Source organism: Odontesthes bonariensis, chromosome 7 (genome assembly GCF_027942865.1).
Source record: "Odontesthes bonariensis isolate fOdoBon6 chromosome 7, fOdoBon6.hap1, whole genome shotgun sequence".
NCBI lineage: Eukaryota > Metazoa > Chordata > Actinopteri > Atheriniformes > Atherinopsidae > Odontesthes > Odontesthes bonariensis.
The window spans coordinates 40,406,884-40,695,241 of record NC_134512.1 but is presented as its reverse complement, the minus strand read 5'-3'; the positions used below and the strand labels follow the sequence as shown (position 1 = coordinate 40,695,241).

At 46.5% G+C, this 288,358-nt stretch overlaps 7 protein-coding genes across 20 annotated transcripts; 2 read left to right on the top strand and 5 right to left on the bottom strand.

The window, feature by feature from the left end:
* Window positions 1-2,959: 2,959 nt before the first annotated feature.
* Window positions 2,960-101,164, bottom strand: LOC142384530 (receptor-type tyrosine-protein phosphatase beta-like). 4 transcript variants are annotated; one of them, XM_075470826.1, is made up of 33 exons: window positions 101,068-101,164; window positions 96,265-98,819; window positions 90,537-90,864; window positions 77,902-78,213; window positions 72,523-72,786; window positions 71,170-71,433; window positions 70,479-70,757; window positions 70,133-70,399; window positions 69,785-70,051; window positions 62,951-63,214; window positions 58,178-58,441; window positions 57,181-57,444; window positions 55,532-55,795; window positions 52,091-52,360; window positions 50,604-50,867; window positions 39,909-40,175; window positions 39,529-39,834; window positions 36,262-36,540; window positions 36,037-36,186; window positions 29,637-29,913; window positions 26,045-26,166; window positions 25,534-25,639; window positions 25,012-25,080; window positions 24,485-24,502; window positions 24,323-24,404; window positions 16,828-16,918; window positions 16,676-16,752; window positions 10,752-10,886; window positions 9,958-10,080; window positions 9,703-9,866; window positions 7,887-8,022; window positions 4,420-4,539; window positions 2,960-4,336 (listed from the first exon to the last, which is right to left on the bottom strand). In XM_075470826.1, exons 1-32 carry the CDS (start codon window positions 101,132-101,134, stop codon window positions 4,438-4,440), a joined length of 8,697 nt encoding a protein of 2,898 aa, XP_075326941.1. In that variant the 5' UTR covers window positions 101,135-101,164; the 3' UTR covers window positions 2,960-4,336; window positions 4,420-4,437. The 4 variants fall into 4 exon arrangements, with proteins under 4 accessions (XP_075326941.1, XP_075326942.1, XP_075326943.1 ...); XM_075470827.1 differs by having other exon boundaries at window positions 24,485-24,499; XM_075470828.1 differs by lacking the exon at window positions 24,485-24,502.
* Window positions 101,165-126,383: 25,219 nt separating this feature from the next.
* tph2 (tryptophan hydroxylase 2 (tryptophan 5-monooxygenase)) lies at window positions 126,384-157,696 on the bottom strand. The gene is made up of 11 exons (XM_075471155.1): window positions 157,484-157,696; window positions 153,412-153,543; window positions 153,095-153,278; window positions 150,465-150,565; window positions 150,220-150,287; window positions 149,950-150,146; window positions 149,749-149,884; window positions 148,409-148,535; window positions 148,028-148,123; window positions 145,673-145,806; window positions 126,384-127,478 (listed from the first exon to the last, which is right to left on the bottom strand). The coding sequence occupies exons 1-11, from the start codon at window positions 157,661-157,663 to the stop codon at window positions 127,304-127,306; spliced, it is 1,530 nt and encodes a 509-aa protein (XP_075327270.1). The 5' UTR covers window positions 157,664-157,696; the 3' UTR covers window positions 126,384-127,303.
* An 8,523-nt stretch (window positions 157,697-166,219) lies between these two features.
* Window positions 166,220-192,940, bottom strand: tbc1d15 (TBC1 domain family, member 15). Of its 2 annotated transcripts, none has more exons than XM_075470824.1 (17): window positions 192,848-192,940; window positions 187,845-187,964; window positions 185,966-186,040; window positions 185,576-185,723; window positions 182,964-183,168; window positions 180,342-180,444; window positions 179,500-179,697; window positions 176,991-177,119; window positions 176,570-176,673; window positions 176,387-176,481; window positions 175,001-175,117; window positions 172,686-172,786; window positions 170,571-170,670; window positions 170,405-170,502; window positions 167,185-167,301; window positions 167,006-167,092; window positions 166,220-166,922 (listed from the first exon to the last, which is right to left on the bottom strand). In XM_075470824.1, the coding sequence occupies exons 1-17, from the start codon at window positions 192,869-192,871 to the stop codon at window positions 166,755-166,757; spliced, it is 1,989 nt and encodes a 662-aa protein (XP_075326939.1). In that variant the 5' UTR covers window positions 192,872-192,940; the 3' UTR covers window positions 166,220-166,754. The 2 variants fall into 2 exon arrangements, with proteins under 2 accessions (XP_075326939.1, XP_075326940.1); XM_075470825.1 differs by having other exon boundaries at window positions 179,500-179,694.
* Window positions 192,941-209,001: 16,061 nt separating this feature from the next.
* On the bottom strand, window positions 209,002-256,303 carry zfc3h1 (zinc finger C3H1-type containing). Of its 5 annotated transcripts, none has more exons than XM_075470830.1 (36): window positions 255,642-256,303; window positions 254,148-254,576; window positions 250,840-250,994; window positions 250,135-250,579; window positions 249,133-249,315; window positions 248,843-249,051; window positions 247,820-247,943; window positions 247,650-247,744; window positions 247,369-247,548; window positions 246,391-246,549; window positions 243,538-243,675; window positions 243,330-243,448; window positions 242,557-242,700; window positions 241,611-241,785; window positions 241,411-241,539; window positions 239,674-240,294; window positions 237,609-237,715; window positions 237,244-237,375; window positions 236,768-236,889; window positions 236,126-236,227; window positions 235,929-236,048; window positions 225,073-225,250; window positions 224,807-224,993; window positions 224,507-224,695; window positions 223,951-224,188; window positions 223,764-223,869; window positions 223,423-223,621; window positions 223,180-223,274; window positions 222,349-222,456; window positions 222,149-222,253; window positions 221,910-222,063; window positions 221,693-221,823; window positions 214,873-214,974; window positions 214,645-214,684; window positions 213,556-213,618; window positions 209,002-209,658 (listed from the first exon to the last, which is right to left on the bottom strand). In XM_075470830.1, the coding sequence occupies exons 1-36, from the start codon at window positions 256,150-256,152 to the stop codon at window positions 209,530-209,532; spliced, it is 6,423 nt and encodes a 2,140-aa protein (XP_075326945.1). In that variant the 5' UTR covers window positions 256,153-256,303; the 3' UTR covers window positions 209,002-209,529. The 5 variants fall into 5 exon arrangements, with proteins under 5 accessions (XP_075326945.1, XP_075326949.1, XP_075326947.1 ...); XM_075470834.1 differs by having other exon boundaries at window positions 221,723-221,823; XM_075470832.1 differs by having other exon boundaries at window positions 242,557-242,697.
* A 5,207-nt stretch (window positions 256,304-261,510) lies between these two features.
* On the top strand, window positions 261,511-269,797 carry snx20 (sorting nexin 20). The gene is made up of 3 exons (XM_075470823.1): window positions 261,511-262,005; window positions 266,535-266,680; window positions 267,705-269,797. Exons 1-3 carry the CDS (start codon window positions 261,960-261,962, stop codon window positions 268,374-268,376), a joined length of 864 nt encoding a protein of 287 aa, XP_075326938.1. The 5' UTR covers window positions 261,511-261,959; the 3' UTR covers window positions 268,377-269,797.
* A 462-nt stretch (window positions 269,798-270,259) lies between these two features.
* mphosph6 (M-phase phosphoprotein 6) lies at window positions 270,260-276,822 on the top strand. The gene is made up of 5 exons (XM_075471154.1): window positions 270,260-270,451; window positions 271,108-271,220; window positions 273,115-273,205; window positions 273,411-273,511; window positions 276,213-276,822. Exons 1-5 carry the CDS (start codon window positions 270,404-270,406, stop codon window positions 276,346-276,348), a joined length of 489 nt encoding a protein of 162 aa, XP_075327269.1. The 5' UTR covers window positions 270,260-270,403; the 3' UTR covers window positions 276,349-276,822.
* A 3,227-nt stretch (window positions 276,823-280,049) lies between these two features.
* Window positions 280,050-287,260, bottom strand: hsd17b2 (hydroxysteroid (17-beta) dehydrogenase 2). Of its 6 annotated transcripts, none has more exons than XR_012770066.1 (6): window positions 286,959-287,260; window positions 285,115-285,327; window positions 284,017-284,202; window positions 282,823-282,960; window positions 280,955-281,653; window positions 280,050-280,906 (listed from the first exon to the last, which is right to left on the bottom strand). XR_012770066.1 is itself a non-coding variant. In XM_075470819.1 (5 exons), the coding sequence occupies exons 1-5, from the start codon at window positions 287,212-287,214 to the stop codon at window positions 281,316-281,318; spliced, it is 1,131 nt and encodes a 376-aa protein (XP_075326934.1). In that variant the 5' UTR covers window positions 287,215-287,260; the 3' UTR covers window positions 280,050-281,315. The 6 variants fall into 6 exon arrangements, 3 of the variants coding, with proteins under 3 accessions (XP_075326934.1, XP_075326935.1, XP_075326936.1); XR_012770067.1 differs by having other exon boundaries at window positions 280,050-280,894; XR_012770068.1 differs by having other exon boundaries at window positions 281,003-281,653.
* Between the last annotated feature and the right edge of the window lie 1,098 nt (window positions 287,261-288,358).

The window sequence follows — 288,358 nt, the reverse complement described above, 5'->3', positions numbered from 1 at the left end:
GTATGCAGTATGCAGTATGCAGTATGTAGTATGCAGTATGCAGTATGCAGTATGCAGTATGTAGTATGCAGTATGTAGTATGCACTATGCAGTATGCAGTATGCAGTATGCAGTATGCAGTATGTAGTATGTAGTATGCAGTATGTAGTATGCAGTATGCAGTATGCAGTATGTAAAATGTTGTATGCTGTATGTAGTATGCAGTATGCTGTATGTAGTATGTAGTATGTAGTATGCAGTATGCAGTATGCAGTATGCAGTATGTAGTATGCAGTATGCAATATGTAGTATGCAGTATGTAAAATGTTGTATGCTGTATGTAGTATGCAGTATGCTGTATGTAGTATGCAGTATGTAGTATGCAGTATGCAGTATGCTGTATGCAGTATGCAGTATGTAAAATGTTGTATGCTGTATGCAGTATGCAGTATGCAGTATGTAGTATGTAGTATGTAGTATGCAGTATGCAGTATGCAGTATGTAGTATGCAGTATGCAGTATGCAGTATGCAATATGTAGTATGCAGTATGTAAAATGTTGTATGCTGTATGTAGTATGCAGTATGCTGTATGTAGTATGCAGTATGTAGTATGCAGTATGCTGTATGTAGTATGCAGTATGTAGTATGCAGTATGCAGTATGTAGTATGTAGTATGCTGTATGCAGTATGCAGTATGCAGTATGTAGTATGCTGTATGTAGTATGCAGTATGCAGTATGTAGTATGCTGTATGTAGTATGCAGTATGCAGTATGCAGTATGTAGTATGTAGTATGTAAAATGTTGTATGCTGTATGCAGTATGCAGTATGTAGTATGTAGTATGCTGTATGCAGTATGCAGTATGCAGTATGCAGTATGTAGTATGTAGTATGCTGTATGCAGTATGCAGTATGTAGTATGCTGTATGTAGTATGCAGTATGCAGTATGCAGTATGTAGTATGTAGTATGTAAAATGTTGTATGCTGTATGCAGTATGCAGTATGTAGTATGCAGTATGTAGTATGCAGTATGCAGTATGCAGTATGTAGTATGTAGTATGCTGTATGCAGTATGCAGTATGTAGTATGCTGTATGTAGTATGCAGTATGCAGTATGTAGTATGCTGTATGTAGTATGCAGTATGCAGTATGCAGTATGTAGTATGTAGTATGTAAAATGTTGTATGCTGTATGCAGTATGCAGTATGTAGTATGTAGTATGCTGTATGCAGTATGCAGTATGCAGTATGTAGTATGTAGTATGTAAAATGTTGTATGCTGTATGCAGTATGCAGTATGTAGTATGTAGTATGCTGTATGCAGTATGCAGTATGCAGTATGCAGTATGCAGTATGTAGTATGCTGTATGTAGTATGCAGTATGCAGTATGTAGTATGCTGTATGTAGTATGCAGTATGCAGTATGCAGTATGTAGTATGTAGTATGTAAAATGTTGTATGCTGTATGCAGTATGCAGTATGTAGTATGTAGTATGCTGTATGCAGTATGCAGTATGCAGTATGCAGTATGTAGTATGTAGTATGCTGTATGCAGTATGCAGTATGCAGTATGTAGTATGCTGTATGTAGTATGCAGTATGCAGTATGTAGTATGTAGTATGTAAAATGTTGTATGCTGTATGCAGTATGCAGTATGTAGTATGTAGTATGCTGTATGCAGTATGCAGTATGCAGTATGCAGTATGTAGTATGTAGTGTGCAGTATGCAGTATGCAATATGTAGTATGTAGTATGCAGTATGCAGTATGCAGTATGCCGTATGTAGTATGCAGTATGCAGTATGCAGTGTGCAGTATGCATTATGTAGTATGTAGTATGCAGTATGCAGTATGCAGTATGCAGTATGTAGTATGCAGTATGCAGTATGTAGTATGTAGTATGCAGTATGCAGTATGTAGTATGCAGTGTGCAGTATGCAATATGTAGTATGTAGTATGCAGTATGCAGTATGCAGTATGCAGTATGCAGTATGTAGTATGCAGTATGCAGTATGCAGTATGTAGTATGTAGTATGCAGTATGCAGTATGTAGTATGCAGTGTGCAGTATGCAATATGCAGTATGTAGTATGCAGTGTGCAGTATGCAGTATGCAGTATGTAGTATGCAGTGTGCAGTATGCAGTATGCAGTATGTAGTATGCAGTGTGCAGTATGCAGTATGCAGTATGTAGTATGCAGTGTGCAGTATGCAGTATGCAGTATGTAGTATGCAGTATGCAGTATTTAGTATGCAATATGTAGTATGCAGTGTGCAGTATGCAGTATTTAGTATGCAGTATGTAGTATGCAGTATGCAGTATGTAGTATGCAGTATGCAGTATGCAGTATGTAGTATGCAGTATGCAGTATGCAGTATGTAGTATGCAGTATGCAGTATGTAGTATGCAGTATGCAGTATGCAGTATGTAGTATGTAGTATGCAGTATGTAGTATGCAGTATGCAGTATGTAATATGCAGTATGCAGTATGCAGTATGCAGTATGTAGTATGTAGTATGCAGTATGTAGTATGCAGTATGCAGTATGTAGTATGCAGTATGCAGTATGCAGTATGTAGTATGTAGTATGCAGTATGCAGTATGCAGTATGCAGTATGTAGTATGCAGTATGTAGTATGCAGTATGCAGTATGTAGTATGCAGTATGCAGTATGCAGTATGCAGTATGTAGTATGTAGTATGCAGTATGTAGTATGCAGTATGCAGTATGTAGTAGTCGGTTTCGAACATTGCCACAGTGAGAATGTAACACAGCGATCCCATAAACCAACACCAGGATACCTGGGTTTCTCTGCATGTGTCTGCAGTCTTACTGCTGTTAGCTGCAGACACATAGAACAGAGCCACTGTGTCCTGTGGTGTGTTACAGTGTTTCCTGCTGAAACATTCCTGCTCAGCCAGTCTGGGCCTCGCTGCAGCAGGCTCAAATTGATTCTGGATGAATAATCACACAAAATCAGGCATCTGTGTAGTGTGTTTAATGGGCTGCTTACAGACAGGCACACGTACCGGTACAGCTACCGGTATACATACGGGTATACGTACGGGTATACGTACAGGTATACATACGGGTATACGTACGGGTATACGTACGGGTATACGTACGGGTATACGTACAGGTATACGTACGGGTATACGTACGGGTATACGTACGGGTATACGTGCAGGTATACGTACGGGTATACGTACGGGTGCTGCCGTGATACAAAGACATCAGGCTCAGAGCCATGAATGATGAAAAACTGAGCCTGTTGCAATATAAATACTGACTATCTCTCAGAGCTGATCAAACTGTTCAAAGACTTGTTAACAAAACTGTCTTTTGGTGTTTACTAGGGTTGCAAAGGGGCGGAAAATTTCCGGTAAATTTCCATGGGAAGTTAAGCTTGGGAATTTTGGATATATTCCATATTAGAAACTTTCCATGGGAATTATGGGAATTATGGGAACTAATTATGGGAATTTACTTGTCTGATGCACTACTGCACCTCATGTAAATAATAATACAGTCACTTTACACTTTTACACTTTACAAGCATTTTTTTGCACCACACTTGCAGTTACTTGTAGCATTTTTAGTATTGTCTTTGTTTTTGCTGTTTGTTTGCACTGAAAACTTCTCGAGAAACGTTATTTCATTGCACTGTGTACTGTTTATATGGCTGGAATGACAATTTTCCCTCTTGAATCTAGTGGGAATTTAGGAGAACTAACTGGGAATATATTATATCCAAGCATAAATATAAACAGAAGTCATAAGAAAACATCCATACAAATGTTTTCAACAGATTTATTTGTAAGTAGAGCAGAACACGTTCTAATTACTCGTTTCATGGATGAACTAAAACAGAAGTGTTGGGTTCAATATTACCCGTCCCCTAACCCCACTCATTCAAATGTGATGGAGGAACGGCATCTGTTTGTTTTAGTCAAGATTATGCTAAAATACACTTTCCTCAACTATATTTAAGTTCCCTAGAAGAGCCAACCTTCAATTGAGAAAATTCCCATAAATTCCCATAAATTCCCGTAAATTCCCATAAATTCCCGTAAATTCCCATAAATTCCCGTAAATTCCCATGGAAAGTTTCCGTGAATTTTGCAACCCTAGTGTTTACACCAGCAGCTTCATCGTTACTGAACTGATTAACAGACACAGAATACAAAAATGTATAACAAGACTACACACGCTTCAGTTCACATTTTACATAAATAATCATAAAGTTTCTCTGGTTGAAATATCTGAAGGTTAACATATGAACATTAATATAAAAATATATTGCCATGTTTCTCGGTGGAGCTCAACGGTCTCTCAGCAGGCAGCAGAATCACAGCGTTTCTGTGGGAAAGCATCGAGATGTTTGCTTATCGGGTCTGATGATGGGAAGAGACGAGCGGCAGTGTTGTTGGTGCCCGACTCACCTCTATCGCAGCCGGAGTTCACATTCTCAGGACGGGGTGGAGGAGATTCTCCTGCTCGTTGCGCAGCTTCCGGGCTCTCAAGACATCCCGAACGCACAGATGAAGGTACAAATACTGACCCTGGTGGGAGAGGAGGGGCACATTAGAAACCACAGAGGACCAGAGGAAAGAAAAACCCCAACAGGGCTGAGGATAGACAAACCCCCAAAGGACCTAAGGATGGACCAACAGGGCTGAGGATGGACAAACCCCCAAAGGACCTAAGGAGAGACCAACAGGACTGAGGATGGACAAACCCCCAAAGGACCTAAGGAGAGACCAACAGGGCTGAGGATGGACAAACCCCCAAAGGACCTAAGGAGAGACCAACAGGACTGAGGATGGACAAACCCCCAAAGGACCTAAGGAGAGACCAACAGGACTGAGGATGGACAAACCCCCAAAGGACCTAAGGAGAGACCAACAGGGCTGAGGATGGACAAACCCCCAAAGGACCTAAGGAGAGACCAACAGGACTGAGGATGGACAAACCCCCAAAGGACCTAAGGATAGACCAATAGGACTGAGGATGGACAAACCCCCAAAGGACCAAAGGATGGACCAACAGGACTGAGGATGGACAAACCCCCAAAGGACCTAAGGAGAGACCAACAGGACTGAGGATGGACAAACCCCCAAAGGACCTAAGGATGGACCAACAGGACTGAGGATGGACAAACCCCCAAAGGACCTAAGGATGGACAACAGGACTGAGGATGGACAAACCCCCAAAGGACCTAAGGAGAGACCAACAGGGCTGAGGATGGACAAACCCCCAAAGGACCTAAGGATAGACCAACAGGACTGAGGATGGACAAAACCCCAAAGGACCTAAGGAGAGACCAACAGGGCTGAGGATGGACAAAACCCCAAAGGACCTAAGGAGAGACCAACAGGACTGAGGATGGACAAACCCCCAAAGGACATAAGGATGGACCAACAGGACTGAGGATGGACAAAACCCCAAAGGACCTAAGGAGAGACCAACAGGACTGAGGATGGACAAACCCCCAAAGGACCTAAGGAGAGACCAACAGGACTGAGGATGGACAAACCCCCAAAGGACCTAAGGATGGACCAACAGGACTGAGGATGGACAAACCCCCAAAGGACCTAAGGATGGACCAACAGGACTGAGGATGGACAAACCCCCAAAGGACCTAAGGAGAGACCAACAGGACTGAGGATGGACAAACCCCCAAAGGACCTAAGGATGGACCAACAGGACTGAGGATGGACAAACCCCCAAAGGACCTAAGGAGAGACCAACAGGGCTGAGGATGGACAAACCCCCAAAGGACCTAAGGATAGTCCAACAGGACTGAGGATGGACAAACCCCCAAAGGACCTAAGGAGAGACCAACAGGACTGAGGATGGACAAACCCCCAAAGGACCTAAGGAGAGACCAACAGGACTGAGGATTGACAAACCCCCAAAGGACCTAAGGATAGACCAACAGGGCTGAGGATGGACAAACCCCCAAAGGACCTAAGGAGAGACCAACAGGGCTGAGGATGGACAAACCCCCAACAAGACTAAGGAGAGACCAACAGGGCTGAGGACGGACAAACCCCCAACAAGACTAAGGAGAGACCAACAGGACTGAGGATGGACAAACCCCCAACAAGACTAAGGAGAGACCAACAGGGCTGAGGATGGACAAACCCCCAAAGGACCTAAGGATGGACCAACAGGACTGAGGATGGACAAACCCCCAAAGGACCTAAGGAGAGACCAACAGGGCTGAGGATGGACAAACCCCCAAAGGACCTAAGGAGAGACCAACAGGGCTGAGGATGGACAAACCCCCAACAAGACTAAGGAGAGACCAACAGGGCTGAGGACGGACAAACCCCCAACAAGACTAAGGAGAGACCAACAGGACTGAGGATGGACAAACCCCCAACAAGACTAAGGAGAGACCAACAGGGCTGAGGATGGACAAACCCCCAAAGGACCTAAGGATGGACCAACAGGACTGAGGATGGACAAACTCCCAAAGGACCTAAGGATGGACCAACAGGACTGAGGATGGACAAACCCCCAAAGGACCTAAGGATAGACCAACAGGACTGAGGATGGACAAACCCCCAAAGGACCTAAGGATAGACCAACAGGGCTGAGGATGGACAAACCCCCAAAGGACCTAAGGAGAGACCAACAGGGCTGAGGATGGACAAACCCCCAAAGGACCTAAGGATGGACCAACAGGACTGAGGATGGACAAACCCCCAAAGGACCTAAGGAGAGACCAACAGGACTGAGGATGGACAAACCCCCAAAGGACCAAAGGATAGACCAACAGGGCTGAGGATGGACAAACCCCCAAAGGACCTAAGGAGAGACCAACAGGACTGAGGATGGACAAACCCCCAAAGGACCTAAGGAGAGACCAACAGGACTGAGGATGGACAAACCCCCAAAGGACCTAAGGAGAGACCAACAGGACTGAGGATGGACAAACCCCCAAAGGACCTAAGGATGGACCAACAGGGCTGAGGACGGACAAACCCCCAAAGGACCTAAGGATGGACCAACATGACTGAGGATGGACAAACCCCCAAAGGACCTAAGGAGAGACCAACAGGACTGAGGATGGACAAACCCCCAAAGGACCTAAGGATGGACCAACAGGACTGAGGATGGACAAACCCCCAAAGGACCTAAGGATAGACCAACAGGACTGAGGACGGACAAACCCCCAAAGGACCTAAGGATGGACCAACAGGACTGAGGATGGACAAACCCCCAAAGGACCTAAGGAGAGACCAACAGGACTGAGGATGGACAAACCCCCAAAGGACCTAAGGATGGACCAACAGGGCTGAGGACGGACAAACCCCCAAAGGACCTAAGGATGGACCAACAGGACTGAGGATGGACAAACCCCCAAAGGACCTAAGGAGAGACCAACAGGACTGAGGATGGACAAACCCCCAAAGGACCTAAGGATGGACCAACAGGGCTGAGGACGGACAAACCCCCAAAGGACCTAAGGATGGACCAACAGGACTGAGGATGGACAAACCCCCAAAGGACCTAAGGATGGACCAACAGGACTGAGGATGGACAAACCCCCAAAGGACCTAAGGAGAGACCAACAGGGCTGAGGATGGACAAACCCCCAACAAGACTAAGGAGAGACCAACAGGACTGAGGATAGACAAACCCCCAAAACATTTCAAAGATACAATCCAATTCAAGCCAATTAGAATCAAATTCATTGTAATACAATCTTAATCCAATCAAATCCAATTCAATTCATTGACCTTCAGTGCATTCTGGGTGAAATGAGGTTTCAAAACCGTAAACATGGCTGACTGACTTCTTATTTGTATAAATATTCTCTGAAAATGTTCTAAAACCAGGACCCGGAGATGCTGCCGGTGAATGTCACACACTCTTTCCCATGATGCCGCTGTCCTACCTCGGTCTGTACCATGTGCGATCGATGGAGTCGCAGGTCGAAGACGCCACCGTAGATGTCCACCGTGTCCCTGCTGTCCAGCTGCTGCAGCACTCGATCCAGGACGATGAAGGTCCCTGTGCGACCTACACCGGCACTGACACACACACCAGACTCCGGTCAGAAAACACCTGATTCTAAAAGTCCAGCTGCCCAGAGGCTGATGCAGCCTGAGAGTTATTTCCCCCATACCTATCTATCTATCTATCTATCTATCTATCTATCTATCTATCTATCTATCTATCTATCTATCTATCTATCTATCTATCATCCATCTACCTATCTATCTATCTATCTATCTATCTATCTATCTATCTATCTATCTATCTATCTATCTATCTATCTATCTATCTATCTATCTATCTATCTATCCATCCATCTACCTATCTATCTATCTATCTATCTATCTATCTATCTATCTATCTATCTATCTATCTATCTATCTATCTATCATCCATCTACCTATCTATCTATCTATCTATCTATCTATCTATCCATCCATCTACCTATCTACCTATCTATCTATCTATCTATCTATCTATCTATCTATCTATCTATCTATCTATCTATCTATCTATCTATCTATCCATCCATCTACCTATCTACCTATCTATCTATCTATCTATCTATCTATCTATCTATCTATCTATCTATCTATCTATCTATCTATCTATCTATCTATCTATCTATCTATCCATCCATCTACCTATCTATCTATCTATCTATCTATCTATCTATCTATCTATCTATCTATCTATCTATCTATCTATCTATCTATCTATCCATCTATCTATCCATCTATCTATCTATCTATCTATCTATCTATCCATCTATCTATCTATCTATCTATCTATCTATCTATCTATCTATCTATCTATCTATCTATCTATCTATCCATCCATCTACCTATCTACCTATCTATCTATCTATCTATCTATCTATCTATCCATCTATCTATCCATCTATCTATCTATCTATCTATCTATCTATCTATCTATCTATCTATCTATCTATCTATCCATCCATCTACCTATCTACCTATCTATCTATCTATCTATCTATCTATCTATCTATCTATCCATCCATCTACCTATCTATCTATCTATCTATCTATCTATCTATCTATCTATCTATCTATCTATCTATCTATCTATCTATCTATCTATCTATCTATCTATCTATCCATCCATCTACCTATCTACCTATCTATCTATCTATCTATCTATCTATCTATCTATCTATCTATCTATCTATCCATCCATCTACCTATCTATCTATCTATCTATCTATCTATCTATCTATCTATCTATCTATCTATCTATCTATCCATCCATCTACCTATCTATCTATCTATCTATCTATCTATCTATCTATCTATCTATCTATCTATCTATCTATCTATCTATCTATCCATCCATCTACCTATCTATCTATCCATCTACCTATCTACCTATCTATCTATCTATCTATCTATCTATCTATCTATCTATCTATCTATCCATCTACCTATCTATCTATCTATCTATCTATCTATCTCAAACTGGTTGAATGATAAAATGTGACATGTTTGCTGCTGGTGAAGTAGACCTAATGTTTAATGTATCAGCCTCTTACAGACGTTACAACACGATGTTAAAACTTCCGTTCTTCACATCCGACTGTAGAGTTCTGTACATGTCTTTGAACTTGAAAGATTAGCCGTGTGATCGACATTCAAAGGGTCGTACCACTGCAGTGTAAGAGTGAAGCTGCCCTTTAACCAGCGAGCTGTCTGTACCTGCAGTGTACCGCGGTGGGACCAGAGCCAGGAGTCCTGTTGACGTAGTCCCGGACGGTTCGGACAAACTGGATGAGGGACTGCGTGGTCTCTGGGACTCCGTGATCGGGCCAGACCGTGTAGTGAAACTGACGAACCAGACGGCTGAAACCCAGCTGCTCCTCCTGAACAAACAGCAACAGGAAAACTGATCTGAGAACAGCTAACACCGACTGAATCCATCTGAAACACTTTTGTTTCATCACTCAAACGTACACTGCAGATTCTGAACTCTCTGATGGTCCACTCAGGCAGAACCGACTCCGACAGCATCTGGACAATCAGGTCTCCGTAGTACAGAGGATCCTGATCGAATGGCCAGTAATGATCGCACTTCACCTGTATGTAGGAGAAGAAAGAACACGTTACTTCATGACCAACTAAATCAGGTCCCTGGGCGTCTGAATCACCCCATTGAGCTTCATTTGGGTTTGTCAGAAGCGTTCTCAGCTGGTTTCAAATCACATCAAATCAAATCAAATTTATTTATATAGCACATTTCATGTACAAACAATTCAAAGTGCTTCACATAAAATAAAAGCATTGCAGCAGGGAGTGCAAGAAGCATTAAAAATACATAAAAGAATATAAAGAGAAACAAATAAAATCATTTAAATGAATTTAAAAACCAGCAACAGTCCAGATAAGTTCAAAGATAGCGTGCAGATTTCATGCATAGACACATGAGAACAGAAATGTTTTTAACCTGGATTTAAAAATGTCTCCATTTGGTGAAAGTTTAATCTCCACTGGCAGTTTGTTCCACTTGTTAGCAGCATAACAGCTAAATGCTGCTTCTCCATGTTTAGTCTGGACTCTGGACTGGACCAGCTGACCTGAGTCCTTGGATCTCAGAGCTCTGCTGGCTTTATATTCTCTGAACAGATCACAGATGTAAACCATCAGCAGGCTTTTAAAATCTATTCTGTGACTGACTGGAAGCCAGAGTAAAGATTTTAAAGCTGCTGTGATGTGTTTCACAGTAAAGAGGTTTCCTGTCTTGTACCCACCCGGCCTTTTTCCACACACTGTGTGACCATCACCACATTGTGGACGTTCTGCTCCCACACCATCTTCCAGAAATCATCCTTTGTTCCTGGCAGGGGACCCTGCGTCGCGATGTACTCCCGACGGAAGTTATTACCCTGAAAGCACAGCGAGAACACACAGGGCAGATTGTTAGGAAGCAGGGATTTGGGTTCTCTTTTCTCCACCAGAGGGAGCCATGGAGCCTCATCCGGAGGGAAGACCGGCCGGTGATTGCTCACACCTGAGTTGCATCGAGACTCATCAAGCTACAGCAGAAATACTCACCGTGCGGCTCCTCAAGCTTTAACTGGCGGCTCGCACTCGCATAGTAGCTTATAACAATATGGGAACAATAACAATACATTTTTTCAAATAACATACAGCGAATACTGCACAGTATTAAGTATTTGTATTAAGTTTGCGTTTTTGTAGTATTAAGTATTTTTATTAAGTATTATTTAAGGCTTAATGATGTTTCCTAAAGGGGGCTCTGTTAAACCTGGCAACGCAGACAACGCTTAAACCACCTCACACTTGACCGCAGTGCACGCTAGCTCCTTTAGCCAGTGCACGCTAGCTCCTTTAGCCAGTGCAGGCTAGCTCCTTTAGCCAGAGCACGCTAGCTCCTTTAGCCAGTGCACGCTAGCTCCTTTAGCCAGTGCACGCTAGCTCCTTTAGCCAGAGCACGCTAGCTCCTTTAGCCAGAGCACGCTAGCTCCTTTAGCCAGAGCACGCTAGCTCCTTTAGCCAGTGCACGCTAGCTCCTTTAGCCAGTGCAGGCTAGCTCCTTTAGCCAGAGCACGCTAGCTCCTTTAGCCAGTGCACGCTAGCTCCTTTAGCCAGTGCACGCTAGCTCCTTTAGCCAGAGCACGCTAGCTCCTTTAGCCAGAGCACGCTAGCTCCTTTAGCCAGTGCACGCTAGCTGCTTTAGCCAGCGCGAGATGCAGGCACAATGGATCGGTTTTTAATTAAAAAAGGGCAAAAACCAGCACAGAAACCAGCACAGAAACCAGCACAGAAACCAGCACAGTAACCAGCACAGAAACCAGCACAGGAACCAGCACAGAAACCAGCACAGAAACCAGCACAGAAACCAGCACAGAAACCAGCACAGTAACCAGCACAGTAACCAGCACAGTAACCAGCACAGTAACCAGCACAGGAACCAGCACAGAAACCATGCTCATCCTGAATGTCTCACTATGATTACAACAACAAACTAGAAATACAACATGAAGAAAGTCGAGGACATGCAGGCCAGCTTCAGCTCATCCCAGTATTAAGGTAAATGTGGTCTGAATTAAAAATGTATTGGCTGTGTTGTTTCTTTTTTTGTGGGATGTTTTATATGTAGAAATGCATATTTGTAAAAGGGGGCTTTAGTATGTTGTGGTAAAAGTGGCTCTAACCTTGATTTTGCTGCCAATGTGGCTCTTGGGAAAAAAATAGTGAGAATCACTGATTTAGACTCATCAAGCTACAGGATAAGAGGAGAGGATTGCCAGTGAGTGTTAACCTACTTGGTACTCAAGCCGCTCGCCCTAGAGTTCTTTATACTCCCAGAGTCTCTGTTCTGTTTTTGAACTAACCTTATGTAACCTGCCACCAGGAAACTCCAGAAAGCAGTTCATCCTGACTCCTCGCCGTCTCCTGAGATCTCTGCACCCGCTGTCTGATTCATGGTTCTCAATCCACGACTGGCTACCGCACCTCCTCTCATCAAGCCACCCCCTGCCAACCCTGTCCGCCCTCCAACCTTCACCTTCGGCCGGCTCTTTCTGGACTCCTGGAAGGTCGAACTGCTCCTCCATACTCGTCTGGATATTCGCTTGGACCCAAGCCCCTCAAACTCTACTCCCCTCTCCCTGACGGACCAACTCCCTTCACCATTCACTTCTGTTTCAGTGATCCTGTTTCTCTTCACCATTCTCCATATTCTAGGTCACACTCAAAGTGTGATAACTTCAGAACCTCATTCTGATCCAGAGTTCTGTCTAAGTCTGGATCAAATGGTCGAATGTCATGTTTGGTGTTGAAAGCCGAGCTCCACAGATGATCCACATACTCTCCAGAGTTGTTTCATAAGTTATTTAAAAAAAATGTACAGCCTTTCCGCCCCATCACTCTCCCTATGACACACTATAAAGAGGAAGATTCATTCTGTGGCAATGGCAGTCCAAAACCTAATCCACAACCAGTCCAAGATTAGGTCTACAACTCACCCGAAACCTAATCCACAACCAGTCCAAGATTAGGTCTACAACTCACCCAAAACCTAATCCACAACCAGTCCAAGATTAGGTCTACAACTCACCCAAAACCTAATCCACAACCAGTCCAAGATTAGGTCTACAACTCACCCAAAACCTAATCCACAACCAGTCCAAGATTAGGTCTACAACTCACCCGAAACCTAATCCACAACCAGTCCAAGATTAGGTCTCGACCCAGTCAGGGTTGGTTAGGCAACAGCTTTATTCCTTGCCCAACATACAGAGGCAGTAAGGCCAAATTTGAGTCTCACCTTACGGCTCTTTACCTCATGTCACCCCCCCCCCCTCCCCATTTTTTTTTACCATTTTCTTTACTTTTAAATAAAGATGACTCATGCCAAAACAACTTCCATGATGAGTTGAAATCCAAGTCCATAATCTGTCCAATCAACTCCAAAACCAGTCTGAAACCAGGTCCAATTCAAATTACAGTCACAATCCAGACTTCAAACTCAAGTACAAAACCAGTCCACAGGCAATTCAAAACAAGTTCACATTCAAGTTCAAAACCAGAGCAAACCTCTGTCAGACCAGTCCAAAACAAACAACAACCTGGTAAAATAAAACTCTGAACCAGTGAAATCCAGTCCAAAAATCCAATCTACCTGCCAGGTAGGTGAACATACAGTGTACTGAGGAGAACGCACATAAGAAACAGGTTTCTAGGACTGCCTTCTTTCACCTCCGTAATATAAATCAGGAAAATCCTGTCTCAGAGTGATGCAGAAAAACTGCTCCATCAGAGCCTTCAGTTATCAGGCCCCTCTCTGTGGAACCAGCTGCCAGTTTGGGAGGCAGAGCCTTCAGTTATCAGGCCCCTCTCTGAGGAACCAGCTGCCAGTTTGGGAGGCAGAGCCTTCAGTTATCAGGCCCCTCTCTGTGGAACCAGCTGCCAGTTTGGGAGGCAGAGCCTTCAGTTATCAGGCCCCTCTCTGTGGAACCAGCTGCCAGTTTGGGAGGCAGAGCCTTCAGTTATCAGGCCCCTCTCTGAGGAACCAGCTGCCAGTTTGGGAGGCAGAGCCTTCAGTTATCAGGCCCCTCTCTGTGGAACCTGCTGCCAGTTTGGGAGGCAGAGCCTTCAGTTATCAGGCCCCTCTCTGTGGAACCAGCTGCCAGTTTGGGAGGCAGAGCCTTCAGTTATCAGGCCCCTCTCTGTGGAACCAGCTGCCAGTTTGGGAGGCAGAGCCTTCAGTTATCAGGCCCCTCTCTGAGGAACCAGCTGCCAGTTTGGGAGGCAGAGCCTTCAGTTATCAGGCCCCTCTCTGTGGAACCTGCTGCCAGTTTGGGAGGCAGAGCCTTCAGTTATCAGGCCCCTCTCTGAGGAACCAGCTGCCAGTTTGGGAGGCAGAGCCTTCAGTTATCAGGCCCCTCTCTGTGGAACCAGCTGCCAGTTTGGGAGGCAGAGCCTTCAGTTATCAGGCCCCTCTCTGTGGAACCAGCTGCCAGTTTGGGAGGCAGAGCCTTCAGTTATCAGGCCCCTCTCTGTGGAACCAGCTGCCAGTTTGGGAGGCAGAGCCTTCAGTTATCAGGTCCCTCTCTGTGGAACCAGCTGCCAGTTAGGGAGGCAGAGCCTTCAGTTATCAGGCCCCTCTCTGAGGAACCAGCTGCCAGTTTGGGAGGCAGAGCCTTCAGTTATCAGGCCCCTCTCTGAGGAACCAGCTGCCAGTTTGGGAGGCAGAGCCTTCAGTTATCAGGCCCCTCTCTGTGGAACCAGCTGCCAGTTTGGGAGGCAGAGCCTTCAGTTATCAGGCCCCTCTCTGTGGAACCTGCTGCCAGTTTGGGAGGCAGAGCCTTCAGTTATCAGGTTCCTCTCTGAGGAACCAGCTGCCAGTTTGGGAGGCAGAGCCTTCAGTTATCAGGCCCCTCTCTGTGGAACCAGCTGCCAGTTTGGGAGGCAGAGCCTTCAGTTATCAGGCCCCTCTCTGTGGAACCAGCTGCCAGTTTGGGAGGCAGAGCCTTCAGTTATCAGGCCCCTCTCTGTGGAATAAGCTGCCAGTTTGGGAGGCAGAGCCTTCAGTTATCAGGCCCCTCTCTGTGGAACCAGCTGCCAGTTTGGGAGGCAGAGCCTTCAGTTATCAGGTCCCTCTCTGTGGAACCAGCTGCCAGTTAGGGAGGCAGAGCCTTCAGTTATCAGGCCCCTCTCTGAGGAACCAGCTGCCAGTTTGGGAGGCAGAGCCTTCAGTTATCAGGCCCCTCTCTGAGGAACCAGCTGCCAGTTTGGGAGGCAGAGCCTTCAGTTATCAGGCCCCTCTCTGAGGAACCAGCTGCCAGTTTGGGAGGCAGAGCCTTCAGTTATCAGGCCCCTGTCTGTGGAACCAGCTGCCAGTTTGGGAGGCAGAGCCTTCAGTTATCAGGTTCCTCTCTGTGGAACCAGCTGCCAGTTTGGGAGGCAGAGCCTTCAGTTATCAGGCCCCTCTCTGTGGAACCAGCTGCCAGTTTGGGAGGCAGAGCCTTCAGTTATCAGGCCCCTCTCTGTGGAACCAGCTGCCAGTTTGGGAGGCAGAGCCTTCAGTTATCAGGCCCCTCTCTGTGGGACCAGCTGCCAGTTTGGGAGGCAGAGCCTTCAGTTATCAGGCCCCTCTCTGTGGAACCAGCCTCCAGTTTGGGAGGCAGAGCCTTCAGTTATCAGGCCCCTCTCTGTGGAACCAGCTGCCAGTTTGGGAGGCAGAGCCTTCAGTTATCAGGCCCCTCTCTGAGGAACCAGCTGCCAGTTTGGGAGGCAGAGCCTTCAGTTATCAGGCCCCTGTCTGTGGAACCAGCTGCCAGTTTGGGAGGCAGAGCCTTCAGTTATCAGGTTCCTCTCTGTGGAACCAGCTGCCAGTTTGGGAGGCAGAGCCTTCAGTTATCAGGCCCCTCTCTGTGGAACCAGCTGCCAGTTTGGGAGGCAGAGCCTTCAGTTATCAGGCCCCTCTCTGTGGAACCAGCTGCCAGTTTGGGAGGCAGAGCCTTCAGTTATCAGGCCCCTGTCTGTGGAACCAGCTGCCAGTTTGGGAGGCAGAGCCTTCAGTTATCAGGTTCCTCTCTGTGGAACCAGCTGCCAGTTTGGGAGGCAGAGCCTTCAGTTATCAGGCCCCTCTCTGTGGAACCAGCTGCCAGTTTGGGAGGCAGAGCCTTCAGTTATCAGGCCCCTCTCTGTGGGACCAGCTGCCAGTTTGGGAGGCAGAGCCTTCAGTTATCAGGCCCCTCTCTGTGGAACCAGCCTCCAGTTTGGGAGGCAGAGCCTTCAGTTATCAGGCCCCTCTCTGTGGGACCAGCTGCCAGTTTGGGAGGCAGAGCCTTCAGTTATCAGGCCCCTCTCTGTGGAACCAGCCTCCAGTTTGGGAGGCAGAGCCTTCAGTTATCAGGCTCCTCTCTGTAGAACCAGCTGCCAGTTTGGGGCTGGAGCCTATCCCAATGAATTGGACTAATTTAATGAAATTTAATTAATTGGATTACAATAAATTGGATTCTAATTGGCTTGTATTGGACTGTCTCTTTGAAATACCTTGAGATTGTTGTAATTTGTAGCTTTATAAATAAAATTGAAATGAATTAGAGGGTTTAACCTATCACTGCAGTTTGTAAAAAGTCAACTGATCGATAAGATCTACTCAGTTTCAGTTGGTGCCAGTTAAAGTGGAGCGGCCTCTTACAGGGATGTAGCTGGCGTTGATGTAGTCTGAGCACGGATCATCATCCACGTAGGACAGCTTCACCCTGGTGGAGTCATCTGAGCACAGACAGAAACAGAGTGAGACCCCGAGACCCAGCAGGGGGCAGCTGAGGCCGTGGTGAGGTCACTCACAGGGCAGGATGTTGTTGTATCGGTTCTTCCCGCGGTTCTCTGGGAGCAGAGCCGAGTCAAGGGGCTGATTCCGACCAACATCCTTCAGGTCCTGATGGGCAGAGAACGATCAGAAAGAGAAGTGGTTCAGCTTTGAGTTTGAGTCATTAACCGGCTGACCAAAGAGACCGAGATCTGGGCTCTGAACTCTGAAACGGGTTCAACACCTGCAGAGTATCTTCTGATTATCCGGCTCACCGAACCCTGGAAATGGGATCTCATGAACATCTGGCTTTTGAGCAAAGTGGAAGGTGAACCACCACTCTATGGCTGTGTTCGAAACCGCCTCCTACTACTCCTACTACTCCTACTACTCATACTAACTTTAACATTTTTAAGTTCCTGGATGCATACTAGATTCTCCTAAATGTTGGGTATGCATCATGAGGTTACTACTCATACTCAAACTACCCAAGATGCAACGTAACGTGACGTCGCCGATCGTCATTTCCTGTCAAAACGGCAGTTTCAAGCTAGCTGCAACGAGGGTAGGTTCACTTCCTGTTTTCAAAACAAAAGCACCAATTGTATGGTAATGGCTTTCCCTATGATAAAAGGCAACGGGTATTTTATTTTGTGAAAATAACCGGAAGTGCGTTGCTCACTGCGGCTAGCTTTAGTAGCGCCGAATTCGTGGGAACAAAATTGTAAACAGCCGGTATTTTGTCAGGTTTTCAACACGTTGGGGATCTAAACGACTACTTTCTCACCTGAAAATGTTTCAAATGTTGCTAAAGTTTACAGAGTTTAGAGCTTAAGGGAAATCAGCTTTGGGCCGGCTGATTTCGGCTCGGGCAGGAGCGAAATGCATTGTGGGTAAACGCTCTGCATACTGTCTGATCGATGAGTATATAGTATGCACTATGCCGTATGTAGTATGTAGTATGCAGTATGCAGTGTGTAGTATGTAGTATGCAGTATGTAGTATGCAGTATGCAGTGTGTAGTATGTAGTATGCAGTATGTAGTATGCAGTATGTAGAATGCGGTATGCAGTATGCAGTATGCAGTATGCAGTATGTAGTATGCAGTATGCAGTATGCAGTATGCAGTATGTAGTATGCTGTATGCAGTATGCAGTATGCAGTATGCAGTATTTAGTATGCAGTATTTAGTATGCAGTATGCAGTATGTAGTATGCTGTATGCAGTATGCAGTATGCAGTATGCAGTACGAAGTATGTAGTATGCAGTATGTAGTATGCAGTATGCAGTATGCAGTATGCCGTATGCAGTATGCAGTATGTAGTATGCAGTATGCAGTATGTAGTATATAGTATGTAGTATTTAGTATGCAGTATGCAGTATGCAGTATGCAGTATGTAGTATGCAGTATGCAGTATGTAGTATGCAGTATGCAGTATGTAGTATGCAGTATGCAGTATGTAGTATGTAGTATGCCGTATGTAGTATGCAGTATGCAGTATGTAGTGTGTAGTATGTAGTATGCAGTATGCAGTATGCAGTGTGTAGTATGCCGTATGCAGTATGCAGTATGTAGTATGTAGTATGCAGTATGCAGTATGCAGTATGTACTATGCAGTATATAGTATGTAGTATGCAGTATATAGTATGTAGTATGCAGTATGCAGTATGCAGTATGTAGTATGCAGTATGCAGTATGTAGTTTGTAGTACGCAGTATTCAGTATGTAGTATGTAGTTTGTAGTACGCAGTATGTAGTATGTAGTATGTAGTATGCAGTACGCAGTATGTAGAATGCAGTATGTAGTATGCAGTATGTAGTATGCAGTATGCAGTATGCAGTATGTAAAATGCAGTATGTAGTATGCAGTATGTAGTATGCAGTATGCAGTATGTAGTATGCAGTATGCAGTATGTAGGATGTAGTATGCCGTATGTAGTATGCAGTATGCAGTATGTAGTATGCAGTATGTAGTATGCAGTATGCAGTATGCAGTATGTAGTATGTAGTATGCAGTGTGCAGTATGCAGTATGTACTATGCAGTATATAGTATGTAGTATGCAGTATATAGTATGTAGTTTGCAGTATGCAGTATGCAGTATGTAGTATGCAGTATGCAGTATGTAGTTTGTAGTACGCAGTATTCAGTATGTAGTATGTAGTTTGTAGTACGCAGTATGTAGTATGTAGTATGTAGTATGCAGTACGCAGTATGTAGAATGCAGTATGTAGTATGCAGTATGTAGTATGCAGTATGCAGTATGTAAAATGCAGTATGTAGTATGCAGTATACAGTATGCAGTATGTAGTATGTAGTATGCAGTATGCAGTATGTAAAATGCAGTATGTAGTATGCAGTATACAGTATGCAGTATGCAGTATGTAGTATGCAGTATGCAGTATGCAGTATGTAGAATGCAGTATGTAGAATGCAGTATGTAGTATGCAGTATACAGTATGCATTATGTAGTATGCAGTATACAGTATGTAGTATGCAGTATGCAGTATGCAGTATGTAGAATGCAGTATACAGTATGCATTATGTAGTATGCAGTATGTAGAATGCAGTATGTAGAATGCAGTATGTAGTATGCAGTATACAGTATGCATTATGTAGTATGCAGTATACAGTATGTAGTGTGCAGTATGCAGTATGTAGAATGCAGTATACAGTATGTAGTATGCAGTATACAGTATGTAGTATGCAGTATACAGTATGCATTATGTAGTATGCAGTATACAGTATGTAGTATGTAGTATGCAGTATGTAGAATGCAGTATGTAGTTTGCAGTATACAGTATGTAGTATGCAGTATGCAGTATGTAGTATGCAGTATGCAGTATGCAGTATGCAGTATGTAGTATGCAGTATGCAGTATGTAGTATGCAGTATGTAGTATGTAGTATGCAGTATATAGTATGCAGTGTGCAGTATGCAGTATGTAGTATGTAGTATGCTGTATGTAGTATTTAGTATGTAGTATGCAGTATGCAGTATGCAGTATGTAGTATGTAGTATGCAGTATGTAGTATGCAGTATACAGTATGCAGTATGCAGTATGTAGTATGCAGTATACAGTATGCAGTATGTAGTATGTAGTATGCAGTATGTAGAAAACAGTATGTAGTATGCAGTATACAGTATGCAGTATGCAGTATGCAGTATGTAGAATGCAGTATGTAGAATGCAGTATGTAGTATGCAGTATACAGTATGCAGTATGTAGTATGTAGTATGCAGTATGTAGAATGCAGTATGTAGTATGCAGTATACAGTATGCAGTATGTAGTATGCAGTATGCAGTATATAGTATGTAGTATGCAGTATGCAGTATGCAGTATGCAGTATGCAGTATGTAGTATGCAGTATGCAGTATGTAGTATGCAGTATGTAGTATGCAGTATGCAGTATGTAGAATGCAGTATGTAGTATGCAGTATACAGTATGCAGTATGTAGTATGTAGTATGCAGTATGTAGTATGTAGTATGCAGTATGCAGTATGTAGTATGCAGTATACAGTATGCAGTATGTAGTATGTAGTATGCAGTATGTAGTATGCAGTATGCAGTATATAGTATGTAGTATGCAGTATGCAGTATGCAGTATGTAGTATCCAGTATTCAGTATGTAGTATGTAGTATTCAGTATGTAGTATGTAGTATGCAGTATGTAGTATGCAGTATGCAGTATGTAGTATGCAGTATGTAGTATGCAGTATGCAGTATGCAGTATGTAGTATGTAGTATGCAGTATGCAGTATGCAGTATGTACTATGCAGTATATAGTATGTAGTATGCAGTATATAGTATGTAGTATGCAGTATGCAGTATGCAGTATGTAGTATGCAGTATGCAGTATGTAGTTTGTAGTACGCAGTATTCAGTATGTAGTATGTAGTTTGTAGTACGCAGTATGTAGTATGTAGTATGTAGTATGCAGTACGCAGTATGTAGAATGCAGTATGTAGTATGCAGTATGTAGTATGCAGTATGCAGTATGTAAAATGCAGTATGTAGTATGCAGTATACAGTATGCAGTATGTAGTATGTAGTATGCAGTATGCAGTATGTAAAATGCAGTATGTAGTATGCAGTATACAGTATGCAGTATGCAGTATGTAGTATGCAGTATGCAGTATGCAGTATGTAGAATGCAGTATGTAGAATGCAGTATGTAGTATGCAGTATACAGTATGTAGTATGCAGTATGCAGTATGTAGAATGCAGTATACAGTATGCATTATGTAGTATGCAGTATGTAGAATGCAGTATGTAGAATGCAGTATGTAGTATGCAGTATACAGTATGCATTATGTAGTATGCAGTATACAGTATGTAGTATGCAGTATGCAGTATGTAGAATGCAGTATACAGTATGTAGTATGCAGTATACAGTATGTAGTATGCAGTATACAGTATGCATTATGTAGTATGCAGTATACAGTATGTAGTATGTAGTATGCAGTATGTAGAATGCAGTATTTAGTTTGCAGTATACAGTATGTAGTATGCAGTATGCAGTATGTAGTATGCAGTATGCAGTATGCAGTATGTAGTATGCAGTATGCAGTATGTAGTATGCAGTATGTAGTATGTAGTATGCAGTATATAGTATGCAGTGTGCAGTATGCAGTATGTAGTATGTAGTATGCTGTATGTAGTATTTAGTATGTAGTATGCAGTATGCAGTATGCAGTATGTAGTATGTAGTATGCAGTATGTAGTATGCAGTATACAGTATGCAGTATGCAGTATGTAGTATGCAGTATACAGTATGCAGTATGTAGTATGTAGTATGCAGTATGTAGAAAACAGTATGTAGTATGCAGTATACAGTATGCAGTATGCAGTATGCAGTATGTAGAATGCAGTATGTAGAATGCAGTATGTAGTATGCAGTATACAGTATGCAGTATGTAGTATGTAGTATGCAGTATACAGTATGTAGTATGCAGTATGCAGTATGTAGAATGCAGTATACAGTATGCATTATGTAGTATGTAGTATACAGTATGTAGTATGCAGTATGCAGTATGTAGAATGCAGTATACAGTATGCAGTATACAGTATGCATTATGTAGTATGCAGTATACAGTATGTAGTATGCAGTATGCAGTATGTAGAATGCAGTATACAGTATGTAGTATGCAGTATACAGTATGTAGTATGCAGTATACAGTATGCATTATGTAGTATGCAGTATACAGTATGTAGTATGTAGTATGCAGTATGTAGAATGCAGTATGTAGTTTGCAGTATACAGTATGTAGTATGCAGTATGCAGTATGCAGTATGCAGTATGCAGTATGCAGTATGTAGTATGCAGTATGCAGTATGTAGTATGTAGTATGCAGTATACAGTATGTAGTATGTAGTATGCAGTATGTAGAATGCAGTATGTAGTTTGCAGTATACAGTATGTAGTATGCAGTATGCAGTATGTAGTATGCAGTATGCAGTATGCAGTATACAGTATGCAGTATGCAGTATGCAGTATGTAGAATGCAGTATGTAGAATGCAGTATGTAGTATGCAGTATACAGTATGCAGTATGTAGTATGTAGTATGCAGTATACAGTATGTAGTATGCAGTATGCAGTATGTAGAATGCAGTATACAGTATGCATTATGTAGTATGTAGTATACAGTATGTAGTATGCAGTATGCAGTATGTAGAATGCAGTATGTAGTATGCAGTATACAGTATGCATTATGTAGTATGCAGTATACAGTATGTAGTATGCAGTATGCAGTATGTAGAATGCAGTATACAGTATGTAGTATGCAGTATACAGTATGTAGTATGCAGTATACAGTATGCATTATGTAGTATGCAGTATACAGTATGTAGTATGTAGTATGCAGTATGTAGAATGCAGTATGTAGTTTGCAGTATACAGTATGTAGTATGCAGTATGCAGTATGTAGTATGCAGTATGCAGTATGCAGTATGCAGTATGTAGTATGCAGTATGCAGTATGTAGTATGCAGTATGTAGTATGTAGTATGCAGTATATAGTATGCAGTGTGCAGTATGCAGTATGTAGTATGTAGTATGCTGTATGTAGTATTTAGTATGTAGTATGCAGTATGCAGTATGCAGTATGTAGTATGTAGTATGCAGTATGTAGTATGCAGTATACAGTATGCAGTATGCAGTATGTAGTATGCAGTATACAGTATGCAGTATGTAGTATGTAGTATGCAGTATGTAGAAAACAGTATGTAGTATGCAGTATACAGTATGCAGTATGCAGTATGCAGTATGCAGTATGTAGAATGCAGTATGTAGAATGCAGTATGTAGTATGCAGTATACAGTATGCAGTATGTAGTATGTAGTATGCAGTATGTAGAATGCAGTATGTAGTATGCAGTATACAGTATGCAGTATGTAGTATGCAGTATGCAGTATATAGGATGTAGTATGCAGTATGCAGTATGCAGTATGCAGTATGCAGTATGTAGTATGCAGTATGCAGTATGTAGTATGCAGTATGTAGTATGCAGTATGCAGTATGTAGAATGCAGTATGTAGTATGCAGTATACAGTATGCAGTATGTAGTATGTAGTATGCAGTATGTAGTATGTAGTATGCAGTATGCAGTATGTAGTATGCAGTATGTAGTATGTAGTATGCAGTATGTAGAATGCAGTATGTAGTATGCAGTATACAGTATGCAGTATGTAGTATGTAGTATGCAGTATGTAGTATGCAGTATGCAGTATATAGTATGTAGTATGCAGTATGCAGTATGCAGTATGTAGTATCCAGTATTCAGTATGTAGTATGTAGTATTCAGTATGTAGTATGTAGTATGCAGTATGTAGTATGCAGTATGCAGTATGTAGTATGCAGTATGCAGTATGCAGTATGTAGTATCCAGTATTCAGTATGTAGTATGCAGTATGCAGTATATAGTATGTAGTATGCAGTATGCAGTATGCAGTATGCAGTATGTAGTATGCAGTATGCAGTATGTAGTATGCAGTATGTAGTATGCAGTATGCAGTATGTAGTATGTAGTATGTAGTATGCAGTATGTAGTATGCAGTATATAGTATGCAGTATATAGTATGCAGTATGTAGTATACAGTATGCAGTATGTAGTATGCAGTATGTAGTATGCAGTATGCAGTATGTAGTATGTAGTATGTAGTATGCAGTATGTAGTATGCAGTATGTAGTATGCAGTATATAGTATGCAGTATATAGTATGTAGTATGCAGTATGCAGTATGCAGTATGCAGTATGCAGTATGTAGTATGCAGTATGTAGTATACTGTATGTAGTATGTAGTAGGCGGTTTCGAACACAGCCAACCACTTTCACCATAGACGTCGCCAGATTGGGTCGTCTAACATAGCGCCGCCTTCTGATCGGGAGGTGAACTGTCTTGGGTTTCCGACAGCCCGACGGAGAACTTCCAAAGGTTTAAAGCCTCTGCGTGACCACGGAGAAGCAGACCGAGACCTTAACCCTGCTGCAGAGTTCAGGCCCCAGATCAGTAAACAGAAGCTGATCACTGACCTCGTACTCCTCTGACAGCAGATAGCTGGAGTCAGCCAGCAGTTTGCTGTAGTGAGACTCAAAGTTCAGGATCTTTATGGGACTGAAGGAGACAAACAAGAACTTTAACACCAGAGAGAAACTGGAAGGTTTGAGACAAACTGAAAAGTCCGAATATCCCACCTGGAAATCCTTCTGCTGCTGAGGAACGAGAAGAAGAAACATTAGAGTCACAAACATGCGGAGCTCAGATCCTTGAATATCAGCAGATCCTGCCTCAAAAAACTTAAACTTTTAAAACTGATTATTCATATTCATAACTGGAGTTAGAAAATGCATCAGATGCTTAAAGTGAGACATTTTACTGTTTTATTACAAATATCAGCAACACATCTCAGAAATGTTGGGACAGGGGCAACAAAAGGCTGGGGCAACAAAAGGCTGGGGCAACAAAAGGCTGGGGCAACAAAAGGCTGGGGCAACAAAAGGCTGGAAAAAATATGTGGTACTAAAGAGAACCAGCTGGAGGAACATGTTGGAGCTGATGAGGTTAATTACCACTAGGTCAGTAACGTGATCGGGTATAAAAAGAGCACCTTAGAGAGGCAGAGTCTCTCATGATGGCACCAACAGGCTGCATTTTCATTCCCTGTAGGTTTGGTCAGGACTGTATTGATTACCAATAGGAGTGATTATTGATTGTTTCGTACCCTCTGACACCCAGCTGGACTCCTGTGGGCGCTCTCACGCTCATCCTGACCGCCGGCCTCTCCTCCACCCTGAAGAAGAAACAGCAGCTGGAGTCAGATATAATGAGCCTGCAGCTTTACCTGCAACAGGTGAGCCTGCCACAGGTGAGCCTGCCAGCTTTACCTGCCAGCTTTACCTGCCACAGGTGAGCCTGCCACAGATGAGCCTGCAGCTTTACCTGCAACAGGTGAGCCTGCCAGCTTTACCTAACAGCTTTACCTGCCACAGGTGAGCTTGCAGCTTTACCTGCCACAGGTGAGCTTGCAGCTTTACCTAACAGCTTTACCTGCCACAGGTGAGCTTGCAGCTTTACCTGCCACGGGTGAGCCTGCCAGCTTTACATGCCACAGGTGAGCCTGCCAGCTTTACCTGCCACGGGTGAGCCTGCCAGCTTTACATGCCACAGGTGAGCCTGCCAGCTTTACCTGCCACAGGTGAGCCTGCCAGCTTTACATGCCACGGGTGAGCCTGCAGATACTCACACTGTCCGGGCCCGGTGTCTGCAGATGAGCAGCGCAGTGATGGCCACCATCATGAGGACGAGGAACAGTCCAGCGCTGATGCCCTCGATGACGCCGCTCAGTGGTTCTGCAGGTGGAAATCAGACTTTAACCCGATTATCTTCAGCTCTGCCCCCAGGTCTGCCCTCCACACCTGCCCCAGTTCTCCCCCCAGGTCTGCCCTCTACACCTGCCCCAGGTCTCCCCCCAGGTCTGCCCTCTACACCTGCCCCAGGTCTCCCCCCAGGTCTGCCCTCTACACCTGCCCCAGGTCTCCCCCCAGGTCTGCCCTCTACACCTGCCCCAGGTCTCCCCCCAGGTCTCCCCCCAGGTCTGCCCTCTACACCTGCCCCAGGTCTTCCCCCAGGTCTCCCCCCAGGTCTGCCCTCTACACCTGCCCCAGGTCTTCCCCCAGGTCTCCCCCCAGGTCTGCCCTCTACACCTGCCCCAGGTCTTCCCCCAGGTCTGCCCTCTACCCCTGATTGGTCCTCACCGGTCTCCGTGACGACAGGCAGCGACAGGAAGGTGTCGGTGAACAGAGGAGACGACAGACTGAGGTCCTTTGAGTCGTCATCAAAGAGCTCAAAGAGCTGAGTGAAAGCTCTGACGCTGATCCTGAACACAAAGAGAGAAAAAACATCTGTCAGATAATAAATCAGCAGATAATCTGACTTCTGTTGCAGATAATCTGACTTCTGTTGCAGATAATCGGACTTCTGTTGCAGATAATCTGACTTCTGTTGCAGATAATCTGACTTCTGTTGCAGATAATCTGACTTCTGTTGCAGATAATCTGACTTCTGTTGCAGATAATCTGACTTCTGTTGCAGCTAATCGGACTTCTGTTGCAGATAATCGGACTTCTGTTGCAGATAATAGGACTTCTGTTGCAGATAATCTGACTTCTGTTGCAGATAATCTGACTTCTGTTGCAGATAATCGGACTTCTCCTGCAGATAATCTGACTTCTGTTGCAGATAATCTGACTTCTGTTGCAGATAATCGGACTTCTGTTGCAGATAATCTGACTTCTGTTGCAGATAATCTGACTTCTGTTGCAGATAATCTGACTTCTGTTGCAGATAATCTGACTTCTGTTGCAGATAATCTGACTTCTGTTGCAGCTAATCGGACTTCTGTTGCAGATAATCGGACTTCTGTTGCAGATAATAGGACTTCTGTTGCAGATAATCTGACTTCTGTTGCAGCTAATCGGACTTCTGTTGCAGATAATCGGACTTCTGTTGCAGATAATCGGACTTCTGCAGCAGATAATCTGACTTCTTCTGCAGATAATCGGACTTCTCCTGCAGATAATCTGACTTCTGTTGCAGATAATCGGACTTCTGCTGCAGATAATCTGACTTCTGCAGCAGATAATCTGACTTCTGCAACAGATAATCTGACTTCTACAGCAGATAATCTGACTTCCACAGCAGATAATCTGACTTCTGCAGCAGATAATCTGATTTCTGCTGCAGCAGATAATCTGACTTCTGCGGCAGATAATCTGACTTCTACAGCAGATAATCTGATTTTTACAGCAGATAATCTGACTTCTGCAGCAGATAATCTGACTTCTACAACAGATAATCTGACTTCTGCAGCAGATAATCTGATTTTTACAGCAGATAATCTGATTTCTACAGCAGATAATCTGATTTTTACAGCAGATAATCTGACTTCTGCAGCAGATAATCTCACTTCTACAGCAGATAATCTCACTTCTACAGCAGATAATCTGACTTCCACAGCAGATAATCTGACTTCTGCAGCAGATAATCTGATTTCTGCTGCAGCAGATAATCTGACTTCTGCGGCAGATAATCTGACTTCTACAGCAGATAATCTGATTTTTACAGCAGATAATCTGACTTCTGCAGCAGATAATCTGACTTCTGCAACAGATAATCTGACTTCAGCAGCAGATAATCTGATTTTTGCAACAGATAATCTGATTTCTGCAGCACATAATCTGACTTCTGCAGCAGATAATCTGACTTCTACAATAGATAATCTGATTTCTGCAGCAGCAGATAATCTGACTTCTGCATCAGATAATCTGATTTCTGCAGCAGCAGATAATCTGACTTCTGCATCAGATAATCTGACTTCTGCAGCAGCAGATAATCTGACTTCTGCGACAGATAATCTGACTTCTACAGCAGATAATCTGATTTTTACAGCAGATAATCTGACTTTTGCAGCAGATAATCTGATTTCTGCAGCAGCAGATAATCTGACTTCTGCAGCAGAGGATAATCTGACTTCCACAGCAGATAATCTGACTTCCACAGCAGATAATCTGACTTCCACAGCAGATAATCTGAATTCCACAGCAGATAATCTGACTTCCACAGCAGATAATCTGACTTCCGCAGCAGATAATCTGACTTCTGCAGCAGATAATCTGACTTCTGCAGCAGACAATCTGACTTCTGCAGCAGATAATCTGACTTCCGCAGCAGATAATCTGACTTCCGCAGCAGATAATCTGACTTCTACAGCAGATAATCTGACTTCCACAGCAGATAATCTGACTTCTGCAGCAGATAATCTGACTTCTGCAACAGATAATCTGACTTCTGCAGCAGCAGATAATCTGATTTCTGCAGCAGAGGATAATCTGACTTCCACAGCAGATAATCTGAATTCCACAGCAGATAATCTGACTTCCACAGCAGATAATCTGACTTCTGCAGCAGATAATCTGACTTCTGCAACAGATAATCTGACTTCTGCAGCAGATAATCTGACTTCTGCAGCAGCAGATAATCTGACTTCTGCTGCAGCAGATAATCTGACTTCTGCTGCTGCAGATAATCTGACTTCTGCAGCAGATAATCTGACTTCTGCTGCAGCAGATAATCTGACTTCTGCTGCTGCAGATAATCTGACTTCTGCAGCAGATAATCTGACTTCTGCAGCAGATAATCTGACTTCTGCAGCAGATAATCTGACTTCGGCGGCAGATAATCTGACTTCAGCAGCAGATAATCTGATTTTTGCAACAGATAATCTGATTTCTGCAGCACATAATCTGACTTCTGCAGCAGATAATCTGACTTCTACAATAGATAATCTGATTTCTGCAGCAGCAGATAATCTGACTTCTGCATCAGATAATCTGACTTCTGCAGCAGCAGATAATCTGACTTCTGCGGCAGATAATCTGACTTCTACAGCAGATAATCTAATTTTTACAGCAGATAATCTGACTTCTGCAGCAGATAATCTGACTTCTGCGGCAGATAATCTGATTTTTACAGCAGATAATCTGACTTCTGCAGCAGATAATCTGATTTCTGCAGCAGCAGATAATCTGATTTCTGCATCAGATAATCTGATTTCTGCAGCAGCAGATAATCTGACTTCTGCGGCAGATAATCTGACTTCTACAGCAGATAATCTGATTTTTACAGCAGATAATCTGACTTCTGCAGCAGATAATCTGACTTCTGCAACAGATAATCTGACTTCTGCATCAGATAATCTGACTTCTGCAACAGATAATCTGACTTCTGCATCAGATAATCTGACTTCTACAGCAGATAATCTGACTTCTGCAACAGATAATCTGACTTCTACAGCAGATAATCTGACTTCTGCAACAGATAATCTGACTTCTGCATCAGATAATCTGACTTCTGCAACAGATAATCTGACTTCTGCATCAGATAATCTGACTTCTGCGGCAGATAATCTGACTTCTACAGCAGATAATCTGACTTCTGCGGCAGATAATCTGATTTTTACAGCAGATAATCTGACTTCTGCAGCAGATAATCTGACTTCTGCTGCAGCAGATAATCTGACTTCTGCATCAGATAATCTGACTTCTGCAGCAGCAGATAATCTGACTTCTGCATCAGATAATCTGACTTCTGCAGCAGCAGATAATCTGACTTCTGCGGCAGATAATCTGACTTCTGCAGCAGCAGATAATCTGATTTCTGAAGCAGATAATCTGACTTCTACAGCAGATAATCTGACTTCTACAGCAGATAATCTGACTTCTGCTTCGCCCTGACAGCCTTCAGGAAGGTTTCGGGCTTGGCTGAACCTAAGCGGGATGTTCTCAGTACCTGTAGGCGGTCTTTGGCTTCAGAGGTCCATCACAGAAGTGGCTCAGGTCTCTGTTGGACTCCGGGTTCAGGTCTGGATCTCTGCGGTGACAGGAACCCCCCAGCACATCCATGCCCGTCCCCAGGCTGATGTTAAAGACATGGGCGCCGCTGTCGGGGCCTTCAGAGCAGCGGCTGGGGAAGTAGCTGGTCTGGAAGGACCTGATGGAGCTGTTGGATCTGTAGTCCAGGTAGGAGGGCAGCGGGTGCAGCTGGTCTGGTTGGAGGTCACCGACACCTGCAGGGACAGGACAGAGGCTTTCTGGATCCAGTCTCATGGAGGAACACATTCAGAGGAAGATGGCTCCTCCCCATTCTGTATGCCAGCAGTTTCACTACAACATGATCCAACTTTTTTTTATTCTTCAGACTAAAGGACTCAAACTGTTCGGTCTTAATCTATTAATTACCCTGAAGTTATGTGGCTGAAATTTTTTTGTGTAGAACAAGAAGGACACCTGCTGGTGTACCACAGTATTGCACCATAAATGCCTTTATTTCGCCTCGTAATTCATAACGGCTGTGTTCGAAACCGCCTACTACATACTGCATACTGCATACTGCATACTACATACTGCATACTGCATACTGCATACTGCATACTGCATACAGCATACTGCATACAGCATACTACATACTACATACTGCATACTGCATACTGCATACTGCATACAGCATACTGCATACTGCATACTGCATACTGCATACAGCATACTGCATACTGCATACAGCATACTACATACTGCATACAGCATACTGCATACAGCATACTACATACTACATACTGCATACTGCATACTGCATACTGCATACAGCATACTGCATACTGCATACTGCATACTACATACTGCATACTGCATACTGCATACTGCATACTGCATACAGCATACTGCATACTGCATACAGCATACTACATACTGCATACAGCATACTGCACACAGCATACTGCATACTGCATACTGCATACTGCATACTGCATACAGCATACTGCATACTGCATACAGCATACTGCATACAGCATACTACATACTGCATACTGCATACTGCATACTGCATACAGCATACTGCATACTGCATACAGCATACTGCATACTGCATACAGCATACTACATACTGCATACTGCATACTGCATGCTGCATACTGCATACTACATACAGCATACTGCATACTGCATACTGCATACTACATACTACATACTACATACTACATGCTGCATACTGCATACTGCATACTACATACAGCATACTGCATACTGCATACTGCATACTACATACTACATACTACATACTACATGCTGCATACTGCATACTACATACAGCATACTGCATACTGCATACTGCATACTACATACTACATACTACATACTACATGCTGCATACTGCATACTGCATGCTGCATACTGCATACTACATACAGCATACTGCATACTGCATACTACATACTACATACTACATACTACATGCTGCATACTGCATACTGCATGCTGCATACTGCATACTACATACAGCATACTGCATACTGCATACTGCATACTACATACTACATACTACATACTACATGCTGCATACTGCATACTGCATACTACATACAGCATACTGCATACTACATGCTGCATACTGCATACTGCATACAGCATACTGCATACTGCATACAGCATACTGCATACTGCATACAGCATACTACATACTGCATACTGCATACTACATACAGCATACTGCATACTGCATACAGCATACTACATACTGCATACTGCATACTGCATACTACATACTACATACTACATGCTGCATACTGCATACTGCATACTACATACAGCATACTGCATAATACATGCTGCATACTGCATACTGCATACTGCATACTACATACAGCATACTGCATACTACATGCTGCATACTGCATACTGCATACTACATACTACATACTGCATACTGCATACTGCATACTATATACTACATACTACATGCTGCATACTGCATACTGCATACTGCATACTGCATACTACATACAGCATACTACATACTGCATACTGCATACTGCATACTACATACTACATGCTGCATACTGCATACTGCATACTACATACTACATGCTGCATATTGCATACTGCATACTGCATACTGCATACTACATACAGCATACTACATACTGCATACTGCATACTGCATACTACATACTATATACTACATACTACATACTGCATACTGCATACTGCATACTACATACTACATACTGCATACTGCATACTGCATACTACATACTATATACTACATACTACATACTGCATACTGCATACTACATACTGCATACTGCATACTACATACTACATACTACATACTGCATACTACATACTATATACTACATACTGCATACTACATACTACATACTGCATACTGCATACTACATACTGCATACTGCATACTGCATACTTCATACTATATACTACATACTACATACTGCATACTGCATACTACATACTGCATACTGCATACTACATACTATATACTACATACTGCATACTACATACTGCATACTGCATACTGCATACTACATACTGCATACTACATACTGCATACTGCATACTACATACTGCATACTGCATACTGCATACTACATACTATATACTACATACTACATACTGCATACTGCATACTGCATACTACAAACTATATACTACATACTGCATACTGCATACTACATACTACATACTACATACTGCATACTACATACTACATACTGCATACTGCATACTACATACTACATACTACATACTACATACTGCATACTGCATACTACATACTATATACTACATATTACATGCTGCATACTGCATACTGCATACTACATACTGCATACTGCATACTACATACTACATACAGCATACTACATACTACATACTGCATACTGCATACTGCATACTACATACTACATACTGCATACTGCATACTACATACTACATACTGCATACTGCATACTACATACTACATACAGCATACTGCATACTGCATACTACATACTACATACTACATACTATATACTACATACTACATACTGCATACTGCATACTACATACTGCATACTGCATACTACATACTGCATACTACATACTACATACTGCATACTACATCCTACATACTACATACTGCATACTACATACTGCATATTACATACTGCATACTGCATACTGCATACTACATACTACATACTGCATACTACATACTGCATTCTACATACTGCATACTACATACTGCATATTACATACTACATACTGCATACTGCATACTACATACTGCATACTACATACTGCATACTGCATACTGCATACTGCATCCTACATACTACATACTGCATACTACATACTACATACTACATACTGCATACTACATCCTACATACTGCATACTGCATACTACATACTGCATACTACATCCTACATACTGCATACTGCATACTACATACTGCATATTACATACTACATACTGCATACTACATACTGCATACTGCATACTGCATCCTACATACTACATACTGCATACTGCATACTACATACTGCATACTGCATACTACATACTACATACTGCATATTACATACTACATACTGCATACTACATACTGCATACTACATACTGCATACTACATCCTACATACTGCATACTGCATACTACATACTGCATACTACATCCTACATATTGCATACTGCATACTACATACTGCATATTACATACTACATACTGCATACTGCATACTACATACTGCATACTACATACTACATACTACATACTGCATACTACATACTGCATACTACATACTACATACTGCATACTACATACTGCATACTACATACTACATACTACATACTACACACTACATACTACATACTACATACTGCATATTATATACTACATACTGTATACTGCAAACTACATACCAGATACAGCATACTGATCGATCAGACAGTATGCAGAGCGTTTACCCACAATGCATTTGGCTCCTGCCCGAGCCGAAATCAGCCGGCCTGAAGCTGATTTCCCTTAAGCTCTAAACTCTGTAAACTTTAGCAACATTTGAAACATTTTCAGGAGAGAAAGTAGTCGTTTAGATCCCCAACGTGTTGAAAACCTGACAAAATACCGGCTGTTTACAATTTTGTTCCCACGAATTCGGCGCTACTAAAGCTAGCCGCAGTGAGCTAACGCACTTCCTGTTATTTTCACAAAATAAAATACCCGTTGCCTTTCATCATAGGGAAAGCCATTACCATACAATTGGTGCTTTTGTTTTGAAAACAGGAAGTGAACCTACCCTCGTTGTAGCTAGCTTGAAACTGCCGTTTTGACAGGAAATGACGATCGGCGACGTCACGTTACGTTGCATCTTGGGTAGTTTGAGTATGAGTAGTAACCTCATGATGCATACCCAACATTTAGGAGAATCTAGTATGCATCCGGGAACTTAAAAAAAGTTAAAGTTAGTGGGAGTAGTAGGAGAAGTATGCGGTTTGGAACACAGCCAACGTGTTCAGTTCAGCACGAGTAGTTCCCACGGTCGGATCCCTGGATTAGAGACGTCCGTAAATTTATGCTATTCTAAATATCCATTAAATATATTCGTTTATGTTGCATGTCGAGCTAATTAGTTGTTAGTTGTTTAAACGGTGCTATTGAATTTAGAGGTGTCACACCCATGGACTAACGTTTTTAGTTTCATGTTTTAGGTTATGTTTGTGTCACTCCATGTTTAGTTTTTGCCATTTTAGTTTCCCTGCACTCTGTTTATCAGTTTCACTCACTTCACCTGTGTTTTTTCCCTCAGCTGCACTCACTCCCAATCACTCTCACTCCCTATTTAGTTTCCTGCCTCCCCTTTCAGTTTTGCCGGATCTTTGTTGTTGAAAGTCAAGTTGGTAAACCCATGCCATGCTACCATGTTCCACGTCGTTCTATCAAGCTAAGTATTTATCCATGCCGTGTTAAGTCCTTTGTTTTGTTTTGTTTTTCCAAGTATTTATCAAGTCAAGTATTTTGAATCCGGCTCTGCCGCGCTTTTTGTTTTTACTTTGTTTTTGTGAATAAACCCGTTACCTTTTTTGAAAGTCCGCATCCGTGTCCACCCTTCCACACCCTCAACCTGACAAGAGGTTGTGTGGATGTGACTGGCCTTCTAATTTTATGCAGCTCGTAGCAATCATTTTATACTTGTAGCTCGTTGTGTTTTTTGTATGTGTAGCAATTTGACACCTGGGCTGTGTTTGAAACCGCCTACTACATACTACATACTACATACTCATCGATCAGACAGTATGCAGAGCGTTTACACACAGTGCACTTCACTCCTGGCCGAGCCGAAATCAGCCGGCCTGAAGCTGATTTCTCTTTTGCTCTAAACTCTGTAAACTTTAGCAACATTTGAAAAAATTTCAGGTGAGAAAGTAGTCGTTTAGATCCCCAACGTGTTGAAAACCTGACAAAATACCGGCTGTTTACAATTTTGTTCCCACGAATTCGGCGCTACTAAAGCTAGCCGCAGTGAGCAACGCACTTCCGGTTTTGCCGTTTTGACTGCTCTCGTCCCGTTAACGGAATTTGACCGTTCAAATGGCGATGGGCGACGTCACGTTACGTTGCATCTTGGGTAGTTTGAGTGTTACAAGTAACCTCATGATGAATACTCAACATTTCGGCGAATCTAGAATGCATCTACTGTACATCCGGGAACTTAAAAAAGTATGACTAGTAGGAATAGTAGGAGAAGTAGGCGGTTTCGAACACAGCCATGGTAATTTGATGTTGTGTGTTTATTTTTAGTTTTACGGTAAAAGAATGAAAGCAGTACTTCAGTAAAGCTCGTGCAAAGGAAACTCTGGAGCCTCACTCATCTTTTAGTTATCTATATGCCTAACTGTTGCAAGCACATAACAGGCTAGGGCAAAATACAAACAGTTCAAACAGACTCAATAAAACAAGAATGAAACCTTTTCATAAGATGATTGTCTTCGATTTAAAAGAATATCTGCTGACGAGCTTCAGCATGAATCCGTCTGACCGCCGACACAAAGAGAGTGAACAGGAGACAGAAATCAGCGGTCATTTCTCAGACCTACTGACCGCTGGGCTAATGGAGCAGAGAGGACACGCCCCTATGAGGAGCCAATGGAGCTGAATGGCCTCAGCTGACCACACCAGCACCAAGTGGCGCTCAGGTTTGGTTCCCTTCAGAACAGGTTTGTATGTCAGAGCCAAACAACAATGGTCTGACAGGCCAAGAGGAGATTTATAAGCCCGTCACCAAACCTAAGAGGGTAAGGTTAGGGTAATCTACCCCTAACCTTACCCTAACCCTACCCTCTTAGGAAGAACCTCACCTTCAGACTCCGTCACCACCACCGTGAAGAACCTCACGGCTCCGTTGACGTCGCTGAACCAGCTGCAGTTGAACCAGAATGAGATGGAGGACTTGGAGACCACCGCAGACTTCTCACTGACCCGGGTGCTGAGGGGGGGCCGAGGAGGACCTGCAGGGACCACGACAGGAAGTTAGCCTCAGCCCCAGAGTTCCAGCTGATAACCTCCACCCTTCGCGGTCTTACGGTCGATCATGGTGACCACGCTGTCCTCGGCCTCCTCGCTGGTCGTCCCGTCGGAGATGACCTTCACAGAGATGATGTAGCGTTTGTGGGGCTCCAGCTGGGTGATGATGTAGCTGGTGGAGGCCTGGTTGGTGCGCCGTGAATACACCAGGGTGTGGGAGTCCTGGTGGAGACACTCGATGATGTAGGAGTCGTAGTCGGCCTCCGGAGGCCCCCAGGAGCATGCGATAGAGGTGGAGCTCTGAGGGCGACAGTGGAGGCCCTGGACTCCCTCCGGCTCTGCATCGGGGGGGAAAATACTCATAAAAACAGAATAAACTCAAGTTTTTTAATCTGTATTTTTTATTCTAGGTTTAGCCCCTAACCCTAACCCATCAGAGAAGAGTTAGTCCCTAACCCTAACCCATCAGAGTAGAGTTAGTCCCTAACCCTAACCCATCAGGGTAGAGTTAGCCCCTAACCCTAACCCATCAGGGTAGAGTTAGCCCCTAACCCTAACCCATCAGAGAAGAGTTAGTCCCTAATCCTAACCCATCAGAGTAGAGTTAGTCCCTAACCCTAACCCATCAGAGTAGAGTTAGCCCCTAACCATAACCCATCAGAGTAGGGTTAGCCGCTAACCCTAACCCATCAGAGTAGAGTTAGCCCCTAACCCTAACCCATCAGGGTAGAGTTAGCCCCTAACCATAACCCATCAGAGTAGAGTTAGCCCCTAACCCTAACCCATCAGAGTAAGGTTAGTCCCTAACCCTAACCCATCAGAGTAGAGCTAGCCCCTAACCCTAACCCATCAGGGTAGAGTTAGCCCCTAACCCTAACCCATCAGAGTAAGGTTAGTCCCTAACCCTAACCCATCAGAGTAGAGTTAGCCCCTAACCCTAACCCATCAGGGTAGAGTTAGCCCCTAACCCTAACCCATCAGAGTAGAGTTAGCCCCTAACCATAACCCATCAGAGTAGGGTTAGCCGCTAACCCTAACCCATCAGAGTAGAGTTAGCCCCTAACCCTAACCCATCAGGGTAGAGTTAGCCCCTAACCATAACCCATCAGAGTAGAGTTAGCCCCTAACCCTAACCCATCAGAGTAAGGTTAGTCCCTAACCCTAACCCATCAGAGTAGAGCTAGCCCCTAACCCTAACCCATCAGAGTAGGGTTAGTCCCTAACCCTAACCCATCAGAGTAGAGCTAGCCCCTAACCCTAACCCATCAGAGTAGGGTTAGTCCCTAACCCTAACCCATCAGAGTAGAGTTAGCCCCTAACCCTAACCCATCAGAGTAGAGTTAGCCCCTAACCCATCAGAGTAGAGCTAGCCCCTAACCCTAACCCATCAGAGTAGGGTTAGTCCCTAACCCTAACCCATCAGAGTAGAGTTAGCCCCTAACCCTAACCCATCAGTGTAGGGTTAGCCCCTAACCCATCAGAGTAGAGTTAGCCCCTAACCCTACCCTGATGGAAGTGGATCATGTCTGTTAGCAGCTGGTTTTAACCCTTCAGTGGTATCTGCTCTGAGATGTAGACCGTTCTGTCTGCATCTCAGGTCAGTCACAGGTCAGACCCACCAGAAAGTATCAGCACTTTGACCCAGTACCTCTATAGAAAAGGTTTCTAGTTTCATGGCAAAGGCTATGACAGCATAAGAAGAGCTTATTCGGAAGGGACCTCACCCAACACGAGACAGGTGAGGATAAAGGTAACAGCAGTTTACTCCCCAGGAAAGGAAGGGAATAACCTTCCTCAGCCGGGACAGAGACGTCATCATTTTACCAGCAGACAGAAAAATAACCAAGAATCTGAAGAGGGACCCAACAAACGGCTTCAAGAAGAAAGCCACAGGACACCTAAAACCCGGAGAAGAAAGTTACTGACTTCCATTTTACCGCAGACCAGAGGAGACAGGAAACTCTCCACATCTATACGGAGCCTCACAGACTTTCTAAAGAAGATCCAAACCGTTCACTGGTCACAGGTTCACCAACATCACCGGGGCTGGAAACCGGGTCAAGATCCAAACTCAAGAAGGGGAGAATTTCATGGAGCAACTCAGTGGCAATCAAGTTCACCAGGGAGGATAGTGGACTGGTCTGTGGAGTGGTCTGTGGACTGGTCTGCGGAGTGGTCTGTGGACTGGTCTGCGGAGTGGTCTGTGGACTGGTCTGCGGAGTGGTCTGTGGACTGGTCTGTGGACTGGTCTGTGCACGTTCAGTACCTGCTGTTTGACTGACACCACCCCTGAAACCCAACCGTTCATCATCACAGCTCTACACCATCGGGCTGAGACTGTCCCTACAAAGAACCCGAAAACAAACAGGAAACCCTTCAAACATCATAGCTACGTAGCGTCCAACAGAGAAACCGGCGAAGCGTCAACCAAAAAGGTCACATGACCCTCCACCGGCCGCCCATGGCCGCCTGAATCAGGTCCGAACCCTACAGAGAGACTTCTGGGTTAAACTCAGTCATACAGGCTGATGATCCTTCTGGACCTCTGAGGTCCTCTCAGGAACCTTGTCTGGTTCTGGTTCTGGTTCTGCCATCCCTACAAACAAGGAAGACTGATCCCGGACTGTTCTCAGTGGTGGTTCCATGATGGTGGAACCAATACCTCTAACTCAGACTGACTCTGGACTTCTGGACCGGTTCTTCTGGGATGAACCAGATTCATTACTGATTGATATGAGGCTAATTAAGTAGCTTCGCTTAGCTTAACGTAACGTAACGTAACGTAACGAAATTGTGACTTTCCAGAGCGAGTTACTCCACACTCGGCAATCAACTACGGACTCACGTGACGTGATGTCTCGCGTGAGATAGCCTCCTGTTGACGGAAGAGGCTATGATTGAGAGCAGGTACTGGCTTGATTAAATTCATTCTGGACTCTATATCCGACCACATGAAGACCTCGGGACAATTCGGTTTGGCTTTAGGGACCCTCTACTCACTACCACGTAAGTGTTATGTTGTTTGGAGCTGTAGAAGAGGTATAATAATAGCGTTTTGTAGCGGTGACATGATATGCCCCCGTCACCTCCAGGCTAACGACTTTTGGCTAATTTTGATGTCAACTCAATGTATGTACTCCCAACATCCCGTAAATTGATCTAAAGTTCATTTTACTCCGGATTATCCCTTTAACTTAGCTTAGCTTAGCTTAGCTTAGCTTAACTTAACTTAACTTAACTTAACTTAACTTAATTTAACTTCCTTGAATCTTTGAGAGATGCAGTTGGCAGATTAAACAGAACTGGAGTGAGGCGCTAACACCTACTGGTTCGGATGCTGTTGTGGATGGGCGTGCTGTAGGTGGGCGCAGCACCGGGCTGCGTGGCGCTGGGCTGCGTGGCGCCGCTGACGGTGCGCAGGCTGAAGGTGTAGAGGCGTCCGGGGAACATCCCTCTGAGGATACGGCTGCCGGACGTCCGGCTGTGGTACGGGTTGATGACGGACAGCCGGTCCTGAGGAGTCCACTGCAGGTCGAAGTCGTCATAGTCCGAGTCCACGGGGCCGCTCCAGGTGATCTCCAGCGAGGTGTTGGTGACCCCCCCGAAGAGGAAGGAGGCGGGAGGGTTGGGGGCTGATGGGGGAGTTTGGGTTAGAGAGGATGGAAGAGTTTCACTAAAAACACTGAACTGTGACGGTATGACTCACCGGTCCGACCCACGGCGCCGGCTCGGTTGTGGAGCTCGCCGCTCTGGCTCAGAATCTCGGCTCGGTACTGTCGGCCCGGCACGAGGCCCGAGAAGACGAACTCCGTGGCCTCTGAGCCCAGCTGGTGCTCGGCCTGCTGGGAGCCGTCAGAGTTGTAGAGAGACAGCAGGTACCCGCTGACCTCGCCGCCGCCACAGCCCCAGGACACCCTCAGGACGTCTGAGCGGTTCCCGTTATGAGCCTTCAGAGACGCCACCGCCGCCGGAACTGAGGAGCAAAACAGCATGAGGTCCAAACTGGGGGAACACCACCTGGGGTGCTACAGTCTGGCTGTGTTCGAAACCGCCTACTTCTCCTACTACTCCTACTACTCCTGCTAACTTTAACTTTTTTGCATACTACATTCTCCGAAATGTTGGGTATGCATCATGAGGTTACTACTCATACTCAAACTACCCAAGATGCAACATAACGTGACGTCGCCGATCGTCATTTCCTGTCAAAACGGCAGTTTCAAGCTAGCTACAACGAGGGTAGGTTCACTTCCTGTTTTCAAAACAAAAGCACCAATTGTATGGTAATGGCTGTTTTATTTTGTGAAAATAACCGGAAGTGCGTTAGCTCACTGCGGCAAAATTGTAAACAGCCGGTATTTTGTCAGGTTTTCAAACACGTTGGGGATCTAAACGACTACTTTCTCACCTGAAAATGTTTCAAATGTTGCTAAAGTTTACAGAGTTTAGAGCTTAAGAGAAATCAGCTTCAGGCCGGCTGATTTCAGCTCAGGCAGGAGAGAAATGCATTGTGGGTAAACGCTCTGCATACTGTCTGATCGATTAGTATGTAGTATGCAGTATGTAATATGTAGTATGTAGTATGTAGTATGCAGTATGTAGTATGCGGTATGTAGTATGTAGTATGTAGGATGCAGTATGCAGTATATAATATGCAGTATGTTGTATGTAGTATGCAGTATGTAGTTTACAGTATGCAGTATGTAGTATGCAGTATGTTGTATGTAGTATGTAGTATGTAGTATGCAGTATGTAGTATGTAGTATGTAGTTTGTAGTAGGCAGTATGTAGTATGCGGTATGTAGAATGCGGTATGTAGTATGCAGTATGTAGTATGCAGTATGTAGTATGTAGTATGTAGTATGTAGGATGCGGTATGCAGTATGCAGTATGTAGTATGTAGTATGCGGTATGCAGTATGCAGTATGTAGGATGCAGTATGTAGTATGTAGGATGCAGTATGTAGTATGTAGTATGCTGTATGTAGTATGTAGGATGCAGTATGCAGTATATAGTATGCAGTATGCGGTATGTAGAATGCAGTATGCAATATGTAGTATGTAGTATGCAGTATGCAATATGTAGTATGCAGTATGCTGTGTGTAGTATGTATTATGTAGTTTGTAGTAGGCAGTATGTAGTATGTAGTAGGCAGTATGTAGTTTACAGTATGCAGTATGTAGTATGCAGTATGTTGTATGTAGTATGCAGTATGCAGTATGTAGTATGTAGTATGCAGTATGCTGTATGTAGTACGTAGTACGCAGTATGCAGTATGTAGTATGCAGTATTCAGTATGCAGTATGTAGTATGCGGTATGTAGTATGTAATATGTAGTATGTAGTATGTAGGATGCAGTGTGTAGTATGTAGAATGCAGTATGCAGTATGTAGTACGCAGTACGCAGTATGCAGTATGTAGTATGCAGTATGTAGTATGCGGTATGTAGTATGTAGTATGTAGTATGTAGGATGCAGTATGCAGTATATAGTATGCAGTATGCAGTATGTAGAATGCAGTATACAGTATATAGTATGTAGTATGTAGTATGTAGTATGTAGTATGCAGTATGTAGTATGCAGTATGCTGTATGTAGTATGTAGTTTGTAGTAGGCAGTAGGTAGTATGGAGTATATAGTATGCAGTATGTAGTATGTAGTATGGAGTATGTAGTATGCAGTATGTAGTATGTGGTATGTAGTATGTAGTATGTAGGATGCAGTATGCAGTATATAGTATGCAGTATGCATTATGTAGAATGCAGTTTTTAGTATGTAGTATTTAGTATGTAGTATGTAGTATGTAGTATGCAGTATGTAGTATCTAGTATGCAGTATGCATTATGCAGTATGCAGTATGTAGTAAGTAGTATGCAGTATGCAGTATGTAGTATGTTGTATCCAGTATGTAGTATGCAGTATGCAGTATGTAGTATGTAGTATGCAGTAAGTAGTATGCAGTATGCAGTATGCAGTATGTAGTATGTAGTATGCAGTATGCAGTACTGCAGTATGTAGTATGTAGTATGCAATATGTAGTATGTAGTATGTAGTATGCAGTATGTAGTATGCAGTATGCAGTATGCAGTATGCGGTATGTAGTATGCGGTATGTAGTATGTAGTATGTAGTATGTAGTATGTAGTATTTAGGATGCAGTATGTAGTATGCGGTATCCAGTATGCAGTATGCAGTATGTAGTATGCTGTATGTAGTATGCGGTATGTAGTATGTAGTATGTAGGATGCAGTATGTAGTATGTAGTATGCGGTGTGTAGTATGTAGTATGCGGTATGTAGTATGTAGTACGCAGTATGCAGTATGTAGTATGCGGTATGTAGTATGTAGTATATAGGATGCAGTATGTAGTATGCGGTATGTAGTATGTAGTATGTAGGATGCAGTATGTAGTATGTAGTATGCGGTATGTAGTATGTAGTATGTAGTATGCGGCATGTAGTATGTAGTATGTAGGATACAGTATGCAGTATGTAGTATGCATAATGTAGTATGCAGTATGTAGTATGTAGTATGTAGTATGTAGGATACAGTATGCAGTATGTAGTATGGAGTATGTAGTATGCGGTATGTAGTATGTAGTATGTAGGATGCAGTATGTAGTATGTAGTATGCGGTGTATAGTATATAGTATGCGGTATGTAGTATGTAGTACGCAGTATGCAGTATGTAGTATGCGGTATGTAGTATATAGGATGCAGTATGTAGTCTGTAGTATGCGGTATGTAGTATGTAGTATGTAGTATGCGGTATGTAGTATGTAGTATGTAGGATACAGTATGCAGTATGCAGTATGCATAATGTAGTATGCAGTATGTAGTATGTAGTATGTAGTATGTAGGATACAGTATGCAGTATGTAGTATGCATAATGTAGTATGCAGTATGTAGTATGTAGTATGTAGTATGTAGGATACAGTATGCAGTATGTAGTATGCAGTATGTAGTATGCGGTATGTAGTATGTAGTATGTAGGATGCAGTATGTAGTATGTAGTATGCGGTGTGTAGTATGTAGTATGCGGTATGTAGTATGTAGTACGCAGTATGCAGTATGTAGTATGCAGTATGCAGTATATAGTATGCATTATGCAGTATGCAGTATGTAGTACGCACTATGCAGTATGTAGTATGCGGTATGTAGTATGCAGTAGTTAGTATGTAGTATGCAGTATGCAGTATGTAGTATGTAGTGCGCAGTATGCGGTATGTAGTATATAGTATGTAGTTTGTAGTATGTAGGATGCAGTATGTAGTATGCGGTGTGTAGTATATAGTATGCGGTATGTAGTATGTAGTACGCAGTATGCAGTATGTAGTATACGGTATGTAGTATGTAGTATATAGGATGCAGTATGTAGTATGTAGTATGTAGTATGCGGTATGTAGTATGTAGTATGCGGTATGTAGTATGTAGTATGTAGGATACAGTATGCAGTAGGTAGTATGCATAATGTAGTATGCAGTATGTAGTATGTAGTATGTAGGATACAGTATGCAGTATGTAGTATGCGGTATGCAGTATGTAGTATGTAGTATGTAGTATGTAGGATGCAGTATGTAGTATGTAGTATGTAGTATGTAGGATGCAGTATGTAGTATGTAGTATGCTGTATGCAGTGTGCAGTATGTAGTATGTAGGATGCAGTATGTAGTATGTAGTATGTAGTATGTAGGATGCAGTATGTAGTATGCGGTATGTAGTATGTAGTATGTAGGATGCAGTATGTAATATGTAGTATGCGGTATGTAGTATATAGTATGTGGTATGTAGGATGCAGTATGTAGTATGTAGTATGTAGTATGCTGTATGCAGTATGCAGTATGCATTATGCAGTATGCAGTATGTAGTACGCAGTATGCAGTATGTAGTATGCGGTATGTAGTATGTAGTATGTAGGATGCAGTATGTAATATGTAGTATGCGGTATGTAGTATATAGTATGTGGTATGTAGGATGCAGTATGTAGTATGTAGTATGTAGTATGCTGTATGCAGTATGCAGTATGCATTATGCAGTATGCAGTATGTAGTACGCAGTATGCAGTATGTAGTATGCGGTATGTAGTATGCAGTAGTTAGTATGTAGTATGCAGTATGCTGTATGCAGTATGCAGTATGCATTATGCAGTATGCAGTATGTAGTATGTAGGATGCAGTATGTAGTATGCGGTATGTAGTATGTAGTATGTAGGATGTAGTATGCTGTATGCAGTATGCAGTATGCATTATGCAGTATGCAGTATGTAGTATGTAGGATGCAGTATGTAGTATGTGGTATGTAGTATGTAGTATGTAGGATGCAGTATGTAATATGTAGTATGCGGTATGTAGTATGCAGTATGCAGTATATAGTATGCATTATGCAGTATGCAGTATGTAGTACGCAGTATGCAGTATGTAGTATGCGGTATGTAGTATGCAGTAGTTAGTATGTAGTATGCAGTATGCAGTATGTAGTATGTAGTATGTAGTTTGTAGTATGTAGGATGCAGTATGTAGTATGCAGTATGTAGTATGCAGTATGCAGTATGTAGTATGCAGTATGCAGTATGCAGTATGTAGTATGCGGTATGTAGTATATAGTATGTGGTATGTAGGATGCAGTATGTAGTATGTAGTATGTAGTATGCTGTATGCAGTATGCAGTATATATTATGCGTACATAGTATGCAGTATGTAGTATGTAGGATGCAGTATGTAGTATGCAGTATGTAGTATGTAGTATGCATTATGTAGTATGCAGTATGTAGTATGTAGTATGTAGTATGTAGTCTGCTGTATGCAGTATGTAGTATGCAGTATACAGTATGCAGTATATAGTATGCGGTATATAGTATGTAGTATGTAGTATGTAGGATGCAGTATGTAGTATGTAGTATGTAGTATGTAGTATGCAGTATGCAGTATGTAGTATGTAGTATGCAGTATGCAGTATGTAGTATTAGTATGTAGTATGTAGTCTGCTGTATGCAGTATTTAGTATGCAGTATACAGTATGCAGTATGCAGTATGCAGTATGTAGTATGTAGGATGCAGTATGTAGTATGCAGTATGTAGTATGTAGGATGCAGTATGTAGTATGTAGTATGTAGTATGTAGTCTGTAGGATGCAGTATGTAGTATGTAGTATGTAGTATATAGTATGTGGTATGTAGTATATAGTATGTGGTATGTAGGATGCAGTATGTAGTATATATTATGCGTACATAGTATGCAGTATGCAGTATGTAATATGTAGTACGCAGTATGCAGTATGCAGTATATATTATGCGTACATAGTATGCAGTATGTAGTATGTAGGATGCAGTATGTAGTATGTAGTATGTAGTATGCAGTATGCAGTATGTAGTATGTAGTATGTAGTCTGCTGTATGCAGTATGTAGTATGCAGTATACAGTATGCAGTATATAGTATGCGGTATATAGTATGTAGTATGTAGTATGTAGTATGTAGGATGCAGTATGTAGTATGTAGTATGTAGTATGTAGTATGCAGTATGTAGTATGTAGTATGTAGTCTGCTGTATGCAGTATGTAGTATGCGGTATGTAGTATATAGTATGTAGTATGTAGTATGTAGGATGCAGTATGTAGTATGTAGTATGTAGTATGTAGGATGCAGTATGTAGTATGCAGTATACAGTATGCAGTATGCAGTATGTAGTATGCGGTATGTAGTATATAGTATGTGGTATGTAGGATGCAGTATGTAGTATATATTATGCGTACATAGTATGCAGTATGCAGTATGTAATATGTAGTACGCAGTATGCAGTATGCAGTATATATTATGCGTACATAGTATGCAGTATGTAGTATGTAGGATGCAGTATGTAGTATGTAGTATGTAGTATGCAGTATGCAGTATGTAGTATGTAGTATGTAGTCTGCTGTATGCAGTATGTAGTATGCAGTATACAGTATGCAGTATATAGTATGCGGTATATAGTATGTAGTATGTAGTATGTAGTATGTAGGATGCAGTATGTAGTATGTAGTATGTAGTATGTAGTATGCAGTATGTAGTATGTAGTATGTAGTCTGCTGTATGCAGTATGCAGTATGTAGTATGCAGTATGTAGTATGTAGTATGCAGTATGCAGTATGCAGTATGTAGTATGTAGTATGTAGTATGTAGTCTGCTGTATACAGTATGTAGTATGCAGTATACAGTATGCAGTATATAGTATGCGGTATATAGTATGTAGTATGTAGTATGTAGGATGCAGTATGTAGTATGTAGTATGTAGTATGTAGTATGTAGGATGCAGTATGCAGTATGCAGTATGTAGTATGTAGTATGTAGTATGTAGTCTGCTGTATGCAGTATGTAGTATGCAGTATATAGTATGCGGTATATAGTATGTAGTATGTAGTATGTAGGATGCAGTATGTAGTATGTAGTATGTAGTATGTAGTATGCAGTATGCAGTATGTAGTATGTAGTATGCAGTATGCAGTATGTAGTATTAGTATGTAGTATGTAGTCTGCTGTATGCAGTATTTAGTATGCAGTATACAGTATGCAGTATGCAGTATGCAGTATGTAGTATGTAGGATGCAGTATGTAGTATGCAGTATGTAGTATGTAGGATGCAGTATGTAGTATGTAGTATGTAGTATGTAGTCTGTAGGATGCAGTATGTAGTATGTAGTATGTAGTCTGCTGTATGCAGTATACAGTATGCAGTATCCAGTATGTAGTATGCGGTATGTAGTATATAGTATGTGGTATGTAGGATGCAGTATGTAGTATATAGTATGCTGTATGCAGTATGCAGTATGTAATATGTAGTACGCAGTATGCAGTATGCAGTATATATTATGCGTACATAGTATGCAGTATGTAGTATGTAGGATGCAGTATGTAGTATGTAGTATGTAGTATGCAGTATGCAGTATGTAGTATGTAGTATGTAGTCTGCTGTATGCAGTATATAGTATGCGGTATATAGTATGTAGTATGTAGTATGTAGGATGCAGTATGTAGTATGTAGTATGTAGTATGTAGTATGCAGTATGTAGTATGTAGTATGTAGTCTGCTGTATGCAGTATGCAGTATGTAGTATGTAGTATGCAGTATGTAGTATGTAGTATGTAGTATGCAGTATGCAGTATGTAGTATGTAGTATGTAGTATGTAGTCTGCTGTATACAGTATGCAGTATTCAGTATGTAGTATGTAGGATGCAGTATGCAGTATGCAGTATGTAGTATGTAGTATGTAGTATGCAGTATGCAGTATGTAGTATGTAGTATGTAGTCTGCTGTATGCAGTATGTAGTATGCAGTATACAGTATGCAGTATGCAGTATGCAGTATGTAGTATGTAGGATGCAGTATGTAGTATGTAGTATGTAGTATGTAGGATGCAGTATGTAGTATGTAGTATGTAGTCTGCTGTATGCAGTATGTAGTATGCAGTATACAGTATGCAGTTTGCAGTATGCAGTATGTAGTATGTAGGATGCAGTATGTAGTATGTAGTATGTAGTATGTAGGATGCAGTATGTAGTATGTAGTATGTAGTATGTAGTATGCAGTATGTAGTATGTAGTATGTAGTCTGCTGTATGCAGTATGCAGTATGTAGTATGTAGTATGCAGTATGTAGTATGTAGTATGTAGTATGCAGTATGCAGTATGTAGTATGTAGTATGTAGTATGTAGTCTGCTGTATACAGTATGCAGTATTCAGTATGTAGTATGTAGGATGCAGTATGCAGTATGCAGTATGTAGTATGTAGTATGTAGTATGCAGTATGCAGTATGTAGTATGTAGTATGTAGTCTGCTGTATGCAGTATGTAGTATGCAGTATACAGTATGCAGTATGCAGTATGCAGTATGTAGTATGTAGGATGCAGTATGTAGTATGTAGTATGTAGTATGTAGGATGCAGTATGTAGTATGTAGTATGTAGTCTGCTGTATGCAGTATGTAGTATGCAGTATACAGTATGCAGTTTGCAGTATGCAGTATGTAGTATGTAGGATGCAGTATGTAGTATGTAGTATGTAGTATGTAGGATGCAGTATGTAGTATGTAGGATGCAGTATGTAGTATGTAGTCTGTAGTCTGTAGGATGCAGTATGTAGTATGTAGTATGTAGTATGTAGGATGCAGTATGTAGTATGTAGGATGTAGTATGTAGTATGTAGTATGTAGTATGTAGTCTGCTGTATGCAGTATGTAGTATGTAGTATGTAGTCTGTAGGATGCAGTATGTAGTATGTAGTATGTAGTCTGCTGTATGCAGTATGTAGTATGCAGTATACAGTATGCAGTATGCAGTATGTAGTATGTAGGATGCAGTATGCAGTATGCAGTATGTAGTATGTAGTATGTAGTATGCAGTATGCAGTATGTAGTATGTAGTATGTAGTCTGCTGTATGCAGTATGTAGTATGCAGTATACAGTATGCAGTATGCAGTATGTAGTATGTAGGATGCAGTATGTAGTATGTAGTATGTAGTATGTAGGATGCAGTATGTAGTATGTAGGATGCAGTATGTAGTATGTAGTCTGTAGGATGCAGTATGTAGTATGTAGTATGTAGTCTGCTGTATGCAGTATACAGTATGCAGTATGCAGTATGTAGTATGCGGTATGTAGTATATAGTATGTGGTATGTAGGATGCAGTATGTAGTATGCAGTATGTAATATGTAGTACGCAGTATGCAGTATGCAGTATATATTATGCGTACATAGTATGCAGTGTGTAGTATGTAGGATTCAGTATGTAGTATGTAGTATGCAGTATGCAGTATGTAGTATGCGGTATGTAGTATATAGTATGTGGTATGTAGTATGCTGTATGCAGTATGCAGTATGTAATATGTAGTACGCAGTATGCAGTATGCAGTATATATTATGCGTACATAGTATGCAGTATGTAGTATGTAGGATGCAGTATGTAGTATGTAGTATGTAGTATGTAGTATTTAGTATGTAGTCTGCTGTATGCAGTATGTAGTATGCAGTATACAGTATGCAGTATATAGTATGCGGTATATAGTATGTAGTATGTAGTATGTAGTATGTAGGATGCAGTATGTAGTATGTAGTATGTAGTATGTAGTCTGCTGTATGCAGTATGCAGTATGTAGTATGTAGTGTGTAGTCTGCTGTATGCAGTATGTAGTATGCAGTTTGCAGTATGCAGTATGTAGTATGTAGGATGCAGTATGTAGTATGTAGTATGTAGTATGTAGGATGCAGTATGTAGTATGTAGGATGCAGTATGTAGTATGTAGTATGTAGTCTGTAGGATGCAGTATGTAGTATGTAGTATGTAGGATGCAGTATGTAGTATGTAGGATGTAGTATGTAGTATGTAGTATGTAGTCTGCTGTATGCAGTATGTAGTATGTAGGATGCAGTATGTAGTATGTAGGATGTAGTCTGTAGGATGCAGTATGTAGTATGTAGTATGTAGGATGCAGTATGTAGTATGTAGGATGCAGTATGTAGTATGTAGTATGTAGTCTGTAGGATGCAGTATGTAGTATGTAGTATGTAGTATGTAGTATGTAGTATGTAGTATGTAGTCTGTAGGATGCAGTATGTAGTATGTAGTCTGTAGGATGCAGTATGTAGTATGTAGTATGTAGTCTGTAGGATGCAGTATGTAGTATGTAGTATGTAGGATGCAGTATGTAGTATGTAGGATGCAGTATGTAGTATGTAGTATGTAGTCTGTAGGATGCAGTATGTAGTATGTAGTATGTAGGATGCAGTATGTAGTATGTAGGATGTAGTATGTAGTATGTAGTATGTAGTATGTAGTCTGCTGTATGCAGTATGTAGTATGTAGGATGCAGTATGTAGTATGTAGGATGCAGTATGTAGTATGTAGTATGTAGTCTGTAGGATGCAGTATGTAGTATGTAGTATGTAGTATGTAGGATGCAGTATGTAGTATGTAGGATGTAGTATGTAGTATGTAGTCTGCTGTATGCAGTATGTAGTATGTAGTATGTAGTCTGTAGGATGCAGTATGTAGTATGTAGTATGTAGTCTGTAGGATGCAGTATGTAGTATGTAGTATGTAGTATGTAGGATGCAGTATGTAGTATGTAGGATGTAGTATGTAGTATGTAGTATGTAGTATGTAGTATGTAGTATGTAGTCTGCTGTATGCAGTATGTAGTATGTAGTATGTAGTCTGTAGGATGCAGTATGTAGTATGTAGTATGTAGTCTGCTGTATGCAGTATGTAGTATGTAGTATGTAGTCTGTAGGATGCAGTATGCAGTATGTAGTATGTAGTATGTAGTATGTAGTCTGCTGTATGCAGTATGTAGTATGCAGTATACAGTATGCAGTATGCAGTATGTAGTAGGCGGTTTGGAACACAGCTTCTGACTCCTGGTCGGCCTCACCTGTCCGAGCCTTGATGGAGGTCCGGTTGGTCTGGTTCCCGCTGTGGGTCAGGATCTCCATCCTGTACGGGGCTCCGGGCCTTAGACCCTGGAAGGAGCACTGCTGGCTGCTGGCCTGGAGCTGCCGGCTCTCCTGCAGCGAGTCGTCGCTCTTATACAGAAAGACCTCGTACATATGGAAGTCTCCGTCGGGTGGAGCCCAGTGGAAGGTCAGGCCGCCGGTGGTGCTGGTTCTGATGGACAGGTCGGTGACGGCGGCCGGGCCTGATGGGCAAACCAGAAGAACTTCAGCTCAGGAAAACTAAACTTTAGAGCTTTTTAGGTTTGAAGTCGTGGAACCAAACTCTTCTGACTTTTCTCCCACATATATTTTATTTTATTTATACTTTTAGATAAATTTGATCTCATGATTCATTTGAAATGAAAACAGAACTTTATTCTCAATCTATTCAGATAACTTAGCTTAGTTTAACTTAACCTATTTTAACTTAACTTAGCTTAGCTTAGCTTAGCTTAACTTAACTTAACTTATTTTAACTTAACTTAGCTTAGCTTAGCTTAGCTTAGTTTAGCTTAGCTTCACTTAATTTAACCTATTTTAACTTAATTTAGCTTAGCTTAGGTTAACTTAACCTATTTTACCTTAACTTAATTTAACTTAACTTAGCTTAGCTTAGCTTAACTTAACCTATTTTACCTTAACTTAATTTAACTTAACTAAGCTTAGCTTAGCTTAGCTTAACTTAACCTTTTTTAACTTAACTTAACTTAACTTAGCATAGCTTAGCTAAGCTAAGCTTAGCTTAGCTTAACTTAGCTTAATTTAGCCTAGCTTAGCTTATGTTAACCTATTTTTACTTAACTTAAGTTAGCTTAACTTAAATTAACTTAATTTAACTTAGCTTAGCTTAGCTTAACCTATTTTAACTTAACTTATTTTAACTTAACTTAACTTAACTTAGCATAGCTTAGCTTAGCTTAACTTAAGAAACCTATTTTAACTTAACTTAACTTAGCTTAGCTTAACTTAACCTATTTGAACTTAAATTAGCTTAGCTTAGCTTAGCTTAACTTAACCTATTTTAACTTAACTTAACTTAACTTAACCTAGCTTAGTTTAGCTTGACTTAACCTATTTCAACTTAACTTTACTTAACTTGGCTTAGCTTAGCTTAGCTTATCGTAGCTTAGCTTAGCTTAGCTTAATTTAATTTAACTTAACTTAGCTTAGCTTTTCTTAACCTATTTTAACTTATCTTAAGTTAGCTTAACTTAAATTAACTTACCTTAGCTTATCGTAGCTTATCGTAGCTTAGCTTAGCTTAGCTTAACTTAGCTTAACTTAATTTAGCTTATCTTAGCTTATCTTAGCTTATCTTAACCTATCTTAACTTAACTTAAGTTAGCTTAGCTGATTTAATCGTTTGTCCTCCTCTCATTGGTTCTCAGACATCATGTGTGGTGGAAGCAGAAGCAGGAAGTCTCACGTGTTCGGGCCTCGGCGCTGACGGTCCGGCTCTGGACCCCCCCACTAATGGTCTGGACCAGAACTCTGTACTTCCTGCCTGGCGTGAGGCCCTCAAACCTGCAGTGGGTGAGTCCAAAGGGCCGAGAGCTGTTGGTGACCAGGCCGCCCCGCTCGTCCAGAACCTGCAGGACGTATCCGTCGGCCACGCCCAGAACCTGCTGCCAGCTGACCTGCAGGCTGCAGGAGCTGAGGGGGGGGTCCACCTGGAGCCCTGTGGGGGCTAACGGGACTGTGGGGAAGAAACATGGGGCAGAAACATGGTGTTAACAGGACTGTGGGGGAGAAACATGGTGTTAACAGGACTGTGGGGCAGAAACATGGTGTTAACAGGACTGTGGGGGAGAAACATGGGGGAGAAACATGGTGTTAACAGGACTGTGGGGGAGAAACATGGTGTTAACAGGACTGTGGGGCAGAAACATGATGTTAACAGGACTGTGGGGCAGAAACATGATGTTAACAGGACTGTGGGGCAGAAACATGATGTTAACAGGACTGTGGGGCAGAAACATGATGTTAACAGGACTGTGGGGCAGAAACATGATGTTAACAGGACTGTGGGGCAGAAACATGATGTTAACAGGACTGTGGGGGAGAAACATGGTGTTAACAGGACTGTGGGGCAGAAACATGATGTTAACAGGACTGTGGGGGAGAAACATGGTGTTAACAGGACTGTGGGGCAGAAACATGATGTTAACAGGACTGTGGGGGAGAAACATGGTGTTAACGGGACTGTGGGGCAGAAACACGGCGTTAACAGGACTGTGGGGCAGAAACATGGTGTTAACAGGACTGTGGGGCAGAAACACGGCGTTAACAGGACTGTGGGGGAGAAACATGGTGTTAACGGGACTGTGGGGCAGAAACATGATGTTAACAGGACTGTGGGGGAGAAACATGATGTTAACAGGACTGTGGGGGAGAAACATGGTGTTAACGGGACTGTGGGGCAGAAACATGGTGTTAACAGGACTGTGGGGCAGAAACATGATGTTAACAGGACTGTGGGGGAGAAACATGGTGTTAACGGGACTGTGGGGCAGAAACATGATGTTAACGGGACTGTGGGGCAGAAACATGATGTTAACGGGACTGTGGGGCAGAAACATGATGTTAACAGGACTGTGGGGCAGAAACATGATGTTAACAGGACTGTGGGGCAGAAACATGATGTTAACAGGACTGTGGGGCAGAAACATGGTGTTAACAGGACTGTGGGGGAGAAACATGGCGTTAACAGGACTGTGGGGCAGAAACATGATGTTAACAGGACTGTGGGGCAGAAACATGGTGTTAACAGGACTGTGGGGCAGAAACATGATGTTAACAGGACTGTGGGGCAGAAACATGGTGTTAACAGGACTGTGGGGCAGAAACATGGGGCAGAAACATGGTGTTAACAGGACTGTGGGGCAGAAACATGGCGTTAACAGGACTGTGGGGCAGAAACATGATGTTAACAGGACTGTGGGGGAGAAACATGATGTTAACAGGACTGTGGGGCAGAAACATGGCGTTAACGGGACTGTGGGGCAGAAACATGATGTTAACAGGACTGTGGGGCAGAAACATGGTGTTAACGGGACTGTGGGGCAGAAACATGGTGTTAACGGGACTGTGGGGCAGAAACATGGTGTTAACAGGACTGTGGGGGAGAAACATGGTGTTAACGGGACTGTGGGGCAGAAACATGGGGCAGAAACATGATGTTAACAGGACTGTGGGGCAGAAACATGGTGTTAACAGGACTGTGGGGCAGAAACATGGGGCAGAAACATGGTGTTAACAGGACTGTGGGGCAGAAACATGATGTTAACAGGACTGTGGGGCAGAAACATGGTGTTAACAGGACTGTGGGGCAGAAACATGGGGCAGAAACATGGTGTTAACAGGACTGTGGGGCAGAAACATGGGGCAGAAACATGGTGTTAACAGGACTGTGGGGCAGAAACATGGTGTTAACAGGACTGTGGGGCAGAAACATGGGGCAGAAACATGGTGTTAACAGGACTGTGGGGGAGAAACATGGTGTTAACAGGACTGTGGGGGAGAAACATGATGTTAACAGGACTGTGGGGGAGAAACATGATGTTAACAGGACTGTGGGGGAGAAACATGATGTTAACAGGACTGTGGGGCAGAAACATGATGTTAACGGGACTGTGGGGCAGAAACATGGTGTTAACAGGACTGTGGGGCAGAAACATGATGTTAACGGGACTGTGGGGCAGAAACATGGTGTTAACAGGACTGTGGGGGAGAAACATGGTGTTAACGGGACTGTGGGGCAGAAACATGATGTTAACAGGACTGTGGGGCAGAAACATGGTGTTAACAGGACTGTGGGGCAGAAACATGATGTTAACAGGACTGTGGGGCAGAAACATGATGTTAACAGGACTGTGGGGGAGAAACATGATGTTAACGGGACTGTGGGGCAGAAACATGATGTTAACAGGACTGTGGGGGAGAAACATGGGGCAGAAACATGGTGTTAACAGGACTGTGGGGCAGAAACATGGGGCAGAAACATGGTGTTAACAGGACTGTGGGGGAGAAACATGGGGCAGAAACATGGTGTTAACAGGACTGTGGGGGAGAAACATGGGGCAGAAACATGGTGTTAACAGGACTGTGGGGGAGAAACATGGGGCAGAAACATGGTGTTAACAGGACTGTGGGGGAGAAACATGGGGCAGAAACATGGTGTTAACAGGACTGTGGGGCAGAAACATGGTGTTAACGGGACTGTGGGGCAGAAACATGATGTTAACAGGACTGTGGGGCAGAAACATGATGTTAACGGGACTGTGGGGCAGAAACATGGTGTTAACAGGACTGTGGGGGAGAAACATGATGTTAACAGGACTGTGGGGCAGAAACATGATGTTAACAGGACTGTGGGGGAGAAACATGATGTTAACAGGACTGTGGGGCAGAAACATGATGTTAACAGGACTGTGGGGCAGAAACATGATGTTAACAGGACTGTGGGGCAGAAACATGATGTTAACGGGACTGTGGGGCAGAAACATGATGTTAACAGGACTGTGGGGGAGAAACATGATGTTAACAGGACTGTGGGGGAGAAACATGGGGCAGAAACATGGTGTTAACAGGACTGTGGGGCGGAAACATGGCGTTAACAGGACTGTGGGGCAGAAACATGATGTTAACAGGACTGTGGGGGAGAAACATGGGGCAGAAACATGGTGTTAACAGGACTGTGGGGCAGAAACATGGTGTTAACGGGACTGTGGGGCAGAAACATGATGTTAACGGGACTGTGGGGGAGAAACATGGGGCAGAAACATGGTGTTAACAGGACTGTGGGGCAAAAACATGGCGTTAACAGGACTGTGGGGCAGAAACATGGCTGTGGGGCAGTTCTCCTCACCTGTGCGCCCGGCGGCGGTGCTGTTGTTCAGCAGCTCGCCGCTCACCGTCTGCACCATCACGCCATACAGTTGCCCCGGCTGCAGCGAGTCGAACGTCACCTCGTGCTGGTGCTTGAGGACGGCCCGCGCCGTCAGCTGTCGGCTTTCTCTGAACAGGAACACGGAGTATCCGTCCACGTCGCCCGGCCCAGGGGTCCAGCTCACCTTCAGGCTGCTGCTGTCACCACCGTTACTGACCTGGATGTTCTTCACCTTACTGGGAGCTGAGGGAACACAGGACTGGGTCACATATGGATGGATGGATGGATGGATGGATGGATGGATGGATGGATGGATGGATGGATGGTTGGATGGATGGTTGGATGGTTGGATGGATGGATGGATGGATGGATAGATGGTTTGATGGATGGATGGATGGTTGGATGGATGGATGGATAGATGGTTGGATGGATGGATGGATGGATGGATGGATGGATGGATGGATGGATGGATGGATGGATGGATAGATGGTTTGATGGATGGAAGGATGGTTGGATGGATGGATGGATAGATGGTTTGATGGATGGATGGATGGTTGGATGGATGGATGGATGGATGGTTGGATGGATGGTTGGATGGTTGGATGGATGGTTGGATGGATGGATGGATGGATGGATGGATGGATGGATGGATGGTTGGATGGATGGTTGGATGGTTGGATGGATGGTTGGATGGATGGATGGATGGATGGTTGGATGGATGGTTGGATGGTTGGATGGATGGTTGGATGGATGGATGGATGGATGGATGGATGGATGGATGGTTGGATGGATGGTTGGATGGATGGATGGATGGATGGATAGATGGTTTGATGGATGGATGGATGGTTGGATGGATGGATGGATAGATGGTTGGATGGTTGGATGGATGGATGGATGGATGGATGGATGGATGGATGGATGGATGGATGGTTGGATGGATGGATGGATGGATGGTTTGATGGATGGATGGTTGGATGGATGGATGGATGGATGGATGGATAGATGGTTTGATGGATGGATGGATGGTTGGATGGATGGATGGATAGATGGTTTGATGGATGGATGGTTGGATGGATGGATGGATGGATGGATGGATGGATGGATGGATGGATGGATGGATGGATAGATGGTTTGATGGATGGATGGATGGATGGATGGATGGATGGATGGATGGATGGATGGATGGTTTGATGGATGGATGGATGGTTGGATGGATGGATGGATGGATAGATGGTTTGATGGATGGATGGTTGGATGGATGGATGGATGGATGGATGGATGGATGGATGGATGGATAGATGGTTTGATGGATGGTTGGATGGATGGATGGATGGATGGATGGATGGATAGATGGTTTGATGGATGGATGGATGGTTGGATGGATGGATGGATGGATGGATGGATGGATGGATGGATGGATGGTTGGATGGATGGTTGGATGGTTGGATGGATGGTTGGATGGATGGATGGATGGATGGATGGATGGATGGATGGATGGATGGATGGACGGTTGGATAGTTGGATGGATGGATGGATGGATGGACGGTTGGATGGTTTGGTTTGGTTTGGCCGGCCTGCTGTGATTGGGCGGCCTGCTGTGATTGGGCGGCCTGCTGTGATTGGCTGACCTGTTCGGCCCTCGATGAACTGGGCCCTCTGGTTGGGGCCGCTGAAGGTGGACACCAGGATCTTGTAGAGCCGCCCGGGGGTGAGCGAGGACAGGACGCAGTCTCGCACGCCGCCGCCCAACGTGAGCGGAGGAAACACCTTCATGTCGCTGAACAGCAGCTGCACCTCGTAGTGATCCACGTCGCCCAGAGCCGCCGACCACGTCACCCGCAGGTCCTCCGTCCCCCGTCCTGCCAGAGCCAGAGACCGGACGGCTGCCGGGACTGAAGCACAGAACCGTGGTTAGGTGATTTAGGACAGGGGCGTCAAACTCATTTTCACCGAGGGCCACATCAGCATAATCGTTGCCCTCAAAGGGCCAGATGTAACTTACAAATGTAAATACTCCTTAATGTTAAATAATTCAAAAATGATTACTTATTCAAGTTACTTAACTTAACTCAACTTAGCTTAGCTTAACTTAGCTTAACCTATTTTAACTTAACTTAACTTTACTTAACTTAGCTTAGCTTAGCTTAACTTAACTTAGCTTAACCTATTTTAACTTAACTTAACTTAACTTATTAACTTAACTTAACTTAACTTAGCTTAACTAAGCTTAGCTTTGCTTAACTTAACTTAGCCTAGCTTAACTTAACTTAACTTAACCTATTTTAACTTAACTTAATTTTTTTCTTCCTCGACATTTTGGGATCATTATTTGTATTTCTCAATTCCACTTGTTGGGAAAATCGCCTTGATTTGGAAACACTGCAGTCTAGTGGCAGGATGCCGTCACTTCACGCGAAACGTAATCGGCATGCATTGTGGGAAATGTAGTTTTTGGTCACTGCATGTATTTGACTTGTTTATTTTTAGACAATCCGACCTTTTAAGCTCTCGCGGTTCACATAAAGTGACGTGGCGGGCCACATTTGGCCCGCGGGCCTTGAGTTTGACACATATGGTTCAGGGCCTGCCACGCCTCTGGCTGTCAGCTTCAGTGTGGGCACTCACAGGTCCGGCCGTGGGTGGAGGCGCTGGTTTCGTACGTCCCGCTCCAGGTGTTCACCAGCACCGTGTAGAGCCGGCCCGGCACCAGGCCCGTGAACACGCAGTCGCTCTGCGTCTTCAGCACCGTCTTGTTCTGCAGGAAGGTGTTGTTGTGTTTGATGAACACCTGATACAGGTCGAAGTCTCCGGCGGCGTGACGCCAATAAACCTTCAGGTAGTCGTCCCGAGCCCCGTGGGTCGCCGTGGGGCTCTGCACCTTCGCTGGCTCTGACGGAGAAAAGAAACATGGGTTGGTGTTTATTAGGCTCGGTTCCTCCATAAGTCATCATGTCCAGCCTGAGAGGGAAGATTTAGCTTTGCTTAGCTTAGCTTAGCTTAGCTTGACTTGACTTGACTTGACTTACCTGAACTTAGCTTAACTTAGCTTACCTTAGCTTAGCCTATATTAGCTTAGCTTAATTTAACTTAACCTATCTTAGCTTATCTTATCTTAACTTAACTTAACTTAACTTAACTTAACTTAACCTATCTAAGCTTCCATCCATCCATTATCTTCCGCTGGTCCGGGGGTCGGGTCGCGGGGGCAGCAGCTTGAGCAAAGAGACCCAGACGTCCCTGTCCCCGGCCACTTCCTCCAGCTCTTCTGGGGGGGACCCCGAGGCGTTCCCAGGCCAGCCGAGAGACATAGTCTCTCCAACGTGTCCTGGGTCTTCCCCGGGGCCTCCTCCCAGTGGGACGGCCCGGAACACCTCAACAGGGAGGCGTCCAGCATTCTCACCAGATGCCCGAGCCACCTCATCTGACTCCTCTGGATGCGGAAGAGCAGCGGTTCTACTCCGAGCCCCTCCCGGATGACCGAGCTTCTCACCCTATCTCTAAGGGAGAGCCCAGACACCCTGCGGAGGAAACTCATTTCGGCCGCTTGTATTCGCGATCTCGTTCTCTCGGTCACTACCCACAGCTCGTGACCATAGGTGAGGGTAGGATCTCGTTCTTTCGGTCCCTACCCACAGCTCGTGACCATAGGTGAGGGTAGGATCTCGTTCTTTCGGTCCCTACCCACAGCTCGTGACCATAGGTGAGGGTAGGATCTCGTTCTTTCGGTCCCTACCCACAGCTCGTGACCATAGGTGAGGGTAGGATCTCGTTCTTTCGGTCCCTACCCACAGCTCGTGACCATAGGTGAGGGTAGGATCTCGTTCTTTCGGTCACTACCCACAGCTCGTGCCCATAGGTGAGGGTAGGAACATAGACTGACCGGTAAATCGAGAGCTTGGCCTTCTGGCTCAGCTCCTTCTTCACCACGACGGGCCGGTGCAGAGCCCGCATCACTGCAGACGCCGCACCGATCCGTCTGTCAACCTCCTGCTCCATTCGTCCCTCACTCGTGAACAAGACCCCGAGATACTTTAACTCCTCCACTTGGGGAAGGATCTCATTCCCGACCCGGAGAGGGCATTCCACCCTTTTCCGCCCGAGGACCATGGTCTCAGATTTGGAGGTGCTGATTCTCATCCCAGCCGCTTCACACTCGGCTGCGAACCGCTCCAGTGAGAGCTGAAGGTCACGGCCCGACGACGCCAACAGAACCAAATCGTCCGCAAAGAGCAGAGACCCGATTCTGAGGTCGCCAAACCGGACCCCCTCAACGCCCTGGCTGCGCCTAGAAACTCTGTCCATAAAAATTATGAACAGAATCGGTGACAAAGGGCAGCCCTGACGGAGTCCAACCCTCACAGGAAACATGTCCGACTTACTGCCGGCAATGCGGACCAAACTCTGACACCGGTCATACAGGGACCGAACAGCCCATATCAAGGAGTCCGGCACTCCATACTCCCGGAGCACCCCCCACAAGAGTCCCCGAGGGACACGGTCGAACGCCTTCTCCAAGTCCACAAAACACATGTAGACCGGTTGGGCGAACTCCCATGCTCCCTCCAGGATCCTGCGGAGGGTATAGAGCTGGTCCACTGTTCCACGGCCAGGACGAAAACCACACTGCACCTCCTGAATCCGAGATTCCACTATCCGGCGGATCCTCCTCTCCAGTACCCCCGAATAGACCTTACCAGGGAGGCTGAGGAGTGTGATCCCCCTATAGTTGGAACACACCCTCCGGTCCCCCTTTTTAAAGAGGGGGACCACCACCCCGATCTGCCAGTCCAGAGGCACTGCCCCCGATGTCCACGCGATGCTGCAGAGGCGTGTCAACCAAGACAGCCCCACAACATCCAGAGCCTTGAGGAACTCAGGACGGACCTCATCCACCCCCGGGGCCACCGAGGAGTTTTTTGACCACCTCGGCAACCTCAGCCCCAGAAATGGGAGGCCCAACGTCCGAGCTCCCCAACTCTGCTTCCTCATCAGAAGGCGTGTCGGTAGGATTGAGGAGGCCCTCGAAGTATTCCCCTCCACCGACTCACGACGTCCCTAGTTGAAGTCAGCAGAGCCCCGCCCTCACCATACACGGTGTTGACGGTGCACCGCTTCCCCCCCTGAGCCGCCGGATGGTGGACCAGAATCTCCTCGAGGCCGTCCGGAAGTCGTTCTCCATGGCCTCCCCGAACTCCTCCCAAGCCCGAGTTTTTGCCTCAGCAACCGCCGAGGCTGCGTTCCGCTTGGCCCGTCGGTACCATCAGCTGCTTCCAGAGTCCCACTGGCCAAAAAGGCCCGATAGGACTTCTTCTTCAGCCTGACGGCCTCCCTCACCACTGGGGTCCACCAGCGGGTTCGGGGATTGCCGCCACGACAGGCACCGACCACATTACGGCCACAGCTCCGGTCGGCCGCCTCAACAATGGAGGCACGGAACATGGCCCATTCGGGCTCAATGTCCCCCACCTCCCCCGGGACATGGTTGAAGCTCTGCCGGAGGTGGGAGTTGAAACTCCTCCTTACAGGGGATTCCGCCAGCCGTTCCCAACAGACCCTCACAATACGTTTGGGCCTGCCAGGTCTGACCGGCTTCCTCCCCCACCAGCGGAGCCAACTCACCACCAGGTGGTGATCAGTTGACAGCTCCGCCCCTCTCTTCACCCGAGTGTCCAGGACATACGGCCGCAAGTCCGATGATACGACTACAAAGTCGATCATCGAGCTGCGGCCTAGGGTGTCCTGGTGCCAAGTGCACATATGGACCCCCTTATGCCTGAACATGGTGTTTGTTATGGACAGTCCGTGACGAGCACAGAAGTCCAACAACAAAACACCACTCTGATTCAGATCGGGGGGGCCGTTCCTCCCAATCACGCCCCTCCAGGTCTCACTGTCATTGCCCACGTGAGCATTGAAGTCCCCCAGCAGGACGAGGGAGTCTCCCGGAGGAGCACTCTCTAGTGCCTCCTCCAGGGACTCCAAAAAGGGTGGGTACTCTGAACTGCCGTTCGGTGCATAAGCACAAACAACAGTCAGGACCCGTCCCCCCACCCTAAGGCGGAGGGAGGCTACCCTCTCGTCTACCGGGGTGAACCCCAATGTACAGGCGCACAGCCGGGGGGCAATAAGTATGCCCACACCTGCTCTACGCCTCTCACCGCGGGCAACTCCAGAGTGGAAGAGAGTCCAACCCCTCTCGAGGAGGCTGGTTCCGGAGCCCAAGCCATGCGTCGAGGTGAGTCCGACTATATCTAGCCGGAACCGCTCAGCCTCGCGCACCAGCTCAGGCTCCTTCCCCAGCAGAGAGGTGACGTTCCACGTCCCAAGAGCCAGCTTCAGTAGCCGAGGATCAGACCGCCAAGGTCCCCGCCTTCGGCTGCCGCCCAGCTCACATTGCACCCGACCCCCATGGCCCCTCCCACGGGTGGTGAGCTCGTAGGAAGGGGGACCCGTGTCATTTCTTCGGGCTGTGCCCGACCGAGCCCCACGGGCACAGACCCGGCCACCAGGCGCTCGCCGGCGGGCCCCACCCCTGGGCCTGGCTCCAGGGGGGGGGCCCGGTGACCCGCGTCCGGGCAAGGGAACACGGCGTCCAAAAGTATCACTCATCATAGGGGTCTTGTGAGCTGTTCTTTGTCTGGTCCCTCATCTAGGATCTGTTTGCCATGGGTGACCCTACCAGGGGCTTAAAGCCCCAGACAACATAGCTCCCAGACTCATTGGGGCACGCAAACCCCCCCACCACGGTAAGGTGACAGCTCAAGGGGGAGCTATCTTAGCTTATCTTATCTTAACATAACTTAACTTATCTTATCTTAACCTGGCTTAGCTTAACTTAACTTAACTTAGCTTAGCTTAGCTTAGCTTAGCTTAGCTTATCTTATCTTATCTTATCTTATCTTATCTTATCTTAACTTATCTTATCTTATCTTATCTTAACCTGGCTTAGCTTAACTTAACTTAACTTAGCTTAGCTTAGCTTAGCTTAGCTTATCTTATCTTATCTTATCTTAACTTATCTTATCTTAACCTAGCTTAGCTTAACTTAACTTAACTTAACTTAGCTTAGCTTATCTTATCTTATCTTATCTTATCTTATCTTATCTTATCTTATCTTAACTTATCTTATCTTATCTTATCTTAACCTAGTTTAACTTAACTTAACTTAACTTAACTTATCTTATCTTATCTTAACCTAGCTTAGCTTAACTTAACTTAACTTAGCTTAACTTAGCTTAACTTAACTTAACTTAACTTAGCTTAACTTAACTTAACTTAACTTAACTTAACTTAACTTAACTTAACTTAGCTTAGCTTAGCTTAGCTTAACTTAACTTTAGAGTGGTCATAAAGCTGCTGTTAAAACAGTCTCAGAGACACAAAGCAAGCAGAACTCACGCGTCCTCCCCTGGATGAAGGTGTGGTTCTGGTAGGGGCCGCTGCAGGTGGTGATGGAGATGTTGTAGAGCCGCCCGGACACCAGAGAGTTGAAGACGCAGCCCGGGTTGGACTTGGAGACGGCCACGGAGTGAAGCGTCCTGTCCCGGTCCATCAGGTCGACCAGGTAGCTGTCCACGTCCCCCGCAGCCTGGTTCCAGGACACGGTGAGGAAGTCCGTACGGCCGTTGTTACTGACCCGGACGTCTGTGACCGCCGCCGGCACTGATGAGGAGGAGGAGGGGCGTGTTAAGTGCATGTAGACACCTTAATCTGACTAAGAATTGGATTGGATCGGATTATTGGCTAAATTACAATCAGACTGAGTTACTAAATGCATGTAGACACCTTAATCTGACTAAGAATTGGATCGGATCGGATTATTGGCTAAATTACAACCAGACTGAGTTATTAAGTTCATGTATATGGAGATAAAACCCACAGTTATCTTTCTGACATTAAATCCTGGATGGATCAAAGTGTTCCTTAAATTCAGTGACGGCAGTCCGAGCTCAGCCTGTCTGGGTCCATCAGTCCTGTTGGTTCTGGTCTCTGTAGTCTGTCAGATAATACCAGCAGTCATATTTTATTCTAACCGCAAACATGTTCAGTTTTTACAACTTAATAAGATCTCAGCACTTCTCCTGGCATCTGTAACTCGTTCAGGGCTCCTCCGTCTCCAGCTGATTCAAAACTTCTAGATCTTTTCCATCAGAGCTCATCAGATCCTAGTTCAAACTGTACATTTACCACATTTTATCATGTGAACACCCCACAGGTAATGCTTTAGGATCACTTTAACGAATAATCCAGGAATCTTCTTTTCCTGGTGTGATCCTGGTCTGATCCTGGTGTGATCCTGGTGTGATCCTGGTCTGATCCTGGTGTGACCCTGGTGTGATCCTGGTGTGATCCTGGTCTGATCCTGGTCTGATCCTGGTGTGATCCTGGTGTGATCCTGGTGTGATCCTGGTGTGATCCTGGTGTGATCCTGGTCTGATCCTGGTCTGATCCTGGTCTGATCCTGGTGTGATCCTGGTCTGATCCTGGTCTGATCCTGGTCTGATCCTGGTCTGATCCTGGTGTGATCCTGGTGTGATCCTGGTCTGATCCTGGTCTGATCCTGGTCTGATCCTGGTGTGATCCTGGTCTGATCCTGGTCTGATCCTGGTCTGATCCTGGTGTGATCCTGGTGTGATCCTGGTCTGATCCCGGTCTGATCCTGGTGTGATCCTGGTGTGATCCTGGTGTGATCCTGGTCTGATCCTGGTCTGATCCTGGTGTGATCCTGGTCTGATCCTGGTGTGATCCTGGTGTGATCCTGGTGTGATCCTGGTCTGATCCTGGTCTGATCCTGGTCTGATCCTGGTCTGATCCTGGTCTGATCCTGGTGTGATCCTGGTCTGATCCTGGTCTGATCCTGGTCTGATCCTGGTCTGATCCTGGTGTGATCCTGGTGTGATCCTGGTCTGATCCTGGTCTGATCCTGGTCTGATCCTGGTCTGATCCTGGTGTGATCCTGGTCTGATCCTGGTCTGATCCTGGTCTGATCCTGGTCTGATCCTGGTGTGATCCTGGTGTGATCCTGGTGTGATCCTGGTGTGATCCTGGTCTGATCCTGGTCTGATCCTGGTCTGATCCTGGTGTGATCCTGGTGTGATCCTGGTCTGATCCTGGTCTGATCCTGGTGTGATCCTGGTGTGATCCTGGTCTGATCCTGGTCTGATCCTGGTGTGATCCTGGTCTGATCCTGGTGTGATCCTGGTGTGATCCTGGTGTGATCCTGGTCTGATCCTGGTCTGATCCTGGTCTGATCCTGGTGTGATCCTGGTCTGATCCTGGTGTGATCCTGGTGTGATCCTGGTGTGATCCTGGTCTGATCCTGGTCTGATCCTGGTCTGATCCTGGTCTGATCCTGGTCTGATCCTGGTGTGATCCTGGTGTGATCCTGGTGTGATCCTGGTGTGATCCTGGTCTGATCCTGGTCTGATCCTGGTGTGATCCTGGTGTGATCCTGGTCTGATCCTGGTGTGATCCTGGTCTGATCCTGGTGTGATCCTGGTGTGATCCTGGTCTGATCCTGGTCTGATCCTGGTGTGATCCTGGTCTGATCCTGGTGTGATCCTGGTGTGATCCTGGTGTGATCCTGGTGTGATCCTGGTCTGATCCTGGTGTGATCCTGGTCTGATCCTGGTCTGATCCTGGTGTGATCCTGGTCTGATCCTGGTCTGATCCTGGTCTGATCCTGGTGTGATCCTGGTGTGATCCTGGTCTGATCCTGGTCTGATCCTGGTGTGATCCTGGTGTGATCCTGGTGTGATCCTGGTCTGATCCTGGTGTGATCCTGGTCTGATCCTGGTCTGATCCTGGTGTGATCCTGGTCTGATCCTGGTGTGATCCTGGTGTGATCCTGGTCTGATCCTGGTGTGATCCTGGTGTGATCCTGGTGTGATCCTGGTCTGATCCTGGTCTGATCCTGGTCTGATCCTGGTGTGATCCTGGTGTGATCCTGGTGTGATCCTGGTCTGATCCTGGTGTGATCCTGGTCTGATCCTGGTGTGATCCTGGTCTGATCCTGGTGTGATCCTGGTCTGATCCTGGTGTGATCCTGGTCTGATCCTGGTCTGATCCTGGTGTGATCCTGGTGTGATCCTGGTCTGATCCTGGTGTGATCCTGGTGTGATCCTGGTGTGATCCTGGTGTGATCCTGGTCTGATCCTGGTCTGATCCTGGTGTGATCCTGGTCTGATCCTGGTGTGATCCTGGTGTGATCCTGGTCTGATCCTGGTCTGATCCTGGTCTGATCCTGGTCTGATCCTGGTGTGATCCTGGTCTGATCCTGGTCTGATCCTGGTCTGATCCTGGTCTGATCCTGGTGTGATCCTGGTGTGATCCTGGTCTGATCCTGGTCTGATCCTGGTGTGATCCTGGTGTGATCCTGGTGTGATCCTGGTGTGATCCTGGTGTGATCCTGGTCTGATCCTGGTGTGATCCTGGTCTGATCCTGGTCTGATCCTGGTGTGATCCTGGTCTGATCCTGGTGTGATCCTGGTCTGATCCTGGTCTGATCCTGGTCTGATCCTGGTGTGATCCTGGTGTGATCCTGGTGTGATCCTGGTGTGATCCTGGTCTGATCCTGGTGTGATCCTGGTGTGATCCTGGTCTGATCCTGGTGTGATCCTGGTGTGATCCTGGTCTGATCCTGGTCTGATCCTGGTGTGATCCTGGTCTGATCCTGGTCTGATCCTGGTCTGATCCTGGTGTGATCCTGGTGTGATCCTGGTGTGATCCTGGTCTGATCCTGGTCTGATCCTGGTCTGATCCTGGTCTGATCCTGGTCTGATCCTGGTGTGATCCTGGTCTGATCCTGGTGTGATCCTGGTCTGATCCTGGTGTGATCCTGGTCTGATCCTGGTGTGATCCTGGTGTGATCCTGGTCTGATCCTGGTGTGATCCTGGTGTGATCCTGGTCTGATCCTGGTGTGATCCTGGTGTGATCCTGGTCTGATCCTGGTGTGATCCTGGTCTGATCCTGGTGTGATCCTGGTCTGATCCTGGTGTGATCCTGGTCTGATCCTGGTGTGATCCTGGTGTGATCCTGGTGTGATCCTGGTGTGATCCTGGTCTGATCCTGGTGTGATCCTGGTGTGATCCTGGTCTGATCCTGGTCTGATCCTGGTGTGATCCTGGTCTGATCCTGGTCTGATCCTGGTCTGATCCTGGTGTGATCCTGGTGTGATCCTGGTGTGATCCTGGTGTGATCCTGGTGTGATCCTGGTCTGATCCTGGTGTGATCCTGGTGTGATCCTGGTCTGATCCTGGTGTGATCCTGGTCTGATCCTGGTCTGATCCTGGTCTGATCCTGGTCTGATCCTGGTCTGATCCTGGTTTGATCCTGGTAGGACTGGAGCATCATTTCCAGGATGTGTTGGGATGTTTGCGGAGTTCCTTCAGCCAACCCTAACCCTAACCCGACGGGAAGCCTCTGAGCTTCTTTTGTGTTGTTGACGTCCTCGACACTTCCTGAAAATTCCTCCGAAATTCCTGCTTTTCAATAATATCCTGTTTCAGCCCAACACACACGGGAGCGTTTGGTCCAGAGTGTCGCCGACGCTCTTTAATCCATCATCCATCTCCCCCACATAACAACAACCCCCCCCCCATTGACATGGACAATTACTCGCACATCTGTACTTTACACACTTCTGTTTGTGCAACTTCCCTTAGGCTGAGTGCAATATTTTAGCAACACTTTTGCACTAAGTGCATTTTATTTGTTTTTTATATTTTTTATATTCTTTATTCCGAGTGCTGGCACATAGCACTTCCATACCGTTTTTATATTGTACAGTCTGTATTGCTTTATATCTGTATAGCTTGAATATCTAGCAATCTAGCAATGTTGACCGGAAGTCGAGGAACGACTTTTCGTTGTCAAAACTCACGTGGGATTTTTGTGCAATGACAATAAAAGAAAGTCTGAGTCTCTTAAATGAAGTAAAACCTGATGCTGAGGTGTTATTTTGGCCTTTATCAACATCAGAAAACAAGAAGGTAAAATATTAAAGATGAAGTTCAATGAGAAGATTCAGGCTGGAGCTTGTTCCACGTACAGCCGACTGTTAAGGATCAGGAAACAGATTTAATGTTGGTGCTTTTCTGAGCAGAACTTTCTCCTCTGAGTTCATATTTTTCTCTTTTTTTCTCTCCAGATCAGCTCTGAGCTCAGCTCATTAGACCATTAAACCCAACCATAATTATTAAACCCAACCATTATTATTAAACCCAACCATTATTATTAAACCCAACCATAATTATTAAACCCAACCATTATTATTAAACCCAACCATTATTATTAAACCCAACCAACCATTATTATTAAACCCAACCATTATTATTAAACCCAACCATTATTATTAAACCCAACCATTATTATTAAAACCAACCATTATTATTAAAACCAACCATTATCATTAAACCCAACCATTATTATTAAAACCAACCAGTATTATTAAACCCAACCATTATTATTAAAACCAACCATTATTATTAAACCCAACCATTATTATTAAACCCAACCATTATTATTAAAACCAACCATTATTATTAAACCCAACCATTATTATTAAACCCAACCATTATTATTAAAACCAACCATTATTATTAAAACCAACCATTATTATTAAAACCAACCATTATTATTAAAACCAACCATTATTATTAAACCCAACCATTATTATTAAAACCAACCAACCATTATTATTAAACCCAACCATTATTATTAAAACCAACCAACCATTATTATTAAACCCAACCATTATTATTAAAACCAACCAACCATTATTATTAAAACCAACCAACCATTATTATTAAACCCAACCATTATTATTAAAACCAACCAACCATTATTATTAAACCCAACCATTATTATTAAAACCAACCAGTATTATTAAACCCAACCATTATTATTAAAACCAACCATTATTATTAAACCCAACCATTATTATTAAACCCAACCATTATTATTAAAACCAACCATTATTATTAAAACCAACCATTATTATTAAACCCAACCATTATTATTAAAACCAACCAACCATTATTATTAAACCCAACCATTATTATTAAACCCAACCATTATTATTAAAACCAACCATTATTATTAAACCCAACCATTATTATTAAAACCAACCATTATTATTAAACCCAACCATTATTATTAAAACCAACCATTATTATTAAACCCAACCATTATTATTAAACCCAACCATTATTATTAAAACCAACCAACCATTATTATTAAAACCAACCAACCATTATTATTAAACCCAACCATTATTATTAAACCCAACCATTATTATTAAACCCAACCATTATTATTAAACCCAACCATTATTATTAAACCCAACCACTATTATTAAAACCAACCATTATTATTAAACCCAACCATTATTATTAAAACCAACCATTATTATTAAAACCAACCATTATTATTAAAACCAACCAACCATTATTATTAAACCCAACCATTATTATTAAAACCAACCATTATTATTAAAACCAACCAACCATTATTATTAAACCCAACCATTATTATTAAACCCAAACATTATTATTAAAACCAACCATTATCAAGAACCATTAAAGTGATAAAGTTCATGATAAGCTGAGATAACCTGACATAACCTGAGATAACCTGAGATAACCTGGGTTCTGCCAGCTTCCTTGTGAAGCACTTTACCTGGATCAGTTTGGTTCTGGATCTGTTCTGCATTACAGAGCAGATCCAGCTGGTTATCTGCTGGTTATCTGCTGGTTATCTGCTGGTTATCAGCTGGTTATCTGCTGGTTATCTGCTGGTTATCTGCTGGTTATCAGCTGGTTATCTGCTGGTTATCTGCTGGTTATCTGCTGGTTATCTGCTGGTTATATACTCGTTATCTGCTTTAACTAACCAACAAGATGCTGGTTATCAGCTGGTTATCTGCTTTAACTAACCAGCAACATGCTGGTTATCTGCTGGTTATCAGCTGGTTATCAGCTGGTTATCTGCTGGTTATCTGCTTTAACTAACCAGCAACATGCTGGTTATCTGCTGGTTATCAGCTGGTTATCAGCTGGTTATCTGCTGGTTAATAACCTGATCGGTATCAGGATGGCAGAACCGGTCTCATGATGCTGAGAACCAGAACCTGAAGTGAGGAACCTGCTCGGTGGAACAGAACCCAGTTTAGACCCAGTTCTGACGGCGGTTCTGACGGCGGTTCTGACGGCGGCTCTGACGGGTGGACTCACCTGTGCGGCCCTCGGCCACGGCCTGTCTGGAGCTGAGTCCGGCCCTGATGGTGGTGACCACCACCCGATACAGGGCTCCCGCCCTCAGAGCCTGGAAGCCGGCGCTGCTGGCGCCCGCCGCCACGCTCTCGTTCTTGATGATGCTGCTGTCGTGGACCAGCAGGACCCGGTAGGAGTCCAGGTCTCCGGAGGCCGGTTCCCACTGCGTCCACAGGCTGCCGGCGGCGCCGAGGTTGGAGACCTGCAGCAGGCGGACCTGAGCCGGCGCTGAGGGGAAGGTCAGAGGTCAGGTGAGCTGATCATCCCCCCCTCTGTGACCCAAACCCAACCAGAACCACCAGAACTTACCGGTCCAAGCCGTCAGAGAGGCGGAGCTGCTCAGGTTGCCGCTGTTGGTCGTCACGGTAACGGTGTAGCGGCGTCCTGAGGTCAGGCCGAGGAAGCTGCACCCCGTGGCCCCCCAGCTGAGGGTCCTCTGGGACGCGGTGGAGGGGGGGTCCGCCTCTGCGAGCAGCGCCGTGAAGGCGTCCCACTGTCCGACGGGCCGAGCCCACCGGACGCTCAGCGAGGTCTCATCGGCCTGACGGACGGAGAGCTGCTGCACGGGGCGGGGCGCTGAGGGGGGGAGAGGACCCGTGAATCAGAGCTTTATGAATAAAACTCCTTAAACAGGTTCAAACCAAAGAAGACTCACCCAGCCGGCTGCTGCAGCGGGCCACGTTACCCAGAATGCCGCTGTGCACGGTGAGCTCTGCAGTGTAGAGGCGTCCCGGCACCAGGCCCAGGCTGCTGATGGACAGGACGAGCTGCCGGCTCTGCTTACTGAGGGTCCGCTTCAGCAGAACCGCCGAGGCGTTCATCAGCAGGACGCTGTAGTTCTCCCAGTCGCCTCTGGGGGGCGACCAGCTGAGGCGCAGTGCGCTGCCGCCGCCGCCGCCGCTGGACATGGACAGATCTGAGACCGGGCCGGGTACTGAAACAGCAGGAGGACATGTTTCAGTGAATCTCTGCAGCTGTTACCATGGAAACATCTGCAGATATTCACTTTAAAGCTGCTCAGAACTGAACTAACTCTGGTTCTGCCTCAGATTCTGGGTTTATGTTCATGTTGGAACATGTTTCAGTGAATCTCTGCAGCTGTTACCATGGAAACATCTGCAGATATTCACTTTAAAGCTGCTCAGAACTGAACTAACTCTGGTTCTGCCTCAGATTCTGGGTTTATGTTCATGTTGGAACATGTTTCAGTGAATCTCTGCAGCTGTTACCATGGAAACATCTGCAGATATTCACTTTAAAGCTGCTCAGAGCTGAACTAACTCTGGTTCTGACTCAGATTCTGGGTTTATGTTCATGTTCCTGGTTCCCGGACGGACTGGACTCACCTGTTCTGCCGGTGGTTCTGCTCTCTGAGCTCCGACCTCCAGCCGAGGAGCTGACCGACAGCTGGTAGCTGCGTCCGGGGACCAGACCCTCGAACAGCACCTGGGTGGTGTTGGGGGCCAGGTTGTGTCGCTGCGGGGTCGATCCCGGAGCCCACAGGGTCACCTGGTACGTGTCCACGCCGCCTCTGGGTGGCGTCCAGGCGGCCCGCAGGTGCTCTGAGCTGCCGTCGTTGTCCAGGATCAGATCTGACACGGCATCTGGGACTGAGGGGGAGGAGGGGGCACGTTACTCATGTTTCCTTCACTGTAACACAACCAGCTCATCTGATACCTGAAACCTGTAACCAGCCTCAGTGACCTCTGACCTTTCCTCACCAGGCTGAGCAAAAGTTTCATTGGACTCCTTTAATTGTTTTCCATTTATTAATTGGAAACGTCATCCGAAACCAAATCTCTTTGTGGTCATGTGGTCAGATTCTGGGCTGCAGCAGTCCTCGCCCACTCAGGTCTGAATGCTGTTTGATCCCTGACCAATCACAGCTTTTCCCTTTCACCACCCGTATGATGTCATCAGTAGGGAGGAGCTCGGGGTATGGTCCACACTCACATGAGGAGCTCCTCAGGGCTCCATTTTGGACCCAACCATTTTGGAAAAACCCAACCAGGTTTTTCCTTGGTTCATTTTTAAGAAAAATATGATTTCATTCCTCTGTTTTGCAGATGATTTACCAATCTATCTGTCTAAAAAGTATAAACTAAAGATTCATGGCAGCCTTTACTTGACTTTGAGGTCATTTCTTATCTTTCTGCCAGAGACGGTAAAGGATTCGTTTCTGACACGCCGTCATGCTGCTGTGGAGAGTTACGGTGTGTTTACGTACGTTAGCTGCCACCAACAGCTGGACATCTGCTGTGTGATTTAATCCAGAAACACAGACATAATGATGCCTGCAGTCAGACCAACAACCCTCCAGCTCTATATACAGATACAGATAGTTCCTCTGTTGATCCCAGAGGGAAACAGGTGAGCAGTGTAGCTGTAAGCTAGCAGCAGATGCTAGCAAACAATGCTTTCTCATTAACAGTAAAACAAAACAGTAAAATACCAGGGTTGTGTTTTGGGGGAGTTTTACACCTGCTGGTGACACCCTAATATATGCTCCCAGGAACAGGAAGACGGATTTCTATGTCACCTTTAACATTAAGATTAATATTAGGATTAAGATCAGATTTATTGTCATGCATACAAACAAAATTCTTCAATTCAATTCAATTCAATTCAACTGCAGAAACATCCCATAATACTGACCAACACTGAAAAGTGAGGCTGCAGAAACATCCCATAATACTGACCTGTGACGGCCTGTGTGGAGGCGGCGCTCTGCAAGCCGACGGCCTCCGTCACCACGGTGATGGTGTACAGCGTCCCCGGCTGCAGTTCCCCCAGCTGGACAGAGGTGGTGCTGTTACTCAGAGTGATGTTCCTCAGCAGAACTCCGGCCCGGTTCTGCAGCAGAACCCTGAAGTTCTCCGTCCGACCGCGACCGGCCCGCCAAAACACGCTGAGGCCGCCTGAGGACGATGGCGCCGCCCGCAGCCCGTCCACCGCAGAGGGGGCTGCAGGAAACACCCAGAACCAGAGTTACCTCAGGAACCGTGGAAGGAACTGAGCTGCCGGGTCAGAACTTAGATACACATCAGAAGTCAGAGGTTTTTCTGTCTCTGACTGAAGAGAAAGGCTGTGTTCGTAACTGCCTACTTCTCCTACTACTCCTACTACTCCTACTAACTTTAACTTTTTTAAGTTCCCGGATGCATACTAGATTCTCCGAAATGTTGGTATGCATCATGAGGTTACTACTCATACTCAAACTACCCAAGATGCAACATAACGTGACGTCGCCGATCATCATTTCCTGTCAAAACGGCAGTTTCAAGCTAGCTACAACGAGGGTAGGTTCACTTCCTGTTTTCAAAACAAAAGCACCAATTGTATGGTAATGGCTTTCCCTATGATAAAAGGCAACGGGTATTTTATTTTGTGAAAATAACCGGAAGTGTGTTAGCTCACTGAGGCTAGCTTTAGTAGCGCCGAATTCGTGGGAACAAAATGGTGAACAGCCGGTATTTTGTCAGGTTTTCAACACGTTGGGGATCTAAACGACTACTTTCTCTCCTGAAAATGTTTCAAATGTTGCTAAAGTTTACAGAGTTTAGAGCTTAAGAGAAATCAGCTTCAGGCCGGCTGATTTTGGCTCGGGCAGGAGCGAAATGCATTGTGGGTAAACGCTCTGCATACTGTCTGATCGATGAGTATGTAGTCTGCAGTATGTAGTATGGAGTATGTAGTATGTAGTATGCAGTATGCAGTATGTAGTATGGATTATGTAGTATGCAGTATGTAGTATGCAGTATGTAGTATGTAGTCTGCAGTATCCAGTATGTAGTATGTAGTATGCAGTATGCAGTATGTAGTATGGATTATGTAGTATGCAGTATGTAGTATGCAGTATGCAGTATGTAGTATGCAGTATGCAGTATGTAGTATGGATTATGTAGTATGCAGTATGCAGTATGTAGTATGGATTATGTAGTATGCAGTATGTAGTATGGATTATGTAGTATGCAGTATGCAGTATGCAGTATGCAGTATGTAGTATGTAGTATGCAGTATGTAGTAAACAGTATGTAGTGTGTAGTATGCAGTATGTAGTATGTAGTATGCAGTATGCATTATGCAGTATGTAGTATGTAGTATGCAGTATGCAGTATGCAGTATGTAGTAAACAGTATGTAGTATGCATTATGCAGTATGCAGTATGCAGTATGTAGTAAACAGTATGTAGTATGTAGTATGCAGTATGTAGTATGTAGTATGCAGTATGCATTATGCAGTATGTAGTATGTAGTATGCAGTATGCAGTATGTAGTAAACAGTATGTAGTATGCAGTATACAGTATGTAGTATGCAGTATGTAGTATGTAGTATGCAGTAAACAGTATGTAGTATGGAGTATGCAGTATGCAGTATGTAGTAAACAGTATGTAGTATGCAGTATGCAGTATGTAGTATGCAGTATGTAGTATGTAGTATGCAGTATGCATTATGTAGTATGTAGTATGCAGTATGCAGTATGTAGTAAACAGTATGTAGTATGTAGTATGCAGTATGTAGTACGTAGTATGCAGTATGGAAGTATGTAGTATGCAGTATGTGGTATGTAGCATGTAGTATGGAGTATGCAGTATGCAGTATGTAGTATATAGTATGCAGTATGTAGTATGCAGTATGTAGTATGCAGTATGTAGTATGAAGTATGTAAGTATGTAGTATGTAGTATGAAGTATGTAGTATGCAGTATGCAGTATGTAGTATGCAGTATGTAGTATGTAGTATGCAGTATGCAGTATGTAGTATGTAGTATGTAGTATGGAAGTATGTAGTATACAGTATGTAGTATGCAGTATGCAGTATGCAGTATGTAGTACGCAGTATGCATTATGCAGTATGAAGTATGTAGTATGCGGTATGCAGTATGTAGTATGTAGTATGCAGTATGTAGTATGCGGTATGCAGTATGTAGTATGTAGTATGCAGTATGTAGTATGCAGTATGTAGTATGCAGTATGTAGTATGCAGTATGCAGTATGTAGTATGTAGTATGTAGTATGCAGTATGCAGTATGTAGTATGTAGTATGCAGTATGTAGTATGTAGTATGTAGTATGTAGTATGCAGTATGTAGTATGTAGTATGCAGTATGCAGTATGCAGTATGTAGTATGTAGTATGCAGTATGTAGTAGGTAGTATGCAGTATGTAGTATGTAGTATGTAGTATGTAGTATGCAGTATGTAGTATGTAGTATGCAGTATGCAGTATGTAGTATGTAGTATGCAGTATGTAGTATGCAGTATGCAGTATGTAGTATGTAGTATGCAGTATGTAGTATGTAGTATGCAGTATGCAGTATGTAGTATGTAGTATGCAGTATGTAGTATGTAGTATGCAGTATGCAGTATGTAGTATGTAGTATGCAGTATGCAGTATGTAGTATGTAGTATGCAGTATGCAGTATGTAGTATGTAGTATGCAGTATGCAGTATGTAGTATGCAGTATGCAGTATGTAGTATGTAGTATGTAGTATGGAAGTATGTAGTATGCAGTATGTAGTATGCAGTATGTAGTATGTAGTATGCAGTATGCATTGTGCAGTATGTAGTATGTAGTATGCAGTATGCAGTATGTAGTATGTAGTATGCAGTATGTAGTATGCAGTATGTAGTATGCAGTGTGTAGTATGTAGTATGCAGTATGCATTGTGCAGTATGTAGTATGTAGTATGCAGTATGCAGTATGCAGTGTGCAGTATGTAGTAAACAGTATGTAGTATGTAGTATGCAATATGTAGTACGTAGTATGTAGTATGGAAGTATGTAGTATGCAGTATGTGGTATGTAGCATGTAGTATGGAGTATGCTGTATGCAGTATGTAGTATATAGTATGCAGTATGTAGTATGCAGTATGTAGTATGCAGTATGTAGTATGCAGTATGTAAGTATGTAGTATGTAGTATGCAGTATGCATTATGCAGTATGTAGTATGTAGTATGCAGTATGTAGTATGCAGTATGTAGTATGTAGTATGCAGTATACAGTATGTAGTATGTAGTATGTAGTATGTAGTATGGAAGTATGCAGTATGCAGTATGTAGTATGTAGTATGCAGTATGTAGTATGTAGTATGGAAGTATGCAGTATGCAGTATGTAGTATGGATTATCTAGTATGCAGTATGTAGTATGTAGTATGTAGTATGTAGTATGCAGTATGTAGTATGCAGTATGGAAGTATGTAGTATGCAGTTTGTAGTATGTAGTATGTAGCATGTAGTATGTAGTATGTAGTATGCAGTATGGAAGTATGTAGTATGCAGTATGTAGTATGTAGCATGTAGTATGGAGTATGCAGTATGCAGTATGCAGTATGTAGTATGTAGTATAGAAGCATATAGTATGTAGTATGTAATATGCAGTATGGAAGTATGTAGTATGCAGTATGTAGTATGCAGTATGTAGTATGCAGTATGCAGTATGTAGTATGCAGTATGCATTATGCAGTATGTAGTATGCAGTATGCAGTATGCAGTATGCAGTATGTAGTATGGATTATGTGGTATGCAGTATGTAGTATGCAGTATGCAGTATGTAGTATGCAGTATGCAGTATGCATTATGCAGTATGCAGTATGTAGTATGCAGTATGCAGTATGTAGTATGCAGTATGTAGTATGTAGTATGCAGTATGCAGTATGCAGTATGTAGTATGCAGTATGTAGTATGCAGTATGCAGTATGCATTATGCAGTATGCAGTATGTAGTATGCAGTATGCAGTATGTAGTATGCAGTATGTAGTATGTAGTATGCAGTATGTAGTACGTAGTATGCAGTATGGAAGTATGTAGTATGCAGTATGTAGTATGCAGTATGCAGTATGTAGTATGCAGTATGCAGTATGTAGTATGCAGTATGCATTATGCAGTATGTAGTATGTCGTATACAGTATGCAGTATGCAGTATGTAGTATGCAGTATGCAGTATGTAGTATTTAGTATGCAGTATGTAGTATGCAGTATGCAGTATGCAGTATGTAGTATGCAGTATGCAGTATGTAGTATTTAGTATGCAGTATGTAGTATGCAGTATGCAGTATGCAGTATGTAGTATGTAGTATGCAGTATGTAGTATGTAGTATGTAGTATGCAGTATGTAGTATAAAGTATGCAGTATGTAATATGCAGTATGGAAGTATGTAGTATGAAGTATGTAGTATGCAGTATGTAGTATGCAGTAAGTAGTATGGATTATGTGGTATGCAGTATGTAGTATGCAGTAAGTAGTATGGATTATGTGGTATGCAGTATGTAGTATGCAGTATGTAGTATGCAGTATGCAGTATGTAGTATGCAGTATGCATTATGCAGTATGCAGTATGTAGTATGCAGTATGCAGTATGTAGTATGCAGTATGTAGTATGTAGTATGCAGTATGTAGTACGTAGTATGCAGTATGGAAGTATGTAGTATGCAGTATGTAGTATGCAGTATGCAGTATGTAGTATGCAGTATGCAGTATGTAGTATGCAGTATGCATTATGCAGTATGTAGTATGTCGTATACAGTATGCAGTATGCAGTATGTAGTATGCAGTATGCAGTATGTAGTATTTAGTATGCAGTATGTAGTATGCAGTATGCAGTATGCAGTATGTAGTATGCAGTATGCAGTATGTAGTATTTAGTATGCAGTATGTAGTATGCAGTATGCAGTATGCAGTATGTAGTATGTAGTATGCAGTATGTAGTATGTAGTATGCAGTATGTAGTATAAAGTATGCAGTATGTAATATGCAGTATGGAAGTATGTAGTATGAAGTATGTAGTATGCAGTATGTAGTATGCAGTAAGTAGTATGGATTATGTGGTATGCAGTATGTAGTATGCAGTATGTAGTATGCAGTATGGAAGTATGTAGTATGTAGTATGTAGTATGTAGTATGTAGTATGCAGTATGCAGTAAGTAGTATGCAGTATGTAGTATGCAGTATGGAAGTATGTAGTATGTAGTAGGCGGTTTCGAACACAGGCAAAAAGTGTCTTTTTGAACCTGGAATGGTTCTTTATTGACAGGAAGTGATGTCACAGCCTCCTGGCCCCGCCCCTGCAGGTGTCTCACCTGTGGCTGCGGAGGTGTGCACAGGTGCGGCGCTCTTGTTGCCGGCCGACGCCACCACGCTGATGCTGTACAGAGTCCCGGGTGTCAGCGAGCTGAACCCGGCCCGGGGTTCTGCGGACCCCTCGATTCTGGTGCTGCGGACGGATCCGAAGGCGGCGTCCCGCAGTGTCACATCGTACCGATCCACGTGACCTGCCGAGCGGGACCAGAACACCCGCAGATCCGACGATCCACCCTGACCCGCAGGAAGCGTCTTACACTGAACCTGAGCCGGGTCCAGCTGGACCTCCAGACGGGCCGGGCCCACTGGGTCTGAGACAGGGGAGAGTCCGTCAGAGTCAGTGTGAGCAGAACCACAACACAGCACGGAACCAGACCCAAGCACGGAACCACAACCAAGCACGGAACCAGAACCAAAGAACCAAACACCGAACCAGAACCAAGCACGGAACCAGAACCAAACACGGAACCAGCACCAAAGAACAAAGCACGGGAACCAGAACCAAGCACGGATCCAGAACCAAACACGGAACCAGAACCAAAGAACCAAACACGGAACCAGAACCAAAGAACAAAGCACGGGAACCAGACCCAAGCACGGAACCACAACCAAGCACGGAACCACAACCAAAGAACCAAACACCGAACCAGAACCAAGCACGGAACCAGAACCAAAGAACAAAGCACGGGAACCAGAACCAAGCACGGATCCAGAACCAAACACGGAACCAGAACCAAAGAACCAAACACGGAACCAGAACCAAAGAACAAAGCACGGGAACCAGAACCAAGCACGGATCCAGAACCAAACACGGAACCAGAACCAAAGAACCAAACACGGAACCAGAACCAAAGAACAAAGCACGGGAACCAGAACCAAGCACGGAACCAGAACCAAACACGAAACCAGAACCAAACACGAAACCAGAACCAAGCACGGGACCAGAACCAAGCACGGAACCAGAACCAAGCACGGAACCAGAACCAAACACGAAACCAGAACCAAAGAACAAAGCACGGGAACCAGAACCAAGCACGGAACCAGAACCAAACACGAAACCAGAACCAGAACCAAACACGGAACCAGAACCAAGCACGGGACCAGAACCAAGCACGGAACCAGAACCAAACACGAAACCAGAACCAAAGAACAAAGCATGGAACCAGAACCAAACACGAAACCAGAACCAAACACGAAACCAGAACCAAAGAACAAAGCACGGAACCAGAACCAAAGAACCAAACACGGAACCAAAACCAAACACGAAACCAGAACCAAAGAACAAAGCACGGGACCAGAACCAAGCACGGAACCAGAACCAAACACGAAACCAGAACCAAAGAACAAAGCACGGAACCAGAACCAAAGAACCAAACACGGAACCAAAACCAAACACGAAACCAGAACCAGAACCAAACACGGAACCAGAACCAAGCACGGGACCAGAACCAAGCACGGAACCAGAACCAAACACGAAACCAGAACCAAAGAACAAAGCACGGGAACCAGAACCAAGCACGGAACCAGAACCAGAACCAAAGAACCAAACACGGAACCAGAACCAAACACGAAACCAGAACCAAACACGGAACCAGAACCAAACACGAAACCAGAACCAAACACGGAACCAGAACCAAACACGGAACCAGCACCAAAGAACCAAACACTGAATCAGAACCAAACACGAAACCAGAACCAAACACGAAATCAGAACCAGAACCAAACACGGAACCAGAACCAAGCACGCAACCAGAACCAGAACCAAAGAACCAAACACGGAACCAGAACCAGCACCAAACACGGAACCAGAACCAAAGAACCAAACACGGAACCAGAACCAGCACCAAGCACGGAACCAGAACCAAAGAACCAAACACGGAACCAGAACCAAACACGAAACCAGAACCAGAACCAAACACGGAACCAGAACCAAGCACGGAACCAGAACCAAACACGAAACTAGAACCAATTACGGAACCAGAACCAAGCACGGAACCAGAACCAAACACGAAACCAGAACCAGAACCAAACACGAAACCAGAACCAAGCACGGAACCAGAACCAGAACCAAAGAACCAAACACGGAACCAGAACCAAACACGAAACCAGAACCAGCACCAAACACGGAACCAAAACCAGCACCAAACACGGAACCAGAACCAAGCAAGAAACCAGAACCAGAACCAAACATGGAACCAGAACCAAACAAGAAACCAGAACCAGAACCAAACACGGAACCAGAACCAAGCACGAAACCAGAACCAGAACCAAACACGGAACCAGAACCAAGCACGGAACCAGAACCAAAGAACCAAACACGGAACCAGAACCAAACACGAAACCAGAACCAGAACCAAACACGGAACCAGATCCAAGCACGGAACCAGAACCAAACACGAAACTAGAACCAGAACCGAACACGGAACCAAAACCAGCACCAAACACGGAACCAGAACCAAACACGAAACCAGAACCAGAACCAAACACGGAACCAGAACCAAACACGGAACCAGCACCAAAGAACCAAACACTGAACCAGAACCAAACACGAAACCAGAACCAGAACCAAACACGAAACCAGAACCAGAACCAAACACGGAACCAGAACCAAGCACGGAACCAGAACCAGAACCAAAGAACCAAACACGGAACCAGAACCAGCACCAAACACGGAACCAGAACCAAAGAACAAAACACGGAACCAGAACCAAACACGGAACCAGAACCAGCACCAAACACGGAACCAGAACCAAAGAACCAAACACGGAACCAGAACCAAGCACAGAACCAGAACCAAACACGGAAAAAGAACCAAAGAACCAAAGAACCAAACACGGAACCAGAACCAAACACGGAACAAGAACCAGAACCAAACACGGAACCAGATCCAAACACGGAACCAGATCCAAACACGGAACCAGATCCAAACACGGAACCAGATCCAAACACGGAACCAGCACCAAACACGGAACAAGAACCAAACACACCGGCTTGTACCCATTTTTATTGATTCTGCGTGGTTGGAGCTTTTAATTAGGGCTGGGCGAGTTAACTCGTTAATTATTTAACGCCGGTAAATATTTTATCGCGCATTAACGCAGGTTTTATTTTTTTATTAAATTTTTTTTATTAAATTTTTTTCTTTTTTTAAACATTTTTTTCAGGCTTTTATTTTGTAAAAGTCTGTTGCTCACAGGCTTTTATTTTTGTAAAAGTCTGTCGTTCACAGGCTTTTATTTTTGTAAAAGTCTGTTGCTCACAGGCTTTTATTTTGTAAAAGTCTGTTGCTCACAGGCTTTTATTTTTGTAAAAGTCTGCTGCTCACAGGCTTTTATTTTTGTAAAAGTCTGCTGCTCACAGGCTTTTATTTTGTAAAAGTCTGTTGCTCACAGGCTTTTATTTTTGTAAAAGTCTGTTGCTCACAGGCTTTTATTCTGTAAAAGTCTGTTGCTCACAGGCTTTTATTTTGTAAAAGTCTGTTGCTCACAGGCTTTTATTCTGTAAAAGTCTGTTGCTCACAGGCTTTTATTTTGTAAAAGTCTGTTGCTCACAGGCTTTTATTTTGTAAAAGTCTGCTGCTCACAGGCTTTTATTCTGTAAAAGTCTGTTGCTCACAGGCTTTTATTTTGTAAAAGTCTGTTGCTCACAGGCTTTTATTTTGTAAGAGTCTGTTGCTCACAGGCTTTTATTCTGTAAAAGTCTGTTGCTCACAGGCTTTTATTTTGTAAGAGTCTGTTGCTCACAGGCTTTTATTCTGTAAAAGTCTGTTGCTCACAGGCTTTTATTTTGTAAGAGTCTGTTGCTCACAGGCTTTTATTTTGTAAAAGTCTGTTGCTCACAGGCTTTTATTCTGTAAAAGTCTGTTGCTCACAGGCTTTTATTTTGTAAGAGTCTGTTGCTCACAGGCTTTTATTCTGTAAAAGTCTGTTGCTCACAGGCTTTTATTTTGTAAGAGTCTGTTGCTCACAGGCTTTTATTTTGTAAAAGTCTGTTGCTCACAGGCTTTTATTTTGTAAAAGTCTGTTGCTCACAGGCTTTTATTTTGTAAAAGTCTGTTGCTCACAGGCTTTTATTTTGTAAAAGTCTGTTGCTCACAGGCTTTTATTTTGTAAAAGTCTGCTGCTCACAGGCTTTTATTCTGTAAAAGTCTGCTGCTGTCTGCTGTGGAACAGGAAAAGAAAGTAATCGGCGGATCCACCAAACATGGAGAAGGGTACGGAACTTTTACTCGGCCATTTTCATTTTAAAGTTCTTCCAGACGGCGGAGTCAACAGAACCAAAGTCATCTGTAAACTCTGCCAAGTTGAATTGTCTTCTCAGCGTAGTAGTTCCAGTCTAAAATATCACTTAAAGGCAAAACACACAACTGATAGCAGCAAGTCATTCAAGGAAACAGACAGTGGAGCGAGGCTTCTACATAAAAACTACAGAAAGATGCTGATGTTAAAAGTGTGTTTGCACAACAAATGTTATGGCACTTTCATTCATATGGCAGCACATTTAAAATAAAGCTAAATGCTAAAAGCTATACGCTACTTTTGGTTTCATTTTTGGATTCTGCGTACAAATGAGATTAATCGTGACTAATCAGGGAAATCATGTGATTAATTAGATTAAACATTTTAATTGTTGCCCAGGCCTAGTTTTAACATGAACAATCATCTGGACAGAAATATGTAGCAGAGGCAGACCTCACAGCACTGTGAGGAGCTTTGGTTGAAACCTGATTTCAGGACTCCAGGTTCAGGGTTTGGGCGGTGCTGTGTGATGCAGCAGGCTGATGATTTCAGCCGCTGACAGAATGAAACCTTTTCATGGAAGCAGCGTGAGTCCAGACAGGAAACAGAAAACACAGAGCGGGCGGGGCAGGATGTGGAGAAGGACCCCCAACACAAAAACTGAACTCTGTCCTGAACTGTGTCCTGAACTGTGTCCTGAACTGTGTCCTGAACTGTGTCCTGAACTGTGTCCTGAACTGTGTCCTGAACTCTGTCCTGAACTGTGTCCTGAACTGTGTCCTGAACTCTGTCCTGCTCCTCGTTACAGTTTCCTCCCTTAAAGGGGCACTAGGTAGCATTTTCACCTAAAATTATAGCCTTCAGGAGTTTACCAAAGGTTAAACAAGTCAATGGTAAGCGAATGAAGCCTGTCTCGCTCCCAACAGGAGTCTGTATGCTGAAAATCCCATATGTAACTTCGGCAGGAGCGACCCGCTTCTGAAGTGTCGTGATGCGCGAGAAGAGTCGTTTGTGTTTACGGCACTTAGCTAGGTACTGTATGCTAGCTGTAGTTGTAGGCTATGTGTTCGCTTGCGTTGAAGAGCCACCAAGCGTTTCATATTCTGCCTTTCACAGACTGAATATGAAACGTTCGATGTCGGCACTTCCCATCTTTGTGAAATTTCTCCAAGCGTGATCTTGTTCATCTACCATAGTGATCTGCGTTTTAGTTCGTAAAGAGACAGGTGATGATGGTGCTCTAATTCCTCCTGAGTTCGAGACGTAGCCTAGCTTCAGAAATACACGGACTGACCTGATTAGAATAAGAATAGCGTTTTGATCCGAACAAGAATTGTTATCTACAAATGAAAATTGATTCATTTGTGATTGTAATCGGAATAGTGTAGAGCTAGTCTGCGTTTATTGCGGCGTGTGTTGGTAGTGCCTGCGCACATCTGTCTCAGATGTAACTTTTGTAAGTGTCTGCTAATACAAAGGAATCACTCCACGAATACACCATGATGAGGGAAGAATCCCATTCAAGATCAGCAACAGTCCATCCATACATCCATACATCCATTATCTGCCGCTTGTCCGGGGATCGGGTCGCGGGGCAGCAGCCTGAGCAGAGAAACCCAGACGAGCTGTCCCCGGCCACTTCCTCCAGCAACAGGATTATAGCACATTATCTTGAGTTCTCTCTACAGAAAATCTCTGATTATAGTATCTTACGTGGGCCGTCTACACTTGTGAATCAGATGACCTAACTGCATTGACTAAATAACACAACGGCAGCTTTCGCCACGATGTTTAGTTAGTGGGTGTGTACAGGTGGGCATTTTTACGACAGTGTAGAATTTCAGTTTGACCAATAGAGATCGCTATACTGCCGCTAAACTACCTTGTATCCCTTTAAGAGACTCCTCTGCTTCCTGCTGGCAGGTCAGCATCACAGAGGACAGAATGTCCAATACCCAAAGCACAAAGAGTCCCAGAGACCCGAGTCCCAGAGGCCCGAGTCCCAGAGACCCGAGTCCCAGAGGCCCGAGTCCCAGAGACCCGAGTCCCAGAGACCCGAGTCCCAGAGACCCGAGTCCCAGAGACCCGAGTCCCAGAGGCCCGAGTCCCAGAGGCCCGAGTCCCAGAGACCCGAGTCCCAGAGGCCCGAGTCCCAGAGACCCGAGTCCCAGAGACCCGAGTCCCAGAGACCCGAGTCCCAGAGACCCGAGTCCCAGAGACCCGAGTCCCAGAGGCCCGAGTCCCAGAGGCCCGAGTCCAGAGCCGGCCCAAGGCATATGCCACCTATGCGGTCGCTTAGGGCCCCACGCCACCAGGGGGCCCCAGAGAGCACCGAGACGTTGTGATAAAAAAGTAAATATATACATGAAATTAAAATAACATTGAATAATTTAAACGAAATTGTATTACACCAGAAAATGTTTTTAATTTTGACAAAATACTAATACTAGGTTAATTTATGCTGCCACCGTTGGGCAAAATTATTTAAGTATTGTATTTATTATTTAAGTATTTCATTTTGATTACAACTTTATTTTTCTGTAAGATAATGTGAATGTCATTTGACTCTATTTTGTATTTGTATTTTGAACATTTTGCACATCTGAAAGAAATGAAACTTTTTAACGTGTTTACTATAAATGCAGTCTCCAGCCTGCTGATGTTACTTTCAAATAGTTAAATTAATCAGCCATACTTATACATCACTCTTTATGTAGAAGTTAATTAAACCATATTTATGAGTTTGCTATCCCTTTAAGGTTAAAAACAAGAATGACACCTGTATAATGTAAGATGATTACAGATAATGCTAATGATTGTGGGTCCGTTACACACAGAACAGTGCAGCCTGTGGAATAATGAGGCATCTGGAGCTGAGGTGGTGGTAGGGGGCCCCAAATGAAATTCTGCTTAAGGCCCCATAAAGGCTTGGGCCGGCCCTGCCCGAGTCCCAGAGGCCCGAGTCCCGGAGGCCCAAGTCCCAGAAGCCCGAGTGTTGTGTTCACTCCTTCCACTCCTCCAGGGCGGTTGTTGGGATCTTTTGTTTAAATCGCATCGATTTGGATATTGACGAAAAGTGGAAGGGATGTAGTTAAGAAAATGAAAACGGGATAAACTTCTTTGCCGTCATTAAAAGAAGCATGCCAGCTACACACCAGCTACATACCAGCGACATAGCAGCTACACACCAGCTACATACCAGCGACATAGCAGCTACATACCAGCTACATACCAGCGACATAGCAGCTACATACCAGCTACATACCAGCGACATAGCAGCTACATACCAGCTACATACCAGCGACATAGCAGCTACACACCAGCTACATACCAGCGACATAGCAGCTACATACCAGCTACATACCAGCGACATAGCAGCTACACACCAGCTACATACCAGCGGCATAGCAGCTACATACCAGCTACATACCAGCTACATACCAGCTACATATCAGCAACATGCCAGCTACATACCAGCTACACACGAGCTACATACCAGCTACATACCAGCTACATATCAGCGACATACCAGCTACATACCAGCGACATACCAGCTACATACCAGCTACATACCAGCTACATACCAGCGACATACCAGCTAGATACCAGCTACATACCAGCTACATACCAGCTACATACCAGCTACATATCAGCTACATACCAGCGACATACCAGCTACATACCAGCTACATACAGCTACATACCAGCTACATACAGCGACATACCAGCTACATACCAGCTACATACAGCTACATACCAGCTACATACAGCGACATACCAGCGACATAGCAGCTACATACCAGCTACATACCAGCTACACACCAGCTACATATCAGCGACATACCAGCTACATACCAGCTACACACCAGCTAGATATCAGCAATATACCAGCTACATACCAGCTACATACCAGCTAGATATCAGCAATATACCAGCTACATACCAGCTACATACCAGCTACATACCAGCTACATACCAGCTAGATATCAGCAATATACCAGCTACATACCAGCTACATACCAGCTACATACCAGCTACATATCAGCAATATACCAGCTACATACCAGCGACATACCAGCTACACACCAGCTACATACCAGCTACATACCAGCTACATACCAGCTACATACAAGCTACATACCAGCTAGATATCAGCAATATACCAGCTACATACCAGCTACATACCAGCTACATACCAGCTACATACCAGCTAGATATCAGCAATATACCAGCTACATACCAGCTACATACCAGCTACATACCAGCTACATATCAGCAATATACCAGCTACATACCAGCGACATACCAGCTACACACCAGCTACATACCAGCTACATACCAGCTACATACCAGCTACATACAAGCTACATACCAGCTAGATATCAGCAATATACCAGCTACATACCAGCTACATACCAGCTACATACCAGCTACATACCAGCTAGATATCAGCAATATACCAGCTACATACCAGCTACATACCAGCTACATACCAGCTACATATCAGCAATATACCAGCTACATACCAGCTACACACCAGCTACACACCAGCTACATACCAGCTACATACCAGCGACATACCAGCTACATACCAGCGACATACCAGCGACATACCAGCTACATACCAGCGACATACCAGCGACATACCAGCTACATACCAGCTACATACCAGCTACATACCAGCTACATACCAGCGACAAACCAGCGACATACCAGCTACATACCAGCTACACACCAGCGACATACCAGCTACATACCAGCGACATACCAGCTACATACCAGCGACATACCAGTGACATACCAGCTACACACCAGCGACACACCAGCTACATACCAGCGACATACCAGCGACATACCAGCTACATACCAGCTACATACCAGCTACATACCAGCTACATACCAGCGACATAGCAGCTACATACCAGCTACATACCAGCTACATACTAGCTACATACCAGCTACATACCAGCTAAATACCAGCTACATATCAGCGACATACCAGTGACATACCAGCGACATACCAGCGACATACCAGCTACATACCAGCTACATACCAGATACATATCAGCAATATACCAGCTACACACCAGCTACATACCAGATACACACCAGCGACATACCAGCTACATACCAGCTACATACCAGCGACACACCAGCTACATACCAGCTACATACAGCTACATACCAGCTACACACCAGCTACACACCAGCTACACACCAGCTACACACCAGCTACATACAGCTACATACCAGCTACACACCACCAGCTACATACCAGCTACATACAAGCTACATACCAGCTACACACCAGCTAAATACCAGCCACATACCAGCGTCATACCAGCTACACATCAGCTACACACCAGCTACACACCAGCTACATACCAGCTACATACCAGCTACACACCAGCTACATACCAGCTACACACCAGCTACATACCAGCGACATACCAGCTACACACCAGCTACACACCAGCTACACACCAGCTACACACCAGCTACACACCAGCTACACACCAGCTACACACCAGCTATATACCAGCTACACACCTGCTACATACCGGCTACATACCAGCTACATACCAGCTACACACCAGCTACATACCAGCTACACACCAGCTACATACCAGCTACACACCAGCTACATACCGGCTACATACCAGCTACACACCAGCTACATATCAGCTATATACCAGCTACATACCAGCTACATACCAGCTAGATACCAGCTATATATTAGCTACATACCAGCTACATACCAGCTACACACCAGCTACATATCAGCTACATACCAGCTACATATCAGCTACATACCAGCTACATACCAGCTACATACCAGCTACACACCAGCTACATATCAGCTACATACCAGCTACATATCAGCTACATACCAGCTACATACCAGCTACACACCAGCTACACACCAGCTACATACAGCTACATACCAGCTACACACCAGCTACATACCAGCTACATACCAGCTACATACCAGCTACACACCAGCTACACACCAGCTACATACCAGCTACACACCAGCTACATACCAGCTACATATCAGCTACATACCAGCTACATACCAGCTAGATACCAGCTACATATCAGCTACATATCAGCTAAATACCAGCTACATACCAGCTACACACTAGCTACATACCAGCTACACACCAGCTACATACCAGCTACACACCAGCTACATACCAGCTACACACCAGCTACATACCGGCTACATACCAGCTACACACCAGCTACATATCAGCTATATACCAGCTACATACCAGCTACATACCAGCTAGATACCAGCTATATATTAGCTACATACCAGCTACATACCAGCTACACACCAGCTACATATCAGCTACATACCAGCTACATATCAGCTACATACCAGCTACATACCAGCTACATACCAGCTACACACCAGCTACATATCAGCTACATACCAGCTACATATCAGCTACATACCAGCTACATACCAGCTACACACCAGCTACACACCAGCTACATACAGCTACATACCAGCTACACACCAGCTACATACCAGCTACATACCAGCTACATACCAGCTACACACCAGCTACACACCAGCTACATACCAGCTACACACCAGCTACATACCAGCTACATATCAGCTACATACCAGCTACATACCAGCTAGATACCAGCTACATATCAGCTACATATCAGCTAAATACCAGCTACATACCAGCTACACACCAGCTACATATCAGCTACACACCAGCTACACACCAGCTACATACCAGCTACATATCAGCTACATACCAGCTACACACCAGCTACATATCAGCTACATATCAGCTACATACCAGCTACATACCAGCTACATACCAGCTAGATACCAGCTACATATCAGCTACATATCAGCTAAATACCAGCTACATATCAGCTACACACCAGCTACATATCAGCTACATATCAGCTACATACCAGCTACATACCAGCTATATACACATGAAGCTCAGTTTCAGCACTGAAAGGCTTTCAGGTGACTGGATCTCAGGTTTAGAATCATCGGCCCCCCAACAACAACCTTCCTGTGAACCCACTTCAGCCTCACTGAGGGAAGAAAACTTGTTCTGGTTTAGTGACTGACACAGGGCTCTCAAGTCTTACGCAATGAGCGTGAAACACACGCATTTCAACAAGTTCACACATGCCATTTCTCACGCTGAGAAATGATCAAATTCGTCGCACAGAAATTCTAATGGTCTATACTATAAACGAGTCAATGGCAGGTTACTGTGCGCTCCTACAGCTCAGAACTATAGCTCTGGGACAGCTGTCTTGATTTAGCAACCCATCGCCAAATCACAAAATAGAATTTCTCAACCAATCAGAAAACAGAATTTCTTGTTGCCGGGTGAGGTCTGAAATAGCTTTCAGCTGCAAGCACGCGTTCCATGAATGCACAACGGACATGACCCATTATGCTCTGAATGCTGCAGAAGTTGTAGACGAGCTGGAGGTGGAAGAGAACCGTCAGGATCATCAGCAGGTCATATCTTCATTTATTTGAATCTTTTATTAGTTACTATAGTTTTCCTACTCTTTGTAAAAGACCAATACCTGCCGATTAAAGTGTTCGTTGGAGTAGTAGGTCTAAATATTCAGCACACACCCTTTGACATGAGCAACTTAATGAAAAATGAAAAATATGTAGGAGTGTAATTAGGCTTCCGTGGTTAATTTTTTTCAAAGGTGACTGGTATGAGCAGGTTCCCAATAAGGCTATCTATCCAAACTGGTATTAGTTCTGCCACACTGAAATGCTGATGCAGAGAGGGTTTTTTCCATGGTGGGGCTCAATAAAACCAAGACCAGGAACACTTTGGCTCTGAATGGAACTCTGTCATCCATCATGACTGTGAAAATGGCTGACATTGAGCCACAGTGCTTTAAATGGGAGCCCCCAATATCAGTCATCAAGCATCAACATCTGCCACAAACACTTACAACAACACTCATAAACAAACACACACAGAGAGGGACTGCTCAAGGGGCCCATTCGGGGTTATGTTTGTTTTTCTTAATTTAATTTGTCTGTTTTTTTGTTTGTTAAGACTTTGCATACCTAAAACAATTTATTTTAAAATATAGCAGAATTTAGTGTAAAAGTGAAGATTTGTGATTTTGGTATAAATAAAACAATTTCTTTGTTTTTTAAGTAGCTAGTTTATGGCGAAAAAAACGAAAGAAACCCCCCCGCGCACACGGCGCGGCCCCTGCCCCGCCCGAATCTCACTCCAAGCAAACTTGAAAACTTGAGAGCCCTGCTGACATTAACTTCAGGTCCACACATAAAAAAATGTAAAATTATTTAATTATCAACACTAACGAGCTCATTAATTCCAGATGTACCATAAACTGTGAGCTCTTACCTGTGAGCACGGAGCCGTAGCTCCTCACTCCGTCCTTTCTGGATGTCACCGCCAGCCGGTACAAAGTTCCCGGTTCCAGCTCAGTGATACGACAGATGGCGGCGGTGCCGGCGTGTCCGTACGGATCGCAGCGGACGGCGTCCGAACCAGAGCCCGGACCAGAGCCCGGACCAGAGCCCGGACCAGAGCCCGGACCAGAGCCCGGGTCTGTGATGAGGCTGAAGCCACACAACACACCGGCGGAGGTCAGCCGCACCGTCGCCCAATCCAAGCCGGAGCTGATCTCGGTGAGCTCAGCGGAGCACGGGGGTCCGGCAGAGGTTTGGACCTGGAACAGGAAGCCACATCAGGATCTGAGTCAGAACCCCTCACAGACCCAAACACCACGGCCCAAACTGTTCAACAGTACAACGAGGGTCACCATGGTTTGGCCCTGTGAAGGAGCCAGGACCAGCAGTGACCATTTGGACCAGTTTAAACGACACCTCAGAACCAGATCTACTGACCACCTGATCTCACAGAAACACCTGAACTCAGTTTGATCCTCATAACAACACATTACCCGGTGTCATGGTGGAGGTACTTATATGGGATGGCTCTACATCAACCAACCAACCAACGTTTGTTGAAAGTTGTTCTCGGTTCTTCTTTGGTTCCTTTCAGGACAACATCTGATTCCTACAGTTATCTCTCCATAACCAGGAGCTCAGAGTGAATCTCCGACCTTCTCACAATCCAGTTTGTTGGGGCTGGCTTTAGTCACCATGGTAACCAAGCTGGCTGTGTGTCCCAGATGTTCAGATGTTCAGATGTTCAGGTGTTCAGGTGTTCAGATGTTCAGATGTTCAGATGTTCAGGTGTTCAGATGTTCAGGTGTTCAGGTGTTCAGATGTTCAGGTGTTCAGGTGTTCAGATGTTCAGGTGTTCAGATGTTCAGATGTTCAGGTGTTCAGATGTTCAGGTGTTCAGGTGTTCAGGTGTTCAGATGTTCAGGTGTTCAGGTGTTCAGATGTTCAGGTGTTCAGGTGTTCAGGTGTTCAGATGTTCATGTATTCAGATGTTCAGGTGTTCAGGTGTTCAGATGTTCAGATGTTCAGGTGTTCAGGTGTTCAGGTGTTCATGTGTTCAGGTGTTCAGGTGTTCAGGTGTTCAGGTATTCAGGTGTTCAGATGTTCATGTGTTCAGGTGTTCAGATGTTCAGGTGTTCAGGTGTTCAGGTGTTCAGGTGTTCAGGTGTTCAGGTGTTCAGATGTTCAGGTGTTCAGGTGTTCAGATGTTCAGGTGTTCAGATGTTCAGATCAGATGTTCATGTGTTCAGATGTTCAGATGTTCAGGTGTTCAGATGTTCATGTGTTCAGATGTTCAGGTGTTCAGGTATTCAGGTGTTCAGATGTTCAGATGTTTAGGTGTTCATGTGTTCAGGTGTTCAGGTGTTCAGGTGTTCAGATGTTCAGATCAGATGTTCATGTGTTCAGATGTTCAGATGTTCAGGTGTTCAGATGTTCATGTGTTCAGATGTTCAGGTATTCAGGTGTTCAGATGTTCAGATGTTCATGTGTTCAGGTGTTCAGGTGTTCAGATGTTCATGTATTCAGATGTTCAGGTGTTCAGGTGTTCAGATGTTCAGATCAGATGTTCATGTGTTCAGATGTTCAGATGTTCAGGTGTTCAGATGTTCATGTGTTCAGATGTTCAGGTGTTCAGGTGTTCAGGTATTCAGGTGTTCAGATGTTCAGATGTTTAGGTGTTCAGGTGTTCAGATGTTCAGATGTTCAGATGTTCAGGTGTTCAGATGTTCATGTGTTCAGATGTTCAGGTGTTCAGGTGTTCAGGTATTCAGGTGTTCAGATGTTCAGATGTTTAGGTGTTCAGGTGTTCAGATGTTCAGATGTTCATGTGTTCAGGTGTTCAGGTGTTCAGATGTTCAGGTGTTCAGGTGTTCAGATGTTCAGGTGTTCAGGTGTTCAGGTGTTCAGATGTTCATGTGTTCAGGTGTTCAGGTGTTCAGATGTTCAGATGTTCATGTGTTCAGGTGTTCAGGTGTTCAGGTGTTCTGATGTTCAGGTGTTCAGATGTTCTGATGTTCAGGTGTTCAGGTGTTCAGATGTTCAGATGTTCAGGTGTTCAGGTGTTCAGATGTTCAGGTGTTCAGATGTTCAGATGTTCAGATGTTCAGGTGTTCAGGTGTTCAGATGTTCAGATGTTCTGATGTTCAGGTGTTCAGATGTTCATGTGTTCAGATGTTCAGATGTTCAGGTGTTCAGATGTTCAGATGTTCAGATGTTCAGGTGTTCAGATGTTCAGGTGTTCAGGTGTTCAGATGTTCAGATGTTCAGGTGTTCAGGTGTTCAGATGTTCAGGTGTTCAGATGTTCAGATGTTCAGATGTTCAGGTGTTCAGGTGTTCAGATGTTCAGATGTTCTGATGTTCAGATGTTCAGGTGTTCAGGTGTTCAGGTGTTCAGATGTTCAGATGTTCAGGTGTTCAGATGTTCATGTGTTCAGATGTTCAGATGTTCTGATGTTCAGGTGTTCAGATGTTCAGATGTTCAGGTGTTCAGGTGTTCAGATGTTCAGATGTTCAGATGTTCATGTGTTCAGGTGTTCAGATGTTCAGATGTTCAGATGTTCCCTCTCTGTGTGAAGGCCCTTCCTGCCTGAAGCTGGAGCATCATTTCAGATGATGAAGCCTCGGTTAGAGGACCGGCCGACTCCTCTTCCTCCCGCATGCTGCTTCAGATCTGCTCCTCTTCTCCTCAGCCTTTCCCCGGGAACAGAAGCAGGCGGCTCACCCCACCCGCCTTTCTTCCTTCCTGCCTCCGACTGTTTCTGCCGACCTTCGGCTTCACGCTGAACAGAACTGGCCATTGTTATGCCTGAATGAGAGTTCTCCATCCAGGAAGTGCCACGAACGCGCTCTAATTATCGAGGCATTCAACCCGAGGCCGAGTTTCCTCCAGTGGTTCGGGTTTGATCTTCTTCAGGATGGTCAGATCTGAATCCCAGCTGTGCTCCGACAGGACTGATTAGTTTAGGACTACATTAAAACTTCTTTAGTTTTACTTTAGTTAGACTAATCTTTATATATGTTTATCAGGAATGAATCTTTTGTCCTTGTTTGCTGAGAATTGTTCTAGAAAACTATCACGAGTTTAAAAACCCAAAGAGATTCAGTTCATAATCAAAGAAGTAACGATTAAAATGTTTAATCTAATTAATCGCATGATTTCCCTGATTAATAACGATTAATCGCATTTGTACGCAGAATCCAAAAATGAAACCAAAAGTAGCGTATAGCTTTTAGCATTTAGCTTTATTTTAAATGTGCTGCCATATGAATGAAAGTGCCATAACATTTGTTGTGCAAACACACTTTTAACATCAGCATCTTTCTGTAGTTTTTATGTAGAAGCCTCGCTCCACTGTCTGTTTCCTTGAATGACTTGCTGCTATCAGTTGTGTGTTTTGCCTTTAAGTGATATTTTAGACTGGAACTACTACGCTGAGAAGACAATTCAACTTGGCAGAGTTTACAGATGACTTTGGTTCTGTCGACTCCGCCGTCTGGAAGAACTTTAAAATGAAAATGGCCGAGTAAGGCTGCGGCTACACAAAAACGTTTTTCACTGTAAACGATACTTTTTCTTATCGTTTCGCTGTTGCGGCCACACGGAGCCGGCGTTCCCACTACCCCAAAACGATAGTTTTTGAGAACGGGTTCCAGAGTGGGAAGATTTGAAAACGAGGTCGTTTCGTTTCCATTGTTACAGCGAAAACGTTTTTGCGTCAGTCAAACGTTGACGCTGTGAGACTTCTCTATTGTCTCACAGCGTGGCGTGACACAGTGGCGTGTGTACTTCATCGTTTTCATCCGTTTTCGTCCGGACCTGAGTCTTTACAGCAGCGTTGCCGTGTGGTCGCAAGAATTTTCGTACCCGTTTTTAAAAAAAAACTCGTTTCATTTTCGTGTAGCCGTAGCCTAAAAGTTCCGTACCCTTCTCCATGTTTGGTGGATCCGCCGATTACTTTCTTTTCCTGTTCCACAGCAGCAGACTTTTACAAAATAAAAGCCTGTGAGCAGCAGACTTTTACAGAATAAAAGCCTGTGAGCAACAGACTTTTACAAAATAAAAGCCTGTGAGCAGCAGACTTTTACAAAATAAAAGCCTGTGAGCAACAGACTTTTACAGAATAAAAGCCTGTGAGCAACAGACTTTTACGGAATAAAAGCCTGTGAGCAACAGACTTTTACGGAATAAAAGCCTGTGAGCAACAGACGTACAAAATAAAAGCCTGTGAGCAACAGACTTTTACAAAATAAAAGCTTGTGAGCAACAGACTTACAAAATAAAAGCCTGTGAGCAACAGACTTTTACGGAATAAAAGCCTGTGAGCAACAGACGTACAAAATAAAAGCCTGTGAGCAACAGACTTTTACAGAATAAAAGCCTGTGAGCAACAGACTTACAAAATAAAAGCCTGTGAGCAACAGACTTTTACAGAATAAAAGCCTGTGAGCAACAAACTTTTACAAAATAAAAGCCTGTGAGCAACAGACTTTTACAAAATAAAAGCCTGTGAGCGACAGACTTTTACAAAATAAAAGCCTGTGAGCAACAGACTTTAAAAAATAAAAGCCTGTGAGCAACAGACTTTTACAGAATAAAAGCCTGTGAGCAACAGACTTACAAAATAAAAGCCTGTGAGAAACAGACTTTTACAGAATAAAAGCCTGTGAGCAACAGACTTTTAAAAAATAAAAGCCTGTGAGCAGCAGACTTTTAAAAAATAAAAGCCTGTGAGCAGCAGACTTTTACAAAATAAAAGCCTCTGAGCGACAGACTTTTACAAAATAAAAGCCTGTGAGCAACAGACTTACAAAATAAAAGCCTGTGAGCAACAGACTTTTACAAAATAAAAGCCTGAAAAAAATAAAATCAATTTAATAAAAAAATAAAACCTACGTTAAGGCGTTAAATAATAACGAGTTAACGCGATAATAACAAATTAACTCACCCAGCCCTACAAAGAAGACAAAGAAAACCTGGAAACATTCCCATTTCAGTGGCTCAGCATTGGAGTTTTTAAAGTGCCCTGGGAACACCTTAAAGTGCCCTGGGAACACATTAAAGTTCCCTGGGAACTCCATAAAGTGCCCTGGGAACACATTAAAGTTCCCTGGGAACACCTTAAAGTGCCCTGGGAACTCCTTAAAGTGCCCTGGGAACACATTAAAGTTCCCTGGGAACTCCATAAAGTGCCCTGAGAACTCCTTAAAGTGCCCTGTGAACACCTTAAAGTGCCCTGGGAACTCCTTAAAGGGCCCTGGGAACTCCTTAAAGGGCCCTGGGAACACCTTAAAGGGCCCTGTGAACTCCTTAAAGTGCCCTGGGAACACCTTAAAGTGCCCTGGGAACACCTTAAAGTGCCCTGGGAACTCCATAAAGTGCCCTGGGAACACCTTAAAGGGCCCTGTGAACTCCTTAAAGTGCCCTGGGAACACCTTAAAGTGCCCTGGGAACACCTTAAAGTGGCCTGGGAACTCCATAAAGTGCCCTGGGAACTCCTTAAAGGGCCCTGGGAACTCCATAAAGGGCCCTGGGAACTCCTTAAAGTGCCCTGGGAACTCCATAAAGGGCCCTGGGAACTCCTTAAAGTGCCCTGGGAACACCTTAAAGTGGCCTGGGTGACACCACCTTTAAAGGATGGAGTTAACACAGAATACTCACAGGTGTGGTGGGTGGAGAGGAAGTTGTAGGTGAAGGAGTCCTGGTTGTTGAGGTGGGAGATGTAGTTCTGATGGTTTTCGGGGTTGTAGAGGGGGCAAGTGTGGCTGCAGGTGTGGTAGTAGGTGTGGCTGCAGCTGTGGCTACAGGTGTGGTAGTAGGTGTGGCTACAGGTGTGGTAGTAGCTGTGGCTACAGGTGTGGCTGCAGGTGTGGTAGTAGGTGTGGCTACAGGTGTGGTAGTAGGTGTGGCTGCAGCTGTGGCTACAGGTGTGGTAGTAGGTGTGGCTACAGGTGTGGTAGTAGGTGTGGCTACAGGTGTGGCTGCAGGTGTGGTAGTAGGTGTGGCTACAGGTGTGGTAGTAGGTGTGGCTACAGGTGTGGCTGCAGGTGTGGTAGTAGGTGTGGCTACAGGTGTGGTAGTAGGTGTGGCTACAGGTGTGGTAGTAGGTGTGGCTGCAGCTGTGGCTACAGGTGTGGTAGTAGGTGTGGCTACAGGTGTGGCTGCAGGTGTGGTAGTAGGTGTGGCTGCAGCTGTGGCTACAGGTGTGGTAGTAGGTGTGGCTACAGGTGTGGTAGTAGGTGTGGCTACAGGTGTGGCTGCAGGTGTGGTAGTAGGTGTGGCTGCAGCTGTGGCTACAGGTGTGGTAGTAGGTGTGGCTACAGGTGTGGCTGCAGGTGTGGTAGTAGGTGTGGCTGCAGCTGTGGCTACAGGTGTGGTAGTAGGTGTGGCTGCAGGTGTGGTAGTAGGTGTGGCTGCAGCTGTGGCTACAGGTGTGGTAGTAGGTGTGGCTGCAGGTGTGGTAGTAGGTGTGGCTGCAGCTGTGGCTACAGGTGTGGTAGTAGGTGTAATTGCAGGTGTGGCTGCAGGTGTGGCTACAGGTGTGGCTACAGGTGTGGTAGTAGGTGTAATTGCAGGTGTGGCTACAGGTGTTGCTACAGGTGTTGCTACAGGTGTGGTAGTAGGTGTAATTGCAGGTGTGGCTGCAGGTGTTGCTACAGGTGTGGTAGTAGGTGTAATTGCAGGTGTGGCTACAGGTGTGGTAGTAGGTGTAGTTGCAGGTGTGGCTACAGGTGTTGCTACAGGTGTGGTAGTAGGTGTAGTTGCAGGTGTGGCTGCAGGTGTGGCTACAGGTGTGGTAGTAGGTGTAGTTGCAGGTGTGGCTGCAGGTGTGGCTACAGGTGTGGTAGTAGGTGTAGTTGCAGTTGTGGCTGCAGGTGTGGTAGTAGGTGTGGCTACAGGTGGGGCTGCAGGTGTTGCTACAGGTGTGGCTACTGGTGTGTCAGCAGGTGTGGCTGCAGGTGTAGTTGCAGTTGTGGCTGCAGGTGTGGTAGTAGGTGTGGCTACAGGTGTGGCTCCAGGTGTGTCAGCAGGTGTGGTTACAGGTGTGGCTGCAGGTGTGGCTGCAGGTGTGTCAGCAGGTGTGGTTACAGGTGTGGCTGCAGGTGTGTCAGCAGGTGTGGTTACAGGTGTGGCTACAGGTGTGTCAGCAGGTGTGGTTACAGGTGTGGCTACAGGTGTGGCTGCAGGTGTGTCAGCAGGTGTAGTTGCAGTTGTGGCTACAGGTGTGGTAGTAGGTGTGGCTGCAGATATGGCTCCTTCTGTCAGGGTCACTGAGTTGTCAGGATGGGGGGTGGAGCCTGCAGCTATGCTAGCTGTGGGTGGAGTCTGGGAGTGGGGGGTGGAGCCTGCAGCTATACTAGCTGTGGGTGGAGTCTGGGAGTGGGGGGTGGAGTCTGCAGCTATGCTAGCTGTGGGTGGAGCTGAGCTGTAGTCAGACTGGGATGTGGATCTGAAGGCCTCTCGGTTGGACTCAGAAACAGTGTTCTTCCTCTCAGAAGTTCTGGAGGAACTCTCAGAACCTCTGGACCCGGGTCCATCGGACTCAGGCTGGCCTGTAGTCACTGAACCCATCACTATTCTGAAACGTTCTGCTTCGGTTCTGAACTGGGAGCCACTCCGTCCTGAGGCGCTCTCTGATTGGTCGGTGACAGCAGCAGCTTCTGATTGGTCGGTGACAGCAGCAGCTTCTGATTGGTCGGTGACAGCAACAGCTTCTGATTGGTCGGTGACAGCAGCAGCTTCTGATTGGTCGGTGACAGCAACAGCTTCTGATTGGTCGGTGACAGCAGCAGCTTCTGATTGGTCGGTGACAGCAACAGCTTCTGATTGGTCGGTGCCAGCAACAGCTTCTGATTGGTCGGTGACAGCAGCAGCTTCTGATTGGTCGGTGACAGCAACAGCTTCTGATTGGTCGGTGACAGCAACAGCTTCTGATTGGTCGGTGACAGCAGCAGCTGGACTGGACGACACATTTTTGGCTTTTAAAGCGAACATCTGTGAGGTGGAAACATCTGGATTTAAATCTGGAGGTTTGGTGGCGTGGGCTGCAGAACTGTGAACCCCGGAGCTGTGTCGGGTGGTTCTGTGGGTTCCGTCTGGATCAGTTAGGGGCTCGTTGGGGGTCCTTCCACCAGGAGTTCTGACAGTTCTGACAGTTCTGACAGTTCTGACGGTGCTGGAGAGCTCCGCTGGTTCATGTGCGGTGGAGGTTATGTCTGAAAATAAAAAGAAAGAACCTTCAGAACAAACAGAACATGATCTACAGAGTGTTAACACCAGAGGAACACAACACTAAAGAAACAGAACACCAGGAGAACCGAACAACACAGAACAATGCAGAATACTAGAAGTTTTCTTTCTTTCTGAGTCCAACAGAACTCTAACAGAACTCTAGAACTCTAACAGAACTCTAACAGAACTCTAACAGAACTCTAGAACTCTAACAGAACTCTAACAGAACTCTAGAACTCTAACAGAACTCTAACAGAACTCTAACAGAACTCTAACAGAACTCTAGAACTCTAACAGAACTCTAACAGAACTCTAACAGAACTCTAACAGAACTCTAGAACTCTAACAGAACTCTAACAGAACTCTAACAGAACTCTAGAACTCTAACAGAACTCTAACAGAACTCTAGAACTCTAACAGAACTCTAACAGAACTCCAACAGAACTCTAAAGCCCTATTCGGACGGGACTAGTTTAAAGGGGGGACCTGGGGTAGAGTAATAATAACCGGGAAATCTAGTCCCGTCCGAACGCGCCATGTCAGTAAAGATAGCGGAGTATGTCGGTAAACTTTGCCGAGAATTCTACCTCCTGTGAAACGGTCCGGAGTATCTCCCATAGGTAATACTAATCCCGTGCGAATGCGACCTTCGGTAATAAGTACGGAATATGTCGTCACATCCTTTTAAAGAGAGAAACAATTAGGTGTGTCTGTTCGCAAACATGGAGGTTCTGGAAGAAGCGCTGCTTCCAAGCACGCATGGTCGGCGCCATGTCTGTTTACAGATGGGGTTTACGGAAGTGCAATGAAGACGTGCATAGCATCCAGGATGTGACGGTTGTGCGTGACCAACAACTCCTCCCATGTTAGATGAATATTACAGGGATTTCTTGTCCCGTCCGAATTGGTCATTTCTTCTCCCTGGCGTCGTCTGGTTAACCAACATTACCATACGTCCCCCCATTGAACTAGTCCCGTCCGAACAGGGCTTTACATAACTCTAGAACTCTAACAGAACTCTTACAGAACTCTAGAACTCTAGAACTCTAACAGAACTCCAACAGAACTCTAACAGAACTCTAGAACTCTAGAACTCTTACAGAACTCTAAAAGAACAGAACTCTAACAGAACTCTAACAGAACTCTAACAGAACTCTAACAGAACTCTAGAACTCTAGAACTCTAACAGAACTCCAACAGAACTCTAACAGAACTCTAGAACTCTAGAACTCTTACAGAACTCTAAAAGAACAGAACTCTAACAGAACTCTTACAGAACTCTAGAACTCTAGAACTCTAACAGAACTCCAACAGAACTCTAACAGAACTCTAGAACTCTAGAACTCTAACAGAACTCCAACAGAACTCTAACAGAACTCTTACAGAACTCTAGAACTCTAGAACTCTAACAGAACTCCAACAGAACTCTAACAGAACTCTAGAACTCTAGAACTCTTACAGAACTCTAAAAGAACAGAACTCTAACAGAACTCTAACAGAACTCTAACAGAACAACAGAACTCTAACACAGAACAACAGAACTCTAACAGAACTCTAACACAGAACAACAGAACTCCAACAGAACTCTAACAGAACTCTAACAGAAAAGAACTCTAACAGAACTCCAACAGAACTCTAGAACTCTAAAAGAACTCTAACAGAACAACATAACTCTTACAGAACTCTAACAGAACAGAACTCTAATAGAACTCTAACAGAACAGAACTCTAACAGAACAGAACTCTAACAGAACTCTAACAGAACTCTAACAGAACAGAACTCTAACAGAACTCTAACAGAACTCTAACAGAACAGAACTCTAACAGAACTCTAACAGAACAGAACTCTAACAGAACTCTAACAGAACTCTAACAGAACTCTAACAGAACAGAACTCTAACACAACAGAACTCTAACAGAACTCTAACAGAACAGAACTCTAACAGAACAGAACTCTAACAGAACTCTAACAGAACTCTAACAGAACTCTAACAGAACAGAACTCTAACACAACAGAACTCTAACAGAACAGAACTCTAACAGAACAGAACTCTAACACAACAGAACTCCAACAGAACTCTAACAGAACTCTAACAGAACTCTAACAGAACAACAGAACTCTAACAAAACTGTCTAAACATCCAGAAAATCGGCTCCTCCTCCTCCAGGTGACTCGATGATACTTAACCAGTTTACCAGCTTTAAAACACAAAAGGGCCGGGGTTAAACTCACCCTGATCAGACACACAGCCGGACCCCAGGAGCAGAACCAGAACCAGAACCAGAACCGGGTTCTCCATGCTGCTCTGCTGCTGTTCTGCAGCCTCCGATGAGCAAAACTGGAGTGCAGGAGGGAAGTGCGTCTGGGGCAGGAAAAGTCAGCCAGCAGCACTTCCTGCCATTCAAAAGGCCGGCAAGGAGGAAATACCAGAGGACGTCCCTCATGTTCAGACTACCGTCCAACAGGAGGACGTCCTTCATGTTGACAAACGTCCAACAGGAGGACGTCCCTCATGTTCAGACTACCGTCCAACAGGAGGACGTCCTTCATGTTGACAAACGTCACACAGGAGGACGTCCTTCATATTCCAACAGACATCCAACAGGGGGACGTCCCTCACGTTCCAACCACCGTCCAACAGGGGGACGTCCCTCACGTTCCAACCACCGTCCAACAGGAGGACGTCCCTCATGTTGACAAACGTCCAACAGGAGGACGTCCCTCATGTTCAGACTACCGTCCAACAGGAGGACGTCCTTCATATTCCAACAGACATCCAACAGGGGGACGTCCCTCACGTTCCAACCACCGTCCAACAGGGGGACGTCCCTCATGTTGACAAACGTCCAACAGGAGGACGTCCCTCATGTTCAGACTACCGTCCAACAGGAGGACGTCCTTCATGTTGACAAACGTCCAACAGGAGGACGTCCCTCATGTTCAGACTACCGTCCAACAGGAGGACGTCCTTCATGTTGACAAACGTCACACAGGAGGACGTCCTTCATATTCCAACAGACATCCAACAGGAGGACGTCCCTCACGTTCCAACCACCGTCCAACAGGGGGACGTCCCTCACGTTCCAACCACCGTCCAACAGGAGGACGTCCCTCATGTTGACAAACGTCCAACAGGAGGACGTCCCTCATGTTCAGACTACCGTCCAACAGGAGGACGTCCTTCACGTTCCAACAGACATCCAACAGGGGGACGTCCCTCACGTTCCAACAACCGTCCAACAGGAGGACGTCCCTCATGTTCCAACCACCGTCCAACAGGAGGACATCCCTCATGTTCCAACCACCGTCCAACAGGGGGACGTCCCTCACGTTCCAACCACCGTCCAACAGGGGGACGTCCCTCACGTTCCAACCACCGTCCAACAGGGGGACGTCCCTCACGTTCCAACCACCGTCCAACAGGGGGACGTCCCTCACGTTCCAACCACCGTCCAACAGGAGGACGTCCCTCATGTTGACAAACGTCCAACAGGAGGACGTCCCTCATGTTCAGACTACCGTCAAACAGGAGGACGTCCTTCACGTTCCAACAGACATCCAACAGGGGGACGTCCCTCACGTTCCAACAACCGTCCAACAGGAGGACGTCCCTCATGTTCCAACCACCGTCCAACAGGAGGACATCCCTCATGTTCCAACCACCGTCCAAAAGGAGGACGTCCCTCACGTTCCAACCACCGTCCAACAGGAGGACGTCCCTCATGTTCCAACCACCGTCCAACAGACGTCCCTCACGTTCCAACCACCGTCCAACAGGGGGACGTCCCTCACGTTCCAACCACCGTCCAACAGGAGGACGTCCCTCACGTTCCAACCACCGTCCGACAGGAGGACGTCCCACACGTTCCAACCACCGTCCAACAGGGGGACGTCCCTCACGTTCCAACCACCGTTCAACAGGAGGACGTCCCTCACGTTCCAACCACCGTCCAACAGAAGGACGTCCCTCATGTTCCAACAAATGTCCAACAGGAGGACATCCCTCATGTTCCAACTAACGTCCAACAGGAGGACGTCCCTCACGTTCCAACAACCGTTCAACAGGAGGACGTCCCTCATGTTCCAACAAATGTCCAACAGGAGGACATCCCTCATGTTCCAACTACCGTCCAAAAGGAAGACGTCACTCATGTTCAAACAAATGTCCAACAGGAGGACGTCCCTCATGTTCCAACTACCGTCCAACAGGAGGACGTCACTCATGTTCAAACAAATGTCCAACAGGAGGACATCCCTCATGTTCCAACTACCGTCCAACAGGAGGACGTCCCTCATGTTCCAACAAATGTCCAACAGGAGGACGTCCCTCATGTTCCAACAACCGTCCAACAGGAGGACGTCCCTCATGTTCCAACAACTGTCCAACAGGAGGACGTCCCTCATGTTCCAACAACCGTCCAACAGGAGGACGTCCCTCATGTTCCAACAACCGTCCAACAGGAGGACGTCCCTCATGTTCCAACAACCGTCCAACAGGAGGATGTCCCTCCTGTTCCAACAACCGTCCAACAGGAGGACGTCCCTCATGTTGGGTTTTTCCAACAACCATCCAACAGGAGGACGTCCCTCATGTTGGGTTGTTCCGACAAATGTCCAACAGGAGGACGTCCCTCATGTGGGGTTTTTCCGACAAATGTCCAACAGGAGGACGTCCCTCATGTTGGGTTGTTCCGACAAACGTCCAACAGGAAGACGTCCCTCATGTTGGGTTTTTCTGACAAATGTCCAACACGAGGACGTCCCTCATTTTGGGTTGTTCCAACAAATGTCCAACAGGAGGACGTCCCTCATGTTCCGACTACCGTCAAACAGGAGGACGACCCTCATGTTCCGACAAATGTCCAACAGGAGGACGTCCCTCATGTTCCAAAAAATGTCCAAGAGGAGGACATCCCTCATGTTCCAACAACAGTCCAACAGGAGGACATCCCTCATGTTCCAACAAACGTCCAACAGGAGGACGTCCCTCATGTTCCAACAACCATCCAACAGGAGGATGTCCCTCATGTTCCAACAAACGTCCAACAGGAGGACGTCCCTCATGTTCCAACAAACGTCCAACAGTAGGACGTCCCTCATTTTGGGTTGTTCCAACAACCGTCCAACAGGAGGACGTCCCTCTTGTTGGGTTTTTCCGACAAACGTCCAACAGGAGGACGTCCCTCATGTTGGGTTGTTCCGACAAATGTCCCACAGGAGGACGTCCCTCATGTTGGGTTGTTCCGACAAATGTCCCACAGGAAGACGTCCCTCATGTTGGGTTTTTCTGACAAATGTCCAACAGGAGGACATCCCTCATGTTGGGTTTTTCCGACAAATGTCCAACAGGAGGACGTCCCTCATGTTGGGTTGTTCCGACGAATTTCCAACAGGAGGACGTCCCTCATGTTGGGTTTTTCTGACAAATGTCCAACAGGAGGACGTCCCTCATGTTGGGTTTTTCTGACAAATTTCCAACAGGAGGACATCCCCCATGTTCCAACAAACGTCCAAGAGGAGGACGTCCCTCATTTTGGGTTGTTCCAACAAATTTCCAACAGGAGGACGTCCCTCATGTTGGGTTTTTCCGACAAATGTCCAACAGGAGGACGTCCCTCATGTTGGGTTGTTCCGACAAACGTCCAACAGGAAGACGTCCCTCATGTTGGGTTTTTCTGACAAATGTCCAACACGAGGACGTCCCTCATTTTGGGTTGTTCCAACAAATGTCCAACAGGAGGACGTCCCTCATGTTGGGTTGTTCCAACAAACGTCCAACAGGAGGACGTCCCTCATGTTCCGACAAACGTCCAACAGGAGGACGACCCTCATGTTCCAAAAAATGTCCAAGAGGAGGACATCCCTCATGTTCCAACAACCGTCCAACAGGAGGACATCCCTCATGTTCCAACAAAAGTCCAACAGGAGGACGTCCCTCATGTTCCAACAACCATCCAACAGGAGGATGTCCCTCATGTTCCAACAAACGTCCAACAGTAGGACGTCCCTCATTTTGGGTTGTTCCAACAACCGTCCAACAGGAGGACGTCCCTCATGTTGGGTTGTTCCGACAAATGTCCAACAGGAGGACGTCCCTCATGTTGGGTTGTTCCAACAAAGGTCCAACAGGAGGACGTACCTCATGTTGGGTTGTTCCGACAAACGTCCAACAGGAGGACATCCCTCATTTTGGGTTGTTCCAACAAACGTCCAACAGTAGGACGTCCCTCATTTTGGGTTGTTCCAACAAATGTCCAACAGGAGGACGTCCCTCATGTTGGGTTGTTCCGACAAACGTCCAACAAGAGGACGTCCCTCATGTTGGGTTGTTCCGACAAATGTCCCAAAGGAGGACGTCCCTCATGTTGGGTTGTTCCGACAAACGTCCAACAGTAGGACGTTCCTCATGTTGGGTTGTTCCGACAAATGTCCAACAGGAGGACGTCCCTCATGTTGGGTTGTTCCGACAAATGTCCAACAGGAGAACGTCCCTCATGTTCCGACAAACGTCCAACAGGAGGACGACCCTCATGTTCCGACAAATGTCCAACAGGAGGACGTCCCTCATGTTTCAAAAAATGTCCAAGAGGAGGACATCCCTCATATTCCCACAACCGTCCAACAGGAGGACATCCCTCATGTTCCAACAAACGTCCAACAGGAGGACGTCCCTCATGTTCCAACAACCATCCAACAGGAGGATGTCCCTCATGTTCCAACAAACGTCCAACAGGAGGACGTCCCTCATGTTCCAACAAACGTCCAACAGTAGGACGTCCCTCATGTTGGGTTTTTCCGACAAACGTCCAACAGGAGGACGTCCCTCATGTTGGGTTGTTCCGACAAACATCCAACAAGAGGACGTCCCTCATGTTGGGTTTTTCTGACAAATGTCCAACAGGAGGACGTCCCTCATGTTGGGTTTTTCTGACAAATGTCCAACAGGAGGACGTCCCTCATGTTGGGTTTTTCTGAAAAATGTCCAACAGGAGGACATCCCCCATGTTCCAACAAACGTCCAAGAGGAGGACGTCCCTCATTTTGGGTTGTTCCAACAAATTTCCAACAGGAGGACGTCCCTCATGTTGGGTTTTTCTGACAAACGTCCAACAGGAGGACGTACCTCCTGTTGGGTTGTTCCGACAAACGTCCAACAGGAAGACGTCCCTCATGTTGGGTTTTTCTGACAAATGTCCAACAGGAGGACGTCCCTCATGTTGGGTTGTTCCGACAAACGTCCAACAGTAGGACGTCCCTCATGTTGGGTTGTTCCGACAAACGTCCAACAGTAGGACGTCCCTCATGTTGGGTTGTTCCGACAAATGTCCCACAGGAAGACGTCCCTCATGTTGGGTTTTTCCGACAAATGTCCAACAGGAGGACGTCCCTCATGTTGGGTTTTTCTGACAAATGTCCAACAGGAGGACGTCCCTCATGTTGGGTTGTTCTGACTAATGTCCAACAGGAGGACATCCCCCATGTTCCAACAAACGTCCAAGAGGAGGACGTCCTTCATTTTGGGTTGTTCCAACAAATTTCCAACAGGAGGACGTCCCTCATGTTGGGTTTTTCTGACAAATGTCCAACAGGAGGACATCCCTCATGTTCCAACAACCGTCCAACAGGAGGACATCCCTCATGTTCCAACAAACGTCCAACAGGAGGACGTCCCTCATGTTCCAACAACCATCCAACAGGAGGATGTCACTCATGTTCCAACAAACGTCCAACAGGAGGACGTCCCTCATGTTCCAACAAATGTCCAACAGGAGGACATCCCTCATGTTGGGTTTTTCCGACAAATGTCCAACAGGAGGACGTCCCTCATGTGGGCTTTTTCCGACAAATGTCCAACAGGAGGACGTCCCTCATGTTCCGACAAACGTCCAACAGGAGGACGACCCTCATGTTCCAAAAAATGTCCAAGAGGAGGACATCCCTCATGTTCCAACAACCGTCCAACAGGAGGACATCCCTCATGTTCCAACAAACGTCCAACAGGAGGACGTCCCTCATGTTCCAACAACCATCCAACAGGAGGATGTCCCTCATGTTCCAACAAACGTCCAACAGGAGGACGTCCCTCATGTTCCAACAAACGTCCAACAGTAGGACGTCCCTCATTTTGGGTTGTTCCAACAACCGTCCAACAGGAGGACGTCCCTCTTGTTGGGTTTTTCCGACAAACGTCCAACAGGAGGACGTCCCTCATGTTGGGTTGTTCCGACAAACATCCAACAGGAGGACGTCCCTCATGTTGGGTTGTTCCGACAAATGTCCCAGAGGAAGACATCCCTCTTGTTGGGTTTTTCTGGCAAATGTCCAACAGGAGGACGTCCCTCATGTTGGGTTGTTCCGACAAACATCCAACAGGAGGACGTCCCTCTTGTTGGGTTTTTCTGACAAATGTCCAACAGGAGGACATCCCTCATGTTGGGTTTTTCCGACAAATGTCCAACAGGAGGACGTCCCTCATGTTGGGTTGTTCCGACAAATGTCCAACAGGAGGACGTCCCTCATGTTGGGTTGTTCCAACAAAGGTCCAACAGGAGGACGTACCTCATGTTGGGTTGTTCCGACAAACGTCCAACAGGAGGACGTCCCTCATTTTGGGTTGTTCCAACAAACGTCCAACAGTAGGACGTCCCTCATTTTGGGTTGTTCCAACAAATGTCCAACAGGAGGACGTCCCTCATGTTGGGTTGTTCCGACAAACATCCAACAAGAGGACGTCCCTCATGTTGGGTTGTTCCGACAAATGTCCCACAGGAGGACGTCCCTCATGTTGGGTTGTTCCGACAAAAGTCCAACAGGAGGACGTCCCTCATGTTGGGTTGTTCCGACAAATGTCCAACAGGAGGACATCCCTCATGTTTCAACAACCGTCCAACAGGAGGACGTCCCTCATGTTCCAACAAACGTCCAACAGTAGGACGTCCTTCATTTTGGGTTGTTCCAACAAATGTACAACAGGAGGACGTCCCTCATGTTGGGTTGTTCCGACAAATGTCCAACAGGAGGACGTCCCTCATGTTGGGTTTTTCCAACAAATGTCCAACAGGAGAACGTCCCTCATTTTGGGTTGTTCCAACAAATGTCCAACAGGAGGACGTCCCTCATGTTGGGTTTTTCCAACAAATGTCCAACAGGAGGACGTCCCTCATGTTGGGTTGTTCCAACAACCGTCCAACAGGAGGACGTCCCTCCTGTTGGGTTTTTCCAACAAATGTCCAACAGGAGGACGTCCCTCATGTTGGGTTGTTCCGACAAATGTCCAACAGGAGGACGTCCCTCATGTTGGGTTGTTCCGACAAACGTCCAACAGTAGGACGTCCCTCATGTTGGGTTGTTCCGACAAACGTCCAACAGTAGGACGTCCCTCATGTTGGGTTGTTCCGACAAATGTCCAACAGGAGGATGTCCCTCATGTTGGGTTGTTCCGACAAACGTCCAACAGTAGAACGTCCCTCATGTTGGGTTGTTCCGACAAATGTCCAACAGGAGGACGTCCCTCATGTTGGGTTGTTCCGACAAATGTCCAACAGGAGGACGTCCCTCATGTTGGGTTGTTCCGACAAACGTCCAACAGTAGGACGTCCCTCATGTTGGGTTGTTCCGACAAACGTCCAACAGCAGGACGTCCCTCATGTTGGGTTGTTCCGACAAATGTCCAACAGGAGGACGTCCCTCATGTTGGGTTGTTCCGACAAACGTCCAACAGTAGGACGTCCCTCATGTTGGGTTGTTCCGACAAACATCCAACAGGAGCACGTCCCTCATGTTGGGTTGTTCCAACAAAGGTCCAACAGGAGGACGTACCTCATGTTGGGTTGTTCCGACAAACGTCCAACAGGAGGACGTCCCTCATTTTGGGTTGTTCCAACAAACGTCCAACAGTAGGACGTCCCTCATTTTGGGTTGTTCCAACAATGTCCAACAGGAGGACGTCCCTCATGTTGGGTTGTTCCGACAAACGTCCAACAAGAGGACGTCCCTCATGTTGGGTTGTTCCGACAAATGTCCCACAGGAGGACGTCCCTCATGTTGGGTTATTCCGACAAAAGTCCAACAGGAGGACGTCCCTCATGTTGGGTTGTTCCGACAAATGTCCAACAGGAGGACATCCCTCATGTTTCAACAACCGTCCAACAGGAGGACGTCCCTCATGTTCCAACAAACGTCCAACAGTAGGACGTCCTTCATTTTGGGTTGTTCCAACAAATGTCCAACAGGAGGACGTCCCTCATGTTGGGTTTTTCCAACAAATGTCCAACAGGAGGACGTCCCTCATGTTGGGTTGTTCCGACAAATGTCCAACAGGAGGACATCCCTCGTGTTCCAACAACCGTCCAACAGGAGGACGTCCCTCCTGTTGGGTTTTTCCAACAAATGTCCAACAGGAGGACGTCCCTCATGTTGGGTTGTTCCGACAAACGTCCAACAGTAGAACATCCCTCATGTTGGGTTGTTCCGACAAATGTCCAACAGGAGGACGTCCCTCATGTTGGGTTGTTCCGACAAACGTCCAACAGTAGGACGTCCCTCATGTTGGGTTGTTCCGACAAACGTCCAACAGTAGGACGTCCCTCATGTTGGGTTGTTCCGACAAATGTCCAACAGGAGGACATCCCTCATGTTCCAACAACCGTCCAACAGGAGGACGTCCCTCTTGTTGGGTTGTTCCAACAAATGTCCAACAGGAGGACGTATCTCATTTTGGGTTGTTCCAACAAATGTCCAACAGGAGGACGTCTCTCATGTTGGGTTGTTCCGACAAATGTCCCACAGGAAGACGTCCCTCATGTTGGGTTTTTCTGACAAATGTCCAACAGGAGGACATCCCTCATGTTGGGCTGTTCCGACAAAAGTCCAACAGGAGGACATCCCTCATGTTTCAACAACCGTCCAACAGGATGACGTCCCTCATGTTCCAACAAACGTCCAACAGTAGGACGTCCTTCATTTTGGGATGTTCCAACAAATGTACAACAGGAGGACGTCCCTCATGTTGGGTCGTTCCGACAAATGTCCAACAGTAGGACGTCCCTCATGTTGGGTTTTTCCAACAAATGTCCAACAGGAGGACGTCCCTCATTTTGGGTTGTTCCAACAAATGTCCAACAGGAGGACGTCCCTCATGTTGGGTTTTTCCAACAAATGTCCAACAGGAGGACGTCCCTCATGTTGGGTTGTTCCGACAAACGTCCAACAGCAGGACGTCCCTCATGTTGGGTTGTTCCGACAAATGTCCAACAGGAGGACATCCCTCATGTTCCAACAACCGTCCAACAGGAGGAAGTCCCTCATGTTGGGTTTTCCAACAAATGTCCAACAGGAGGACGTCCCTCATGTTGGGTTGTTCCGACAAACGTCCAACAGTAGAACGTCCCTCATGTTGGGTTGTTCCGACAAATGTCCAACAGGAGGACGTCCCTCATGTTGGGTTGTTCCGACAAACGTCCAACAGGAGGACGTCCCTCATGTTGGGTTGTTCCGACAAACGTCCAACAGTAGGACGTCCCTCATGTTGGGTTGTTCCGACAAACGTCCAACAGTAGGACGTCCCTCATGTTGGGTTGTTCCGACAAATGTCCAACAGGAGGACGTCCCTCATGTTGGGTTGTTCCGACAAACGTCCAACAGTAGAACGTCCCTCATGTTGGGTTGTTCCGACAAATGTCCAACAGGAGGACGTCCCTCATGTTGGGTTGTTCCGACAAATGTCCAACAGGAGGACGTCCCTCATGTTGGGTTGTTCCGACAAACGTCCAACAGTAGGACGTCCCTCATGTTGGGTTGTTCCGACAAACGTCCAACAGTAGGACGTCCCTCATGTTGGGTTGTTCCGACAAATGTCCAACAGGAGGACGTCCCTCATGTTGGGTTGTTCCGACAAACGTCCAACAGTAGGACGTCCCTCATGTTGGGTTGTTCCGACAAACATCCAACAGGAGCACGTCCCTCATGTTGGGTTGTTCCAACAAAGGTCCAACAGGAGGACGTACCTCATGTTGGGTTGTTCCGACAAACGTCCAACAGGAGGACGTCCCTCATTTTGGGTTGTTCCAACAAACGTCCAACAGTAGGACGTCCCTCATTTTGGGTTGTTCCAACAATGTCCAACAGGAGGACGTCCCTCATGTTGGGTTGTTCCGACAAACGTCCAACAAGAGGACGTCCCTCATGTTGGGTTGTTCCGACAAATGTCCCACACGAGGACGTCCCTCATGTTGGGTTGTTCCGACAAAAGTCCAACAGGAGGACGTCCCTCATGTTGGGTTGTTCCGACAAATGTCCAACAGGAGGACATCCCTCATGTTTCAACAACCGTCCAACAGGAGGACGTCCCTCATGTTCCAACAAACGTCCAACAGTAGGACGTCCTTCATTTTGGGTTGTTCCAACAAATGTCCAACAGGAGGACGTCCCTCATGTTGGGTTTTTCCAACAAATGTCCAACAGGAGGACGTCCCTCATGTTGGGTTGTTCCGACAAATGTCCAACAGGAGGACATCCCTCGTGTTCCAACAACCGTCCAACAGGAGGACGTCCCTCCTGTTGGGTTTTTCCAACAAATGTCCAACAGGAGGACGTCCCTCATGTTGGGTTGTTCCGACAAACGTCCAACAGTAGAACATCCCTCATGTTGGGTTGTTCCGACAAATGTCCAACAGGAGGACGTCCCTCATGTTGGGTTGTTCCGACAAACGTCCAACAGTAGGACGTCCCTCATGTTGGGTTGTTCCGACAAACGTCCAACAGTAGGACGTCCCTCATGTTGGGTTGTTCCGACAAATGTCCAACAGGAGGACATCCCTCATGTTCCAACAACCGTCTAACAGGAGGACGTCCCTCTTGTTGGGTTGTTCCAACAAATGTCCAACAGGAGGACGTCCCTCATGTTGGGTTGTTCCGACAAACGTCCAACAGTAGGACGTCCCTCATGTTGGGTTGTTCCGACAAATGTCCAACAGGAGGACGTCCCTCATGTTGGGTTGTTCCGACAAACGTCCAACAGTAGGACGTCCCTCATGTTGGGTTGTTCCGACAAACATCCAACAGGAGCACGTCCCTCATGTTGGGTTGTTCCAACAAAGGTCCAACAGGAGGACGTACCTCATGTTGGGTTGTTCCGACAAACGTCCAACAGGAGGACGTCCCTCATTTTGGGTTGTTCCAACAAACGTCCAACAGTAGGACGTCCCTCATTTTGGGTTGTTCCAACAATGTCCAACAGGAGGACGTCCCTCATGTTGGGTTGTTCCGACAAACGTCCAACAAGAGGACGTCCCTCATGTTGGGTTGTTCCGACAAATGTCCCACAGGAGGACGTCCCTCATGTTGGGTTGTTCCGACAAAAGTCCAACAGGAGGACGTCCCTCATGTTGGGTTGTTCCGACAAATGTCCAACAGGAGGACATCCCTCATGTTTCAACAACCGTCCAACAGGAGGACGTCCCTCATGTTCCAACAAACGTCCAACAGTAGGACGTCCTTCATTTTGGGTTGTTCCAACAAATGTCCAACAGTAGGACGTCCCTCATTTTGGGTTTTTCCAACAAATGTCCAACAGGAGGACGACCCTCATTTTGGGTTGTTCCAACAAATGTCCAACAGGAGGACGTCCCTCATGTTGGGTTTTTCCAACAAATGTCCAACAGGAGGACGTCCCTCATGTTGGGTTGTTCCGACAAACGTCCAACAGCAGGACGTCCCTCATGTTGGGTTGTTCCGACAAATGTCCAACAGGAGGACATCCCTCATGTTCCAACAACCGTCCAACAGGAGGAAGTCCCTCATGTTGGGTTTTCCAACAAATGTCCAACAGGAGGACGTCCCTCATGTTGGGTTGTTCCGACAAACGTCCAACAGTAGAACGTCCCTCATGTTGGGTTGTTCCGACAAACGTCCAACAGTAGGACGTCCCTCATGTTGGGTTGTTCCGACAAACGTCCAACAGTAGGACGTCCCTCATGTTGGGTTGTTCCGACAAATGTCCAACAGGAGGACATCCCTCATGTTCCAACAACCGTCCAACAGGAGGACGTCCCTCTTGTTGGGTTGTTCCAACAAATGTCCAACAGGAGGACGTCCCTCATGTTGGGTTGTTCCGACAAACGTCCAACAGTAGGACGTCCCTCATGTTGGGTTGTTCCGACAAATGTCCAACAGGAGGACGTCCCTCATGTTGGGTTGTTCCGACAAACGTCCAACAGTAGGACGTCCCTCATGTTGGGTTGTTCCGACAAACATCCAACAGGAGCACGTCCCTCATGTTGGGTTGTTCCAACAAAGGTCCAACAGGAGGACGTACCTCATGTTGGGTTGTTCCGACAAACGTCCAACAGGAGGACGTCCCTCATTTTGGGTTGTTCCAACAAACGTCCAACAGTAGGACGTCCCTCATTTTGGGTTGTTCCAACAATGTCCAACAGGAGGACGTCCCTCATGTTGGGTTGTTCCGACAAACGTCCAACAAGAGGACGTCCCTCATGTTGGGTTGTTCCGACAAATGTCCCACAGGAGGACGTCCCTCATGTTGGGTTGTTCCGACAAAAGTCCAACAGGAGGACGTCCCTCATGTTGGGTTGTTCCGACAAATGTCCAACAGGAGGACATCCCTCATGTTTCAACAACCGTCCAACAGGAGGACGTCCCTCATGTTCCAACAAACGTCCAACAGTAGGACGTCCTTCATTTTGGGTTGTTCCAACAAATGTCCAACAGTAGGACGTCCCTCATGTTGGGTTTTTCCAACAAATGTCCAACAGGAGGACGACCCTCATTTTGGGTTGTTCCAACAAATGTCCAACAGGAGGACGTCCCTCATGTTGGGTTTTTCCAACAAATGTCCAACAGGAGGACGTCCCTCATGTTGGGTTGTTCCGACAAACGTCCAACAGCAGGACGTCCCTCATGTTGGGTTGTTCCGACAAATGTCCAACAGGAGGACATCCCTCATGTTCCAACAACCGTCCAACAGGAGGAAGTCCCTCATGTTGGGTTTTCCAACAAATGTCCAACAGGAGGACGTCCCTCATGTTGGGTTGTTCCGACAAACGTCCAACAGTAGAACGTCCCTCATGTTGGGTTGTTCCGACAAACGTCCAACAGTAGGACGTCCCTCATGTTGGGTTGTTCCGACAAACGTCCAACAGTAGGACGTCCCTCATGTTGGGTTGTTCCGACAAATGTCCAACAGGAGGACGTCCCTCATGTTGGGTTGTTCCGACAAACGTCCAACAGTAGAACGTCCCTCATGTTGGGTTGTTCCGACAAATGTCCAACAGGAGGACGTCCCTCATGTTGGGTTGTTCCGACAAATGTCCAACAGGAGGACGTCCCTCATGTTGGGTTGTTCCGACAAACGTCCAACAGTAGGACGTCCCTCATTTTGGGTTGTTCCGACAAACGTCCAACAGTAGGACGTCCCTCATGTTGGGTTGTTCCGACAAACATCCAACAGGAGCACGTCCCTCATGTTGGGTTGTTCCAACAAAAGTCCAACAGGAGGACATCCCTCATGTTTCAACAACCGTCCAACAGGATGACGTCCCTCATGTTCCAACAAACGTCCAACAGGAGGAAGTCCCTCATGTTGGGTTTTCCAACAAATGTCCAACAGGAGGACGTCCCTCATGTTGGGTTGTTCCGACAAACGTCCAACAGTAGAACGTCCCTCATGTTGGGTTGTTCCGACAAACGTCCAACAGGAGGACGTCCCTCATGTTGGGTTGTTCCGACAAACGTCCAACAGTAGGACGTCCCTCATGTTGGGTTGTTCCGACAAACGTCCAACAGGAGGACGTCCCTCATGTTGGGTTGTTCCGACAAATGTCCAACAGGAGGACGTCCCTCATGTTGGGTTGTTCCGACAAACGTCCAACAGTAGAACGTCCCTCATGTTGGGTTGTTCCGACAAATGTCCAACAGGAGGACGTCCCTCATGTTGGGTTGTTCCGACAAATGTCCAACAGGAGGACGTCCCTCATGTTGGGTTGTTCCGACAAACGTCCAACAGTAGGACGTCCCTCATGTTGGGTTGTTCCGACAAACGTCCAACAGTAGGACGTCCCTCATGTTGGGTTGTTCCGACAAATGTCCAACAGGAGGACGTCCCTCATGTTGGGTTGTTCCGACAAACGTCCAACAGTAGGACGTCCCTCATGTTGGGTTGTTCCGACAAACATCCAACAGGAGCACGTCCCTCATGTTGGGTTGTTCCAACAAAGGTCCAACAGGAGGACGTACCTCATGTTGGGTTGTTCCGACAAACGTCCAACAGGAGGACGTCCCTCATTTTGGGTTGTTCCAACAAACGTCCAACAGTAGGACGTCCCTCATTTTGGGTTGTTCCAACAATGTCCAACAGGAGGACGTCCCTCATGTTGGGTTGTTCCGACAAACGTCCAACAAGAGGACGTCCCTCATGTTGGGTTGTTCCGACAAATGTCCCACAGGAGGACGTCCCTCATGTTGGGTTGTTCCGACAAAAGTCCAACAGGAGGACGTCCCTCATGTTGGGTTGTTCCGACAAATGTCCAACAGGAGGACATCCCTCATGTTTCAACAACCGTCCAACAGGAGGACGTCCCTCATGTTCCAACAAACGTCCAACAGTAGGACGTCCTTCATTTTGGGTTGTTCCAACAAATGTCCAACAGGAGGACGTCCCTCATGTTGGGTTTTTCCAACAAATGTCCAACAGGAGGACGTCCCTCATGTTGGGTTGTTCCGACAAATGTCCAACAGGAGGACGTCCCTCGTGTTCCAACAACCGTCCAACAGGAGGACGTCCCTCCTGTTGGGTTTTTCCAACAAATGTCCAACAGGAGGACGTCCCTCATGTTGGGTTGTTCCGACAAACGTCCAACAGTAGAACATCCCTCATGTTGGGTTGTTCCGACAAATGTCCAACAGGAGGACGTCCCTCATGTTGGGTTGTTCCGACAAACGTCCAACAGTAGGACGTCCCTCATGTTGGGTTGTTCCGACAAACGTCCAACAGTAGGACGTCCCTCATGTTGGGTTGTTCCGACAAATGTCCAACAGGAGGACATCCCTCATGTTCCAACAACCGTCCAACAGGAGGACGTCCCTCTTGTTGGGTTGTTCCAACAAATGTCCAACAGGAGGACGTATCTCATTTTGGGTTGTTCCAACAAATGTCCAACAGGAGGACGTCTCTCATGTTGGGTTGTTCCGACAAATGTCCCACAGGAAGACGTCCCTCATGTTGGGTTTTTCTGACAAATGTCCAACAGGAGGACATCCCTCATGTTGGGCTGTTCCGACAAAAGTCCAACAGGAGGACATCCCTCATGTTTCAACAACCGTCCAACAGGATGACGTCCCTCATGTTCCAACAAACGTCCAACAGTAGGACGTCCTTCATTTTGGGATGTTCCAACAAATGTACAACAGGAGGACGTCCCTCATGTTGGGTCGTTCCGACAAATGTCCAACAGTAGGACGTCCCTCATGTTGGGTTTTTCCAACAAATGTCCAACAGGAGGACGACCCTCATTTTGGGTTGTTCCAACAAATGTCCAACAGGAGGACGTCCCTCATGTTGGGTTTTTCCAACAAATGTCCAACAGGAGGACGTCCCTCATGTTGGGTTGTTCCGACAAACGTCCAACAGCAGGACGTCCCTCATGTTGGGTTGTTCCGACAAATGTCCAACAGGAGGACATCCCTCATGTTCCAACAACCGTCCAACAGGAGGAAGTCCCTCATGTTGGGTTTTCCAACAAATGTCCAACAGGAGGACGTCCCTCATGTTGGGTTGTTCCGACAAATGTCCAACAGGAGGACGTCCCTCATGTTGGGTTGTTCCGACAAACGTCCAACAGTAGGACGTCCCTCATGTTGGGTTGTTCCGACAAACGTCCAACAGGAGGACGTCCCTCATGTTGGGTTGTTCCGACAAACGTCCAACAGGAGGACGTCCCTCATGTTGGGTTGTTCCGACAAACGTCCAACAGTAGGACGTCCCTCATGTTGGGTTGTTCCGACAAATGTCCAACAGGAGGACGTCCCTCATGTTGGGTTGTTCCGACAAACGTCCAACAGTAGAACGTCCCTCATGTTGGGTTGTTCCGCCAAATGTCCAACAGGAGGACGTCCCTCATGTTGGGTTGTTCCGACAAATGTCCAACAGGAGGACGTCCCTCATGTTGGGTTGTTCCGACAAACGTCCAACAGTAGAACGTCCCTCATGTTGGGTTGTTCCGCCAAATGTCCAACAGTAGGACGTCCCTCATGTTGGGTTGTTCCGACAAATGTCCAACAGGAGGACGTCCCTCATGTTGGGTTGTTCCGACAAACGTCCAACAGTAGGACGTCCCTCATGTTGGGTTGTTCCGACAAACATCCAACAGGAGCACGTCCCTCATGTTGGGTTGTTCTGCCAAATGTCCAACAGGAGGACATCCCTCATGTTCCAACAACCGTCCAACAGGAGGACGTCCCTCATGTTGGGTTGTTCCGACAAACGTCCAACAGGAGGACATCCCTCATGTTGGGTTGTTCCGACAAACGTCCAACAGGAGGACATCCCTCATGTTCCAACAACCGTCCAACAGGAGGACGTCCCTCATGTTGGGTTGTTCCGACAAACGTCCAACAGGAGGACGTCCCTCATGTTGGGTTGTTCCGACAAACGTCCAACAGTAGAACGTCCCTCATGTTGGGTTGTTCCGACAAACGTCCAACAGGAGGACGTCCCTCATGTTGGGTTGTTCCGACAAATGTCCAACAGGAGGACGTCCCTCATGTTGGGTTGTTCCGACAAACGTCCAACAGTAGGACGTCCCTCATGTTGGGTTGTTCCGACAAACGTCCAACAGTAGGACGTCCCTCATGTTGGGTTGTTCCGACAAATGTCCAACAGTAGAACGTCCCTCATGTTGGGTTGTTCCGACAAACATCCAACAGGAGCACGTCCCTCATGTTGGGTTGTTCTGCCAAATGTCCAACAGGAGGACATCCCTCATGTTCCAACAACCGTCCAACAGGAGGACGTCCCTCTTGTTCCAACAAACGTCCAACAGGAGGACGTCCCTCATTTTGCGTTGTTCCGACAAACATCCAACAGGAGCACGTCCCTCATGTTGGGTTGTTCCGACAAATGTCCAACAGGAGGACATCCCTCATGTTCCAACAACCGTCCAACAGGAGGACGTCCCTCATGTTCCAACAAACGTCCAACAGTAGGACGTCCCTCATTTTGGGTTGTTCCGACAAACATCCAACAGGAGGACGTCCCTCATGTTCCAACAAACGTCCAACAGTAGGACGTCCCTCATTTTGGGTTGTTCCGACAAATGTCCAACAGGAGGACATCCCTCATGTTCCAACAACCGTCCAACAGGAGGACGTCCCTCTTGTTGGGTTGTTCCAACAAATGTCCAACAGGAGGACGTCCCTCATGTTGGGTTTTCCAACAAATGTCCAACAGGAGGACGTCCCTCATGTTGGGTTGTTCTGACTAATGTGATCTTCCTGACCACAGCTGGATCACCTTTAGGCAAGGCAATTTTATTTATAGCGCACAATTCATACACAGGGCAATTCAAAGTGCTTTACAGCTACATAAAATCACAAGAAGGCAATAAAACCATTAAAAAGGAATAAAAAAATAAAAGAAAGAAATTAAAAAAGAAAGAAATTTAAAACCCATTAAAACAATCATTAATTCATTTAAAAGTGAAGAGTGCAGATAAAATACTTTCAGGTGTCATATGCACAGCTAAACAGAACTGTTTTCAGCCTGGATTTAAACATTGTCAGAGTTGAGTCCTGTCTCACATCTTCTGGAAGACTGTTCCAGATGTTAGGAGCATAAAACTGAAACGCAGCCTCAGCTTGTTTAGTCCTGACTCTGGGCCCCAGCAGGAGACCCCTCCCTGAGGCAGGAGACCCCTCCCTGGGGCAGGAGACCCCTCCCTGAGGCAGGAGACCCCTCCCTGGGTTAGGAGACCCCTCCCTGAGGCAGGAGACCCCTCCCTGAGGCAGCAGACCCCTCCCTGAGGCAGGAGACCCCTCCCTGGGTTAGGAGACCCCTCCCTGAGGCAGCAGACCCCTCCCTGAGGCAGCAGACCCCTCCCTGAGGCAGCAGACCCCTCCCTGAGGCAGGAGACCCCTCCCTGAGGCAGCAGACCCCTCCCTGGGGCAGCAGACCCCTCCCTGGGGCAGCAGACCCCTCCCTGAGGCAGCAGACCCCTCCCTGAGGCAGCAGACCCCTCCCTGAGGCAGGAGACCCCTCCCTGAGGTTCTCAGAGCCCGAGTTGGTTCATATGGCTCTAACATGTCAGAGATGTACTTTGGCGCTTGACCGTGAAGAGACTTGTACACGAGCAGAGCTGTTTTAAAGTCTATTCTCTGAGCGACAGGAAGCCAGTGCAGAGACCTGAGCACTGGACTAATATGGTCGTATTTCCTGGTTCTAGTCAGGACTCGAGCAGCAGCGTTCTGGATGTACTGCAGCTGTCTTACAGCCCGTTTAGAGCCCAGTGAGCAGGCCGTTACAGCAGTCTAACCTGCTGAGACAAACGCATGGATCAGTCTCTCTAAGTCTGCTTTAGACACTATTCCTTTGATTCTGCCAATGTTTTTTAGATGGTAAAAAGCTGCTGATGTTACAGATTTAATGTGGCTGTTAAAGTTCAGGTCTGAGTCCAATATTACCCCGAGATTTCTAACTTGATAGTTAGGTTTTAGAGAGAGAGTCTCAAGGTGACTGATAACACTTTCTCTTTGTTTCTGTGGGCCACAGACAATGATTTCAGTTTTGTCTGAGTTTAGCTGGAGGAAATTGTTTTGCATCCACACACTGATCTGTTCGATGTGGTGACACAATGTATCTACAGGCCCGTGTTCTCCTGCCGTCAGTGACACGTAGATCTGAGTGTCATCTGCATAGTTGTGGTAGGACACATTATAGCTGCGTATTAGCTGGCCTAGTGGAAGCATGTACAGATTGAACAGCACGGGTCCCAGGATTGACCCCTGGGGAACCCCACAGGTCATAGCCATTTGGTCTGAGACAGTTACCAATTTCAACAAAATATTTCCTGTCCTCCAGATAGGACTTGAACCAGTTTAAAGCACGACCAGAGATTCCCACCCAGTCTTCTAACCTCTGTAATAAGATCGCATGGTCAACTGTGTCAAAGGCAGCACTCAGGTCCAGCAGAACTAAGACTGAGACTCTACTTGCATCTGTGTTCAGGCGGATGTCATTTGTCACCTTGATCAGAGCTGTCTCAGTGCTGTGGTGGGGCCTAAAGCCTGATTGGAAAGTATCAAAAGCATTGTTAGACAGGAGAAAGTCACTAAGCTGTTGGTATACAACTTTTTCTAGGACTTTGCCTAAGAATGGCAGGTGTGATATGGGCCGGTAGTTGTTCAGTACTGTGGCATCAGACTGCTCTTCTTTAGAAGAGGCTTAATGACAGCAGTTTTTAAGGCCTTTGGAAATGTTCCAGTCTGGAGTGAGATGTTGACTAGATGAGCGAGTTGTGGTAACAAACTGCTCAGCACAGACTTTAGGAATCTAGTGGGCAACTCATCAAGGCAGCACGTTGGTGAACTCAGACTGCAGATGGTCTCTTCGACTGTTTGTCAGTAACAGGTGTGAAATGTGTCAGCTCTAGGTGTCTAGCTGGCTGCAGAGTAGTTATTTGTGTTGTGGAAATTATTGCATTTTTAATGCCTTGAACTTTGTCATTAAAGAATATTTCAAACTCATTACACTTGGATGTGGAAATGAGTTCTAAAGGCAGTGAAACTGGAGGGTTTGTTAATCTGTTTACTGTAGCAAACAGGACACGAGAGTTGTTACTGCAGTTTTTGATGATTTCAGAAAAATAACTCTCCCTTGTTCTAAGTAAAGTCTGGTTGAACACACATAGCTTTTCTTTGTAAGTCTCATAATGAACCTGGAGCTTTGACTTGCGCCATTTCCGTTCGGCTCTCCGGCACTCCCTTTTCTGTGCCCTGACCGACTCTTCTTTCCTCCATGGCGCCCTTTGCCTACTTTTAACCATTCTAACCTTGACAGGAGCAATGGTATCCAAAACATTTAAGAGACTTGATGTGTAAGAGTTCAACAGATCATCAACATCAGAACACAGGGTGTTCTCAAACCTAATCATTTCCATAAACTGTGTCCCTGTTCTGTCATTTATGAGTCTTCCCCGAACAACTGCAGACCCAGCTGGTGTTTTGGGTAAAGTAGATAGGTCGAAGAAAACACAGAAATGATCAGATAAAGCAACATCAACGACATCCACGTTTGAAACAACAACACCCCTTAAAATGAGCACATCTAGAGTGTGCCCCCTGCTGTGGGTGGGCTCAGTCACATGCTGAGTTAGACCAAACATTTCAAGGACAGCAGTGAGCTCTTTAGCTTGCTTGTTATGCGCTACGTCCACATGCACATTCAAGTCCCCTGTTATGACTGAACAGTCAAAAGCAGTGCACACAATTGAAAGTAGTTCAGTAAAATCATCAATAAAACAATTCTGTGGTGGTTTATAAATGGTGATATAAAGTATGGAAGATTGTTTTATCTCCATTTTGAATGACACATACTCAAATGACGAAAAAAAACCAAATGACAACTTGTGGGTGGGTATATTGTCCCTGAACATGGCACAAACACCCCCACCCCTCTGGTTTTCTCGTGTTTCAGACACCAAATTGAAGTGAGGTGGACTAGACTCAATCAGGACTGCATTTGCTGTGTTTTTGTCGAGCCATGTCTCAGTTAAAAACATAAAATCAAGATTGTGAGAGGAAATAAAACTATTAATTAAGAATGATTTAGCCACAGCTGGATCACCTTTAGCCTCAGCTGGATCACCTTTAGCCACCGCTGGATCACCATTAGCCACAGCTGGATCCCCTTTAGCCTCAGCTGGATCACCTTTAGCCTCAGCTGGATCACCGTTAGCCTCAGCTGGATCACCTTTAGCCACAGCTGGATCACCTTTAGCCTCCGCTGGATCACCTTTAGCCACCGCTGGATCACCATTAGCCACAGCTGGATCCCCTTTAGCCTCAGCTGGATCACCTTTAGCCTCAGCTGGATCACCGTTAGCCTCAGCTGGATCACCTTTAGCCACAGCTGGATCACCTTTAGCCTCCGCTGGATCACCTTTAGCCACCGCTGGATCACCTTTAGCCTCAGCTGGATCACCTTTAGCCTCAGCTGGATCACCTTTAGCCACCGCTGGATCACCTTTAGCCTCAGCTGGATCACCTTTAGCCTCAGCTGGATCACCTTTAGCCTCAGCTGGATCACCTTTAGCCACAGCTGGATCACCTTTAGCCTCAGCTGGATCACCTTTAGCCACCGCTGGATCACCTTTAGCCTCAGCTGGATCACCTTTAGCCTCAGCTGGATCACCTTTAGCCTCAGCTGGATCACCTTTAGCCACCGCTGGATCACCTTTAGCCTCAGCTGGATCACCTTTAGCCTCAGCTGGATCACCTTTAGCCTCAGCTGGATCACCTTTAGCCTCAGCTGGATCACCTTTAGCCACCGCTGGATCACCTTTAGCCTCAGCTGGATCACCTTTAGCCTCAGCTGGATCACCTTTAGCCTCAGCTGGATCACCTTTAGCCACCGCTGGATCACCTTTAGCCTCAGCTGGATCACCTTTAGCCTCAGCTGGATCACCTTTAGCCTCAGCTGGATCACCTTTAGCCACCGCTGGATCACCTTTAGCCTCAGCTGGATCACCTTTAGCCACCGCTGGATCACCTTTAGCCTCAGCTGGATCACCTTTAGCCACAGCTGGATCACCTTTAGCCACCGCTGGATCACCTTTAGCCTCAGCTGGATCACCTTTAGCCACCGCTGGATCACCTTTAGCCTCAGCTGGATCACCTTTAGCCTCAGCTGGATCACCTTTAGCCTCAGCTGGATCACCTTTAGCCACAGCTGGATCACCTTTAGCCACCGCTGGATCACCTTTAGCCTCAGCTGGATCACCTTTAGCCACCGCTGGATCACCTTTAGCCTCAGCTGGATCACCTTTAGCCACAGCTGGATCCCCTTTAGCCTCAGCTGGATCACCTTTAGCCACAGCTGGATCACCTTTAGCCTCAGCTGGATCACCTTTAGCCACCGCTGGATCACCTTTAGCCTCAGCTGGATCACCTTTAGCCACCGCTGGATCACCTTTAGCCTCAGCTGGATCACCTTTAGCCACAGCTGGATCACCTTTAGCCTCAGCTGGATCCCCTTTAGCCACCGCTGGATCACCTTTAGCCTCAGCTGGATCACCTTTAGCCTCAGCTGGATCACCTTTAGCCACCGCTGGATCACCTTTAGCCTCAGCTGGATCACCTTTAGCCTCAGCTGGATCCCCTTTAGCCACCGCTGGATCACCTTTAGCCACAGCTGGATCACCTTTAGCCTCAGCTGGATCACCTTTAGCCACCGCTGGATCACCTTTAGCCACAGCTGGATCACCTTTAGCCTCAGCTGGATCACCTTTAGCCACAGCTGGATCACCTTTAGCCTCAGCTGGATCACCTTTAGCCTCAGCTGGATCACCTTTAGCCTCAGCTGGATCACCTTTAGCCACAGCTGGATCACCTTTAGCCTCAGCTGGATCACCTTTAGCCTCAGCTGGATCACCTTTAGCCACCGCTGGATCACCTTTAGCCTCAGCTGGATCACCTTTAGCCACCGCTGGATCACCTTTAGCCTCAGCTGGATCACCTTTAGCCTCAGCTGGATCACCTTTAGCCTCAGCTGGATCACCTTTAGCCACAGGTGGATCACCTTTAGCCTCAGCTGGATCACCTTTAGCCTCAGCTGGATCCCCTTTAGCCTCAGCTGGATCACCTTTAGCCACCGCTGGATCACCTTTAGCCTCAGCTGGATCACCTTTAGCCTCAGCTGGATCCCCTTTAGCCACCGCTGGATCACCTTTAGCCACAGCTGGATCACCTTTAGCCTCAGCTGGATCACCTTTAGCCACCGCTGGATCACCTTTAGCCTCAGCTGGATCACCTTTAGCCTCAGCTGGATCACCTTTAGCCTCAGCTGGATCACCTTTAGCCACAGCTGGATCACCTTTAGCCACAGCTGGATCACCTTTAGCCTCAGCTGGATCACCTTTAGCCACCGCTGGATCACCTTTAGCCTCAGCTGGATCACCTTTAGCCTCAGCTGGATCACCTTTAGCCACAGCTGGATCACCTTTAGCCTCAGCTGGATCACCTTTAGCCTCAGCTGGATCACCTTTAGCCACCGCTGGATCACCTTTAGCCTCAGCTGGATCACCTTTAGCCACCGCTGGATCACCTTTAGCCTCAGCTGGATCACCTTTAGCCTCAGCTGGATCACCTTTAGCCTCAGCTGGATCACCTTTAGCCACAGGTGGATCACCTTTAGCCTCAGCTGGATCACCTTTAGCCTCAGCTGGATCCCCTTTAGCCTCAGCTGGATCACCTTTAGCCACCGCTGGATCACCTTTAGCCTCAGCTGGATCACCTTTAGCCACAGCTGGATCACCTTTAGCCACCGCTGGATCACCTTTAGCCTCAGCTGGATCACCTTTAGCCACAGCTGGATCACCTTTAGCCACCGCTGGATCACCTTTAGCCTCAGCTGGATCACCTTTAGCCACCGCTGGATCACCTTTAGCCTCAGCTGGATCACCTTTAGCCACAGCTGGATCACCTTTAGCCTCAGCTGGATCACCTTTAGCCTCAGCTGGATCACCTTTAGCCACCGCTGGATCACCTTTAGCCACAGCTGGATCACCTTTAGCCACCGCTGGATCACCTTTAGCCACCGCTGGATCACCTTTAGCCACAGCTGGATCACCTTTAGCCTCAGCTGGATCACCTTTAGCCTCAGCTGGATCACCTTTAGCCTCAGCTGGATCACCTTTAGCCACCGCTGGATCACCTTTAGCCACAGCTGGATCACCTTTAGCCACAGCTGGATCACCTTTAGCCACAGCTGGATCACCTTTAGCCTCAGCTGGATCACCTTTAGCCTCAGCTGGATCACCTTTAGCCACAGCTGGATCACCTTTAGCCTCAGCTGGATCCCCTTTAGCCTCAGCTGGATCACCTTTAGCCACAGCTGGATCACCTTTAGCCTCAGCTGGATCACCTTTAGCCTCAGCTGGATCACCTTTAGCCACAGCTGGATCACCTTTAGCCACCGCTGGATCACCTTTAGCCACCGCTGGATCACCTTTAGCCTCAGCTGGATCACCTTTAGCCTCAGCTGGATCACCTTTAGCCTCAGCTGGATCACCTTTAGCCACAGCTGGATCACCTTTAGCCACCGCTGGATCACCTTTAGCCTCAGCTGGATCACCTTTAGCCTCAGCTGGATCACCTTTAGCCTCAGCTGGATCACCCTTAGTCTCAGCTGGATCACCTTTAGCCTCAGCTGGATCACCTTTAGCCACAGCTGGATCACCGGCGACAGCAGGTGTTTCCCTTCAGGTAACCACGGTTACCAGAGAAAGAAGAATGATTTTAAGCCCCGCCCTCCTCTGACTCAGAATACAGAGAAATGTTTGTTTGGATCGTCTGATCCTAAACACGGCAGACTTTATAAAAACTTAGATTTATGTCCTTTTTCAAACCTTCGGCCACAGCTGTATTTATAACTGACATGTTGGGGGAAATGAAGCTCCATCCTGCTCGTATCTTGGGGCCGACCCTCGCTCAGCGGGTCATAAATGCCACCTCCTGACATCCTGTCCTGGTCGGGAGGAATAGGAGGAAGAAGATCTCATCCTGCACATCCTGCAGCTTTTTATAACTTTTAACAGATTTAAACTGATTTAAGCATCTAAACTGTTTTTTATTGTCAGATTCACACAAACTGAAATCCCTCCCGACAAAAACACACCTGGAATACAACCAGAGTGACACGGAGTGAGTCATAAAGAGAAGAAATGACACAGCAGAGGAAATCCTCCAGCTTCAGTGGTAAGGATGGAAAAACCTGGAAAAACCTGGAAACCACTTTTTTTAAACATATTTTTAGAATGATTTTTCATTGATTTAAACATGAACATTATACCCCATCTGGCAATAATAATAATAATAATAATAATAATAATAACATTTATAATAAATAAAATAGAATAAAAATGAATAAACAGATAAACATAGAATAAAACAAAAAAAATGATACTAATGTCTGAAAACCATATTTAAAGTAAAGGTTTATTAAAAAAGTCCAAACTTTCAGAAGCTAAATGTGGTGTCCAGAACCAGCTGCTGGTTATATTTTCTGTTCAGAGAAAGAAAGGTCCGCTTTCAACCCGAGAAACAAACCTTCATATGAAACCGAAGGTTCTGCAGGTTCTGCAGGTTCTGCAGGTTCTGAAGGACAGAATCCAGAATCTGTCCTGAAGGCGTCTGATGACATCATGATGAGCTCTTATTGTTCTGTTTGATTGACTGAAGGATAATTAATGGAAGCAGAGACGGACACCAGGCTGCAGTGATGAAGTTTTATTCAGTTCAGATTCACAACAAACAAACAAACAAACAAACAGCTGTTTACACTACGATGACACGTGCTTTGATCTTTCATGTCCTTCAGGAGCCCACTCGGTGGTTCTGGTCAGACTCTGGCAGGGGCGCCGCTGGGGATTTTGGGCCCCATGAAAATAATTTTCACTGGGCCCCCAAACAGCCGGCCAGGAGGTCGGCGAAAATTTGTGATGCTATTTTACATAAAACTATGCATTTTAATGGTATTTCTGACTATGGTTCCCATATTTGTGAAAAAAGAGAAACATGACAGTTGAGGTAACACTGAGCACGAGGAATCCAATGGAATTAATTAATTTGCTGCAACACTGATACTCTGATTCTAAACTCTAAATTAGGCTACCTGAAAAATACAAAACATAAACGTAATGTTTCCAAAACAAATAAAGTTATTGTTACCAGTAAATTGTATATAAAATATATTTGTGATTATAAGTTAGTTAATAACTTAGTGTCATATTATTTTGTGCCAGTATTATAATTTTATTAGGGCCCCTCTGGGCCCCTCTTAATCATGGGCCCCTAGAATCCTTCTCCTTTTACCCCCCTTTTCGGCGCCCGTGGACTCTGGTTCTGGTTCAGGAGAGATGGAGGACCCTGAACCATGCCATGTCTGCTGAACCTAAAGTGGGTCTCTGGACTCCACCCAGACCTCCTGCAGACCTGATGCAGCCGGGCCTGTGGACCTGTCTGACAGCAGGGCCCGGTCCAGGCGGGTCAGAACTGCTGACATGTTTCCCTGACCGGTCTGCAGGGGGCGCCGGTTACGAGTCCAACAGCTGAAGTTTACATTTAAAGCAGGTGGGTACCGGAACCAGCTGATGAAACACAAACACACGATGGAGGATGCTCTGCTGAGGCATCGCAGGGTGTCACTGACGTCCGACCAATCACATCCGAGGGGGCGTCGGCCTCAGATGCCCATGTAGGTGTTCATCTTCCCCAGGGCGTCGCAGACGGTGGTGAGGTCGCTGCGCAGGTCCTGCACCACGTTCTCGATGCTGCGGGTGTCTTTGAGCAGGTCGATGCTCTGCGTGTACGGGTTGTAGTACACCGAGAACGGGCGCTTTATCGTCTTCGCAAACTCTCTGTTAGACAAAAGAACCGGGTCAGGAAGATCACAAACTCCCTGTGAGACAAAAGAACCGGGTCAGGAACATCACAAACTCCCTGTTAGACAAAAGAACCGGGTCAGGAAGATCACAAACTCCCTGTGAGACAAAAGAACCGGGTCAGGAAGATCACAAACTCCCTGTGAGACAAAAGAACCGGGTCAGGAACATCACAAACTCCCTGTGAGACAAAAGAACCGGGTCAGGGAGATCACAAACTCCCTGTGAGACAAAAGAACCGGGTCAGGGACATCACAAACTCTCTGTGAGACAAAAGAACCGGGTCAGGGAGATCACAAACTCTCTGTGAGACTAAAGAACCGGGTCAGGAACATCACAAACTCCCTGTTAGACAAAAGAACCGGGTCAGGAACATCACAAACTCCCTGTGAGACAAAAGAACCGGGTCAGGAACATCACAAACTCTCTGTGAGACAAAAGAACCGGGTCAGGAAGATCACAAACTCCCTGTGAGACAAAAGAACCGGGTCAGGAACATCACAAACTCCCTGTTAGACTAAAGAACCGGGTCAGGAACATCACAAACTCTCTGTTAGACTAAAGAACCGGGTCAGGAACATCACAAACTCCCTGTTAGACAAAAGAACCGGGTCAGGAACATCACAAACTCCCTGTGAGACAAAAGAACCGGGTCAGGAACATCACAAACTCCCTGTGAGACAAAAGAACCGGGTCAGGAAGATCACAAACTCCCTGTTAGACAAAAGAACCGGGTCAGGGAGATCACAAACTCTCTGTGAGACAAAAGAACCGGGTCAGGGAGATCACAAACTCCCTGTTAGACAAAAGAACCGGGTCAGGGAGATCACAAACTCCCTGTTAGACTAAAGAACCGGGTCAGGAAGATCACAAACTCTCTGTTAGACAAAAGAACCGGGTAAGGAACATCACAAACTCCCTGTGAGACAAAAGAACCGGGTCAGGAACATCACAAACTCCCTGTTAGACAAAAGAACCGGGTCAGGGAGATCACAAACTCCCTGTTAGACAAAAGAACCGGGTCAGGGAGATCACAAACTCCCTGTTAGACAAAAGAACCGGGTCAGGGAGATCACAAACTCCCTGTTAGACTAAAGAACCGGGTCAGGAAGATCACAAACTCCCTGTGAGACAAAAGAACCGGGTCAGGAACATCACAAACTCTCTGTGAGACAAAAGAACCGGGTCAGGGAGATCACAAACTCTATGTGAGACAAAAGAACCGGGTCAGGAACATCACAAACTCTCTGTTAGACAAAAGAACCGGGTCAGGAACATCACAAACTCCCTGTTAGACAAAAGAACCGGGTCAGGAACATCACAAACTCCCTGTGAGACAAAAGAACCGGGTCAGGAACATCACAAACTCCCTGTTAGACAAAAGAACCGGGTCAGGAAGATCACAAACTCCCTGTTAGACAAAAGAACCGGGTCAGGAAGATCACAAACTCCCTGTTAGACAAAAGAACCGGGTCAGGAAGATCACAAACTCCCTGTGAGACAAAAGAACCGGGTCAGGAACATCACAAACTCTCTGTGAGACAAAAGAACCGGGTCAGGGAGATCACAAACTCTCTGTGAGACAAAAGAACCGGGTCAGGAACATCACAAACTCCCTGTGAGACAAAAGAACCGGGTCAGGAACATCACAAACTCCCTGTTAGACAAAAGAACCGGGTCAGGAACATCACAAACTCTCTGTGAGACAAAAGAACCGGGTCAGGAAGATCATAAACTCCCTGTTAGACAAAAGAACCGGGTCAGGAACATCACAAACTCCCTGTGAGACTAAAGAACCGGGTCAGGAACATCACAAACTCCCTGTTAGACTAAAGAACCGGGTCAGGAAGATCACAAACTCTCTGTGAGACAAAAGAACCGGGTCAGGGAGATCACAAACTCTCTGTGAGACAAAAGAACCGGGTCAGGAAGATCACAAACTCCCTGTGAGACAAAAGAACCGGGTCAGGAAGATCACAAACTCCCTGTGAGACAAAAGAACCGGGTCAGGGAGATCACAAACTCCCTGTTAGACTAAAGAACCGGGTCAGGGAGATCACAAACTCCCTGTTAGACTAAAGAACCGGGTCAGGAAGATCACAAACTCTCTGTTAGACAAAAGAACCGGGTCAGGAACATCACAAACTCCCTGTGAGACAAAAGAACCGGGTCAGGAACATCACAAACTCCCTGTTAGACAAAAGAACCGGGTCAGGAAGATCACAAACTCCCTGTGAGACAAAAGAACCGGGTCAGGAAGATCACAAACTCCCTGTTAGACAAAAGAACCGGGTCAGGAAGATCACAAACTCCCTGTTAGACAAAAGAACCGGGTCAGGAAGATCACAAACTCCCTGTGAGACAAAAGAACCGGGTCAGGAACATCACAAACTCCCTGTGAGACAAAAGAACCGGGTCAGGAACATCACAAACTCTCTGTTAGACAAAAGAACCGGGTCAGGAACATCACAAACTCCCTGTGAGACAAAAGAACCGGGTCAGGAACATCACAAACTCTCTGTGAGACAAAAGAACCGGGTCAGGGAGATCACAAACTCTCTGTGAGACAAAAGAACCGGGTCAGGAACATCACAAACTCCCTGTGAGACAAAAGAACCGGGTCAGGAACATCACAAACTCCCTGTTAGACAAAAGAACCGGGTCAGGAACATCACAAACTCTCTGTTAGACAAAAGAACCGGGTCAGGAACATCACAAACTCCCTGTGAGACAAAAGAACCGGGTCAGGAAGATCACAAACTCTATGTGAGACAAAAGAAAAGGGTCAGGAACATCACAAACTCTATGTGAGACAAAAGAACCGGGTCAGGAACATCACAAACTCTCTGTGAGACAAAAGAACCGGGTCAGGAAGATCACAAACTCTATGTGAGACAAAAGAACCGGGTCAGGAACATCACAAACTCTCTGTGAGACAAAAGAACCGGGTCAGGAAGATCATAAACTCCCTGTGAGACAAAAGAACCGGGTCAGGAACATCACAAACTCCCTGTGAGACAAAAGAACCGGGTCAGGAACATCACAAACTCCCTGTGAGACTAAAGAACCGGGTCAGGAAGATCACAAACTCCCTGTTAGACTAAAGAACCGGGTCAGGAACATCACAAACTCCCTGTGAGACAAAAGAACCGGGTCAGGAAGATCACAAACTCTCTGTGAGACAAAAGAACCGGGTCAGGGAGATCACAAACTCTCTGTGAGACAAAAGAACCGGGTCAGGAAGATCACAAACTCCCTGTGAGACAAAAGAACCGGGTCAGGAAGATCACAAACTCCCTGTTAGACAAAAGAACCGGGTCAGGGAGATCACAAACTCTCTGTGAGACAAAAGAACCGGGTCAGGGAGATCACAAACTCCCTGTGAGACAAAAGAACCGGGTCAGGAACATCACAAACTCCCTGTGAGACAAAAGAACCGGGTCAGGGAGATCACAAACTCCCTGTTAGACTAAAGAACCGGGTCAGGAAGATCACAAACTCCCTGTGAGACAAAAGAACCGGGTCAGGAAGATCACAAACTCTCTGTGAGACAAAAGAACCGGGTCAGGAACATCACAAACTCTCTGTGAGACAAAAGAACCGGGTCAGGAACATCACAAACTCTATGTGAGACAAAAGAACCGGGTCAGGAACATCACAAACTCTCTGTTAGACAAAAGAACCGGGTCAGGAACATCACAAACTCCCTGTTAGACAAAAGAACCGGGTCAGGAACATCACAAACTCCCTGTGAGACAAAAGAACCGGGTCAGGAACATCACAAACTCTCTGTTAGACAAAAGAACCGGGTCAGGAACATCACAAACTCCCTGTTAGACAAAAGAACCGGGTCAGGAACATCACAAACTCCCTGTGAGACAAAAGAACCGGGTCAGGAACATCACAAACTCCCTGTTAGACAAAAGAACCGGGTAAGGGAGATCACAAACTCCCTGTGAGACAAAAGAACCGGGTCAGGGAGATCACAAACTCCCTGTTAGACAAAAGAACCGGGTCAGGAAGATCACAAACTCCTTGTGAGACAAAAGAACCGGGTCAGGAAGATCACAAACTCCCTGTTAGACAAAAGAACCGGGTCAGGAAGATCACAAAATCCCTGTTAGACTAAAGAACCGGGTCAGGAAGATCACAAACTCCCTGTGAGACAAAAGAACCGGGTCAGGAAGATCACAAACTCCCTGTTAGACTAAAGAACCGGGTCAGGAACATCACAAACTCTCTGTTAGACAAAAGAACCGGGTCAGGAACATCACAAACTCCCTGTGAGACAAAAGAACCGGGTCAGGGAGATCACAAACTCCCTGTTAGACAAAAGAACCGGGTCAGGAAGATCACAAACTCCCTGTGAGACAAAAGAACCGGGTCAGGAACATCACAAACTCCCTGTGAGACAAAAGAACCGGGTCAGGAACATCACAAACTCTCTGTTAGACAAAAGAACCGGGTCAGGAACATCACAAACTCCCTGTGAGACAAAAGAACCGGGTCAGGAACATCACAAACTCTCTGTGAGACAAAAGAACCGGGTCAGGAACATCACAAACTCCCTGTGAGACAAAAGAACCGGGTCAGGAACATCACAAACTCTCTGTTAGACAAAAGAACCGGGTCAGGAACATCACAAACTCCCTGTGAGACAAAAGAACCGGGTCAGGAACATCACAAACTCCCTGTGAGACAAAAGAACCGGGTCAGGAACATCACAAACTCCCTGTTAGACTAAAGAACCGGGTCAGGAACATCACAAACTCCCTGTTAGACTAAAGAACCGGGTCAGGAACATCACAAACTCCCTGTGAGACAAAAGAACCGGGTCAGGAACATCACAAACTCCCTGTTAGACAAAAGAACCGGGTCAGGAACATCACAAACTCCCTGTGAGACTAAAGAACCGGGTCAGGAACATCACAAACTCCCTGTTAGACTAAAGAACCGGGTCAGGAACATCACAAACTCCCTGTTAGACAAAAGAACCGGGTCAGGAAGATCACAAACTCCCTGTTAGACTAAAGAACCGGGTCAGGAACATCACAAACTCCCTGTGAGACAAAAGAACCGGGTCAGGAACATCACAAACTCCCTGTGAGACAAAAGAACCGGGTCAGGAACATCACAAACTCCCTGTGAGACAAAAGAACCGGGTCAGGGAGATCACAAACTCTATGTGAGACAAAAGAACCGGGTCAGGAAGATCACAAACTCTCTGTGAGACAAAAGAACCGGGTCAGGAACATCACAAACTCTCTGTTAGACTAAAGAACCGGGTCAGGAAGATCACAAACTCTCTGTTAGACAAAAGAACCGGGTCAGGGAGATCACAAACTCCCTGTTAGACAAAAGAACCGGGTCAGGAAGATCACAAACTCTCTGTGAGACAAAAGAACCGGGTCAGGAAGATCACAAACTCTCTGTTAGACAAAAGAACCGGGTCAGGAAGATCACAAACTCTCTGTTAGACAAAAGAACCGGGTCAGGAACATCACAAACTCTCTGTGAGACAAAAGAACCGGGTCAGGAACATCACAAACTCCCTGTGAGACAAAAGAACCGGGTCAGGAACATCACAAACTCCCTGTTAGACAAAAGAACCGGGTCAGGAAGATCACAAACTCCCTGTTAGACAAAAGAACCGGGTCAGGAACATCACAAACTCCCTGTTAGACAAAAGAACCGGGTCAGGAACATCACAAACTCTCTGTTAGACTAAAGAACCGGGTCAGGAACATCACAAACTCCCTGTTAGACAAAAGAACCGGGTCAGGAAGATCACAAACTCCCTGTTAGACTAAAGAACCGGGTCAGGAAGATCACAAACTCCCTGTTAGACTAAAGAACCGGGTCAGGAAGATCACAAACTCCCTGTTAGACTAAAGAACCGGGTCAGGAACATCACAAACTCCCTGTGAGACAAAAGAACCGGGTCAGGGAGATCACAAACTCTATGTGAGACAAAAGAACCGGGTCAGGAACATCACAAACTCTATGTGAGACAAAAGAACCGGGTCAGGGAGATCACAAACTCTATGTGAGACAAAAGAACCGGGTCAGGAACATCACAAACTCCCTGTGAGACAAAAGAACCGGGTCAGGGAGATCACAAACTCTATGTGAGACAAAAGAACCGGGTCAGGAACATCACAAACTCTCTGTGAGACAAAAGAACCGGGTCAGGAACATCACAAACTCCCTGTTAGACAAAAGAACCGGGTCAGGAACATCACAAACTCCCTGTTAGACAAAAGAACCGGGTCAGGAACATCACAAACTCCCTGTGAGACAAAAGAACCGGGTCAGGAACATCACAAACTCCCTGTTAGACAAAAGAACCGGGTCAGGAACATCACAAACTCCCTGTGAGACAAAAGAACCGGGTCAGGAACATCACAAACTCTCTGTGAGACAAAAGAACCGGGTCAGGGAGATCACAAACTCCCTGTTAGACAAAAGAACCGGGTCAGGGAGATCACAAACTCCCTGTTAGACAAAAGAACCGGGTCAGGAAGATCACAAACTCTATGTGAGACAAAAGAACCGGGTCAGGGAGATCACAAACTCCCTGTTAGACAAAAGAACCGGGTCAGGAAGATCACAAACTCTATGTGAGACAAAAGAACCGGGTCAGGAACATCACAAACTCCCTGTTAGACAAAAGAACCGGGTCAGGGAGATCACAAACTCCCTGTGAGACAAAAGAACCGGGTCAGGAACATCACAAACTCTATGTGAGACAAAAGAACCGGGTCAGGAACATCACAAACTCTCTGTGAGACAAAAGAACCGGGTCAGGGAGATCACAAACTCCCTGTTAGACAAAAGAACCGGGTCAGGAAGATCACAAACTCTATGTGAGACAAAAGAACCGGGTCAGGAACATCACAAACTCTCTGTGAGACAAAAGAACCGGGTCAGGAACATCACAAACTCCCTGTTAGACAAAAGAACCGGGTCAGGGAGATCACAAACTCCCTGTTAGACAAAAGAACCGGGTCAGGAACATCACAAACTCTCTGTGAGACAAAAGAACCGGGTCAGGAAGATCACAAACTCTATGTGAGACAAAAGAACCGGGTCAGGAACATCACAAACTCCCTGTTAGACAAAAGAACCGGGTCAGGAAGATCACAAACTCTATGTGAGACAAAAGAACCGGGTCAGGAAGATCACAAACTCTATGTGAGACAAAAGAACCGGGTCAGGAACATCACAAACTCCCTGTTAGACAAAAGAACCGGGTCAGGAACATCACAAACTCCCTGTTAGACAAAAGAACCGGGTCAGGAACATCACAAACTCTCTGTGAGACAAAAGAACCGGGTCAGGGAGATCACAAACTCCCTGTGAGACAAAAGAACCGGGTCAGGAACATCACAAACTCCCTGTTAGACAAAAGAACCGGGTCAGGAACATCACAAACTCTCTGTGAGACAAAAGAACCGGGTCAGGAACATCACAAACTCCCTGTTAGACAAAAGAACCGGGTCAGGAACATCACAAACTCTCTGTGAGACAAAAGAACCGGGTCAGGGAGATCACAAACTCCCTGTGAGACAAAAGAACCGGGTCAGGAACATCACAAACTCCCTGTGAGACAAAAGAACCGGGTCAGGAACATCACAAACTCCCTGTTAGACAAAAGAACCGGGTCAGGAAGATCACAAACTCCCTGTTAGACAAAAGAACCGGGTCAGGAACATCACAAACTCTATGTGAGACAAAAGAACCGGGTCAGGAACATCACAAACTCCCTGTTAGACAAAAGAACCGGGTCAGGAAGATCACAAACTCTATGTGAGACAAAAGAATCGGGTCAGGAACATCACAAACTCTCTGTGAGACAAAAGAACCGGGTCAGGGAGATCACAAACTCCCTGTGAGACAAAAGAACCGGGTCAGGGAGATCACAAACTCTATGTGAGACAAAAGAACCGGGTCAGGAACATCACAAACTCTCTGTGAGACAAAAGAACCGGGTCAGGAACATCACAAACTCCCTGTTAGACAAAAGAACCGGGTCAGGAAGATCACAAACTCTCTGTTAGACAAAAGAACCGGGTCAGGAAGATCACAAACTCTCTGTTAGACAAAAGAACCGGGTCAGGGAGATCACAAACTCTCTGTGAGACAAAAGAACCGGGTCAGGAACATCACAAACTCCCTGTTAGACAAAAGAACCGGGTCAGGAACATCACAAACTCCCTGTTAGACAAAAGAACCGGGTCAGGAACATCACAAACTCTCTGTGAGACTAAAGAACCGGGTCAAGAAGATCACAAACTCCCTGTTAGACAAAAGAACCGGGTCAGGAACATCACAAACTCCCTGTGAGACAAAAGAACCGGGTCAGGAACATCACAAACTCCCTGTTAGACAAAAGAACCGGGTCAGGAACATCACAAACTCTCTGTGAGACAAAAGAACCGGGTCAGGAACATCACAAACTCTCTGTTAGACAAAAGAACCGGGTCAGGAACATCACAAACTCCCTGTGAGACAAAAGAACCGGGTCAGGAACATCACAAACTCCCTGTGAGACAAAAGAACCGGGTCAGGAACATCACAAACTCCCTGTGAGACTAAAGAACCGGGTCAGGAACATCACAAACTCCCTGTTAGACTAAAGAACCGGGTCAGGAAGATCACAAACTCCCTGTGAGACAAAAGAACCGGGTCAGGAACATCACAAACTCCCTGTTAGACAAAAGAACCGGGTCAGGAACATCACAAACTCCCTGTTAGACAAAAGAACCGGGTCAGGAACATCACAAACTCCCTGTTAGACAAAAGAACCGGGTCAGGAACATCACAAACTCCCTGTTAGACTAAAGAACCGGGTCAGGAAGATCACAAACTCCCTGTGAGACAAAAGAACCGGGTCAGGAACATCACAAACTCCCTGTTAGACAAAAGAACCGGGTCAGGAACATCACAAACTCCCTGTTAGACTAAAGAACCGGGTCAGGAACATCACAAACTCTCTGTTAGACAAAAGAACCGGGTCAGGAACATCACAAACTCCCTGTTAGACTAAAGAACCGGGTCAGGAAGATCACAAACTCTCTGTTAGACTAAAGAACCGGGTCAGGAACATCACAAACTCTCTGTTAGACAAAAGAACCGGGTCAGGAACATCACAAACTCCCTGTTAGACTAAAGAACCGGGTCAGGAACATCACAAACTCCCTGTTAGACTAAAGAACCGGGTCAGGAACATCACAAACTCTCTGTTAGACAAAAGAACCGGGTCAGGAACATCACAAACTCCCTGTTAGACTAAAGAACCGGGTCAGGAACATCACAAACTCCCTGTAAGACAAAAGAACCGGGTCAGGGAGATCACAAACTCTCTGTTAGACAAAAGAACCGGGTCAGGAACATCACAAACTCCCTGTTAGACAAAAGAACCGGGTCAGGAACATCACAAACTCCCTGTTAGACAAAAGAACCGGGTCAGGAACATCACAAACTCCCTGTGAGACAAAAGAACCGGGTCAGGAACATCACAAACTCCCTGTTAGACTAAAGAACCGGGTCAGGAAGATCACAAACTCCCTGTTAGACAAAAGAACCGGGTCAGGAAGATCACAAACTCTCTGTGAGACAAAAGAACCGGGTCAGGAACATCACAAACTCTCTGTGAGACAAAAGAACCGGGTCAGGAAGATCACAAACTCCCTGTTAGACAAAAGAACCGGGTCAGGAACATCACAAACTCTCTGTGAGACAAAAGAACCGGGTCAGGAAGATCACAAACTCTCTGTGAGACAAAAGAACCGGGTCAGGAACATCACAAACTCCCTGTTAGACTAAAGAACCGGGTCAGGAAGATCACAAACTCCCTGTTAGACAAAAGAACCGGGTCAGGAACATCACAAACTCTATGTGAGACAAAAGAAAAGGGTCAGGGAGATCACAAACTCCCTGTTAGACAAAAGAACCGGGTCAGGAACATCACAAACTCTATGTGAGACAAAAGAAAAGGGTCAGGGAGATCACAAACTCCCTGTTAGACAAAAGAACCGGGTCAGGAACATCACAAACTCTCTGTGAGACAAAAGAACCGGGTCAGGGAGATCACAAACTCCCTGTTAGACAAAAGAACCGGGTCAGGAAGATCACAAACTCTATGTGAGACAAAAGAACCGGGTCAGGAACATCACAAACTCTCTGTGAGACAAAAGAACCGGGTCAGGAACATCACAAACTCTCTGTGAGACAAAAGAACCGGGTCAGGGAGATCACAAACTCCCTGTTAGACAAAAGAACCGGGTCAGGAACATCACAAACTCTCTGTGAGACAAAAGAACCGGGTCAGGAAGATCACAAACTCTATGTGAGACAAAAGAACCGGGTCAGGAACATCACAAACTCCCTGTTAGACAAAAGAACCGGGTCAGGAAGATCACAAACTCTATGTGAGACAAAAGAACCGGGTCAGGAAGATCACAAACTCTATGTGAGACAAAAGAACCGGGTCAGGAACATCACAAACTCCCTGTTAGACAAAAGAACCGGGTCAGGAACATCACAAACTCCCTGTTAGACAAAAGAACCGGGTCAGGAACATCACAAACTCTCTGTGAGACAAAAGAACCGGGTCAGGGAGATCACAAACTCCCTGTGAGACAAAAGAACCGGGTCAGGAACATCACAAACTCCCTGTTAGACAAAAGAACCGGGTCAGGAACATCACAAACTCTCTGTGAGACAAAAGAACCGGGTCAGGAACATCACAAACTCCCTGTTAGACAAAAGAACCGGGTCAGGAACATCACAAACTCTCTGTGAGACAAAAGAACCGGGTCAGGGAGATCACAAACTCCCTGTGAGACAAAAGAACCGGGTCAGGAACATCACAAACTCCCTGTGAGACAAAAGAACCGGGTCAGGAACATCACAAACTCCCTGTTAGACAAAAGAACCGGGTCAGGAAGATCACAAACTCCCTGTTAGACAAAAGAACCGGGTCAGGAACATCACAAACTCTATGTGAGACAAAAGAACCGGGTCAGGAACATCACAAACTCCCTGTTAGACAAAAGAACCGGGTCAGGAAGATCACAAACTCTATGTGAGACAAAAGAATCGGGTCAGGAACATCACAAACTCTCTGTGAGACAAAAGAACCGGGTCAGGGAGATCACAAACTCCCTGTGAGACAAAAGAACCGGGTCAGGGAGATCACAAACTCTATGTGAGACAAAAGAACCGGGTCAGGAACATCACAAACTCTCTGTGAGACAAAAGAACCGGGTCAGGAACATCACAAACTCCCTGTTAGACAAAAGAACCGGGTCAGGAAGATCACAAACTCTCTGTTAGACAAAAGAACCGGGTCAGGAAGATCACAAACTCTCTGTTAGACAAAAGAACCGGGTCAGGAAGATCACAAACTCCCTGTTAGACAAAAGAACCGGGTCAGGAACATCACAAACTCCCTGTTAGACAAAAGAACCGGGTCAGGAACATCACAAACTCTCTGTGAGACTAAAGAACCGGGTCAAGAAGATCACAAACTCCCTGTTAGACAAAAGAACCGGGTCAGGAACATCACAAACTCCCTGTGAGACAAAAGAACCGGGTCAGGAACATCACAAACTCCCTGTTAGACAAAAGAACCGGGTCAGGAACATCACAAACTCTCTGTGAGACAAAAGAACCGGGTCAGGAACATCACAAACTCTCTGTTAGACAAAAGAACCGGGTCAGGAACATCACAAACTCCCTGTGAGACAAAAGAACCGGGTCAGGAACATCACAAACTCCCTGTGAGACAAAAGAACCGGGTCAGGAACATCACAAACTCCCTGTGAGACTAAAGAACCGGGTCAGGAACATCACAAACTCCCTGTTAGACTAAAGAACCGGGTCAGGAAGATCACAAACTCCCTGTGAGACAAAAGAACCGGGTCAGGAACATCACAAACTCCCTGTTAGACAAAAGAACCGGGTCAGGAACATCACAAACTCCCTGTTAGACAAAAGAACCGGGTCAGGAACATCACAAACTCCCTGTTAGACAAAAGAACCGGGTCAGGAACATCACAAACTCCCTGTTAGACTAAAGAACCGGGTCAGGAAGATCACAAACTCCCTGTGAGACAAAAGAACCGGGTCAGGAACATCACAAACTCCCTGTTAGACAAAAGAACCGGGTCAGGAACATCACAAACTCCCTGTTAGACTAAAGAACCGGGTCAGGAACATCACAAACTCTCTGTTAGACAAAAGAACCGGGTCAGGAACATCACAAACTCCCTGTTAGACTAAAGAACCGGGTCAGGAAGATCACAAACTCTCTGTTAGACTAAAGAACCGGGTCAGGAACATCACAAACTCTCTGTTAGACAAAAGAACCGGGTCAGGAACATCACAAACTCCCTGTTAGACTAAAGAACCGGGTCAGGAACATCACAAACTCCCTGTTAGACTAAAGAACCGGGTCAGGAACATCACAAACTCTCTGTTAGACAAAAGAACCGGGTCAGGAACATCACAAACTCCCTGTAAGACAAAAGAACCGGGTCAGGGAGATCACAAACTCTCTGTTAGACAAAAGAACCGGGTCAGGAACATCACAAACTCCCTGTTAGACAAAAGAACCGGGTCAGGAACATCACAAACTCCCTGTTAGACAAAAGAACCGGGTCAGGAACATCACAAACTCCCTGTGAGACAAAAGAACCGGGTCAGGAACATCACAAACTCCCTGTTAGACTAAAGAACCGGGTCAGGAAGATCACAAACTCCCTGTTAGACAAAAGAACCGGGTCAGGAAGATCACAAACTCTCTGTGAGACAAAAGAACCGGGTCAGGAACATCACAAACTCTCTGTGAGACAAAAGAACCGGGTCAGGAAGATCACAAACTCCCTGTTAGACAAAAGAACCGGGTCAGGAACATCACAAACTCTCTGTGAGACAAAAGAACCGGGTCAGGAAGATCACAAACTCTCTGTGAGACAAAAGAACCGGGTCAGGAACATCACAAACTCCCTGTTAGACTAAAGAACCGGGTCAGGAACATCACAAACTCCCTGTTAGACAAAAGAACCGGGTCAGGAACATCACAAACTCTCTGTTAGACAAAAGAACCGGGTCAGGAACATCACAAACTCCCTGTGAGACAAAAGAACCGGGTCAGGAACATCACAAACTCTCTGTTAGACAAAAGAACCGGGTCAGGAACATCACAAACTCCCTGTTAGACTAAAGAACCGGGTCAGGAACATCACAAACTCCCTGTTAGACTAAAGAACCGGGTCAGGAACATCACAAACTCCCTGTTAGACAAAAGAACCGGGTCAGGAACATCACAAACTCTCTGTGAGACAAAAGAACCGGGTCAGGAACATCACAAACTCTCTGTGAGACAAAAAAACCGGGTCAGGAACATCACAAACTCCCTGTTAGACAAAAGAACCGGGTCAGGAACATCACAAACTCCCTGTTAGACAAAAGAACCGGGTCAGGAACATCATAAAAACTCTCTGTGAGACAAAAGAACCGGGTCAGGAACATCACAAACTCTCTGTTAGACAAAAGAACCGGGTCAGGAACATCACAAACTCCCTGTTAGACAAAAGAACCGGGTCAGGAACATCACAAACTCCCTGTTAGACAAAAGAACCGGGTCAGGAACATCACAAACTCCCTGTTAGACAAAAGAACCGGGTCAGGAACATCACAAACTCCCTGTGAGACAAAAGAACCGGGTCAGGAACATCACAAACTCCCTGTTAGACAAAAGAACCGGGTCAGGAAGATCACAAACTCCCTGTTAGACAAAAGAACCGGGTCAGGAACATCACAAACTCTCTGTGAGACAAAAGAACCGGGTCAGGAACATCACAAACTCCCTGTGAGACAAAAGAACCGGGTCAGGAAGATCACAAACTCTCTGTTAGACAAAAGAACCGGGTCAGGGAGATCACAAACTCCCTGTGAGACAAAAGAACCGGGTCAGGAAGATCACAAACTCTCTGTTAGACAAAAGAACCGGGTCAGGAACATCACAAACTCCCTGTTAGACAAAAGAACCGGGTCAGGAACATCACAAACTCTCTGTGAGACAAAAGAACCGGGTCAGGAACATCACAAACTCCCTGTTAGACTAAAGAACCGGGTCAGGAACATCACAAACTCCCTGTTAGACAAAAGAACCGGGTCAGGAACATCACAAACTCCCTGTTAGACAAAAGAACCGGGTCAGGAAGATCACAAACTCCCTGTTAGACAAAAGAACCGGGTCAGGAAGATCACAAACTCCCTGTTAGACAAAAGAACCGGGTCAGGAAGATCACAAACTCCCTGTGAGACAAAAGAACCGGGTCAGGAACATCACAAACTCCCTGTTAGACAAAAGAACCGGGTCAGGAACATCACAAACTCCCTGTTAGACAAAAGAACCGGGTCAGGAAGATCACAAACTCCCTGTGAGACAAAAGAACCGGGTCAGGAACATCACAAACTCCCTGTTAGACAAAAGAACCGGGTCAGGAACATCACAAACTCCCTGTTAGACTAAAGAACCGGGTCAGGAACATCACAAACTCTCTGTGAGACAAAAGAACCGGGTCAGGAACATCACAAACTCTCTGTGAGACAAAAGAACCGGGTCAGGAACATCACAAACTCTCTGTTAGACAAAAGAACCGGGTCAGGAAGATCACAAACTCTATGTGAGACAAAAGAACCGGGTCAGGAACATCACAAACTCTCTGTGAGACAAAAGAACCGGGTCAGGAACATCACAAACTCTCTGTGAGACAAAAGAACCGGGTCAGGAACATCACAAACTCCCTGTGAGACAAAAGAACCGGGTCAGGAACATCACAAACTCTCTGTTAGACAAAAGAACCGGGTCAGGAACATCACAAACTCTCTGTTAGACAAAAGAATCGGGTCAGGAACATCACAAACTCTCTGTGAGACAAAAGAACCGGGTCAGGAACATCACAAACTCTCTGTTAGACAAAAGAACCGGGTCAGGAAGATCACAAACTCTATGTGAGACAAAAGAACCGGGTCAGGAACATCACAAACTCTCTGTTAGACAAAAGAACCGGGTCAGGAAGATCACAAACTCTATGTGAGACAAAAGAACCGGGTCAGGAACATCACAAACTCTCTGTGAGACAAAAGAACCGGGTCAGGAACATCACAAACTCTCTGTGAGACAAAAGAACCGGGTCAGGAACATCACAAACTCTCTGTTAGACAAAAGAACCGGGTCAGGAAGATCACAAACTCTCTGTTAGACAAAAGAACCGGGTCAGGAACATCACAAACTCCCTGTTAGACAAAAGAACCGGGTCAGGAACATCACAAACTCCCTGTTAGACTAAAGAACCGGGTCAGGAACATCACAAACTCCCTGTTAGACAAAAGAACCGGGTCAGGAACATCACAAACTCCCTGTGAGACAAAAGAACCGGGTCAGGAACATCACAAACTCCCTGTTAGACAAAAGAACCGGGTCAGGAACATCACAAACTCCCTGTTAGACAAAAGAACCGGGTCAGGAAGATCACAAACTCCCTGTTAGACAAAAGAACCGGGTCAGGAAGATCACAAACTCTCTGTGAGACAAAAGAACCGGGTCAGGAACATCACAAACTCTCTGTGAGACAAAAGAACCGGGTCAGGAAGATCACAAACTCCCTGTGAGACAAAAGAACCGGGTCAGGAAGATCACAAACTCTCTGTTAGACAAAAGAACCGGGTCAGGAACATCACAAACTCCCTGTGAGACAAAAGAACCGGGTCAGGAACATCACAAACTCCCTGTTAGACAAAAGAACCGGGTCAGGAACATCACAAACTCCCTGTTAGACAAAAGAACCGGGTCAGGAACATCACAAACTCCCTGTTAGACAAAAGAACCGGGTCAGGAAGATCACAAACTCTCTGTGAGACAAAAGAACCGGGTCAGGAACATCACAAACTCCCTGTTAGACTAAAGAACCGGGTCAGGAACATCACAAACTCCCTGTTAGACAAAAGAACCGGGTCAGGAACATCACAAACTCCCTGTTAGACAAAAGAACCGGGTCAGGAACATCACAAACTCCCTGTTAGACAAAAGAACCGGGTCAGGAACATCACAAACTCCCTGTGAGACAAAAGAACCGGGTCAGGAACATCACAAACTCTCTGTTAGACAAAAGAACCGGGTCAGGAACATCACAAACTCCCTGTTAGACAAAAGAACCGGGTCAGGAACATCACAAACTCCCTGTTAGACAAAAGAACCGGGTCAGGAAGATCACAAACTCCCTGTTAGACTAAAGAACCGGGTCAGGAACATCACAAACTCCCTGTTAGACAAAAGAACCGGGTCAGGAAGATCACAAACTCCCTGTTAGACAAAAGAACCGGGTCAGGAAGATCACAAACTCCCTGTTAGACTAAAGAACCGGGTCAGGAACATCACAAACTCCCTGTTAGACAAAAGAACCGGGTCAGGAACATCACAAACTCTCTGTGAGACAAAAGAACCGGGTCAGGAACATCACAAACTCCCTGTTAGACTAAAGAACCGGGTCAGGAACATCACAAACTCTATGTGAGACAAAAGAACCGGGTCAGGAAGATCACAAACTCCCTGTGAGACAAAAGAACCGGGTCAGGAACATCACAAACTCTCTGTGAGACAAAAGAACCGGGTCAGGAACATCACAAACTCCCTGTGAGACAAAAGAACCGGGTCAGGAACATCACAAACTCCCTGTTAGACTAAAGAACCGGGTCAGGAAGATCACAAACTCTCTGTGAGACAAAAGAACCGGGTCAGGAAGATCACAAACTCCCTGTTAGACAAAAGAACCGGGTCAGGAACATCACAAACTCCCTGTTAGACAAAAGAACCGGGTCAGGAAGATCACAAACTCCCTGTGAGACAAAAGAACCGGGTCAGGAACATCACAAACTCCCTGTGAGACAAAAGAACCGGGTCAGGAAGATCACAAACTCCCTGTGAGACAAAAGAACCGGGTCAGGAACATCACAAACTCCCTGTTAGACAAAAGAACCGGGTCAGGAACATCACAAACTCCCTGTTAGACAAAAGAACCGGGTCAGGAAGATCACAAACTCCCTGTTAGACTAAAGAACCGGGTCAGGAACATCACAAACTCCCTGTGAGACAAAAGAACCGGGTCAGGAACATCACAAACTCTCTGTGAGACAAAAGAACCGGGTCAGGAACATCACAAACTCCCTGTGAGACAAAAGAACCGGGTCAGGAACATCACAAATTCCCTGTGAGACAAAAGAACCGGGTCAGGAAGATCACAAACTCCCTGTGAGACAAAAGAACCGGGTCAGGGAGATCACAAACTCTCTGTCAGACAAAAGAACCGGGTCAGGGAGATCACAAACTCCCTGTGAGACAAAAGAACCGGGTCAGGAAGATCACAAACTCCCTGTGAGACAAAAGAACCGGGTCAGGAACATCACAAACTCCCTGTTAGACAAAAGAACCGGGTCAGGAAGATCACAAACTCCCTGTGAGACAAAAGAACCGGGTCAGGAAGATCACAAACTCCCTGTTAGACAAAAGAACCGGGTCAGGAAGATCACAAACTCCCTGTGAGACAAAAGAACCGGGTCAGGAACATCACAAACTCCCTGTGAGACAAAAGAACCGGGTCAGGAACATCACAAACTCCCTGTTAGACTAAAGAACCGGGTCAGGAACATCACAAACTCTCTGTTAGACTAAAGAACCGGGTCAGGAACATCACAAACTCCCTGTGAGACAAAAGAACCGGGTCAGGAAGATCAGAAACTCCCTGTGAGACAAAAGAACCGGGTCAGGAAGATCAGAAACTCCCTGTGAGACAAAAGAACCGGGTCAGGAACATCACAAACTCCCTGTGAGACAAAAGAACCGGGTCAGGAAGATCAGAAACTCTCTGTGAGACAAAAGAACCGGGTCAATGACTGAGCTCCATCACACTTTTGGTTGATCTCAGGTTCTCGGGTCACATCCGGAGTATTGGAGGATGTGATCGGCCCGGTTTGGAACGAATAGAACCTAAACCGTCCGACCGTGTGCTGATAAACTTTTACTCGTTAAACGTTCCCGGGTCAGTTGTTTCACGTTGAACCTGGTTTCTCTGGAACAGCATCAGAGTGCGGCGGCTCACCTCATCCTCTCTTTGGCCTCCTCGAAGCTCTCGGACACGAAGTAGACCTCCTGGAAGGTGGTGATGAGACACTCCTGGTTGCAGGTCGTCCTCGGGTCGAACATCCTCACGCAGGCTTTATCGGACAGAGCGTGCTGGGAAGACACATAAGTCTGCATCATCCATCTGAAACCCGACCGCTTTGTTGATTGTTTCTGTTGTCTGGACCCAGCACGGCCGGCCCAAGCCTTTATGGGGCCTTAAGCAGAATTTCATTTGGGGCCCCCCTACCATCACCTCAGCTCCAGATGCCTCATTATTCCACAGGCTACACTGTTCTGTGTGTAACGGACCCACAGTCATTAGCATTATCTGTAATCATCTTACATTATACAGGTGTCATTCTTGTTTTTAACCTTAAAGGGATAGCAAACTCATAAATATGGTTTAATTAACTTCTACATAAAGAGTGATGTATAAGTATGGCTCATTAATTTAACTATTTGAAAGTAACATCAGCAGGCTGGAGACTGCATTTATAGCAAACACGTTAAATAGTTTCATTTCTTTCAGATGTGCAAAATATTCAAAATACAAATACAAAATAGAATCAAATGACATTCACATTATCTTACAGAAAAATAAAGTTGTAATCAAAATGAAATACTTAAATAATAAATACAATACTTAAATAATTTTGCCCAACGGTGGCAGCATAAATTAACCTAGTATTAGTATTTTGTCAAAATTATTATTATTTTTTTACTGGTGTAATACAATTTCGTTTAAATTATTCAATGTTATTTTAATTTCATGTATATATTTACTTTTTTATCACAACGTCTCGGTGCTCTCTGGGGCCCCCTGGTGGCGTGGGGCCCTAAGCGACCGCATAGTTGGCATATGCCTTGGGCCGGCTCTGCCTGGACCTCCTGAGAGGCCCGACCCAAACAATCTGAGCAGGAATAAAACCGAGGCACCAAACCTCTGATCTAAGTCGGGTTTCTTTCAGATCTGACTCTCAGACCGCCAGCAGGTAAAGACATAAAAAATGTTTTGGTCCACAGGATGTTTTACCCCTTGTGTATCAGCTGCTGAAGGAGAAACAAGGTGTTTGTTTGTGTAATTCTCATCTGTGCCACCAGAGGGAGTCTTACTGCCGTTAAATTACCTTTTAAGTGTTTTATATTAAAGTACTTGTGATATTTTTTCCTCCAGATGAGTTTAATTATCTTCATACACTATAAAAAGCTGTATTTTAACTTATCTGGACTGTTGCTTGTTTTTAAATTCATTTAAATTATTTCATTTTTTTCTCTTTATATTCTTTTAATTATTATAATGCTTCTTCCACTCCCTGCTGCAATGCTTTTATTTTATGTAAAGCACTTTGAATTGTTTGTACATGAAATGTGCTATATAAATAAATTTGATTTGATTTGATGTGATAAAAACAATGTGGATTTGTTGTGTATTATATTTCTCACAAGTTTTAAAGTAAATATTAAAACATTTTATATTAAAACATCAACAGAAATTCCTCTTAACGTCACACATTTTTTGGGCGATTAATTAAGCAGGAGCGAGATTAATGTGGGAACGTTCTGTAAACGCTCCGTAATTTATATGTAGCCTAATCCTGTGGAAGACAAGCTAAACTGGATGAAGAAAAGGGTCTTTTGAATGAAAAGTTCATCTTCAAAACTTCGATTGACAGCCCTAATAAATATTATTTTTTTCTTTTTTGCCTCTAAGAGGTTCCGTAGTTTATCCGAGAACATATGATATTTCATGGATGTTTCACATGAAAGACTAATTCAAATACTAATAGAATATATATGATTCAGAGGGTGAAAAACTCAGGTCCAAACCAACCAAATCCAACACATTTCACCTCCAGTTACAAAGCAGCAGCAGTTCCCTTAAGGACGTCTATTAAAACATCTTTAAAGGGGACATGTTATGGAAAAATCCCTTTTTTCTGTTCTTGGGATGTGCTAACGTTACATTATCGGCATGTTTCTGATAAAGATGGAGGTCTCCCAGTACAACTGTTTAATGAGGTTAATATATCCAAAGTGTTTAAAGGCAGTAATTAACGGTACACATGCATTACTACGAGTTACGCTGTGTACATCTCCGGCTTGGTCCATCACTGTTGATGAGAAAGCATTGTTAGCTAGCATCTGCTGCTAGCTTACAGCTACGCTGCTAAGTTTAGACTGAAGCCTGTCTCATACAGCTCAATAAGGCCTCAGAAAAATGTGTAAAAATGCTAAAAACAGGGCAGAATGTGTCCCTGAAAGTGTTTAAAGGTTTGTGATGAAGGTGTGCTGCTCATCTTTATCGTGCATGTGTGGGGGGTGTGCACGTTACCCTCAGCTCTCCGATAGAGGACAGTAAACCGGCTCCGTAAGCTCTCAGCTGACCGTCCTGCTTGCAGAGTCCGAACTCGATGGTGAAGAAGTAACACTGAAACACAGTCAGTGACGCTCTGCTTATCATCATGTGAGTGGAAGTTAAAAACATGCTGTTTCTTCCTGTTCAAAGGGAGTTTTTTCTCCCCACAGTCGCCTCGTGCAGCTCCGGACGGGATCGGACCAAAGAGAAGTTTCAGTTCATCTGTTGGTTTCTACTTTTTTGAACTGGATTGTGATGACAGTGAACTGAATAATTGGCTTGAATTGGACCGTATCATCTTGAGATTGTTGTGATTTGGCGCTTTATGAATAAAGCTGAATTGAATTGAACTCTCACCGTGGCCAGTTTCTGAACGTCCTCATCAGACGCTCCCAGCGAGGCCAAACCGATCTCCTGGGAGAACTGGGCGAACTTCGGATCGGCCAGCAGAGGAACGTGACCCAGCAGCTCGTGGCAAGTATCCCTGAAAACAGAACCAGAGGGTCCACATGAGAACAGAACCAGAGGGTCCACATGAGAACAGAACCAGAGGGTCCACATGAGAACAGAACCAGAGGGTCCACATGAGAACAGAACCAGACGGTCCACATGAGAACAGAACCAGACGGTCCACATGAGAACAGAACCAGATGTTTTTACTGCCGTCATCATCGTCCTATGGAGCGCATCATTATGGTGACACATGCTACTGACATTAAAAAAAAACATTTATTTAAGCTTCTATTTATTTACTTTATCACTTATTTTACGCGGAATATATTTATTTTATTTCTTTATAACTTTAATTAAACTTCATGTTGATCCATTTATTCCCTCCTTATTATTTATTTCTTTATTTTCTCCTGATTTCACCATATTAAACCGGTGGATTTTAGGAGTTTGTGACTTTTCTTCACGATTCTGAACTCTAAGAAGACGAAAACAAATGTGAGAGAAGTTCGACTGAAGAGTGAGGTCTGATGGCTCTTTGTTGATACGAACCTTAAAGAAGAAGTTCGGTTTTTTTTAAACCTGGACCTTATTTATGGCATAAAATACGTTCATCTACTCACAGATAACTGTTTGTTTTTAGTGGGCGTCCTTCCTTCGGAAGATATTTGGATCTGCGTGTATCCATCTAGGGTTACGGTTAGGGTTAGGGTTAGGGTTAGGTAAGGGTTAGGTAAGGGTTAGGGTTAGGGTTAGGGTAGGGTTAGGGTAAGGGTAAGGGTTAGGGTTAGGTAAGGGTTAGGGTAGGGTTAGGGTTAGGTAAGGGTTAGGGTTAGGGTAGGGTTAGGGTTAGGTAAGGGTTAGGGTTAGGGTTAGGTTAGGGTAGGGTTAGGGTAGGGTTAGGTTAGGGTAAGGTAAGGGTAGGGGTAGGGTTAGGGTAAGGGTAAGGGTAAGGGTAGGGTTAGGGTTAGGTAAGGGTAGGGCTAGGGTAAGGTTAGGGTAAGGTTAGGGTAGGGGTAGGGTAAGGTTGGGGTTGGGGTTAGGGTTAGGGTTAGGGTTAACCCTTACCATCGGCCTGTTATCGGTGAGTAGATGAATGTATTTTATGCCAGAAATAAGGTCCAGGTTTAAAATGGAAAACAAACTTCTCCATGAAGAACACCTGAGGTATTTTACCTGAACAGGTAACCAGGTTTCTGTCTCTAACCTTTTGTTGTTGGTGAGGTGGATGGGAGCTGGGGACTCACGGTTCTGGGGTGTAGAGCGGGTCGGTGCTGTGACGAACGTACTGAGTGCAGTTAAACACTCTGTAGGCCAAACCAGCCAGGAAGTCCCTGGGAGACAGGTAACCCGCCACAGGTCGGACGGTGAAACCAGAACGCTCTGAAACACACAGGAAGTGATGTCATCACAGTCAGGGTGACGGGGAGCAGATTCCGGCTACGCACCTCTGAGGAAAAGGGACACGTCTTGCAGCTGGGGGATGTTGTCCTCTGTGTAGCCGCAGTGCTTGGTCAGCAGAGGCAGGTTCTTCAGGTATTCCCTGCAGGCGTGCGTCGGGTACAGCTTGGCCAGCTCTCTGAACACCACCCCCCACGTCCTCACCTCCTCAGGGCTGTACTCGATGCGAGGGATGGGCAGCCCGCTGGGGAGGACACGGATCAGTTCGGACACAAACATCATGTCTGAGGTAAACACCAGAAAATAATGAGACTCACAACTTATAGTTCATGGCCACCTCCACAAAGTACTTCCTGCGCTGGCGGTAAATATCGTCTTTGAAGCCCTGACAGGAAGAGAGAGGACACCTGAGTCCAAGACTTCAGATACAGAATACATCTCTTTCTTTCTTTCTTTCTTTTCCAGATGACACCCATGATGTCACCTGCCAGGTAAAGTGTCCATCCTGTTAAAGTGCATAATGACCCGATATGAATACAGAAGGTGAGACATGTGGACTCACGGGATGGTCTGCGTCCAGCTCGGATCCGTACATCAAAACTCTGTGAGAACACTGATCCAACTCTGAGATTTTCATGGGAAACCAGGGAACCTCCTCTTCATCTGGTCAAAAACAAAATTACAGGCCAGCAAACCTTCAGTTCAGTTGTTTTTGTCTTTTGGCGTAATGTACCTGTGCTTTGGCATGTTGTACCTGTGCTTTGGCGTGTTGTACCTGTGCTTTGGCATGTTGTACCTGTGCTTTGGCGTGTTGTACCTGTGCTTTGGCATGTTGTACCTGTGCTTTGGCGTGTTGTACCTGTACTTTGGCATATCGTACCTATGTTTTGGCGTGCTGTACCTGTGTTTTGGCGTGTTGTACCTGTGTTTTGGCGTGTTGTACCTGTGTTTTGGCGTGTTGTACCTGTGTTTTGGCGTGCTGTACCTGTGTTTTGGTGTGTTTTGGCGTGTTGTACCTGTGTTTTGGCGTGTTGTACCTGTGTTTTGGCGTGTTGTACCTATGTTTTGGCGTGTTGTACCTGTGTTTTGGCGTGTTGTACCTGTGTTTTGGTGTGTTTAAGAGTGTTGTACCTATGCTTTGGCGTGTTGTACCTATGTTTTGGCGTGTTGTACCTATGTTTTGGCGTGCTGTACCTGTGTTTTGGCGTGTTGTACCTATGTTTTGGCGTGTTGGACCTACGTTTTGGCGTGCTGTACCTGTGTTTTGGCGTGTTGTACCTGTGCTTTGGCATGTTGTACCTATGGTTTGGCATGTTTAAGCGTGTTGTACCTGTGCTTTGGCATGTTGTACCTATGTTTTGGCATGTTTAAGCGTGTTGTACCTGTGCTTTGGCGTGTTGTACCTATGTTTTGGCATGTTTAAGCGTGTTGTACCTGTGTTTTGGCGTGTTGTACCTATGTTTTGGCGTGTTGTACCTGTATTTTGGCGTGTTGTACCTATGTTTTGGCGTGCTGTACCTGTGTTTTGGCGTGTTGTACCTATGTTTTGGCGTGTTGGACCTATGTTTTGGCATGTTTAAGCGTGTTGTACCTGTGCTTTGGCATGTTGTACCTATGTTTTGGCATGTTTAAGCGTGTTGTACCTGTGCTTTGGCATGTTGTACCTATGTTTTGGCATGTTTAAGCGTATTGTACCTCTGTTTTGGCGTGTTGTACCTATGTTTTGGCGTGTTTAAGAGTATTGTACCTGTGCTTTGGCATGTTGTACCTGTGCTTTGGCGTGTTGTACCTATGTTTTGGCGTGCTGTACCTGTGTTTTGGCGTGTTGTACCTATGTTTTGGCGTGTTGTACCTATGTTTTGGCGTGCTGTACCTGTGTTTTGGCGTGTTGTACCTGTGCTTTGGCGTGTTGTACCTACGTTTTGGCATGTTTAAGCGTGTTGTACCTGTGCTTTGGCATGTTGTACCTATGTTTTGGCATGTTTAAGCGTGTTGTACCTGTGCTTTGGCATGTTGTACCTATGTTTTGGCATGTTTAAGCGTGTTGTACCTGTGTTTTGGCGTGTTGTACCCATGTTTTGTCGTGTTGTACCTGTGTTTTGGCATGTTTAAGCATGTTGTACCTGTGTTTTGGCATGTTGTACCTGTGCTCTGGCGTGCTGTACCTGTGTTTTGTCGTGTTGTACCTGTGTTTTGGCATGTTTAAGCGTGTTGTACCTGTGCTTTGACATGTTTAAGATTGCTGTACCTGTGTTTTGGCATGTTGTACCTATGTTTTGGCATGTTTAAGCGTGTTGTACCTGTGTTTTGGCGTGTTGTACCTATGTTTTGGTGAGTTGTACCTGTGTTTTGTCGTGTTGTACCTGTGTTTTGGCATGTTTAAGCGTGTTGTACCTGTGTTTTGGCATGTTGTACCTGGGCTTTGGCGTGCTGTACCTATGTTTTGTCGTGTTGTACCTGTATTTTGGCATGTTTAAGCGTGTTGTACCTGTGCTTTGACATGTTTAAGCTTGCTGTACCTGTGTTTTGGCATGTTTAAGCGTGTTGTACCTGTGCTTTGACATGTTTAAGCTTGCTGTACCTGTGTTTTGGGGTGTTGTACCTATGTTTTGGCATGTTTAAGCGTGTTGTATCTATGTTTTGGCGTGTTGTACCTATGTTTTGGCATGTTGTACCTGTGTTTTGGCGTGTTGTACCTATGTTTTGTCGTGTTGTACCTGTGTTTTGGCATGTTTAAGCGTGTTGTACCTGTCTTTTGGCATGTTGTACCTGGGCTTTGGCGTGCTGTACCTATGTTTTGTCGTGTTGTACCTGTGTTTTGGCATGTTTAAGCGTGTTGTACCTGTGCTTTGACATGTTTAAGCTTGCTGTACCTGTGTTTTGGCATGTTTAAGCATGTTGTACCTGTGCTTTGACATGTTTAAGCTTGCTGTACCTGTGTTTTGGGGTGCTTTACCTGTGTTTTGGCATGTTTAAGCGTGTTGTACCTGTGCTTTGACATGTTTAACCTTGCTGTACCTGTGTTTTGGGGTGTTGTACCTGTGTTTTGACACGTTTAAGCTTGCTGTACCTGTGTTTTGGGGTGTTGTACCTGTGTTTTGGCATGTTTAAGCGTGTTGTACCTGTGCTTTGACATGTTTAAGCTGCTGTACCTGTGCTTTGGCGTGCTCTACCAATGTTTCCATGACGTACCTTCCTCAGCAGCCCATACATGTGCAGGTGTGTTAAAGGACACGATGCTGACGTGGTCTTTGAGATGTTGGAGCAGCTCGTTGAACTCTTTCTTGCTGCAGTTGCAGTCTGCAAAGATCTCCACCTCATTAGGAACCCGCTTCGACACCCGAGACTCGATGTGGTTCAGGTTAACCCGCTTCTCCTGCAGGGGGACGAAGAGGAGGTGGGAAACCAGGGGAAGAGGTGGAGAGAGAGAGGGAAACGCCCTGAGATGTATCTGAATGTGGTCTGAAAGGAGATCTGGATCTAAATTTGTTTCTGGCTTTGGTTCTGACCTGAAAGAGTTTGAGAGCTTTGACCAGACAGCCGACCTCATTCTTCAGAGAAAACACCACCGCCGTTTTCCCACAATCCTCTGCGCTCTCGTTGTCCGTCTCGTTGATGGGACAGAAGGACGTCCGCCGCGACTGAACAAGAGAAGAAGAAACACTTCTGAGGGAGGACCGGATCAGAGCCCTGTGGATTCCCTCATCATAAGACACTGAACAGAAGGTGCATTTTATTTTCTGGAGTTTCATGTAGTTTCAACCCATAACCAGGCAACCAGGTAGGCAACTAGGTAGGCAACTAGGTAGGCAACTAGGTAGGTAACCAGGTAGGCAACCAGGTAGGTAACCAGGTAGGCAACTAGGTAGGCAACCAGGTAGGCAACTAGGTAGGTAACCAGGTAGGTATCCAGGTAGGAAACCAGGTAGGTATCCAGGTAGGAAACCAGGTAGGCAACCAGGTATGCAACCAGGTAGGTAACCAGGTAGGCAACCAGGTAGGTAACCAGGTAGACAACCAGGTAGGCAACCAGGTAGGTAACCAGGTAGGTAACCAGGTAGGTAACCAGGTAGGCAACCAGATAGGTAACCAGGTAGGCAACCAGGTAGGCAACCAGATAGGTAACCAGGTAGGCAACCAGGTAGGTAACCAGGTAGGTAACCAGGTAGGCAACCAGTTAGACAACCAGGTAGGCAACCAGGTAGGTAACCAGGTAGGTAACCAGGTAGGCAACCAGATAGGTAACCAGGTAGGCAACCAGGTAGGCAACCAGGTAGGTAAACAGGTAGGCAACCAGGTAGGTAACCAGGTAGGTAACCAGGTAGGCAACCAGGTAGGTAACCAGGTAGGTAACCAGGTAGGCAACCAGTTAGACAACCAGGTAGGCAACCAGGTAGGTAACCAGGTAGGCAACCAGATAGGCAACCAGGTAGGTAACCAGGTAGGCAACCAGGTAGGCAACCAGGTAGCTAACCAGGTAGGCAACCAGGTAGGTAACCAGGTAGGTAACCAGGTAGGCAACCAGGTAGGTAACCAGGTAGGTAACCAGGTAGGCAACCAGGTAGGCAACCAGGTAGGCAACCAGGTAGGTAACCAGGTAGGCAACCAGGTAGGCAACCAGGTAGGTAACCAGGTATGTAACCAGGTAGGTAACCAGGTAGGCAACCAGGTAGGCAACCAGGTAGGTAACCAGGTAGGCAACCAGGTAGGTAACCAGGTAGGTAACCAGGTAGGCAACCAGGTAGGCAACCAGGTAGGTAACCAGGTAAGCAACCAGGTAGGTAACCAGGTAGGTAACCAGGTAGGTAACCAGGTAGGCAACCAGGTAGGCAACCAGGTAGGTAACCAGGTAGGCAACCAGGTAGGCAACCAGGTAGGCAACCAGGTAGCTAACCAGGTAGGCAACCAGGTAGGTAACCAGGTAGGTAACCAGGTAGGCAACCAGGTAGGTAACCAGGTAGGTAACCAGGTAGGCAACCAGGTAGGCAACCAGGTAGGCAACCAGGTAGGTAACCAGGTAGGCAACCAGGTAGGCAACCAGGTAGGTAACCAGGTATGTAACCAGGTAGGTAACCAGGTAGGCAACCAGGTAGGTAACCAGGTAGGCAACCAGGTAGGTAACCAGGTAGGTAACCAGGTAGGCAACCAGGTAGGTAACCAGGTAAGCAACCAGGTAGGTAACCAGGTAGGTAACCAGGTAGGTAACCAGGTAGGTAACCAGGTAGGCAACCAGGTAGGTAACCAGGTAGGCAACCAGGTAGGTAACCAGGTAAGCAACCAGGTAGGCAACCAGGTAGGTAACCAGGTATGTAACCAGGTAGGTAACCAGGTAGGCAACCAGGTAGGTAACCAGGTAGGCAACCAGGTAGGTAACCAGGTAGGTAACCAGGTAGGCAACCAGGTAGGTAACCAGGTAAGCAACCAGGTAGGTAACCAGGTAGGTAACCAGGTAGGCAACCAGGTAGGTAACCAGGTAGGCAACCAGGTAGGCAACCAGGTAGGCAACCAGGTAGGCAACCAGGTAGGTAACCAGGGCTCTGGCAGTTATTTTATTATTATTATTAATTAACAAAATACTTTTGTTTGCATTTAAAATCTTGTATCTTGTTTCGTGCTAAATTCTTCTTCTGCTGCTTTAGTTCTGATCTATGGAGCACTGAAACTGCCATAATCCAAAATGAATACAAATCAATATCTAAACTTTTAAATGAATAAGTTTCTATGACTACAATTAAATAAAAAATAATCGTATGTGAACGTAATATTTTTTCTGCTTTGATTTTTAAACTGCATTCATTTAAGTTTGTGTTATTGTTGCTAATTTTACACAGTTTTCAGTTTAATTTGTTATTTTGATTAGAATGTATTTAATTTCCTTCTTTGTTTATCTCCAAAAGTTAATTTATTTCCATGTTTTCTCTTTACATTTCTCCGTTTTTTCATTCCTGTATTCATTTCTGCGTAGTTATGGAAATAAGGGGGCGGGGCTACAGATTACCGGTACTGAAGCACAGATGATTTAATTTAACAGACCAAGACAGTTTGTGTTCTCAGCCTCTGATTGGTCAGATTAAAATACTGCAGTTATTAATAAAGTTTGAACAAAAGTGTGGGGCCGTCATTATAACTGCGAGTTAAACTAGCCGCTAACACTGTTAGCCTTCCCCACTTCCTGTCTCTGTGACACACTGTGAAACCCCGCCCCCTCATTTGCATAATGAGGCAGAAACACATCCAGTAAAGTGAAAACATGGAAATAAACTGGGGAATATAAAAAACACACAAATACATCTATAAATAAAGTAAATTACAAATATTAAATAAAAAACGGCTGAAATCAAAATGATACAGAAATAAATCACGTAATGGGAATAAATGGATCGATTCGATGAAAGTTAAACAGAAATAAATACAGTAGAAGAAATTAAATATGTTCCAAATAAAATTAAAACAATTAGGGGTAGAGTTAATAAATAGCGACATTAACACAAGCTTAAATGAATGCAGTTTAAAATAAAATCAGCAACATTTATTTATTTTACTTTCTATTCAATTATTTTTGGATCATTTAATATTTTATTTGCTCTTTTGTATATTTTTACATTTATTTCTGGTTTGGCAGTTTCAGTGCTCCATAAACAGATGAAATTCTGTAAAAACTAAAAAGAAGAATCGAAGGAAAAAACAGAACCAGAACCAGACTGAGCAGAACCAGAACCAGTCTGAGCAGAACCAGTGAGCAGAACCAGACTGAGCAGAACCAGAACCAGAACCAGACTGAGCAGAACCAGAACCAGTCTGAGCAGAACCAGAACCAGAACCAGACTGAGCAGAACCAGTCTGAGCAAAACCAGTCTGAGCAGAACCAGTCTGAGTAGAACCAGTGAGCAGAACCAGACTGAGCAGAACCAGAACCAGAACCAGACTGAGCAGAACCAGTCTGAGCAGAACCAGTCTGAGTAGAACCAGTGAGCAGAACCAGACTGAGCAGAACCAGAACCAGAACCAGACTGAGCAGAACCAGTCTGAGCAGAACCAGTCTGAGTAGAACCAGTGAGCAGAACCAGTCTGAGCAGAACCAGTCTGAGTAGAACCAGTGAGTAGAACCAGTGAGCAGAACCAGACTGACCAGAACCAGAACCAGACTGAGCAGAACCAGTCTGAGCAGAACCAGTGAGCAGAACCAGACTGAGCAGAACCAGAACCAGAACCAGACTGAGCAGAACCAGTCTGAGCAGAACCAGACTGAGCAGAACCAGTCTGAGCAGAACCAGTCTGAGCAGAACCAGACTGAGCAGAACCAGTCTGAGCAGAACCAGTCTGAGCAGAACCAGTCTGAGTAGAACCAGAACCAGTCTGAGTAGAACAGTGAGCAGAACCAGACTGAGCAGAACCAGAACCAGACTGAGCAGAACCAGTCTGATCCGGCAGCTTCTCCACAAACTTAAACAACAGGAAGTTAAAGCAGCTTCGATGTTCCTTCTGATTGATCAATAAAGTTATTGATCTGTGATCAGATGCTGCAGCTGGCTGTGTTCCACCAACAGGAGTCAGAGCCCCCCCCCCCCCCCCCCCCCTCACCATCCTTCCTCCGGTGTGCTTCTGCTGCTGCTGCTGGTTCTGGTTCCGGTGGTCGAACATGGCTGAGTCCAGCGACATCCCCCTCCTGGACCAGTACTTGCTGGAGAACATCATCATGGCCGGCTGCATGCGGGGCGGCGGGTCCGACCCGGCGTCCTTCATCACGTGGGCCGAAGCCATGGGGAACCAGTGGGTGTACGAGTACCAGGGCTCCAGGGCTGCTGCTGCTGCTGCTCTGCTGCTGCTGGGGAGGTGTCGGGGGGCCGCCTAAATACAGGGGAGAGGCTCCTCCCACAGAGAGGGAGAGGCTCTTTCTGTGGGAGGAGCCTCTCCCTCTCTGTGGGAGGAGCCTCCCCCTGTATTTAGGCGGCCTCTCCCCTCCCACAGAGAAAGCCTTGATTCCCCTTTCTGGGAATCATGTTCATGGTGTTCCATTTTGGATGCCTGCTAACATCTGCTAACATCCGGTAACATCTGCTAACATCTGCTAACATCCGCTAACATCCGCTAACATCCGCTAACATCCGCAAACATCTGCTAACATCCGCTAACATCCGCTGACATCTGCTAACATCTGCTAACATCCACTAACATCAGCTAACATCCGCTACCATCTGCTAACATCCCCTAACATCTGCTAACATCTGCTAACATCCGCAAACATCTGCTAACATCTGCTAACATCCGCTAACATCCGCTAACATCCGCTGACATCTGCTAACATCCGCTAACATCCACTAACATCAGCTAACATCCGCTACCATCTGCTAACATCCCCTAACATCTGCTAACATCCGCTAACATCAGCTAACATCCACTAACATCTGCTAACATCTGTAAACATCTGCTAACATCCGCTAACATCAGCTAACATCCGCTGACATCCGCTGACATCTGCTAACATCTGCTAACATCCGCTAACATCAGCTAACATCCGCTACCATCTGCTAACATCCCCTAACATCTGCTAACATCAGCTAACATCCGCTAACATCTGCTAACATCTGGCTGCTGATAAAAATGAGCCTTTTCTCCTCCCTCAGGGTGTTTGTTAAAGTGTTAAAATGAATATTATCCAGTTTTTCTGCAGCTCCCCTGATCCTGCTGGACTCGTGTTTGGGTCTGAACCTTCAACAGAAACTTTAAATGTCGCCTTCCTGCGGCCGTCACTCAGCAGACTCTTCAATAAGCCTGAGAACGATAAGCAGCTATCAGCTCTGCTGGCAATTTCCTGCTGAAGAGGAAATGAAAGAGTCGGCAGCGTCAGAGAGCTTTGTTTGAGCTTGAAACAGCTTTATGAGCAGATCACCGGGTGATACCTTCATCTATCTGCTCCTCCTCTGAATGCCTCCCATCAGATGGAAGAGGAGGAGGATGTCCATCACATGAAAGCTGCCGAGGTGACATTTGGAGGAGGCGGGAGGAGCTGTGACATTTTCAGCTAAGATTAACAACGGTGAAATGAGTTAGTTCCACATGGAAGGGTTTGATCTTAAAGGTAGAGGAAGTCTGCTTCCTGAAGCCAAACTGGCAGCTGGTTCCACAGAGAGGGGCCTGATAACTGAAGGCTCTGCCTCCCAAACTGGCAGCAGGTTCCACAGAGAGGGGCCTGATAACTGAAGGCTCTGCCTCCCAAACTGGCAGCTGGTTCCACAGAGAGGGGCATGATAACTGAAGGCTCTGCCTCCCAAACTGGCAGCTGGTTCCACAGAGAGGGGCATGATAACTGAAGGCTCTGCCTCCCAAACTGGCAGCTGGTTCCACAGAGAGGGGCCTGATAACTGAAGGCTCTGCCTTCCAAACTGGCAACTGGTTCCACAGAGAGGGGCCTGATAACTGAAGGCTCTGCCTCCCAAACTGGCAGCTGGTTCCACAGAGAGGAGCCTGATAACTGAAGGCTCTGCCTCCCAAACTGGCAGCTGGTTCCACAGAGAGGGGCCTGATAACTGAAGGCTCTGCCTCCCAAACTGGCAGCTGGTTCCACAGAGAGGGGCCTGATAACTGAAGGCTCTGCCTCCCAAACTGGCAGCTGGTTCCACAGAGAGGGGCCTGATAACTGAAGGCTCTGCCTCCCAAACTGGCAGCTGGTTCCACAGAGAGGGGCCTGATAACTGAAGGCTCGGCCTCCCAAACTGGCAGCTGGTTCCACAGAGAGGGGCCTGATAACTGAAGGCTCTGCCTCCCAAACTGGCAGCTGGTTCCACAGAGAGGGGCCTGATAACTGAAGGCTCTGAAGGAGCAGTTTTTCTGCATCACTCTGAGACAGGATGTTCGTGATTTTAACAACATTACGAAGGTGAAAGAAGGCAGTCTTGGAAACCTGTTTTATATGCTGACTTATGTTCACAGGACCCGGCTGGAGTTCAGGGTGTCCGGCCTGCTGCCTGAATTCAACCTGAGCCTCAGTCTGGAGGAGGTACGTGTGGGGTTCAAGGAGCCGAACCACGGACCCGTCGCCCTGACCTCCATCTTATGAGGACCGTGGAGAGACTCATCCTCCGCCATCTTGGCTCCGCGGTGATGGACCTGCTGCATGTTCGCCTGAAGACCGCCGGAAGCTTTGTGAGGGTCATGTTGTCTGACTTTCCAACAAAAAGGGCCAAATCGCCTTCACCTTCTGATGAGGCGGAGCCACCTTCTGAGGAGGCTGAGCCACTTTCTGAGGAGGCGGAGCCACCTTCTGAGGAGGCTGAGCCACTTTCTGAAGAGGCGGAGCCACCTTCTGAGGAGGCTGAGCCACCTTCTGAGGAGGCTGAGCCACTTTCTGAAGAGGCGGAGCCACCTTCTGAAGAGGCGGAGCCACTTTCTGAAGAGGCTGAGCCACTTTCTGAAGAGGCGGAGCCACCTTCTGAAGAGGCTGAGCCACCTTCTGAGGAGGCTGAGCCACTTTCTGAAGAGGCTGAGCCACCTTCTGAGGAGGCTGAGCCACTTTCTGAAGAGGCTGAGCCACTTTCTGAAGAGGCTGAGCCACCTTCTGAAGAGGCTGAGCCACCTTCTGAGGAGGCTGAGCCACTTTCTGAAGAGGCTGAGCCACTTTCTGAAGAGGCTGAGCCACCTTCTGAGGAGGCTGAGCCACCTTCTGAGGAGGCTGAGCCACTTTCTGAGGAGGCTGAGCCACTTTCTGAGGAGGCTGAGCCACTTTCTGAAGAGGCGGAGCCACTTTCTGAAGAGGCTGAGCCACCTTCTGAAGAGGCTGAGCCACCTTCTGAAGAGGCTGAGCCACTTTCTGAAGAGGCTGAGCCACTTTCTGAAGAGGCTGAGCCACCTTCTGAAGAGGCTGAGCCACCTTCTGAAGAGGCTGAGCCACTTTCTGAAGAGGCTGAGCCACTTTCTGAAGAGGCTGAGCCACCTTCTGAAGAGGCTGAGCCACCTTCTGAGGAGGCGGAGCCACCTTCTGAGGAGGCTGAGCCACCTTCTGAGGAGGCTGAGCCACTTTCTGAGGAGGCTGAGCCACTTTCTGAAGAGGCGGAGCCACCTTCTGAAGAGGCGGAGCCACTTTCTGAAGAGGCGGAGCCACCTTCTGAGGAGGCTGAGCCACTTTCTGAAGAGGCTGAGCCACTTTCTGAAGAGGCTGAGCCACCTTCTGAAGAGGCTGAGCCACCTTCTGAGGAGGCTGAGCCACTTTCTGAGGAGGCTGAGCCACTTTCTGAAGAGGCTGAGCCACTTTCTGAAGAGGCGGAGCCACCTTCTGAGGAGGCTGAGCCACTTTCTGAAGAGGCGGAGCCACCTTCTGAAGAGGCGGAGCCACTTTCTGAAGAGGCGGAGCCACCTTCTGAGGAGGCTGAGCCACTTTCTGAAGAGGCGGAGCCACTTTCTGAGGAGGCTGAGCCACCTTCTGAGGAGGCTGAGCCACTTTCTGAGGAGGCTGAGCCACTTTCTGAAGAGGCGGAGCCACTTTCTGAGGAGGCGGAGCCACCTTCTGAGGAGGCTGAGCCACCTTCTGAGGAGGCTGAGCCACTTTCTGAGGAGGCTGAGCCACTTTCTGAAGAGGCGGAGCCACCTTCTGAAGAGGCGGAGCCACTTTCTGAAGAGGCGGAGCCACCTTCTGAGGAGGCTGAGCCACTTTCTGAGGAGGCGGAGCCACCTTCTGAGGAGGCTGAGCCACCTTCTGAGGAGGCTGAGCCACTTTCTGAGGAGGCTGAGCCACTTTCTGAAGAGGCGGAGCCACCTTCTGAAGAGGCGGAGCCACTTTCTGAAGAGGCGGAGCCACCTTCTGAGGAGGCTGAGCCACTTTCTGAAGAGGTGGAGCCACCTTCTGAGGAGGCTGAGCCACTTTCTGAAGAGGCGGAGCCACCTTCTGAAGAGGCGGAGCCACCTTCTGAAGAGGCGGAGCCACCTTCTGAGGAGGCTGAGCCACTTTCTGAAGAGGCTGAGCCACTTTCTGAAGAGGCGGAGCCACTTTCTGAAGAGGCTGAGCCACCTTCTGAAGAGGCGGAGCCACCTTCTGAAGAGGCGGAGCCACCTTCTGAGGAGGCTGAGCCACCTTCTGAAGAGGCGGAGCCACCTTCTGAGGAGGCTGAGCCACTTTCTGAAGAGGTGGAGCCACCTTCTGAGGAGGCTGAGCCACCTTCTGAAGAGGCGGAGCCACCTTCTGAGGAGGCTGAGCCACTTTCTGAGGAGAATGAGCCACTTTCTGAAGAGGCGGAGCCACCTTCTGAGGAGGCTGAGCCACTTTCTGAAGAGGCGGAGCCACCTTCTGAAGAGGCGGAGCCACCTTCTGAAGAGGCTGAGCCACTTTCTGAAGAGGCGGAGCCACCTTCTGAAGAGGCGGAGCCACCTTCTGAAGAGGCGGAGCCACCTTCTGAAGAGGCTGAGCCACTTTCTGAAGAGGCGGAGCCACCTTCTGAAGAGGCGGAGCCACCTTCTGAGGAGGCTGAGCCACCTTCTGAGGAGGCTGAGCCACTTTCTGAAGAGGCGGAGCCACCTTCTGAAGAGGCGGAGCCGCCTTCTGAGGAGGCTGAGCCACTTTCTGAAGAGGCGGAGCCACCTTCTGAAGAGGCGGAGCCACCTTCTGAGGAGGCTGAGCCACTTTCTGAAGAGGCCTTCTGAAGAGGCGGAGCCTCCTTCTGAAGAGGCGGAGCCACCTTCTGAAGAGGCGGAGCCACCTTCTGAGGAGGCCGAGCCACTTTCTGAAGAGGCGGAGCCACTTTCTGAGGAGGCTGAGCCACTTTCTGAAGAGGCGGAGCCACCTTCTGAAGAGGCGGAGCCACCTTCTGAGGAGGCTGAGCCACTTTCTGAAGAGGCGGAGCCACCTTCTGAGGAGGCCGAGCCACTTTCTGAAGAGGCGGAGCCACTTTCTGAGGAGGCTGAGCCACTTTCTGAAGAGGCGGAGCCACCTTCTGAAGAGGCGGAGCCACCTTCTGAGGAGGCTGAGCCACTTTCTGAAGAGGCGGAGCCACCTTCTGAGGAGGCTGAGCCACTTTCTGAAGAGGCGGAGCCACCTTCTGAAGAGGCGGAGCCACCTTCTGAGGAGGCTGAGCCACTTTCTGAAGAGGCGGAGCCACCTTCTGAGGAGGCTGAGCCACTTTCTGAAGAGGCGGAGCCACCTTCTGAAGAGGCGGAGCCACCTTCTGAGGAGGCTGAGCCACTTTCTGAAGAGGCGGAGCCACTTTCTGAGGAGGCTGAGCCACCTTCTGAAGAGGCGGAGCCACCTTCTGAGGAGGCTGAGCCACTTTCTGAAGAGGCGGAGCCACCTTCTGAGGAGGCCGAGCCACTTTCTGAAGAGGCGGAGCCACTTTCTGAGGAGGCTGAGCCACTTTCTGAAGAGGCGGAGCCACCTTCTGAGGAGGCTGAGCCACTTTCTGAAGAGGCGGAGCCACCTTCTGAGGAGGCTGAGCCACTTTCTGAAGAGGCGGAGCCACCTTCTGAAGAGGCGGAGCCACCTTCTGAGGAGGCTGAGCCACTTTCTGAAGAGGCGGAGCCACCTTCTGAGGAGGCGGAGCCACTTTCTGAGGAGGCGGAGCCACCTTCTGAAAGGGCAGAGCCACATTCTGAAGAGGCGGAGCTCCTCCTCCACCTTCTGAAAAGGCGGAGCCACCTTCTGAAAAGGCGGAGCCACCTTCTGAAGAGGCGGAGCTCCTCCTCCACCTTCTGAAAAGGCGGAGCCACCTTCTGAAGAGGCGGAGCTCCTCCTCCACCTTCTGAAAAGGCGGAGCCACCTTCTGAAGAGGCGGAGCTCCTCCTCCACCTTCTGAAAAGGCTGAGCCACCTTCTGAAAGGGCAGAGCCACATTCTGAAGAGGCGGAGCCACCTTCTGAGGAGGCGGAGCCACCTTCTGAAAGGGCAGAGCCACATTCTGAAGAGGCGGAGCTCCTCCTCCACCTTCTGAAAAGGCGGAGCCACCTTCTGAAAAGGCGGAGCCACCTTCTGAAGAGGCGGAGCTCCTCCTCCACCTTCTGAAAAGGCGGAGCCACCTTCTGAAGAGGCGGAGCTCCTCCTCCACCTTCTGAAAAGGCGGAGCCACCTTCTGAAAGGGCAGAGCCACATTCTGAAGAGGCGGAGCTCCTCCTCTACCTTCTGAGGAGGAGGAGCTCCTCCTCCACCTTCTGAAAAGGCGGAGCCACCTTCTGAAGAGGCGGAGCTCCTCCTCCACCTTCTGAAAAGGCAGAGCCACATTCTGAAAGGGCGGAGCCACCTTCTGAAGAGGCAGAGCTCCTCCTCCACCTTCTGAAAAAGCGGAGCCACCTTCTGAAGAGGCGGAGCTCCTCCTCCACCTTCTGAAAAGGCGGAGCCACCTTCTGAAGAGGCGGAGCTCCTCCTCCACCTTCTGAAAAGGCAGAGCCACATTCTGAAAGGGCAGAGCCACCTTCTGAAGAGGCGGAGCTCCTCCTCCACCTTCTGAAAAGGCAGAGCCACATTCTGAAAGGGCAGAGCCACCTTCTGAAGAGGCGGAGCTCCTCCACCACCTTCTGAAAGGGCAGAGCCACATTCTGAAGAGGCGGAGCTCCTCCTCTACCTTCTGAGGAGGAGCTCCTCCTCCACCTTCTGAAAAGGTGGAGCCACCTTCTGAAGAGGCGGAGCTCCTCCTCCACCTTCTGAAAAGGCGGAGCCACCTTCTGAAGAGGCGGAGCTCCTCCTCCACCTTCTGAAAAGGCGGAGCCACCTTCTGAAGAGGCGGAGCTCCTCCTCCACCTTCTGAAAAGGCGGAGCCACCTTCTGAAAGGGCAGAGCCACATTCTGAAGAGGCGGAGCTCCTCCTCCACCTTCTGAAAAGGCGGAGCCACCTTCTGAAAGGGCAGAGCCACATTCTGAAGAGGCGGAGCTCCTCCTCTACCTTCTGAGGAGGAGCTCCTCCTCCACCTTCTGAAAAGGCGGAGCCACCTTCTGAAGAGGCGGAGCTCCTCCTCCACCTTCTGAAAAGGCAGAGCCACCTTCTGAAAGGGCAGAGCCACATTCTGAAGAGGCGGAGCTCCTCCTCCACCTTCTGAAAGGGCAGAGCCACATTCTGAAGAGGCGGAACTCCTCCTCCACCTTCTGAAAGGGCAGAGCCACATTCTGAAGAGGCGGAGCTCCTCCTCCACCTTCTGAAAAGGCGGAGCCACCTTCTGAAAGGGCAGAGCCACATTCTGAAGAGGCGGAACTCCTCCTCCACCTTCTGAAAAGGCGGAGCCACCTTCTGAAGAGGCGGAACTCCTCCTCCACCTTCTGAAAAGGCGGAGCCACCTTCTTAAAAGGCGGAGCCACCTTCTGAAGAGGCAGAGCTCCTCCTCCACCTTCTGAAAAGGCGGAGCCACCTTCTGAAAGGGCAGAGCCACATTCTGAAGAGGCGGAGCTCCTCCTCCACCTTCTGAAAAGGCGGAGCCACCTTCTGAAAGGGCAGAGCCACATTCTGAAGAGGCGGAGCTCCTCCTCTACCTTCTGAGGAGGAGCTCCTCCTCCACCTTCTGAAAAGGCGGAGCCACCTTCTGAAGAGGCGGAGCTCCTCCTCCACCTTCTGAAAAGGCGGAGCCACCTTCTGAAAGGGCAGAGCCACATTCTGAAGAGGCGGAGCTCCTCCTCCACCTTCTGAAAGGGCAGAGCCACCTTCTGAAAGGGCAGAGCCACATTCTGAAGAGGCGGAGCTCCTCCTCCACCTTCTGAAAAGGCGGAGCCACCTTCTGAAAGGGCAGAGCCACATTCTGAAGAGGCGGAACTCCTCCTCCACCTTCTGAAAAGGCGGAGCCACCTTCTGAAGAGGCGGAACTCCTCCTCCACCTTCTGAAAAGGCGGAGCCACCTTCTGAAAGGGCAGAGCCACCTTCTGAAGAGGCGGAGCTCCTCCTCCACCTTCTGAAAGGGCAGAGCTACATTCTGAAGAAGCGGAGCTCCTCCTCCACCTTCTGAAAAGGCGGAGCCACATTCTGAAAGGGCAGAGCCACATTCTGAAGAGGCGGAGCTCCTCCTCTACCTTCTGAGGAGGAGCTCCTCCTCCACCTTCTGAAAAGGCGGAGCCACCTTCTGAAAGGGCAGAGCCACATTCTGAAGAGGCGGAGCTCCTCCTCTACCTTCTGACGAGGAGGAGCTCCTCCTCCACCTTCTGAAAAGGCGGAGCCACCTTCTGAAAGGGCGGAGGTCCTCTGGAGCGTGCACATCAACGGCAGCGTCTCTATGGTTACTGCATCACATTATTATAACATATCTGTTATATTATATTTATATATTTATTATCATTCTTTATGATCCGTGTCGTTGCGGGTCATGATGACCTCACGATGACCTCATGATGACGTCATCATGAAGGGACAGAGGACAGAGAGGCTGATTGGCAACACTTTAATGACAGCAGATGAAACCTGGTTCAGTTTGGGACAGCTGGCTGTACAAAGAGGACGTCACTGTGTTCATTTACAGATAAAAAAAGAACGAAGAAGACAGTTAGCTGATCGATTATTGATGGACGATAGAAAGATTGATCGATGGATCGGCTCCAGCCCGGCAGCAGCGGGCCGGCACCGACCTCAGGCTGCGGACTCTGGAGGTTCTGCTGTGATGATGTCATCAGGTGTGTGACATCACTTCCTGCTCAGGTTCACCGGCTGTGATGATGTCATCGGGTGTGTGACATCACTTCCTGCTCAGGCTCACCGGCTGTGATGATGTCATCAGGTGTGTGACATCACTTCCTGTTCAGGCTGGAGCTCGGCTTTAGAAAACATCGTGAGAGGAACGGCCGCCCCGGTAATACAAGTTACAAAAATAAGATTCTGAATCATCATAAATTCTTTTTACATCCCTCCTGCTCCTGCCGGGTCGGGGCGGGTCGGCGCCGCCCCGCCCTCAGGCTCCACCCTTCACTACGACCTGAAGCCCACTCTGACGCTGTTCTGAGATCCGTTTTTGGTCAAGTGTCCGTTGGAGCAGCTCGTCTGCGCCGCCGCCGGGGCCGAGCCGTTACGGGTCGGGTCGGAACCGCGGCGGTCTGTGTCCAAGCCCAGGATGGCGGTGACGGAGTGTGGCAGGTCCTGCAGAGAAAGGAAAGCGGGTCAGAACCACGGCGCCGACACAGAGGGAAAGCGGGTCAGAACCAAAGCGGGTCAGAACCCACCTTGCAGCTCCGGATCTGCAGCCCGACGCCTTCGGCCTTCTGCAGCACGTCCTCGATGTCCAGCTTCATGGAGAGCTCGTTGATGTGCTGCAACACAAACACACGGGTCTCAGGGTTCTGGTCTCAGGGTTCTGGTCTCAGGGCCGGCAGAACCAGCACCAGCTCGGTCTGCGGCTCACCTTCAGGATCTCGTTGAAGCCGTAGTTCTCCTCCATGATCTTCTGCTTCTCAGAGTCCAGGATGGCACAGCACACCAGCAGGTGGAAGTTCTGGCACGGCAGCCCGGTCCACATCACCTGGGGGGGCCAACAGAACCAGTCAGAACCCGGGAGACCCCGTCAGAACCCAACAGAACCCAACAGAACCCGGGGGAACCCAACAGACCCCGTCAGAACCCAACAGAACCCGTCAGAACCCAACAGACCCCGTCAGACCCCGGGAGACCCCGTCAGAACCCAACAGAACCCATCAGAACCCGTCAGAACCCAACAGACCCCGTCAGACCCCGTCAGAACCCAACAGAACCCATCAGAACCCGGGAGAACCCAACAGACCCCAACAGACCCCGTCAGAACCCGTCAGAACCCAACAGAACCAGTCAGAACCTGGGGGAACCCAACAGAACCAGTCAGAACCTGGGGGAACCCAACAAAACCCGTCAGAACCCGGGAGAACGCATCAGAACCCAACAGAACCCAACAGACCCCGGCAGAACACGGCAGAACCCGGGAGACCCACAGCCTTCTGGGTTCCAGTTTGTAAGTTTAACCAACTAACTACAGCTGGTTCTGGTTCTGTTCTGGTTCTGTTCTGGTTCTGTTTCTGTTTTGGTTCTGTTTCTGTTCTGGTTCTGCCTGGTTCTGGTTCTGTTCTGTTCTGGTTCTGCCTGGTTCTGTTCTGTTTCTGTTCTGGTTCTGCCTGGTTCTGTTCTGGTTCTGGTTCTGTTCTGGTTCTGCCTGGTTCTGTTCTGGTTCTGGTTCTGTTCTGGTTCTGCCTGGTTCTGTTCTGGTTCTGTTCTGGTTCTGCCTGGTTCTGGTCTGGTCTGTTCTGTTTCTGTTCTGGTTCTGCCTGGTTCTGTTCTGGTTCTGGTTCTGTTCTGGTTCTGCCTGGTTCTGTTCTGGTTCTGGTTCTGTTCTGGTTCTGCCTGGTTCTGTTCTGGTTCTGGTTCTGTTCTGGTTCTGCCTGGTTCTGATTCTGGTTCTGTTCTGGTTCTGCCTGGTTCTGTTCTGGTTCTGCTCTGGTTCTGATTCTGGTTCTGTTCTGGTTCTGCCTGGTTCTGATTCTGGTTCTGTTCTGGTTCTGCCTGGTTCTGTTCTGGTTCTGCCTGGTTCTGTTTGGTTCTGTTCTGTTCTGGTTCTGGTTCTAGTTCTGTTCTGGTTCTGTTCTGGTTCTGTTCCTGTTCTGTTCTGATTCTGCCTGGTTCTGGTTCTGGTTCTGTTCTGGTTCTGGTTCTGTTCTGGTTCTGCCTGGTTCTGTTCTGTTTCTGTTCTGGTTCTGATTCTGCCTGGTTCTGTTTCTGGTTCTGTTCTGGTTCTGTTTCTGTCCTGGTTCTGTTCTGGTTCTGTTCTGGTTCTGTCCTGGTTCTGCCTGGTTCTGTTCTGGTTCTGTTCTGGTTCTGTTTCTGTCCTGGTTCTGTTCTGGTTCTGTTCTGGTTCTGTCCTGGTTCTGCCTGGTTCTGTTCTGGTTCTGTTCTGGTTCTGCCTGGTTCTGTTCTGGTTCTGTTCTGGTTCTGTCCTGGTTCTGCCTGGTTCTGTTCTGGTTCTGTTCTGCCTGGTTCTGGTTCTGTTCTGGTTCTGTTCTGGTTCTGTCCTGGTTCTGCCTGGTTCTGTTCTGGTTCTGTCCTGGTTCTGTTCTGGTTCTGGTTCTGTTCTGGTTCTGCCTGGTTCTGTTTCTGGTTCTGTTCTGGTTCTGTTCTGGTTCTGTTTCTGTCCTGGTTCTGTTTCTGTCCTGGTTCTGTCCTGGTTCTGTTCTGGTTCTGTCCTGGTTCTGTTCTGATTCTGCCTGGTTCTGTTTCTGGTTCTGTTCTGGTTCTGTTCTGGTTCTGTTTCTGTCCTGGTTCTGTTCTGGTTCTGTTCTGGTTCTGGTTCTGTTCTGGTTCTGTTCTGGTTCTGTTCTGGTTCTGGTTCTGTTCTGGTTCTGTTCTGGTTCTGTTTCTGTCCTGGTTCTGTTCTGGTTCTGTTCTGTTTCTGGTTCTGTTCTGGTTCTGTTCTGGTTCTGTTCTGGTTCTGTTTCTGTCCTGGTTCTGTTCTGGTTCTGTTCTGGTTCTGTTTCTGTCCTGGTTCTGTTCTGGTTCTGTTCTGGTTCTGTCCTGGTTCTGCCTGGTTCTGTTCTGGTTCTGTTCTGTTTCTGTTCTGGTTCTGATTCTGCCTGGTTCTGTTTCTGGTTCTGTTCTGGTTCTGGTTCTGTCCTGGTTCTGTTCTGGTTCTGTTCTGGTTCTGTCCTGGTTCTGTTCTGGTTCTGTCCTGGTTCTGTTCTGGTTCTGTCCTGGTTCTGCCTGGTTCTGTTCTGGTTCTGTCCTAGTTCTGCCTGGTTCTGTTCTGGTTCTGTTCTGTTTTGGTTCTGCCTGGTTCTGGTTCTGTTCTGGTTCTGTTCTGGTTCTGCCTGGTTCTGGTTCTGTCCTGGTTCTGCCTGGTTCTGTTCTGGTTCTGTTCTGTTTTGGTTCTGCCTGGTTCTGTTTCTGTCCTGGTTCTGTCCTGGTTCTGTTCTGGTTCTGTCCTGGTTCTGTTTCTGTCCTGGTTCTGTTCTGGTTCTGTCCTGGTTCTGGTTCTGTCCTGGTTCTGCCTGGTTCTGTTCTGGTTCTGTTCTGTTTTGGTTCTGCCTGGTTCTGGTTCTGTTCTGGTTCTGTCCTAGTTCTGTTCTGGTTCTGTCCTAGTTCTGCCTGGTTCTGTTCTGGTTCTGTTCTGTTTTGGTTCTGCCTGGTTCTGGTTCTGTTCTGGTTCTGTCCTAGTTCTGTTCTGGTTCTGTCCTAGTTCTGCCTGGTTCTGTTCTGGTTCTGTTCTGTTCTGGTTCTGTCCTGGTTCTGTTTTGGTTCTGCCTGGTTCTGTTTCTGTCCTGGTTCTGTTCTGGTTCTGTCCTGGTTCTGTTTTGGTTCTGCCTGGTTCTGTTTCTGTCCTGGTTCTGTTCTGGTTCTGTCCTGGTTCTGTCCTGGTTCTGTTTTGGTCCTGCCTGGTTCTGGTTCTGTTCTGGTTCTGGTTCTGGTTCTGTCCTGGTTCTGCCTGGTTCTGTTCTGGTTCTGTTCTGTTTTGGTTCTGCCTGGTTCTGGTTCTGTTCTGGTTCTGTCCTAGTTCTGGTTCTGTCCTGGTTCTGCCTGGTTCTGTTCTGGTTCAGTTCTGTTTTGGTTCTGCCTGGTTCTGGTTCTGTTCCTGCTCTGGTTCTGGTTCTGACCCGACCCGCACTGACCTCCCACAGCCGCAGGACGTCCTGGAAGCTGAGCTCCCTCTTGAAGCGGATCAGCAGCCAGCGGAAGCAGAAGTACAGATACCCCGAGTCCTGGGCCTCTGCAAGGGAGAAACAGCCAATCAGCACCCAGAGATCCCATCAGCTGACTGTGACATCATCACCATACCCAGGTAGTTCCAGAAGGCCAAGTCCAGCAGCCGGAGCAGCGTGCCAAGCTGGATCAGCTGGGTCTTCATGCCCTGCATCTGCTCCTCGAAGTTCTGGTGCTGCAACACAGAACCACAAGTTAGGACCCCAGAACCGCAAGTTAGAACCCCAGAACCGCAAGTTAGGACCGCAGAACCGCAAGTTAGGACCCCAGAACCGCAAGTTAGGACCCCAGAACCGCAAGTTAGGACCCCAGAACAGCAAGTTAGGACCCCAGAACCACAAGTTAGGACCCCAGAACCGCAAGTTAGGACCGCAGAACCACAAGTTAGGACCCCAGAACCGCAAGTTAGGACCCCAGAACCGCAAGTTAGGACCCCAGAACAGCAAGTTAGGACCCCAGAACCGCAAGTTAGGACCCCAGAACCACAAGTTAGGACCGAAGAACCACAAGTTAGGACCCCAGAACAGCAAGTTAGGACCCCAGAACCACAAGTTAGGACCCCAGAACCGCAAGTTAGGACCGCAGAACCACAAGTTAGGACCGAAGAACCGCAAGTTAGGACCGAAGAACCGCAAGTTAGGACCCCAGAACCGCAAGTTAGGACCCCAGAACCGCAGGTTAGGACCCCAGAACCACAAGTTAGGACCCCAGAACAGCAAGTTAGGACCCCAGAACCACAAGTTAGGACCCCAGAACCGCAAGTTAGGACCCCAGAACCGCAGATTAGGACCCCAGAACCACAAGTTAGGACCCCAGAACCGCAAGTTAGGACCCCAGAACCGCAAGTTAGGACCCCAGAACAACAAGTTAGGACCACAGAACCGCAAGTTAGGACCCCAGAACCGCAGGTTAGGACCCCAGAACCGCAAGTTAGGACCGCAAGTTAGGACCCCAGAACCGCAAGTTAGGACCCCAGAACCGCAAGTTAGGACCGCAGAACCGCAAGTTAGGACCCCAGAACCGCAAGTTAGGACCCCAGAACCGCAAGTTAGGACCCCAGAACCGCAAGTTTGGACCCCAGAACCGCAAGTTAGGACCCCAGAACCGCAAGTTAGGACCCCAGAACCCCAGAACCGCAAGTTAGGACCCCAGAACCACAAGTTAGGACCCCAGAACCGCAAGTCAGGACCCCAGAACCACAAGTTAGGACGCCAGAACCACAAGTCAGGACCCCAGAACCACAAGTTAGGACCCCAGAACCACAAGTTAGGACCCCAGAACCGCAAGTTTGGACCCCAGAACCGCAAGTTAGGACCCCAGAACCGCAAGTTTGGACCCCAGAACCGCAAGTTAGGACACCAGAACCACAAGTTAGGACCCCAGAACCGCAAGTTAGGACCCAGAACCACAAGTGTACACCCCAGAACCACAAGTGTGCACCCCAGAACCGCAAGTTAGGACCCCAGAACCACAAGTTAGGACCCCAGAACCTCAAGTTTGGACCCCAGAACCACAAGTTAGGACACCAGAACCACAAGTTAGGACCCCAAAACCACAAGTTAGGACCCCAGAACCACAAGTTTGGACCCCAGAACCACGAGTTAGGACTCAAGAACCACAAGTCAGGACCCCAGAACCACAAGTTTGGACCGGGGACCCCAGAACCACAAGTGTGGACCCCAGAACCACAAGTTTGGACCGGGGGCCCCAGAACCAAGAGTTTGGACCGGGGGCCCCAGAACCACAAGTTTGGACCGGGGGCCCCAGAACCACAAGTTTGGACCGGGGGCCCCAGAACCACAAGTTTGGACCGGGGGCCCCAGAACCACAAGTTTGGACCGGGGGCCTCAGAACCACAAGTTAGGACCGGGGGCCCCAGAACCACAAGTTTGGGCTGGGGGCCCCAGAACCAAAAGTTAGGACCCCAGAACCACAAGTTTGGACCGGGGACCCCAGAACAACACAGGTTTGGACCGGGGATCACAGAACCAAAGGTTTGGACCGGGAACCCCAGAACCAGAACCCAAACGGGCCCAAAGCCCAGCTGTGATCGGCTTGTTGACCTATTCACTGACACCTGGTGGTGAAACTGCACATAATTTAAATTCCAAGCTCACCATGAACTAAAGCTCATAGTCCGACCCTGCCCCTCGGACCAGAACCAGAACCCAACAGCATAAGCAGACTCACCATCTGGTCCATGAAGAAGACGAAACACCAGAAGGCATCGACCTCGTTCTCCATGACGTACAGGATCGGAGACAGCAGGTCGCTCATCCCCTGAACGTAGCCTGAGGATGGAAACACAGGTGGGTCAGAACATGGGAACCCGGACCCAGGTGGGTCAGTTAGAACCACAGAACCCGGACCCAGGTCTACAAGAAGTTCCAAGACTGTTTGGATCTAGAGTTTCTATGATGGGAAACGCGCGATGCGTTAGTTAGAATGTGTTTGGGTCTAAACCCATTAAAACAGTCCGTGTGATGCGTTAGTTAGAATGTGTTTGGGTCTAAACCCATTAAAACAGTCCGTGTGATGCGTTAGTTAGAATGTGTTTGGGTCTAAACCCATTAAAACAGTCCGTGTGATGCGTTAGTTAGAATGTGTTTGGGTCTAAACCCATTAAAACAGTCCGTGCGATGCGTTAGTTAGAATGTGTTTGGGTCTAAACCCATTAAAACAGTCCGTGCGATGCGTTAGTTAGAATGTGTTTGGGTCTAAACCCATTAAAACAGTCCGTGCGATGCGTTAGTTAGAATGTGTTTGGGTCTAAACCCATTAAAACAGTCCGTGCGATGGGTTAGTTTGAATGTGTTTGGGTCTAAACCCATTAAAACAGTCCGTGTGATGCGTTAGGTAGAATGTGTTTGGGTCTAAACCCATTAAAACAGTCCGAGCGATGCGTTAGTATAAATGTGTTTGGGTCTAAACCCATTAAAACAGTCCTTGCGATGCGTTAGTTAGAATGTGTTTGGGTCTAAACCCATTAAAACAGTCCGAGCGATGCGTTAGTATAAATGTGTTTGGGTCTAAACCCATTAAACAGTCCGTGTGATGCGTTAGTTAGAATGTGTTTGGGTCTAAACCCATTAAAACAGTCTGTGCGATGCGTTAGTTAGAATGTGTTTGGGTCTAAACCCATTAAAACAGTCCGTGCGATGCGTTAGTTAGAATGTGTTTGGGTCTAAAACCATTAAAACAGTCAGAGCGATGCGTTAGTATAAATGTGTTTGGGTCTAAACCCATTAAAACAGTCTGTGTGATGCGTTAGTTAGAATGTGTTTGGGTCTAAACCCATTAAACACTCCGTGCGATGCGTTAGTATAAATGTGTTTGGGTCTAAACCCATTAAACACTCCGTGCGATGCGTTAGATTAAATGTGTTTGGGTCTAAACCCATTAAACCAGGTCGTCTGCGTGTGTCGCAGTTAACGCAGACATGCCCCCGCCCCTTACGCAAACACTCTGGTGCACCTCCCCAAAATTGTAACTCACCGCAGACATCCCCGCAGGGAGGAGAGAAAGGAGGCCTCTGATTGGTCAACTCTACATCCGCTCTACACTATGTGTATTTCCGGTTTGCTAACCGGCTAGTGGTGACGCTAACCGTGACGATTCTTTCGCCTGTCTGCCAGCTCCAGTAGTAGCAATATTTCTTCTATTTCTAGATTGATCAGCTGCATCTCAATCAAAGTGCGCATTCGTCCAGTCGCCATTGTTTTTGAATGACCTCCGTAACCGTAACACCCACAATCCTAGCTTGTTCGTGATTGTCCCTCTTGCGTTGTGGCATGGGATTAACATAGCGCAGACAGCGCTTCAAAAGTAGGCATAAATCAAAAATAACTGCGTCGTGTCTGTGACAAGCTCACTGCGACACACTGCTGCCAGAGTATACATGGCCCTTAAGTTTGAATGTGTTTGGGTCTAAACCCATTAAAACAGTCCATGTGGTGCGTTAGTTAGAATGTGTTTGGGTCTAAACCCATTAAAACAGTCCGTGCGATGCGTTAGTTTCAATGTGTTTGGGTCTAAACCCATTAAAACAGTCCGTGCGATGCGTTAGTTAGAATGTGTTTGGGTCTAAACCCATTAAAACAGTCCGTGTGATGCGTTAGTTAGAATGTGTTTGGGTCTAAACCCATTAAAACAGTCCATGTGGTGCGTTAGTTAGAATGTGTTTGGGTCTAAACCCATTAAAACAGTCCGTGCGATGCGTTAGTTTCAATGTGTTTGGGTCTAAACCCATTAAAACAGTCCGTGCGATGCGTTAGTTTGAATGTGTTTGGGTCTAAACCCATTAAAACAGTCCGTGTGATGCGTTAGTTAGAATGTGTTTGGGTCTAAACCCATTAAAACAGTCCGTGTGATGCGTTAGTTAGAATGTGTTTGGGTCTAAACCCATTAAAACAGTCCGTGTGATGCGTTAGTTTCAATGTGTTTGGGTCTAAACCCATTAAAACAGTGTTTGAGCCTTGTGTGTTCATAGGCGTGTCAGCTCTCACCCAGGTCAAAGTCGTACATGCAGTAGGTCATCAGGATGTCGTGCAGCAAAGCCAGGCCCGGGTTGTCGATGCCTTCGTAGAACCGGTTCGTTCTGTCTGTTCTGTTCACGTCTTTCTCTGAAACCAACGACAGGAAACATCACAGCGAACCGTCAGTTCTCTCAACACACTTCATCGTTCAAGTGGAAGAATCAATCGTGTTTCTCAATTCAATTCAATTCAAAGTTTATTTCTATAGCACATTTAAAACAGCCTCAGCTGACCAAAGTGCTTCACAACAGCAACTGCATCACGAAAGTCATCAATAAAATCAATAGGAATGACTTTCAAACACAGATAAAAATAAAATATTAGATAAAATTAGCAATAAAATAACAATAACAGTAACAATAACAATAAAAGTACCAAGCCAAGGTGAAACTCCATTTCAGCTATGGAAGGCCAGGGAAAAGAGATGTGTTTTTAGTCTGTGTGTTCTACAAAACTGAGTAAAGGTTAGTAGGGTTAGGGTTAGGGTAGGGTTAGGATTAGGTTAGGTTAGGTTAGGGTTAGGATAGGATTAGGTTAGGGTTAGGTTAGGATAAGATTAGGTTAGGGTTAGGGTAGGATTAGGTTAGGGTAGGATTAGGTTAGGGTTAGGTTAGGTTAGGTTAGGGTTAGGATAGGATTAGGTTAGGGTTAGGTTAGGATAAGATTAGGTTAGGGTTAGGATAGGATTAGGTTAGGATTAGGTTAGGTTAGGTTAGGGTTAGGATAGGATTAGGTTATGGTTAGGTTAGGATAAGATTAGGTTAGGGTTAGGTTAGGGTTAGGGTAGGGTAGGATTAGGTTAGGGTTAGGTTAGGATAAGATTAGGTTAGGGTTAGGGTAGGATTAGGTTAGGGTTAGGGTAGGGTAAGATTAGGTTAGGGTTAGGGTAGGATTAGGTTAGGGTTAGGTTAGGATAAGATTAGGTTAGGGTTAGGATAGGATTAGGTTAGGGTTAGGGTAGGGTTAGGATAGGATTAGGTTAGGTTAGGTTAGGGTTAGGATAGGATTAGGTTAGGGTTAGGTTAGGGTTAGGATAGGGTAGGATTAGGTTAGGATAAGGTTAGGGTTAGGATAAGGTTAGGTTAGGATAGGATTAGGGTATGGTTAGGTTAGAGGAACTTTGAACTCTCAGAAAGCCAAGCTGCTTTCTAACAGGCCTCACCTCGAATTTTTAGCTGCATTTATAGACTTACACTTTACTATTTTAACTGTGAGAATGCAGTGAGAATGAAACTCTGTTCATTTGGGTGTGTTGGTCCTGTTTGAGAAGCTGGATTTCTGTCAGACTGACATGTTTACATGTAATTTAATTTGTTTTGTTGAATTAATTTTGTTTTCTGATGAAGACTTCCTCACCGATCAGACTCCTGTAGTCTCTCAGTCTGGAGTTCCTCCTCTCCTGCTCCTCGCTCACCGACTTCCACTGGAGCTTCATCCTGAAGTATTCGTCTCTGTGGGCGGGGACACAAACGGCTCGTGTTACCGTGGCAACAGCAGCCTCTAACCTTCTGTGGCGTGCGTGTGATGTCACAGGCTTACGTTTTGGCCCTCTGCAGGTGCTTCCTGTCCTCCAGCGTGCTGCTCCAGGGAAAGTATCCCAGCAGGAACTTCCAGGCCTCCTTCCTCACGGCGTGACACAGACCCTGCAGAACAACGCCCAGAGGTCACATGACCACACTTCACCCACATCAGTACAGTCACAAAGAAGTACAAAGAAGTGTGGGGAGGTCCAAAAGTAGACTTTGGCCAAATATTGGACTTGTGTCACGTCATCTGTGTTATGTTGTTTGTTTAACGTCACTTGTCTTTTGGGCCGTGTCATTAGCATGTTTGTGTATTTTGGGTCATGTGATGTGCAACGTGTCATCTCGTCTGTGTCACATCTCGCCGTTGGTGTCGTTTAACGTGGTTTTTGTCATGTGATCTGTGTCGAGTCGTTTCTGATCGGCGGCGGACTGACCCCTTTGAAGATGGTGTGTTTGAGCTCGGCCACGTTCATCATCCTCCCCTCTGGGTCCTGGTGCTTGGTCCAGCCCTCTGCAGAGAGCGGCTCCCCGCGGCTCACCTGAGGCCTCGGTCCCAGGTCAGTCTGAGGAAACCACAGGTGAGGATATAAATGCTTCTATAAACTCGTCTCCTGCATGCCAGTGTGGCCTACAAAGAGAACTGGAGAATTATTTAAGGCCTTATTAATAAGCTCCTGTTGTCTTGCGGGTCCAAAGTGAGCCACCACCATGTTTAGCTGTAGAAAAAATACCTTAAACTATCTTTGTCCAACTTGAAATGTTATGACTTTTCCTAAAGGGACCCCATCATTAGAAAAAGTCATACTTTATTTTTGTTTATGTTTCCATGTGGGCTGTACACCACTAGGGTACAAAGATTGTCTTATGGGTCATTTTTGACCCGTGAATTATAAAAACATTTAAACACCAGAAAAAAAAGTTCACTGTTTTTTTCTCCTTTCAATCTAATTAATTCAGAAGTAATTACTTTACATTTATATAACAGCAATAATAAACATTTATTATGTAAAAGAAAACTGTTGGTCCAACTGACAGTTACTTTATGGTAAAAAAAAAAGTGTAATCCTGAAAACTGGTGATTGTCTTTCTGTATTGTGTAACAAAAAATACATGATAAAAAATGTATTGAATTGAGTTGAATAGATAAATAACAGGTGGTTTCATCATACAAAATAGTTTTTGGATTTAAAATTCAATTAAGTTGCTTTATTTTGGGGCTTTGGTAGGGCGGGTCCTCAGCCGGAAAAGGGTGGAATGCCCTCTCCGGGTCGGGAATGAGATCCTTCCCCAAGTGGAGTTCAGGTATCTCGGGGTCTTCTTCACGAGTGAGGGACGAATGGAGCAGGAGATTGACAGACGGATCGGTGCGGCGTCTGCAGTGATGCGGGCTCTGCACCGGCCCGTCGTGGTGAAGAAGGAGCTGAGCCAGAAGGCGAAGCTCTCGATTTACCGGTCAATCTATGTTCCTACCCTCACCTATGGGCACGAGCTGTGGGTAGTGACCGAAAGAACGAGATCCTACCCTCACCTATGGTCACGAGCTGTGGGTAGTGACCGAAAGAACGAGATCCTACCCTCACCTATGGTCACGAGCTGTGGGTAGGGACCGAAAGAACGAGATCCTACCCTCACCTATGGTCACGAGCTGTGGGTAGGGACCGAAAGAACGAGATCCTACCCTCACCTATGGGCACGAGCTGTGGGTAGGGACCGAAAGAACGAGATCCTACCCTCACCTATGGTCACGAGCTGTGGGTAGGGACCGAAAGAACGAGATCCTACCCTCACCTATGGTCACGAGCTGTGGGCAATGACCGAAAGAACGAGATCGCGAATACAAGCGGCCGAAATGAGTTTCCTCCGCAGGGTGTCTGGGCTCTCCCTTAGAGATAGGGTGAGAAGCTCGGTCATCCGGGAGGGGGTCAGAGTAGAACCGCTGCTCCTCCGCATCGAGAGGAGTCAGATGAGGTGGCTCGGGCATCTGGTAAGGATGCCTCCTGGGGCATCTGGTTAGGATGCCTCCTGGGGCATCTGGTTGGGATGCCTCCTGGGGCATCTGGTTAGGATGCCTCCTGGGACATCTGGTTAGGATGCCTCCTGGGGCATCTGGTTAGGATGCCTCCTGGGGCATCTGGTTAGGATGCCTCCTGGGGCATCTGGTTAGGATGCCTCCTGGGGGCATCTGGTTGGGATGCCTCCTGGGGCATCTGGTTAGGATGCCTCCTGGACGCCTCCCCGGTGAGGTGTTCCGGGCCCGTCCCACTGGGAGGAGGCCCCGGGGAAGACCCAGGACACGTTGGAGAGACTATGTCTCTCGGCTGGCCTGGGAACGCCTCGGGGTCCCCCCAGAAGAGCTGGAGGAAGTGGCCGGGGACAGGGACGTCTGGGTCTCTTTGCTCAAGCTGCTGCCCCCGCGACCCGACCCCCGGACCAGCGGAAGATAATGGATGGATGGATGGATGGTAGGGCGGGTCATTTTTGACCCGTAGGACAAAGGGGAGTAAACACAATGTTTTTATATTCTTAAACTGTTTTTTAAATTCTTAGATTGTTTTTAAAGTGTTTATTATTGTATAAACATTTTTATTGCTTTATTATGTCTGCTACTGGATGCTTGAATTTCCTTCAGGATCAATAAAGTATCTATCTATGTTAAGACCGCACAAGGGTTAATAATCTCCTGGAACATGATCTAAAATAGTGATAATTTATTCTAATCTCAGAGGCATCCGTTTGCTTGATGTCCAATAATTTTTTCATTTTTTCTAAGCTGATGTGGAAAGTTTGGGAGAGCCAATCAGGACAGTGGGCTTTTCAGCAGGGATGAGGCGGCCTGCTTAACAGGAAGCGATAAATATGAAGTGGAACGCTTCCTTCCCCCGAGGCCGAGCTCGATCAGTGACTCTCTGAAGTTCGTCCGCTCAGACAGACTCTCAGACTCACTCTGGTGATGACCTCGAAGCCGGGCTCCTCCTGCTGGTTGATCTCCAGCCCCGGGATGATCTCCCCCAGCAGGTCGGCCACCTCATCCGGGGGGCGCTGGTGCTGCTCCTCCGGCCCCCGCAGAGCATCAAAGATGTAGTTGGTAACTTTGGAGAATCCCCCCAGTGTGGTCACGTATGGGTCCCGTTTAAACTTCTGCTGGAGAAATAAACACATATAAAATACTCGTATCAATCAACCAACCAACCAACCAACCAACCAATCAATCAATCAATGGTCTATGAGAAACTCAGGAAAACAATGTGTTTTTTTAATCAGACAAAACTGAACATGGAGGTTTACAATGTGTAAACGTTACGCTGAACCACATGAGCAACCTTAGAAACTCAGACTGCGGACCGTTTCTGCTCTACGGCAGATTAAAACATCTACAATTCCAGAGAATTGTGAAACATTGACAGATTTTTGCATGTTATCACGCATGTTATCACCTGGATTCAGAGTTATCACACAACATGTTTTTACCAAAATGAAGCCGACAAACACTGAAAATATGGATCTATACTCAGGCAGATCAGAAGCTGGAGCTCAAAGATAAAACCAGGGAAGAGGAAGTTATTAGTTTAATAACTCGATCTGACCAGCTGATCACTCCCATACTGTGTGTTAATGTGACTGCAGCAGCTGTGATGGAGATCACACCTGAAACAGGAGGATTTAAATCCAGCGCTGGGAACTAATCAGGAGCTTTGTGAGCTCCACCCTGGGAGGACCCGTGAAAATACCGCCACCTGTCCGCAGCGTGGGAAGCTGAACCCATGCAGGATCGTGTGTCTTCTTACATGAACGAGGCCAAAGTTGTTGTCATCCAGCAGGTTCTCAAAGGACTGGGACAGAGCTTTGTTTGGAGTGCTGACCAGCAGACGCGTCTCATCATCTGGAGACCTGCAAACAGGAAACAAGCTGTTGTTCAAACCGGGAGCCGGACGGCGTTACTCACACGATGAGTCGGTCATGACTAGGGATGGGAATTGATCAGATTTTTACGATTCCAATTCCATTTTCGATTCTGCTTAACGATTCGGTTCTTTGTCGGTTCCCTTATCGATTCTCATTTGGAGAAAAAGGACAACAAACCGGTCGATTAGCATCAACTTTGTTTAGTTTAGAAGTAACACGAGTCATGACCTCACAAACCCAACAACGGTGAGGTCCACATTGGTCTATCCTGGCCTGGGTAATTGAACTCTTCCTGCTCTGGTGAAAGGAGAAGCTGGAGGTAGAGGTGAACTGGGGGTAGTACCACCAGCCTCTGGCTCTGAGCCAGTCAGGCTCTGTCTCTCATGATTTCATCTAAATGTAATGCCTGAGAAGGCATTCATTTAACCTTAACCGTTACTAACAGCAGCTTTTACAATCAGGCAAATGGTGCTAACATGATAGGCAGTGTTAGTTAGTTAGTTAGTTACCTGCAGTGTTAGCCGAGGACATGCTAACGTTGCTAACGTTGCTGGGTTCAGATTCACCAACGTTAATCATTCATTCATAGTTATTGCATGTTGGTAGTATTTCCTCCCTTTGGTGAAATATTCACTTTGCAAGTTGCCCTGTTGTCGTCTTTTTTAGGGATGTGTAACCAAACTTTCGAGCGTTTGTACCGCTTGGGCGCCATGTTTACTGTTGGCTGTTGGCTGCGTTGGACTCGCCACGCAACGCTGCGTGGTGACGTCATTCGCGCCCACTGGAATCGATAAGGGAATCGTTTGCAAAATCGCCAAAACGATTCCAAGGAATTGAAACACTGGGAACCGGTTCTCGATTCCCATCCCTAGTCATGATGGTGTGAACAGGGCGCGTTTCTGACCGGCGCGCCGCCGCGGCCCAAACATCCGGCTCCTGATCCCAGCTTTCATTACCAGCCGCTGATAAGGAATTTAATAAGAGCTATCTGAGCCTCAGCAGCAACAAATCTCTCAGAATAATCTCTCGTCATCTTCGGCTCGTGGCAGAAAACACATCCCATGAATTAGCATATAAATGACACGTCTCTGTAGCGGCTCGGAACACAAACAAAAGGGACGGACGATCCTCAGATTTATTCTTCTTTGTTGCAGGGAAATCACTCAGAGTCGCACGTCCCTGCTGACGAAGAGCAGAAAACAGAAAAATACTTTGCAGAGCTTCCTTAAAAGACCTTTTCCCTCTGTACGAGCCGAGGAAAGCTCCGTCCATTTTATCTGCCCTCGTCACCCTCTGTTAAACCAGGCTGAGGGGTTGGTTTGGCCCTGCAGCCATCAGCCCCCTTAAATACCGACTTCTTTATTTTTATTCATTTAAGGCGAGACGCGGCCGGCAAAAACGGTGATTTCATGCAGTGGTCAATTTTTAGATTTTGGGCCAGTCTACTCCTTCAATATGTGTTATTTCAAAACATAAATGAAAATGTTTATTTCATCACATTTTGTTGAATCGCAGCAGTACGTTTCGCCCAAATTTACCAAAATGAATTCCCCTATTTAAATCTTTAAATGCCGTTTTCTCAGAATCAGTTTTTTGTATTTTTCCAGTATCAGTATCTCAGCCTATGGAGCACCTACTAACACCAAACTTCCCAGTTATACACTTAGCAGTATTCTGAAGATATTTACTGAAGGATTTGTTGATAAATCATTCCTGGCCTGATTTATGTGACATAATCAAAAAATATGGCGAAAATCTATGTTTTTTAGGCTATGGACAGTATATTGTGATTTCCTAGGAAATGAAAGCAGATATCCTGAAATCCCTCTGTAATTGTCTTTTAATTTTGTGTGTAAACAAAATGAAAAGAGAATTTTGCACCTGGCTTTATCACATGTTCAGATCTATCTTCAGGAAATATATGCAAATGTGCGCATATTTAATGAGATAATGCATAATTTGCATAATTAAACATACACATTTCTAAAACTTGTAATACATTTTTTTTTCATACTTGTATAAGTAATCAACTGAGCAAGTTTCATGGTGATATCTATTATTTTACCAAAAGCACAGTGAGTCTGCAGCAACGTTTCCAGGGTTTATTTTGCTTCATGAAATAGAGTAACAGCGCCATACAGAAGAGTATTAGGGCCAGGCATAAGAAAAATATATTATTATTTTTTCTTATGCCTGGCCCTAATACTCTTCTGTAGCGCCAGGCTGCAGCTCTGAAGGAGTCTGAACTTACAGCTGATGCATTCAGAACACAAAGGTGGGAAACGTGCACGGGACAGATTCTTACCGGCTGACTCAGCCACCTCAGCTGTGCAACCAGGAAACTTCTAGAAGAACGTGTAAATGATGTGGAAAACACAGGATGAGGCGGCCATTGTTTGTCAGAGAGAAAAACAACACAACATTCTTAAGGAGGAGCCGTACAGTTTTCCATCTGGACGGCGTTGTGTGCAGCGTGAGGAACCTGTGGGACCTCTGGTACTCACTCTGTCAGCAGGGCCAACCTCCTCAGGCTGTCCAGGAACTCTCTGCTGCCGCCCTGGTGGAAGTGCAGGGGTGGGAGGCAGGTGGAGTCCTTCAGCTGGAGGATGAGGAAGGTCCAACCTTCATCCTTCACCACGATGGACCTGAGGTCACTGATGCTGACTGAGAACGCCCACCGGTTCTTCTCATGGCTGTGATTCAGAGAGCCTGGAACAGAACACACCGGGGTAGGGTTAGGCCTGTCACGATATCCAATAAGTCAATAAATCGTCCGATAACTTTTTCCAAGCGCGATCACTTTTCTGGCCACGATAAGTCTATTTTTTTGCGCATTTCTTTGTTTCCTCGCCACTCCCGCCCTTTCCCTACCTAACCGAATGATGGGCGCTTTCACTCAGAGCAATGATTGTTGAACGTTAGAGCATTCTCAATTTTCAGTGCAGGCCTCCCTGAAAAAAAACAGTCGTTGCCCCGGTAACATATTCGCGCCGTTTGAGACCATGTGTTCTACTGCCGACCTCTGATAGTTAGCAGCAGCATTCGTTCGACTGTTACCTCGCAGAAGCCGCAGCTCGCGTCAAGTCAGATAGCAGCTAACGAAAGAAAAGTTATGGAACTGGTGCCGAAGAAAACGGTGAAAGCTCCCGTGTGGGACCACTTTGGCTTCCAGCCAAATGATGAGGGTGAGCCACTGAATCTAAACGAGCCGATATGTCAGATTTGTAATAAAACAGTGCCAACATGATAATGCACCTAAAACATAACCACCCGTTGCAGTTTTCAGAGCTGGGGAAAAAAACTCCGACAACTTCATCTACACAACAGAGCACAATAACAGGGTTGTTCAGTCGACAAACAAAATACAAACAGGACAGTGCAAAATGGTCCCCAAATATGACATCTCTTGCTCTCATTAATGCCACCTCGGGTGGGTAGGTGTTCTTATTGTTTACTCTGTTTGTGTGTGTAAGAAATGCCCCATGTTTGTTTACAAGCAACTTTGAAAGAAATTCTTCATTGTTATTTTAATAAAATCACATTTATTGATAGTTAAAAGGGTGTATTCGCATTTTTTATCCCATTGTCATTAAATTGTTTGAAAGTCGCGAAAAATTCCATATCGATTATCACAATAATTTCTTATCGTGACAGCCCTAGGTAGGGTTAGACTTAGGGTAGGGTATGGTTAGGGTTGGGTATGGTAGGGTTAGGGTTGGGTGGGGTATGGTTAGGGTTGGGTATGGTATGGTAGGGTTGGGTGGGGTATGGTTAGGGTTGGGTATGGTATGGTAGGGTTGGGTGGGGTATGGTAGGGTTGGGTGGGGTATGGTTAGGTGGGGTATGGTTAGGGTTGGGTATGGTATGGTAGGGTGGGGTACGGTTAGGGTTGGGTATGGTAAGGGTTGGGTGGGGTACGGTAAGGGTTGGGTGGGGTACGGTTAGGCTGGGTACGGTTAGGGTTGGGTGGGGTACGGTTAGGGTTGGGTGGGGTGCAGATAGGGTTGGGTACGGATAGGGTTGGGTGGGGTACGGTTAGGGTTGGGTGGGGTACGGATAGGGTTGGGTGGGGTACGGATAGGGTTGGGTGGGGTACGGATAGGGTTGGGTACGGTTAGGGTTAGGTAGGGTAAGGGTTGGGTACGGTTAGGGTTAGGTAGGGTTAGGGTTGGTATGGTAAGGGTTGGGTATGGTTAGGGTTGGGTATGGTAAGGGTTGGGTGGGGTACGGTTAGGGTTGGGTGGGGCATGGTTAGGGTTGGGTAAGGGTTAGGGTTGGTATGGTAAGGGTTGGGTGGGGTACGGTTAGGGTTGGGTGGGGTATGGTTAGGATTAGGGTTGGTATGGTAAGGGTTGGGTGGGGTACGGTTAGGGTTGGGTGGGGTATGGTTAGGGTTGGTATGGTAAGGGTTGGGTGGGGTACGGTTAGGGTTGGGTGGGGTATGGTTAGGGTTGGGTATGGTAAGGGTTGGGTGGGGTATGGTTAGGGTTGGGTATGGTAAGGGTTGGGTGGGGTACGGTTAGGGTTGGTATGGTAAGGGTTGGGTGGGGTACGGTTAGGGTTGGGTGGGGTATGGTTAGGGTTGGGTAAGGGTTGGGTGGGGTACGGTTAGGGTTGGGTGGGGTATGGTTAGGGTTGGGTATGGTAAGGGTTGGGTGGGGTATGGTTAGGGTTGGGTATGGTAAGGGTTGGGTGGGGTACGGTTAGGGTTGGTATGGTAAGGGTTGGGTGGGGTACGGTTAGGGTTGGGTGGGGTATGGTTAGGGTTGGGTAAGGGTTGGGTGGGGTACGGTTAGGGTTGGGTGGGGTATGGTTAGGGTAAGGGTTGGGCGGGGTACGGTTAGGGTTGGGTGGGGTATGGTTAGGGTTAGGTAGGGTTAGGGTTGGTATGGTAAGGGTTGGGTGGGGTACGGTTAGGGTTGGGTAGGGTAAGGGTTGGGTGGGGTAAGGTTAGGGTAAAAGTAGGGTACGGTAGGGTTAGGGTAGGATGGGGGAACTTTGAACAAACCCAAGTTAAACCGTGACAGCCCTAACTGTGGAGCTCAGAATCAACCAGCTGAAAGTGGACCGGGTCTGTCCACACTGACAGGAAGTGGCGAGGCGTCTGCAGACTCACCTTCTCCGTTGGCGCAGGGCTTCTTCCTGAAGGACACGGCGTTCACCATGTCCCACTCCGTCTCACAGCTCTGCTGGGCCTCCAGCAGCTGTTGGGACGAGGTCCTCTCCCCCAGACACTGGGCCCACTCCACCACCGAGCTGGAGTCCTGACGCACACAGCATGGGAGCAGCGATCAGTCACATGATCGGTCACACGATCGGTCACACGATCGGTCACACGATCGGTCACATGATCGGTCACACGATCTGTCACACGATCGGTCACATGATCGGTCACATGATCGGTCACACGATCTGTCACACGATCTGTCACATGATCGGTCACATGATCGGTCACATTTGTGCTCGTCACAGACCGACTGAGGCTGAAGAACAAACTGATACGAACCTTTCCGGCACACAGCATGTTGGACGGGTCCACGGTGTCCTCCAGAGGTCTGAACTCCACCACCACCTCAGTGTCCTGCAGCACAGGGACAAACGTCAGCGAGGCGGCAAACAAGCCCGGCGGCGAACAAGCCCGGCGGCGAACAAGCCCGGCGGCGAACAAGCCCGGCGGCGAACAAGCCCGGCACCACTCTGATCCTTCAGCTCAGTCTAATCAGACATGATTCCGACCGCTGCGTCCCAACCAGGCCAAAAGCATCTGGCATAAGCATTCCCTTATCAATAACTTTGAATGGCTTCATTCTGGTGATCAGAGACACTGTTCACATGAGTCAGCGTGAGATTAATACCAGAATATTACTGTAATAACGTGGTCACATGACTGAGCAACAGCTGACTCAATCGATCAATCACAGCAGAAACCGAAGGTTTCTGTAAGGACTGAACTCTAAATGTTTCTTGTTTCCATTTATTGATTAACGGATCAGAATCAATCACAATCTGAAGAGCCATTTGTAAGAAAAACAGAGTAATCAATCAGATTATTGATGATTATCTGAATTCATCGAATTAAAAACATTAAACTACAGATAAACTGCCACGATGACATCAGCGGTCCCAAGATGACATCAGCGGCCACATGATGACATCAGCGGCCACATGATGACATCAGCGGCCACATGATGACATCAGCGATCACATGATGACATCAGCGGCCACATGATGACATCAGCGGTCACATGATGACATCAGCGGCCACATGATGACATCAGCGGTCCCATGATGACATCAGCGGCCACATGATGACATCAGCGGCCACATGATGACATCAGCGGTCACATGATGACATCAGCGGTCACATGATGACATCAGCGGCCACATGATGACATCAGCGGTCACATGATGACATCAGCGGCCACATGATGATATCACCGGCCACATGATGACATCAGCGGTCACATGATGACATCAGCGGTCACATGATGACATCAGCGGCCACATGATGATATCACCGGCCACATGATGACATCAGCGATCACATGATGACATCAGCGGCCACATGATGACATCAGCGGTCACATGATGACATCAGCGGCCACATGATGATATCAGCGGTCCCATGATGACATCAGCGGCCACATGATGACATCAGCGGCCACATGATGACATCAGCGGTCACATGATGACATCAGCGGCCACATGATGACATCAGCGATCACGTGATGACATCAGCGGCCACATGATGACATCAGCGGCCACATGATGACATCAGCGGCCACATGATGACATCAGCGGCCACATGATGACATCAGCGGTCACGTGATGACATCACCGGCCACATGATGACATCAGCGGTCACATGATGACATCAGCGGCCACATGATGACATCAGCGGTCACATGATGACATCAGCGGCCACATGATGACATCAGCGGTCACATGATGACATCACCGGCCACATGATGACATCAGCGATCACATGATGACATCAGCGGCCACATGATGACATCAGCGGTCACATGATGACATCAGCGGTCACATGATGACATCAGCGGTCACATGATGACATCAGCAATCACATGATGACATCAGCGGCCACATGATGACATCAGCGGTCACATGATGACATCAGCGGCCACATGATGACATCAGCGGTCACATGATGACATCAGCGGTCACATGATGACATCAGCAATCACATGATGACATCAGCGGTCACATGATGACATCAGCGGCCACATGATGACATCAGCGGCCACATGATGACATCAGCGGTCACATGATGACATCAGCGGCCACATGATGACATCAGCGGCCACATGATGATATCACCGGCCACATGATGACATCAGCTGGTCACATGACAGCGCAGGTTTTACCTTGTCCAGAATGCGGAGGGACCCCGACACCAGCAGATCCTGCTCGACGCCTCCTTCCTCAGCGCTCGGGTGGATGAAGACGCCCTCGTGTCCAAAGATCACCTGATCTTTTAACGGGAGCTTTGAAGGGAACAAACCAAAGTTTAACGGGAACTTTAATGGAACAAACCCAAGTTTAATGGGAACTTTGAAGGGAACAAACCAAAGTTTAACTGGAACTTTGATGGGAACAAACCCAAGTTTAACGGGAACTTTGATGGGAACAAACCCAAGTTTAACGGGAAATTTAAAGGAACAAACCAAAGTTTAACTGGAACTTTGAAGGGAACAAACCCAAGTTTAACGGGAAATTTGAAAGGAACAAACCCAAGTTTAACGGGAACTTTGAAGGGAACAAACCAAAGTTTAACGGGAACTTTGAAGGGAACAAACCAAAGTTTAACGGGAACTTTGATGGGAACAAACCAAAGTTTAACGGGAACTTTGAAGGGAACAAACCAAAGTTTAACGGGAGCTTTGAAGGGAACAAACCAAAGTTTAACTGGAACTTTAATGGAACAAACCCAAGTTTAACGGGAACTTTGATGGGAACAAACCAAAGTTTAATGGGAACTTTGAAGGGAACAAACCCAAGTTTAACAGGAACTTTAAAGGAACAAACCCAAGTTTAACGGGAAATTTGAAAGGAACAAACCAAAGTTTAACGGGAACTCTGAAGGTAACAAACCAAAGTTTAACGGGAGCTTTAAGGGAACAAACCCAAGTTTCACGGGAGCTTTAAGGGAACAAACCCAAGTTTAATGGGAACTTTGAAGGGAACAAACCAAAGTTTAACGGGAGCTTTGAAAGGAACAAACCAAAGTTTAACGGGAGCTTTAAGGGAACAAACCACAGTTTAACGGGAACTTTGATGGGAACAAACCAAAGTTTAACGGGAAATTTAAGGGAACAAACCAAAGTTTAACGGGAACTTTGATGGGAACAAACCAAAGTTTAACGGGAACTTTGATGGGAACAAACCCAAGTTTAACGGGAGCTTTAAGGGAACAAACCCAAGTTTAACGGGAACTTTGAAGGGAACAAACCAAAGTTTAATGGGAGCTTTGAAAGGAACAAACCAAAGTTTAACGGGAGCTTTAAAGGGAAAAAACCAAAGTTTAACGGGAACTTTAAAGGAACAAACCCAAGTTTAACGGGAACTTTGAAGGGAACAAACCAAAGTTTAACGGGAGCTTTGAAAGGAACAAACCAAAGTTTAACGGGAACTTTGATGGGAACAAACCAAAGTTTAACGGGAGCTTTAAGGGAACAAACCCAAGTTTAATGGGAACTTTAATGGAACAAACCCAAGTTTAACGGGAACTTTGAAGGGAACAAACCAAAGTTTAACGGGAACTTTAAAGGGAACAAACCCAAGTTTAACGGGAACTTTAAGGGAACAAACCCAAGTTTAATGGGAACTTTGAAAGGAACAAACCAAAGTTTAACGGGAGCTTTAAGGGAACAAACCCAAGTTTAATGGGAACTTTGAAAGGAACAAACCAAAGTTTAACGGGAACTTTGATGGGAACAAACCCAAGTTTAACGGGAGCTTTAAGGGAACAAACCCAAGTTTAACGGGAACTTTGAAGGGAACAAACCAAAGTTTAATGGGAGCTTTGAAAGGAACAAACCAAAGTTTAACGGGAGCTTTAAAGGGAAAAAACCAAAGTTTAACGGGAACTTTAAAGGAACAAACCCAAGTTTAACGGGAACTTTGAAGGGAACAAACCAAAGTTTAACGGGAGCTTTGAAAGGAACAAACCAAAGTTTAACGGGAACTTTGATGGGAACAAACCAAAGTTTAACGGGAGCTTTAAGGGAACAAACCCAAGTTTAATGGGAACTTTAATGGAACAAACCCAAGTTTAACGGGAACTTTGAAGGGAACAAACCAAAGTTTAACGGGAACTTTAAAGGGAACAAACCCAAGTTTAACGGGAACTTTAAGGGAACAAACCCAAGTTTAATGGGAACTTTGAAAGGAACAAACCAAAGTTTAACGGGAGCTTTGAAAGGAACAAACCAAAGTTTAACGGGAGCTTTAAAGGGAAAAAACCAAAGTTTAACGGGAGCTTTAAAGGAACAAACCCAAGTTTAACGGGAACTTTGAAGGGAACAAACCAAAGTTTAACGGGAGCTTTGAAAGGAACAAACCAAAGTTTAACGGGAACTTTGATGGGAACAAACCAAAGTTTAACGGGAGCTTTAAAGGATAAGATCGGTTTTTTGACATTGGGCCCTTGATTTCACATTATAACATGATGTTCTACTCACCCCTGCTTGTTGTTGAACATTTGGAGCTGTTCCGAAGATATTCGCGAGGCGTCTGGCTGCTCTCTTGAGATATTCGGCCATGAAACGGTTTCCTATGGGCAAGCTTATACAGGCACAAACTATGCTGTTTATAATTTATTAATTACTCTACACTAGCACTGATAACGTGGAGGTGCGTCGCTTACTTAAAAAAATCCGGGTTATTGTAATTTTTATTTTTTTTGTCGTAAAGTGGGTGTTACTGACGTCCTCGTGGTGCTACTGCCACAGACAGCCCACAGACCTGCTGCCTATTTATTCATTCGGCTAAAATTCAAAATTAGTAACCTGGATTTTTTTTAATTAAGCGACGCACCTCCACGTTATCAGTGCTAGTGTAGAGTAATTAATAAATTATAAACAGCATAGTTTGTGCCTGTATAAGCTTGCCCATAGGAAACCGTTTCATGGCCGAATATCTCAAGAGAGCAGCCAGACGCCTCGCGAATATCTTCGGAACAGCTCCAAATGTTCAACAACAAGCAGGGGTGAGTAGAACATCATGTTATAATGTGAAATCAAGGGCCAAATGTAAAAAAACCGGTCTTATCCTTTAAGGGAACAAACCCAAGTTTAATGGGAACTTTAATGGAACAAACCCAAGTTTAACGGGAACTTTAAAGGGAACAAACCCAAGTTTAATGGGAACTTTGAAAGGAACAAACCAAAGTTTAACGGGAGCTTTAAGGGAACAAACCCAAGTTTAATGGGAACTTTGAAAGGAACAAACCAAAGTTTAACGGGAGCTTTGAAAGGAACAAACCAAAGTTTAACAGGAGCTTTAAGGGAACAAACCAAAGTTTAACGGGAACTTTAAAGGGAACAAACCAAAGTTTAACGGGAACTTTGAAGGGAACAAACCAAAGTTTAACGGGAACTTTAAAGGGAACAAACCCAAGTTTAACGGGAACTTTAAAGGAACAAACCCAAGTTTAATGGGAACTTTGAAAGGAACAAACCAAAGTTTAACGGGAGCTTTAAGGGAACAAACCCAAGTTTAATGGGAACTTTGAAAGGAACAAACCAAAGTTTAACGGGAGCTTTGAAAGGAACAAACCAAAGTTTAACAGGAGCTTTAAGGGAACAAACCCAAGTTTAATGGGAACTTTAATGGAACAAACCCAAGTTTAACGGGAACTTTGAAGGGAACAAACCAAAGTTTAACGGGAACTTTAAAGGGAACAAACCCAAGTTTAACGGGAACTTTGAAGGGAACAAACCCAAGTTTAACAGGAACTCTGAAGGTAACAAACCAAAGTTTAACGGGAACTTTGAAGGGAACAAACCAAAGTTTAACGGGAACTTTGAAAGGAACAAACCAAAGTTTAACGGGAACTTTGATGGGAACAAACCAAAGTTTAACGGGAACTTTGAAGGGAACATACCAAAGTTTAACGGGAACTTTAAAGGAACAAACCAAAGTTTAACGGGAACTCTGAAGGTAACAAACCAAAGTTTAACGGGAACTTTGAAGGGAGCAAACCAAAGTTTAACAGGAACTTTAAAGGGAACAAACACAAGTTTAACGGGAACTTTGAAAGGAACAAGCCCAGTTTAACGGGAGCTTTAATGGAACAAACCAAAGTTTAACGGGAACTTTGATGGGAACAAACCAAACTTTAAAAGGAACTTTGAAGGGAACAAACCCAAGTTTAACGGGAACTTTAATGGGAACAAACCAAAGTTTAACGGGAACTTTAATGGGAACAAACCAAAGTTTAAAAGGAACTTTGAAGGGAACAAACCCAAGTTTAACGGGAACTTTAATGGGAACAAACCAAAGTTTAAAAGGAACTTTGAAGGGAACAAACCCAAGTTTAACGGGAACTTTAATGGAACAAACCAAAGTTTAAAAGGAACTTTGAAGGGAACAAACCCAAGTTTAACGGGAACTTTAATGGAACAAACCAAAGTTTAAAAGGAACTTTGAAGGGAACAAACCCAAGTTTAACGGGAACTTTAATGGAACAAACCAAAGTTTAAAAGGAACTTTGAAGGGAACAAACCCAAGTTTAACGGGAACTTTAATGGAACAAACCAAAGTTTAAAAGGAACTTTAATGGAACAAACCAAAGTTTAAAAGGAACTTTGAAGGGAACAAACCCAAGTTTAACGGGAACTTTAATGGAACAAACCAAAGTTTAACGGGAGCTTTGCTACGTTTAGCCCCTGAGCATTCACAGAACCCTGAGGGAACTTTTTTAGCAGCTAGCCGCCGTTAGCTTTCGGTCGGAGCCGGCTGACCCGCAGCAGCACCAGGAGCTGCTTCAGTCTGAAGCCGGGACACCAGCTGTTCTTTCGGGTGTCCGTCAGCCGCTGATCGGCCTGGTCCTGGCCAGGTTTATTCTGTCAGCCACCATGCTAACATGCTAACAGAATGCTACCGTTAGCCCTGCGCTCACTGACAGCCGCAGCATCCGGAGGGTTTTGGGTCGGAGGGAACCAGCGGCCGGCAGTGACCCGCCTTCTCGGACCGTTGCTGCCGTGAAACCGACGGTGATGTCGGGCTGGAGGACCAGCGGCCCACCGCTGACAGACCGGCCCGCGGGGAGGAGCCGGACCCCAGTCTGACCCGGGCTCTGACCGCGGGCAGGTCCCACCGGGTCGGGCCGGTCCGCGTTAACGCGTTAACGTGTCAGTGTTTTTACCTTCAGCACAGACTCCGTCGCCATGTTTCCTGCTCGTGCTCCGTGTGACGAAGGCACGTCACGTGACAGCCGACGACCACAACAACACCGACAGATCAGCTTCCGGTTCTTCTTCTTCTTCTGGTAATTTATTGGCGGTTAGCATCCGTAATGTTGCATTACAGCCACCAACGGTAAAATTATGTAACTGCGGGTGTGGAGCGTCGAAGAAGGAGTGAGAAAATAAAAATATAAAAAAATAAATAGACAAATAAATAAACAATTCACTAAATGAAAAAATAAACTAAATCCTTTCAAAAAGTCCTGTAGTCTTTAAGAAATTAAACACACATCTCCAAGCTGAGGGCACAGAAAAGGAAAGTAGTCCCTCAAGAGAGAGCCTGGTCTGTGTTCGAAACTGCATACTGCATACTAAATACTGCATACTGCATACTGCATACTGCATACTACATACTGCATACTGCATACTACATACTGAATACTACATACTGCATACTACATACTACATACTGCAAACCACATACTGCATACTACATACTGCATACTGCATACCGCATACTACATACTGCATACTGCAAACCGCATACTGCATACTACATACTGCATACTGCAAACCGCATACTGCATACTGCATACTGCATACTACATACTGCATACTGCATACTACATACTTCATACTGCATATTGCATACTGCATACTGCATACTATATACTGTATACTGCATACTACATACTACATACTGCATACTGCATACTGCATACTACATCCTGCATACTACATACTGCATACTGCATACTGCATACTGCATACTGCATACTACATACTGCATACTGCATACTACATACTGAATACTACATACTGCATACTACATACTACATACTGCAAACCACATACTGCATACTACATACTGCATACTGCATACCGCATACTACATACTGCATACTGCAAACCGCATACTGCATACTACATACTGCATACTGCAAACCGCATACTGCATACTGCATACTGCATACTACATACTGCATACTGCATACTACATACTTCATACTGCATATTGCATACTGCATACTGCATACTATATACTGTATACTGCATACTACATACTACATACTGCATACTGCATACTGCATACTACATCCTGCATACTACATACTGCATACTGCATACTGCATACTGCATACTGCATTCTACATACTGCATACTGCATACTGCATACTGCATACTCCATACTACATACTGCATACTACATACTACATACTGCAAACCACATACTGCACACTGCATACTGCATACTGCATACTGCATACTGCATACTACCTACTGCATACTGCATACTACATACTGCATACTACATACTGCATACTACATACTGCATACTGCATACTGCATACTACATACTGCATACTGCATACTGCATACTACATACTACATACTATGTACTGCAAACCACATACTATATACTCCATACTACATACTGCATACTACATACTACGTACTGCAAACCACATACTACATACTGCATACTGCATACTGCATACTGCGTACTGCAAACCGCATACTACATACTGCATACTGCATACTACATACTGCATACTGCAAACCGCATACTACATACTGCATACTGCATACTACATACTGCATACTGCATACTACATACTGCATACTGCATACTCCATACTACTGCATACTGCATACTACATACTGCATACTGCATAATGCATACTACTGCATAATGCATACTACATACTGCATACTGCATACTGCATACTGCATACTACATACTGCATACTGCATACTGCATACTACATACAACATACTGCATACTACATACTGCAAACCACATACTACATACTGCATACTGCATCTACTTACCGCATACTGCATACTGCATACTCCATACTGCATATTACATACTGCAAACCGCATACTACATACTGCATACTGCATACTGCATACTACATACTGCAAACCGCATACTGCATACTGCATACTGCATACTGCATACCGCATACTACATACTGCATACTGCATACTACATACCGCATACTACATACTACATACTGCAAACCGCATACTACATACTGCATACTGCATACTGCATACCGCATACCGCATACTGCATACTGCATACTGCATACCGCATACCGCAAACTGCATACTACATACTGCATACTGCATACCGCATACTGCAAACCACATACTACATACTGCATACTGCATACTACATACTGCATACTACATACTGCAAACCACGTACCGCATACTGCATACTGCATACTGCATACTACATACCGCATACTGCATACTACATACATACTACATACTGCATACTACGTACTACGTACTGCATACTGCATACTGCATACTGCATACTGCGTACTGCATACTGCATACTGCATACTGCATACTGCGTACTGCATACTGCATACTGCATACTGCGTACTGCATACCGCATACTTCATACTGCATACTGCGTACTGCATACTACATACTGGATACTGCATACTACATACTACATACTGCATACTGCATACTGCATACTGCATACTATTGCATACTACTGCATACTGCATACTGCATACTGCATACTGCATACTGCATGCTGCATACTACATACTGCATACTGCATACTGCATACTGCATGCTGCATACTGCATACTGCATACTGCATACTACATACTGCATACTGCATACTCCATACTACATACTGCATACTACATACTACATACTGCAAACCACATACTACATACTGCAAACTGCATACTACATACCGCATACTGCATACTGCATACTGCATACTGCATACCGCATACTTCATACTGCATACTGCATACTGCATACCGCATACTACATACTGCATACTACATAATACGTACTGCAAACCACATACTACATACTGCATACTGCATACCGCATACTACATACTGCATACTACAAACTACGTACTGCAAACCACATACTACATACTGCATACTGCATACTACATACTGCATACTGCATACTGCATACTGCATACTACGTACTGCAAACCGCATACTACATACTGCATACTGCATACTGCATACTGCATACTGCATACTACATACTACATACTGCAAACCGCATACTACATACTGCATACTGCATACTGCATACCGCATACTGCATACTGCATACTGCATACCGCATACCGCATACTGCATACCGCATACCGCATACCGCATACTGCAAACCGCATACTGCATAATGCATACTGCATACTACATACTACATACTGCATACTGCATACTGCATACTGCATACTACATACTGCAAACCACATACTACATACTGCATACTGCATCTACATACTGCATACTGCATACTCCATACTCCATACTGCATACTGCATACTGCGTACTGCGTACTACATACTGCATACTGCATACTGCATACTGCGTACTGCGTACTGCATACTGCATACTGCATACTGCATACTGCATACTTCGTACTGCATACTGCATACTGCATACTGCATACTGGATACTGCATACTACATACTACATACTGCATACTGCATACTACTGCATACTACTGCATACTGCATACTACATACTGCATGCTGCATACTACATACTGCATACTGCATACTGCATACTACATACTGCATACTGCATACTGCATACTGCATACTACATACTGCAAACCGCATACTACATACTGCATACTGCATACTGCATACTGCATACTACATACTCTATACTGCATACTCCATACTACATACTGCATACTCCATACTACATACTACATACTGCATACCGCATACTGCATACTGCATACCGCATACTTCATACTGCATACCGCATACTGCATACCGCATACTACATACTGCATACTACATAATACGTACTGCAAACCACATACTACATACTGCATACTGCATACCGCATACTACATACTGCATACTACAAACTACGTACTGCAAACCACATACTACATACTGCATACTGCATACTACATACTGCATACTGCATACTGCATACTGCATACTGCATACTACGTACTGCAAACCGCATACTACATACTGCATACTACATACTGCATACTGCATACTGCATACTCCATACTCCATACTGCATACTGCATACTGCGTACTGCGTACTACATACTGCATACTGCATACTGCGTACTACGTACTTCGTACTGCATACTGCATACTGCATACTACGTACTACGTACTGCATACTGCATACTGCATACTGCGTACTGCGTACTGCATACTGCACACTGCATACTGCATACTGCATACTTCGTACTGCATACTGCATACTGCATACTGCATACTGGATACTGCATAATACATACTACATACTGCATACTGCATACTACTGCATACTACTGCATACTGCATACTACATACTGCATGCTGCATACTACATACTGCATACTGCATACTGCATACTACATACTGCATACTGCATACTGCATACTGCATACTACATACTGCAAACCGCATACTACATACTGCATACTGCATACTGCATACTGCATACTACATACTCTATACTGCATACTCCATACTACATACTGCATACTCCATACTACATACTACATACTGCATACCGCATACTGCATACTGCATACCGCATACTGCATACTGCATACTTCATACTGCATACTGCATACTGCATACTACATACTGCATACTACATACTGCATACTACATAATACGTACTGCAAACCACATACTACATACTGCATACTGCATACTGCATACTACATACTGCATACTACAAACTACGTACTGCAAACCACATACTACATACTGCATACTGCATACTACATACTACATACTACGTACTGCAAACCGCATACTACATACTGCATACTGCATACTGCATACTACATACTGCATACTACATACTACATACTGCAAACCGCATACTACATACTGCATACTGCATACTGCATACCGCATACTGCATACTGCATACCGCATACCGCATACTGCATACCGCATACTGCATACCGCATACCGCAAACCGCATACTGCATAATGCATACTGCATACTACATACTACATACTGCATACTGCATACTGCATACTACATACTACATACTGCAAACCACATACTACATACTGCATACTGCATCTACATACTGCATACCGCATACTCCATACTCCATACTGCATACTGCATACTGCATACCGCATACTGCATACTCCATACTGCATACTGCATACTGCATACCGCATACTACATACTCCATACTGCATACTGCATACCGCATACTATATACTGGATACTGCATACTACATACTGCATACTGCATACTACATACTGCATACTGCATACTGCATACTGCATACTGCATGCTGCATACTGCATACTGCATACTGCATACTGCATACTGCATGCTGCATACTGCATACTGCATACTGCATACTACATACTGCATACTGCATACTCCATACTACATACTGCATACTACATACTACATACTGCAAACCACATACTACATACTGCAAACTGCATACTACATACCGCATACTGCATACTGCATACTGCATACTGCATACCGCATACTTCATACTGCATACTGCATACTGCATACCGCATACTACATACTGCATACTACATAATACGTACTGCAAACCACATACTACATACTGCATACTGCATACCGCATACTACATACTGCATACTACAAACTACGTACTGCAAACCACATACTACATACTGCATACTGCATACTACATACTGCATACTGCATACTGCATACTGCATACTACGTACTGCAAACCGCATACTACATACTGCATACTGCATACTGCATACTGCATACTGCATACTACATACTACATACTGCAAACCGCATACTACATACTGCATACTGCATACTGCATACCGCATACTGCATACTGCATACTGCATACCGCATACCGCATACTGCATACCGCATACCGCATACCGCATACTGCAAACCGCATACTGCATAATGCATACTACATACTACATACTGCATACTGCATACTGCATACTGCATACTACATACTACATACTGCAAACCACATACTACATACTGCATACTGCATCTACATACTGCATACTGCATACTCCATACTCCATACTGCATACTGCATACTGCGTACTGCGTACTACATACTGCATACTGCATACTGCGTACTACGTACTTCGTACTGCATACTGCATACTGCATACTACGTACTACGTACTGCATACTGCATACTGCATACTGCGTACTGCGTACTGCATACTGCATACTGCATACTGCATACTGCATACTTCGTACTGCATACTGCATACTACATACTGCATACTGCATACTACTGCATACTACTGCATACTGCATACTACATACTGCATGCTGCATACTACATACTGCATACTGCATACTGCATACTACATACTGCATACTGCATACTGCATACTGCATACTACATACTGCAAACCGCATACTACATACTGCATACTGCATACTGCATACTGCATACTACATACTCTATACTGCATACTCCATACTACATACTGCATACTCCATACTACATACTACATACTGCATACCGCATACTGCATACTGCATACCGCATACTTCATACTGCATACCGCATACTGCATACCGCATACTACATACTGCATACTACATAATACGTACTGCAAACCACATACTACATACTGCATACTGCATACCGCATACTACATACTGCATACTACAAACTACGTACTGCAAACCACATACTACATACTGCATACTGCATACTACATACTGCATACTGCATACTGCATACTGCATACTACGTACTGCAAACCGCATACTACATACTGCATACTGCATACTGCATACTGCATACTGCATACTGCATACTGCATACTACATACTACATACTGCAAACCGCATACTACATACTGCATACTGCATACTGCATACCGCATACTGCATACTGCATACTGCATACCGCATACCGCATACTGCATACCGCATACCGCATACCGCATACTGCAAACCGCATACTGCATAATGCATACTGCATACTACATACTACATACTGCATACCGCATACCGCATACTGCATACCGCATACCGCATACCGCATACTGCAAACCGCATACTGCATAATGCATACTGCATACTACATACTACATACTGCATACTGCATCTACATACTGCATACTGCATACTCCATACTCCATACTGCATACTGCATACTGCGTACTGCGTACTACATACTGCATACTGCATACTGCGTACTACGTACTTCGTACTGCATACTGCATACTGCATACTACGTACTACGTACTGCATACTGCATACTGCATACTGCGTACTGCGTACTGCATACTGCATACTGCATACTGCATACTGCATACTTCGTACTGCATACTGCATACTGCATACTGCATTCTGGATACTGCATACTACATACTACATACTGCATACTGCATACTACTGCATACTACTGCATACTGCATACTACATACTGCATGCTGCATACTACATACTGCATACTGCATACTGCATACTACATACTGCATACTGCATACTGCATACTGCATACTACATACTGCAAACCGCATACTACATACTGCATACTGCATACTGCATACTGCATACTACATACTCTATACTGCATACTCCATACTACATACTGCATACTCCATACTACATACTACATACTGCATACCGCATACTGCATACTGCATACCGCATACTGCATACTGCATACTTCATACTGCATACTGCATACTGCATACTACATACTGCATACTACATACTGCATACTACATAATACGTACTGGAAACCACATACTACATACTGCATACTGCATACTGCATACTACATACTGCATACTACAAACTACGTACTGCAAACCACATACTACATACTGCATACTGCATACTACATACTACATACTACGTACTGCAAACCGCATACTACATACTGCATACTGCATACTGCATACTACATACTGCATACTACATACTACATACTGCAAACCGCATACTACATACTGCATACTGCATACTGCATACCGCATACTGCATACTGCATACCGCATACCGCATACTGCATACCGCATACTGCATACCGCATACCGCAAACCGCATACTGCATAATGCATACTGCATACTACATACTACATACTGCATACTGCATACTGCATACTACATACTACATACTGCAAACCACATACTACATACTGCATACTGCATCTACATACTGCATACCGCATACTCCATACTCCATACTGCATACTGCATACTGCATACCGCATACTGCATACTCCATACTGCATACTGCATACTGCATACCGCATACTACATACTCCATACTGCATACTGCATACCGCATACTATATACTGGATACTGCATACTACATACTGCATACTGCATACTACATACTGCATACTGCATACTGCATACTACTGCATACTACTGCATACTGCATACTACATACTGCATACTGCATGCTGCATACTGCATACTGCATACTGCATACTGCATACTACATACTGAATACTGCATACTGCATACTCCATACTCCATACTACATACTGCATACTCCATACTCCATACTACATACTGCAAACCGCATACTACATACTGCAAACTGCATACTACATACTGCATACTACATAATACGTTCTGCAAACCACATACTACATACTGCATACTGCATACTGCATACTACATACTGCATACTACATACTACATACTACATACTGCAAACCGCATACTGCATACTGCAAACCGCATACTACATACTGCATACTGCATACTGCATACTGCATACTTCATACTGCATACTGCATACTGCATACTGCATACTGCATACTACATACTGCATACTACATAATACGTACTGCAAACCACATACTACATACTGCATACTACATAATACGTACTGCAAACCACATACTACATACTGCATACTGCATACTGCATACTACATACTGCATACTACAAACTACGTACTGCAAACCGCATACTACATACTGCATACTGCATACTACATACTGCATACTGCATACTACATACTACATACTACGTACTGCAAACCGCATACTACATACTGCATACTGCATACTGCATACTACATACTGCATACTGCATACTACATGCTGCAAACCGCATACTACATACTGCATACCGCATACCGCATACTGCATACTGCATACTGCATACCGCATACCGCATACTGCATACTGCATACTGCATACCGCATACCGCATACTGCATACTGCATACTGCATACCGCATACCGCATAATGCATACTGCATACTACATACTACATACTGCATACTGCATACTGCATACTGCATACTACATACTACATACTGCAAACCACATACTACATACTGCATACTGCATACTGCATACTGCATACTACTGCATACTACTGCATACTGCATACTACATACTGCATACCGCATGCTGCATACTACATACTGCATACTGCATACCGCATACTGCATACTACATACTGCATACTGCATACCGCATACTGCATACTGCATACTGCATACTGCAAACCGCATACTGCATACTGCATACTGCATACTGCATACTGCATACTGCATACTACATACTGCAAACCGCATACTGCATACTGCATACTGCATACTGCATACCGCATACCGCATACTGCATACTGCATACCGCATACCGCATACTGCATACTGCATACCGCATACCGCATACTGCAAACCGCATACTGCATAATGCATACTGCATACTACATACTACATACTGCATACTGCATACTGCATACTGCATACTACATACTACATACTGCAAACCACATACTACATACTGCATACTGCATCTACATACTGCATACTGCATACTCCATACTCCATACTGCATACTGCATACTGCATACTGCATACTGCATACTTCATACTGCATACTGCATACTGCATACTGCATACTGGATACTGCATACTACATACTACATACTGCATACTGCATACTGCATACTATATACTGGATACTGCATACTACATAGTACATACTGCATACTGCATACTACATACTGCATACTGCATACTGCATACTGCATACTACTGCATACTGCATAGTGCATACTGCATGCTGCATACTGCATACTGCATACTGTATACGGCATACTGCATACTACATACTGCATACTGCATACTCCATACTGCATACTGCATACTGCATAATGCATACTGCATACTGCATACTACATACTGCATACTGCATACTGCATACTGCATACTGCATACTCCATACTGCATACTACATACTGCATACTGCATACTGCATACTACATACTGCATACTGCATACTGCATACTGCATACTGCATACTCCATACTGCATCTACATACTGCATACTGCATACTGCATACTGCATAATGCATACTGCATACTGCATACTACATACTGCATACTGCATACTGCATACTGCATACTGCATACTCCATACTGCATCTACATACTGCATACTGCATACTGCATACTTCATACTGCATACTGCATACTGCATACTGCATACTCCATACTGCATACTGCATACTGCATACTACATACTGCATACTGCATACTGCATACTTCATACTGCATACTGCATACTGCATACTTCATACTGCATACTGCATACTCCATACTCCATACTGCATACTGCATACTGCATACTGGATACTGCATACTACATACTGCATACTGCATACTACGTACTGCATACTGCATACTGCATACTGCATACTACGTACTGCAAACCGCATACTGCATACTGCATACTGCATACTGCATACTGCATACTGCAAACTGCATACTTCATACTGCATACTGCATACTCCATACTCCATACTGCATACTACATACTGCATACTGCATACTGCATACTTCATACTGCATACTGCATACTCCATACTCCATACTGCATACTGCATACTGCATACTGGATACTGCATACTACATACTGCATACTGCATACTACGTACTGCATACTGCATACTGCATACTGCATACTACGTACTGCAAACCGCATACTGCATACTGCATACTGCATACTGCATACTGCATACTGCATACTGCAAACCGCATACTACATACTGCATACTGCATACCGCATACTGCATACTGCATACTGCATACCGCATACCGCATACTGCATACTGCATACCGCATACCGCATACTGCAAACCGCATACTGCATACTGCATACTGCATACTGCATACTGCATACTGCATACTACATACTGCAAACCACATACTACATACTGCATACTGCATCTACATACTGCATACTACATACTACATACTGCATACTGCATACTGCATACTGCATACTGCATACTACATACTTCATACTGCATACTGCATACTGCATACCACATACTGCATACTACATACTTCATACTGCATACTGCATACTGCATACTACATACTGCATACTGCAAACTGCATACTACATACTGCATACTGCATACTGCATACTACATACTGCATACTGCATACTGCATACTACATACTACATACTGCATACTGCATACTACATACTGCATACTGCATACTACATACTACATACTGCATACTGCATACTGCATACTACATACTGCATACTGCATACTACATACTACATACTGCATACTGCATACTGCATACTACATACTGCAAACCACATACCACATACTACATACTGCATACTGCATACTGCATACTACATACTGCATACTGCATACTACATACTACATACTGCATACCGCATACCGCATACTACATACTGCATACTGCATACTGCATACTACATACTGCATACTGCATACTACATACTGCATACTGCATACTACATACTACATACTACATACTGCATACTACATACTCATCGATCAGACAGTATGCAGAGCGTTTACCCACAATGCATTTCGCTCCTGCCCGAGCTGAAATCAGCCGGCCTGAAGCTGATTTCTCTTAAGCTCTAAACTCTGTAAACTTTAGCAACATTTGAAACATTTTCAGGTGAGAAAGTAGTCGTTTAGATCCCCAACGTGTTGAAAACCTGACAAAATACCGGCTGTTTATCATTTTCTTAGGAGAATCTAGTATGCATCCGGGAACTTAAAAAAGTTAAAGTTACTATGAGTAGTAGGAGAAGTATGCGGTTTCGAACACAGCCCTGGTCTCCCCCAGTTCTCTGGGAATGATCTCTCTCCTCCTGCAACAACACCGACAGATCAGCTTCCGGTTTAAAAGCGTGAGTAAAAAAATACCGAAAAGTAATGTAAACTGTACCTTTTGTGTCCCACCTTCATGGCTTGCATTAAAAAATAATATATCCTCGTTACAAAAATGTCTGAAACATATAAATAATCCCCATGCAAATAAATTATACACACTCATAGAAAATCTTAACCTGTCCTAACTCCTTGTAACTGTTTAGAATGGACTTACCTTTTATTTTCTCCTTGTTCTTTTTTTCAATTTTTTTCAATTTTTTTTTTCAATTTTTTTTAAAAATTATTATTCATTATCCCCTTTTTTTATCTTGTGCATTTAAGATCCTTCAATTTTTTTTCTATATATGGAGGTGTGAATATGTAAAGTAAAAAAAAAAAACTGTTTACTTTTGAATATGTCCTTGTTTTGTCTATGTGACATGTTTCAATAAAAAAAATAATAAAGAAATAAAAACTGTACCTTCTGTGACCTTTGCCCTGAGCCCATTACTCATTTGTTCTGGTTGTGTCCTCATTGGAAAGATTTCTGGCAACATTTTTTGTAATTTTGTTGATTTAAAAATATCAGCAAGCTTCCTGTTTGGGCTTCAACTAAGTGGCAAAATGAATCCGAAGGTTTTCTTTATTCATTTATTAATTATCAAAGCTAAATTTCACACACACAAATGCACATTTTTGAAAAGAAAACCAAATTTCTATGTTTTTTTTTTTGGTTGAATTAAAGCAATACTTGCTCACAATTAAACCTTCAACTAATCATAAAGCAAAAACAACAATATGGGCTTGTTCCCAACTTGGAATCATGGACGAACTGTTGTCCTAAATCTTTGTTTTATTTTTTTATTTTTTTATTTTTTTACACGAGACTCCTCGGCACATATGTCCGTTTGTTCAGTAGTTTTCTTTTTGCAAGAGTTTTGTGACTGTCATTCTCTTATTATTATTCTTATCCTTATGCTCCCCTTGGCTGGCTTTTTTTTTTGTACACATTTATATGTCGTTATTCTGCTTTGTTGCAAACAAAGTTATTAAAAAAAGAAAAAAAAAGAAAAGTAAAGTTATTAAACCCCAAATAATACTTAATAATACAAAATAAAAACATAATAATAATAATAATAAGTAAGCTGTTTTCAGGTGAATTTATTGACTAAATCTAACAGATTTCTCTCAGTTTTAAATAAATTTGATCTATTTTAGTCTGTCTCCTGATAATAATAATAATCTGGGTTTATTTATTAACCCTTTGATGCCCAACATGGGTCAAAAGTGACCCGGCTGAGTTTTCATTTTCCATATCTTTGCAACAAATTAACTTAATCGTTCAATATTCAGGGTATTCCTCAATTAACTTGTTTTGAATCATCATGCATCCTCATTTTATTTTTTCCTTTCTTACTTTTTGAATAAAATCCCATTTTGTATCACTACCCCTCTAATGCACAACATGGGTCCAAAATGACCCGCATTCATTTTCTATGTAACTCCATGTGTGGCTGAGTGTTTCTGTGATATATCTCTGAAATTAATCTATCATTAATCATTTTCTATTCCAAGTATGCAGTAAATATCCTGTTTTTGTTCAGCACAAATCTTTATTTTGATTTTCCTCTCTTACTTTATGAAGAAGCACAGCTTTTGTATTTCTAGTTTCCACACATGGGTCAGACAGAAGCCACATGCATTCACCATTTCACAGCTCAGCACAGCTCCCATCACACAGCTAAGTACAGTTACTATTGTTTTTCAATTGTTCTAATATTACTTTAGAGATTATTCGATGACAGTAGTGAAAGATAACATAACATTACATAATATGATGATTAGGTTTAGGTTACCTTTAGAGTGAGTACATAACTTGTCAGAAAGTAACATTGTTGTATAGTAACGAAGTAAAAATACTTCACTACTGTACTTAAGTATATTTTGGAATACTTTGTACTTTCCTCGAGTTTAAAATTTTTTGACAACTTTAACTTTTACTTCACTATATTTCCAAACTTAATTGCATACTTTTACTCCGATACATTTTCATTGTTCGGTTTAGTTACTCGTTGCAAAAAAAAAAGAGAGAGAGAAAAAACGCAGCGGTGTTCTGACCCCATGCATGTTCTGCCTGCCCAAAGACGTGGAAATTATCTTACAGAAACTCCACTTTTTTAGGTTTTAAGGTAGTTTTACAAAAAAGCTCTTCCTCTTCAGATGCCGGATAAGCTGCAGTTCCCTCCCAGTTCTGTTTTCTTTTGTATAATGACCGGTTGTGTGTGCACCTCCTATAGCTTGTGAAGAACAGTAATCGTAACAGCTTTTTTTCTTGGTGATGTTGGCCGCATTTATTTTATTCATTTTTTAGAAAGGTTTACAAAAGGGGTTTCAAACCGACTCTTCAGCTGCCAGATAAACTTCAGTTTTCTCCTTTTTTTTTCTTTAAACTTTGTTTATAATGATGGCAATAACAGCAGCAGCCTCTTCTGTTTCATTTTTTTCTTAATGCTGTAATGTACGCCTCATTTTCAGCACTGACCTTACCTGAAGAAGAAAAACTTAAAGGTTCACAAAGTTTGTACTTTCTGTCTAAATGTCGCCTGCACATGGTTGTGTGTACATTTTAAGTGTATTTGACCTTCAAAGTTTACCAAAATATAAAAAATGTCATTCAAACTGCATTTGCCTTGTTTACTTTTTACTTATACTTTTCATTACATTACTTAAGTACATCTATTTTTACAGTAATTCTCATACTTAAGTACAAGACGTTTCAGATACTTTAAGACTTTAACTCAAGTAACATTTCAGTCAGTGACTTTTACCAAAGTCATATTTTGGAGGGGAACCTATACTTTTACTTGAGTGTGAGATTTCAGTACTTTATCCAACACTGGAAAGTAATTATTATTATTACTATTATCACCAGGCCTGTGTGCAAGCAGCACAAACATTTAGTGGATGTAAATGTGGATGTAGTTATGTGTTAAGTGGTATTTTATTTTGTTTTCCAGTTGTGCTGTGTTATCTGTTATCCTGGTTCTGTTTTTTAGTTCCCGTTTTATTTTTGTAGTGGTTGTCCTCTTGTGTTCTGTTCCATATTCACTTCCTGTCTTTGTCTTTTTCTGCTGGTTTTTTATTGCTCACACCTGTGTTGTTGTGTTGTTTGTTCATGCCTGCCCCCACCAGTCCATGTTCTTCTTCCTCTTTGTATTTAAGTTGTTTATTTTGTTGTTGCGTCATCAGTCTTCCAAAGTAAGTCTTGCTGTTCTGGTCTTAGTCTGGTGGTTGTATTTGTCTTGCCATGTTTTCCCTGTTTGCCTTGTTCTTCCATATTCTGCTTTTGGATCTTGCCTAAAACCCTTTTTGGTTCTAATAAAGATGCTTTGTTCAGACTCCCTCAGCCTGCAGTGACTGCATTCAGGTCCATCTGCTTTACCAAAAAGCTGACGGATGAAAAATGACAAACATGTTGCAAATACTGAGTAAGTGTTTGGCCCACTCACTGCTAAAGTAACAGAAAGTTTAGGTTAAATAGTACTAAGTTACTTTAGTTCATGTCACACTTGGATGAACGGGTCACTTTTGACACGTGTGTGTAAATTCGATGTAATAATATAAAAACTACTTTTGTTTACAAAGTATGAAAGTAAAAATGAAAATAATGATCAGTGATCAAAAACAAGATATTTAAAGAATACTTGGAATAGTCAATCATAAAATAAATTGATTTCAAAAGATAGAACAAATAACCTGGGAAATGAATGAGCATCAAAGGGTTAAAAAAAACTTTAAAATAAATGAACCCTCTTTGGCCTGGTTGATGTTTTCAGGCTCAGTTCTGGAGAAAGACCCCCGTAGTGTCAGCTGGGGGTCAAAGGTCACGTATTGCTTTTATAAATCAGTTTGGGCTCCTTCCCGCTCTGCCGTGGAACAGCTTCCCCGAACACTTCCAGGAAAAACACAAGAACCACCCGACAGCCTCTTTCTCATGTTTATAGAAAATAATTTAATAACACTTTGAATCAACAGGTAGAAAACAACAGCGGCAGGACTGACGTCTCCTCCGGATCAATACTCTTTCGTCGTCATGACAACAGATTGCACATCGGCAGTCCAGCAGCGTCCCGCGGCGTCTCCGTTTCCGTGGCAGTCTCTCTCACACTCATTCAGCCAATCAGAAAACACTACACAGCCAGGCGGCCCCGCCTCGCACCGATACCCCCCCATACCCCACCGGCCGCCCTCTGATCGGCTTAAATAAACTAAAGTCCTGATCCCTCAGGCCCCGCCCCCTCAGGTGAGTGAAACACAAAGGGAGGGAAATGAATCCAACTGAAAGGTGAGACACTAAAGAAAGGTGATGAAGATAAAGGCGTCACTCAGCAGTCGATACTTACGGACACGAGCAGCTCCGCCCACACCGCGGCAGGGGGGAGGGGCTGCAGGAGGTGGGGGCGTTCGCCTTACCTCGTCACCTCCGATCAGCCGATCAGTTCAATTATCTCTTTGATCACAGATCGTTGCCCGGCGACGAGCCGACGCCTCCGAGGCTCACCGTGACCCCCGCCTGCTGACAGCAGTCCACCAGGCGCCGCAGACGCTCGGAGGCTCCGCCCTCTGCTGCTTCAAACAGCAGCCGCTGCAGGGGAGGGGGGGGGGCGACAGGGAGACGGGGGGTGACGGGGAGGAGGGACGGGACGGGGGAGACACAGGGGGTGAGGATGAGGGGGAGGTGAGCATGCTGAATACAGGCGGTAAAACAGTTTACAGGCACTTCACCTCAGCTGATCAATAACACCTGATCAATAACACCTGATCCATATCAGCTGATCAATATCAGGTGATCAATAACACCTGATCAATAACACCTGATCCATATCAGCTGATCAATATCAGGTGATCAATAACACCTGATCAATAACACCTGATCCATATCAGCTGATCCATATCAGCTGATCAATATCAGGTGATCAATAACACCTGATCAATAACCTCTGATCAATAACCTCTGATCAACAACACCTGATCCATTACACCTGATCAATAACCTCTGATCAATACGACGTGATCAATAACACCTGATCCATAACACCTCATCAATAAGACCTGATCCATTTCACCTGATCAATAACCTCTGATCAATAACACCTGATCAATAACACCTGATCCATTACACCTGATCCATTACACCTGATCAATAACACCTGATCCATTACACCTGATCCATTACACCTGATCAATAACATCTGATCAATAAGACCTGATCAATAAGACCTGATCCATTACACCTGATCAATAACACCTGATCAATAACACCTGATCCATTACACCTGATCCATTACACCTGATCAATAACATCTGATCAATAAGACCTGATCAATAAGACCTGATCCATTACACCTGATCAATAACCTCTGATCAATAACCTCTGATCAATAACCTCTGATCAATAAACTCTGATCAATAACCTCTGACCTAATTCAACAGTCTGCAGGTGAAAGTACGGAGAGCAGAGAGGGTCAGAACATCTACAGTCACAGCTTTTACATCTGATTTCCTTTAATGTTCCTCCTGTCCAGGTGTGGCTGTGACCTCACAGCGTGGCTGTGACCTCACAGCGTGGCTGTGACCTCACAGCGTGTCAGAACTCACCTGTTCAGGTAATCTGAGGGACGCTCACCCTGTTAGAGTGGCATCCAACATGGCCGCCACCACCTGAGTATCACATTAAACCAGTTTCATGATGTTTGGTGCTGACCATCTGCGTCTGGACCTGCTGACATCACAGCAGCTAACAGGAAGTGCTTTCACAGCAGCTAACAGGAAGTGCTGACATCACAGCAGCTAACAGGAAGTGCTTTCACTGCAGCTAACAGGAAGTGCTTTCAAAGCAGCTAACAGGAGGTGCTTTCACTGCAGCTAACAGGAAGTGCTGACATCACAGCAGCTAACAGGAAGTGCTTTCACTGCAGCTAACAGGAAGTGCTGACATCACAGGAGCTAACAGGAAGTGCTTTAAACTGCAGCTAACAGGCAGCTAACAGGAAGTGCTTTTACAGCAGCTAACATGAAGTGCTTTCACTGCAGCTAACAGGAAGTGCTTTAAACTGCAGCTAACAGGCAGCTAACAGGAAGTGCTTTTACAGCAGCTAACAGGAAGTGCTTTCACAGCAGCTAACAGGAAGTGCTTTCACTGCAGCTAACAGGAAGTGCTTTCACAGCAGCTAACAGGAAGTGCTTTCACTGCAGCTAACAGGAAGTGCTTTCACTGCAGCTAACAGGAAGTGTTTTCACTGCAGCTAACAGGAAGTGCTGACATCACAGCGGCTAACAGGAAGTGCTTTCACTGCGGCTAACAGGAAGTGCTGACATCACTGCAACTAACAGGAAGTGCTTTCACAGCAGCTAACAGGAAGTGCTGACATCACTGCAGCTAACAGGAAGTGCTGACATCGCAGCTAACAGGAAGTGCTTTCATTGCAGCTAACAGGAAGTGCTTTCACTGGAGCTAACAGGAAGTGCTTTAACTGCAGCTAACAGGCAGCTAACAGGAAGTGCTTTCACTGCAGCTAACAGGAAGTGCTTTAACTGCAGCTAACAGGCAGCTAACAGGAAGTGCTTTCACTGCAGCTAACAGGAAGTGCTTTCACTGCAGCTAACAGGAAGTGTTTTCACAGCAGCTAACAGGAAGTGCTTTCACTGCAGCTAACAGGAAGTGTTTTCATAGCAGCTAACAGGAAGTGTTTTCACAGCAGCTAACAGGAAGTGTTTTCACTGCAGCTAACAGGAAGTGCTTTCACAGCAGCTAACAGGAAGTGCTTTCACTGCAGCTAACAGGAAGTTCTTTCACTGCAGCTAACAGGAAGTGCTGACATCACAGCAGCTAACAGGAAGTGCTGACATCACAGCAGCTAACAGGAAGTGCTTTCACTGCAGCTAACAGGAAGTGTTTTCACTGCAGCTAACAGGAAGTGCTGACATCACAGCGGCTAACAGGAAGTGCTTTCACTGCAGCTAACAGGAAGTGCTAACATCACAGCAGCTAACAGGAAGTGCTTTCACAGCAGCTAACAGGAAGTGCTGACATCACTGCAGCTAACAGGAAGTGCTGACATCGCAGCTAACAGGAAGTGCTTTCATTGCAGCTAACAGGAAGTGCTTTCACTGGAGCTAACAGGAAGTGCTTTAACTGCAGCTAACAGGCAGCTAACAGGAAGTGCTTTCACTGCAGCTAACAGGAAGTGCTTTAACTGCAGCTAACAGGCAGCTAACAGGAAGTGCTTTCACTGCAGCTAACAGGAAGTGCTTTCACTGCAGCTAACAGGAAGTGTTTTCACAGCAGCTAACAGGAAGTGCTTTCACTGCAGCTAAAAGGAAGTGTTTTCATAGCAGCTAACAGGAAGTGTTTTCACAGCAGCTAACAGGAAGTGTTTTCACTGCAGCTAACAGGAAGTGCTTTCACAGCAGCTAACAGGAAGTGCTTTCACTGCAGCTAACAGGACGTTCTTTCACTGCAGCTAACAGGAAGTGCTGACATCACAGCAGCTAACAGGAAGTGCTGACATCACAGCAGCTAACAGGAAGTGCTTTCACTGCAGCTAACAGGAAGTGTTTTCACTGCAGCTAACAGGAAGTGCTGACATCACAGCGGCTAACAGGAAGTGCTTTCACTGCAGCTAACAGGAAGTGCTGACATCACAGCAGCTAACAGGAAGTGCTGACATCACAGCAGCTAACAGGAAGTGCTTTCACTGCAGCTAACAGGAAGTGTTTTCACTGCAGCTAACAGGAAGTGCTGACATCACAGCGGCTAACAGGAAGTGCTTTCACTGCAGCTAACAGGAAGTGCTAACATCACAGCAGCTAACAGGACGTGCTAACATCACTGCAGCTAACAGGACGTGCTTTCACTGCAGCTAACAGGACGTGCTGACATCACAGCAGCTAACAGGAAGTGCTTTCACAGCAGCTAACAGGAAGTGCTGACATCACAGCAGCTAACAAGAAGTGCTGACATCACAGCAGCTAACAGGAAGCGCTGACATCACTGCAGCTAACAGGAAGTGCTTTCACAGCAGCTAACAGGAAGCGCTGGCATCACTGCAGCTAACAGGCAGTGCTGATATCACAGCAGCTAACAGGAAGTGCTGATATCACAGCAGCTAACAGGAAGTGCTGACATCACTGCAGCTAACAGGAAGTGCTGACATCGCAGCTAACAGGAAGTGCTTTCATTGCAGCTAACAGGAAGTGCTTTAACTGCAGCTAACAGGCAGCTAACAAGAAGTGCTTTCACTGCAGCTAACAGGAAGTGCTTTAACTGCAGCTTACAGGCAGCTAACAGGAAGTGTTTTCACAGCAGCTAACAGGAAGTGCTTTCACAGCAGCTAACAGGAAGTGCTTTCACAGCAGCTAACAGGAAGTGCTTTCACAGCAGCTAACAGGAAGTGCTTTCACTGCAGAGCCGTGAGGCAAGTGGCTGCAGCCTGCTGTGAGTGCATGTTTGTGTGTGTGTTTGTATTACAGAGTGAATTACATCTTTCCACAGGGCGGCACACAGAGGGAGGGTTTGGAGGGCTTGCTGATACAGAAGTCGCATCTAGAAGACAACACAGACAAAATAAAAGAAGAAGAAGAGATGGGACGCCGCAGCGTCAGAACAACAACACACGGCCTGGTCGCACTTGCTACTGTGCACGCAAATAACACCTGCAGAGAGAGACCACCTTCAGAAACACCATCAGTTCAGCTCAAACGGATTCAGTTTTTCATCCAGTCAGAGAAGTTCTGCTCCGTCCTGAACGGGCCAAACTTTTCACTTTGATGTGACTCAGAACATTAGTTCACATTAAAAGGCTGAAGCTGCTCCAATGGGCAGAGGCACATTAAGGACAATATGAGCCTCAGCTTCCTTCTGTTCTCTGCTAGCTTCCTTCTGTTCTCTGCTAGCTTCCTTCTGTTCTCTGCTAGCTTCCTTCTGTTCTCTGCTAGCTTCCTTCTGTTCTCTGCTAGCTTCCTTCTGTTCTCTGCTAGCTTCCTTCTGTTCCCCGCTAGCTTCCTTCTGTTCCCCGCTAGCTTCCTTCTGTTCCCCGCTAGCTTCCTTCTGTTCCCCGCTAGCTTCCTTCTGTTCCCCGCTAGCTTCCTTCTGTTCTCTGCTAGCTTCCTTCTGTTCCCCGCTAGCTTCCTTCTGTTCCCCGCTAGCTTCCTTCTGTTCCCCGCTAGCTTCCTTCTGTTCCCCGCTAGCTTCCTTCTGTTCCCCACTAGCATCCTTCTGTTCTCTGCTAGCTTTCTTCTGTTCTCTGCTAGCTTCCTTCTGTTCCCTGCTAGCTTTCTTCTGTTCTCTGCTAGCTTCCTTCTGTTCCCTGCTAAGTATTCTCACTTTCATTCTCAGATACAAAGTAATATAATAAGGCTGGTCCTCCGGCTAACGGTTACAACTTCTAATGATATAAACATGTAACAGTGATGGCAGGTTCTGGTGCTGTTTAAACAATCACTGTACAGTTCCTTCTTCTGGACCCTTGTGCTGGCAGCTTAATCAGCTTCCAGTTTATTTCTCAGACTGGATGAAATGACTGAGCGGACGATGCAGAACAGGAAATGGGTCGTTTTTCCCTCAACTCACCTCTCCTCGCTCCTTCAGCTGCTGCTCCACAGCAATGGCTCTGCACAGAAAGAACAAAGATTCTGTAGCTGCCACCGAGCCGGCAAATCCCAAAAACTGATCTGACCCAGAACATCAAACTAGCACCGTTCATCTGTAATGTCAGTTGGGTCAACCATCACTGAGCAGGCTGAAACAAAGAGTTGGGTTCGGGTCTCATTGTGGGAAGTGCTCTCTGCGTTTACTCACATTCTCCAGCCGGACACACACTTCGGAGAGCTGCTGATCAGCATCCGGGCCTGGAACTTCAGCTGCTCCAAGTTTCTGTCCTGCCACTCCTGATGCAACAGCCTGCAGAGCAGAAAGCAGAGACGCTGTCAGGAAACCTCCCACAGCAGCAACAAAACAACCAGAGTAACACAAGGCCGACTGCGTCGAGACGGGGCCTGGAACCGTTTCTGGTTCGGCTCGGAGGAAGGTGACCTGACATAAGTCAGAGTCGCTAACTAACCAGAAAGAGGAGCCAACTGACCAACTGTAGAGGATCTGACTAACTAGAGACAGGAGCTGACAAACCAACTGAAGAGGAGCTGACTAACCAAGTGTAGAGGAGCTGACTAACCAACTGTAGAGGATCTGACTAACTAGAGACAGGAGCTGACTAACCAACTGAAGAGGAGCTGACTAACCAACTGTAGAGGAGCTGACTAACCAACTGTAGAGGAGCTGACTAACCAACTGTAGAGGAGCTGACTAACCAACTGTAGAGGAGCTGACTAACCAACTGTAGAGGAGCTGACTAACCAACTGCAGAGGAGCTGACTAACCAACTGTAGAGGATCTGACTAACTAGAGACAGGAGCTGACTAACCAACTGAAGAGGAGCTGACTAACCAACTGTAGAGGAGCTGACTAACCAACTGTAGAGGAGCTGACTAACTAGAGACAGGAGCTGACTAACCAACTGAAGAGGAGCTGACTAACCAACTGTAGAGGAGCTGACTAACCAACTGTAGAGGAGCTGACTAACCAACTGTAGAGGATCTGACTAACCAACTGTAGAGGAGCTGACTAACCAACTGTAGAGGAGCTGACTAACCAACTGTAGAGGATCTGACTAACTAGAGACAGGAGCTGACTAACCAACTGTAGAGGATCTGACTAACCAACTGTAGAGGAGCTGACTAACCAACTGCAGAGGAGCTGACTAACCAACTGTAGAGGAGCTGACTAACCAACTGTAGAGGAGCTGACTAACCAACTGTAGAGGAGCTGACTAACCAACTGCAACTGCAGAGGAGCTGACTAACCAACTGCAGAGGAGCTGACTAACCAACTGTAGAGGAGCTGACTAACCAACTGTAGAGGAGCTGACTAACCAACTGCAGAGGAGCTGACTAACCAACTGTAGAGGAGCTGACTAACCAACTGTAGAGGATCTGACTAACTAGAGACAGGAGCTGACTAACCAACTGTAGAGGATCTGACTAACTAGAGACAGGAGCTGACTAACCAACTGAAGAGGAGCTGACTAACCAACTGTAGAGGAGCTGACTAACCAACTGTAGAGGAGCTGACTAACCAACTGCAGAGGAGCTGACTAACCAACTGTAGAGGAGCTGACTAACCAACTGTAGAGGATCTGACTAACTAGAGACAGGAGCTGACTAACCAACTGTAGAGGAGCTGACTAACTAGAGACAGGAGCTGACTAACCAACTGTAGAGGAGCTGACTAACTAGAGACAGGAGCTGACTAACCAACTGCAGAGGAGCTGACTAATCAACTGCAGAGGAGCTGACTAACCAACTGTAGAGGAGCTGACTAACCAACTGAAGAGGAGCTGACTAACTAGAGACAGGAGCTGACTAACCAACTGCAGAGGAGCTGACTAACCAACTGCAGAGGAGCTGACTAACCAACTGCAGAGGAACTGACTAACCAACTGTAGAGGAGCTGACTAACCAACTGTAGTGGAACTGACTAACCAACTGCAGAGGAGCTGACTAACCAACTGTAGAGGAGCTGACTAACCAACTGAAGAGGAGCTGACTAACCAACTGTAGAGGAGCTGACTAACCAACTGTAGTGGAACTGACTAACCAACTGCAGAGGAGCTGACTAACCAACTGAAGAGGAGCTGACTAACCAACTGTAGAGGAGCTGACTAACCAACTGTAGAGGAGCTGACTAACCAACTGCAGAGGAGCTGACTAACCAACTGTAGAGGAACTGACTAACCAACTGCAGAGGAGCTGACTAACCAACTGTAGAGGAGCTGACTAACCAACTGCAGAGGAGCTGACTAACCAACTGTAGAGGAGCTGACTAACCAACTGTAGAGGAGCTGACTAACCAACTGTAGAGGATCTGACTAACTAGAGACAGGAGCTGACTAACCAACTGTAGAGGATCTGACTAACTAGAGACAGGAGCTGACTAACCAACTGTAGTGGAACTGACTAACCAACTGTAGAGGAGCTGACTAACCAACTGAAGAGGAGCTGACTAACCAACTGTAGAGGAGCTGACTAACCAACTGTAGAGGAGCTGACTAACCAACTGCAGAGGAGCTGACTAACCAACTGTAGAGGAGCTGACTAACCAACTGTAGAGGATCTGACTAACTAGAGACAGGAGCTGACTAACCAACTGTAGAGGAGCTGACTAACTAGAGACAGGAGCTGACTAACCAACTGCAGAGGAGCTGACTAACCAACTGCAGAGGAGCTGACTAACCAACTGTAGAGGAGCTGACTAACCAACTGAAGAGGAGCTGACTAACTAGAGACAGGAGCTGACTAACCAACTGCAGAGGAGCTGACTAACCAACTGTAGAGGAGCTGACTAACTAGAGACAGGAGCTGACTAACCAACTGCAGAGGAGCTGACTAACCAACTGAAGAGGAGCTGACTAACTAGAGACAGGAGCTGACTAACCAACTGAAGAGGAGCTGACTAACCAACTGTAGAGGAGCTGACTAACCAACTGCAGAGGAACTGACTAACCAACTGTAGAGGAGCTGACTAACCAACTGCAGAGGAGCTGACTAACCAACTGTAGAGGAGCTGACTAACCAACTGAAGAGGAGCTGACTAACCAACTGTAGAGGAGCTGACTAACCAACTGTAGAGGAGCTGACTAACCAACTGTAGTGGAACTGACTAACCAACTGTAGAGGAGCTGACTAACCAACTGTAGAGGAGCTGACTAACCAACTGCAGAGGAGCTGACTAACCAACTGTAGAGGAGCTGACTAACCAACTGTAGAGGAGCTGACTAACCAACTGTAGAGGAGCTGACTAACCAACTGCAGAGGAGCTGACTAACCAACTGTAGAGGAGCTGACTAACCAACTGAAGAGGAGCTGACTAACCAACTGTAGAGGAGCTGACTAACCAACTGTAGAGGAGCTGACTAACCAACTGTAGTGGAACTGACTAACCAACTGTAGAGGAGCTGACTAACCAACTGTAGAGGAGCTGACTAACCAACTGTAGAGGAGCTGACTAACCAACTGCAGAGGAGCTGACTAACCAACTGTAGAGGAGCTGACTAACCAACTGCAGAGGAGCTGACTAACCAACTGCAGAGGAGCTGACTAACCAACTGTAGAGGAGCTGACTAACCAACTGCAGAGGAGCTGACTAACCAACTGCAGAGGAGCTGACTAACCAACTGTAGAGGAACTGACTAACCAACTGAAGAGGAGCTGACTAACTAGAGACAGGAGCTGACTAACCAACTGCAGAGGAGCTGACTAACCAACTGTAGAGGAGCTGACTAACCAACTGTAGAGGAGCTGACTAACCAACTGAAGAGGAGCTGACTAACTAGAGACAGGAGCTGACTAACCAACTGCAGAGGAGCTGACTAACCAACTGTAGAGGAGCTGACTAACCAACTGAAGAGGAGCTGACTAACTAGAGACAGGAGCTGACTAACCAACTGCAGAGGAGCTGACTAACCAACTGTAGAGGAGCTGACTAACCAACTGCAGAGGAGCTGACTAACCAACTGCAGAGGAGCTGACTAACCAACTGTAGAAGAGCTGACTAACCAACTGCAGAGGAGCTGACTAACCAACTGAAGAGGAGCTGACTAACCAACTGTAGAGGAGCTGACTAACCAACTGTAGAGGAGCTGACTAACCAACTGTAGTGGAACTGACTAACCAACTGAAGCGGAGCTAACCAACTGCAGAGGAGCTGACTAACCAACTGTAGAGGAGCTGACTAACCAACTGTAGAGGAGCTGACTAACCAACTGTAGTGGAACTGACTAACCAACTGCAGAGGAGCTGACTAACCAACTGTAGAGGAGCTGACTAACCAACTGCAGAGGAGCTGACTAACCAACTGCAGAGGAGCTGACTAACCAACTGTAGAGGAGCTGACTAACCAACTGTAGAGGAGCTGACTAACCAACTGTAGAGGAGCTGACTAACCAACTGTAGAGGAGCTGACTAACCAACTGTAGAGGAGCTGACTAACCAACTGTAGAGGAGCTGACTAACCAACTGCAGAGGAACTGACTAACCAACTGTAGAGGAGCTGACTAACCAACTGTAGTGGAACTGACTAACCAACTGCAGAGGAGCTGACTAACCAACTGCAGAGGAGCTGACTAACCAACTGTAGAGGAGCTGACTAACCAACTGTAGAGGAGCTGACTAACCAACTGCAGAGGAGCTGACTAACCAACTGTAGAGGAGCTGACTAACCAACTGTAGAGGATCTGACTAACTAGAGACAGGAGCTGACTAACCAACTGCAGAGGAGCTGACTAACCAACTGTAGAGGAGCTGACTAACCAACTGTAGAGGAGCTGACTAACCAACTGAAGAGGAGCTGACTAACCAACTGCAGAGGAGCTGACTAACCAACTGTAGTGGAGCTGACTAACCAACTGAAGAGGAGCTGACTAACCAACTGCAGAGGAGCTGACTAACCAACTGTAGAGGAGCTGACTAACCAACTGTAGTGGAACTGACTAACCAACTGCAGAGGAGCTGACTAACCAACTGTAGAGGAGCTGACTAACCAACTGTAGTGGAGCTGACTAACCAACTGCAGAGGAGCTGACTAACCAACTGTAGAGGAGCTGACTAACCAACTGCAGAGGAGCTGACTAACCAACTGTAGAGGAGCTGACTAACCAACTGCAGAGGAGCTGACTAACCAACTGTAGAGGAGCTGACTAACCAACTGCAGAGGAGCTGACTAACCAACTGTAGAGGAGCTGACTAACCAACTGCAGAGGAGCTGACTAACCAACTGTAGAGGAGCTGACTAACCAACTGTAGAGGAGCTGACTAACCAACTGCAGAGGAGCTGACTAACCAACTGAAGAGGAACTGACTAACCAACTGCAGAGGAGCTGACTAACCAACTGCAGAGGAGCTGACTAACCAACTGCAGAGGAGCTGACTAACCAACTGTAGTGGAACTGACTAACCAACTGTAGAGGAGCTGACTAACCAACTGTAGAGGAGCTGACTAACTAGAGACAGGAGCTGACTAACCAACTGCAGAGGAGCTGACTAACCAACTGCAGAGGAACTGACTAACCAACTGCAGAGGAGCTGACTAACCAACTGCAGAGGAGCTGACTAACCAACTGTAGAGGAGCTGACTAACCAACTGCAGAGGAGCTGACTAACCAACTGTAGAGGAGCTGACTAACCAACTGCAGAGGAGCTGACTAACCAACTGTAGAGGAGCTGACTAACCAACTGTAGTGGAACTGACTAACCAACTGTAGAGGAACTGACTAACCAACTGCAGAGGAGCTGACTAACCAACTGTAGAGGAGCTGACTAACCAACTGTAGAGGAGCTGACTAACCAACTGTAGAGGAGCTGACTAACCAACTGTAGAGGAACTGACTAACCAACTGTAGAGGAGCTGACTAACCAACTGCAGAGGAGCTGACTAACCAACTGTAGAGGAGCTGACTAACCAACTGTAGAGGAGCTGACTAACCAACTGTAGAGGAGCTGACTAACCAACTGCAGAGGAGCTGACTAACCAACTGCAGAGGAGCTGACTAACCAACTGTAGAGGAGCTGACTAACCAACTGTAGAGGAGCTGACTAACCAACTGTAGAGGAGCTGACTAACCAACTGTAGAGGAGCTGACTAACCAACTGCAGAGGAGCTGACTAACCAACTGAAGAGGAACTGACTAACCAACTGCAGAGGAGCTGACTAACCAACTGCAGAGGAGCTGACTAACCAACTGCAGAGGAGCTGACTAACCAACTGTAGTGGAACTGACTAACCAACTGTAGAGGAGCTGACTAACCAACTGTAGAGGAGCTGACTAACTAGAGACAGGAGCTGACTAACCAACTGCAGAGGAGCTGACTAACCAACTGCAGAGGAACTGACTAACCAACTGCAGAGGAGCTGACTAACCAACTGCAGAGGAGCTGACTAACCAACTGTAGAGGAGCTGACTAACCAACTGCAGAGGAGCTGACTAACCAACTGTAGAGGAGCTGACTAACCAACTGCAGAGGAGCTGACTAACCAACTGTAGAGGAGCTGACTAACCAACTGTAGTGGAACTGACTAACCAACTGTAGAGGAACTGACTAACCAACTGCAGAGGAGCTGACTAACCAACTGCAGAGGAGCTGACTAACCAACTGTAGAGGAGCTGACTAACCAACTGTAGAGGAGCTGACTAACCAACTGTAGAGGAACTGACTAACCAACTGTAGAGGAGCTGACTAACCAACTGCAGAGGAGCTGACTAACCAACTGCAGAGGAGCTGACTAACCAACTGTAGAGGAGCTGACTAACCAACTGTAGAGGAGCTGACTAACCAACTGCAGAGGAGCTGACTAACCAACTGCAGAGGAGCTGACTAACCAACTGCAGAGGAGCTGACTAACCAACTGTAGAGGAGCTGACTAACCAACTGTAGAGGAGCTGACTAACCAACTGTAGAGGAACTGACTAACCAACTGTAGAGGAACTGACTAACCAACTGCAGAGGAGCTGACTAACCAGCTAACCCACTGAGGTAACTAGATGTTGCAAATCACGGTTTCCGGTTACCTGGTCTGAACGCAGCAGGTGTGTGTGTACCTGAGGCCCAGCTCGGTGTTGTTTGGCATGGTGTATCGCAGCCTCTCCAGAACCAGAGCACGCTGGCCCTGTGGCACACCTCTCAGGTACAAGCTCACCACCTGCAGGGGAACACATCACCGTCACACATGGACCCAACAGATCCGGAACCGTCAGTGGTTCTGGACCCGGCCGGCGCCGCTCTCACCTGGTTGTGGAAGCGGTAGCAGCTCCAGAACTCCGCGGGGTTGAAGGGCAGCTCGAGGCGGGTCGGCACCGTGCTGAGGCAGCGCTGGAGCAGGTCTGAGAAGAGCTTCCTGGAGGCTACGGAGGCCTGCGGGCTGCAGCTGAACAGCAGGTAGCTGAGGCGGGAGAGACCAGAGAGGGGCGGTGAGTGGGCGGAGCCGAGCGGACGTACCTGAGCAGGTGAGGGTTCGGGAGACTCACTCGGTCCACAGCGTGTGGAGCTCCTGCAGCTGCAGCGAGCATCCCAGCGCTCGCTCGAACGCCTCCACCGCCGCCTCCACCGGGCTGTGAAGCCACGCCCACCGACTGCAAACACACAGACGCACAGTTCACCTGCAGCCGCCACCTGAGCAGCAACATGACATCACCAACAGACATGACATCACCAGGTGAGGACGCACCAGTGCAGCAGGTGCAGGAAGGACATCTGCTGACTCAGCTGCTCCTGGAGCTCCTTCCTGATGGTCGGACGGCTCAGCAGCTCCTCGTCACGGAAGCCCAGGATGTGACTGTCGGGACAGGAAACAGAACCGCGTTTCAGAACCCCGCAGAAGAAGAATTAAATCAAATCAAATTTATTTATATAGCACATTTCATGTACAAACAGTTCAAAGTGCTTCACATAAAATAAAAGCATTGCAGCAGGGAGTGGAAGAAGCATTAAAATACATAAAAGAATATAAAGAGAAACAAATAAAATGGTTTAAATGAATTTAAAAACCAGCAACAGTCCAGATAAATTCAAAGATATCGTGCAGATTTCATGCATAGACACATGAGAACAGAAATGTTTTTAACCTGGATTTAAAAATGTCTCCATTGGGTGAAAGTTTAATCTCCACTGGCAGTTTGTTCCACTTGTTTGCAGCATAACAGCTAAATGCTGCTTCTCCATGTTTAGTCTGGACTCTGGACTGGACCAGCTGACCTGAGTCCTTGGATCTAAGAGCTCTGCTGGCTTTATATTCTCTGAACAGATCACAGATTGTAAACCATCAGCAGGCTTTTAAAATCTATTCTGTGCCTGACTGGAAGCCAGAGTAAAGATTTTAAAGCTGCTGTGATGTGTTCAGATCTCTTAGTCCGGGTTAAAACTCCAGCAGCAGCGTTCTGGATGAGCTGCAGATGTTTAATGCTCTTTGTGGGAAGTCCAGTTAAAAGAGCGTTACAGTGATGGAGTCTGCTGGAGATGAATGCATGCAAGAACAGAGAGGAGGCGGAGCCTCACGTACCGCAGGACGTTCACGGGCGTGCCGTTGCTTTGCTCGTCCTCGCAGAGCGACAGGATGAAGCCGCGGAACAGCGGAGGGATGGCGCTCGACTTGTCCTGAAACGGCGAGAAGGAGAGTCAGGAAGACGCCTGAGGGGGCGGAGCTTCAGGAGCACCTTTTCCCTGTCCAGCTTCTTATCTTCTCAGAGATATTTGCACCTTCAGTTCGATGTTTGCCCTGAAGCCGAACACATGACAGACTCACCTGAGCCATGAGGAACCTGCAGCAGTGGTAGAACACCTGAGCGTTGTGGGGACACTCTGCCAGGGCGTGCAGCCACATGCTGACCGCCTGCTCCGGGCTGCCTCTGCTGATGTGCAGGTCGGCCAGAGCGTCGCGCAGCGCGCACGACTCGGGACAGAACTCCAGGAGAGACTCGCACAGGGAGACGCCGTCCTCGTACCTGCGGGGACACGCCGTCACCAGGGCAGAAGCTGAGGCTACAGACTGGTTTAAACCGCTTTGATCGGCCTCAGGTTGGAAGATAACCGACAGAAGAAGCTGGTTTAACCTCCCAAACCTCAGACCAACACCTGTCAGCTCACCTCTGCAGCAGCTTGTAGAGGCAGATCAGGTTGGTGTGCAGCGGCATGCACGCCAGCGTCCTCTCGCTCTCAGACGCAGACTCCTCACTGCACTGACGGACGCCATCTTACAGAAAACAGCCACACAGAGCGTGAGAGTTTGGACCGGGTCGTACAGAAATAACAGGGACGGGGAGCCGCTTCCTACCCTGGAAAACAGCGATGAGGATGTCCGGCGGCGTGCTGATGTCCTCCGGCGTCCTCCAGGGCAGCAGGAAGGACTCTCTGCTGACCAGCCGGGCCGGGCCGGACTCGGCCGGGTCGTACAGGCTGGAGGGCAGCCGGTCGAACTCCGTCAGGTGGATGTAGGAGAGCCAGAGCAGCGCCCGGTCAGCCGCCGTCAGGTGGTCAGCGATGCTCAGGTCCTGAGCCGACTTCAGAGCGTTCTGAAACCACCACAAACACAGGTGAGTGAGGTGCCTAATTATGCAAATGAGGGGGCGGGTTTCATAGTGTGTCATGGAGGCTTGTTTCACAGCCACAGAAACAGGAAGTTGGGAAGGCTAACAGTGTTAGCGGCTAGTTTAACTGGCAGGCAGAACCATAGATATGTATAGAATGGCTAGATTGCTGGGCAACGTCGCCGATCGTCATTTCCTGTCAAAACGGCAGTTTCAAGCTAGCTACAACGAGGGTAGGTTCACTTCCTGTTTTCAAAACAAAAGCACCAATTGTATGGTAATGGCTGTTGTGATGACACACACCTGCAGGAGGGCCAGGGCGCTCTCCATCCGGCCCGTGAACAGACTGAGCTGCACCCTGAACAGCAGGGCCTCCATCAGCTGGAAGGACAGCTTCTCCGTCACACCGGAGGACGCCTCGGCCAACAGGAAGTGCAGCAGGCGCTCGCACACGTAGTCCTTCCCCTCGAACGAGCTCTCCAGGTTCAGGTACTGAGGAGGGGCGCAGGTTGATGACATCATCACGGTCTGACACAGCGTCACATGACCATCGGGAAATGTGGGCGGGGCTCACGATGACACAAACAAACTGAGGACACTTACGCTGAACCACACCCGGTAGTCGGGCGCGTGCTCCACCGCCATCTCGCACATCTCCTGCACCTCGTCCCTGCTGCCGCGCCGGGAGAACAGCGCCAGGTAGTGGCTCCACACCTCCGGGTCCTCGCAGTTACTCTCCAGGGCGCGAGACAGCGTGTTCAGAGCGGCTTCCAGGCACTCTGCTGCAGATCTGCAGGAAGCAAGCAGGGAGGGTGAGCAGGGAGCAGGACCAGAACCAGGAGCAGAACCGGAACCGGCTCCATACTTACGTTTCGCTCTGATTCAGGTATCTGAAGGCCAGTTTGATCCACAGCTGAGTGTCTCGAGGACTCTCCAGGACGCTCGCCTCCAGGTTGGAGATGTCGTCCGTCTCGCTGACGAAATAGCGCCGGTCCTCCGATGTGACGCACACGTCCACGGCGGGCGAGCTGCTCACGGAGACGTCGTCTGGCAAACACAAAGAAGAAGAAGACGAGTTATTTCTGCTCCACGCTCGATAATACGCGCCATAATCACACATGAATAAAGAAAGAAATCAAATGAAAAGATACTTTATTTTTCATTTGGAATACATTTAATTTCTTCTACTGTAGTTATTTCTGTTTAACTTTCCTTTACATCGTATTGATCCATTTATTCACTTCAAATGATTCGTTTCTTTATCTTATTTTTATTTAATGTTTTTAATATTCTTTATTTATAGATGTATGAATCTGTTTTATTTTTTCAGTTTCCTGTCTGTTTTTATTTTCTTAAATGCGTTTTTGCCTCATTATGCAAATGAGGGGGAGTGGTTTCATAGTGTGTCATGGAGGCTTGTTTAACAGCCACAGAGAGAGGAAGTTGGGAAGGCCAACAGTGTTAGCGGCTAGTTTAACTGGCAGTCAGAGCAAAGGCCCCACGCTTTTGTTCAAACTGATCCGACCAATCAGAGGCTGAGAACACAAACCATCTCAGGCTGCGTTCCAAACTGCATACTACTCATACTAACTTTAACTTTTTTAAGTTCCCGGATGCAAACTAGATTCTCCTAAATGTTGGGTATGCATCATGAGGTTACTACTTATACTCAAACTACCCAAGATGCAATGTAACGTGACGTCGCCGATCGTCATTTCCTGTCAAAATGGCAGTTTCAAGCTAGCTACAACGAGGGTAGGTTCACTTCCTGTTTTCAAAACAAAAGCACCAATTGTATGGTAATGGCTTTCCCTATGATAAAAGGCAACGGGTATTTTATTTTGTGAAAATAACCGGAAGTGCGTTGCTCACTGCGGCTAGCTTTAGTAGCGCCGAATTCGTGGGTATGGAATTATGTAGTATGTAGTATGTAGTATGCAGTATGTAGTATGCAGTATGCAAGTATGCAGTATGCAATATGTAGTATGCAGTATCCAGTATGCAGTAAGAAGTATTCAGTATGCAATATTTAGTATTTAGTATGTAGTATGCAGTATGCAGTAAGCAGTAAGCAGTAAGCAGTATGCAGTATGCAGTAAGCAGTATGCAGTATGCAGTATCCAGTATGCAGTATCCAGTATGTAGTAAACAGTATGCAGTATGCAGCATCCAGTATGGAGTATGTAGTAAGCAGTATGTAGTATGCAATATGCAGTATCCAGTATGTAGTATGCAGTATCCACTATGTAGTATGCAGTATGCAGTATCCAGTATGCAGTATCCAGTATGCAGTAGGTAGTATGTAGTATGCAGTAGGTAGTATATAGTATGCAGTATGCAGTATGCAGTAGGTAGTATGGAGTATGCAGTATGCAGTAGGTAGTATGTAGTATGCACTAGGTAGTATGTAGTATGCAGTAAGTAGTATGCAGTATGTAGTATGCAATATGCAGTAAGCAGTATGCAGTAAGCAGTAAGCAGTATGCAGTATGCAATATGTAGTATGCAGTATGCAGTAAACAGTATGCAGTATGCAGTATTTAGTATGTAGTATGTAGTATGCAGTAAGCAGTAAGCGGTATGCAGTATGTAGTATGCAGTATCCAGTATGCGGTATCCAGTATGCAGTATGTAGTATATAGTATGCGGTATGCAGTATGCAGTATGTAGTATGTAGTATGCAATATGCAGTATCCAGTATGTAGTATGCAGTATCCACTATGTAGTATGCAGTATGCAGTATCCAGTATGCAGTATCCAGTATCCAGTATGCAGTATCCAGTATGCAGTAGGTAGTATGTAGTATGCAGTAGGTAGTATATAGTATGCAGTATGCAGTAGGTAGTATGCAGTATGCAGTAGGTAGTATGGAGTATGCAGTATGCAGTAGGTAGTATGTAGTATGCACTAGGTAGTATGTAGTATGCAGTATGTAGTATGCAGTATGCAGTAAGTAGTATGCAGTATGTAGTATGCAGTATGCAGTAAGCAGTATGCAGTAAGCAGTATGCAGTAAGCAGTATGCAGTATGCAATATGTAGTATGCAGTATGCAGTAAGCAGTATGCAGTATGCAGTATTTAGTATGTAGTATGTAGTATGCAGTAAGCAGTATGCAGTATGTAGTATGCAGTATCCAGTATGCAGTATGCAGTATGTAGTATGCAGTATCCAGTATGCAGTAGGTAGTATGTAGTAGGTAGTATATAGTATGCAGTATGTAGTATATAGTATGCGGTATGCAGTAGGTAGTATGTCGTATGCGGTATGCAGTAGGTAGTATGTAGTATGCGGTATGCAGTAGGTAGTATGTAGTATGCGGTATGTAGTAGGTAGTATGTAGTATGCGGAATGCAGTAGGCAGTATATAGTATGCAGTAGGTAGTATGTAGTATGCAGTTGGTAGTATGTAGTTTGCAGTAGGTAGTATGTAGTATGCAGTAGGTAGTATGCAGTAGGCAGTATGCAGTAGGTAGTATGCAGTATGCAGTAAGTAGTATGCAGTATGTAGTATGCAGTATGCAGTAAGCAGTATGCAGTAAGCAGTATGCAGTAAGCAGTATGCAGTATGCAATATGTAGTATGCAGTATGCAATAAGCAGTATGCAGTATGCAGTATTTAGTATGTAGTATGTAGTATGCAGTAAGCAGTAAGCAGTATGCAGTATGTAGTATGCAGTATCCAGTATGCAGTATGCAGTATGTAGTATGCAGTATCCAGTATGCAGTATGCAGTATGCAGTAGGTAGTATGTAGTAGGTAGTATATAGTAAGCAGTATGTAGTATATAGTATGCGGTATGCAGTAGGTAGTATGTCGTATGCGGTATGCAGTAGGTAGTATGTAGTATGCGGTATGCAGTAGGTAGTATGTAGTATGCGGTATGTAGTAGGTAGTATGTAGTATGCGGAATGCAGTAGGCAGTATATAGTATGCAGTAGGTAGTATGTAGTATGCAGTTGGTAGTATGTAGTTTGCAGTAGGTAGTATGTAGTATGCAGTAGGTAGTATGCAGTAGGCAGTATGCAGTAGGTAGTATGCAGTAGGCAGTATGCAGTAGGTAGTATGCAGTATGCAGTATGCAGTAGGTAGTATGCAGTATGCAGTATGCAGTATGTAGTATATAGTATGCAGAATGGAAGTATGTAGTATGCAGTAGGTAGTATGCAGTATGCAGTAGGTAGTATGCAGAATGGAAGTATGTAGTATGCAGTAGGTAGTATGCAGTATGCAGTATGCAGTAGATCGTATGCAGTATGTAGTATGCAGTATGCAGTAGGTCGTATGCAGTATGTAGTAGGTAGTATATAGTATGCAGTAGGTAGTATGCAGTATGCAGTATATAGTATACAGTAGGTAGTATGCAGTATGCAGTAGGTAGTATATAGTATGCAGTAGGTAGTATGCAGTATGCAGTAGATCGTATGCAGTATGTAGTATGCAGTATGCAGTAGGTCGTATGCAGTATGTTGTATGCAGTAGGTAGTATATAGTATGCAGTAGATAGTATCCAGTAGGTCGTATATAGTATGCAGTATGTAGTATATAGTATGCAGTATGCAGTAGGTAGTAGGTAGTATGCAGTATGCAGTAGGTAGTATGCAGTATGCAGTAGGTAGTATGCAGTATGCAGTAGGTAGTAGGCAGTATGCAGTAGGTAGTATGCAGTATGCAGTAGGTAGTAGGCAGTATGCAGTAGGTAGTATGCAGTATGCAGTAGGTAGTAGGCAGTATGCAGTATGTAGTATGCAGTATGCAGTAGGTAGTATGCAGTAGGTAGTATGCAGTATGCAGTAGGTAGTATGCAGTAGGTAGTATACAGTATGCAGTATGTAGTATGCAGTATGCAGTATGTAGTATGTAGTATGCAGTATGTAGTATGCAGTAAGCAGTATGCAGTAAGAAGTATGCAGTATGCAGTAAGTAGTAAGTAGTATGCAGTATGTAGTATACAGTATGCAGTAAGTAGTATGCAGTAAGTAGTATGCAGTATGCAGTATGCAGTAAGCAGTATGCAGTATGCAATATTTAGTATTTAGTATGTAGTATGTAGTATGCAGTAAGCAGTAAGCAGTATGCAGTAAGCAGTATGCAGTATCCAGTATGTAGTAAGCAGTATGCAGTATGTAGTATCCAGTATGGGGTATCCAGTATGCAGTATGTAGTATGCAGTATGCAGTATCCAGTATGTAGTATGCAGTATCCAGTATGTAGTATGCAGTATGTAGTATGCAGTATCCAGTATGCAGTATGTAGTATGCAGTATCCAGTATGTAGTATGCAGTATCCAGTATGTAGTATGTAGTATCCAGTAGGTAGTATGTAGTATGCAGTATGTAGTATATAGTATGCGGTATGTAGTATATAGTATGCGGTATGTAGTAGGTAGTATATAGTATGCAGTATGCATTAGGTAATATATAGTATGCAGTATGCAGTAGGTAGTATGCAGTAGGTAGTATGTAGTATGCAGTAGGTAGTATATAGTATGCAGTAGGTAGTATATAGTATGCAGTAGGTAGTATGCAGAATGGAAGTATGCAGTATGCAGTAGGTAGTATGCAGTATGGAAGTATGCAGTATGCAGTAGGTAGTATGTAGTATGCAGTAGGTAGTATGTAGTATGCAGTAGGTAGTATGTAGTATGCAGTAGGTAGTATGCAGTATGCAGTAGGTAGTATGTAGTATGCAGTAGGTAGTATGCAGTATGCAGTATGCAGTATGCAGTAGGTAGTATGTAGTATGCAGTATGCAGTAGGTAGTATGTAGTATGCAGTAGGTAGTATGTAGTATGCAGTAGGTAATATGCAGTATGCAGTAGGTAGTATGTAGTATGCAGTAGGTAGTATGCAGTATGCAGTAGGTAGTATGTAGTATGCAGTAGATAGTATGCAGTAGGTAGTATGTAGTATGCAGTAGATAGTATGCAGTAGGTAGTATGTAGTATGCAGTATGTAGTATGCAGTATGCAGTAGGTAGTATGTAGTATGCAGTATGCAGTAGATAGTATGCAGTATGTAGTATGCAGTATGCAGTAGGTAGTATATAGTATGCAGTAGGTAGTATGTAGTATGCAGTATGCAGTAGATAGTATGCAGTAGGTAGTATATAGTATGCAGTATGCAGTATATAGTATGCAGTAGGTAGTAGGCAGTAGGTAGTAGGTAGTATGCAGTAGGTAGTATGCAGTATGTAGTATGCAGTATGTACTATATAGTATGCAGAATGGAAGTATGTAGTATGCAGTAGGTAGTATATAGTATGCAGAATGGAAGTATGTAGTATGCAGTAGGTAGTATATAGTATGCAGTAGGTAGTATGCAGTATGTAGTATGCAGTAGGTAGTATGCAGTAGGTAGTATATAGTATGCAGAATGGAAGTATGTAGTATGCAGTATGCAGTATGTAGTATGCAGTAGGTAGTATGCAGTATGTAGTATGCAGTATGCAAGTATGCAGTATGCAATATGTAGTATGCAGTATCCAGTATGCAGTAAGAAGTATTCAGTATGCAATATTTAGTATTTAGTATGTAGTATGCAGTATGCAGTAAGCAGTATGCAGTAAGCAGTATGCAGTATCCAGTATGCAGTATGCAGTAAGCAGTATGCAGTATGCAGTATCCAGTATGCAGTATCCAGTATGTAGTAAACAGTATGCAGTATGCAGTATCCAGTATGGAGTATGTAGTAAGCAGTATGTAGTATGCAATATGCAGTATCCAGTATGTAGTATGCAGTATCCACTATGTAGTATGCAGTATGCAGTATCCAGTATGCAGTATCCAGTATCCAGTATGCAGTATCCAGTATCCAGTATCCAGTATGCAGTAGGTAGTATGTAGTATGCAGTAGGTAGTATATAGTATGCAGTATGCAGTATGCAGTAGGTAGTATGGAGTATGCAGTATGCAGTAGGTAGTATGTAGTATGCACTAGGTAGTATGTAGTATGCACTAGGTAGTATGCAGTATGCAGTAAGTAGTATGCAGTATGTAGTATGCAATATGCAGTAAGCAGTATGCAGTAAGCAGTAAGCAGTATGCAGTATGCAATATGTAGTATGCAGTATGCAGTAAGCAGTATGCAGTATGCAGTATTTAGTATGTAGTATGTAGTATGCAGTAAGCAGTATGCAGTATGTAGTATGCAGTATCCAGTATGCGGTATCCAGTATGCAGTATGTAGTATATAGTATGCGGTATGCAGTATGCAGTATGTAGTATGTAGTATGCAATATGCAGTATCCAGTATGTAGTATGCAGTATCCACTATGTAGTATGCAGTATGCAGTATCCAGTATGCAGTATCCAGTATCCAGTATGCAGTAGGTAGTATGTAGTATGCAGTAGGTAGTATATAGTATGCAGTATGCAGTAGGTAGTATGCAGTATGCAGTATGCAGTAGGTAGTATGGAGTATGCAGTATGCAGTAGGTAGTATGTAGTATGCACTAGGTAGTATGTAGTATGCAGTATGTAGTATGCAGTATGCAGTAAGTAGTATGCAGTATGTAGTATGCAGTATGCAGTAAGCAGTATGCAGTAAGCAGTATGCAGTAAGCAGTATGCAGTATGCAATATGTAGTATGCAGTATGCAGTAAGCAGTATGCAGTATGCAGTATTTAGTATGTAGTATGTAGTATGCAGTAAGCAGTATGCAGTATGTAGTATGCAGTATCCAGTATGCAGTATGCAGTATGTAGTATGCAGTATCCAGTATGCAGTATGCAGTATGCAGTAGGTAGTATGTAGTAGGTAGTATATAGTATGCAGTATGTAGTATATAGTATGCGGTATGCAGTAGGTAGTATGTCGTATGCGGTATGCAGTAGGTAGTATGTAGTATGCGGTATGCAGTAGGTAGTATGTAGTATGCGGTATGTAGTAGGTAGTATGTAGTATGCGGAATGCAGTAGGCAGTATATAGTATGCAGTAGGTAGTATGTAGTATGCAGTTGGTAGTATGTAGTTTGCAGTAGGTAGTATGTAGTATGCAGTAGGTAGTATGCAGTAGGCAGTATGCAGTAGGTAGTATGCAGTATGCAGTAAGTAGTATGCAGTATGTAGTATGCAGTATGCAGTAAGCAGTATGCAGTAAGCAGTATGCAGTAAGCAGTATGCAGTATGCAATATGTAGTATGCAGTATGCAGTAAGCAGTATGCAGTATGCAGTATTTAGTATGTAGTATGTAGTATGCAGTAAGCAGTAAGCAGTATGCAGTATGTAGTATGCAGTATCCAGTATGCAGTATGCAGTATGTAGTATGCAGTATCCAGTATGCAGTATGCAGTATGCAGTAGGTAGTATGTAGTAGGTAGTATATAGTATGCAGTATGTAGTATATAGTATGCGGTATGCAGTAGGTAGTATGTCGTATGCGGTATGCAGTAGGTAGTATGTAGTATGCGGTATGCAGTAGGTAGTATGTAGTATGCGGTATGTAGTAGGTAGTATGTAGTATGCGGAATGCAGTAGGCAGTATATAGTATGCAGTAGGTAGTATGTAGTATGCAGTTGGTAGTATGTAGTTTGCAGTAGGTAGTATGTAGTATGCAGTAGGTAGTATGCAGTAGGCAGTATGCAGTAGGTAGTATGCAGTAGGCAGTATGCAGTAGGTAGTATGCAGTATGCAGTATGCAGTAGGTAGTATGCAGTATGCAGTATGTAGTATATAGTATGCAGAATGGAAGTATGTAGTATGCAGTAGGTAGTATGCAGTATGCAGTAGGTAGTATGCAGAATGGAAGTATGTAGTATGCAGTAGGTAGTATGCAGTATGCAGTATGCAGTAGATCGTATGCAGTATGTAGTATGCAGTATGCAGTAGGTCGTATGCAGTATGTAGTAGGTAGTATATAGTATGCAGTAGGTAGTATGCAGTATGCAGTATATAGTATACAGTAGGTAGTATGCAGTATGCAGTAGGTAGTATATAGTATGCAGTAGGTAGTATGCAGTATGCAGTAGATCGTATGCAGTATGTAGTATGCAGTATGCAGTAGGTCGTATGCAGTATGTTGTATGCAGTAGGTAGTATATAGTATGCAGTAGATAGTATCCAGTAGGTCGTATATAGTATGCAGTATGTAGTATATAGTATGCAGTATGCAGTAGGTAGTAGGTAGTATGCAGTATGCAGTAGGTAGTATGCAGTATGCAGTAGGTAGTATGCAGTATGCAGTAGGTAGTAGGCAGTATGCAGTAGGTAGTATGCAGTATGCAGTAGGTAGTAGGCAGTATGCAGTAGGTAGTATGCAGTATGCAGTAGGTAGTAGGCAGTATGCAGTAGGTAGTATGCAGTAGGTAGTATGCAGTAGGTAGTATGCAGTAGGTAGTATGCAGTATGCAGTAGGTAGTATGCAGTAGGTAGTATGCAGTATGCAGTAGGTAGTATACAGTATGCAGTATGTAGTATGCAGTATGCAGTATGTAGTATGTAGTATGCAGTATGTAGTATGCAGTAAGCAGTATGCAGTAAGAAGTATGCAGTATGCAGTATGTAGTATGCAGTAAGTAGTAAGTAGTATGCAGTATGTAGTATGCAGTATGCAGTAAGTAGTATGCAGTAAGTAGTATGCAGTATGCAGTATGCAGTAAGCAGTATGCAGTATGCAATATTTAGTATTTAGTATGTAGTATGTAGTATGCAGTAAGCAGTAAGCAGTATGCAGTAAGCAGTATGCAGTATCCAGTATGTAGTAAGCAGTATGCAGTATGTAGTATCCAGTATGGGGTATCCAGTATGCAGTATGTAGTATGCAGTATGCAGTATCCAGTATGTAGTATGCAGTATCCAGTATGTAGTATGCAGTATGTAGTATGCAGTATCCAGTATGCAGTATGTAGTATGCAGTATCCAGTATGTAGTATGCAGTATCCAGTATGTAGTATGTAGTATCCAGTAGGTAGTATGTAGTATGCAGTATGTAGTATATAGTATGCGGTATGTAGTATATAGTATGCGGTATGTAGTAGGTAGTATATAGTATGCAGTATGCATTAGGTAATATATAGTATGCAGTATGCAGTAGGTAGTATGCAGTAGGTAGTATGTAGTATGCAGTAGGTAGTATATAGTATGCAGTAGGTAGTATATAGTATGCAGTAGGTAGTATGCAGAATGGAAGTATGCAGTATGCAGTAGGTAGTATGCAGTATGGAAGTATGCAGTATGCAGTAGGTAGTATGTAGTATGCAGTAGGTAGTATGTAGTATGCAGTAGGTAGTATGTAGTATGCAGTAGGTAGTATGCAGTATGCAGTAGGTAGTATGTAGTATGCAGTAGGTAGTATGCAGTATGCAGTATGCAGTAGGTAGTATGTAGTATGCAGTATGCAGTAGGTAGTATGTAGTATGCAGTAGGTAGTATGTAGTATGCAGTAGGTAATATGCAGTATGCAGTAGGTAGTATGTAGTATGCAGTAGGTAGTATGCAGTATGCAGTAGGTAGTATATAGTATGCAGTAGATAGTATGCAGTAGGTAGTATGTAGTATGCAGTAGATAGTATGCAGTAGGTAGTATGTAGTATGCAGTATGTAGTATGCAGTATGCAGTAGGTAGTATGTAGTATGCAGTATGCAGTAGATAGTATGCAGTATGTAGTATGCAGTATGCAGTAGGTAGTATATAGTATGCAGTAGGTAGTATGTAGTATGCAGTATGCAGTAGATAGTATGCAGTAGGTAGTATATAGTATGCAGTATGCAGTATATAGTATGCAGTAGGTAGTAGGCAGTAGGTAGTAGGTAGTATATAGTATGCAGTAGGTAGTATGTAGTATGCAGTAGGTAGTATGCAGTATGTAGTATGCAGTATGTAGTATATAGTATGCAGAATGGAAGTATGTAGTATGCAGTAGGTAGTATATAGTATGCAGAATGGAAGTATGTAGTATGCAGTAGGTAGTATATAGTATGCAGTAGGTAGTATGCAGTAGGTAGTATGCAGTATGTAGTATGCAGTAGGTAGTATGCAGTAGGTAGTATATAGTATGCAGAATGGAAGTATGTAGTATGCAGTATGTAGTATGCAGTAGGTAGTATGCAGTATGTAGTATGCAGTATGTAGTATATAGTATGCAGAATGGAAGTATGTAGTATGCAGTAGGTAGTATGCAGTAGGTAGTATGCAGTAGGTAGTATGCAGTAGGTAGTATGCAGTATGTAGTGTGCAGTAGGTAGTATGCAGTATGTAGTATATAGTATGCAGAATGGAAGTATGTAGTATGCAGTATGTAGTATGCAGAATGGAAGTATGTAGTATGCAGTATGCAGTATGTAGTATGCAGTATGTAGTATATAGTATGCAGAATGGAAGTATGTAGTATGCAGTATGCAGTATGTAGTATGCAGTAGGTAGTATGCAGTATGTAGTATGCAGTAGGTAGTATGCAGTATGCAGTATGTAGTATATAGTATGCAGAATGGAAGTATGTAGTATGCAGTATGTAGTATGCAGTAGGTAGTATGCAGTATGCAGTATGTAGTATGCAGTAGGTAGTATGCAGTATGCAGTATGCAGTATGTAGTATATAGTATGCAGAATGGAAGTATGTAGTATGCAGTATGTAGTATGCAGTATGTAATATGCAGTATGTAGTATATAGTATGCAGTATGCAGTATGTAGTACGCAGAATGGAAGTATGTAGTATGTAGTATGTAGTATATAGTATGCAGAATGGAAGTATGTAGTATCAGAGGAAGAAGTCCTCTGGTTCTCACCTGCAGGCGTCAGGTGTTCGGCTGCCGTCTCATCGCCGCTGTCCTCGGGCGCCCCGCCGCTCTGCGCCCACGGCTTCGGCCTCCACCTCCGCGTCTCCTTGCAGGTGGTGAACGGCGGCACTGCGGGGCAGAGACACGAGTCACATGACCAGCCCAGAACCTGGTGACCGCACGTTAAAACAGGAAGTTCAACCCACCGTGGCGTTTGCCTTCGTTCACTTTGCTGACCAGGAGGACGGCCTTCTGGTCCACGCCCATCCGGTCTTTGTTTGGACCGAACAGCTTCTTCATGTAGCTCTCTGCAGAATTCAATTCAATTCAATTCATTTTTATTTATATAGCGCCAAATACAACAAATGTCATCTCAAGGCACTTAGATAGTAAGTCCAGTTCAAGCCAATTGGAATTCAATTAATTAATAATAATCATAATTCATAAAATAATCCAATTCGTTCATATAGAGCCAATTCAAAAACAATTTCCTAGCTAAGAAAACCAACAGATTGCACTGAAAACTTTTTGTTTTTCGGTCCAATCTCCCGGCCTGAGCGTGCCTGAGGCGACTGTGGAGAGAAACGACTCCCTTTTAACAGGAAGAAACCTCTGGCAGAACCAGAACCAGGCAGAACACAAACAGAACCTTCAGAACACAAACAGAACCTAAACAGAAGCTAAACAGAACCTTCAGAACCTAAACAGAAGCTAAACAGAACCTTCAGAACACAAACAGAAGCTAAACAGAACCTTCAGAACACAAACAGAACCTTCAGAACCTTCAGAACACAGAACCCAACTCCTCATGGAGCGATCCTGTGACATCATCATGAGAAATCACCAACCTGTGGCGGCGCCGACGTCCTCGTCTGAACTGCTCTCAGCACAGCCAATAAGAGACAAGTTGTAGGACAGGATGTCCTGGAACAGCTGGTTCCCCGTCAGGGTGCAGTTCCTCATGTGCTGCCTGCAGCGAAGAGAGAACGTTACACAGGAAACAGACAGGAAACAGGAAGCAGGTGAAAGGAGCGGGAAACAGACAGGAAACAGGAAGCAGGTGAAAAGAGGGCGGGAAACAGACAGGAAGCAGGTGAAAAGAGCGGGAAACAGACAGGAAACAGGAAGCAGGTGAAAAGAGGGCGGGAAACGGACAGGAAACAGGAAGCAGGTGAAAAGAGGGCGGGAAACAGACAGGTAACAGGTGAAAAGAGGGCGGGAAACAGGTGAAAAGAGGGCGGGAAACAGACAGGTAACAGGTGAAAAGAGGGCGGGAAACAGACAGGAAACAGGTAGGCAGATGCAACAGGGCAGGATCACTGACCATCTGCAGCCGTCATCGTTGCAGGTTCCCGTCAGGTCAAAGCGGCAGAAACATTTGTTAGCTTCGATAGCGTTGCTGTAGGTGACGGAGCTCAGAGGCAACTTCTCCTTGGTCCGGTAGTACGGGCTGAACCTGCAGAGGAGAAGTGAAGTCATTACATTTACTACCTTCATCAACATAACCTCAGAACTCCTCCATCTCTGACCTTTAAGCTGCAGCCTGGTTGTCTGAATCTTTCTTTGAATAAAGCTTTAACAGTGAAAATGTGAACAACTCCATGCTGAATGATCACATCTGTTCTTAAATCATCTGCCATGCTTTCATATTGATCCGATCAGCTCTGAAACAGGAAGTAGAAGCATCACCTGTACGACCTGAAGACCAGCAAAGGGCTGCGATACGGCTCAAAGGGGAGGGGCTTTAGCTCAGAGCCGGCCGATTGGCTCACAGTCTCCAGCTCCAGCGGCACCACCTGAACCAGACACACAGATGTGGGTAATCATGTGATTTATCCCGACGGCTCGGATCGGGCAGCGACCCTGCATGCATGAAGTATGTAGTATGCAGTATGTAGTATGCACTATGTAGTATGCAGTATGGAAGTATGTAGTATGCAGTATGCAGTATGTAGTATGCGGTGTTGTATGTAGTATGCAGTATGCAGTATGTAGTATGCAGTATGCAGTATGTAGTATGCAGTATGCAGTATGAAAGTATGCAGTATCCAGTATGTAGTATGCAGTATGTAGTATGCAGTATGCAGTATGCAGTATGTAGTATGCAGTATGCAGTATGAAAGTATGCAGTATCCAGTATGTAGTATGCAGTATGTAGTATGCAGTATGCAGTATGTAGTATGCAGTATGCAGTATGTAGTATGCAGTATGCAGTATGCAGTATGCAGTATGTAGTATGCAGTATGCAGTATGAAAGTATGTAGTATGCAGTATGCAGTATGAAAGTATGTAGTATCCAGTATGTAGTATGCAGTATGCAGTATGTAGTATGCAGTATGTAGTATGTAGTATGCAGTATGTAGTATGCAGTATGTAGTATGCAGTATGCAGTATGTAGTATGCAGTATGTAGTATGCAGTATGTAGTATGCAGTATGAAAGTATGTAGTATCCAGTATGTAGTATGCACTATGTAGTATGCAGTATGCAGTATGTAGTATGCAGTATGCAGTATGCAGTATGTAGTATGCAGTATGTAGTATGCAGTATGTAGTATGCAGTATGCAGTATGTAGTATGCAGTATGCAGTATGTAGTATGCAGTATGTAGTATGTAGTATGCAGTATGCAGTATGTAGTATGCAGTATGTAGTATGCAGTATGCAGTATGCAGTATGAAAGTATGTAGTATGCAGTATGCAGTATGAAAGTATGTAGTATGCAGTATGCAGTATGAAAGTATGTAGTATGCAGTATGCAGTATGCAGTATGCAGTATGTAGTATGCAGTATGCAGTATGTAGTATGTAGTATGCAGTATGTAGTATGCAGTATGCAGTATGAAAGTATGTAGTATGCAGTATGTAGTATGCAGTATGCAGTATGTAGTATGCAGTATGCAGTATGAAAGTATGTAGTATGCAGTATGCAGTATGTAGTATGCAGTATGCAGTATGCAGTATGTAGTATGCAGTATGTAGTATGCAGTATGAAAGTATGTAGTATGCAGTATGTAGTATGCAGTATGCAGTATGTAGTATGCAGTATGTAGTATGCAGTATGCAGTATGTAGTATGCAGTATGTAGTATGTAGTATGCAGTATGTAGTATGCAGTATGTAGTATGCAGTATGAAAGTATGTAGTATGCAGTATGCAGTATGCAGTATGTAGTATGCAGTATGTAGTATGCAGTATGTAGTATGCAGTATGCAGTATGTAGTATGCAGTATGTAGTATGCAGTATGTAGTATGCAGTATGCAGTATGCAGTATGTAGTATGCAGTATGTAGTATGCAGTATGAAAGTATGTAGTATGCAGTATGCAGTATGTAGTATGCAGTATGTAGTATGCAGTATGTAGTATGCAGTATGTAGTATGCAGTATGCAGTATGCAGTATGTAGTATGCAGTATGCAGTATGTAGTATGCAGTATGTAGTATGCAGTATGTAGTATGCAGTATGAAAGTATGTAGTATGCAGTATGCAGTATGAAAGTATGTAGTATCCAGTATGTAGTATGCACTATGTAGTATGCAGTATGCAGTATGTAGTATGCAGTATGTAGTATGCAGTATGCAGTATGTAGTATGTAGTATGCAGTATGTAGTATGCAGTATGCAGTATGTAGTATGTAGTATGCAGTATGCAGTATGTAGTATGCACTATGTAGTATGCAGTATGTAGTATGCAGTATGTAGTATGCAGTATGCAGTATGCAGTATGTAGTATGTAGTATGGGCAGCGACCCTGCTCACCTGTGCAGGAGGGCCAGCGTCCGTGTCCCCCCCCAGCCGGAGCAGCTCCCTCTGCAGCAGCTCCCCCAGCCGGGCCTGCTGCTGGTACCACCGCTTCAGGCCGTCCACGTCCAGGCCCGCGAACATCTCTGCGGGGAGCTCGGCGCCGCCCGCCGCCTTGGCCGGCTTAGCCCCGCTGCCGTCCTTACCGGGGACGGCGCTCGGGGTGTCCAGGTGGGGCTTGGTGAACGAGTTGGACTGTCTCAGGGAGGGCCGGCGCCCGCCTCGGGCCGCAGCGGCGGGGGCCGGTTCTGGTTCCTGGTCGTCGGCGTCGGGGACGTCCTCGCTGTCCAGGGTCAGTTTGTCCTGGGACAGGTCGTGCAGGGAGGGCTGGGGCAGGTGGAAGGGGCTGGACGGGGGCAGCTGTGGGACCGGAGGCTCTGCGGGGGGGTTGGAGGGGGGCACCAGGGGCGGTTCTGGTGGAGCCCCCTTGTTGCGCAGGACCTGAGCCTCCTTCAGCTTCTGGATCTTCAGGGCGTATTCGGACTCCAGCTGCTGCAGCCGGCGCTTCTGAGCGATCAGCTCGGCGAAGTGTCGCTCAGAACCGCGAGGAGCGGCGTCCAGACGCTGCAGCTTACTGGGCTGTGGAGACAGGAAGGGACACGTTAGTATGACATCATCAGAGACAGGAAGGGACACGTTAGTATGACATCAGAGACAGGACGGGACACGTTAGTATGACATCAGAGACAGGACGGGACACGTTAGTATGACATCATCAGAGACAGGAAGGGACACGTTAGTATGACATCAGAGACAGGACGGGACACGTTAGTATGACATCAGAGACAGGAAGGGACACGTTAGTATGACATCATCAGAGACAGGAAGGGACACGTTAGTATGACATCAGAGACAGGAAGGGACACGTTAGTATGACATCATCAGAGACAGGAAGGGACACGTTAGTATGACATCAGAGACAGGACGGGACACGTTAGTATGACATCATCAGAGACAGGAAGGGACACGTTAGTATGACATCAGAGACAGGAAGGGACACGTTAGTATGACATCATCAGAGACAGGAAGGGACACGTTAGTATGACATCAGAGACAGGAAGGGACACGTTAGTATGACATCATCAGAGACAGGAAGGGACACGTTAGTATGACATCAGAGACAGGAAGGGACACGTTAGTATGACATCATCAGAGACAGGAAGGGACACGTTAGTATGACATCATCAGAGACAGGAAGGGACACGTTAGTATGACATCAGAGACAGGAAGGGACACGTTAGTATGACATCATCAGAGACAGGAAGGGACACGTTAGTATGACATCATCAGAGACAGGAAGGGACACGTTAGTATGACATCAGAGACAGGAAGGGACACGTTAGTATGACATCATCAGAGACAGGAAGGGACACGTTAGTATGACATCAGAGACAGGAAGGGACACGTTAGTATGACATCATCAGAGATAGGACGGGACATGTTAGTATGACATCATCAGACACAGGACGGGACACATTAGTATGACATCAGAGACAGGACGGGACACGTTAGTATGACATCATCAGGAAGTGACACGGTTAGTGTGACATCATCAGGAAGTGACACCAGGAAGTGACACGGTTAGTGTGACATCATCAGGAAGTGACACCAGGAAGTGACACGGTTAGTATGACATCATCAGGTCAGGCCCTCCGACCCGGGCCTTCTGACCTCTAACTAACAGCAGGTTCTCACCACGGTGTGGCCGAGCTCAGTCGGGCGTTTGGGTCCCCGTCCGGCGGCCAGCTGAGCCTGGACCAGGTCCTGCTCCAGGCGGCCCGCCACCGTCTTCTTCTGGGACACGCGCTGCTCGACCCGCTGCACCTGTACGGGACGGAGACACGTCAGTGGCTGCGACCGGCTGAGTGATCATGTGACCGCATCATGTGACTCACCTGCTCCTGCAGCTTCTTCAGCAGCATCCGGTTGGCGTTGACGATCTTCTCCGACGCCGCCAGCTGCTCCCTCAGTTTGGCCACTTTGGCCTCGGCGGCCTTCAGAGACTCCGCCTTCCTCAGCTCCTGCTGCAGCAGGTGTCGCAGCACGGCCTCGTCCCTCTGCAGCAGCTCCCTAAGAACACACGGACATCAGAACCTGCTTCCTGCCAGGTGTGCTGGTGACATCACACCAGGCGCGCGCTGGTGACATCACACCAGGCGCGCGCTGGTGACATCACACCAGGTGCGCTGGTGACATCACACCAGGTGCGCGCTGGTGACATCACACCAGGTGCGCTGGTGACATCACACCAGGTGCGCGCTGGTGACATCACACCAGGTGTGCGCTGGTGACATCACACCAGGTGCGCGCGTGACATCACACCAGGTGCGCTGGTGACATCACACCAGGTGCGCGCTGGTGACATCACACCAGGTGTGTGCTGGTGACATCACACCAGGCGCGCGCTGGTGACATCACACCAGGCGCGCGCTGGTGACATCACACCAGGCGCGCGCTGGTGACATCACACCAGGCGCGCGCTGGTGACATCACACCAGGTGCGCTGGTGACATCACACCAGGTGCGCGCTGGTGACATCACACCAGGTGTGCGCTGGTGACATCACACCAGGTGCGCGCGTGACATCACACCAGGTGTGCGCTGGTAACATCACACCAGGTGTGCGCTGGTGACATCACACCAGGTGTGCGCTGGTGACATCACACCAGGTGTGCGCTGGTGACATCACACCAGGTGCGCGCTGGTGACATCACACCAGGTGCGCGCTGGTGACATCACACCAGGTGCGCGCTGGTGACATCACACCAGGTGTGCGCTGGTGACATCACACCAGGTGCGCGCGTGACATCACACCAGGTGTGCACTGGTGACATCACTCACCTGTGCTTGCTCAGCCTCTGCTCCGCCTCGCTCAGCTTCAGATCTGCAGACGGTCTCAGGCCCGCATCCGAAGCCGGTTCCGGTGCAGCGGCTGAGCTCAGCGGGCTCAGACTCTGGTCCTTCAGCATCCTCTGCTTCTCCCTGCTGCAGGAGAACAACCTCAGGTTCTGATTCTGTCTGGGCAGCAGCGGCCCGGCTCAGCGGCCCGGCTCAGCGGCCCGGCTCAGCGGCCCGGCTCAGCGACCCGGCTCAGCGACCCGGCTCAGCGACCCGGCTCAGTGTCCCGGCTCATTGACCCGGCTCAGTGACCCGGCTCAGTGTCCCGGCTCATTGACCCGGCTCAGTGACCCGGCTCATTGACCCGGCTCAGTGTCCCGGCTCATTGACCCGGCTCAGTGACCCGGCTCATTGACCCGGCTCATTGACCCGGCTCATTGACCCGGCTCAGTGTCCCGGCTCAGTGACCCGGCTCAGTGACCCGGCTCAGTGTCCCGGCTCAGTGACCCGGCTCATTGACCCGGCTCATTGACCCGGCTCAGTGTCCCGGCTCAGCGTCCCGGCTCAGGGACCCGGCTCAGTGTCCCGGCTCATTGACCCGGCTCAGTGACCCGGCTCATTGACCCGGCTCAGTGTCCCGGCTCAGTGACCCGGCTCATTGACCCGGCTCATTGACCCGGCTCATTGACCCGGCTCAGTGTCCCGGCTCAGCGTCCCGGCTCAGCGACCCGGCTCAGCGTCCCGGCTCAGTGTCCCGGTTCCCTCCGGGTTCCTACCTGGCGATCTCCTCCTTCAGCAGACGGTACTCGGCCCGTTTGGCTTCAGGCAGAGCTTCTGGGGTTCTGACCGGGTTGTTCTCCTTCTCGGATCCCGACGCCGCTTTGGGCTTGGCCGCCTGTGAGACATCAGATCATCAGAACATCAGAACATCAGAACATGGCCACAGAACCGCCCGCTCCGGCTCGGCCTCCCTCAGCGACCCACCTCCACCGTCCTGCGGGCCTCCTTGATCATGAACTCCAGACCTCCGAACACCGTCTGAGACGAGCTGCAGGCGTCAGGGTCCGAGTCGCTGTCGTCCGAGTCGTTCAGGGAGACCACCACCGACTTGTGTCTGGGCAGCTGGGGACAGAAGACAGGTGAGGCTCCTGGAACAGGACCTGGAACAGATCTGATCCTGGAACAGGACCTGGAACAGGACCTGGAACAGATCTGATCCTGGAACAGGACCTGGAACAGATCTGATCCTGGAAAAGGACCTGGAACAGGACCTGGAACAGATCTGATCCTGGAATAGAACCCGGGTCAGATCTAATCCTGGAACAGGACCTGATCCTGGAACAGGACGTGGAACAGATCTGATCCTGGAACAGGACCTGGAACAGGACCTGGGACAGATCTGATCCTGGAACAGAACCTGGAACAGGACCTGGGACAGATCTGATCCTGGAACAGAACCTGGAACAGGACCTGGAACAGATCTGATCCTGGAATAGAACCCGGGTCAGATCTGATCCTGGAACAGGACCTGATCCTGGAACAGGACGTGGAACAGATCTGATCCTGGAACAGGACCTGGAACAGAACCTGGGACAGATCTGATCCTGGAACAGGACCTGGAACAGGACCTGGGACAGATCTGATCCTGGAACAGAACCTGGAACAGGACCTGGGACAGATCTGATCCTGGAACAGGACCTGGAACAGAACCTGGAACAGGACCTGGAACAGATCTGATCCTGGAACAGGACCTGGAACAGATCTGATCCTGGAACAGGACCTGGAACAGGACCTGGAACAGATCTGATCTTGGAACAGGACCTGGAACAGATCTGATCCTGGAACAGGACCTGGAACAGATCTGATCCTGGAACAGGACCTGGAACAGGACCTGGAACAGATCTGATCCTGGAACAGGACCTGGAACAGATCTGATCCTGGAACAGGACCTGGAACAGAACCTGGAACAGGACCTGGAACAGATCTGATCCTGGAACAGGACCTGGAACAGATCTGATCCTGGAACAGGACCTGGAACAGAACCTGGAACAGGACCTGGAACAGATCTGATCCTGGAACAGGACCTGGAACAGGACCTGGAACAGATCTGATCCTGGAACAGGACCTGGAACAGATCTGATCCTGGAACAGATCTGATCCTGGAACAGATCTGATCCTGGAATAGAACCCGGGTCAGATCTGATCCTGGAATAGGACCTGGAACAGGACCTGGAACAGATCTGATCCTGGAACAGGACCTGGAACAGGACCTGGAACAGATCTGATCCTGGAATAGAACCCGGGTCAGATCTAATCCTGGAACAGGACGTGGAACAGGACCTGGAAAAGTTCTGATCCTGGAACAGAACCTGGAACAGGACCTGGAACAGATCTGATCCTGGAACAGGACCTGGAACAGGACCTGGAACAGGACCTGGAACAGAACCTGGAACAGGACCTGGAACAGAACCTGGAACAGGACCTGGAACAGAACCTGGAACAGGACCTGGAACAGATCTGATCCTGGAACAGGACCTGGAACAGGACCTGGAACAGGACCTGGAACAGATCTGATCCTGGAACAGATCTGATCCTGGAATAGAACCCGGGTCAGATCTGATCCTGGAACAGGACCTGGAACAGGACCTGGAACAGATCTGATCCTGGAACAGGACCTGGAACAGGACCTGGAACAGGACCTGGGACAGATCTGATCCTGGAACAGAACCTGGAACAGGACCTGGGACAGATCTGATCCTGGAACAGGACCTGGAACAGGACCTGGAACAGATCTGATCCTGGAACAGGACCTGGAACAGATCTGATCCTGGAACAGATCTGATCTTGGAACAGGACCTGGAACAGATCTGATCCTGGAACAGGACCTGGAACAGATCTGATCCTGGAACAGGACGTGGAACAGGACCTGGAACAGTTCTGATCCTGGAACAGAACCTGGAACAGGACCTGGAACAGATCTGATCCTGGAACAGGACCTGGAACAGATCTGATCCTGGAACAGGACCTGGAACAGATCTGATCCTGGAACAGGACGTGGAACAGGACCTGGAACAGTTCTGATCCTGGAACAGAACCTGGAACAGGACCTGGAACAGATCTGATCTTGGAACAGGACCTGGAACAGATCTGATCCTGGAACAGGACCTGGAACAGGACCTGGAACAGGACCTGGAACAGATCTGATCCTGGAACAGGACGTGGAACAGGACCTGGAACAGATCTGATCCTGGAACAGGACGTGGAACAGGACCTGGAACAGATCTGATCCTGGAACAGGACCTGGAACAGATCTGATCTTGGAACAGGACCTGGAACAGATCTGATCTTGGAACAGGACCTGGAACAGATCTGATCCTGGAACAGGACCTGGAACAGGACCTGGAACAGGACCTGGAACAGGACCTGGAACAGATCTGATCCTGGAACAGGACGTGGAACAGGACCTGGAACAGATCTGATCCTGGAACAGGACCTGGAACAGATCTGATCTTGGAACAGGACCTGGAACAGATCTGATCCTGGAACAGGACCTGGAACAGATCTGATCTTGGAACAGGACCTGGAACAGTTCTGATCCTGGAACAGAACCTGGAACAGGACCTGGGACAGATCTGATCCTGGAACAGAACCTGGAACAGGACCTGGAACAGAACCTGGAACAGAACCTGGAACAGATCTGATCCTGGAACAGGACCTGGAACAGGACCTGGAACAGATCTGGAACAGGACCTGGAACAGGACCTGGAACAGATCTGATCCTGGAACAGGACCTGGAACAGGACCTGGAACAGAACCTGGAACCTGGAACATATTTACCACCAGTGGAGCCCGGGCGGGGTGGTGGGCCCGGCTGAACCGGCCTCCCCGCGCCTGAGGCACCGTGTTCAGGCTGACGGTGCTCAGGTTCCCCCTGGGGAGGAACTGGACGTCCGCGGGCATCGGACCGCTGGGGAACGGGGGGCTGCTGGAGCTCTGCTGCAGAGGAACACAACACATAGCATCATCATGCAACCACCACAACCAGTAGAACCAGTATAACCAGTACCACCCATATAACCAGTAGAACCAGTATAACCAGTACCACCCATATAACCAGTATAACCCGTATAACCAGTATAACCCATATAACCAGTACCACCCATATAACCAGTACCACCCGTATAACCAGTATAACCCGTATAACCAGTACCACCCATATAACCAGTAGAACCAGTATAACCAGTACCACCCATATAACCAGTAGAACCAGTATAACCAGTACCACCCATATAACCAGTAGAACCAGTATAACCAGTACCACCCATATAACCAGTATAACCCGTATAACCAGTATAACCCATATAACCAGTACCACCCATATAACCAGTACCACCCATATAACCAGTATAACCCGTATAACCAGTACCACCCATATAACCAGTATAACCCGTATAACCAGTACCACCCATATAACCAGTATAACCCGTATAACCAGTACCACCCATATAACCAGTATAACCCGTATAACCAGTACCACCCATATAACCAGTATAACCCGTATAACCAGTACAACCCATATAACCAGTATAACCCGTATAACCCGTAGAACCAGTATAACCCGTATAACCAGTATAACCAGTACAACCCATATAACCAGTAGAACCAGTATAACACGTAGAACCATTATAACCCGTATAACCAGTATAACCAGTATAACCCGTATAACCAGTATAACCAGTATAACCCGTATAACCAGTAGAACCAGTAGCACCAGTAGCACCCGTATAACCAGTAGAACCAGTAGCACCAGTATACCTCGGGGGACACCACCCTCTTGTTGGCCATGGACATCAGACACGTCTCCCTGAGCAGCATCTCTTCCTCCTCCTCCTCATCAGCAAACGGGGGTTTGGGGGGCGGCTCCACCTCGTCTGGTGGGGGGGGCAGAGGGGGGAGAGGGGGCGGAGCCCCGGAGAGGACGGGGGGGAGGAAGGGCTGCGAGAAAACACGGAGTCCAGTTAATCAATAAGTATCGAGCTGATTGATCAGTACTGACAACAGGTGGGGGGCGTTCCATTCTGAAACGGGGAGCGTACCATTAAGTAGGCCGCGGCCTCGGCGCCGTACAGGCCCAGCGGGGCGAAGCCTCCGGCCTCGTCCAGGGGCAGCAGGCCGTGGGTCGGGGACGGCACTGACACAGAGAGGACAGGTGAGCGCCTGACTCAGAAACAGGAAGTAAAGGGTGGCGCGGGCGTGGCCCACTCACCTGGGGAGCTGGTCTCGCTGTCCGTATCCATGGCGACCTCATCGTAGTTGTCGTACTGGTAGAGGTTCCCCGAGCTGTCCAGGCCCGGCTTGCCGGCGGACTTCCTGTGTTCCTGGTCCCTGGACTAAACACAGACACACCTGAGTCAGGGGGGCAGACACACCTGGGCACACACCTGGGCGCACACCTGGGCGCACACCTGGGCGCACACCTGGGCGCACACCTGGGCGCACACCTGGGCACACACCTGGGCACACACCTGGGCACACACCTGGGCGCACACCTGGGCGCACACCTGGGCGCACCTGGACACACACCTGGGCGCACATCTGGGCGCACACCTGGGCGCACACCTGGGCGCACACGGGCACACCTGGGCACACACCTGGGCACACACCTGGGCGCACACCTGGGCACACCTGGGCACACCTGGGCACACACCTGGGCGCACACCTGGGCACACACCTGGGCACACACCTGGGCACACCTGGGCGCACACCTGGGCGCACACCTGCGCACACCTGGGCACACACCTAGGCACACACCTAGGCACACCTGGGCACACACAGGCACCCCTGGGCACACACAGGCACCCCTGGGCACACCTGGGCGTACACCTGGGCGCACCTGGGCGCACCTGGGCACACACCTGGGCACACACCTGGGCGCACACCTGGGCGTACACCTGGGCACACACCTGGGCGCACACCTGGGCACACACCTGGGCACACACCTGGGCGCACACCTGGGCGCACACCTGGGCGCACACCTGGGCGTACACCTGGGCGTACACCTGGGCACACACCTGGGCGCACACCTGGGCGCACACCTGGGCACACACCTGGGCACACACCTGGGCGCACACCTGGGCACACACCTGGGCGTACACCTGGGCACACACCTGGGCACACACCTGGGCACACACCTGGGCGTACACCTGGGCACACACCTGGGCGCACACCTGGGCACACACCTGGGCACACACCTGGGCACACACCTGGGCACACCTGGGCCGGCTCTCACCTTGCTGCGCGTCCTCCTGCCGCCCACCAGCTTCATGAAGCGGTTGTACTGCTCGTCCTGGTTGGACAGGTCGCGGATGCGGCGGATCTCGTCCTCGCGCTTGCGGCGCTCCTCCTCCTCCTGGCGCCGTTTCTCCTCCTGGTTCCGCTGCTGCTGCAGCTTCCAGGTGCGCAGCTGCTGCTTCCGGTACGCCTGCTTCGCCACCGAGCCTGACGGGGTGACCAGCAGGTGAGGAAACCTCGGCCGCACAGGCTCCGCCCCCCTCCCTCTACCTGGACGCAGCACCTCACCTGGGCTGATGAGCTTCTTGGCGCCGTGGGGCTTCCCGGGAGTCCGGCCCCTCTCCATCGGACCCTTCGGGCCGGGTTTGGGACTCGGTTTGGGCCGGTCTCTCTCAGGTCTGGACCCGGTCTTGGTTCCGTCCTCGGCCTCTTTGCTGGCCTCGGCTCCTCCTTCTGAGGGCTGCAGCTCACCTGCGCGTCACCAATCACGGGTTAGCTCGTGGTCACGTGACAAAGACATTTCAGAATATAACAACCAGGTAACTTTAAGAGCCGATTCAGGTGAGTTCACAGGTGAGTTCACAGGCGTCAGTCAGAAAGGTCAGGCAGAGGTCAGGTAGAGGTCAGAAAGGTCAGGTAGAGGTCAGAGGGGTCACGTAGAGGTCGGGTGGGCGTCAGAGGGGTCAGGTAGAGGTCAGGTGAGTGTCAGGGGTCAGGTAGAGGTCGGGTGGGCGTCAGAGGGGTCAGGTAGAGGTCAGGTGAGTGTCAGGGGTCAGGTAGAGGTCAGAGGGGTCAGGTAGAGGTCGGGTGGGCGTCAGAGGGGTCAGGTAGAGGTCAGAGGGGTCAGGTAGAGGTCAGAGGGGTCAGGTAGAGGTCGGGGGGCGTCAGAGGGGTCAGGTAGAGGTCAGAGGGGTCAGGTAGAGGTCGGGGGGCGTCAGAGGGGTCAGGTAGAGGTCAGAGGGGTCAGGTAGAGGTCGGGGGGCGTCAGAGGGGTCAGGTAGAGGTCAGGTGAGTGTCAGGGGTCAGGTAGAGGTCAGAGGGGTCAGGTAGAGGTCGGGTGGGCGTCAGAGGGGTCAGGTAGAGGTCGGGGGGGCGTCAGAGGGGTCAGGTAGAGGTCGGGTGGGCGTCAGAGGGGTCAGGTAGAGGTCGGGTGGGCGTCAGAGGGGTCAGGTAGAGGTCGGGGGGGCGTCAGAGGGGTTCAGAGGTTGTCAGGTGCAGTCTGGATCTGACCACCTTGAACAGTACATCCCAGGTGGGCCCGGCTGGTCTGAGCGGCTGTAAACTTCTCACCTGGACTGAGGAGCTTCTTGGTGTTGTGGGGTCTTCCTGGAGTCCGGCCCCTCTCGGGTGGACCCTTGGGGCCGGGTTTAGGACTCTGTTTGGGCCGGTCTCTCTCTGGGAGCCTTTCAGCAGGCCTGGGCCCGGTCTGCGTCCTGTCCCGGTCCGCGGGTTTGGACCTGGTCCTGCTCCTCGCAGCAGCAACAGCAGCAGCAGCAGCAGCAGCGGCGGCGGCAGCTGCAGAGGAGGCGGACCTGGTGGTGACTCTCTGCTTCCCCGGGGAGGCCGCTCCAGAACCAGAACCAGAGCTGGAGTTCTGGGCGGCTTTGACGATCCGGTCCTTGCTCCTCTTCATCACCTGCTGCTCCTTCTGCTGCCACTTCTTACTGGCCGACTGCAGAGCGAGGAGACGCAGCTGCAGCTCCGACAGCTCCTCCTCCTCCACCTTCTCCACCGGCTGAGGACGCACAGAGGTCACATGACCGGTTAACGACCCGGTTAACGACCCGGTTAACTACCTGGTATCACTCCTCCTGGCTGTTTCAGCATCTTAAAAATCACTTTAAGAATCTTTGTGGTTCATTTTCCTGGAAAATTCTCCATTAACTTACCTTTGTTTAATCAATAATTCAAAGTTCGTTACTGTTAACTCATGGTAGTTAACTCATGGTAGTTAACAGTAACACCCCCCCTCCCCCCTCATCTGTCAGAGCTCACCTTGTCAGGTGAGATGATGGACTCCTCACTGGAGGCAGGGGATTCACTGGGACAGGAAGTGGCGTGCTGGGCCTTCACCTCCTCGGTGGCGGTCTCCTCGCCCTCTGCAGCAGCGCCGCCTCCTCCTGCTGCCTCCGTGTCTCCTGGAGCTGCACCTGACAGGAAGTGACATCACTTAATGCTACGCTGTCAGAGATAAGCTCCTCCCTCTCCGCTCGTCACCATCTCCTGTGAAAAGGGGCGGGGCAGCTCGCCCGCCCGCCACCTCATACATGCTAACACACATGCTACATCACATGCTAATACACACATGCTACCTCACATGCTAACACACATACTACCTCACATGCTAACAAACATGGTACATCACATGCTAATACACACATGCTACCTCACATGCTAACACACATACTACCTTACATGCTAACAAACATGGTACATCACATGCTAATACACATGTTACCTCACGTTACCACACATGCTAACACACAAGCTAACACACATGCTACATCACATGTTACCACACAAGCTAACACACATGCGAACACACATGTTACCTCGCATGCTAACACACATGCTAGCTCACATGCTAGCTCACATGCTACAATAACAAACAAAAAAAACTCTTCATACTGTAGATTTGTATATAGCTAATGTTTATTTGCTTGTTTTTATTTAATTGTTTACATATCTTATAACACAATAATTTCCCAAATTGGGATGAATAAAGTACTTATCTATCTATCTACCTCGCATGCTAACACACATGCTACCTCACATGCTAACACACATGCTACCTCACATGCTAACACACATGCCACCTCACATGCTAACACACATGCTACCTCACATGCTAACACACATGCCACCTCACATGCTAACACACATGCTACCTCACATGCTAACACACATGCCACCTCACATGCTAACACACATGCTACCTCACATGCTAACACACATGCCACCTCACATGCTAACACACATGCTACCTCACATGCTAACACACATGCCACCTCACTTGCTAACACACATGCTACCTCACATGCTAACACACATGCCACCTCACATGCTAACACACATGCTACCTCACATGCTAACACACATGCTACCTCACATGCTAACACACATGCCACCTCACATGCTAACACACATGCTACCTCACATGCTAACACACATGCCACCTCACATGCTAACACACATGCTACCTCACATGCTAACACACATGCCACCTCACATGCTAACACACATGCTACCTCACATGCTAACACACATGCCACCTCACATGCTAACACACATGCTACCTCACATGCTAACACACATGCCACCTCACATGCTAACACACATGCTACCTCGCATGCTAACACACAAGCTAACAGACTGAGAAAATGACCTGAGGCCCGTCCATTTAAAACCACGGCAACGCTTTGGGGCCGAGGCTGAGAACTCGCCACCGAAAGTGGGCGGAGTCTAAACCAGGATGGTTACAGCCAACAGGTGACATCACCCACCTCTCATAGGTCACCTATAAGAGCTCTGTGATCTCCACATTTCAGTAAACAGAGCTGGAGACATCTTATGCCCCTTTTCCACTGAACATTTTTCTAACGGTACGACTCTATTGGGAGCTTTTCCATCGCGGGTTGAAGGTGGGACCCGTTACGATTTTTAGTACCGGCTTCAGAGGTGGGTCTAGTCGGTACTAGCCGATACTAAAACGTCACGTGATCAGTGCTGTCCACTGATTGGTCAGGTGAAATTACGTCATACACGCGAGGAAGCTCGGGGAGCTTTAAATAATCACCCGCCATGTATGAAAACACACCTGCGAGAGCAGCAGAGAGTAAACAGAACTACGAAGATGGAAGACCAGAGAAGGAAAGCCAACCCATGGACGATGAGCGAGGTGCAGAGCTTTCTGTGTGTGGTGGCTGAGGAAACGTTACACAGGTGTCTCATGTAAGTTGTTCATGCGTTTCGTATGTTCACACTTTTTATTTTATTCCCTCAAGACTCGGTTTGTGCAACCGATGAGTGTTCGGTTGCTGAGGTCAGCGAAGATCCTCCAATCCCGCAGGCTTCAGAACCGACACTGGCATCTACATCTGCAGCTGAGGCAGCAGCTGCTATCTGCATTCCACCAACGCCTGTATCTGAGACAACTCCTGCTGTTTACTTTTGTACTGTCTTTTTTAATAAAGAGCTTGGTTTAACTAAACTATATGGATTGTCAACTGCATTACACATTACACTCCATTGTTGTGTTTACTTTTGACTAACCGCGCCGTGACACTTTGTAGTAGGGCTGGGCGGTATGCCCTAAAATGTATACCCCGGTAAAATTTGAGCCACTGACGGTATATATCGCGGTATGGTACTTTTGTATATAAATTACAACAGAACAGTTTCTCAGTAGTTACCATAGCACCAAATAAACACTTTCAATCAGGATGTTTGCAGCAATATTAAATTAAATGTATTGTGCAAAACAGAAAACACAGGAAATATAAAAAATATATACGTTATATTTATATTTTAAAAATAAGAAAAGGTACATTTCCTCGAATAAACTCTGTGAGAGAAAAGCCGCTGCCTCGTGGATAACGTAACTTTCATAGGCGCCTTCCACTTATTCAACATGCTCAAATATGCGTCATGTTTCAGACGCCCCATTTGTGCATGTTAAGCTGCCTGTTAATACGATAAGTGTTTTATTACTTTGCATGTCTTCCAAAAGAGAAAATAATCAGGATTTTGAGGATGTTACCGTTACACACCAGCTGAGACGCAGGGCAGCAAAACATTATGGGTGTGAAAACGAAACTTAGAAAATCGAAAAGCAAAACCACAAAGTAGCAAATCTCGACAAGTAGCAGAAATCGACAGAACACCGGCTTTGACTCGTTTCATATTCCGGAGCATGGTTAGCCCGCAGGTGGTAAAACAAATTACTCGTGTTACCTTGTCTTGCGATTACGCCCGGCATATCCAAGCGGATGTTCAAAACTTTGCATTACTGCCGGACTCATGAGCTATTGCGGTATAAGGTATGCCAAAAAAATCTCTACCGTTGGTGAAAAATACTGCATAAGGTATGATACCGTGCATACCGCCCACCCCTACTTTGTAGTCACCTGAAACCGACGTCACGTTAGTGGTGAACGGGCCGACTCCGCCCACTTCCAGGTCACGCTTTGTGTGGAAAAGGAAATGGTACTGGTGCCGTGTGGTGTCGCGCTATATCGAACCGAGTAGAGTAGGGCTAGCTCGGCCATGGAAAAGGGGCATTAGAGCCCTCGGCATCCACTCACCTTCGGCCCCGCCCCCTGGGTCCTGCCCCGCCCACTTCCTGTGCAGCTCGTCCAGGTCGGCGGGCGAGGGCAGTTTCTGACGCAGCGGTTTGATGTTGAACGCCTGGAACACTTTCCTCTCGTCTCTGTCCAGCTCCGACGGTTCCTCCCCTCCTGCCGGACCCGGGTCTGGACCCGGTTCTGGACCCGGTCCTGGACCCGGTCCTGGACCCGGTCTGGGCCCCGGCGGGCCGGCGGGGCCGTCCGGCGCCTCCTCTCTGAGGGGCGAGGCGCTCGGCCCCAGCGCCATGGTCTCCTCTTTGCGGATGCACTCCAGCTCCAGCTGGATCTGCTTGTACTTGGACAGCAGGTCCTCGAAGCTCTCGTCCACGCCGCCGCCGTCGGGCCTGGGAACCGCCTTCCTGACCCGGGTCCTCACCGGCGGCTTCTCTGAGGTCTCAGGTTCAGGAAAACTGGAGGCGAGTCACTCCGATCGCTGCCGATCAACGGGCCAGCGGCCCGATTACACCTCAAAACAACGTTTTTTTTACGTCATAGGAAAAACTATGTGAGGAAATATAAAAATATGTTATTAAATAATACATTTAATATCCTTATCCCCACTGACACTATATATATTAACGTTATATTAACGTTCTGTCTCGCTGTCATTACAGAGCGCGTTACTTTAACGCACTCTTCTTACAAACACTTTGTACATATTTTTTACATTTATTACTTTATTCTATTATTATTATATTTTTGTTCTTATGGCACCAAACAGACCAGGCCAAATTCCTCGTGATGTAAAAATTACTTGGCAATAAAACCTTTTCTGATTCTGATTTAAAAAGGTTAAAAACAGTCTAATTTTAAACTTTAACACAAAATGTCTGAAGTGACAGATCGATTATCAGTGATCACTTCCGGGTTTGTGCTGATGATCCCAAACTTCAGAAACCGAAGGTGAGTCACAGCGGTAACCATGGTGATCCTGCTGATCACCGATAAACCGCTGATCGATACATTTACTAATAATGTGAATGTCATTTGATTCTATTTTGTATTTTGAACATTTTGCACATCTGAAAGAAATGAAACTATTTAACGTGTTTACTATAAATGCCGTCTCCAGCCTGCTGATGTTACTTTCAAATAGTTAAATTAATGAGCCATACTTATACATCACTCTTTATGTAGAAGTTAATTAAACCATATTTATGAGTTTGCTATCCCTTTAAGGTTAAAAACAAGAATGACACCTGTATACTGTAAGATGATTACAAATAATGCTGATGATTGTGGGTCCGTTACACACAGAACAGTGCAGCCTGTGGAATAATGAGGCATCTGGAGCTGAGGTGGTAGGGGGCCCAAATGAAATGCTGCTTAAGGCCCCATAAAGGCTTGGGCCGCCTGGTACCCACATCGGACCGGTCCTGGTACCCACATCGGACCGGTCCTGGTACCCACATCGGACCGGTCCTGGTACCGAACTCTAGCAGGAAAGGATACGTTTTCTCCCCGGGGATCCGTGACTCTCTCCGGGACCGTAACGCCCGGGGGCAGGGGCTCGGTTCCCCCCCATGCCGCCTCGGTTCCAGGCCCCGCGTCCCCGGTTCGGGATGACCCGGTGTCGGAACCGGCCCAGGGCGCCGTGGCTCCGCTCCCAGAAGTTGGACCGGGGACTCGGCTCACCGTGCGGCGGCATCCCGGGCGGAGCCGGCGGGGCGGGAGGCCGGTCGGGGCCGCTGGGCCCGCACTGCTGCCTGTGGCTCGGGGGGAAAGGGCCGTGAGGTCCCCCCGGGTTGTATTGCATCAGGAGGCGGAAATCCGGCGGCTGGTGCCCCATGAGAGGCCGCATGTGGTGCGGGTGCTGCCGACGCTTTCGGGTCCGCGGAGGAGGCCCCGGCCTGCTGCCTTCCGCCCGCCGCATCGGAACACTCTCCTCGGTTTCATCATCACAGATCTCTCCGTCTTCGAGCTCCCCGTCCTCCGCGGGGGATCGACTCGTGTTTGAATCCATGTCGCGGTAACCGTCGCCAACTGTCTGTCTGCCGGCTGTCTGAACTCAGCGGGCGGCCGCGCCGGGAACCATTCTTCCGTCTTTAGCGCTGGTCTTTGACCGTTAATGTTAGCTTTGTGCTAGCTGTGGTGCTATCACCCAACAACCGCGATACAACGAGATCACGCGAGACGTCGTCAGACTGGAAGCAGCCCAAATAAGGAAAGTTTCTTCCTTGTTTCCGGTTTCAGAGTAAACTTCCTGAAGTTCAGGCTGTTATCTACGGAAGAATGTTAGGGCCAGGCATAAGAAAAAATATTTATATTTTGCCTGTCGAGAATAAAGTCGACATGTCGAGAATAAAGTAATTAGATGATGGACCAGAAGAGTTGACTTTATTCTCGACATGTCCACTTTATTCTCGACAGGCAAAATATTATTATTTTTTCTTATGCCTGGCCGTAGTTATCGCCTCAGAATGGACTTCTTGAACTTTCTGTTCACCCTGAATACAACCACGGCCTGTTTATGAAGATACTAAAATGTATAAAGTATGAATAAAGTATTTAATCTAAAGTCTATATGATTATAGCAGCTGCACATGTCTGAGACCACAGACTGAATTTAAAACCCCTTTATCTATCTATGAGGATCTACCAATATACACAGATGGCTGCAAATTATACAAACAGTTTTGTTTTTCTTACATTTTCATTTGTTGTTTTTTTACTTTTTAATGTTTAATGAAAGCTTTTGATATGTATAATCGGGCCTGAAATCACCGGGGAGAACCTTTTCTGCAACATGGTGCAGTTTATCTTTATACAGAGGTCAAAATATTGTCATAAAACTGACCGTTGGGTTGATAATTAGAGGAATAAACTGCTGACTGCTGAGTTCAGTGTAATCATAGTTTTTATGTTTATGCATTTGGCAGACGCTTTTATTCAAAGCGACTTACAAAGGAGGAAATAACATTACAGCTAACATCAAAGCTAACAATAAGCTAACAGGCCTGCCCATGTTCCTTATTTGGGCTGATCCGGTACCTCTTGAATAGAAAAAAAAATATTAATATTGCAAAAAGTTTTAAAAATGTATAAAATAAAACAATAATATTCGGTTTTTGGTTGACTTGGCCCCTCTGTCTTGTGTGTTTGTGATGGTGCTGGCTCCTTTTTGGTCTGAGTCACATATATATCCACGTTGCTCACGGTTACGCTACCTGCTACCTTGTTGTCCCGCTGCAATTAACAACCCGACGTCAATCGTTGTTTTTGGACTTTAGTTCCAGGTTACGTTTTTCTCCCAATGCTCTCTCATAATTTTAGCTATTCATTATTACTTAGTTTGTGTGTGGGTGTTGTGTTTAGTGAATTATCTTTATTGTCAATAAAGAAAAGCATTTAAGATGGGCATAACATTTAAAAGTTCCTCCCGTTTGTCGCGCGCCACACTTTGAGAAGCACTGACCTACAGCGTGGACCTCTGAACGCAGGATGGCAGGTCAAAGGTCAAATCTTTTTTATGCCTGTTCATCTAAAACTGAACTCTGGCCAAACAAAGTTCAAAGGTTATAAAATACAGACTGAGCAGCTTCGGGACAGAAAGATAAACGATAAAATAAATCATCTCTTGCCCATAATAATAAAGCTGAAGTATAATAATTAACTCCTGGTTTAATCTCGTTAAATTGTCTGAGGAAACCAAACCTGAAAGTTTTAGAAGGATTTAAATCCCTGAACAGATGTTTGAAAGTTTCCTTCTTCAAACCACATTTTTATCATAGTTGAAAAACTTTAAACTTTATTTTCAGGGGGCTTTTTATGCCTTTATTATATAAGACAGTGGAGAGAGACAGGAAGCAGGGGGCAGAGAGAGGGGGAACAACATGCAGCACAGGGCCGTCCGATGCGGGACTCGAACCGCAGCGGGGACTGTAGCCTCTGTACATGGGGCGGCTGCTCAGCCCACTACGCCACGGACCGCCCCTGTGTTATTATTTACCCCAACTTTATTTTTTCATGGTATTTTTGTTCAAAACATGGGCAGCATCAGCATAATGCTAATGTTCCCCATGGATAGGTGAATGTTTGTTTTTTAGGTTACATATGGGTTACATATGTTTTAAACATTTCCTCGTTCTTGAATGTACCTGGATTATTTTAATTTAAGCTATTTTGTAATGAATTAATTCACTTTAATGTATTTTATCAATTGGATGAACTCTAATCTGCCTAAAGATGATTATTTAGTATTTTTGTCTGTCTGATTGAATGCTTGTGTTAACAAATAAATCAGACATTACTCAACAGTTAAGCCTGAGTTATACCTCTTTTAACTGCCCTTGTGCTAATGGCTCGAGACGTTTATGCTTCATTTTGCTTTGTCGGCGGTTGCGTGTGCTACGTGGCGATTCACCGCCAGGACCTCTTCGGCAAGTCTCTCTTCGACTGGATTCATGCTTCTTCTTCTTCTTCTTCTTCTTCTTCTTCTTCTTCTTCTTCTTCTTCTTCTTCTTCTTCTTCTTCTTCCTCTTCTTCTTCGAAGATGAACACGCCGTCGGATGTGATGTAGATAGTGGCTTGCGCTCGCGTCTTGCGTGAAGTTTAGAAAATTGAGGTGAAACACGCAACCGCGCATAAATCAGGCTTTACTCAGTACTTGAGGAGTTTTTTCCCCCAAGAACTTTTTTACTCTTACTCAAGTAATTATTTGGATGAATACTTTTTACTTTTACTTGAGTACAATTTTTGGCTACTCTACCCACCTGTGGCCAGGGACATGTCCTTATTTACCATTAGAAACCTGCCCTCCCTGTCTTTAGGAGTTAGGAGTTAGGAGTTAGGAGTAAAGGCCCATTTATGCCCTACGGTAAATACGGAAACGGACGCTTTCACCCAGTTCCGGGGGTCGTTTCATCCGTCAGTTTGTCCGTAGGTCAAGAGCTTAGCAATCCGGTGAGCTCCGGGCGAAACGGAGCAATACCAGAGGAATTCGTGGGGGCAGTAGAGAGTCAGGAGCGTGTTGGCTCCGGAAGTTATGGAGGAAGAAGAAGAACGAAGAGTAGGACATTAAAACATTTTAAGATTTAAAAATGCCAGGTAATGGAGGAGAGGATTTGTGAGATGGTCAGGGGGTATATACATTTGTATGACTGCAACTTCCTCAATTGACGCCATGTTTCTCAAACCCGCGGCCGACAATGACTCAATATATAATAGCGCCCTCTAGAGGATTAAACAGAAGCTCCGGGAGCAACGTATGGACCGGACAGACGAATTTCGTCCGGTTCCGTAGGGCATAAATGGGCTTTAGGAGTTAGGAGTTAGGAGTTAGGAGTTAGGAGTTAAGGAGTTAGGAGTAAAGGCCCATTTATGCCCTACGGTAAATACGGAAACGGACGCTTTCACCCGGTTCCGGGGGTCATTTCATTCGTCAGTTTGTCCGTAGGTCAAGAGCTTAGCAATCCGGTGAGCTCCGGGCGAAACGGAGCAATACCAGAGGAATTCGTGGGGGCAGTAGAGAGTCAGGAGCGTGTTGGCTCCGGAAGTTATGGAGGAAGAAGAAGAACGAAGAGTAGGAGATTAAAAAATTTTAAGATTTAAAAATGCCAGGTAATGGAGGAGAGGATTTGTGAGATGGTCAGGGGGTATATACATTTGTATGACTGCAACTTCCTCAATTGACGCCATGTTTCTCAAACCCGCGGCCGACAATGACTCAATATATAATAGCGCCCTCTAGAGGATTTCTTACGGACGTGCGCAATACGGACGGAGGATTAAACAGAAGCTCTGGGAGCAACGTATGGACCGGACAGACGAATTTCGTCCAGTTCCGTAGGGCATAAATGGGCTTTAGGAGTTAAGGAGTTAAGGAGTTAGGAGTTAGGAGTTAGGAGTTAGGGAATGGTCTTGGAGTAACTCAGGAGGCCGTGGGAAACTCTGTGCGTTTTTGAGTTGTGTTTCAAGTGGGTGCAATAGACACAGGATCCATATCGGTGTGTGTTATGTGCTGCAAAAGAAGGGAGAGCAGAAGAGAAATTATTCAATTTGATTAAAAATATTAAACATTAATGTTAATTTTTCAAAATGTGGAATGTGAGTCCCGGTCCTGGTTAGGCGTGCAGTCCTGTGACACAGCCTCGACCTGTTACCTTAGACTTTAGAGAAAGGGAAAGGTTATTTACATGATAATTAATGGGATTATGAATTCATTAAAAAAAATATATGAATTAAAAATTCATTTTTCAAAACGTGGCTTGTACCCCCGACTTATGGTTAGGCCAGTGGCGGCTGCTGACTTTTAAAACAGGGGAAGCCCACATTACGCTTGGCTAAAAGCATGTCAACTACATTTGGTGTTGCTAACTGCTTAGCTGCGAGCATAGCCGCCATGGTGACAGAACTACTAGCTAACACGACAAACAAATGCACAACAGGAATATGATTGACAAAACTTCTCAACATGATGTGTTTCTTATTTACAGTGTAATATTTACAAAAGTGTATGTGTGTGAGGATGGAAATGGAAACCATGGGAAATGAGTGAAACTCCGACAGCACTTTCAAAGACAACCAGTCTCTTTGGTATCCGCTTTGGGACTGAAGTTCCAGCGTGCTTCTCCCCGCTTAAAAATTCGGCTGCCACAGAATCTCTCATGATGGACAAACACTAACTCCAATCATCACGACACAGCCCCTCATATTGACACGCCCACGTCTAATCTACCCCCAGAGACGCCGGGCTGCCTCGGAAGTGATGAGTTTTTGTCGGTTTAGCCAATGATGACCTAGAATTGTAGAAAAAAAGCTTGACTCCCCCCCCCCCCCCCCCCCCCCCTGAGGCCGGCAGCCCTCGGCTCGGAAGCCCGGCTGTTAGTGGCGGCTTCATAACGTGATTTCCTCAGTGAACGGCAGCGATTTCAGAACAAATCACTTCATTAAGCTACAGGACAACATGTTGTAGTTATGAAAGTAAATGCAGTATTGGGCATATCTTGTGTTTTGTGAATAACTGTTTTATCGTCAATTTAACATTGAAGATGTAGCAATTTGGCCAGAGAATGGGAGAGGCTGCCCGGCTTCCCCTGGTGTCTCTGAATAGCCGCGGCTGGGTTAGGCATCCAGTCCTGTGACTCAGTCTGGTCCTGTTACTTTAGGGTTAGAATTTAGTGAAAGGGAAAGGTTATATACCTGATACTTGATGGGATTATGAATTTATTAAAAAATATTAAGGCTTAGGAGTTAGGAGCTGCTCTTTCTGCTTTCAGCTGCAGAACGATGAGAAGTGGTAAACCCCGCCCGCCCGCTTCCCCCTGAGCCGTAAAACAAGCGTCCCAACACTTTCACTTCCCTCTGCAGCCTTTTATCTGCAGGAACTTCCTCCTGTTTGCACTCGTCTGTCGCTGCTTTCACGTATTCGGAGGCTTTCTCTGCGCTCCAGACCCAGAACCAGAACAGCTGGAGGCCTTCTCTGAGCTCTGGACCCAGACCAGAACAGCTGGAGGCCTTCTCTGAGCTCTGGACCCAGACCAGAACAGCTGGAGGCCTTCTCTGAGCTCCGGACCCAGACCAGAACAGCTGGAGGCCTTCTCTGAGCTCCGGACCCAGACCAGAACAGCTGGAGGCCTTCTCTGAGCTCCGGACCCAGACCAGAACAGCTGGAGGCCTTCTCTGAGCTCCGGACCCAGAACCAGAACAGCTGGAGGCCTTCTCTGAGCTCCGGACCCAGAACCAGAACAGCTGGAGGCCTTCTCTGAGCTCCGGACCCAGAACCAGAACAGCTGGAGGCCTTCTCTGAGCTCCGGACCCAGACCAGAACAGATGGCAGAACCCAGGAGGGACACCAAGGAGCCACCGCAGACTTCAGGTTCTGTTTGTTTCTTCCTCCGTCTCTGTTTGACTCTGAACATGAACGCTGCTGTCAGACCTGTTGGTCCCTCTCAGTGCAGGACAGTTTCTGCCCTCTAGTGGTCAACATGGAGAAGGCAGCCATTAAAGGGATAGTTTGCCTCTTTACCTGCAGATGGAATCACCTGCTGAGGAGAAACCTTCAGTTCTTCAGCAGTTATTTACATCTGGTTAAAGCCACATGTGTTTACTCTGGTCTTCTGCTGAATTCTCTTCATCTTTTCTTCTGTGTTGAAGTCGATTCACGCTGTTCTTCCATCGCATGATAAGCATGATCTTCAAGCTTCCCACAGACAGCTTCCACACCCTCCTCTTTCCTCCTCTTCATCGCCCTCTGAACAGCACTCTTCTTCATGACTTTACGGTGGTTTTGTTGAAGCACCGGCAGCTCACTGAGCAAAGCCGTTAGATGGGTTTACCCTAACCCTTACCCAACCCTAACCTAACCTAACCCTAACCCTAACCCTTACCCTACCCCTAACCCTTACCCAACCCTTACCCTACCCTACCCTAACCTAACCCTTACCCAACCCTTACCCTAACCCTAACCCTTACCCAACCCTTACCCTAACTTAACCCAGCCCTTACCTAACCCTAACCCTAACCCAACCCTTACCCTAACTTAACCCAACCCTTACCTAACCCTAACCCTTACCCAACCCTTACCCTAACCCTTACCCAACCCAACCCTTACCCTATCCTAACCCTTACCCTTACCTAACCCTAACCCTAACCCTTACCCAACCCTTACCCTACCCTAACCTAACCCTTACCCAACCCTAACCCTTACCCTATCCTAACCCTTACCCTTACCTAACCCTAACCCTTACCCAACCCTTACCCTACCCTAACCTAACCCTTACCCAACCCTAACCCTTACCCAACCCTAACCCTTACCCTATCCTAACCCTTACCCTATCCTAACCCTACCCTAACCTAACCTAACCTAACCCTAACCCTAACCCTTACCCAACCCTAACCCTTACCCTATCCTAACCCTTACCCTATCCTAACCCTAACCCTAACCTAACCCTTACCCAACCCTAACCCTTACCCTAACCTAACCCTTACCCAACCCTAACCCTTACCCTATCCTAACCCTTACCCTATCCTAACCCTAACCCTAACCCTAACCTAACCTAACCCTAACCCTAACCCTAACCCTAACCCTAACCCTTACCCAACCCTAACCCTTACCCTATCCTAACCCTTACCCTATCCTAACCCTACCCTAACCTAACCCTAGCCCTTACCCAACCCTAACCCTTACCCAACCCTAACCCTTACCCTATCCTAACCCTAACCCTACCTTAACCCAGACTGTAGGGAGAGTCAGAAAGTAAAAACAAGTAAAAACAATAAAAGAACAGTGAAAGCAATAAAATAAGATAAAAGTGTCATCATGCTACTGGGTATTAAAGCCATCCTAAATAAGCAGGTTTTTAGCCTGGATCTGAAGAGGGCCAGGTCAGAAATAAGAGGCAGCTGGACGGGGGGCTTATTCCAGAGCCTGGGGGCAGCTTTGGGAAAAGGCTTGCTCACCCCAGGGTTTGTATTCTGACCTGGGCACTTCCAGCAGAAACTGATCTGTTGACCTCAGAGCTCTACCAGGACTGTTAAAAGCTCAGATAAATACGACGGGGCGAGGCCGCTAAGAGCTTTAAAAACCAACATTAAAAGTTTAAAATGAGTTCTCTAAAGGACAGGAAGCCAATGGAGGGAGTTAAGAACAGGAGTGATGTGCACACGTCTGTTGGTGTTGGTTAAAGACGGGCAGCAGCGTTCTGCACCAGCTGAAGGCGACCGAGAGAAGACTGGGAGACGCCCACATTAAGGGCATTACAGTTTTTCTCTATTGGTTTGGCTCATTTCTTGAAACAGAAATTACATTATCAAAATAACATGGACAAATCTCCAAACCACCTCGCAATTGTTCACAACAGAATGGCATTTCTCATTGCTTTCATCAAATTACAATTGTCTTAATACATGTGTCAATTGTGTCAGTGCATCTCTGCAAAAGATTAAGAACAAGTAGCCTACAGTTTGCACAGTTTGCCTACATTTAGCACATTTTCCAAGTGAATTGATTTTGGTGATCTGAACTGATTCGTTGATTCTTGGTCTAATGGTTCTTCTATCCAAAATATGTCGGCATGACTTCATTGTATAAGTCATCACATGCACAATAATCTGTTCAATTGTCAAAATGGGCCAAGAACATGATACCATCAATACCATATAGAATCTCATGTTATTCCCCTTTCCTTAATCCTATTGAGGAGTTTTTCTCTGCTCCATGCAACGGACGCTGCATGCTTACACATTACAGGAGATCAGTGTAGGGGAGGGCTGCGGCATGCACGGCGTTTCTTCCCGCGTTGCATTGCAAGGGAAAATATATGTTGCAATGTTGATGAGAATCTGTGGCCAGACAGACAGCAACATCTGGACCGCCAGGAGGGTGAGGACAGTGGTCATGAGGGAGGGGCGGGGGAGGGTGAGGGTGAGGGTGAGGGTGAGGGTGAGGGGGAGGGTGAGGGGGAGGGTGAGGGTGAGGGTGAGGGTGAGGGGGAGGGTGAGGGTGAGGGTGAGGGTGAGCGGGAGGGTGAGGGTGAGGGTGAGGGTGAGGGGGAGGGGGAGGGTGAGGGTGAGGGTGAGGGTGAGGGTGAGGGTGAGGGTGAGGGTGAGGGGGAGGGGGAGGGTGAGGGTGAGGGTGAGGGGGAGGGTGAGGGTGAGGGTGAGGGTGAGCGGGAGGGTGAGGGTGAGGGTGAGGGGGAGCGGGAGGGTGAGGGTGAGGGTGAGGGTGAGGGTGAGGGGGAGGGTGAGGGGGAGGGTGAGGGGGAGGGGGACGACAGTGACCAGTAAAGTGTTGCTATAGTGTTTTCTGTAAGCTGCAGATTTATTTACAGTACTGCAGGCCACATAATTGTGCTTGTTTTTTGTTTGTGTTTATATTACAGTATATGTGTGCTATGTATATTTTTATTTTCCTTCTACAATACTATACTGTATGGAAGTTACGTACTTCACAGTATTTGTGTGAATAAAAATGGTTGGTATGAGTGTATTGTGTGTGCTTTGAGGCTGAAACTTTTTTCCTTCAGTTTTATACACTATTGTATTCTGTTAGGTAGTCCTATGCCATAGTGACAAAACATCTAAACATTTTGACTTGTAGTGCTCACACAATGCCAAAAGGACAATGCATTTTGGGGGCACTGACTATTTGAATGAGAAAGAAACTTCATTTTGACACATGGGTGAACTGTTTAGGGGCAGATATGAGCTTTTGCTGGTGAACCATTCAGTTTAGTTTTGCAAAAAGTACTAAAGAGTGTTGAAAACATCCGGTCTGTTTCAAGAAATGAGAATAGGCAATTGAGAAAGATCTTTGCAATTTGGGTGGCACTGACTCTTTACATGGGAAAGAAATCAGGTCTGAAGCATGGGTGAACAGTTTTGGGAGAGATATGTGCTTTTGCAGGGTAGCTATGGTGTTGTGCTGAACTATAAGAGTGTTATGCCAAATGATCTTAGAGTTTTGAGAATGTAATTTCTGTTTCAAGAAATGAGCCAAACCAACAGAGAAAAACTGTAAAATAGTCTGACCTTGAACTTATTAGGGCTTGGATGGCTTTCTCAAGGTCATGACCACTTAAAAACATTTTAACTTTGGCCAAGAGACGCAGCTGGAAAAAACTAGTCCTGACGACATTGTTCATTTGTTTAATTTTTAAGCAGATATTTCTGCAGCACTGAACTTCGGTTGTTTAAAAGGTGCTGAATTGAACACATTTATACATATTTACGCTATAATTTAGGAATCTAAATGAGTCACAACAAAATGATTGCACTTCAAAAGAGAAATTAAACAAACTCAAATCCAATTAGATTCAGTCCAGTTCATTCAATCCAATCCAATCCCCCGTCCTGAGCTGCACGAGGCGACTGTGGAGAGAAAGATGGATGGATGGATGGATGGATGGATGGATGGATGGATGGATGGATAGATAGATAGATAGATAGATAGATAGATAGATAGATAGATAGATAGATAGATAGATAGATACTTTATTCATCCCAATTTGGGAAATTACAGCGTATAGTAAAACAAGCAAATATAATAGAATAAAAATAGAGAGTAAACATCAGCTATAAACAAATCTACAGTATGAAGAGTAGGGTAAATAATAATAATAGTAGTAATAATAATAATAATAGTAATAATAATAATAATAATAATAAACATCAGTAAACTAAATAAAAACAGATTTGTACATTTAACAATAAAGGTAAAAATAAATAAATAAATTTAACTGAGCAGACTGAACCAATAAGAAATATAGGGTATATGGGTAATTTACATTATATTGTATGTTATTAGTGCAAAATGAGCAGTTGTGCAAATTAAAGCAGTTGAACAGGAAGAAAACTCCATCAGAATCAGAACCAGGTCAGACTTACTCGGGTGTGTTTGCGCTTTAGGTGAAGCCGCCAGCTGTTCCGGTCTAACCACCAAGGAGCTGCAGCAGAACTGGAGGGCGGAGAAGAGGCAGGAGCGACCCGTCAGGCGGCTGCTGTTTGAGATCCCGTCGATCCGGATCGTGGAGCAGCCTCTGAGCAAACACGTGGTGAGACGCCGACACGCCGCACCTCACCGGGAACACGGTCAGGAAAAGGGCAGAATCTGGTTTAGCCCACATTGTTCAGATTCATGGTTTAATGTTGAAGGAAATAGATCCAAACAGGTGATAAAATGCATCAGGATGCAAATCATAAAGTAACAATAACAGGACGAAAGAGTCACCGACAGACTTACTGACATCAAGAATGTGAAATACAGGATTACAACTTCAGCAAAAAACCATCTGGACCATTAGGAACCATTCGGGACAGTCATAATTGGTTGTGTTAGGGTAGGGTAGGGTGGGGGGTAGGGTTATGGTAGGGTGGGGTAGGGTGGGGTAGGGTAGGGTGGGGGGTAGAGTTATGGTAGGGTGGGGTAGGGTAGGGTGGGGGGTAGGGTTATGGTAGGGTAGGGTAGGGTGGGGGGTAGGGTTATGGTAGGGTAGGGTAGGGTAGGGTCGGGTAGGGTAGGGTGGGGGGTAGGGTTATGGTAGGGTAGGGTAGGGTAGGGTGGGGGGTAGGGTTATGGTAGGGTAGGGTGGGGTGGGGGGTAGGGTTATGGTAGGGTGGGGTAGGGTGGGGTGGGGGGTAGGGTTATGGTAGGGTAGGGTGGGGTGGGGGGTAGGGTTATGGTAGGGTGGGGTAGGGTGGGGTGGGGGGTAGGGTTATGGTAGGGTTATGGCTAGGGTAGGGTTATGGTAGGGTTATGGTTAGGGTAGGGTGGGGTAGGGTAGGGTGGCGTAGGGTAGGGTGGGGGTTAAAGTTATGGTAGGGTTATTGTAGGGTAGGGTGGGGTAGGGTAGGGTGGCGTAGGGTAGGGTGGGGGTTAAAGTTATGGTAGGGTTAGGGTTAGGGTAGAGTTATGGTAGGGTAGGGTAGGGTTAGGGTTATCTTATCATGAAGATACCCCACCATCAGCATGAATCTTCTGCTTTAAAGCTCAGAACCATCTAACTGCCCCCCCACCACAATATTTATGCTGAAGAGGTTTCAGAGGAGGAGCTCTGATCACTTCCTGTCTGTTTCCAGGTGTATGAGGTGGTGGTGATGCGCTCCGGCAGCTTCGACTCCCGCCGGGTTTCAGTGGAGCGCCGCTACAGCGAGTTCTGCCACTTGCACCACAAACTTCTGGAGGAGTTCGACGAGGAGCTGGAGGAGGTGGTTCTGCCCCGGAAGCTTCTGACGGGGAACTTCAGCCCTGAAAACATCTTGGAGCGCCGCCTGGCCCTGCAGGACTACCTGGCCAAGCTGTTTGCCGTGCGCTGCGTCAGACGCTCCCATCGCTTCTCAGACTTCTTCACGGAGCCGGAGCAGAGGCGAGCCCACGTGCTGCTGCGAGCGGGCCAGTTCGCGGCGGCTCTGGAGCTGCTGCAGGTGGTTCTGGAGATCCAGGAGAAGCTTTCGCCCTGGCAGAAACCCACCCTGATGGTGACCACCCTGTCCGCCCTCGCCGTGTGTTACCGGGACATGGACGAGCCGCAGCAGGCGTTCACCGCGGCTCAGAGGGCGCTGCCGCCGGTGAGACGCTACAAGCTGCAGGCCTACAGAGCCTCGCTGCTGGAGCTGCTGGTGGACCTGGGGTACCAGCTGGGACACCCCGTGGCTCAGATGCAGGAGGAACTGACCTCCCTGAGAGATGCCGAGAGGGGGGAGGTGTCCCTGCGCTCCCTGAAGGAGGTGGTGATCCAAGAGTTCATCTGAGGAGGTGGTGATCCAAGAGTTCATCTGAGGAGGTGATGATCCAAGAGCTCATCTGAGGAGGTGATGATCCAAGAGCTCATCTGAGAAGGTGGTGATCCAAGAGTTCATCTGAGGAGGTGGTGATCCAAGAGTTCATCTGAGGAGGTGGTGATCCAAGAGTTCATCTGAGGAGGTGGTGATCCAAGAGTTCATCTGAGGAGGTGGTGGTCCAAGAGTTCATCTGAGGAGGTGGTGGTCCAAGAGTTCATCTGAGGAGGTGGTGGTCCAAGAGTTCATCTGAGGAGGTGGTGGTCCAAGAGTTCATCTGAGGAGGTGGTGGTCCAAGAGTTCATCTGAGGAGGTGGTGGTCCAAGAGTTCATCTGAGGAGGTGGTGGTCCAAGAGTTCATCTGAGGAGGTGGTGGTCCAAGAGTTCATCTGAGGAGGTGGTGGTCCAAGAGTTCATCTGAGGAGGTGGTGGTCCAAGAGTTCAATTGAGGAGGTGGTGATCCAAGAGTTCATCTGAGGAGGTGGTGGTCCAAGAGCTCATCTGAGGAGGTGGTGGTCCAAGAGCTCATCTGAGGAGGTGGTGGTCCAAGAGTTCATCTGAGGAGGTGGCTCCGTGCACCACAGACATCCTGCTCAGCCCTGAAATCTAACTATTAATCTGTTCCTTCAACTCAAAGTTCAGATTTCAGCTGGTGAAGCTTCACATAAGCAGTCCAGGACCAGATTTACTAAACCAGGGTTAGGGTTAAACCAGGTTAAACCAGGTTAAACCAGGTGAATCAGCATGACGCTGTGAGGGAGTTGGATAGATTTACCCCGGGAGGCTTTAAACAAAGGGCTAAAGGAGATGAACAAACCCCAAACAGCTGCAGGCTGTGGTGGACAGATGGAGCACCCATCCACATCCTGGAGGAGATCCTGGAGGAGATCCTGGAGGAGATCCTGGACTGTAAAAAATAAAAAATAAAGTAAAAAAAACGGTAAATGACTGGCAATCTACGGCTGCCAAACAAACACCGTAAAATTATAGTAAAAAAAAACTGTAATTCAAATTAACGTGCAAAAACATTATATTTAAAGAAAAATAACATTATTTGACAGATTTTTCCCAAATAATTATGATCAATCATCTTCAATAAAGAGACAATCCTAATGTTAGTTTGGAGATAAACCTTTATATAACAAGCAACACATAAAATAACAGGCAATAATCGTAATTTTACATACATTTGCACATAATTTAAGAAAACAGGAAAATATTGTATAATTATAAAAGTAATTTTCCTGTAAAAAAAATGGGAAATATCTGTAATTTGGCATTATTGGCATAATACATATAATAACAGGCGGATTGTTAATTTACAGATAAAATCTGTACTTTTACTAATTTTTTACACTATTTTAAATCACGATGCTTTGGATGTTTTCCTCATTTTCTGAAGAATAAACAATTCATGAATCAGTTAAATGCTTTGATAAGTTTTTGATCATTTTGAAATTAAAAAAACAAACATGAATATTGTGTTTTAGTATTTCTTCTCAGAGCCACACTGATAAACTGTGGAAGCCCGTTTTCGCCACTTAATGAAAATAAATGTAAAAATACTATCTCATAATTATGAGATACTAAGTTGAAATTATGGGATAGTATCCCATAAAAACACCATCTGGTTTGATTAGTTTTTACATCAGGAACGGCTGCAGAGCTGATCTGGGCTCCTGATCTGGGCTCCTGATCTGGGCTCCTGATCTGGGCTCCTGATCTGGGCTCCTGATCTGGGCTCCTGATCTGGGCTCCTGATCTGGGCTCCTGATCTGGGCTCCTGATCTGGGCTCCTGATCTGGGCTCCTGATCTGGGCTCCTGATCTGGGCTCGACTCTCCGGCTTGCGGCTGATGCTCGATCGTTTCCGACTGTGTATAGTTGCGGCTGCGTGGAGCGCATGCAGCTGGTTATTAGCTTATAGGCTAACTGTGGAACAAACATCCAGCAGCTCGTGTTTGTCAATTAATTATTTAGTTTTCGGTTAACTGGTTAACGATGGCGGGCGACGCTGTGAGACTCTCCAAAAACCTGCTGCGTATGAAGGTAAGGTTAGCTGGCAGGGTTGGCTAGCAGGGTTAGCTGGCAGGGTTAGCTAGCAGTGTTAGCTGGCAGGGTTAGCATGGATATTAGACATTTCTGTGAATGTAAGTTTGTGCCAAAATGAGCGAGCCTATAAAATACAAAGTGAGAAGTTGTGTCTACATTTCTCTTGTAAAGAAAAGTTATTCATAAAAACAGAAAATGTGCAGAAAAACTGCAAACTTTTCACACAAACTTGTGATTTTGGCACATTGTGTCAGGTCTGTGGATGTATTATATTAACGGTTTGCCCACCCTCGTAGTGCACCAACATACAAAGTGTTTTAAAGACTCTGTACCCTCTTTAGAATAATTCTATCCAGATTTGAGCAGTCTAACTATTGTAGTTTCCATACACTGCAAAAATGCAGTGAAATGGCCTTTTATGCCCATCCATTTAATTTGTGAATCCGATGCCAACTTCAGCGTCGGGTCTCTGGGCTTGATGTGGCGCTCATGTGCCCCCCCTGGAACATTTAAAATCACTGCTCCACCCCTGTGTATCTGGATCATTAGGTAAATGAATGTAAAATATCCGGAGGTCAGAGGTCAGAGCAGAAGCATCAGTGTGATGCGACCGGTGAGTTTACAGTAACACGAACCTCTGGTTGTGGCCTCAGTTCATGCAGAGAGGGCTGGATGCTGAGACCAAGAAGCAGCTGGAGGAAGATGAGAAGAGGATCATCAGCGATGAACACTGGTACCTGGACCTGCCGGAGCTCAAAGCTAAAGAGTACGTGTCAGCAGGGAGGTTAGCCAGCAGGGAGGTGGGTTAGCCAGCAGGTAGGTTAGCCAGCAGGGAGGTGAGTTAGCTAGCAGGGAGGTTAGCCAGCAGGCAGGTGGGTTAGCCAGCAGGGAGGTTAGCCAGCAGGGAGGTGAGTTAGCCAGCAGGGAGGTTAGCCAGCAGGGAGGTGAGTTAGCCAGCAGGGAGGTTAGCCAGCAGGCAGGTGGGTTAGCCAGCAGGGAGGTGGGTTAGCCAGCAGGGAGGTTAGCCAGCAGGCAGGTGGGTTAGCCAGCAGGGAGGTTAGCCAGCAGGGAGGTGAGTTAGCCAGCAGGGAGGTGGGTTAGCCAGCAGGGAGGTGAGTTAGCCAGCAGGGAGGTGGGTTAGCCAGCAGGTAGGTTAGCCAGCAGGGAGGTGAGTTAGCCAGCAGGGAGGTTAGCCAGCAGGCAGGTGGGTTAGCCAGCAGGGAGGTTAGCCAGCAGGGAGGTTAGTTAGCCAGGTTAACCAGCAGGGAGGTTAGCCAGCAGGGAGGTTAGTTAGCCAGGTTAACCAGCAGGGAGGTGGGTTAGCCAGGTTAGCCAGCAGGGAGGTGGGTTAGCCAGCAGGGAGGTGAGTTAGCCAGGTTAACCAGCAGTGAGGTGGGTTAACCAGCAGGGAGGTGGGTTAACCAGGAGGGAGGTGGGTTAGCCAGCAGGGAGGTGGATTAACCAGGTTTACCAGCAGTGAGGTGGGTTAACCAGCAGGGAGGTGAGTTAGCCAGGTTAACCAGCAGTGAGGTGGATTAACCAGGTTAACCAGCAGGGAGGTGGGTTAACCAGCAGGGAGGTGAGTTAGCCAGGTTAACCAGCAGGGAGGTGGGTTAACCAGCAGTGAGGCGGGTTAACCGGGTTAACCAGCAGTGAGGTGGGTTAACCAGCAGGGAGGTAGGTTAATCAGCAGGGAGGTGGGTTAACCAGCAGTGAGGCGGGTTAATCAGCAGGGGGGTGGGTTAACCAGCAGTGAGGCGGGTTAACCAGCAGTGAGGCGGATTAGCCAGCAGGGAGGCGGGTTAACCAGGGTAACCAGCAGTGAGGTGGGTTAACCAGCAGGGAGGTGGGTTAATCAGCAGGGAGGTGGGTTAACCAGCAGTGAGGCGGGTTAATCAGCAGGGAGGTGGGTTAATCAGCAGGGAGGTGGGTTAACCAGCAGTGAGGCGGGTTAACCAGCAGGGAGGTGGGTTAACCAGTAGTGAGGTGGGTTAACCAGGTTAACCAGCAGTGAGGCGGGTTAACCAGCAGGGTGGTGGGTTAACCAGATTAACCAGCAGTGAGGCGGGTTAACCGGGTTAACCAGCAGTGAGGCGGATTAGCCAGCAGGGAGGCGGGTTAACCAGGTTAACCAGCAGTGAGGTGGGTTAACCAGCAGGGAGGTGGGTTAACCAGATTAACCAGCAGGGAGGTGGGTTAACCAGCAGTGAGGCGGGTTAACCAGCAGGGAGGTGGGTTAACCAGCAGTGAGGCGGGTTAACCAGCAGTGAGGCGGGTTAACCAGCAGGGAGGCGGGTTAACCAGCAGGGAGGCGGGTTAATCAGCAGGGAGGCGGGTTAACCAGCAGTGAGGCGGGTTAACCAGCAGGGAGGTAGGTTAACCAGCAGTGAGGCGGGTTAATCAGCAGGGAGGTGGGTTAACCAGCAGTGAGGCGGGTTAACCAGCAGGGAGGTGGGTTAACCAGCAGTGAGGCGGGTTAACCAGCAGGGTGGTGGGTTAAGCAGATTAACCACCAGGGAGGCGGGTTAACCAGCAGGGAGGCGGGTTAACCAGCAGGGAGGTGGGTTAACCAGATTAACCAGCAGTGAGGCGGGTTAACCAGCAGTGACGTGGGTTAACCAGGTTAACCAGCAGTGATTGACGGTGTGTGTCTCCATCAGGAACCTGATCGTAGAGGAGAAGAGTTTTGTGCCCTGTGAGGAGCTGCACTTCGGCCGCCTGTCGTTCAGAGGCTTTAATCCAGAAGTCGAGGTCAGTTCTTGTTTTTTAAAGTCGGTAAACAGATGGAAACTGATCCACCAGCTGTTTGCTGTACAGATGTTGGTGTTAATTTTCTGCTCGTTGTGGTGACAGAATGAGATGTCTGTTCTGTGGGAACAAAAAGGCTGAATGTTCCCTCCAGATGCTTCCACATCTGTCCTCAGTTAAACTGAATGTGTCTGTGTGTCGCTCACAGAAACTGATGGCTCTGTTGAACCCCAAAGAGGAAGATGAGGAGGAGGAAGAGGATGTGAGCCGCATGCAGACGGACGTCACAGATGAAGAAATGGCTCTGAGGTACAGACCGCTGGTTCATTCGGACTATTCCACATCTGTCCTATTCCACATCTGTCTCATGTCACATCCATGGATCTGGAATAAACTCTTTATAATCCATTTTATGTTAGGGTTTGGGTTGGGAAAGGTGGTTAGGGTTGGGAAAGGTGGATAGGGTTTGGGTTGGGAAAGGTGGATAGGGTTTAGGTTGGGAAAGGTGGATAGGGTTTGGGTTGGGAAAGGTGGATAGGGTTGGGAAAGGTGGATAGGGTTTGGGTTGGGAAAGGTGGATAGGGTTTGGGTTGGGAAAGGTGGATAGGGTTTGGGTTGGGAAAGGTGGATAGGGTTGGGAAAGGTGGATAGGGTTTGGGTTGGGAAAGGTGGATAGGGTTTGGGTTGGGAAAGGTGGATAGGGTTTGGGTTGGGAAAGGTGGATAGGGTTTGGGTTGGGAAAGGTGGATAGGGTTAGGGTTGGGAAAGGTGGACAGGGTTGGGAAAGGTAGACAGGGTTTGGGTTGGGAAAGGTGGTTAGGGTTGGGAAAGGTGGATAGGGTTTGGGTTGGGAAAGGTGGATAGGGTTTGGGTTGGGAAAGGTGGACAGGGTTGGGAAAGGTGGATAGGGTTTGGGTTGGGAAAGGTGGATAGGGTTGGGAAAGGTGGATAGGGTTGGGAAAGGTGGATAGGGTTTGGGTTGGGAAAGGTGGATAGGGTTTGGGTTGGGAAAGGTGGACAGGGTTGGGAAAGGTGGATAGGGTTTGGGTTGGGAAAGGTGGATAGGGTTAGGGTTGGGAAAGGTGGACAGGGTTGGGAAAGGTGGATAGGGTTTGGGTTGGGAAAGGTGGATAGGGTTGGGAAAGGTGGATAGGGTTTGGGTTGGGAAAGGTGGATAGGGTTAGGGTTGGGAAAGGTGGACAGGGTTGGGAAAGGTGGATAGGGTTTGGGTTGGGAAAGGTGGACAGGGTTGGGAAAGGTGGATAGGGTTTGGGTTGGGAAAGGTGGATAGGGTTTGGGTTGGGAAAGGTGGATAGGGTTTAGGTTGGGAAAGGTGGATAGGGTTAGGGTTGGGAAAGGTGGATAGGGTTTGGGTTGGGAAAGGTGGATAGGGTTAGGGTTGGGAAAGGTGGATAGGGTTTGGGTTGGGAAAGGTGGACAGGGTTTGGGTTGGGAAAGGTAGACAGGGTTAGGGTTGGGAAAGGTGGACAGGGTTTGGGTTGGGAAAGGTGGATAGGGTTAGGGTTGGGAAAGGTGGACAGGGTTTGGGTTGGGAAAGGTGGATAGGGTTTGGGTTGGGAAAGGTGGATAGGGTTTGGGTTGGGAAAGGTGGATAGGGTTTAGGTTGGGAAAGGTGGATAGGGTTTGGGTTGGGAAAGGTGGATAGGGTTTGGGTTGGGAAAGGTGGATAGGGTTTGGGTTGGGAAAGGTGGATAGGGTTAGGGTTGGGAAAGGTGGACAGGGTTGGGAAAGGTAGACAGGGTTTGGGTTGGGAAAGGTGGTTAGGGTTGGGAAAGGTGGATAGGGTTTGGGTTGGGAAAGGTGGATAGGGTTTGGGTTGGGAAAGGTGGACAGGGTTGGGAAAGGTGGATAGGGTTTGGGTTGGGAAAGGTGGATAGGGTTGGGAAAGGTGGATAGGGTTGGGAAAGGTGGATAGGGTTTGGGTTGGGAAAGGTGGATAGGGTTTGGGTTGGGAAAGGTGGACAGGGTTGGGAAAGGTGGATAGGGTTTGGGTTGGGAAAGGTGGATAGGGTTAGGGTTGGGAAAGGTGGACAGGGTTGGGAAAGGTGGATAGGGTTTGGGTTGGGAAAGGTGGATAGGGTTGGGAAAGGTGGATAGGGTTTGGGTTGGGAAAGGTGGATAGGGTTAGGGTTGGGAAAGGTGGACAGGGTTGGGAAAGGTGGATAGGGTTTGGGTTGGGAAAGGTGGACAGGGTTGGGAAAGGTGGATAGGGTTTGGGTTGGGAAAGGTGGATAGGGTTTGGGTTGGGAAAGGTGGATAGGGTTTAGGTTGGGAAAGGTGGATAGGGTTAGGGTTGGGAAAGGTGGATAGGGTTTGGGTTGGGAAAGGTGGATAGGGTTAGGGTTGGGAAAGGTGGATAGGGTTTGGGTTGGGAAAGGTGGACAGGGTTTGGGTTGGGAAAGGTAGACAGGGTTAGGGTTGGGAAAGGTGGACAGGGTTTGGGTTGGGAAAGGTGGATAGGGTTTGGGTTGGGAAAGGTAGACAGGGTTAGGGTTGGGAAAGGTGGACAGGGTTTGGGTTGGGAAAGGTGGATAGGGTTTAGGTTGGGAAAGGTGGATAGGGTTTGGGTTGGGAAAGGTGGATAGGGTTAGAGTTGGGAAAGGTGGATAGGGTTAGGGTTGGGAAAGGTGGATAGGGTTTGGGTTGGGAAAGGTGGATAGGGTTTGGGTTGGGAAAGGTGGATAGGGTTAGGGTTGGGAAAGGTGGATAGGGTTAGGGTTGGGAAAGGTGGATAGGGTTTGGGTTGGGAAAGGTGGATAGGGTTTGGGTTGGGAAAGGTGGATAGGGTTAGGGTTGGGAAAGGTAGACAGGGTTAGGGTTGGGAAAGGTGGATAGGGTTTAGGTTGGGAAAGGTGAATAGGGTTAGGGTTGGGAAAGGTGGATATGGTTTCAGTTGCTCCATAGAACATACTCAGGTGTGAAGCTCACTCCAACCGTCTCTCAACTCAGATTCAGGTGTGAACGTCTCCTGATGTGTTTTCTCCCCCAGATACGAGAGCTTAGTTGGAAGCATGAAGAAGAAGTTTGCGAAGAAGCGTGAGCGAGTGTCCGTGGACGAGGACGATGTGAACCACAACGTGATGGAGACGGACACGAAACGAGTGTTTCTGAAGCCTCAGGACTGAAGCTGGTGTTCTACTTCCTGCTCTTTAACTCCTGGATGAACCCAGAGAGTCTGACGGCGCAGCTCAGAGGAACGCTGAAGGGCTGGCTCTCAGAGGCTAACGCTTCCCATCCATTCCCAGTCTTTGTGCTAAGCTAGGCTAACCAGCTGCAGGGAAACCCGTGTGAAACACTTAAGATCAAAATATTTGAGAAAGACGAGGTTTGTGGAGGTTTGACTCATTGAGTCGGTCGGTTTCATTAAACTGTAAAAACATTTATTTATGGAGCACCGCTCGGTGTTTAAGGACCGTTTTAGAGTTCTTAAATCTGCTGTTCTCTGTCTGTCACGAGGAGCCATGTTGTTTTAACGATGTCGTCTCTGTCACAGGAACAAACTGATGCTTTTCCTTTGTTTTCACTTTTTAATTCATGAAAATGTAAAAGAATCAAGTTTTAAACCATTTTAAAAAAAAAATAAACCAGTTTTCAGGGTTGTTGAGTGTTCGGTTTGTATCCACCAACCAGTTCACTTCTGAAGCAGATGCTTCTCCCCGACACCAAGCCATCGACAGCTTTCACACCATCCTGAGTCCTGGAAGGTCTAAAGCAGGCGAAACCGCTCTGAGGTTCAGTTAGAAGCATTTTCCTCACATCTAAGCAAAGATCGGACGGGTTTCTGACAGGAAGACGGTGATTTCAGGGTCGGGTTAACCCTGTTTGCTGTGAAAAATCACTGAATACCCGCCCTGTGCTGATCATTTTATTGGCTTTCGCTGTGTAGTGGCCGTTTGTCAAACAAATTAAACAAAACTTAAATTAAAGCAATCAAACGAACACTTCAGGCACCATGGGCAGGTAATGTACGCAGGCAAGACATAGTCCAATTTCCAGGCAGAAGTTTTGAGTTGAGGCTGGTTTATTTTATTTATGCCCACACAGATCACCACCTACTTCCTACCTATATACAGGTGTGCCTATGCCCACTACTGCCCCCAAGTGTTCAAATCATAACAGTAAATAAATCAAAGAAAAAGACTAAACCTATAAAGCAAAGCAATTAACTAGACAATAATATTAGCAAAATAATAATGAAAACAATAAACAAATTTACCATTACTCAAAAAGAAAAATATTATAGCTCCAACAGGCTGTTTTTGGGACCAAAGTTCAGCACAAATTAAGTTTTGTGGTGAAAGTTAACAATACCAAATCACCCAACATGAAACTGAGTGAGAACTTTCATTTCTTTCTCCTGATTGACAAACATTTTTCAGTTTTCATCTCAGATCTCATTCCTGCTGCTTTCTTCTTCTATGGTCATTGTTTCGCTATGAATAAATGATCTTATTTATACTTTGCTGCAGCTTTACTAAACTCAGTGAGATAAACATAAAAACAAAAATCACAGGAATAGGAATAAATAACTTGAAACATTTATTTTACTGTATCAATTGTATATATTTAAATGTATGTAATTTGAATAGAATAGAAGTACTTTATTCATCCCGGCCGGGAAATTACTTTGCAGTTGCAGCATACAGACAAGTAAAAATAAAAATAAGAGTAAAAATTAAAATATATGTACAGCAAAAGTGCAACAATGCAGTTGTGCGAGATTGAGATGACCATAATGACACGTAGTGCAGAACAATGAGTAACTGTTATTGTACAGGGTGATGGCCTGTGGCAGGAAAGATTTCCTGTATCCGTCCCTTGGACAGCGGAGCTGAAGCAGTCTGTGTGAGAAGGTGCTCCGCTGTCTGTCCCCTGTGTGGTGGAGAGGCTGCTGTATGTTGTCCATGATAGCTAACAGCTTCTTCCGTGTCCTCCTCTCCACCACGGTTTCCAGTGACTCTAATTTTTGTCCCAGTACAGAGCCAGCTTTCCTGATGATTTTGTCCAGCCTGTTAGAGTCGCTGGCTCTGATGCTGCTTCCCCAACACACAGCAGCAAAGAAAATGGCTCCGGCAACAACACTGTGGTAGAAGGTCTCCAACATCCTGCTGCACACATGAAGGATCTCAGCTTCCTTGGGAAATAAAGTCTGCTCATCCCCCTCTTGCACACAGCGTCTGTTGGATGCCCAGTCCAGTCTGTTGCCGATCACCACTCCCAGGTATGTGTAGTCCTCCACCTGCTCCACCTCCTCCCCCTTGATCTTCAGTGGCTGTGAAGGCGTCTTCTCCTTCCTCCTGAAGTCGATCACCATCTCTCTGGTCTTGCTGACGTTCAGCCTCAGGTGATTCTGCTCAGACCACTCCACAAAGTTGTCCACCAGTGTCCTGTACTCCCCCTCCTCTCCATCTCTTATACACCCGACAACAGCTGAGTCATCAGAAAACTTCTGTAGGTGACATGACTCAGAGTTGTACTGGAGATCAGTGGTGTATAAGGTGAAGAGAAAAGGAGAAAGCACGGTTCCCTGTGGAGCTCCTACGTCACTGACCACCACATCAGACAGGACACCGCCCAGACGGACAGACTGTGGCCGGCCCGTCAGGCAGTCAGTGACCCAGGAGATCACTGAGCTGTGGACAGCCGTCCCCCGCAGCTTCTCACCCAGTAGCCGGGGCTGGATGGTGTTGAAGGCACTCGAGAAATCAAAGAATGTGATTCTCAGTGTCCTCCACCATCCAGGTGCATGTGGGCTCGTTGCAGCAGGAAGATGACAGCATCATCAACTCCCAACTGGGGCTGGTAGGCACATTGTAGGGGGTCTAGAAACATCATCACCTAAGGCCTCAGCTGGGCAGGACCAGTCTCTCCGTGACCTTCATCACATGAGACGTGAGAGCGACTGGTTTATCTGATAGATTCCAGTTTTTTAATGTAAATAAAGAATATAAGCAGTATTAGACAGCATGACACACATTTCCATGCTATGCTGATGATACTCAGCTGTACTTATCTATGAAACCAGATGAAACTAATCAGCTGGTCAGACTACAAGCATGTCTTAAAGACATAAAGGAGGGATGGAGGTTCCCTCAGGGAAATGGAAATCTCCATCCCATGCTCAGCACTGATATACAGAAATGTACAAAAGAGACAAAAGTGGAAAGCACCAGTAAAAAGATAATAATTTTATAATAGTAGTATACTGGTAATAGTAATGAAAATAGTAATAATAGGAATAATGATAGTAATGAAGCTAATAACTAAGAGCTGCAGACGTTTCACAAGGAGTCCCAATAATCCAGAGCTGATGGAATAAATGCAGGAAGAACAGTTTCCAGCTCAGAGACACGACGGGACTGAACTGTGAAATATTTCTGAAGAGATAAAAACAAGAGACGCAGAGATTGGACATGAGCATCCAAAGTGAAAGCTGAGAGGAAAGTTAGCCCAAAGTTCCTGATAAGATTCATCAGAAGAAGCAGGAGGACCCAGAGTCTCTGATCTGTGGGGCTCTGACTCTGTTTCCTCTGCATTAAGCTCGAGAAAGCTGTCAGACATCCAACTTTAACAGAGTCTGAGCAGCTGAGAAAGATGTTAAAGAGAAATACAGTTGAGCGTCATCTGCATAGTGGGAGGACATGTCCTTAAAGAGGGAGCAGATGTAACAGGAACGATTAAGGCCCCAGAACTGAACCCTGTGGGACACCGTAGGAAAGAGAAGAAGCTGCAGCCACAGAAAATGACGGTTCAGATAGATATGAATTAAGATATTAAGTTGGCTTCAGTTGTGAATTTGTACTTTTATAAATGAAAATAAATGGAGTTTATTTTTCCAACATATTTATTTAGTTTCATATTCCTCCTCAGAGTAACAGACTCCAGCAGAGAGGAAAACACCTTCATGTGGATACAGATCTGTGAGCTTCTTCTGGGCTCCGGGTTCACTTGGAGCTTTGCTGCTAACCGTGACGTCTTCAAAAGCTCTGAAAACTTTATTTAAAAAGGCTTTAATAAATTAAACACAATCGATCAGCCGAAGAAGAACAAATGCAGGATGGTTCTGATCCAACTGAAGAACTGTATCTATGGCTGTGTTCGAAACCGCCTGCTACATACTTGCAAACGGCATACTCATTCGATCAGACAGTATGCAGAGCGTTTACCCAAAATGCATTTCACCCATTGCCTTTTATCATAGGGAAAGCCATTACCATACAATTGGTGCTTTTGTTTTGAAAACAGGAAGTGAACCTACCCTCGTTGTAGCTAGCTTGAAACTGCCGTTTTGACAGGAAATGACGATCGGCGACGTCACGTTACGTTGCATCTTGGGTAGTTTGAGTATGAGTAGTAACCTCATGATGCATACCCAACATTTAGGAGAATCTAGTATGCAACCGGGAGCTTAAAAAAAGTTAAAGTTAGTATGAGTAGTAGGAGTAGTAGGAGAAGTAGGCGGTTTCGAACACAGCCTATTTGATCTTAAAACTAATCATTTAAGCACCAACAAAGAAGAGCTTCAGCATCTGTTTCTTCTCTGAGCTCCATTGTTTTTTGACAAGAGCTCAGTTTGGGTGGCAGAACTAAAAGAAAAGCATCTCCATGTTTGTTCTGATGACCTCTGAAGCTCTCTGAGGAGAACTGAACCAACTGGACCTGGTGTTGGACCTGGTGTTGGACCTGGTGTTGGACCTGGTGTTGGACCTGGTGTTGGACCTGGTGTTGGACCTGGGGTTGGACCTGGGGTTGGACCTGGTGTTGGCCCTGGGGTTGGACCTGGGGTTGGACCTGGTGTTGGACCTGGTGTTGGACCTGGGGTTGGACCTGGGGTTGGACCTGGGGTTGGACCTGGGGTTGGACCTGGGGTTGGACCTGGTGTTGGCCCTGGGGTTGGACCTGGGGTTGGACCTGGGGTTGGACCTGGTGTTGGACCTGGGGTTGGACCTGGGGTTGGACCTGGGGTTGGACCTGGGGTTGGCCCTGGGGTTGGACCTGGGGTTGGACCTGGGGTTGGACCTGGTGTTGGACCTGGGGTTGGACCTGGGGTTGGACCTGGGGTTGGACCTGGGGTTGGACCTGGGGTTGGACCTCAGGTTCTGAGGCCTGCTGGCTGACCCTCGCTGTAGTGGGGCAGGCGGGCGATGATGGCGTCGAACCAGGAAGTAGGACAGCAGCGGTGCAGGAAGGGGAGGAGCCAGCCCATCTCTCCGGGGGTGTACAGGGGCCTGGGACAGACGGACAGCACAGCGTGAAACATGTCCTCGACCACGGGAGACAGATCCACCGCCGACTGCTGCGCCATGATGGACAGACAGCGAGGAGCAGACGAGATGTACGCCTCCCCGTAGTCCTCTCTGGCTTCAGGGGAGGCGGCGGCGAGGAGCTCGTCTTTATATCGAGCGACGTCACCTCCATCCCCGAAGATGTCTGAGAGGAAAGATGAGACGTCATCAACCAGCTGCGTCATACTCTGACAGAAACACACACATCAGCTGCCGAACAGGCTCCGCCCACCATTCCACATCAGCCAGGACACGCCCCCAAGGCCAGGATGAGGCAAGATGTCACCTGGGCTGTGTTCGAAACCGCGTACTACATACTGCATACTTCCATACTACATACTGCATACTACATACTAAATACTGCATACTTCCATACTACATACTGCATACTACATACTAAATACTGCATACTGCATACTACATACTGCACACTACATACTACATACTGCATACTACATACTAAATACTGCATACTTCCATACTACATACTGCATACTACATACTAAATACTGCATACTGCATACTGCATACTACATACTGCACACTACATACTACATACTGCATACTACATACTACATACTCATGGATCAGACAGTATGCAGAGCGTTTACCCACAATGCATTTCGCTCCTGCCCGAGCTGAAATCAGCCGGCCTGAAGCTGATTTCCCTTAAGCTCTAAACTCTGTAAACTTTAGCAACATTTGAAACATTTTCAGGTGAGAAAGTAGTCGTTTAGATCCCCAACGTGTTGAAAACCTGACAAAATACCGGCTGTTTACCATTTTGTTCCCACGAATTCGGCGCTACTAAATGCTAGCCGCACTTCCGGTATTTTCACAAAATAAAATACCCGTTGCCTTTTATCATAGGGAAAGCCGTTAGGATACAATTGGTGCTTTTGTTTTGAAAACAGGAAGTGAACCTACCCTCGTTGTAGCTAGCTTGAAACTGCCGTTTTGACAGGAAATGACGATCGGCGACGTCACGTTACGTTGCATCTTGGGTAGTTTGAGTATGAGTAGTAACCTCATGATGCATACCCAACATTTAGGAGAATCTAGTATGCATCTGGGAACTTCTGCTTATTCAAACTTGCATACTAACTCAGAAAGTTAGTAGGAGTAGTAGGAAAAGTATGCGGTTTGGAACACAGCCCTGGATGTTTGGGCTTCTGACTGGAAGAAGTAGTGGGCGGAGCTAGTTGTTCGGCGAAGGTCACTGAGTTTTAACCAAACACAGTTCCAGCGTAACAACATATAAAGGAAAAGAAAGAGAAGCACCGGATCCGAAGGTCAAATGAACACTTTACCCACTTGTTCTGAAGCCGGCGGGCTGGATCAAGGCCACTTTGACCCCCCAGGCTGCCAGCTCCAGCCTCATCACTCTGGACAAGATGCTCACAGCCGCCTTGGAGGCTCCGTAAGCTCCCAGCATGGGCATGGGCACCTCACCTGCAGAAAGAGTGCTGTGAGGATCCACGGTCAGCACAGAACCTGAGGCAAGATTCTAGTTACTCTGGAGACGAGTCCGACGCTGTGAAATAAAGTCGTTTTACAGGAGAATCGGCTAAAAAGGAGCGTTCTTTAGTAGGGATGGAAATGGAAAACCGGTTCTAGTTGAGAACCGGTTCCCAGTGTTTCAATTCCTTGGAATCGTTTTGGCGATTTTGCAAACGATTCCCTTATCGATTCCAGTGGGCGTGAATAACGTCACCACGCAGCGTTGCGTGGCGAGTCCAGCGCAGCCAGCAGCCAACAGTAAACATGGCGCCCAAGCGGTACAAACGCTCGAAAGTTTGGTTACACATCCCTAAAAAAGACGACAACAGGGCAACTTGCAAAGTGAATATTTCACCAAAGGGAGGAAATACTACCAACATGCAATAACTATGAATGAATGTCGCGTTTTCGATCCGCTCCGGACTAACATTGGTGAATCTGAACCCAGCAGCGTTAGCAACGTTAGCATGTCCTCGGCTAACACTGCAGGTAACTAACTAACAAACACTGCCTATCATGTTAGCACCATTTGCCTGATTGTAAAACCTGCTGTTTAGTAACGGTTAAGGTTAAATGAATGCCTTCTCAGGCATTACATTTAGATGAAATCATGAGAGACAGAGCCTGACTGGCTCAGAGCCAGAGGCTGGTGGTACTACCCCCAGTTCACCTCTACCTCCAGCTTCTCCTTTCACCAGAGCAGGAAGAGTTAAATTACCCAGGCCAGGATAGACCAATGTGGACCTCACCGTTGTTGGGTTTGTGAGGTCATGACTCGTGTTACTTCTAAACTAAACAAAGTTGATGCTAATCGACCAGTTTGTTGTCCTTTTTCTCCAAATGAGAATCGATAAGGGAACCGACAAAGAACCGAATCGTTAAGCGGAATCGAAAAAATCTTAATCAATTCCCATCCGTATTCTTTAGATAAAACTCTGACTTCAGTGTGTGACACAAACAAAGATCTTCGAGATAAACCGACCCTGTTTTAACTTTGGACGGATGTACCTGCCATGCTGGACACGTTGACGATGCGTCCTCTGGAGCGCCGCAGCAGCGGCAGGAACAGCTGGCACATGTGGACGGCGGACAGGAAGTTGACGTCCATGCAGCGTCTGAAGGTGGCGAGCGGCTGCAGCTCTGCGACCGCGGGGCAGTGCAGGACTCCCGCGTTGTTCACCAGAGCCCACAGACCTGCAGAGAACACGCACCAGAAAGGCAGGCTGAAAGGATCATGTTTCACCTGCTTCCTGCAACCCAAGCGCCACCTTTTGTTCAGAAATTACATCACAAGGTTTTTACGCCCGCTTGGTTAAACTGTTCTGAAGCGCCCACAGTTACAGGGTTAGGGTTAGGAAAGGTAGATACGTTACAGGGTTAGGGTTAGGAAAGGTGGATACGTTACAGGGTTAGGGTTAGGAAAGGTGGATACGTTACAGGGTTAGGGTTAGGAAAGGTGGATACGTTACAGGGTTAGGGTTAGGAAAGGTAGATACGTTACAGGGTTAGGGTTAGGAAAGGTGGATACGTTACAGGGTTAGGGTTAGGAAAGGTGGATACGTTACAGGGTTAGGGTTAGGAAAGGTAGATACGTTACAGGGTTAGGGAGGCGTCCCTCAGGGCTCAGTTTTAGGGCCCCTGCTATTTCCTATGGATGAGCTCAGATCTGTTTCACTGATTTCCACTGGGATACAGATGACTGACGGATTTATCTTCATCTCAAATTCAGTGAAATTGTTGCTCCACTGTCTTGATGATGAACTTTTTCAAATTCAATGATATTTTAGCCTCTCTTCACTCGTCTCCAGTAACTTTTTGGATCGATCTTAAAATCCTTTTATGTGTTTAGGTCCCTCCGAGGCCTTGCTCCATCCTACCTCTCTGAGCTTCTGTCTAAGCTCAGGTTATAAATCTCTCCTTAAAACACACCTTCCACCATGGAAGATGTTCTGAGCTGTTTTAACTGTGTATAAACTGGGTCTGTTTATAAACACCTGGTGACCTTTCAGCTTTCCATAAACAGCTGATCTCAGCTCCTCTGACATCACAGCTGATGACATCACAGCAGCATCACAGACAGGTGATGTTTCTGGGCGGGGCTCTCACCTGTGTCGGCGACCTGCCTGCGGATGTACCTGAACACCGCCTGGGCCTGCGAGCTGTCGGTCACGTCCAGCTGCAGCACGTGCAGATTCTCCAGCGCTCGCGCCCTCAGCCGCTGCGCTCCGGCTCCATGCACGTCCAGCACGGCCGCGAACACCTTCAGCCCCGCCGCGCTGAGCCGCATGGCCAGCGCGTGGCCGAAGCCCGAGTCGCAGCCTGAGGGAGGAGACACAACGGCCGGGTCAGAGGTCAGAGGTCACAGGAAGCTGCAGCTCAGACAGGAAGTGATTCAGCTTTCAGCTCCTGGAACATGTTACACCTCCTCTGAGCCTCACCCAGAACCGAGAGTCGGTTCAGGATCCAACAGAGGTGGACCACAGGTCCAAGGCTGTGTTCGAAACCGCCTTCTTCTCCTACTACTCCCACTACTCCTACTAACTTTAACTTTTTTAAGTTCCCGGATGCATACTAGATTCTCTAAATGTTGGGTATGCATCATAAGGTTACTACTCATACTCAAACTACCCAAGATGCAACGTAACGTGACGTCGCCGATCGTCATTTCCTGTCAAAACGGCAGTTTCAAGCTAGCTACAACGAGGGTAGGTTCACTTCCTGTTTTCAAAACAAAAGCACCGATTGTATGGTAATGGCTTTCCCTATGATAAAAGGCAACGGGTATTTTATTTTGTGAAAATAACAGGAAGTGCGTTAGCTCACTGCGGCTAGCTTTAGTAGCGCCGAATTCGTGGGAACAAAATTGTAAACAGCCGGTATTTTGTCAGGTTTTCAACACGTTGGGGATCTAAACGACTACTTTCTCACCTGAAAATGTTTCAAATGTTGCTAAAGTTTACAGAGTTTAGAGCTTAAGGGAAATCAGCTTCAGGCCGGCTGATTTCAGCTCGGGCAGGAGCGAAATGCATTGTGGGTAAACGCTCTGCATACTCGAACCCCCTCGAAACTACGCCTTCAAAACACATGAACGAGTCTGTGAACGCGCAGGGGGAGGGGGGAGGGGGGCTGACGGTTGATGGGCGTGTCAGAATCCAATAGAAGTAACTCTCATCATTACTTCTATTGGTCAGACATTTCCTCTTGCTACACCCTCTACAATGGACTAAAAGATTATTTTTTTTTCTCCAAACATTCTACTTTAGTGGGTGCAATGAGGTCGTGAGGAGGTTTTCAGACAATATGATAAAAAATGCTCCAGAAAACATCTCATACCCCACCTTTAAACCATATTTATCTGATCGATTTCAGTTTGTTCTTGTAAATGAAGAATCTTCCTCACACACCAGAGTAAGTCATGGAGTTCCTCAGGGTTCTGTGCTCGGACCCATTCTTTTCCCTTCATAGATGCTTCCATTAGGTAACATTATTAGACAGCATGGCATACAGTTCCATTGCTATGCTGATGATACTCAGCTGTACTTATCTATGAAACCAAATGACAGAAACAGGCTGAACAAGTCTGGCTTGTGTGGAAGGGCTGCAGGACAAAGCCTCTCTAAAAGGAACCATCAGTGCAGCTTCCTGTTCGTCCTGTCGGTGCAGGCTGCCGCTCGCTCAGGAGGAAACTGGACGCCGTCCAGCGCCGCAAACCTGCTGGACTTCAGGTGAAGCGGAAAGAAGTGAGTTCATATCGAGGTCGTCATCACACGAGTAAAACCTGCTTAATCATCTCAGATCAGAGATAAAAGGTGGTGGGAGGTGAACCAGCATCCCACAGGCTGAGCCTCACCTGCTCTGCTGGCCCCTGATTGGCTGACAGACCTCTGCAGCACTTCCTGACTGCCACCCATTGGGTGGTGATGTCATACGACAGGCCTGCGTGTTCTCACCTGTCACCAGCACGGCTCTGTCCTGCGCCGGCAGCAGCTTCCGTCTCCTCGCCGTCACCCAGAACCCGGCGAAGCAGCAGCAGAACAGCGCCGCCCCCCACGGGAGCAGACGGGTGGCGGCGCACAGCCCGGCCCAGGTGAGGGCGCCGCTGAGCGCCACGGAGGAGGCGTCGCACCCGTAACCCGCCATCTCAGACAGCTTCCAGGAGGCCGCCACGATGCAGATGGCGGCAGCTGCTGCCGTCCACACCTCCATCCTGCAGCCGCTCGGGTGCGTCTGCCGCCTCCACGCGCACGCCACGCCTTTACTCTGACCCGGGAGGCCCCGCCCACCCCGAACCCTCCCAGCTATGCTGAGCTGCTGCCAACAGGCGTGTTTCTGGAACAAAGAGCAGCTCACGGGGCAAAACTCCCAGAACCTCACCACCAGTTAGAGTGCAGAACGTGGAGCTGTAACGTTTAAAAAGAGGCTGATGATGTCACACTCACCTGGTTACTCACCTGTTCCTGAGCAGCTCTGCCCTCTGCAGGCAGCAGCTGGAACTGCAGCCCCTGAGTTTAAATCTCAGATTAAACTCGTGTTTTCAGACATTTATCGCCATTAAAACCCGTCTAAACATACCAGCTTTAGTTGTTTATCTTCCATCAAAATATAAACTCAACTGAAAATAACTAATATTACCGTCAGCTGCATGAAAACATCAGAAAATATTCAGTTTATTTCAGAGTCGACTATCTTATTAATGAAAACTTAGTCATATTCAAATGGTTTATAAAGACCTATTATCACTGTATAAACCTTAATATTTCCTCTGAGATGAAAGTCTTTTACCCAAGTCCCCTTTAATTTATGGACCATTGAACGGCTTTTTAAATGCTTCCTCTTAGAGGAAAGTTTATCCATGTTTGTTAGCTTTTGTTAGTTTACTCAAATGACCTGTTATAGTTATACCAATCCTACTGTTAGGTAAAATTACCTGATTGATGTTTTTATTTACCTGTATGTCTTTATGTAAAGCACATTGAGTTGCCTGTGGTATGAAATGCGCTATATAAATAAAGATTGATTGATTGACTGAGAAATGAAACCCTTTAATTATATGTTCATGTTTCTGGACTCATTTCTAACAAATGTCCGTCCTTCTTATTTAAAGTTTTAGTTTACATGTTGGGATCAAACTATAAAACAGCTGAATAAACCTTTAAATAAAGATGATTAAACTGTTTATTCTTTCTATAAAACTTCATATCCGTGACTCCTCCGACTTTGAAGGGTGCTGTTCGACTGTGAAACTTAAAGGATCTCGTGGAGCTCCTTCTCTGTTTGAACCTTTTTGTAACTCCAGACTGAACGTTCTCTGCTTTTATTTGGAAGTGTTCCTCAGTCTCTGCTGGAGCAC

What these genes read in the sequence shown, in the direction of transcription:
- LOC142384530 (XM_075470826.1), bottom strand. Translation starts at nt 101,134, where the DNA reads ATGGAGAACCCGGTTCTGGTTCTGGTTCTGGTTCTGCTCCTGGGGTCC. An exon ending in CCGCTGCAGCAGCCGGCTGG is followed by an intron (nt 70,400 to 70,478) that starts GTGAGTCTTCTT and finishes TCCCCCCCTCAG; the next exon opens with CGCCCCGCCCCGTGCAGCAG. An exon ending in TCAACGCCAGCTACATCCCT is followed by an intron (nt 10,887 to 16,675) that starts GTAAGAGGCCGC and finishes CTGTGCTTTCAG; the next exon opens with GGTAATAACTTCCGTCGGGA.
- tph2 (XM_075471155.1), bottom strand. Translation starts at nt 157,663, where the DNA reads ATGGCTTCGGCCCACGTGATGAAGGACGCCGGGTCGGACCCGCCGCCC. An exon ending in AAGCTCTCAAACTCTTTCAG is followed by an intron (nt 153,279 to 153,411) that starts GTCAGAACCAAA and finishes GTCCCCCTGCAG; the next exon opens with GAGAAGCGGGTTAACCTGAA. An exon ending in CCTCTATCGGAGAGCTGAGG is followed by an intron (nt 145,807 to 148,027) that starts GTAACGTGCACA and finishes GTGTCTTCCCAG; the next exon opens with CACGCTCTGTCCGATAAAGC.
- tbc1d15 (XM_075470824.1), bottom strand. Translation starts at nt 192,871, where the DNA reads ATGGCGACGGAGTCTGTGCTGAAG. An exon ending in ACAACTTTGGCCTCGTTCAT is followed by an intron (nt 179,698 to 180,341) that starts GTAAGAAGACAC and finishes TTATTTCTCCAG; the next exon opens with CAGAAGTTTAAACGGGACCC. An exon ending in CACCTGCAGAGGGCCAAAAC is followed by an intron (nt 176,482 to 176,569) that starts GTAAGCCTGTGA and finishes CCCCGCCCACAG; the next exon opens with AGACGAATACTTCAGGATGA.
- zfc3h1 (XM_075470830.1), bottom strand. Translation starts at nt 256,152, where the DNA reads ATGGATTCAAACACGAGTCGATCCCCCGCGGAGGACGGGGAGCTCGAA. An exon ending in AGGCCGCGGCCTACTTAATG is followed by an intron (nt 247,549 to 247,649) that starts GTACGCTCCCCG and finishes GTTTTCTCGCAG; the next exon opens with CCCTTCCTCCCCCCCGTCCT. An exon ending in CTCTACAAGCTGCTGCAGAG is followed by an intron (nt 223,622 to 223,763) that starts GTGAGCTGACAG and finishes GTGTCCCCGCAG; the next exon opens with GTACGAGGACGGCGTCTCCC.
- snx20 (XM_075470823.1), top strand. Translation starts at nt 261,960, where the DNA reads ATGGCAGAACCCAGGAGGGACACCAAGGAGCCACCGCAGACTTCAG. An exon ending in GGAGCCACCGCAGACTTCAG is followed by an intron (nt 262,006 to 266,534) that starts GTTCTGTTTGTT and finishes TTTGCGCTTTAG; the next exon opens with GTGAAGCCGCCAGCTGTTCC. An exon ending in AGCCTCTGAGCAAACACGTG is followed by an intron (nt 266,681 to 267,704) that starts GTGAGACGCCGA and finishes GTCTGTTTCCAG; the next exon opens with GTGTATGAGGTGGTGGTGAT.
- mphosph6 (XM_075471154.1), top strand. Translation starts at nt 270,404, where the DNA reads ATGGCGGGCGACGCTGTGAGACTCTCCAAAAACCTGCTGCGTATGAAG. An exon ending in CCGGAGCTCAAAGCTAAAGA is followed by an intron (nt 271,221 to 273,114) that starts GTACGTGTCAGC and finishes TGTCTCCATCAG; the next exon opens with GAACCTGATCGTAGAGGAGA. An exon ending in GCTTTAATCCAGAAGTCGAG is followed by an intron (nt 273,206 to 273,410) that starts GTCAGTTCTTGT and finishes TGTCGCTCACAG; the next exon opens with AAACTGATGGCTCTGTTGAA.
- hsd17b2 (XM_075470819.1), bottom strand. Translation starts at nt 287,214, where the DNA reads ATGGAGGTGTGGACGGCAGCAGCTGCCGCCATCTGCATCGTGGCGGCC. An exon ending in CAGAGCCGTGCTGGTGACAG is followed by an intron (nt 285,328 to 286,958) that starts GTGAGAACACGC and finishes CTCCTCCCTCAG; the next exon opens with GCTGCGACTCGGGCTTCGGC. An exon ending in CAACGTGTCCAGCATGGCAG is followed by an intron (nt 282,961 to 284,016) that starts GTACATCCGTCC and finishes CTCTTTCTGCAG; the next exon opens with GTGAGGTGCCCATGCCCATG.